We start from the raw sequence: 276,459 nt of genomic DNA, 5'->3' as shown, positions 1-276,459 counted from the left end.
AGAATTATGGCACTTCTCAGCATTGAGCTGGAATTTTCACCTACCCCCGAACATCTTGGATGCCCAAGTGGGGATTAGACTCTGTGGTATCTTTTTTCTTCCCTCTAAATAATAGTGTCTGCACAATCGTCGTTTTATGATTGTGGTGATTCAAGAACCGTCGGCCTACATTACATGTTTCAAGAATGACCGCTTTCTGTAGAACCGTAAGTAAGGAACCGTGCTCTGTTACTTGCAGCTCCTCCAAAGACTACGTGAGAGAGTGGGAAACTAAACCAGTTGCTGATATTAGTATTGGTATAATACGGATGCACTGTAAATGCCACATTTGTCTTAGTTCTTCTGCCAAGTCGTGGTATTCAGTTATATTGGCAGTAAGAGTTGATTGAAGATTGTGGTTTAACGGTATTGCAATGTCTATTAGCAGCCCTTTTTTCTCCTTTTGACGTAGGACTACGTCTAACCGGAAGATATAGGGGGTGAAATGGAAATCCAGGCACTGAACAAGTAGGAAAAAATGCAAGATTTGGAACGCTTATAACTCGAGCATTTCTCAATAGATCGCAAAGGTTTTTGCATCAATTGATAGGAAATATATCTACGCATCTATCACAACGAATAACATTTCATTTTTCTTGAGATAAATAATTGAATAATTGTGAAATATCAAGCATTGTCAAAATGCACTATGTGCCCATTTTTGATTGGTCCATTTTGTGCTCCTCAAATCGTACCGACCAAAACGGGCAACCAGAACAGCAGCGAAATAGAATGAAGCACGATTGGAAAGGAAAAAGAAAAAAAATGAACGAAACATTGGTCGCAGTCTCACACATGCGTAATTCTCGAGCCAGCCAGTCAGCTTAAAAATCCCCGCTCCGCTGCCGTAACGATCATTCTCATTCGAACCGTACACCACATCGGTTCGCATCACAACACATCAACAAACCAACCCAAGCAGCCATGTCTGGACATGGTAATGGAGGAAAAGTGAAGGGAAAGGCAAAATCCCGCTCGAACCGTGTTGATCTGGAGTTCCCCGCAAGGGTAGCTAGGCCGAGCGCGTTAGTACCAGTGCACCAGTCCACTTAGCCGGCGTTATATAGTTTCGGCCGCCGAAGTGATCGAGTTGGCTGGTAGAACTGCTCGCGACGATAAGAAAAACCGCATTCAGAACAGAACACATCAAGACAACAACAGACAGTTGCAGCGAGTGGCGAGTGGCAAACGCAATCGCAAAACGGCATCAGGTAGCAGAAGAAAAAAGTTTGTTCTTTATACAAACTGCTTTGGTGGCAAATCCAGAACAAGGCGGCATCGAGGGCGTTCAAAATGGTTTTTTTCAAAACCACGAGGACTACGTTTTCTAAATTGGAACCATTCCATAAAACAAGGCGCTTTTCAGGGCCATTAAACCTTCCAAAAAAGAGTTTAGAAGATACAGTTCAATGCTTTCTAAAACATTATCCAAAATAATAATAAAACACAAATTGATTTTTTCATAATTTGTTTGCCAGGATATGATGAGTATGTGAATTTGGCAGTTGTTCTGAGCTTATTGATAGTTGGGGACTTTCCTGATTATTCAATTTTCACCAATTCTTAAATTGTTTCCAGATTGAAAGTACAGTAATTTACAATTAGTTCGACATTCAGCTAATTGGACGGACATGTAATGCGACTTATTTAGTTGGACATTTTTGTAAACATAGAGATCCAAATTATGACCCCAAATTGAAAGTCGACACTGTACCACTGTCATCGTAAATATTCAATTACAGGTTGAAATCGCCTCCAATGCGACACTGAGTGGCGCTTCGGCACGTCGCATTGAATGTAATTTACTGTAAAATATGTCACAAGCTGGATGGGAAGAAATTTTCCAACTGTGAAAGCTGTGGCGAGTGGCAAATGCAATCGCTAAACAGAAAGGTTTAGCCGAACAAGATGGGGATATCGAGTGATAACAAAACAATAAACTCTTTGGATTGAAGATAATTATGTGATCCTGAAAAGGACCCTCTTTAGCCTGCATGTGAATCCAACGAGCGAACAAATCATAATGAATGTATTTTTTTGCCATCGCTCCCTTTTAACGCTCATTCGTTCGTCTCGTTGGACTCGCCCCTCTGGCTGAGTCTGCCGATTTGTCTCTATCCTGTGAGTGTGTACCGCTAGAGTATAAAACACGCGGACCCCAAAAAAATATCTTATTTTCTTTCAAACCGTAAACCCGTGTGGTTGTACGGCATCGGCATCATGAACGTAACAAAGGAGGACAAGTTAAGGGAAAGGCAAAGTTTCACTCGAACCGTGCAGGTCTCCAGTTCCCTGTTGGTCGCATTCACTGATTGCTCCGCAAGGGTAACTAGGCCGAACGGATTGGTGCCGGAGCACCATTATACCTAACAGCGATTATAGAGTTCCGGCCGTCGGAGTGCTCGAGTTGGCTTGCAAAGCTGCTCACGACAATCAGAAAACCCGCATCAAGAACAGAGCAACTTCGGTTCGGCGCTCATCAAGGCAACAATTAGTTTCAGTGAGTGGCAAAGTGTTTCTCCGGCACGTCGCATTAAATGTAATTTACTGAACAACATGTCACAAGCTGGATGGGAAGAAATTTTCCAACTGTGAAAGCTGTGGCGAGTGGCAAACGCAATAGCTAAACAGGAAGGTATAACCAAACAAGATGGGAAATCGAGTGATAACAAAAACACAACACCAAAGGTTCTTTTCAGAACCATCAACATATTCATAAAGAGTAAACAGTAAACTAATCCATTTTTCAGGTAGATAGGTAGGTATTCACGTATTCAAAATAAAACAATATATTTAAAATATATATTTAACAAAAGTTGTCCCCTTTGTATTGTCCTACGTCACGCCGGTTATGTCCCCGACATTACCCACCCGTCTTTTTATCGTAAATCACAATATCAGGGCGATTAGCTGATTTTCGGACATCCGTAATGATCTCGCGATTCCAGTACAACTTGTACCAGCTATTCTCCAAAACCGGATCCGGAATATACTTATAGTAGGGTACCAATTGATTTACCAAGTCGCGTTTTGATACTAGTTGTTGATGAACAATCTTGGCAATCGAATTGTGACGATTGAGATAAGCTGGTTCGGCTAGCGATCCACAGCCAACTATGACGTATTCAATCGTCTCTTCTACTTTAATAAACGTTCTGCAACAGTCGACAACGTTTTCGTGCAAGATGTACTTCCGGTAGTTTGCCCAAATTGCAGCTTAGTTCGTACTGCTCCTGCGCCAGATGCAGGGCACTGAATCCATGGTCCGCCTCACAAAAAAAAAATTCCACAAACAATTTCAAGTCGTCCATATAGAAGGTATGGTTTATTTTCGTCGTTCTGTTTATATGGTAGTCATGGCTTCGGTTGAGTGCTCTGCTCAAGGCAAAACTCATCGCAACGCAGAATCACAAGGGACTGAATGTGTCATCTTCTTCTTCTGGATCTCAACATAGTTGTTTCGTCAGTGATACTTAGCGAAGTGCTCCAGTTTTCCATTGCGTGTTCCATTAACCTGATGACACCATCATGTATTTTGGACATCTTTAGTACCTTTATCAAATACATGTGCGGTACTGGGTCATATGCTTTTTAATAGTCAATGTACGCCATATTCTGGTTCCTTTTGTTTCGTCCAGCTTGTCCGACAGTGAATGCATCGATAATGACTTGATCTTTGCAGCCTCGCGTGTTTTGTTTACCTCCTTCCTGTTCTTCTGTTAACCCATTTTAGGCCAAGCGTTCGAAAAATCGAACTGCAACCTTGATCATTTTTCATGGCTTTGGAAAGCTTCTATATATTAAGGTTTTGGCATCAAATGATAGCTCAGTTTGTTAGCTATCACTTACCATCGATTTCATTCAATTTTGTATAGCTTTATTGGACAATAAATTCGGTTAAGAGCAACTATGTGCGGAAAGTATAGGTTATGTACATAACCTAACAAAAAAAAACTTAATAAAATGTAAAAATATGTAACTTTTTATTGAAATTGAAGGACTAGGCAGATTGGCAGTGAGACAAAGTCGTAGTTCTATAACGGTTAACAATTAAAGTTTATTTGAAATACGTCTGTACAACTTGAGAGCTAGTTTGGGAATGCCATGAAAATTTTTCTCCACGAGCGCTTGACAGCTTCTCAAGGCCTACTTCTTCACCCCCTCTCGATTGTGGAGTCCTATAATCCGCCGGAGATCCTAGAATCTTCCAACGTCCAACACCTTGGAAAAAATGTCCGCCAACTGATGTTCAGTCCGAACATGTTCTACTCGTATGCGTCCTGCTGCAATGTGATCCCGAATGAAATGGTGTTTGATATCGATGTGCTTTGCTCGTTTGCACTCCAGGTTCCATCCCAATGCAGCAACGGTTGTCTTAGTATATAGGTATCGGTTTCGTAATCTTTACACCAAGGTCGCCCAAGAGTCCAGTCAACCAAATTGCTTCTGTCACACCAGCACTCAACGCAACGTATTCGGCTTCGCTGGAGGAGGTAGCCACGGTTGTTTGCTTCTTGCTTGACCATGAGACCGTGTTGCCATAAACTTGGAATAAGAATCCGCTTACCGATTTCCTATCCACAGTATCCGTCGCCCAGTCCGAGTCAGTGAATCCAACTAATGGCTCCACGTCCTTGCCACGAGAGAACTCCAGAAACATGTCCTTCGTACCTTTCATGTAACGTACCACTCGTTTTAGGGCTGTTCAGTGTAGTTGTTCCGGTTCTTGCTGAAATCGTCCAAGGTATCCAACTGGGAAACAAATGTCCGACCGAGTGGACATCATAACGTACATTAAGCTGCCTAGAACTTCTCGGTACGGTTCATCAACGGTTCCAGTATTACTGCAAGTCAGCTGTAATCCTTTCTCCATGGGTGTTCTTGTTGGGTTGCAATCATTCATACCAAATTTCTTCAGCACTTTTTCAATGCTAGCTCCTTGCGAAAACTGCATCTTTCCTGATGTCCAATCGTACGCAATTTTCATGCCAAGGAAGTGTTGCATCTCACCACAATCCGTCATTTTGAAGAACTGAGACAACTTCTTTTTCACTTCTTCAACAGTCCCTCTCGTCGATCCGGGTGTATAAGCAATAATCATGCTGTGATTTCTTGAATCCAAGCTTCAACAATACTTCATTGAGTTTTTCATTCCAGCACTTTGGAGCCTGCTTGAGACCATATAATGACTTCTGCAGCTGGCAAACTATATCAAGTTCCGCTTCAATACCATCGGGTATGGCCATGAAAATTTTCTCTTCAAGCTCACCATGCAAGAAAGCCGTCTTCACATCCATCTGGTGTATGAACAGTCCTCTCTGCAACACAACAGCTAAGGCTACTCGAATCGTCGTCAGCTTAGCTACTGGTGCATAGGTTTCGTGATAATCGAGGCCAGGTTTCTGGAGAAACCCTTTCACGACCAACCTAGCCTTATGTCTCACAGTATTTCCATCAGCATCTTCTTTAACACAGAATACCCACTTCGGTTGTAATGGCTTCACTTCTGCCGGACGTTTCACCAGGCGCCACACGTGGTTGCTTTCCATGGATTTCAGCTCATCACGGACAGCCGCCAACCATTGGTCCTGATCATCACGCCCTTCGATCTCCGCGTAGGATGATGGTGGATCTGTAGAATTAAAATTTCCGGCAGCAGAGGTTGCTCTAAATCCAGTTAGAAAGTCAAGCAACTTACCTGGGAGCCTGCGCTCCCGTTCGCTATGCCTCGTGGTTGACTCCGGACAGTCGTCGATGGACTCAAGCTTTTCCGTTCGAGCAGATGACGTTTACCTTCGTCTCATCCGACCACAGTATATTTCGTCACTGCTTTTCCTTCTCCGGACCGGTCCAATCGAAGAGGTCTTTTGCGAACTTTAGCCGCGTCTTCAGATGCTTCGGAATCTTCCGGGGGCTTTTACTGCCTATCCCCTATTCCCCCAGCCGCCGCTGAACTGTCCGGGAACTCACGGACAAGTTCAGTTCGTCCCGGATCGTTTTCGAGGTCTTGAAGGGATCTTTCTTGAAAGCTCGCTTTATGGCAGAGTCATCCTTCGCGGTCGTTTTCCTTGGGCGTCTTGTCATTTCGATTTTTTTGCGGACGTGGAGGGCATTAAACTGGAAGGTTTTGGATCGTTCTTAATACTCTGCTATTTCGCGTTGTTTGCTGCCTGCCTTGGACATTTTGCGAATGACCATACTCTGTGTTTTCGTGCAATTTTGCGCGCAATCCATTTTTCGTTTACTGCAACAAGAATTCGAGATTTAAAACCTTACATACTTCTTGCTTCCATGATGAATACTTACCAGGATCCAAAAAAAAAACAAAAAAATACCACCGAGAAACAATCAACTTTCTTCAAAAATCGGCTGTAACAACACTCGAAACAGCCGAAACGAGGAACTGGTCCTAAATTTTGTCGCTTCATTTTAGTTGTTAAGTATTTTTGACGTAGGACTACGTCTAACCGGAGTATATGGGGGGTAAAATGAAAACCTAAACACAGAACATGCAGGAAAAAATGAAAGATTCCGAATGCTTATAACTCGAACATTTCTTACTGGATCGAAAAGATGTTTGCATCAATTGATAGGGAATATTTCTACGCTTCTATCGCTATTGATAAAATGTTATTTTTCATTAGCTAAACAAATGAATAATTGTAAAATGTTAAGCGTTATCTAAACGCCCTAACTGCTTCATTTTGATTGGCCCGATCCACGGTTTCCCTAACACAGCCATCAAAACCAAGCAGCCTTGGGGAAATCGGCATTGCAAATACATGAAAGTATGGGGACTTTTTTTCTCACCGAAATGTGTTCCCTAACACAGACTTCAAACCCAAGCAGCGTTGGAGAGATCGGCATCTCAAATACATGAAAGTCGGGGGTATTTTTGTTCCGACTAAAATGTGTTTCCCTAACACAGACTTCAAATACATGGAACTTAGGGAAATTGGTATTGCAAATACATGCAAGTCGGGGGTGTTTTTTTCCGACTGAAATGTGTTTCCCTAACACAGACTTCAAATCCATGGAGCGTGGGGTAAATGGCATTTCAAATACATGTAAGTCGAGGGCATTTTTGTTCCGACTGAAATGTGTTTCCCTAACACAGACTTCAAACCAAGATATCTGGGGAAATGGGCTCAGCAAATAAATGCAAACTGCGAGTACTTTTGTACTCGCTTGCCTTTGTGCAAACTAGAATATGTTTCCTTAAAACGGTCTTCCGGGGGTACTTCTGCACTCGCATGTTTTTTTTGCACTCCGAAAAGTGTTTTCCTAACACGTATTACAAAAGCAGGTACGAACACAACGCTTTGGCTCGGTTATTCAAGATTACATTGAAGGATATGCCTTCATAACCGTTTGCTACGATAACGCCTATTGATTAAACAATATGCGTTCAATGTACATGTCAAAATCGAAACTGAGTGCCTGAAGTTCATCAAATTAAGCAAATTCGCGGTTCAAGAAATACGTACACTTGAGAGATGCAAACTTCAGAAGGAAACGTAAAATAAAATAATCGTTTCATATTTCTTCCGTTCCCATAATTTGTCCTAGACATCATACCAAACGTAAAAGGACTGTCATTAAATTTACTTGTAACAAAGAACATAATCTATCACAATGCATGAATTGACCTTATATGGAATTATACAATATTTTTACTCACAAAGCAAATATATTGAATTCAATCAAATTCGGGAATTGTTTCATTCAATCAAAAATTTAATCAATACAAACGAATGATTACTACGCTAAGGTAGTCCCACGTAAACATTGCGGTTATATCATAGATATAACCCACCCATTTTTTTTTTATCCAAAATATATATTTTTATTAAGGCTCATATGGCGTCAACCTGACGGGGCCGGGAGTTCAATATCTCGACAATGTTTGCCTTATAACTATGTTAGTAATATGTAACCGATTACTCGCGGTTGGCTCGAGGTTAGTATTAGTTGTTAAGTATGCTTGAAACGTATTTTTTAATGAATGACTATTGTTTTCACTACAGATGTTATAAATTTCTTCTAACAATGCAAATAAATTATTATAAATGGTGGATTATTTTTGACGTAGAACTACGTCTTTCAGGAAGGGTTCCAAATCAGAAAACAGGTCACGTTTTTATGAAATAAAGTTAACGTTAATAACTATTTTCACTGTGAACGAATGTTCATGATTTGCATACCAATCGAATCCGAAATTCTCTAAGATTTGTTTGATATGCTATACATTACAGTTCGCTAGTCTCTAAATGGTTTAAATTCATGAAAACTGGAAGAACTTCCTTTTTTCCCACAAATTTGTTCTGCCGATTTGTGTGCTAACTCTACCATTCAATATACTAGAGGTGAATGAACTTTAGCGGTTCTACGAACTACGTAAACATGAGATGTGCGATAATTTCAGAGGGAAATGTAAAATACAATGATCGTTTGACAATTCTTCCGTTTGCATATTTTGGTAGTCCTAGGTCAAACGTAAAAGGACGTTCATCAAATTTATTTGTAACAAAGAACATAATCTATTTCAAAAATTTCAATGCATTCTAAAATAATATTCGAAGTGGTAAAAAAGACGGGTGGGTAATGTGGGACATAACTGGAGAGACGTAGGACTACCCCCAGAATGAGCAGCTTTTCATGTACAAAATTACAGAAAAAAATTCAAAGGATAAAATAAAACCTCAGCACTCAGCAAACACTCAGACTTTTAGATTCAAATACGAAAAAATCAAAATTTGTCGTGCAAATGTTGTAGGAGTTATCGTTCAGCCGGCAACGAACACACAGTTGATGGCAAGCATATCGTAATAGGAATTTACCGTCTGGTATCGTGATATGATTGGGCTTTGCACTCCTCATGAATAACTGTGTTCTGCTAGTCAAGTCTTTCATTTGATACCCATATTGATGAGGTTTAGAGGAAATATGTAATCCGCCATTTTGTAGCGGTCGCCATATTGGATTTTCAAGATAATGAAATACGCAGTTTTATAATGACTGCAGAGATAATGTTCCAAATTTCAGTTCAACCGGTCAACAGGAAAGGGGTCAAATTACAATTAATGTGGTACCGCGCCATAGAGATGTTACATACAAACATACAAATATATCACAACTAAATAAAACCGTTTAAAAACTCCAGCATTCTATCAAATCGAGCGCTATTAGCCACTCATTCACCCGGCGCGATGCGCTCACCGCTTTTAACACACTTCGATAGGCTCTCCTGTTCCACATCCCATTGAAACTCCTGTCTCTCACTCTTGCGGTATCGCACCGCATACATCCCCGGCAAATGCAGCGATATCTCTTTTGCTGACAATCAATTTCAAGATATCGTCCATCCTGCTTGGCGTCCGATGATAGAATGTGGCCAAACCCCACCACCGCTCACTTTATATAGCCATATAGTTAACGTTGTAGCGACCGCCTATATTTACTTATAATCTCTTTTTTGACCCCCTCTTTCACCTTATCCATACGTTTCGCCCGTACCCGTGGTTGCTTGTAATGAATAGCTGTTTGCTCCGGGAGCGCAGACAAAATGTATGGGAAAGTAGGGAATTCTTTCTTCCAATTTTTCATCAATTTGAACTTTATATGAGCTGAAAACCCGTAATGTGTAGCATATAAACAATTGCTGAGGATATTTCCTATCAATGTGTTTATTTGGAACCAAAATCCATTCATTAATTGAGGAGGTATTAGCGTTCAAAAACTGAACACTTTTTCACGCCGAAATATTGACATGGGCCCCTATATTGAAAGGTTAGACGTAGTCCTACGTCAAAAGTGGATTGCATAATATAATTGCGTAGTTCTACGTCGAAAATATGCAGTCGTTTCCTAGATACAATCCCTTACAATTTTTTCTCAAAGTTTTGTCACCTTCTTTTTTTTGCTTGGGCAGTGGTCTCAAAGTTTTGTCCGACAATGTATATCTTTCACACTACACTTCTTATAATTAATTTCTTTCTGGTTGTTACAATACTCAGGAAACGTTTCATTGAGATAACGTCGCCGGATAACACCTTGGTCCTTGGTCCTATTTGTATTGTTCCGGGTAGGTTTCTTCAATTTGGTGCACTGCTTCGCGCCTCCAACCTCGAATCCTCTGGTTAACAGTGGATGGCTCTTGGTCCGGAATGAGAGGTTCCTTCCTACGTCAAGTTCCGCTTTGCTCGATTCGAGCTTATACTATTACCAAATATAAAGGTCCCGTGTGAGGGCGTCAGTTACATTTGAAGCCGGTGGGAGTTTTTTTAAAAAAAGATCTACGCTAGCTCTAAACGGGGTCAAAACGAGAACTGATTTTATTTATATTTACACAACCGGATAGATCTCACGAAGCGATTGAGGACAAGCGACCAGAACTGATCAACAGAAAAGTGTTGTATTCCATCATGACAACACGAGAGCACTTAGTATCAATACATCCTTTAATAATAATCAATGAATCATATTTATTGAGCAGCCTTACACATTTGCACATATTGAAGATACATAAAAATCAGATTTTAATTTCTTTTTACTTATATCATACACCTTTTGAAGATATTTTCCTCTACATGCAAAATTTCGATGATTCCTTATCGTTTTGCCAGATACGGCTGTGGTAATCGAGCCATATCTGTTTCTATTTGGATGAAACAACGATGCACTTGAACGTAAATTCAATGTATTCACCACTGGCGGTTTTTTAGACCATTTTATATGTTACACAGCTCTGTGTTACTGGATGATAGAAACAGCTATTCTCGTTCCATATGAAAGAAGCATACGTTGCGGTTGGATCTCAAGCTGCCGGTGTGGTTATGTACGGACAGGAATAATTCTTGGTGCACTGAGACTGACCTGGGTTGAAATGCCATCCTTCGATGCAATGGAAAATGTACTCTAGGAATTTGCCATCAGCTGTTCGCAGACAATATTTATATGATCCACAATCGAGTTTGTCATAGTTGGGAAAAGCCCCTGTCGTTGTGCAAACAAATTTCTCTACACTTGGCGTCGTCAAAGGGGGTGACTGGGTGGGTGGTATTTCAACTGGACAGATGTAGGATGCTGCAGGAACACATATCTTACTGGCCCAGGAAAATAATTTATTCGTTGGACACCTCGCTAGGGTGGCAACTTTGGTTCCATCTATGCGTTCCGTGCAAATGTAGTAGGTTTTGCAATCTTCTGACTCCGAATTTGGGAAACGCCCCGTTGATGTACAGAAAAACTGGTCTGGATCTTCAGTAGAAGTAGTAGTAGTAGGAGTAGTAGAAATAGTAGTAGTAGTAGTTGTTGTTGGAGTAGTAGAGGTAGTCGTCATTCCTGGACATTGGTAGCGATCTGTTGATAAGCATCTTCCGTCGTTTGGCGAATAAATAGTTCCCGCGGTGCATTTTGTTAACGTTGCTTCCAATGTTCCATCCGGCGTTGTTGTACAGATGTAATAATCTTTGCAATCCGAGGAAATTGGATTTGGATACGATCCTATGTTCGAGCAAACGAAATCAACTGGTCCAGTTGTTTGTGTTACGGGCGTAGTAATTGTGGACTCCGTTGTTGTTACAGTGTTAGGACAAATATAAGAGGATGCCACCACACATTTGTTCTCTGTCCAGGAAAATATAGTGGACGGCGGACAAATTGTAAGTGTGGCGACAAATTCATTTCCCGAAATTGGTTCGCAGAAATAGTAAGATCTACAATCCATTGCCTCCTTGTCAGGAAAGCGCCCTTGGGATGGACACTTGAACTGATCGGATGAATTTACGTCTTCGCCAAAATTATTATCCGATGCAGCATCACACTGGTTATCCATACTTGGGACACATTTCTGTTCTTTATTTGAAAATACTTGATCATCAGGACACTCATACCTCATTGCATAAAACTGTCCAGCGGTGTTGCTAACACAATACCAAAAAGAAGTACAGTTTTCTTGGTATATGGCAAAAAATCCTTCTTTAAAACAATTATATTCGAATGCTTGGCAGTAATGAACATTAGTTAGTAATGCAAAACAGAAAAATATCACTAGTTTTTGTGCAATATTATCCATGATGAAGTGCAAAGTTGAAAATGAAACACGCGGCTGCTCGGTAATCGGGCCAAATCCAAATTATGACTGAATTTCGTCTTTTCATGAACAACTTTATAAAGGGTATTACGCGCTACAAGATAACGATATTACGACAATAAAAAGAAATTATTCCTTTTCAAACAGATATTTTCGAGGTGTCTTCATAAACGAAGAGTGATTTCATCATAGATAACATTGCCATACCTTGAATTAGATTTTTTCAAGATCATATACTTGATATGGAACACTGATTTGCGATGTGTCTGAAATTCGGATTCAAAACCCTAATCATCACTGCAATCGGTATTCTAGGAATGATTCCAATATATACCCCATATTTGTTCAACTTGATAACTTGCTTATCGTGGTCAAATATTATATTGGAAGCAGAGATTTCGTGAATTGGTATTACACATTATAAATTCATTATCGCCGCAAATTGTTCATTATCACTTTTTATGATACCTTTGTACAATTTGCCGTGATTTAAATTTAGTGATAATGTCCGATGAAACAATGGTAGTGGACACCCGACTGAAATTCGTAGTAAATCTATTTGCGGTCAAGGATAATGAACTTAACCCTTTGCGGTCGTATTAAATTTGGGTGTGGGTGTCGTACTGGTCGGAATTATTTTTCGTTGAAAAAGCAGAGATACATGCAAGATTATGAAAAATGAACACTTAATTTTTTTACCGTCATTTACTATATAATATACGTATTAACTTAACAATGTGTTTCAATGTGATGTTTTTATATAAAAATCATATTTTATAATTCGTCTTCATGTGAAATCTTTTGAAACAGTCTCCAAGAGTGAGTCATATGAAGTATAATCAATACATTATTTTATTTTTATCATCCGATGAATATGAGACTCTTTTGCCATTGATGCAATAAATGTGTAATTAATGCCAGCGATGTGTATCCGAAATGATCAGAACTTTTCACTTTGAGCAAACAAAGATTTCGCTTGAGACACCTATGCGGTTATTCAAATAACATGAGACATTTATGCAAACAATAGTTCTGATGCTTATGAATCTTTTCCATCACACCAAAGTGTTACAATTACTAAATTCTGTTGTTATGATTTTTGTCCCACATTCCTATGCATTCAACGCACTGTGCGTTGTTTTTGACGTAGGACTACGTCTAACCGGAAGATATAGGGGGTGAAATGGAAATCTAGGCACTGAACAAGTAGGAAAAAATGCAAGATTTGGAACGCTTATAACTCGAGCATTTCTCAATAGATCGCAAAGGTTTTTGCATCAATTGATAGGAAATATATCTACGCATCTATCATAACGAATAACATTTAATTTTTCTTGAGATAAATAATTGAATAATTGTGAAATATCAAGCATTGTTAAAATGCACTATGTGCCCATTTTTGATAGGTCCATTTTATGCTCCTCAAATCGCACCGACCAAAACGGGCAACCAGAGCAGCAGCGAAATAGAATGAAGCACGATTGGAAAGGAAAAAGAAAAAAATGAACGAAACATTGGTCGCAGTCTCACACATGCGTAATTCTCGAGCCAGCCAGACAGCTTAAAAATCCCCGCTCCGCTGCCGTAACGATCATTCTTTGTGTGGACACCGACTGAACAACATCGTTGCTGGACGAGCTGGACGGCGAGGGATCGAGTGCCTTTCTCAAGGCAAGAGGGCGGAGGTGGTAGCGCTGGAGTAGAATAGAGTAGAGTTTTCAAAGGGCCTTTCTCAAGGCTAGAGACGAATGAACTGTAAAAGTTTAAAGTCTCTATAATACAATACCTTCCTTCCTTCCGTAACGATCATTCTCATTCAAACCGTACACCACATCGGTTCGCATCACAACACATCAACAAACCAACCCAAGCAGCCATGTCTGGACATGGTAAAGGAGGAAAAGTGAAGGGGAAGGCAAAATACCGCTCGAATCGTGTTGATCTGGAGTTCCTCGCAAAGGTAGCTAGGCCGAGCGCGTTAGTACCAGTGCACCAGTCCACCTAGCCGGCGTTATATAGTTTCGGCCGCCGAAGTGATCGAGTTGGCTGGTAAAGCAGCTCGCGACGATAAGAAAAACCGCATTCAGAACAGAACACATCAAGACAACAACAGGCAGTTGCAGCGAGTGGCGAGTGGCAAACGCAATCGCAAAACGGCATCAGGTAGCAGAAGAAAAAAAGTTTGTTGTTTATACAAACTGCTTTGGAGACAAATCCAGAACAAGGCGGCATCGAGGGCGTTCGAAATGGTTTTTTTTTTAAACCAAGATTTCTAAGTTTTCTAAATTGGAACCATTCCATAAAACAAGGCGCTTTTCAGGGCCATTAAACCTTCCAAAAAAGAGTTTAGGAAATACAGTTCAATGCTTTCTAAAACAATATCCAAAATAATAATAAAACACAAATTGATTTTTTCATAATTTGCTCGCCAAGATATGATGAGTATGTGAATTTGGCAGTTGTTCTGAGCTTATCGATTTTCACCAATTCTTAAATTGCTTCTAGATTGAAAGTACAGTAATTTACACTTATCTCGAAATTTAGCTAATTGGATGGACCTGTAATGCGACATATTTAGTTGGACATTTTTGTAAACATAGAGTTCGGGGTCCAAACTATGACCCCACATGGAATGTCGACACTGTACCACTGCCATCGCAAATGTTCAATTGCAGGTTAAAATTACCTCCAATCCGATAATGAGTGGTGGTAATGCGACGTGCCATTGAATGTAATTTACTGTAAAATATGTCATAAGCTGGATGGGAAGAAATTTTCCAACTGTGAAAGCTGTGGCGAGTGGCAAATGCAATCGCTAAACAGAAAGGTTTAGCCGAACAAGATGGGGATATCGAGTGATAACAAAACAATAAACTCTTTAGATTGAAGATAATTTTGTGTTCCTGAAAAGGACCCTTTTTAGCCTGCATGTGAATCCAACGAGCGAACAAATCGTAATGAATGTATTTTTTTGCCATCGCTACCTTTTAACGCTCATTCGTTCGTCTCGTTGGACTCGCCCCTTTGGCTGAGTCTGCCGATTTGTCTCTATCCTGTGAGTGTGTACCGCTAGAGTATGAAACACGCGGACCCCAAAAAAATATCTTATTTTCTTTCAAACCGTAAACCCGTGTGGTTGTACGGCATCGGCATCGTGGACGTAACAAAGGAGGACAAGTTAAGGGAAAGGCAAAGTCTCACTCGAACCGTGCAGGTCTCCAGTTCCCTGTTGGTCGCATTCACTGATTGCTCCGCAAGGGTAACTAGGCCGAACGGATTGGTGCCGGAGCACCAGTATACCTAACAGCGATTATAGAGTTTCGGCCGTCGGAGTGCTCGAGTTGGCTTGCAAAGCTGCTCACGACAATTAGAAAACCCGCATCAAGAACAGAGCAGCTTCGGTTCGGCGCTCATCAAGGCAACAATTAGTTTCAGTGAGTGGCAAAGTATTTCTCCGGCACGTCGCATTAAATGTAATTTACTGAACAATATGTCACAAGCTGGATGGGAAGAAATTTTCCAACTGTGAAAGCTGTGGCGAGTGGCAAACGTAATAGCTAAACAGGAAGGTTTAACCGAACAAGATGGGAATATCGAGTGATAACAAAAACACAACACCAAAGGTTCTTTTCAGAACCATCAACATATTCATAAAGAGTAAACAGTAAACTAATCCATGTTTCAGGTAGATAGGTAGGTATTCACGTAGGAGAATAAAATAAAACAATATATTTAAAATATATATTTAACAAAAGCTGTCCCCTTTGTATAGTCCTACGTCACTCCGGTTATGTCCCCGACATTACCCACCCGTCTTTTTGTGGGTGACTACTTTGTTTGATATTGAGTACCGTTATCTATTAGTCATAGGATCACCGTATTAATTCGTGAATAGGTTCACTAAACATCAAGCTTCGTTTAGGAAAAGCATAAACTTATACTTGGTTCAGTAAAATATAAGATTAGCATGGTTTCATGCTTGTGCACCCGTGGCCGAGTGGTTAGCGTTTCACATTATCAAGCCGGGTGTTCGGGTTCGATTCCCGATCTGGCCGAGGGATTTTTCGTCAAAGAAATTTACTTCGACTTGCCCTGTGGTCACGCGTATTCTAAAGCTTACCCCTCGGAATACATTCAAGGCGTGTTATTTGGCTTAAGAAATCTCAACTAAGTATTAATAATTGACGCTAATTAATACATACGTTGAGACGGCAAGAAGAAGAAGATGGCGTGATTCTTTTAGCAAGCAGCAGAGCGTTTTCTGGATGGGGAAAGATAAGGACTCCGAGCGGGAATCGATCTCCATCACTGATGATTGTTGCGTGGACGTTATTATTCTATAATAAACAGACAAAGAAGGTTAATTGAGGGGCGCTGAGTTTTGAGCTCACGATCGATCGATTAGTAGACAATTTTTTGCCAACAAAATCAATAGCGAATCCAATTAGCCTTATCAACCAGTTTTCATTTGATTCCCATAACTTTCCTGTGTGACCATTCAATACAAAGATATCGTTGTTTGAATGAAAAATTTCTTCTTCGATGATTAATTGTTCAATAAATAATGATAGCATCCAAAATCGGAAGGCAGGGTTTTAGGACTTTTTTGAAATCGATGCAAAAAATTTGAATAATTTTTTGTTTCGTCAATGTAGCAAATTATCCTCGTGTAGAATTTATTGGAGTTTTCTAAACTGTTTTTCGATTTGCGGTGCGATCATTATTAAATGAAAAATTAATCATCAAAAACGAAGCGAAGATTTCTCATTCAAGAAAAAAATATACCTCTGTATTGAAAGATCCTACAGGTTACAGAAATCAAATGATAGCTTATTAATAAGGCAAGTTGGATTTGTTGTTAAATTTGTTGGCAAAAAATTGTATTAGTTCACAAAATCTTTGAAAAAAATCCCGATATTTTTATGTTTTTATTTCTTCCCGATATTTTTGTCTACTACATCTACACACACCAAGATAAAAACATGTTCGTAAAATTTTCGAAAACTTGAGAGTTTAAACTTTAAAACGATGTACATCCCCCCTTTATGCGTTCATTTTATGTACAAAAAATATATTTTATTTGTAATGAATAAGAACTCACAGGAGGGTTGTGTCCGAGTCACGACCGCATAGGCTATCTGTCACATGCTTATTTTGAATATGTTTGAAAAAACTCTTAAACTCGTTAAACTCTTTGATAATAATTTGGAGGCCCTGAAAAAGTTTTGTTTGATTGTTGGATATTGTTTGTTCACTCCACCAGTGTACCCTGCAAACATTAAATCGTATAATTTTGCACGTGCCAAGTCTTACAAGAAATCCGAATAAATCATAATCGCATATAATATCAATCAAAGTATGTGTCGTGTATATTTGAAATCGCATAAAATGCAAAAACTCTATTTTATATACCATTATCAAATTAATTCGCAATTCGGTATAATAAACATCAGTTTTATGATGTACATTGTCGTAAAATATATTTAATCCGCATCATATGCGTATATTACGCTGATGCAGTTTGTGTGTCGTATAAGCTTATAATTTAAATCGATTCAGTACTGTAGTAAATCGTGTTGCATGCTGAAGAAAATCATGAAACAGTAAATCATATTAGATCTTAATAAAGAACATATTACATCATATCGAAATGTCAATGAAATGCTGATTCACTCGAAAGTTTCAAGCGCTGTTGAATTGAATTTCAGATAGCCGCACGACATAGCTGGTGGATGATAATCCAGACGACTAGAGTTCGAACCCATATCGGAGCAGTTTTCACTAAAAATCAATCTGTGCCATTTCAAACATTCATATTCCACGCCCAACACAAGTCAATCAAACAATTATTATTTCTACAAACATAAATACTCATATATAAAAATGGCGATTCGTGAGGCTATAATAAACATTTCACGAAAATATTTTGTGCCATTTGTTTTTTTTTCTATGGTGCGTATTAGGTGCTTTGACAATTCATGAATATATTCACATTAGATCGCAATTCAATACAACATAATCGCTATTATAGCCGGTCAAAGTTGCATATTCATCCAAACAAATTCGGTAAGCATTTGCCATGTATGTATATGGCCTCCACTTTTGCATGCATATGCCAGTTAGGCGCATTATATGCCAACCATTTTAGGGCATATGATGTTATATAAACGCTTGTTATGCGATTTCATGTTTGCTGGGTAACGTCCGAGTGATGATGACAGAAGGATGGTAATTAGTCGTTGGATGGCGCATATCACGATAGAAGATGCCGAAGTGGGATGAGATATGATAAAACCCACCCTTTGTGGCCCTGGACGTGATGGCTCCTGTGTTATAAGATAATTATCATTACCGAACACAATTATCAATTCCTCTCACCACAAAAACATGCCACTCTATTATATAGAACATATATTTGAAATGGAAAAGGTACTTTTCCTTAATAATTTTTACTTTTTAAGTGTGTTTATAGAACCCATTGCTATGCTCGTTACAAAACCAACGGAACACGATGCTATATGCCTCAATGCGAATTCCAATTGGACTAACAACACCTACTACGATATGTAGAGCATATGGGAAGTCACTTTTTCGAATACTCCTTTACCTTTTCAATTTTTCTCGCCGCATGAATTTTCTTTGAGTAAAGATGAACACTTAAATCGCACGATCCGTTCTCGAGCAGGAACGCTCATTTATTTTTATGTATGTGATTTGAAATAAATCGTTTCATATTTGGAGTCATTTTCAACAAAACCGCTTCCGTATTCAATTTTACACTTACATCGCCGTTTTCCCCAGGCTATTTGGTTTAGAAGTCTGTGTTAGGGAAACACATTTCAATGGGAGTAAAAGTTCCTCCAAGAAAATAGATATTTTTGCATTTTTCATCAATACAAAAAGCACAAAACTATCCATTTGTAAGGTCGTGTACACCAGTGAATAGATAATGTGAAAGTCATGACCATAGCAAAAGAGCAAGACCCCATTACTAACTGACAAATTTCAGGAAGGTCTATAGAATCGCGTGGATCATCCGCTCACGGATAATCGAGGTTCTACTGTATTTGCAATGCAGATTTCCTCAGGCACCTTGGTTTTGATTGCTATTGTGGATCGACCAATTAGAAAGCGTGATTTTCATTGAGGTAATGCTTGAGATTTTTATATTGTTTGATAGATAGTTTCAAAAATGAATAAAATAATATATTCATTTCTACTGTAATGAATTGTTATAGGGTGCCTAAATCGATTGATGCTAAAATCTCATAAATCTGTCAAGAAAGAATGAGCTATAATTGTAAGTACAATAGGAAGCTTGTATCATCGATTTCGACCAATCCGTACGAAGTAAGTGACTTTTCTCTGAAATCTTCGGGTGACTTCGCAACACGAACGAAGATGTAATCAGTCGGACATTGATCCGTAGATGGGCAGCTAAGAGCAATTCCAAATATAATCGGCAGATGACAAAACATGAGTATTTTTTATTCGAATGAAAGTTACGGAGTAGTGATGTCAAACGTGAAAAATATATACACTGAGAAAAAATGGGCTTTTTTACAAGAAAAAATCAAAATATGTATTTTATATATTTTTTTTCCATTTTTTATATAAAATAGAAGTCATGAAGAAAATTTAAAAAATGAATCCAAGATGGTAAAACAATCATTTTTAGCTACAAATTATGAATCCTCATGTGATTTAAAACAAAAAAGCTCATTATTGGTATTACTGGAAATACAAACCAGGAGTCGGTGCTACCCTGAATGGACTCAAAATTTCAAAACCAAATTTTCGAGCATCGATAAGCAACAAAAACACCTACCGTTTTACAAAATACACTGAACAATCTAAGATGGATTAGGCTCACAGAAGTATCGATTTTTCCAAATTTTTTCCGGTTCTTTTTTGTTGTTTGTTTTGACAGGCTTGCTACTTCCGCAGCTGTGGGGTGACTCGAAACGTAAGAAATAACAAGTGTGTACAGGGGACATCGAAAAATTTTCAAAAACATGCTTCTAGCTGAAAAAAATCAGGGTTTACCCAAAATGTCGGTGTTACACAAATATTACTTCGAAAGTGAGCGAAACAAACAAACAATTCTTGAATTCAGCAAATCCAGTACAGATATTTCTCTGTCGATTGTAACGTTGTTAGCAACATGAATCCTGTTCCTCTCATCAGCCTATATTCCACCACAGCATGAAACCATATCTGTATGGGACCGATAACGTGCCTATCCAGTTTGTATAAAATATTGAGCAGCATCATAACCGCCAAAGTTTCTGCCCACTGCGAACAACATCACATCATCGCAGAAGAGCAGAAAGGATGTAAGAAAAATACGCAAAGACACAGCCATAGTCGGCCAAGTGGTATATAACCAGCAGAAGCTAAGTAGGGCCTATATCGATTATAGGAAGGCTTATGACTCCATATCCACTCGTTTCTCGTCCGGGTATTGAAGCTCTACGAAATTGACCCCGCCGTCGTTAGGTTCCTGCAGCATGCGATGAGGCAGTGGAGTACGTCTCTGTACCTTAGTGGTGGGGAAAATGTGTTGCAGTCTAGAACGCTGCAGATAAAGAGGGGATATTCCAAGGCGACTCTTTCAGCCCGCTTTGGTTTTGTTTGGCACTGAACCCCCTCAGTAGAACACTCGATAGAAACGGTCATGCCTATAAAATAAGGTATGGCGACGGCGCCCACGAAGGAGTAACCCATGCCTTTTACATGGACGATCTCAAAGACGCTGATTCTCGTCAGCGTCTAGGTGTTGCTATCCGGGTTGTCGAAGACATAAGCAGAGACATCTGCCGCTGTGTTCATCTGTTGAAAGGACAGCTCACCGAATCCGGAGGTTACGAAGTCTATGAAGGCGAATCGATAAGAGACATGGTTCGTGGCGAATCTTATAAGTATCTCGGATTACGACAGCTCTCTGAGATTCACCAGTCCGACATCAAAACGGAGCTGCGAGACAAGTTCTTGAGTCGAGTGAACTGTGCTCTAAGGTTTCCTCAACGCGGGGAGCAAGGTACGCGCGATCAACACATTCGCGGTTCCTCTGCTGACCTTCAGTTTTGGAGTAGTCAAGTGGAGCAAAACTGACCTAGTAGACCTTGAGAGGAGGATGAGGCTTATTATGGGAGTAACCTACATCGAGCGCCACAACAACGTGGCCCACGTTGTCCATCGACAACTGGCGCTCCAATGTGGTCTATTAGAAAACAACGTTCCCAGCTACCGGTATCTGCCTGCACCTGTCCTGGAAAATGACCGTTTCAAGCTGTACTGGGGTCGCACTGTTCTGACCGACCTCTCGACCCACCAGAACCATCCAGATATTATGGTGTATGACAAGAGCGACCGACACATCGCCATCATCGATGTCGTTATTCCACTGAATCAGAATCTGGAGGAGACCCACGGTCGCAAAATTTGCAAGTACCGATCATTGGCCGTGGAACTCGAAGAATTGTGGGAACTAAAGGAGGTCCCAAGAATTGTTTCAGTCGTTCTCTCTGGAACTGGAACTGTCCCGAAAACAGAAGGAATCCAAAAGTCCTAGGAGGTCAGGACTGAAACGGCAGGAGCATGCAGATATGTGCATTCCGCAGAGCCTAGTCCCCCTTTGGCATTCAGAGGCCCGGGGGTAGGTAAATATTCTGGCTAGGTTCGCCTAGTCAAGAAGTGAGTATGTGAGTGAGTATGGCAAAGAAAAAAAATCCTCCCAATTGCTCCAAATTCTACCCAATTGAAAAATATTGGGCAATTGTTAATTGAAGAAGGATGCCAAAGTCTTCTGGATAATTTTATAATTTTTATATTGATAGAACATAGTTTTCATGCTGATTTTTTTTCGTTTTTGAACCTTATTTACTTCATTGCGTTATCCGCGATTTTCGTTATTCGCGGTAGCCTGTCCAAACAATTCCGCGGATTATCGGGGTTCTACTGTAATCTAATACTTAACACGAATAAAAAGGTAAGATTTACTATTTTTTGCTTTTAGTGTAGCCGCTTTCGTGATTAAATATTGTATTTGAACAATTTCAGTTAGAAGTGTATTTTTGAAGTCGGACATCAAAACAAACAAACAACATTCTACGATAAAAGTTTAAGAAGTTTGATCAGCTCGTGAATAATTAAATCGTAAAATGTCTCAAAATGCACCAGAATTCGCGAATGTTATGGATCACTTGTCCCCGGATGTGGCTCTGAAACTGTTCGAGACTAGTGCCGTTCTCATTATCGCTGGTGTTCCCGTAGGGACTGAGTTTGGAATCGATGAAAGAACTTTCATAGTTGGAGAAAATTTCCGTGGAGTGAAAATGATTCCCGATGGCGTGCATGTAATCTATTGCGCTTCCCAAGGACCATACGGGGACTCAGCACCGAGAGTTGGATTTACACACTTTTTCAAAGCTGGCGAGATCGTTATCCGAGAGTGGGACAACGAAAAGGAAGAGTTACGCTGCCGAACTCGGGGAGATGCTGAATTAGAGAAATCTAGGATCAAATTGAACTTATGTCATCTTGATAAGTGCGTGGCATCAATATATGGTTTCGCATCGTTGTTAGCATATTTTTGTATTTTTCAAGGTATCTAGCTCCATATGACTATACCGGGCTACCCAAGTGGAAACAATTGACAGGAAATATTACCGAAAGTACTGTTATAAAGCATTCACCAGACTGCGGTCTAGTTCGAAATACGATTGAACTGCTTTCCTGTACTGACGACGATCGTCCAAAAGGCGGACCATCCGCTGCTCCTACTACGAAACATGCTAGACGCCCTTCCAGGTTTCGAGATTTCATAGAAGAAGAGGATATGCTTCCAGATTTAAAATCGGTTCCAGGCACTGCTCCCAATTTTACCGAGCTACCACCGCGTTGCCCGAAAGGATCCACACCTTTCGAAATATCTCAGCATTACATGGATGCGATAGTAGCGGTTGAAAGACTTCTACAAGGTCGAGAGGAACCAATTTTTGCGGAGATTCAATTTTCATTCATCCTATTCCTTTGCTGTCACTCGGTGGAATCGTTAAGTCACTGGCGCAAAATACTGTTGCTTCTCAGCAATTCCGAACAGGCTGTTGAAAAATTCCGAATATTTTATAGGAATTATTTGACGGTTCTGCAAACCCAAATACCATTACTTCCAATAGAACTGATGGAACAGACGCAGTTCAATACGGTATATTCCGATATCAAAAGGCTACTTTTGAATTGCTATCAAGCGGGACTAACGTCTGCTGCGCAAGATTTGGAAAAAATTTTGAGGGAAACGGTTCTGTGGAGTTTTGATGATTTATTCGCTGAAGATCCCGATGAAATGCCAACAGTAGTAGATTTATAGGAAGTGTCGAGGGGCAAATAACGCGAGGAAATAAATCATTTAAATTTAACTTTATTTCTGTGCATGCTTACATACGTGACCATAATTTTAGACTGACTTTGCTCCGCTTGCAGTGCAGCCAGATGCTAGGACGATTCATTGAATAGGGTCATCACAGGTGCTTACAGGGATGTCTAAAGCCGACGTCACACGATGGTACGAATACCCCCGAATATTGGAAGCTCGATGGTTCGACGCATCGTATAGTCGATGGACGAGGTACGAACCTCCAATGTCGAGCGTCGAATATTACCTTCCAACGCGAGTGGCACGGGTCAAAGGATTTTTGTCATTCGTTGATTCGACACTTGATGACATTCGATACACCGCTACACGAATCTATTAGCGAATTCGTTTTTGCTCAGTTCCAACCCCAGTGCCGCACTAACGGCTGTCAAAACGTTTTTTTATTCACTCAGTTTCGCATTCAGTGTCGCACTAGCTCGCCCTGAAAGCTGTTAAAGGCTGATTTAGACGATGCCAGTCAGCGCTCTAGTTGAGGTATCCAGTGAACAGAGAACAGACACTCTGTCCAAGTTACTTGTACCAGTATCGAACAAGTAATTGGCCTCTAGCCAGAGAACAGAGTGTCTGTTCTCTATTCACTGGATACTTCAACTAGAGCGCTGACTGGCATCGTCTAAATCAGCCTTTAGTTTCGCACTGAGATGATTCACGGGTTGGCACTCGGGTTCACCAATACAATTATACTGAACTGTCAAGTTCCGAGTATTGTTTTGGAAAATCTAAAAATAAAGATTATGAAGATGGAAAACCTGCTGCTTTTGCTTTTGTATTATTGGAATCGTATGCCAATTCGGATTATGATTTTGAAGAATATATCCGCGTAGACGGCATTAAGTTTCGTGTGCTTCCATTGGGAGGCGAAAATAATTATGGATATTCAGGTGGAATAAACATGCTTTCAAAATAGAAATTATGAATGAAAATTTACTTTAACGTATCGAATATTTATTTTATGTGATGAAATAAGAGTTTTTTCCCGATATCACCGAAACATATTGAACGAAAACTGTGTCTAATGATGATTTTATATTATAATAGTAATTATTTGTGGAACAAACAGGTACGGCATCGACAAATGGTTAAGTGAGTGTCAGAACTACATGTGTTAGGTTAGGTAATCAAACAATATGAAGTAAAAATTTTCATTCAAACTTTTATATTTTTACACTGCACTTGGCCCTTCTGATCTGATAGAGAATAATTTACCCCCCCCCCCCCCCCAAGCACTAATATTGCCACCAGACGTCGACACTGTACATTTGTCGTCGCAAATATAAACAAATCAGACTATTCGCGTTGACAGTGCGACGGTAGTGCCTCCTAGTGTTGGCAGGTGTTGGCTTCTCATTAGGGGGCAAAACATAAACAAACCGCCATCGAAAATATACAAATTTGATACAGTGATTACTCATTGTAATTCTTTGATTGTGTCGTCTGCTGGTTTTAGGAATCTTTAAACAGCTTTCAAACAGCATATTACGGTGAATAACGAATATTCTGGCCTCATTCAGCGTTTGTAGGAGGCAGAAAAAATAGGCGCATCTGGAGGACTGAGATTTTAGGGTAATTTCTTTAATAAAATTATGAATGAAACTTGAAAAGAAATGAAGTGCTGTTATATTAAACAGTTCTGTCAATTCATTGTCTTTAATAATAAAGCGAAAAACATTACGATACAATTCATTTGCAGTGCAGTGCTTCGTGGAGAAAATGGCCGAGTGGAAGCAAAGTGAACCTTGCAACGAGCCTTGTGAAGAAAATATCGGGATTCAATCTATAACACCGCATTCTAGTAAAGTGGTTTGTATAGTTCCTGGATGTCGTACACGGAATGGCCAAGGATATTCATTCCACAACTTTCCCCCGAAGGCGGATAGAAAACGGTATAAGGTTTGGTTGACAAAATTGCGACTGAATTATGAGCCATCTCCGTCGTCGAAAGCTTGCAGCTTACATTTTAGCATTACAAACTTTGTTGTTCCTAGTAAGTAGTGTTTTTCTGTTGCATTCTAAAATACTAATGTCTAATATTTTATTCTAGCTGCGAGAAGGCTTACTGAACGGATGATTTTAAAAAGAACAGCCATACCAGACATCAACTTACCTAAACCAATTTGTAACACAGTGAGAGAAATAGCAGCTAAAAATCGCGCAGAACGAGCAGCCAGGTGGAATGAATTTAAACCAGATCTGAATCATTATATGGAGGACAGCCAAATGTCGATCTGTGATGATACTGAGGACGCAATAGACATTATTACAGCACCGGACTTTGAGCAAGCAGCTGTTATTACATCACCGGACTTTGTGCAAGCAGCTGTTATTACATCACCGGACTTTGTGGAAGCAGCTGTTCAGGTGGACACGCTTGATTTGGATAAACTTTTTATCGGTCGTCGTAGAACTATGTCTGTCCACTTTAAAACCGATTCGGAGTTGAACTCCTGGACAGGGTTAGCTTCCCTCAAAATGTTGGATACCATCGTTGAGGGCTTATGTTCGTTGGCCGCGTATAAGAAGCAAACGCACTCTACCGTTCCTGTAGAAGAGGAAGTGCTTGTAGTGTTTGTGAAAATGAAAACGAATATATCGTTCTCTTGCATGAGTGCTCTGTTTAACGTACATTACCAGACTATTTCTCAGGTGTTTTACCGGACAGTTCCATTGTTGAAGATGATGTGCACTCCATTAGTACCATGGCCAACACAAGAAGAAGTTAATCGCAATATGCCACACTATTTCCGACCATATTATACTGACGTTATCGCTGTACTCGATTGCACTGAAATGCCAATTAAAAAACCAAAATGTCTCCACTGCAGGATCAACGCATATTCGCATTATAAAGGACGTGAGACTGCGAAGTACAGGAGGAACAATATGCTATATAAGTCATGGATATGGCGGGAAGGCTTCGGATAAGCAAATAGTTACTGCGGAAAAATTGCTCGAAAAATTTAAAATTGGTGAAGCAGTGATGACCGATAAAGGTTCCAGCATAGATACTGAATGTAAAGCCCTCGGAGTGAAGCTTGTGCTACCACCATTTCTAACGGCTCCTCGATATCAGCTGAGTACAATGGATGCTCGTGTAAATGTTTCTATAGCCGCGTCAAGAGTACATGTGGAACGAGCTATACAACGCATAAAAATTTTCGAAATATTCAACAACAAAATCGATACACGTTTTCTTCCTATATTGGATGATTTAATATACATTGCCTGTGGAATTGTCAATATTTCGAAGCCAATTCTGTCAAACGAACGATTTTAGAATTAGAATTTTTTATTAATAATACTTTAGAATACATATATTAAACAGACGAATATAGATATTTAAAAAAAAAACATTAAAATAAACCTCCTTCAGCACTGCTACCATCGTTCTAACATAATCTGGATCGAATTGAACTTCCTGAACATAGCATTTATCATCATATTCTGAATAGATTATAAAATCTGCTATTCTACATTTTGTTATGAACATAGTTAGTTGCAACTGTGCGTAATATTGATGATTTTTTTTCAAAACATTTAATCTTGTAAAATAGGGAAGAAAATCAATTAAATCACTCAATGATTTATTTTCCCTTTCTTTTGGACACTTAATTTCTATTATTCTCCCTTCGTTTATAACAATTCCGTCAGGAGAACATCCCAGCCATGAAATATGTGGGGGTATTACGAAACCACAACTCCAAACGTTTTTTCTGTAGTCTCGCTCATATGCTGTTATGGCTTTTGATTCGCATCGGATCCCATGTACGATTGCTGGTGTTGAAAGATGTTTCGGTGTCACCATACTCAGGATTTTACTTTTCCAATTTTTGTTCTTGTCGGGTTGATTTGTGTAGTATGTATACACAGAGTATGCACTGGATGAAGTGATGCGCCGGCTTCGTTCTTTTTTCCATTGCGATAATACTCTTTGTTCTATAGTTCTTGTACATATTTTCAAAGACTCGTATTCCGATACTTTCACATTAATTTCGAAATGAAGTTGCAGATCCTTTTCTAACGGACCTATAAATTCCATTATTTCACGATCGATCATCGTGAAGTTATCAGGATGAAACGATCTTCTCAGGAAGGATTTAAGTAGACTGCAAGTCATATTTTCTTCAATAGAAATTAACGAATCAATGGATTCTGTAGAATGACTTTGCACATCTATATCGAGAAGTGTATTCAGAACATCAGATTCATCATTTTTGTCAATATTTTTCATTTCTCGTCCTTTCTTTTCGTATGCCAGACCGCTTTCAGGGAATCCTAATAATTAATAATTAAAATTTTATTTTAAAAAATCGATCAATAAATTGGAAGCAAACCTTTCACGAAAAGCTGAAGAATGTTGGTACCCTCATCGTGAGTCAAACCCGCCGGCGAGGCAGCTTCAGTCGTATCTTTTGTATTCGTCATTTTTTTGCAGAATGCGGTCAATGGTGTTGTCTTGTACATATCGTCAGCAACTTTTTCTGCAATTTTACCCCACTTTTGTTGCAAATCTGTTACTGTAAGCAATGGAACTGAGGGGAACCTAAAAATAGAAAAATTGATTTTTGCCATTTGTATTCAAGAAAATCACAAAAAACACATTAGAAGATGTTTTAAAACGGCCATTATGTGTTTGCGTTTTCCCATTCCAGCTTTGCACGAACACTGAAAAGACCACTTTTCAAAGGAAGGTCTGGTGCGGATGGAAATTTTGTGTGGATCAGCTCTAGGTGATGATGACTTCAAACAAGTCGCAAATATGGTAAAGCCGTCCTCGTGCACGGTTTGAACTCCGACAAGAAGCAAGTGGTTAGCTTGAAACACCCGTTCACCTTCGACTATCAACCTGCTTCCTCCTCCGACGTATTGAAAAATATCGGCAAGCTGCAAATTTACCGTCATCATCGAAGAGTTTATCGCATTGGATGCCTGTTTAAGAAAGAAATATTAAAGGTTTTCATTAGCTTTTCATTGCATTAGAAATATTCCGGAACTATTTTTTGTTCAAATCGCACTAAAGTAACTAAAGATTTTTACCACAGATTCAGGAAGAAACCTCGAAACATCGATTTTCATTCATAATTTTGATTCGAAACGAGAGATGAAATTCCAATTCGCAAATCATACTAGTTTTTGAATATTAATTATGGACGAACAATACAAGTACGATTTGCACGAATGGTGAAAAAAGATTATGCATATGGTATATGATATTTTCTTACTCACCATTTTTGCAGAAAGCTATAGAATCTCAAGATAACTTTGAACAAAAATTATAGTTTTTCTCACTGCGTTTGTTTACGTTTCACCCCCTAATTTGAAATGTCAAACTCAATGCCGTCAACGCGGATTAACGAATTCGTTTTTGTTCAGTTTCAACCCCAGTGCTGCACTAACTGCTGTCAAAACGTTTATTTTATTCACTCAGTTTCGCACTCAGTGTCGCACTAGTTCGCCCCGAAAGCTGTTAGTTTCGCACTGAGATGTTTCACGGGTTGGCACTCGGGTTCACCAATACAACTATACTGAACTGTCAAGTTCCGAATATTGTTTTGGAAAATCTAAAAATAAAGACTATGAAAATGGAAATCCTGCTGCTTTTGCTTTTGTATTATTGGAATCGTAATCCAATTCGGATTCTGATTTTGAAGAGTAGAGTAGACGGCATTAAGCTACGTGTGCTTTCATTGGGAGGTGAAAATAATGATGGATATTCAGGTGGAATAAATTTCAAAATCAAAATTATGAATGAAAATTTACTTTAACGTATCGAATATTTATTTTATGTGATTAAATAAAAGTTTTTTTCCGATATCGCAGAATATTGAACGAAAACTGTGTCTAATGATGGTTTTATATTATAATAGTAATTATTTGTGGAACAAACAGGTACGGCATCGACAAATGGTTAAGTGAGTGTCAGAACTACATGTGTTAGGTAATCAAACAATATTAAGTAAAAATTTTCATTCACTTTTATATGTTTACACTGCACTTGGCCCTTCTGATCTGATGGAGAACAATTTACCTCCCAAGCACTAATATCACCACCAGACGTCGACACTGTACATTTGCCGTCGTAAATATAAACAAATCAGACTATATAACGCACACCAACAAACCACCGCATTCGTGAAACTGAAAACGTTTTTTTTATTACAGAGTCAGTTTGGCACTGACTCAGTTTTAAAAACGAATTCGCTATATAATTGACTGATTAGTTTGTTTACAAGTTGTAGATGAAGGAATTATAAAATTGATTCTCAAAATTCAAAATATTTGGCAAAATATTGCAGTTTAATAATGTTGATATCAGGTATTTTCAATTTACAGCCCGATATCAGTACAATTGCTACGGCATTTCAATACTCGCATCGTCATCCAGTTTCCAAACGTTTTTGATGATAAATAAAAACAATAAACATTAGATCAAATACTCGCCGATTATTTGGACCGATTGCGTTGAATCGAACATTCACTTCACCGTGTAGCAGCACATTTGTCGATTCATCGAGTCAAATGTTTGAGTCCAACATTCGAGTGAAACGTAGGACGAATCGTGTAGCGCCCGCATGAAGCGCGATCCACATAAAACATCCACGTCACGTTCACGTTCCGTCACGTCACGTTACGCCAGTTATTCTTCCATGCAATTCCTATTGAAGCATTCACATACACCAGCAACGGCAAGTCGAAGTTGCCGTTGCCGGTGTATGTGAATGTTTGCATAAGAACTGCTTAGAAGAATAATTGACGCAACGTGACGGGACGGAACGTGAACGTGACGTGGATGTTGTATATGAATCGCACTTTTTTTTATCCCATTTATTTATTTAAGGCTCATTAGCATTTTAGCTGTAACAGAGCCGAATTTTAATCGTGTACATGTCACATGGTTATCATATCTATAATTAGCACATTACACAGTTGCCATTCGCCAGTATTCCTTCTATACCATTACATATGGTACATTCACACAGTAGCCATTTAGGCGTAAGCGTATTCTTTCTGTTCTTCCATTATCCAGTTGGACCACCGGACAGCGGAGACAGTTGATTGATCATTGTTGAGTTATTTATAGAACAGTAGCCCGATGTGTCTGGCAGAGCAGAGCAGTTGTATGGATGAATCGATCTTATTTCGACCGTGGATCGATCTCCATCGTTGATGATGGTTGCGTGGACGTAGCTATTCTGTAACAACACAAAGATGGTCAATGAGGGCCCTGAGTTTTGAACTCATGATCGATCGCTTGCTAAGCGAACGCGCAACCAATGTGGCTACGGAGACCCCTTGAATCGCACTTAACATGAATAAAAGAAAGTCCATTAGAGGTGTTCAATAGCTTATTTTATTCACTGGATATCAATTTATAATATCTCCGCGGGTATATTATTGTATAAATGTAAATAGATTCCGATAGTCTCATTTGCTGCTGACAAAATGGTAATAGAGATTCATAAGTACAGTTAGGGGTAGTTTAAATTAATATGCGAAATCCATTGCTATTCATAAAATATGTTGATTTTATATTCATTTGAATTCAGTCAACGGTGCGGAACATGTGACTGTTAACAGCGATTGCTGACAAGTGCCTTAAGCTATCCAAAGTTGACGTTAAAAATAATCAAAAATTTATTTCCCTGTTCTTTCTCGATTCGTTACCTTCACTATAACATATTCTTCACAAATCCTGCTACGGAAAATTGTACTAGTCCTGTACCGTACATATTCTAGCCTTTTTCAGTTTTTTGCGGATTTTGTTGGTTGTCCCATTGCTGTTAATACCGGTTATGATAATTTAGAATATTTGTTTTATGGTAACTGTTAATTCAAAACTATTTCGGTATGTGGTATAACTTTTTTTTTATAATTGGAAATAACGATAATAATACTTTTGAAGTTTAATATTCATTGTTTTTTTAACTTATAGGCACCATTCACGGTTAATATTTATCCTGAGAATGTCTTTGCGTTATCTACAAGTCATACAAAAACATTTAGATTGAAATGGTTAATTGAAACTTCAAATACCTTATCCATGTGTTTTCCCAACGCAGATCTTGCGGCATTTGTAAGTTCTGGATTTTCAGCCAAAGTGTCCGCTAAAGCAGCCAACAGCACATCTGAAGTATAATTACCGATCATAAACATTTCATATTCTCAAAAATTCTGTTTCTATCTCACCTAGTATCTTCCTCTGTAGAACGGGAGATATACGACCGTGTGTGCCCTCGGTTTCCAGAAAAGCTGTCAACTTCTGTAGCGCACGTTGAGCTGGTTCGGAACCTCGAGTCAGAGATTGCGTGAACATCACCTTCGACAGCTGATAAATCACTTCCTCGAGTGAGTATTCTGCGTACAGAAAGTCGGCCAATCGGAGTCGTCCAACTACATCGTCGTAATCCTGGGTTGTTTCTGAACACAACGAAGGGCAAATTCAGACAAAAACGGAAGATATGTTTGATTGCGACTCACCTGTTGGTTCGTTTTGATCATTGAGCTTGAGTAAACTCGGCAAACGTTCGATTACCTTCAGAATCTCTGGAGCTATCTTTCCATGCAGGTCATCTACACCGTCGGTAGGAGCGGCTTCCGTTTGCGGCGAGGGTTGGGTAGTTGGAATATCGGTTATTGCGGGCAACGTTGTTTTCGCATGGTTTTCGGTCAGTTTAAGGGGGCGACTTGAATATGTATTTTGCAAATATTCTACCCCTAGCCGGATGTCCCGTAGAAATTTGATAGCATTTTCACGAGTCATCTGAAACACAAGCAAAAATTGATTGATAATTGGAATGAATTTTTCTGTTTCCTGAATGGTACAATAGTAAGGGTTGGAATTGTTCTTGCTGAAGGAGCACCATTCGGCTATGATCGCTATGATCTATGATCAACACACAGTGACTCAAACTCGTAGTCGTACCCCGCCATGCAAATCTTGTTCCCCTATTTTTAAAAATCGAAAATAAGCTTTCGATTTTAGGATAATGATATATACATAATTTTAAAGCTTAAAACTTCAGCTTTTATGAACATATTGTTATCGTGGTGTGTGTAGATGAAGTGGACACGAATATCGAGAAGAAATAAAAAATCGTTTTTTCTGTTTTTACAGTAATTTTGTGAGTTAACATAATTTTTTCGATGCCAAATGACTTAAAAATGCATGAAAAATCGAGAATTGGTGTCATCTTGAAAAAAATGTTTGGCCGAAAATCGACCTTTTGGAACAGAGTGGCCAAATATTAAAACTTTGAGTGATTTGAGGCACCTCTAAATTATGTCCGATTGAGCTGAAACGTTGCACAGGTCATTTTTTGGCCAATAAACAAATTATACATGGTCGGTTTTTGAAATTCGATGATGATTTTTTCCATACATCCATTGCCACCCTAACCTACACACACCAAGATAAAAATATGTTCGTGGAATATTCCAAAAGCTGATGGCTTAAGCTTTAAAATGATGTATATATCATTATCTCAACAGAATGTTTCAAAACCTTCTTTTTGCCTTTCAAAAGTAGTGGAAAAAGACTTGCATGATGGGGTACGACTACGAGTTTGAGTCACTGTATAGTGAATAGAAACGTTGTTCTGCCATATAAATTATTTGTAGTGAATATGTTGGTTGTTGAATAAAAAATAACTAATGTATTGTAAGTGAATTCAAATGTTTTAACGATCTATAAAATTGATCGAATTGCGCTTATTGTTATTCAATCGAGGAGTATTCTCTTCGGTATTCTGAATTTGAAACATAGCCATATTCCTTCCTTTATTCGGATCTTTGGAATTGTATTTATTCATCTACACCGATCTGCAGAGATCAACATTAATATATGCATTGAATGTTTTGCTCAGATGAAGCGGATATGGTACTTTCCAAAGATTGTCAATGACAATGTCTGTATTGTTATATTTGTGAATGGTTCTCCGTCATTATCAGTATTTCTTTGTTGATATAGTGGACCTACACTTTTGATCGTGTAGTAGGAGAATTTTTAGGATTTTTGACGTAGGACTACGTCTTTCATTTCTATACCGGGGTGTAAAACCAAAGTTTCGAGAACGAAAGCGTAACGCTGGAGACCGAGATTTTGAGCGTTAATAGCTCTTAAACAACTGAACGAAATGGTATGATAAACACTTCATTTGAAAGATAAAATGTCTACGCGTCAGATACTTGTTACTTTTTCATCCAAAAACTTGTTTCAATAGTCTTAAAATTGCTTTCAAAACAGGCTATTGAAATCACCAATCGGTATATAAGCGAGCGCCGCTCGTAAACCCACTCAGTTATGATTGAACAGCGATTGGAGCATGTTGTCGCTGTTGTTGTGAAGCTAATTTCGTTTATCATGAGAACGCTGATGAACGGTGTCACCAAGAGCCTGTTTGTGCACCTAAGGCCAAAAGGGAATCCATCAGGAGGAGAGTGATGCCACGGTTCCGCTTGAAACATCGGAGCAGCCACCACACACACACACACACACACATACACGCGCGGAATTCTCGTTGCTATCATCGTTGCTGAAAAATAATCTGCCAGTTCCCCTGGGAATTGAAAAATACATTCATGCGAAAGAGTTTATTTTAATGTTTTCTATCCATATAACACTGCAACCAAATACATTTGGTTTTGTTATTTTTCAATCAATCGCAATTAACAGGAAAGCTTCTGAATATTTTTTTTCCCCATCAGTGGAAATTTTCGTATCCAATATTGGATGCATAACATGAAAAACGGAAAATGTTTCACATCGCGAAAATCAAGTCATTTTCGAGCGATTATTTGATTTCTACTCATATTATGCTGCGCCCAAATACATTTCGTTTTGGATTTTTTCAATCAAGTGCGATCAACGTAAGACCACGTCTTTCGGCAATTTATTAGAGGTGCAATGAATCTTTAGGAATTCCCGCTCTACGCGCACTGGCAAACAATGTTTACTCAACAATTTCTCAACCGAGAAATGGGTGTTGTGAGAAAGGATTAGCGAACGCGAAAACGACAAACGGGAGAAAGATACGTTTGGAGGTTGAAGGAAATTGGCAAAAAACTTCTTCATTCTATCATTCAAATAATGTGATTCATACCACATCGTTTTGCCAGAAAGAGATTATTAATGTTCAAAGCAGGAATCGAGTCCTCCGAGGAAATTACCCAGCGCAAATTAGAGTCGACTATCGATTGCGGCATTCGTACACAAATAATTTTATAATGCAGTTTCACCAAAGTGATTTCTTCGGATATATTCACTACATCATGTCATGTATTTCATATTCTTCATTAAGAAATCCATATCCATGGCACCTATCGGTAACGAATTATTATCGAAACCACGATTTTCGCTAAATGCCTCTTTCAGTTCGGCCTGTAAAAAACTTTTCTGTACTCTAATCCATCAAATTTGGAGCCCTGAAAAGGGCTGTTGATTATATGCTAAGCTAATATAGCACGCTCTCCTCGGATACGATGGGCCAGCTGGATGTCCTTGGGCATGATGTGACGCGGTTTGCATGGATAGCACACAAATTGGTATCTTCGAATAAGCCTCCTGCAGCGTCATAGCCGCGGAACTTTGGAAGCGCAAGTCGGTTTTGAAGTCCTGAGCAATTCCACGATCCAAATGCTGCAAAGGTAGCTGCGGATCAGCAATTCGGTCGACTTCTGATAGCGATGAATTTCACGCAAAGTTCCCGGTCGATAGCGATGTGGCTTCTCCACCTATCCTGCTACTGGTGCGCTTATCCGAGCTGACTTCGTGTGCCTTACCACCGAATGACTAACGAGCTGTCTGCGAAAGACTAACGAGCTCGAGTCCTCATGGTGCGAGAGTAGAGTAATAAATGAACGAAAACAAAGGAAGCGTCATTTTATAAACCATAAAAGTATAGAATCTAAATCCCACCCTTATTATATTCGTGAGTATACAGTAAGCTTATATAATAAAGAGGGTGGGGTTTACATTCGATTCTTTTATGTTTTATAAAATGACACTTCCCTTGCTTTCGTTCATTTCTTACTCTACTCTCGCACCGTGAGGACTCGTTTCATCGGGACTAAGCAGATAGCTCGTTAGCCCTTCGGTGGTAAGGCACCACGAAAGCATACCAATTTGTGTGCTATCCATGCAAAACGCGTCACATCATGCCCAAGGACATCCAGCTGGCCCATCGTATCCGAGGAGAGCGTGCTATATTAGCTTAGCATATAATCAACAGCCCTTTTCAGGGCTCCAAATTTAATGGATTAGAGTTCAGAAAAGTTTTTTACAGGCCGAACTGAAAGGAGCATTTAGCGAAAATCGTGGTGTCGATGATAATTCGATACCGATAGGTGCCATGGATATGGATTGCATAATGAAGAATATGAAATACAAGAATACAAAAACATGTAGTGAATATATCCCCATATCGAAGAAATCACTTTGATGAAACTGTTTACCGTTTGTCGTTTTTAAGTGTTGGGAAAGGGCATTATTTTTGCTGAGTAAATTCCAAGAAAAAATCCATTCCTTATTTAAGCGTGATTCATTCTGCTTCGGATCAACGGAACAGTGATAATCATTTCATACAAAAGATAAAATGTCCAAGAGTTATATGATTGCTATTTATTGAGTCGGAAAATTGTTTCAATAGCTTAATGATAGCTTCGAAAACAGGTTATAAAATGACGCTTCCTTTGCTTTCGTTCATTTCTTACTCTACTCTCGCACCGTGACGACTCGTTTGTTTGGGACCAAGCAGATAGCAGGTTAGTCTTTCAGTGGTAAGGCACACGAAAGCAGCTCGAATAAGCGCACCAGCCGCAGGATAGGTGAAGAAGCCACATCGCTATCGACCGGGAACTTTGCGTGAAATTTATCGCTATCGGAAGTCGACCGAATTGCTGATCCGCAAGCTACCTTTGCAGCTTTTGGATCGTGGAATTGCTCAGGAACTCAAAACCGACTTGCGCTTCCGAAGTTCCGCGGTTATGACGCTGCAGGAGGCTTATTCGAAGATACAAATTTGTGTGGTATCCACGTAAAACGCGTCACATCATGCCCAAGGACATTGAGCTGGCCCGTCGAATCCAAGGAGAGGGTGCTATATTAGCTTAGCATATAATCAACGGCCCTTTTCAGGGCTCCAAATTTGATGGATTAGAGTTCAGAAAAGTTTTTTGCAGGCCAAACTGAAACGAGAATTTTCGTTTGGATGCCATACAGCATCGAGAAAATTCCGGAAAGATCTAATCGTTGCTGAAAAATCATCTGCCAGTTCCCTGGGAATTGAAGAATACATCCATGCGAAAGAGTTTATTTTAATGTTTTCTAATTATATGGCGAACACAGCGACCAAATACATTTGATTTCGTAATTTTTCAATCAAGTGTAATTAGCTGGGAAGCTTCTGAAGATTATTCTTTCCCATCAGTAGGATATTTTCGTATCCAATAATGGATGCATAACATGAAAAACGGAAAATGTTTCGTATCGCCAAAATTATATAATTTTCAATCGATTGCTCTATTGCTCAGTCGCCGAAATTTTCATACTCAGAGAGTTCATTCTCCTCTAGTTTGCCTTCCAAATTGCCATCGTAAACCACACCTTCTCTCGATTCAATCACGCACGAAAAGCATACTGAAATGATATTCTGGTGGTGAAACCCATTCATTTTTCGTGAGGCGTCGTGCACAAATCACGTAACGCGATAAGGGGGGAGGGGTTAGATGTTGCGTTACTTTCTGTTTATTAGAGATAGGAAATTGCGTTACGAAAGGGGGGGGGAGGTTCAAAATCCGGATTTTTGCGTTACGTAATTTGTGCACGACGCCTGAGGACATCGACAAGACAACATCGTTACTGAACGAGCTGAACGGCGAGGGATCGAGGTATTCATTACCTGGCTTGACCTGACCTGAAATGCAATCAGTTTGTTTTAACTGTGAGGGAGCGCAGAAAAGCCGATCGATCAGAAGGAGAAGAGAAGGTGACCAAGAGAGTATCAGCATCGAAATACGGTTCCTCGGGAAGACATAGAAGCAGCCGCCACACACACACATACACGCGCGCAACTCTTTTCGTTTGCTGGTTATCGAGAGGAAACCTGGAAAGAAATGATCGTTGCTGAAAAATAATCTGCCAGTTCCCCTTGGAATTGAAAATTACATTCAAGCGAGTTTATTTCAATGTTTTCTATCCATATAATACTGCGACCACATACATTTGGTTTTGTGATTTGTCAATCAAGTGCAGTTAACAGGAAAGCTTCTGAAGATTATTCTTCAGAACAAGGTTTTTTGTATCCAATATTGGATGCATAAAACCTTGAGTCTTCAAAGTAACACTCTCGTTTTTGAAGTCACCCAAATATTTATTTATTCATTCATTCAGGATGGATTTAGATTCAACTTCAAACAAATGATCTCTAAATCAACGATAGTCCTACGTCACCCTTGCGGTTATACCATAGATATAACCCACTTCCTGTTTTTTTTGTATATTTTCCATCCGGCATGTAAGGCGATAAAAGTTTTAGATGGCCGCATGGACTATGAATCATGTTTGTGGTAACATATCGAACAGTCACTTATGTTCCGAAATCCGATTGATTTGAATCGGGTTTCACGATTTGATCGAAATCGCCTTTTGCATTCTGAAATCCGTTCTACTTGAATTCAATAGTACTATGAAATGTGGCAACCTTGCCTTGACGTAAAATAAACGTCAAAATAATTCATCTCGATTGAATTTAAGTCGAACGGCTTACAGAATGCAAAATTGCGATCCTTTCGAGCAGTTCTGACTCGATCGAATTTCAGAATACAGATGAGTAATTGATCAGTACACGGATCTGGAATTTCCGAGAGAATTACACTATTGTTTGCCTCAGGGCTTATGTAGTCGACTAACCAAACTAAACATGTGTCTATGAGGTTATCTTCGCTTTTCTTATTCAACCGATTACATACAGAAAAGTGCTCATTAAAGAGTTTATTTTTTGTTTGAACACACGTGCTTGATAGCGTCTTGCAAGTAGGAATTGCAGTCATTCGATCTCCTCCTTTGTGTATATGTCGACCATGGATAGTTGGCACAGCTCACCACATCGTAGAATGGCGTTGTCCTGACCGCGTCAAATCATCACACGACACACACAAAAATCTAACCGCATGTTTATAAACAAAATGAGTAATGATGTTCATAATGAATGAAGTACCTGTGGCGGGATATCATTGTATAATGTTAAGACAATATCCGTATCCGGTCAACATCCAGAGCGGTCAGGGGATCAAATCAATCGTCGAAGAAATTTCTTCTGAATTGCACTGCGGTCACCCATATTCTAGAGCACGAATTCAATGTATTCTAGAGAATACATTCAAAGCGTTTTTCCTGCCACAGAAATCTCAACTGAGTTCTGATTAAAATTATGCAAAATACTACGTTGAGACGGCAAACGTTAGGATCGTTAGGAACGTTAGAATCATTTAAAAAGAAGATGAAGATCGTCGTATGAACGATGCGTGTCGACGATGAAGTCCAGATGATTGTTTGTTTCGAACCATAACCAAGGTGAACAGCGACGCGAGAGTTCACTTATCATGATTCCAGCGATTCCCGGAATAAAGCGCAGGAGAAAACGACTGCAACAGAAACCACCACTCATAAAAAGTGTAGTAGGCTATAAATATTGTGGCGCGGTATTGTATTTCAAAACAAGAATTAACCGGGCAAACGTATCGCCCCGGGCAGACGTATACCGACCGACGCTCGCTAGAGCTCGGTCGGACATTGCTAAAGGATCGTATCCTATGTTTCAAACTAACCGGGAAATCAGTGGATCCCAGGTTTGCGTGCGAGACACGCCGCTTCCGACGGCGGGTCGGCGGTGTACTCGGATCACGTCATCTTGGCGGCTTGGGTCGCCTCGATTCCTTATCCTCGCCAAATGGGGACTTCGTCCCCATTACATTGTCCTCAGAATAAATTTCGAAAAACGAGAACAAGAGAATAAATTTATAATAGAAATGTGAGGCATTTATACACATGATGTTTTCCCGCGCCAAATATTTCTAGCCTACTACACTTTTTCTAAGTGGTTGTTTCTGTTGCAGTTGTTTACTGTGGCGATTTATTCCGGTCACGGATTCCAGCAATGTCTACATCAACACGAGCATTGAATCTTCACACGTGCTCTTCAGCCGGTGTTTTATCAGGATTGATGACAATAGCGTGATTGTCATTTTGTAATCCGCGCATGTGTGACCTGACACAAATACTAATATCACAATTGAAAAATAGGGAATGGGGGTAAGAGGATGAAAATTTGAGGTTTTGTGTATTTTTTGAAGTCAAGTTTGAGAGAAAAAAAAGTTATATAGAATTATTTAGAAACAGCTTGTAATATTAGACTTGTGGATTTGTACATGATGAATTTATTAGGCAACAGGTATCTACAAGTTACAAGATTATAATATTATTGCACTGAGAGAAATAATTAGTAAATATTACGATTTTTTTGGTAAAAGCTATCAATCTATAGTCATTTTCTATCGTACTAATAAACATATATGCAAAGCAGAACCATGATTCGTAAGCCCAATATCGGCTACATTTTCCCATCGAAAATGAACGTATTAGAATTATGTCCTTATTAAACCTCCGTATTGCTTTATGGCAACAAAAGAAATGGCTTATATGTGCTTTTCTTACCAGTCTTCAGATATGACAACATTCAAGTTTACTAATGCTATCGTGTAAAATATACTAACCTCTGGTAGGGATGCGGTTTTTTTTGACAATGTGTACAACAAATTTGTACATTCTACTAATGTTTGTAATACCATATGTATTTGGTAGTTTTCGACCGAGGATTTTTCTAAGTGTAGTGAAATTTCGATTATGCAACAGGCCCCAAGTACACAGACGTCGAGAATTCGAATGATTGTGACATTGTATTTTTATAATTTTGAACCTATACTATACAATAGATTAACTCTAGATCTTTCAAACCACCATTCAATAAAATCGCAGGTTTTCCGGTTACATACCGTTTCAATAATTAGTTTTATGGATATGGTTTGATTAACAACCAAACTTCAAAGCTGGAATAAACAAATTGAGTTATCACAATTCCGTTTTTGTTGAAGAATTGGGGCTACTCAATCAACGGTTCATCAAGCCACTTATCATTGCTAACCTCATGAAATTTAGTTCGCAGTTGCGCAATATATTCTTTGTTCAAAACTACAAGGTAAGTTTAATGAAATGCGCTATATAAAAATACCAATTCAAACGTTGTTCAAAAGTAAGTTATGAATTTTAGTTTCTTCCGATATGATTGTAAAGACATTTGAGGACATTTTTCCGTACCATGTGAAGATATTTGAAAAAATCACTTGGCATACCTGCCCAGGTATTCTTTCAACATAACCTGTAAATACAGCTGTCAAAATTTGTAAACATAGTTGTAAATAGCTAGAAACAGATCCTTTGCAGCTCCAGCTGTTTAGATCATTTGGTAATATTTTTAAGACGGAGCAAGAGAACGAGCTTGTAGATTCTATTCTCTCTATGGAACAATGGTTCTATTGTGTCACGATGAGAGAAATCTAGAAGCTGGCCAAAAGAAATGGTACAGTGGAACCCCGATTATCCGCGTAAGCGAGTTCCATAGTAATTCTAAAGAGTTTCCCAAAATATGTCAGTGAGACGTAGGGGCTTGCTCTTTTGTTTTGGTGATAGCTTTCATATTATCTGACCACTGCTGCGCACGACCTGACAAATGTGCAGTTTAATGATTTCCGTATTGATAAAACATAGTTTCCATGCTGAAATATCTTTATTTTGTGTTTATACCTCATTTGTAGTCGTATATTGCGTCATCCGCGATTTTCGTTATTCGCGGTGACCTAGCCAGACTATTTCGCGGATGATCGGGGTTCTACTGTATTTCTCACCCTTTCAATAGCCAAAACCAATTAGCCGGAATAAATTGGTTGATTGGTTTTCGGAAGCGCCACCCACAAATCTCACTTCGGACACCAGAAGCAACCACCGCCGCCAGGGCACAAGGATTCAATTGCCTTACAGTCGGGAAATTCTACGATCTAGTAGAAGACATACAACAGAAATACAACATTCCACAAGTAAGGCAATTCGATGTCGATGAGATATCAGTGGTTCCGATTTTTTACATAGAAACAGCAAGTAAACTAGAAATTACTATCTTCATTCAACAGGTGCGTACCAATAATTCCATCCTAGTAATGCGGGAGAAGGCAGGTGGGCGTTATAACTTCAGCTAAGTGCGGGGTGAAAAGCTCAAGAAGGCTCAACCAAGCTCAACCAGAAAAGCACAAAAATCGGCTATCCTCATATGGAGCCAACATAGAGATGCCCTCAAGGTGTTTCAGACCAGGACATCCAACAGATAAAAAAATTCAAGCGAACATTTAAGACCAAATCCGAAAAAGGGGAAAACGAGAAAAAAGCGTATAAATGAGACTCTTTCACAGGACACCCTATGTTGCTACTGTGGGGCACAATTCAGTTCCGCTACGGGCGGCGATGGATGGAACCAATGTTATCGATGCCACTCGTGGGTACATAACTGCCCAGATATTCTATGTTCCTGCTTTGAGTAACGTAAAATTGCAATCCAATCACTTTGATCATATTGTTATTTTTTTGTTCATGCGAACTGAATGTAATCTAATGAAATACACGTGATAGTTGCACAATAGAATAAATTTTCGCTACACGAACTTGTTACGTTATTTCCTAGCAGATGCACTAACATGGTCATTAGAGTGCCAATGAAAATGGTCATCTCGAATTTCAAAAAGTTAACCCATAAAAAATGTTGACCACCTCGAAAAACTGCCGTATGCAAAACATCAGCTCAATCGGACTTAAGGGAGAGACAATTTTTTTTAGATAACTGTAAACCTCGACGTGTCATGCAATTTTGAGACATTTGACATCAAAAAACAGGAAGTGGGTTATATCTATGGTATAACCGCAAGGGTGACGTAGGACTATCGTTGATTTAGAGATCATTTGTATGAAGTTGAATCTGAATTCATTCTGAATGAATGAATATTTGGAGATCTTCGAAAACGAGAGCGTTACGTTGGAGGCACAAGGTTTTATGCATCCAATATTGGATACGGAAATATCCTACTGATGGGGAAGAATAATCTTCAGAAGCTATCCTGTTGATTGCGATTGATTGAAAAATCACAAAACCTAATGTATTTGGTCACAGTGTTACATGGATAGAAAACATTAAAATAAACTCTTTCATATGAATGTAATTTTAAATTCCCAGAGGAACTGGCAGATTATTTTCAGTAACGATTAGATATTTCCACATTTTCCTCGATACTGGAAGCCCACCAGTGGTTAATGCTAACTCGATAACCATCTGTTAATAGCACTTGATTGAAACATATTTGATCACAGTGTTACATGGATAGAAAACATTCAAATAAACTCTTTCACATGAATGTATTTTTAAATTCCTAGAGGAACTGGCAGATTATTTTCCGGATCTTTCTCGATCCAAACGGAAAGAATTCCGTGCGTGTATGTGTGTGTGTGTAGCGGCTGCTTCGAGATCTTCCCGGGGAACCGTTTGTAGCATCACTCTCCTCCTGATGGATTCCCTTCTGGCCTAAGGTGCACAAACAGGCTCTTGGTGACACCGTTCATCCGCGCTTTCATGATAAATGAAGAGCTTCACCACAACAGCGACAACATGCTCCAATCGCTGTTCAATTAGAACTGAGTGGATTTCCGAGCGGCGCTCGCTTATATACCGATTGGTGATTTCAATAGCCTATTTTGAAAGCAAATTTAAGACTATTGAAACAAGTTTTTGGATCAGAAAGTAACAAGTATAGAACGCGTAGACATTTTATCTTTCGAATGAAGTGTTTATCATACCATTTCGTTCAGTTGTTTAGGAGCTATTAACACTCAAAATCTCGGTCTTCGGCGTAACGCTTTCGTTTTCGAAACTTTGATTTTACACCCCGGTATAGAAATGAAAGACGTAGTCCTACGTCAAAAATTTTTGAAACCCCTGATTTCCGGTAATTTTTCTGTTTTCAAATAACTCCAATTTTAACGTCTGTGACACCGAATGGGCCGAATGATCTATATATTTTGCACAGGGAATATTATCGTGCAAATCTACATTTCGCAGCAAGTTCCGAATGAAAAATTGAGATAACTATTTTTATTGGCACCCAAAACCATACGTTTCGTCTCATATTCCGAAAACGATTTTTGACAAAAAAATACAGGTGGGTAATGTTGTGGACATAACCGGAGAGACGTGGGACCTTCTCACTTCCTTCCTCCATTTTTCATTCGGCGGAAATATCTTAATGCTGAATGGACACCATCGCTGCTGCCGATAACTGGTTGCTAGCTGACTGATAGTCGAATTGTAATTGATACTAAAAATTTAAACCACAGAACGGACAATATATGCATCTATTACTCTCGATGCAACATATTCTATTTCTATTTTCCAGGTACATTGATTTTGTAGTCCGTGTTAGGGAAACACAGCTGGGTGAGAACAAAAATACCCCCTACTTGCATGTATGTTTACAAAGAAGATTCCCACAGGTACATTGATTTTGAAGTCTGTGTTGGGGAAATCGTAAATCGGGCCAATCAAAACTTGGCAGTTAGGGCGTCTAGATAACGCTTAACATTTTACAGTTATTCAACTATTTATCTCATGCAAAATAACATTTTATTAATTATGATAGACGCGTAGAAATATTTCCTATCAATTGATGCAAACATCTTTCCGATCTATCAAGAAATGTTCGAGTTATAAGCATTTGGAATCTTTCATTTTTTCCTGCATGTTCTGTGCTTAGGTTTTCACTTCACCCCCATATACTCCGGTTAGACGTAGTCCCACGTCAAAAAATCGAGATGACACTAGATCTTGACGTTTCATGCATTTGAAGACATTTGGCATCAAAGAAATTTTCTCGAAAACTCCTTGGGTGATTTTTGGATTTTCAAAAAACTCAAACTTTGACCACTTTGTGGCACTCTTCCTTAAATCCGATTAAGCTGAAATTTTGCATCGGGTGTTTTTCTCTTTTAAGGTCGATTTTTTCCCATACATTCATTGGCTCTCTAATGATCATATTGACCCACATAAAGGTCCATTTTGACCCGTAGTGCTTTCGATCGGAAATGGAAATGGAACAAATTGTAAAAGTGTAAATTTTCCACATAAATCTTTTTCATAGCTTACATACAATGTACATCGATCAATAGTGTTTCAAATCGTGAGGTTTTAAAACCTGCATAATTTATCATTGTTCCTACATGGTTTAGAACATTTCATCCTTAGGGGGACCATATTGCCCTATCTAGATTAGCATTAAGTTCAAAATTTTCCGTGATGGCTTCGCAAATGATTTGAGTCCCTACGAGGAAATCTTGATTATTATTTGTATTGACAAAATCAGGGCATATCTAAAGGGCCGATCGAATCGGTATCGGATTGGAAGAAATCTTCCGATCCGATGTATAAAGTTTCTAATAGTTAACATAGCAAGTCTATTACAAATATGAGAATGAGGCAACTGAAACGCAAACACTTATTCGTACAACATACCACTCCCTGCTGTATTAACTCCTCTACTGCACGAGCCACACCAGATTCATCTCCTGTCCAGAAAACGTATTGTGCCATATCGAAAGCAGAATATTGTCCACCACTGTGCCTTAACAGAACCTCGGCATTCTGGAAAAAATAAATTCATAGTACAGATTTAGTTCCAGATGATTGTGACTCACGTCTCTTCTCCTTTGTCCATTACTAGTAAGGGTACTGCCTTCTGGTGCATTTGAAATCTCCTCTAGCTGTGGATTTTTAGTTGATTTGGGAATGGTAGGCGTCGTAGTTTCTGAGTCAAACTGTTGCCCGAATGTAAGCCGCTCAGCTCCATGGAGCATCTGTAAGAAAGGTGAATAGTAGATACCGGGCCCTATTATGTAAATCGAATCGAGAAGTCGATACAATCACTATCACTATCACTTCCAACCAAATTTAGTATTTTAGGAAAAATAAAGTTAGGAAAAAAACAAAGTGATTTTCGTAATCTAGGATTTTTTTTGTATTGTTCTACATAATCGTTCGAGGCATTTTTCATAGCGTGGAACGAGTTTTTCTATTCCGAGCGCGAAGTGCGTAGCGTCCAACTTTTTGAAGTACGATGTTACTGCGTCACGAATTTCTTCAGTGTTATCGAATCGTTAACCGCCGAACGCCTGTTTCATCGCCGGGAATAAGTGATAGTCGCTAAGGGCGAGGTCGGAGGAGTAAGGAGTCAACGAATTGATAACACCGAAGAAATTCGTGACGCAGTTACATCGTAACTAATAAAATTCTAGCAAAAGGGTTGCCAGAACTGTTTATCCTATGAATCGAATCAGCGTGGAGTTTCAAAATGGAAATGACTATATACCTTGGTTGTTTCTCAACGAATCGTGATTCTACAGATATCACTCACCAGCTCCAGAAGTATGAAAAGGATGAAATTTCATAAATACCTTCACCAATTCACTATTATCATCCTTTGAATCGATGGGCTTCGCATCACCCGCAGCCTGAACATGGTGTTGTTCATCCTGCATATGCTGCTCCATGAATTGTTGTTTCTTGTGATGGTACTCAGCCAATGTTTTCAACAACAATTGTTCAGAAGCCTTTGCCAACTTTTCGCCATAATCAGTATCACCAGCTTCATCTGTTCCGCCGTCGTTACTATCCACATCGGTGTCGTCATCGTCATTATCATCATCGGAACCATCCTCACTTGAGGAAACAATCGATGCCGATGCTCGGGCCTCGTCCTCTAACTGTTTTTCCAACTGAGGAAGAATTTCTTCTTTTGTGTTTGCAGCTCTGCTGTTTGCGGCTAAGGAATGTTTCAATTGCTCGAGTTCAAGCACATCCTCGTCAATGCTCTACAAAGGTAAATAATAAGAGTTAGTACAAAATATTAATGTTTCTTAAAATTACATGTGTTGCTACGGCACCTAATATGGTAATCAAAAATCCATAATTTACAAATGAATAGCAATTTTGAAGGTACTAAATTATGCCTCTCTCATGGAAACTCTCGTTCCTATTAAAAAACAGGAAGTGGGTTATATCTATGGTATAACCGCAAGGGTGACGTAGGTCCATCGTTGATTTAGAGCTCATTTGTTTGAAGTAGAATCTGAATTCATTCTGAATGAATGAATATTTGGAGAACTTCGAAAACGAGAGCGTTACAATGGAGGCACAAGGTTTTATGCATCCAATATTGGATACGGAAATATCCTACTGATGGGGTAGAATAATCTTCAGAAGCTATCCTGTTAATTGCGATTGATTGAAAAATCACAAAACCAAATGTATTTGGTCACAGTGTTACATGGATAGAAAACATTCAAATAAACTCTTTCACATGAATGTAATTTTAAATTCCCAGAGGAACTGGCAGATTATTTTCCAGATCTTTCTCGATGCTGAATGACATCAATGGAATGAATTCCGCGCGTGTATGTGTGTGTGTGTGTGTAGCGGCTGCTTCGAGATCTTCCCGGGGAACCGTTTGTGGCATCAGTCTCCACCTGATGGATTCCCTTCTGGCCTAAGGTGCACAAACAGGCTCTTGGTGACACCGTTCATCCGCGCTTTCATGATAAACGAAGAGCTTCACCACAACAGCGACAACATGCTCCAATCGCTGTTCAATTTGAACTGAGTGGATTTCCGAGCGGCGCTCGCTTATATACCGATTGGTGATTTCAATAGCCTGTTTTGAAAGCATTTTTAAGACTATTGAAACAAGTTTTTGGATCAGAAAGTAACAAGTATAGAACGCGTAGACATTTTATCTTTCGAATGAAGTGTTTATCATACCATTTCGTTCAGTTGTTTAGGAGCTATTAACGCTCAAAATCTCGGTCTCCGGCGTAACGCTTTCGTTTTCGAAACTTTGATTTTACACCCCGGTATAGAAATGAAAGACGTAGTCCTACGTCAAAAAAACTGGAACTGTTTATCTTTTCTCTTGAAGCATCAACTCGCTGCAGAATACGCAGTGGCAGATGGGCTGCCTACGTTCTCGGGCAACCCTGAAGCGTAGCTCTCATCCATCGCCACTTATGAAAAAACTAGATATTGAAGGCAAATCGTATCCCTTGTGTCTGAGTTGGACAAGGGATCATCAACGCCAGGAAACGAACTCTGTGAAGCTGCCGTTGATAATTCCGGAGTGCATGACATGAGTACATACTGGATACCGGAAGTATACACCGTGAACAGTCTCGCTTTACCACGGCAAACCTTACATTCTGAATTCCATCGCAATGTTCTATCACGGATACTTATTGGTATGGATAATTGTCACCTTCATGTGTGCCCATGTATCGGACGATAGGGCGCGGAGCTACACAAGGAACTTCTTGCTGGACCGAATTGGAATACGTTCAGTTAAACCAGTTTTATCGAAGGACAACGAGTGAACCGAACAATTGTTGAAATCTCTGATCCATGCGAAGGAAGGACGCTATGAAACTGGATTGCTCTGACGGTACGGTGATGTTCGAATGCCAGACAGTAAATGGTGATAAAGCGGTGAACTTGTCCGGAAAAGCGAATACAACAGGATCTAGATTTAGCTGAAGCACTGAAGTAGAAAACTCCAGATTATGAGGAGCTGATGGAAAACCAACTGGCCAAGCGATTCGAACGCGTGTGTTATCCTCCAATATTCCCTGTTGTCAATCCCAATAAACCGGGAAAGTTGTGTATAGTGTAGTACTGAACTCGTTCCTACCAACTGGCTCAGACCGAAAAGGATATGCTCTCCTTTTTACTCTTGGGAAACACTTTCCAACATCATTTTATAATGTGGTGTAATATTATCACGCATTTATGCAACAGCACCAGTAGCTATGTGGATAGCGTGGTCGTGTAAAACAGCATTGCATTCCAGCCGGCCTTGGTTCGATCCCCGTTGACATCGTTTGGACCTTTTTTTTTGGTACAACCCCAAGCTGACGTTCAGTCAGAGAAAGAGATGTCTGCTGCTGAACGATATTTTATAGCTGTTACACAGATACGATCCGTTGCTGATGAAATCCACGGGAAAGAGAGCTCGAAAAAAGTGACACGCAAGGGAAATAAAAGTGACGTAGAAAAGACATACTTTTCTCAGGATGATGTTCTCAAGACAATATTCAGATGAACACTTGTCTATTGAATGAACATCATGCCGAGGGGTGTACAGATGTACGAGAATAGAGGTATATATTTGGACATATTATTTCGAAATATCACTTAACATACTCCACCCCCACCAACGTCTTCTTCAATTGGTAGAGGGCAAAGCTTACCTATCGATCTTTTGATTTCACCTTTTGCCGTAATCTGAGTAGCTACGCGAATGTGCTTGTCCGGTCCAGGATGAAGTTTGATCACTCGTCCCGTAATCCAAGTATTCGCTGGTAACGCGTCGTCTTTTACTAGACACAGTTGTCCAAGCGATAAGTCCGGTTGTTTCGAAGACCACTTTTTTGTCCGCTGTTGAAGGTTGTTGAGGTATTCAACTCTCCATCTATTCCAGAAGAGCTGAAGATTTTTCTGCACTTCTTCATATCTTGTCAATCGGGTTGACGATGTCTCACAAAAAAGTTTATCGGGGATGGCTGTAATTGGTCCGCCAACTAGAAAGTGACCTGGTGTCAATGGATTAGGATCGCGTGCATCCGTAGATAATGGAGAAATAGGTCTTGAGTTTAGACATCCTTCGATTTGTTTAAGTAGCGTTAGCATCTCCTCATATGTGGAGATTGTCGAACCTAGGACCCGTTTCATGTGATGACACTCATGTTTGACACTTTTAATGCCGGCTTCCCAGATGCCCCCAAAATTTGGAGACCTGGGTGGGATAAACTTCCACTCGATTTCTTCGACTGCACAAAATTTTCGCACTTCAGGTTCAATCTGGTTTTTAAATTGCTCGGTTAAACGTTGAATTTCGTTCTTAGAGCCAACAAAATTGGTAGCATTATCGCAGAAAATAGTAGAGCCTTGACCTCGTTGGCTGCTGAATCTTCTGAGAGCTGCAATGAAGGCGGGACTTGACAAGCTGCTTACCAGTTCTATGTGAACCGCACGCGTACGTAAACAAATGAACAGCGCAACATATACTTTGAGAGTCTTCTGAGTTCGTATAAAGTTTTCCTTGATCGTGAATGGCCCGCCAAAGTCAACACCACAAATTTGGAAAGGTCTACCTGGTGTTAATCGAACTTTTGGGATCTCTCCCATTACTTGATTAAGTGATTGAGGGTTATTTCGAAAGCTTCTTCTGACTAATCTTGATGATATGTTTCAGAGCATCCTTTAGCTCAATCATTGCCAGTGAGCCGATTTTTCTGTTGTCACGCGAAAAACAATTTTTCTTGAACCTTAAGCAATATGCCACCACTCGCTGCAGCTTTCCTATGCTTGAATAGCGCTCGAGTAAGGTATAATCCCTTATCGGACTTGCAATGTCATCTGGTTCCGATATTCTTTCTGTATTCCGTGTTATGAAGCAGTCTATCTGTTCCACTTCACTATGACTCCATAGTTGGTTGCAGTTTAATAGGAAATCAGGACCGGACCACCACAACGAATTTTTGGCCAACAATTTCACTGAAGAACCCCTAGATATAGGGTCCGCAGGATTCTCTCCAGAGCTAACATGGTACCAGTCTTTTATTGAGGTTCTCGCGTTGATTTCATTTACTCTGTTCGTTATAAACTGTGGCCGTCGCTTCGTTGGGCTTGCGATCCAATCCAATGTGACAGTAGAGTCTGTCCAGTAGTATACCCAATCAATTTTAACATGCACTGTTGCTTTGACCTTTTCCATTAAATGCACCAAGAGTGTAGCAGCTCTCAGCTCCATTCTGGGGATTGTAGTATTTTCATCCGTGTTTTTCTCACTTGTCGGCGTAACTCGTGATTTAGCACAAAGTAGTTGAATTTGAGCACCATTTTCTGTAATGGTTCTCACATAAATTGCTGCGCCATATGCTCTTTTAGCCGCATCCGAAAACCCGTGCAGTTCAATAATATTTTTATGGTTCGGTTCCGATGTCGTTATGCGCCTAGGAAATACGATATTATGAATTTCCGATATTTGAACACAGAACCATCTCCATTTGTCTGCTATCGCCTCTGGTAGCGGTTCATCCCAGTCCAATTTTTGTGACCAAATATCTTGCATTAGAAGCTTACCATGCACGACAAGTGGGCTGAGCATTCCGAGTGGGTAATAGATCTTTTGAATATCAGACAACACGTTACGTTTTGTGATCTTAGTGTGCATTTGAAGTTCACTTTGAAACCCAAAAACATCCACCTTAGAGTTCCATCGTAGACCTAGAATCTTTACCTCATCTTTTTTCCTATCATCGGGTACTAACGCAGATGAGTTTGAATTCCATTTGTGCATGTACATATCATGTACCATATGTTACTGTGTTGAGCCGGTATGTGGACACGGCTTCTTCGCTAGAGAATCGCCACAGAATGTACTGTAACTGACAATCTGTTTCGTGGACCAGAATTTGTCGAAACATTTTTTCGAGATCCGCAATCAACACGTATTTGGGAAACCGGAATCTGAGCAGAATGTTGAAGGTGTCCTGCTGAATCGTGGGTCCAGTCATTAGAACGTCATTCAGTGATAGACCACTAAAAGAAACTGCAGATGCATTGAAAACTACCCTTTATTTTGTGGTAGCGCTCTCAGGTCTGAATACTGGGTGATGAGGACTATAAAACACAGGGCCATTCAGTCCGTCTAAGTCCTTTTCGTTTACCTTGGACATGTGACCTAGTTCTAAATATTCAGAAATAAAGGTGCTATGGGCTACTTAAATGGAAATCAGGATCCGCTAAATTTACGTCTGAAAGATTCCAGTTATCTGTGTTCAAATCCTTCGGGGGAATGCTCCCGATTACATTGTCCGATACTAGCACTGGTATTGTCCTATGGTAATCGGACACGCGTGATTCGATAGAAATCCAACCTCTTTCGTGAACTGGCTGGTTGCATTGTCCAAAGCCATACACGTTAACTTTGGTCGTCTGAGTTGGTACTCCTAAACGGTTCATCAGCGATTTCGTAACGAAGTTGAACTGTGAGCCTGAGTCTAATAAGACTCGACCCAATATGGGGGCACGGTCAAGACTGTGAACCAATACTATAGCAGTAGGGAGAATGGATGCTTGTGTCGATGGATAAGTCTGCGTTATTTGTTCTGTATGAATATTTATTAAACAAAGTTATTCGTCTATCGCTCAATATAAACGGAATCTACAAGAACTACTCACTTTTCTCTTGATGACGTTTATCTGGTGGGTTGTCATTGTAATTGAAACTTTCTTTCTTCTCTCGGTGGATGGATGTATGATGCCTCCCATCACATTTGAAGCAGCCTCCGCTTCGACATTTATCTGCAGTATGGTTTGACTTGAGGCAATTGTAGCACAGTGCGAAACGCTTGATCATCTTCAGCTTTTCGTCTATAGATTTTGCACGATACCGATTACAGCCTCCAAGAAAGTGTTCCCCTCTGCAAGCTACGCATAATTGCGATGGTTTTGTGACTGACAGTGTCCGTCCTTCCAATTTAACCCTTTTCGCAGGAATATTGGTTTCCACATAAGATCTTTTCTTCGAAGGTATAGCTTCTAGCATTTGACAGCGGTCTGTGACAAAATTTTCCAGCATACTGTACGATGCAGGTTCTGTTCCTGAAGAGACAGCTTCCACTCACGACGGGTGGCTGGGTCCAGTTTATTGGTCATCAGATGAATCAAGATCGTATCCCACGACTCCACCGGTTGTTTCAAAATTTGAAGAAAGGGCATGTGTTTTCTAGCTCCATCGAACAGATGTCTCAGTCCATCGACTGATTCCACGTCAACTGCCTTGAGTTCGAACAGATCTCGAGTATGTTTTTGGATGAGTAGCTTAGGGTTGTTGTAGCGTCGCACCAGCATGTCATATGCAACCTCGTAATTTGCTTCCGTTGTGGGCAGTGAGTCAATCAATCCCAGTGCTGATCCACGCAACGAGAGTTTCAAGTATTCGAACTTCTGAATTGTGGCTAATGTGGTGCGCAGATGAATTAGAGCGTTAAATTTATCGAACCACTCTAACCAACTTTCACCGGATCCCGAAAAGACCGGTAAGTTTATAGTTGGCAAGCGCACGGTATCATGGCTCGCAGTTGCCGTGTCATGGGTTTTCTTGCTTCTTATGATCCTTTCGAATTCGCTAAGCCCCGATATGTATTTGATTTCCAGTTCGTCTCGGTTATTTGCTTCGTCGGGTAAAATTTGTTCCAGTGCTGTTTGATGTTGATCATAATTCTGGTAACAGTTCTTGAGCATATCGCGCCTTGTTTCCAACGACAGAGTATCGTGTTGGAACGCCGAGAAGTTTTCAATAATTTTGTTTATCCTGGTACAGGCGTGATTTCGCTGTACGATTAACTGATTTAAGCCTCTTCATCCGCAACCGTAACAACAACCTCCACGTCGTCGACTTCCGCCATGATTTAACATGTCAAATGAAATGATTACTTTTATTTTTTGTTGCTTGAGCCGCCATTTTATCTTTCCGGAAAAGAGCGTTTCCTTCTGGGACAACCTCTGATATCAAAGTCCGACCCGAATGTCGATTTTTATATTCACGAACACACAAGTTCTACGCTGCTCCCAGTGAGCTCAAATATGATTTTGATAAATTTAGCCCCGTTGGCTTGAATTTTCGTTTTCATCAAACCCACATGTTTGAAGCAATTTCGCATTTGCAAGAATATAGATAGATTTAGCCCCGATGGCCCAAACTCCATCTCGAAACTGTTCAGAAAAGACCCATGTGTCTTATTGAACGAACGTCGACCTGATTGTCGTTCCATTTTTCAGCTTGTTTGACGCCATTTTGATGAAAGTTTTTTGCATTCAAATGCTATGTGTTAAAGCAATTCGTTTTTCGTTATTTACCGACCCGTGTGTCGTTTAACTTGAAAATGTTGTTTCACTACCTATAGAGCTACTAATTAACAAGTAATTTATCTTACCGTCCGGTTCGATTATCCGGTTCGAAGGACCAAAAATGAACGATATTTTATAGCTGTTACACAGATACGATCCGTTGCTGATGAAATCCACGGGAAAGTAGAGATGGGCAAACCGCTCAAGAACGGTACGAAAGAACTAGTTCGCTGAAAAGAGTGAACGAGCGGTCGTTCTTTTTCAAAGAACGGTAGTTCTCCCCACGAACTGATTGCGAACGAACGGTTTGTGAACGAACGGAACGAATTGATTTCGTAAGAACGGTTTGCGAGTGAACTGTTTGTGAACGAACTGATTCCGTAAGAACGGTTTGCGAGTGAACTGTTTGAGAGTAAACTGTTGGAGAGTGAACTGTTTGTGAACGAACTGTTTGCGAGTGAACTGTATGGCAAAGAACTGATTGAGAGTGAACTGTTTGGAAACGAACTGTTTGAGAACGAAGTGTTTGCGGCCGAACTGTTTGCGAACAAACTAGTGCAGCTGAACTGATTTGCGCTGGACGGAATGGATAAATATAACGAGAACGCTTGTAAGGAAAATAAAACGATTTGTCATTTATGAGCAAAATGCATGTAACTCATGGTTTATTTTGTTAATGTATACTCAATTTTGGGTTAAAAATTAAATTAGATTTTCGTAGTTTTTAAAGCAAAACTATATATTTTCAATTTCATTTATTTTTTCAATTCCGCGTAACAATCATATACTTTCTGATTATCAGAAAAAACCTGGGGGAAGCTGGGGCGATTCATGGATTAGGTAAAAATAAAATATTATAGTGAGGGCATGTTGAGAAAAAAGTTTTTTTGTTGCTTTCAATTCATTGTTTGGCCTATTGCGTGTACGTGTTATCGTGATTGTTTGTATGATTGATTGTTAGTGACTTTTAAAGAGGCAGCTTATCTTTCCCCACTAAATTTCAAAAATATAAATCCCACACGTACACTATCCAATCCAACGATATCAATTAATAGCTGTCTATTGATGTTGGGTTTCTGCTAACATTCTATGTTGTTCTTAATACCGCTGAACGAAAGAGCGAAATAATGGTTCAAAAGAACTGATTCACTTAGATGAACGGTTAGTGAGTGAACCGTTCATCAAAGTGAACTGTTTTGCCCATCTCTACGGGAAAGAGAGCTCGAAAAAGGTGACACGCAAGGGAAATAAAAGTGACGTAGAAAAAACATACGTTTCTCATGATGAATACAATATTCAGATGAACACTTGTCTATTGAATGAACATCATGCCGAGGGGTGTACAGATGTACGAGAATAGAGGTATATATTTGGACATATTATTTCGAAATATCACTTAACAGCTCCCATGCATATGTTTTCTGCCAACGATAGTTTCGGTGTAATGCGCAACGGCTCCAGGACAAGTTCCCGAGGGCAGCTGGAGCACATAATTAGAGAAAATTACGCGATTCTCCAGTTTGGAGCCTGAAGTCGAGGCGATAAAGCTATCTGAAGGTAACCGATTTATTCACGTAGGTGCTTAAAATTTTAAGATTATGGTGGTGCACCATAAAAGTGTTTCCGAAGTGGAATACCGATCAATTACAGGGTCATATCGTACCTACCAGAAGACCTACCTTTTTATACTACACTTCAAACATATCTACTACTTATTGATGAAGGAGAAGACTGAAAGCTATAGCGTGATAGGTGCCAATCAGGAATAGTTATCAGTAGTTATCAGAATCCGCTTGGCGAACGACATCATGAAGCCTCACCAGTTTAAACCAACAAAAAAATTTCTCAGGGCGCGTGGCAGTGCGCATCAATGGAATGCTAGAGTCGACTGAGGCTAACGAGGGGAAGTAGATCCCGACGAAACTGAACGTTGCTGACTGAATAACAGAACCCACTCAGTGTGTTACACCACCTCGTCACACGTGTCCTGTTCAAGTGAGAAGACTTCTCTATATGAAAGTTGTTACTGTGTTATGTCACTTCGTGAAGCAATATCCATCGAATCTGCGCAAAAAAAAGCTATCGAATGAGTCCACCGTCACCAGTCCATTGACCGAAGAAGAGATTCAAAGATATTCCTGCAATTAGCGCTGAATTCGCCGCAGAGAAAGCTGTACTACTGGAAACGAAGATCGCACCATAGAACAACGCATTGTCGAAGAGTATCTTGCTATATGGGCTCAGTTCATTCCTGGATTGCTGCGAGTGGAAGGCGGCATACACGCATGTGAAGATGAATAGTAAAGCGCCCGATACTGTTGCCCAGGTGTAATTTCGCCGGTGTTAACCAGTGCCTTAGCTACCCTCGATCTACACATTGCATGCATGAGATTCGCCTGGCCAGGTGCTGATGTTATTCAAATACTTAAAACACGTAGTCCTGACCCTTACTCAACCACTGTCAAAATAATGTCTCAATATTTCCACTAAACCAGATAATTATAAAATAATCATTGTCAGACTCAATTTTCATTCAAAATTTATTCATACTTACATCCGTCACCGCATTCGTTTCCTGATTATTAGCATGATCTGGGAAGTCGTGTGCAATAAGAGATACAAGAAATTTGTTTTCAGTACATCTGTTATGTGTAGTATTGTAATCAAAACTAAAACAAAGCATTTATTATGAGTCTAATATGTTTAGATGCATTAGCAAACGGTGTTGGGACACAATTTTGAATATACCTCCTTCCCCTTCTCTAATATTTATTGTACTAGCAGATCAATTTGACTTGACTGCATTCAGCTTCAGAAGAATTTTATCATACTGAATTGGAGCTATGTCTCGGTTCATATTGTTGCGAAGGAACCAGAACATCGTTTTTCTATGGGTTTTGCTATTCGCAAGGCAATCTGGAGCACAGAAACCATGAAAATCATATAAGGAGTATGGGATCTTCATTCAGGAAGACCGCATCCACAATCGACACTTCTTCTTGGATGGTACTTGCGTTCCCAGTACAACTTTTCCCTTCTCAGCGTAGGTATTACTTGCGTCATTTTTATTAGTAGTACTTAGTATGCCGGATAGCACGCCTTGAATATATTCTGGAGTGACAAGCTCTAGAATACGCGTGGACCACAATGAAAGTCGGAAGAAATTTCTTTGACGAAAAATCCCCCGGCCACAACGGGAATCGACCTTGGTTTTTAAGTCTGTGTTAGGCAAACGCATTTCAGTCGGAACAAAAATACCCCCAACCTGCATGAATTTGCAATGCCATGTCACCCAGACACCTTGGTTCTGAAGTCTATGTTGGGGAAAGTCGGAACAAACATTCCCCAGACTTGCATGATTTTACAATGCCAATTTCCCCACGCTCCATGGATTTGAAGTCTGTGTTGGGGAAACACAATTCAGTCGGAACAAAAATACCCCCGACTTACATATATTTGCAATGCCAATTTCCCACGCTCCTTGGAATTAAAGTCTGTGTTAGGGAAACACATTTCAGCTGGAACAAAAATACCCCACACTTTCATTTGCAATGCCGCTTTCCCCAAGACTGCTTGGTTGTGATGGCTGTGTTGGGGAAACCGTAAATCGGGCCAATCAAAACGAGGTAGTTAGAGCGTTTAGATAACGCTTAACATTTTACAGTTATTCAATTGTTTATCTAATGATGAATAACATTTTATTAATTGCGATAGATGCGTAAAAATATTCCCTATCAATTGATGCAAACATCTTTCCGATACAGTAAGAAATGTTGGAGTTATAAGCATTTGGAATCTTTCATTTTTTCCTGCATGTTCTGCGTTTAGGTTTTCATTTTACCCCCATATACTCCGGTTAGACGTAGTCCCACGTCAAAATTGTAGATTTTGTGCCTGAACACTAGAATCGATGAACATCATCGATTTTTTCTTATGAATTAGAAAAAAACACCGCTCCCGAGTCACATAGAATGTTGGTGGTAGCTTGCGGCAAGTACGCTCTCGGCAAATCGCAATGTTAAGGGTGGTTCATGAAGTTCCAAAATGGGCGAGGAACAAGGAACGTCGACAGGATATGTACTCGCTGAGCAACTTCCCATTTATAAGAAAATGTGCGGGTATGATTCGATGACTAATTTGACTCAACAATTTTTTTTGCGAGACTGTCATGAATTACCTGACGGATGAAAAAAAAAGAAATGCATAAAGGCATAAAGGATCAGTCGCATCGAGTCATCGGATAAAAGTTGGGAATTGCGAATTCCACGGTGTCTGGTATCATAAAACGAGTCGAAGAACGTCTGACTGTTGATCGGAAGCGAAGCGAAAAGGAAAAAAACCGTCAGGTCAACGAGAACGATCACAAACGCGTGGTTGGGACCTTTAAACGGAAACCTAACGCCGCAGTTCTAGATCCAAAATATATATTTTATTAAGGCACATATGGCGTTAACCTGACGGGGCCGGGAGTTCATTATTTTGACAATTTTTGTCTTACGACTATGTTAGTAATATGTAACCGGTTACTCGCGGTTGGCTCGAGGTTAGTATTACAAAGATTCTCATAATTGGGATGTTGCAGTCTCCAGTACTTTGTGTGTGTGGCCGACACGGGATACTTCCTATTGGGGTGCAACTGATCATTAATCAGCGACGCCCCCCTAGTCTGTACCTCATATCAATCGTGGTGCATCTCTCTTGACTCGAGGAATCCAGGGTAGAATAGACTGGGCGGTAAAATCTTCAGCTCGTGTAGAGTTGTCATGAGCGGTACAACCTTTGGCTCTTGTTGAATGTTCAGTAGCCTGCACAACCTTCGACCTGTGTATCTGTAAAAAGTATGTGTATGTATTGCCACGACTAAGTAAAAGTTTATCGATTTGAAAGGAGGGATATGATACAGAGATACAACGGAGGAAACATCGTTTAAGATTCAGAAGTCCCCAAACCGTAACGAGAAACAAACTACGGTCGCAAAAAGTCGTGCTCGGAAGTTGTACGACCAGAAGTTAGCGAAACACGCTGCTGCGTAATGGATGACGAGGTCGTGCAGAAACTTATGGCTGGGGTTAAGGTCAAGGTTCGCGCATTCGAATATAGAAGCGAAATAAATTGAATGAATGATGCCAAAACTAACTTTAATTGTTTCTTTTTACTCCCTGAATATTTGGTGACAATCGGATAAAAACTCGAATTTCGAGAATGAATTTTGGGTGTGCGGCTTTGAAACGGTACACCCTTAGGATTTTCGACATGTACGGTGAATGAGTTAAATATTCTTTAAGGTGACAAAACAACCAAAACTAGTAAATTTCGATTGCTATGGCCTAATCTACCTATTGCATTTAGTACCTGGCATGCCGTTATTTAAAAAAGCTGGGGTGGTCCTGAGTCGACCCAAAAAGGTGGTCCTAAATAAATTCTCTGTTATTGCTCGTTTCATAGTTATTTAACACGTTCACTCAGACCCTTGTCATGAATGGCATGGCTCAGAGGGTGGCGTTTACTACCGGTAAAACGCATTTGATTGTGTATTAGATACCTTTGGTCAACCACCGCCCGCCGTCAGCGACGTGAACGTATTAAAGCATGTTTTTGCGTCTGTGTTGTAACTGTTTGTTACAGAATTGTCAATTTTTTTTTATTTATTGATGATGCTCTAAAAGTATTGTCCTCTTTTTGTAAACTTTTGTTTAGTTAGTATGCAATTTGTATGTAATTTGTTTGTAAAACCTGGTGAAATGGTGGCGTGTTGATAGAGCAAGACACAGCTAGGATTACGAGAGAAAGTCAGTGACAAAATACATAAAATGGACGCAGTACCACTTAAAATTGCGATGAGAAGGATCGAGGGAGAATCCGCTATAAAAACAGGGTTTTTTGGATTCAGGGATGGCTTTTCCTTTTCCTTTTTCTTTGGGTTTTTCCTTTTCCTTTTCCTTTGTCTAACTCCACTCCACTAACTCTACCACTCCATTGGTAGCTGATATATTTCCGGTCTTAGGGTTGTGTACAATGAACCGAAAGCCACCATCTTCGTTCCCAAAATGGCATCCGAATGCGTTATTCGTCTTCCCCTGTTAAAGTCCTTTCACCCAACACCCATATCGTAGGAGTTTTCCATCGCTGCCGGACATTCAGAGCCAGTATCAACGAACCGGAAGTCGAAACAAGTTTGTATTCGTTCCCCATTCGTCAATTATTTTCACCAATTACCTATATAATTGGTGGTGTATATCATTTCCGCCAAATTGGGAGTAGATTCGCTGTGAAAAATAGAGGTCCTTCTAGCATCATAGGAAGATTGGTTTAGGACCACCATGTTTGAAGGTATCGAAAAAAGGTACTTCCGATTTGATCTTTGTTTTTCCTTACAGTTAAACATAGTTAAACAGTTAAACTATGCGTTTTAATGACTAAATCGCAAAAAACGATAATCTTATGTAATGAATGGTCTTTGTTATTTAAGGGATCGGAACAGGGCTACCTTTCCCCATACAATTATACGAACTATTTCTAGAACCCGAAAATATGCGTTGCACTGGTTTGTCTGTGCCGCGGAAAAAAATCAGCGCAAGCGAAATATAAACTCAATTACAATGTACACATTAGGAAACCTTTTCTGTTGCAGGAATTGATATGAATCAATCTTCAAAGAATAGATTGATAGATTGATATGAATCAATCTTTCAAAGAATGTCTTGAACATGATTATGCAAAACACGTCATGCGTCTGGCTTCAGAGCGTTGAATACGTTTATATGGTGTGGGAAATCAGGATAATCACAACGCAGTCTACAGCGAGCACCACAACAAAGTAGCAAAATTAGTTTGTTGTAGCAAAATTCGAACAAATAACAATGAATATGTTTTGCTAATGTTTCTATAGCTAGAGAAAACTTACCTTCTAGCTTCGTTAAAGTAGCAGCGTTATTGTGTTGTAGTGATACTGATAAAAATACTAGAACTAGTATACTCGAGGTTCCGCTCCAAGTCATCTGTAATAAAAAGAACATTTTCCTCAATGATGATGCAAAAACATTTGAAAAATGATTTAAAAAACAGGAAGTGGGTTATATCTATGGTATAACCGCAAGGGTGACGTAGGACTATCGTTGATTTAGAGATCATTTGTTTGAAGTTGAATCTAAATCCATCCTGAATGAATGAATAAATAAATATTTGGGTGACTTCAAAAACGAGAGTGTTACTTTGAAGACTCAAGGTTTTATGCATCCAATATTGGATACAAAAAACCTTGTTCTGAAGAATAATCTTCAGAAGCTTTCCTGTTAACTGCACTTGATTGACAAATCACAAAACCAAATGTATGTGGTCGCAGTATTATATGGATAGAAAACATTGATATAAACTCGCTTGAATGTAATTTTCAATTCCAAGGGGAACTGGCAGATTATTTTTCAGCAACGATCATTTCTTTCCAGGTTTCCTCTCGATAACCAGCAAACGAAAAGAGTTGCGCGCGTGTATGTGTGTGTGTGGCGGCTGCTTCTATGTCTTCCCGAGGAACCGTATTTCGATGCTGATACTCTCTTGGTCACCTTCTCTTCTCCTTCTGATCGATCGGCTTTTCTGCGCTCCCTCACAGTTAAAACAAACTGATTGCATTTCAGGTCAGGTCAAGCCAGGTAATGAATACCTCGATCCCTCGCCGTTCAGCTCGTTCAGTAACGATGTTGTCTTGTCGATGTCCTCAGGCGTCGTGCACAAATTACGTAACGCAAAAATCCGGATTTTGAACCTCCCCCCCCCCCCTTTCGTAACGCAATTTCCTATCTCTAATAAACAGAAAGTAACGCAACATCTAACCCCTCCCCCCTTATCGCGTTACGTGATTTGTGCACGACGCCTCACGAAAAATGAATGGGTTTCACCACCAGAATATCATTTCAGTATGCTTTTCGTGCGTGATTGAATCGAGAGAAGGTGTGGTTTACGATGGCAATTTGGAAGGCAAACTAGAGGAGAATGAACTCTCTGAGTATGAAAATTTCGGCGACTGAGCAATAGAGCAATCGATTGAAAATTATATAATTTTGGCGATACGAAACATTTTCCGTTTTTCATGTTATGCATCCATTATTGGATACGAAAATATCCTACTGATGGGAAAGAATAATCTTCAGAAGCTTTCCAGCTAATTACACTTGATTGAAAAATTACGAAATCAAATGTATTTGGTCGCTGTGTTCGCCATATAATTAGAAAACATTAAAATAAACTCTTTCGCATGGATGTATTCTTCAATTCCCAGGCAACTGGCAGATTATTTTTCAGCAACGATTAGATCTTTCCGGAATTTTCTCGATGCTGTATGGCATCCAAACGAAAATTCTCGTTTCAGTTTGGCCTGCAAAAAACTTTTCTGAACTCTAATCCATCAAATTTGGAGCCCTGAAAAGGGCCGTTGATTATATGCTAAGCTAATATAGCACCCTCTCCTTGGATTCGACGGGCCAGCTCAATGTCCTTGGGCATGATGTGACGCGTTTTACGTGGATACCACACAAATTTGTATCTTCGAATAAGCCTCCTGCAGCATCATAACCGCGGAACTTCGGAAGCGCAAGTCGGTTTTGAGTTCCTGAGCAATTCCACGATCCAAAAGCTGCAAAGGTAGCTTGCGGATCAGCAATTCGGTCGACTTCCGATAGCGATAAATTTCACGCAAAGTTCCCGGTCGATAGCGATGTGGCTTCTTCACCTATCCTGCGGCTGGTGCGCTTATTCGAGCTTCTTTCGTGTGCCTTACCACTGAAAGACTAACCTGCTATCTGCTTGGTCCCAAACAAACGAGTCGTCACGGTGCGAGAGTAGAGTAAGAAATGAACGAAAGCAAAGGAAGCGTCATTTTATAACCTGTTTTCGAAGCTATCATTAAGCTATTGAAACAATTTTCCGACTCAATAAATAGCAATCATATAACTCTTGGACATTTTATCTTTTGTATGAAATGATTATCACTGTTCCGTTGATCCGAAGCAGAATGAATAACGCTTAAATAAGGAATGGATTTTTTCTTGGAATTTACTCAGCAAAAATAATGCCCTTTCCCAACACTTAAAAACGACAAACGGTAAACAGTTTCATCAAAGTGATTTCTTCGATATGGGGATATATTCACTACATGTTTTTGTATTCTTGTATTTCATATTCTTCATTATGCAATCCATATCCATGGCACCTATCGGTATCGAATTATCATCGACACCACGATTTTCGCTAAATGCTCCTTTCAGTTCGGCCTGTAAAAAACTTTTCTGAACTCTAATCCATTAAATTTGGAGCCCTGAAAAGGGCTGTTGATTATATGCTAAGCTAATATAGCACGCTCTCCTCGGATACGATGGGCCAGCTGGATGTCCTTGGGCATGATGTGACGCGTTTTGCATGGATAGCACACAAATTGGTATGCTTTCGTGGTGCCTTACCACCGAAGGGCTAACGAGCTATCTGCTTAGTCCCGATGAAACGAGTCCTCACGGTGCGAGAGTAGAGTAAGAAATGAACGAAAGCAAGGGAAGTGTCATTTTATAAAACATAAAAGAATCGAATGTAAACCCCACCCTCTTTATTATATAAGCTTACTGTATACTCACGAATATAATAAGGGTGGGATTTAGATTCTATACTTTTATGGTTTATACAATGACGCTTCCTTTGTTTTCGTTCATTTATTACTCTACTCTCGCACCATGAGGACTCGAGCTCGTTAGTCTTTCGCAGACAGCTCGTTAGTCATTCGGTGGTAAGGCACACGAAGTCAGCTCGGATAAGCGCACCAGTAGCAGGATAGGTGGAGAAGCCACATCGCTATCGACCGGGAACTTTGCGTGAAATTCATCGCTATCAGAAGTCGACCGAATTGCTGATCCGCAGCTACCTTTGCAGCATTTGGATCGTGGAATTGCTCAGGACTTCAAAACCGACTTGCGCTTCCAAAGTTCCGCGGCTATGACGCTGCAGGAGGCTTATTCGAAGATACCAATTTGTGTGCTATCCATGCAAAACGCGTCACATCATGCCCAAGGACATCCAGCTGGCCCATCGTATCCGAGGAGAGCGTGCTATATTAGCTTAGCATATAATCAACAGCCCTTTTCAGGGCTCCAAATTTGATGGATTAGAGTACAGAAAAGTTTTTTACAGGCCGAACTGAAAGAGGCATTTAGCGAAAATCGTGGTTTCGATAATAATTCGTTACCGATAGGTGCCATGGATATGGATTTCTTAATGAAGAATATGAAATACATGACATGATGTAGTGAATATATCCGAAGAAATCACTTTGGTGAAACTGCATTATAAAATTATTTGTGTACGAATGCCGCAATCGATAGTCGACTCTAATTTGCGCTGGGTAATTTCCTCGGAGGACTCGATTCCTGCTTTGAACATTAATAATCTCTTTCTGGCAAAACGATGTGGTATGAATCACATTGTTTGAATGATAGAATGAAGAAGTTTTTTGTCAATTTCCTTCAACCTCCAAACGTATCTTTCTCCCGTTTGTCGTTTTCGCGTTTGCTAATCCTTTCTCACAACACCCATTTCTCGGTTGAGAAATTGTTGAGTAAACATTGTTTGCCAGTGCGCGTAGAGCGGGAATTCCTAAAGATTCATTGCACCTCTAATAAATTGCCGAAAGACGTGGTCTTACGTTGATCGCACTTGATTGAAAAAATCCAAAACGAAATGTATTTGGGCGCAGCATAATATGAGTAGAAAGCAAATAATCGCTCGAAAATGACTTGATTTTCGCGATGTGAAACATTTTCCGTTTTTCATGTTATGCATCCAATATTGGATACGAAAATTTCCACTGATGGGGAAAAAAAATATTCAGAAGCTTACCTGTTAATTGCGATTGATTGAAAAATAACAAAACCAAATGTATTTGGTTGCAGTGTTATATGGATAGAAAACATTAAAATAAACTCTTTCGCATGAATGTATTTTTCAATTCCCAGGGGAACTGGCAGATTATTTTTCAGCAACGATGATAGCAACGAGAATTCCGCGCGTGTATGTGTGTGTGTGTGTGGCGGCTGCTCCGATGTTTCAAGCGGAACCGTGGCATCACTCTCCTCCTGATGGATTCCCTTTTGGCCTTAGGTGCACAAACAGGCTCTTGGTGACACCGTTCATCAGCGTTCTCATGATAAACGAAATTAGCTTCACAACAACAGCGACAACATGCTCCAATCGCTGTTCAATCATAACTGAGTGGGTTTACGAGCGGCGCTCGCTTATATACCGATTGGTGATTTCAATAGCCTGTTTTGAAAGCAATTTTAAGACTATTGAAACAAGTTTTTGGATGAAAAAGTAACAAGTATCTGACGCGTAGACATTTTATCTTTCAAATGAAGTGTTTATCATACCATTTCGTTCAGTTGTTTAAGAGCTATTAACGCTCAAAATCTCGGTCTCTAGCGTAACGCTTTCGTTCTCGAAACTTTGGTTTTACACCCCGGTATAGAAATGAAAGACGTAGTCCTACGTCAAAAACCTTGTTCATTATGGTCAAAGACAAAACAGATAATTTGGTCGTTGCTTTCTGATTCAATTTCATATAAATCACTGCTATAATTATTCCACTCATCCATGTCTTACAAGTGTAGTGTGATGAACCTCTGGGTATCCATCATAAATCCAACGAACAGGAATCATGTACCGTTCTGAATCATATTTCGGACAACATCATATTTCGGACACTTTGTTCTAATATCTTGAAATGCTTAATGCACTGATGATATAACTATCAAATTAATATCACAATTGCTTCTTTAGAGTAATCCCTTGGTTTCACTATCATTTCACACGAGAACTACATTTGAATTATAATATAATCGGCAGAAATCTTACAACACTACTCATTATTGTTTGTGTTTGACGTTTCCTTAGCGTGAGCACGTAGTATTTACCCGTTCATAAATATTTAAATTTCTCCCGCGTTTCATCAGTTCTCATCATCGTTAACAGTTTACTGTGATTGCTTGGTAAGTGTTTCGCAGTTGACTATAAAATATAATTAAGTGTAATGTAATTTTCGTCCAAAAAATTACAAAAAAAAGTGTCCGTAATTTGAATTCAATCTGTCCGAAATTTGATTTAGTGTCCGAAGTTTGAATCTTTTTCGCTTCATTTGAAAAGCATTTCATTCGATGATTTTTTTATGTTTTCAATCAAATAGGTACCAAAGTAGAAATCTTAAAAGTATATAGAACTAATTTACTAAAAATATCAACCAAATAATACCTGTGCATAAAATTTAGATCTGTTTCTGCATCATAGGCCTTAAGCGTCCGAAATATGATTCAGAACGGTATTTCAAATCAATAATTAACGAATAACAATGCACAATGGTCCAGGAGATGTATTTAAGTGGAAATTGGCATTTAGCGCTCGACAGTTATTCTCTGACAAAGTAGTTACATATGAGGGGCTTGGAATGAAAGGGATGTAAGTGATTTGATCGATTTCTCTCCATCAACTTTCTCTTTAGTTAATAACTCAACTGCAAAAATGTTCCAATTTGAGTTTGCTATAGAATCCGATAGATGAGGTTCTGGCCTATCTTTAACATTGTCAAATACAGCTGGGAATGAGTTTGCAGCTAAGTTATGATTAAAAGAGAGAGTCGATGTAGGGAAATCGTTTTGTCACTTACACCTCTTTCATTTTGAGTCCCTCATATGATAGAGCGCTCATTTTTATGTTATCAAAAATAGGGTGACCAAAATTGTCGATGAAATAAGAAATCTAACTTTCTTATCTTTATAGATAGAGGTAAACATAGTTCGACAATGTTGTAGTCCCAGTCATTTGAGATATCTTTGTAGAACAAAGTTTTTTTTTCTTTCTCTTTAAATAACCGATATAGCGCCTTTTTCCTAAGTTACGTTAGGGTCACCATGAAAAAAACTGTTATTTCAAGAAATAGAAAAAAAAACATTGTAGTACAAAGATATCTCAAATAACTGGGACTACAACATTGTCGAACTATGTTTACCTCTATCTATAAAGATAAGAAAGCTAGATTTTTTTATTTCATCGACAATTTTGGTCACCCTATTTTTGATAACATAAAAATGAACGCTCTATCATTTGTAACAACTTTGTCGAAGACAGTTTTTGTCTAGAGAATAACTGTCGAGCTCTAAGTGCTAATTTCCAATTGAATACATCTCCTGGACCATTATGCAATGTGAACTTCTATTTTTGTAGCGTTTAATTAAACTTCACGGATTGATCAGAGGATCAATGCACAAACGAAAAAGTCTGAGAGTATTTGCACAACACTTTAAAAAATAACTAAAGCATGATCTTTTTTTCATACAACTTTCATTTTTATTCAATCCCTGTTCAAATCTATACTCATGTAATGACGAAATAAATGTTTGGCTTGCAGAGTTTCGTTTACCCGCATTATAAGTGAGAAGTATATCGATTTTGTCCGTCCGTCTTAGTGTTTTTCCGTGTTTGGTGAAAATTTGCCTCTATTCTTCTGTTTCTTGTTTATGCAACACACGTCTACAGGAGAAAAAAAAAGGTATGGCTAAAGTGCACAATGTGATATGTGGTTATCATGTTGCCAACAGAGCCAATCTATGCATTGAGCATCTAACATACATGCTGTTGTAAGCATTGATATATTGGCGGAGAGTATCACGCTGCTACTCCAAACAACGATTGAAATCAATTCTTTATCAAGGAATGCCGAATAGTTGAACTGTTTCACACAAATCTATCTAATTTGGACTACTGTTTGGTTGTGTAACAGTTATTTGGATATGTAACAGTATTGTTATTGTTTGGTTATGTAACAGTTCGGCTGAAAAATTTATAAGGTTAAACAGTAAAACAATTTTTTTTTGCAAAATACAATTTTATTATTCAACATAATTGCCTTCGAGGGCGGTACAGCGATTATAGCGATCTTGCAACTTTTCGAACCATTTTTATAGTACTCTTTCCAAAAAAGGCCTCAGTTTCGGTAATCACTTCATCATTGTCATCTTCAATTTGGTCTTGTCATCGAGCATTCCCCTCAGGTCTGCGACAGGGTTGCCGTAATGAAATCTGTGAAAAAATCTTTTTATCTTAGTTTTTTTTTCTCAAACCATCTGTATTGAAATCTGACTTACATTTGTTAGTCTTATTTTGAAGCTTTAGTACCATCGATTTACATAGTTATTAATTAGACGATGTTGATGGTATCCACGAAAAGCCAGCAAGTATATATACTGTAGTAAAAATAAAATGCTTCATTGAGGTGTTATGGAAGTTTATTCTGTTAACAGGACATGCTTGATTACATTGCGAAACGTAAATGCCTTTTTTTATCCCATCCGTTTATTAGGCTCATTTAGCAATTCAGCTGTCACAGAGCCGAATTTATTCGTATACATTTTTATGTTAAGATAACTATTGTTGTATATTATTTAGGCTTAAGATTCTTCTTAAGATTCCTTTTTCGGCGTTAGAATATTCCTATTGTTCGAATGTTCACAGTTGGACTGTTCACAACGGGACTGCTGATATGAGGCTTCCATTGCTGTGTTAGAATTAGCACCAATTACCGATGCAGCAGATCGTAATGTGAGCGGTAAGGGACTGGGATTACCGACACATGATGATTGTTGCGTGGACGTAGTAGCTAGAATAACACACAAAGATGGTCAGTTGAGGGGCCCTGAGTTATTAGCTCATGATCGTTCGCTTAGTAGCGGACACGCAACCAATTAGGCTACGAAGACCCCCCAACCGTAAATGCCTTCATCAGGTATAAACAAAAATGTAATGGTTGTAATGAATTAAAAGGTACAATAATAAGGCAACAGTTCAGAAACTGGAGAAGTGTCAGCGCTTAAAAAGGGGACGTAAGGTTACTATGAATCTAACGATTAGGAAAAGTTTCAAAATATTTATCATTCTAAATAAATTAACCGAGTATGTTTTTATTTAAATTTCTATTTTGTATTCAAATTTTCGTCGTTCAACTATTTGATGATTCAACAGATAATACTAAAAGTTGAGGCAAATGAATTTTCACGACATTTTGAGCGCACTTTTGTATTTTACATTCTCTGTGCTTCAGTAAGAAAATGATAAACAGTGTTATTATTTGTTATATAACTCTAATAAAGAACGCAGAATGTAGGACATCAAACTACACGTGAATATCGAAAACAGATGAATTCTGATTCAAACAGATTCGAAGGCTATATGAATAAAATAAGTGAGATGGGTAAAATATTTTTAAAATCAAACCGTAACTGTTATTGAAACGTTATTTTATAAAATCTGTAGATTCTGTATGAAATCCAAAAAATCTGTAATCTGTATCTACAGATTCGTGGTTTCGAAAAGACAAAAAAAAATCTGTGGAAAAACAGATTATTCAGTAGACCCTGCCCTCCAGTCGATACCACTGCTGAGCATCAATGACTTTAAACCACTTTAACAGACTAGGCTGGGTAGTGTCTGGGGACTACAAGAAGCCTAGTCAATTAATAGTTTTATCCACCAATGATCATTCTGTACAACTTTGTAAAGGGTGTGTCACATCAAATTGCATCACGGAAAAAACGCTGTAGAAATTTAATTTTTAGGAATTATATCTTCAGCTTTCGCTTATAATCAGATAAGAGTGTATAGGACACGTTGGTCATGCTTCATTGTCATTTTTTCGTAAATTTGGAAAAATGTCGTCGAACGAAAAAGAGTGTCGTGAATTAATCCTGTGCACTCATTTCGAGAATCCGGAGTTGTTCGGGACATCGGTAAGATGCTGGGAATCGTCCAATCCACGGTCAGCAGAGTACTAGAACGATACTTCGAGAACCTAACCATCGACCGGAAGGTGAAGAACGGCAAAAATGGATGCTCCATCAGTGAAAAAGATCACAAGCTACGCGCTTAAGCAGTCTAGACGTGATCCGAGAAGTTCGGTCCGGGATGTCGCCAATAAGCTGAATTTGTCAAGTTCATTCGTCCAGCGGACCAAGCAGCGGGAGGGCCTGCGTACATACAAGGTTCAGAAGGCTCCTAACCGCGATGAAAGGCAAAACATGGTGGGGAAGACGCAAGCCCGGAAACTGTACACCGAAATGCTGACTAAGCCGCATTGCCTGGTAATGGACGACGAAACCTACGTCAAAGCGGACTTTCGTCAGCTGCCGGGCCTGTTGTTCTTCTCCGCAGAGGACAAATTCAGCGTTCCGGAGGAGATTCGCAAGCAGAAACTATCCAAGTTTGCCAAAAAGTACATGGTGTGGCAAGCGATCTGCTCTTGCGGAAAGCGGAGCGCCCCCTTCGTGATGACCGGCACGGTAAACGGGCAGGTTTACCTTAAGGAGTGCCTACAGAAGCGCTTACTACCACTATTGAAGCAGCACGAGGGCCCGATCATCTTCTGGCCGGATCTCGCTTCGTGCCACTATTCAAAGGGACGTGTTAGAGTGGTACGAAGCCAACGGGGTCACCTTCGTGCCAAAGGAAATGAACCCGCCCAACGCGCCGGAGCTTCGCCCAATAGAGAAATATTGGGCGATTATGAAGCAGGCCCTTCGGAAGAACCCAAAAGTTGTCAAATCGGAGGCGGACTTCAAGAGAAAATGGATTTCTGTTCAAAAAAAAAACTACAACCTGACGTTGTACAGAACCTTATGGACGGGGTAAAGAGGAAGGTGCGAGCATACGGGCTTGGGCTCGAAGTATGAATAAAAAAAAAATGCAAAAAGTTGTTTAATAGTTTTTATTTTACTGTCTAAAATTTTCAAAAGGATCGGTCTACTGGGCGAATTTCTACAGCGTTTTTTCCGTGATGCAATTTGATGTGACACACCCTTTGCAAAATATTGAGTTTTCCGGAAAATTCGTGCCGATTTTAAAGAGAAAACAAAAGCATTTGTTTATAGAAATACATTTATTCGATTGTACATACACCATTATGATCCACAATCTTACGTAATTTTTCAAAAACTTGTTTGTTATCTTGCCGAAAAATTGGGCAAGGTAATTTTTTCAAAGAGTTAGAGAGAGTGCTCTGACATACTGATCGCTTTGGATCGCGCGTTTTCTGATGTTTCAAGATAACATGTCTTCATTTTGTAAACAGTTGCATCGCATCGCATTCACAATGTCCTCGGCCTTAGAATTATCAAAGAGACATGAAGTTTGCAATTGTTCAGGTGAAACACGAGGCCTGTCATATTAGCTAATTCGGGACAATTGTTCTGGATCACTGACTTTAACTCGTTTAGTTGCGAGTAGTATTTGTTGAAATTTAACGACTTGGTAGAAGCTCATAATGAAGCATTTCTTTCCAATCCCACAATCCACACTGCATTTTGCTTGCCGCAAGATTTTCTTCTCAACGGTTTGATTTCCCACCATTCACACGTTTTTGTAGTGATTGTTGTGATTGTCATCAATGACGACACAAACTTTCTATGCGATCCAATAGAGCCGTTTTTCAAAAGTTATACATTTCAATAAAGAAGAGCATCGCTGCTACAAACACCGACACCCGCAACTAAGAAAGCAATGTCCTACATTTTCAATACTTTCAATTTTCAATACTAACTTGCTAACTCATTTGGTGGATATTCACCTTGGCGGAATGTATGATCCTTGTAGAATGTTATTCCAGGTATAGATAATAAGCATTACATACACATACACCAGCAACGGCAACTTCGACGTCAGCAAAATGAGTTCAAGAGAATAGTCGACTGAACGGTGACGGGACGTTGTGTGTGTAGCGCACTTAACCCTTTGGGGCACGGTGGTATTAAAAATGTCCCACCTTTTTGATGCGTAATATTAACGAAAGATGGGACATTTTTTGAACCACCTAGAAATATTAGAATAGATGCGTGCTCATAATTTCGGAACCTTTTTATTTAAAGTAGTTGGAAACACCATTAGCAAATGTCAGAAATATATTCGATTGCGTTGGCAAGGTTTATCATCATATGACAACACACATTTTTTTCAATTTTGAATGATATAAAATTTCTGTGCAACATGGATATTCTTAGTTTCCAAAATCCCTCTCAGGTTGTAGGTTGAAAAAAAAAACAACTCTTTCATTGATAAATATAGGTATTAGTCAGGGTGATGAATTTTGAATTTTTTTTAAAATGCAGAACAGAAAATTTATTTTTGATTATAAAGGGTGTGTCACATCAAATTGCATCACGGAAAAAACGCTGTAGAAATTCGCCCAGTAGACCGATCCTTTTGAAAATTTTAGACAGTAAAATAAAAACTATTGAACAACTTTTGGCATTTTCTTTTTATTCATACTTCGATCCCAAGCCCGTATGCTCGCACCTTCCTCTTTACCCCGTCCATAAGGTTCTGTACAACGTCAGGTTGTAGTTTTTTTGAACAGAAATCCATTTTCTCTTGAAGTTCGCCTCCGATTTGACAACTTTTGGGTTCTTCCGGAGGGCCTGCTTCATAATCGCCCAATATTTCTCTATTGGGCGAAGCTCCGGCGCGTTGGGCGGGTTCATTTCCTTTGGCACGAAGGTGACCCCGTTGGCTTCGTACCATTCCAACACGTCCTTTGAATAGTGGCACGAAGCGAGATCCGGCCAGAAGATGATCGGGCCCTCGTGCTGCTTCAATAGTGGTAGTAAGCGCTTCTGTAGGCACTCCTTAAGGTAAACCTGCCCGTTTACCGTGCCGGTCATCACGAAGGGGGCGCTCCGCTTTCCGCAAGAGCAGATCGCTTGCCACACCATGTACTTTTTGGCAAACTTGGATAGTTTCTGCTTGCGAATCTCCTCCGGAACGCTGAATTTGTCCTCTGCGGAGAAGAACAACAGGCCCGGCAGCTGACGAAAGTCCGCTTTGACGTAGGTTTCGTCGTCCATTACCAGGCAATGCGGCTTCGTCAGCATTTCGGTGTACAGCTTCCGGGCTCGCGTCTTCCCCACCATGTTTTGCCTTTCGTCGCGGTTAGGAGCCTTCTGAACCTTGTATGTACGCAGGCCCTCCCGCTGCTTGGTCCACTGGACGAATGAACTTGACAAATTCAGCTTATTGGCGACATCCCGGACCGAACTTCTCGGATCACGTCTAAACTGCTTAACTACGCGCTTGTGATCTTTTTCACTGACGGAGCATCCATTTTTGCCGTTCTTCACCTTCCGGTCGATGGTTAGGTTCTCGAAGTATCGTTTTAGTACTCTGCTGACCGTGGATTGGACGATTCCCATCTTACCGATGTCCCGATGTGACAACTCCGGATTCTCGAAATGAGTGCGCAGGATTAATTCACGACGCTCTTTTTCGTTCGACGACATTTTCACAAATTTAAGAAAAATTGACAGTGAAACATGGCCAACGTGATCTATACACTTGTGAGTTTCCAGAATATATCTTCTTTAGGGAATCACCCAGCGTAGCTGTTTTAACAGAGAAACGTCTTACCTCGTGCTCGTTGATGATGGAAGTGAGGTCAAGGATCAATGATCACTAAGCAACGGTTTATGCGGTTCCGGTTACTTTCACACTGCCGTTATGACGTCACAGCTAAGAGTACGCCTGATTGTATGTTTGTGAGAACACATGTTCAAACCGGTCGTACTACTATTGTGTACCACACAACACTCTTATCTGATTATAAGCGAAAGCTGAAGATATAATTCCTAAAAATTAAATTTCTACAGCGTTTTTTCCGTGATGCAATTTGATGTGACACACCCTTTAGATGTGAATGTATTTTTCAGAAAAAGTATTTACCGTGTTCACGTGGCCATTACCTATATCCCCTCCCCCCTCACCGTGGACAACTGTGGACTGTGGACAACTGTGACACCATTGCATCCGCAAAAAAAAATACTGTTTGGTGTGGTTTTCATGCCGGAGTGATTGGGCCGATGAGAACAACCATCATATTACCGTCAATGGGGAACGCTATCGCGACATGTTGGAAGCCTATTTTTGGTCATAATTACGTCAATGATATGTGGTTTCAACAAGAAAGAACAAGATCTATTGAAAAGTATGTTTGGTGAACATGTTGTTTCGAGAAATTGATCTGTCGATTGGCCGCCTCGTTCACGCGATTTGATGCCATTGGATTTCTTTTTATGGGGCTATGTAAAGTCACTGGACTATGCCAATAAGCCAGCAACTTTAGAAGAGCTCAGAGACAACATCCAACGCGAAATTTGAATCTTGAAATGTAAGAGGTGAACTACACTCAGAATAAATTTGAACTCAATCTCTCCAAAAACTAGTGTTTTATTATTGACCAGCTCAGCGTATGTATTCAGTTATCTTCTTCTTGAATGGCGTTAACGTTCCCTTGTGGAACTTTTGCCGTCTCAACGTATGCATTAACTAGCGTCATTTATTAATACTTGGTCGAGATTTCTTAAGCCAAATAACACGCCTTGAATGTATTCCGAGGGGTGGGCTCTTGAATGCGCATGACCACAGTGCAAGTCGAAGGAAATTTCTTTGACGAAAAATCCCCCGGCCAGAACGGGAATCGAACCCGAACACCCGGCATGATAATGTGAGACGCTAACCACTCGGCCACGGGTGCACTGTATTCAGTTATAATAGGTGTATTCAAATCGTATGTTATAACGAATGCGATAAAAATTTAAAATTAGGCTACTTGCCATGAAGGAAAAACACAAATGGATGACCTATTCCGATTATTGTAAACCATCCGTGGTGGAAAATCCAGATCAGTTGGTTGCTTTTCATTTCGTTCCATTCGGCGACTCCAATTCGTCTGGAAATTTCATGCGACATACGCGTCGCTTTTTTGCCGCCGCTATTCGGTTGATGGCCGCCAGTGCCATCGCCTGCAGACAAATGCTGCAGATAAATTCTTACGCATGTTTTCGTTGCATCACATAGGCAACTGTTGCCAAATTCAGTTGTAAACGAGATCCGGCCATGGATATATCATACAACATGTTATTTCACAGATAAAGACACACAATGCACAACAATGCAGATAGATCGATATCTACCTAGGCGAGTATTTCACCATTGCATGTTTCCTGTTCAGCATGAAATCAGTTTCTAACATTTTTATTGAATTCTAATTTAATACTTTGAGCTCCGAAATGTTCTTACTGCACTTTTTATTCAGTCCGCATCAAGAGCGCTTGCACAATATCAGTGTCGGTCCCAGCTTCCAAAGATATTTATCGTATACTAGCTGATATTTTTCGTAATCACATCCACGTTTTCTTACTAAGCGCACGTTCATGGGTCCAATCGCAGAACTGTTCATTGATTGATCTTCTAATCTACCCTTTAAAATTATTTTTTACTATAAAATTTCAGTGCTTCTACCAAAACTCGACATTATATTATCAGATTATTTTCAGACACAATTCTCGTGCAAGATTTCTCATCCACTTGCAAATAAAATGTTTCTCCGTTACATGGAATAAATGTTTGATTCAGAAAATATGATAGAATGAAGACAGCCCTAAATGGGAACAATTCCTTTTTCGAGTTTTGCTCTTATCAACACATTCGGCGATCCATTTTTATTCATGTAGATAGAAGATATAGGAGTGCGTTTTATCACATTAAAATCCATTTCCACTTTCGAACGAAGATCAATTTCGTTACTGCAAACATCAAATGGACTAACAACGCTTGTCAATATGTAATTGCAGAACACATGCGAATTGAATTTTTCGAATTTTCCCATTTTCTTTTAGAGTTTTCCGAAAAATTTTAATTGTCATGTTTGGTTGGAATATGTGTGGTTGAAATATGTGCATTATTTTTATGGAACCCCCTCTCCTTTCCAGAGAAGAAAGGGGTGTCATACCATCATAGAAACATATCTCGTACCCAAAAACTCTCACATTTAAAATTTTGCTCCATTTGCTTGATTAGTTCTCGAGTTATGCAGAAGTTTGTGTTTCATTTGTATGGGAGCCCCCCTTTAGAGAGGATGGAGGAGTTTCGAACTACCATAGAAATGTTTGTCGATCCCAAAAACCTCCATGTGCTAAGTTTGATTCCATTTGTTTGATTAGTTCTCGAGTTGTTCAGCACCCTCCCCCCCCCCCTCTTTAGAGAGGGGAAAGGAGTGTCAAACCACCATAAGAACATTTATTGCTCCCTAAAACCTCCATATGCCAAAATTGGTTCCATTTGCTTGATTAGTTCTCGAGTTATGCAGAAATTTGTGTTTCATTTCTATGGCAGGTAAAAAGGCCTCTAAAAGGCCGAAAATGGCATGAAATCCCACAATACAATCGGCAATGGCAGTGTTAGCATATATATCCATGGGAGTGAGAAGAATGAAAAATGAAAATAAAGTTTTATAGTGAGCTGAAAGCATTTGAGCGAGAGGTAGATAATGTTAGAGTGGGAAGAACTTAGCCTTCGTGCGATGCTTGTGGAGTTAGATAGAGAAAGTTTACATACAAATACACACGCAAACGTCAACGGTCAACGTCAATACGCAAACATAAGAGCTCTTGCACAGATACGTGCATACATAGATTTAATCAAAAGATTCTGATAGCCAAATCAAATACGTTCCCCAGGTAGTGACCGCCGCCCAATAAGCCAACCTTATGCGAGCCATTGATGGCTCATAACTACCTTATTACGAAGTAAAAACCGGGGGTCTGTTTAGGACCGTCTTTTGGAGGTCGGTTTAGGACCACTCCGACTTTTCCGAATAACGGCATGTCGTGTACTAAAGGCAACATGTACAATCAATTTATATAGCTTATTTTGTTGAACATATCATAAGCATTTGGAATTGTCTTGTTTTGTAATTCTTAGTAATCTAGAAGTACACTCAACGTATTTTTCATGCAGGAAGTTTTTGAAGCAATGAAAACGTAGAATAGCGCTAAAACACTAAGCATTGTGACACTTTCAATTTGAGACTATCAAAAATTCGGTAAGAAGCACCGTTCCTGAGGTATAGGTTGGATCTTTGGGGAAATCTCAAAAGAAGATGAGAGGTATTCAGGATAATAACTAACATAAAAGTACATGCTATTTTTTATGTTGATTATTATTGATACTTGATACAACACGGCGAAATAATACACTTCATAGATTTTGTGGCGTGACAATGCTTTGTGGATCCTATTTTTCTCTCAGAGTGTGTTGTCACGTCACACAACGCATGCCAATATTTGCAAGGTTCTTGCGAGTTTTTTTGAAAAACTGAGTATACTGGAGTCTACGCTCCTCTTTTGTTGACAAATGATAGAACAAAGTTAATTTGTATTTTTTGGAAAATAATTGAAAATACAACATCCACGTTCAAGAGTCGGAAACCGCAGAAAGTTAAGTGTTGTCACGTCACAAAAGTATTGAACTAGCAACAAGCGAATTCAACTATAAAATATTCACCAACTAATGATTTTTGTAGAAACTTTTCTCAATTTCATTTTGTCCTCTTTTACTTTTGGAAATCGTTTGATTTATACATGAAAACGAGGAAACGAGGAAAAAACAATAACTCACTAGAGTTACGTTTTTTGAATATAAAAGAACAATTTAATTTTTGATTCATCCCCTTAAAATCAAAAAACACCTTCCTCACATGAAAAAAAAATTATTCAGAATCACTGAGGAGGTGATAGACGATCATGTTTGATGAAAAATATCCTATAGATAAAATATATAAATAAAAATCGCATAAAGGGTGTGTCACATCAAATTGCATCACGGAAAAAACGCTGTATAAATTCGCCCAGTAGACCGATCCTTTTGAAAATTTAGACAGTAAAATAAAAACTATTAAACAACTTTTGGCATTTTCTTTTTATTCATACTTCGAGCCCAAGCCCGTATGCTCGGACCTTCCTCTTTACCCCGTCCATAAGGTTCTGTACAACGTCAGGTTGTAGTTTTTTTTGAACAGAAATCCATTTTCTCTTGAAGTCCGTCTCCGATTTGACAACTTTTGGGTTCTTCCGGAGGGCCTGCTTCATAATCGCCCAATATTTCTCTATTGGGCGAAGCTCCGGCGCGTTGGGCGGGTTCATTTCCTTTGGCACGAAGGTGACCCCGTTGGCTTCGTACCACTCTAACACGTCCCTTTGAATAGTGGCACGAAGCGAGATCCGGCCAGAAGATGATCGGGCCCTCGTGCTGCTTCAATAGTGGTAGTAAGCGCTTCTGTAGGCACTCCTTAAGGTAAACCTGCCCGTTTACCGTGCCGGTCATCACGAAGGGGGCGCTCCGCTTTCCGCAAGAGCAGATCGCTTGCCACACCATGTACTTTTTGGCAAACTTGGATAGTTTCTGCTTGCGAATCTCCTCCGGAACGCTGAATTTGTCCTCTGCGGAGAAGAACAACAGGCCCGGCAGCTGACGAAAGTCCGCTTTGACGTAGGTTTCGTCGTCCATTACCAGGCAATGCGGCTTCGTCAGCATTTCGGTGTACAGCTTCCGGGCTCGCGTCTTCTCCACCATATTTTGCCTTTCGTCGCGGTTAGGAGCCTTCTGAACCTTGTATGTACGCAGGTCCTCCCGCTGCTTGGTCCGCTGGACGAATGAACTTGATAAATTCAGCTTATTGGCGACATCCCGGATCGAACTTCTCGGATCACGTCTAAACTGCTTAACTACGCGCTTGTGATCTTTTTCACTGACGGAGCATCCATTTTTGCCGTTCTTCACCTTCCGGTCGATGGTTAGGTTCTCGAAGTATCGTTTTAGTACTCTGCTGACCGTGGATTGGACGATTCCCAGCATCTTACCGATGTCCCGATGTGACAACTCCGGATTCTCGAAATGAGTGCACAGGATTAATTCACGACGCTCTTTTTCGTCCGACGACATTTTTCCAAATTTACGAAAAATTGACAGTGAAGCATGACCAACGTGATCTATACACTCTTATCTGATTATAAGCGAAAGCTGAAGATATAGTTCCTAAAAATTAAATTTCTACAGCGTTTTTTCCGTGATGCAATTTGATGTGACACACCCTTTATGGCCGAATTTCAACAATGACAGAGTTATGGATCTTTTTTATGGCTCCAAACTGTGTTTGCCTTATACTGACTCTATTTTTAAAAAAGTACGGTACCTAGGAAGGTCCTGTTACTTCCATCTGAAAGATGAGAAAATTTAGTACAGGATATATTAGTTGTGGAACATCTTGATTAGTGGATGAAAATAACATTTTGGAAGTGAAAAAATAAGAGAGTGATTTTGAAGGTGTTATTATTATTTTATCACAAAAAATTATAATGAACTTGATTGTTTTCATCAACCAAGTTAAAGCTCTCTAAGCACTTTACAATTTGTTCTTTGCTCGCTGCAATATCGTTATAAGCAATTACTGGTGACAATTCAATCCAAATCTTAAAAAATCACAATTTTCAGTCCACTCAAAATGTTTCGCGTTTTCACGTTTTTCGAAAAATGAGAAATTATATGAAAAGTTCAATCTACCGTTAAAGTATTGAACAAAAAATGAAGTTTAGGCAGAAAAAATATTTTTGAGCATTCATGCGGCCTATCGTGATAAGCTGTATTCATGGATAAAATTCTTACTGATGGATTTGTAGCGTATACCACATACTTCTTTGAAAGCTTGGAAGCACATTATTTTCATAAGTTTAGAATTTAAAACTATGAATAATTCTGAGCAACTTTCCCTTCGATAATGTGAAATGAGATGCACGACCTATGCCGTTTCCCAGTTTGAGCCGTGGAAGAGACTGTCATACTTTTTTTTGATGAAAGATTTATTCTTGTGTAGTGACAATAAGGCAATATAAGCTAGTGAAAAAATACAAATCACAAATCGCTCAACAATTCGGTATACACTTTATGACAATCACAAGAATACTAAAAAGGAAGGATTTATTTGTGAAACTGTATGTTTTGACTATAAGCACTATAGGAAAAATTAAATATGCTACTGAAGTTAGAATTGTTTTAATGTTTAAATTAATTGATGGTAGATATTCTATACTTACTTTAATGGAAAATACAGCAAGCTAGAAACGACTGTATACGGCTGTGATGGTTGATAGTATCTGCGTCGTTTAAGTTCAGCGATTCTTAATTATATAATTATATAATTGCAACGAATCTGCCTTACTTTTCAAAATGAATACCAGATAAACGTTAACTCATTTCGAGGAGAAAAGGCATCATGAATCAAAGCTGACAAAAACCGGATAACTTTCATGTAACAATTTATCTGGTACTCATAAACATCCATTGATGATAATTGAAAAATCGAAGAACCCGCGATGTTTCAAAGCGGAAACTATTTTTTGAATGCTTCTAAAATCAGTTTGTTTCGGAAGTTCCCGAAAAAGACTACAACCAAGAGGCGTTCCGATAATAGATAACTGCGTTGCGCACCATTGCTTGTGGGGATGAATTTTCCTCTGGCGACGGATTTTTTTTTTTTTTATCCGAAATATATATTTTTATTAAGGCTCATATGGCGTCAACCTGACGGGGCCGGGAGTTCAATATTTCGACAATGTTTGCCTTATAACTATGTTAGTAATATGTTTTTTTTATCCAAAATATATATTTTATTAAGGCTCATATGGCGTCAGTCTAACGGGGCCTAACGTTGAATGCAATGTGATAGAGATGCGCGTTTAGGTTGTAGTGATTGGACATAAGCCGAGATATCACGCGAATGAAATCACGACCTACATTCAATCCCTTGAACCATGCACTCGTCGAGACCTTAGGGATAATCGTGTGTAACCAAAGACCGAACTCATCACCACTCCACATGCGCTGCCAACTAACGAGCGTATACTGACGAGGAATGTGGAAAAATTCATTATAAGCAATTTGCCTTTCAAAAAGTGTGCCTTCTAAAGCGCCCACCTTAGCTAGCGAGTCCGCTTTCTCATTCCCCGGAATCGAGCAGTGAGAGGGAACCCATGCTAAGGTAATCTTGAATAATTTTTCGACCAAAACACTCAATAGATGTCTTATTCTTGTTAGGAAATAAGATGAGCGTTTATCAACTTTCATTGAACGAATTGCCTCTATTGAGCTGAGACTGTCTGAAAAAATAAAATAATGGTCGATGGGCAATGTTTGAATGATCCCTAGTGCGTAGTATATCGCACCCAGTTCAGCGACATACACGGAACAAAGATCTTTGAGTTTGAAAGAGGCACTGGAATTTTCATTGAAGATGCCGAAGCCAGTGGACCCGTTTATGAATGAACCGTCAGCAAAGAACATTTTATCAGATCTAACTTTCCCATATTCTGCCGAAAATATCGGCGGAATAGAATCGGAGCGTAGATGATCTGGGATTCCATGGATTTTTTGTCGCATGGACAGATCAAAATTGACAGAGGAATTGCAAAAGTATGGGAAGCAAAATTGGTTGGAGATGCCCGGTGAAGGGTGCACTTCATGGGTAAGGAAATCATGGTACAAAGACATAAAACTTGACTGAGGAGTCAGTTGGAGTAGATTTTCGAAGTTATCAATCACCAGTGGATTCATGATCTTGCAACGGATGAGAAATCTGTAGGATAATTCTGTGAATCGAAGAGTAAGCGGTAACCCAAGACTTCGAGACTCATCGTATGTGTCGAATGCAAACACCCCATTGCTATACGCAAGCAACGATATTGTATTCTCTCCAGCTTGAGAATATGAATCCTGGCAGCTGATCGGAAGCAAAAACTGCCATATTGCAACACTGATAATATCGTTGTTTTGTATAACTGAATGAGGTCTCCTGGATGGGCACCCCACCATGTTCCGGTTATTGTTTGGAGAAAATTGATTCTTTGCTGGCATTTCTGTTTCAAATACGCAATGTGTATTCCCCAGGTACATTTAGAGTCAAAATATACTCCAAGGTATTTGAAAAACATCGAGTGCCTGATCGCTTTACCGGATAGGTGAAGCTGGAATTGGGCGGGTTCGTGCTTCCTAGAAAAAACGACCATTTCGGTTTTCTCCGTAGAGAATTCGATACCCAGCTTTAGAGCCCACGTGAACAGATTGTTCAGGGTATCTTGCAAGGATTTTTGCAGAATGGCGGGATTAGTACCCGTGATGGAAATAACTCCATCGTCTGCAAGTTGTCTCAGCGTGCAGTTTCTAGTTAGACAATCATCCATATCATTGACGTAAAAACTATACAAGAGGGGGCAGGAGCCTTATGGTAGGCCCATAAAACTGTATCGAGAAGATTTCAAGCTGCCATGATTGAAAAACATGTGCTTTTCTGAGAGTAAATTGTACAGGAAATTATTCAGAATTGGCGATAGTCCACGATTATGAAGTTTCTCTGAGAGAATTTCCATGGAAACTGAATCAGATGCCCCTTTGATATCGAGAAAAACGGAAGCCATTTGTTCTTTACGAGCAAATGCGATTTGGATTTCAGAAGATAGCAGCGCGAGACAATCGTTCGTCCATTTACCTCGGCGGAAGCCAAACTGCGTATTTGACAGCAAATTGTTCGCTTCAACCCACTTGTCCAAACGAAGTAGAATCATTTTCTCCAACAATTTACGAATACAGGATAACATTGTAATCGGCCTATACGAGTTGTGATCGCAAGCCGGCTTGTTGGGTTTCCGTATGGCTATCACTCTCACTTGTCTCCAGTCATGCGGGACAATATTCAGCTCCAGAAACTTGTTGAACAAGTTCAGCAAACGCTGTTTCGCCAAGTCGGGAAGATTCTTCAACAAGTTGAATTTAATCTTGTCCGACCCCGGAGCCGAATTGTTACATGAGAGGAGGGTAATTGAGAATTCTACCATCGAAAAATTCTCATAATCGCATTGGAGCGGAATGTCGCGTACGACGTTTTGTGCAGGAACGGAATCGGGACAAACCTTTCTTGCAAATTTGAAAATCCAACGGTCAGAGTATTCTTCACTTTCATTTGTATGGTTCCAGCCACGCATTCTCCTAGCCTTATTCCAAAGAGTGCTCATAGCTGTCTCCCTTGACAAACCATTGACGAACTTCCGCCAATATCCACGCTTTTTTGCTTTAATCAGACCTTTTAGTTTGGCTTCTAGAGCTTGGTACTTTCGAAACCATTCCACTAATCCAGTTTTCCTGAATTTTTTAAAGCGGATGATTTTTCAAGGTAGGCCTTTGAACACTCCTTGTCCCACCAAAATGATAGAGGACGACGTCGGAAAGTGGTAGCAGGAACACGTTTCTTTTGAGCTTGAAGTGCGCTTTCGTAAATCAAACTCGATATAAAGTTATACTCTTCGAGTGGAGGAAGTTCATGCATTGAAACAAGTGCTTCAGATATTATTTCTGCAAATTTTCTCCAGTCAATATTTTTCGTGAGGTCACACGCAATATCGACTGACTCACGAGAACCTGATGCATTGGCGATCGATAAAATTATTGGCAGGTGATCACTACCATGGGGATCTTGGATTACCTTCCACGTGCAATCCAGGGATAACGTAGAAGAGCAAAGTGATATGTCTAGCATACTTGCCCGTGCAGGAGGTTTGGCTATCCTAGTTGCTTCCCCTGTATTTAAAACTGTCATGTTGAAGTTGTCGCACAGATCATAAATCAACGTGGCACGGCTGTCATCGTAGTGTGACCCCCATGCGATGGAATGATTAAAAATTGTCCAACGGCAACAGAATGATGAATCTGGGACAAATTTAAAACATAAAAGTAATATATCGAGAAAAATGAGAAATGTCAATACTGCTAAATTCAGAAATACTGGACAGGCACTGAAAAAATATCATTCAATGATCTAGCTACAGTGAAAGCTCTCTATAGCGACATCGCAAGGGACCGCCGATGTAGATAATTGTCGCTATAAAAGATTGTCGTTATAGAGAGCTTAGATGTCGCTATAAGGAGAGAAACGCTCAAGCTCACACAAAACAATCAAATTATATTAGAAACAAATGCAATTGATGTCCAACCAATTTGAAACAAAAAACATTAAACAATCAATATAAAATTCTGCTCATTCGTCCGATACAAAATTTTCTCTAGATATAAAAAAATAGTAAATTGTCAATTGATTTGTGTATTAATAAACCAGCATAGATAATCTGGAAAGCATTTGCTTGCTGGGTAAGCATATAGTTTCATTGTTGAATGCTCTGTCAGGCCCTGATTTAGTAAATGATTGATTTTATTTATCTCATGCCCAGACAAAATATACTCATTGAACATCATTATTTTTGATGATGAATGAATTCCCATTGTGCGGCACATTAATTCATTAGATAAGGTTGTCTTTTTAGTACCTTTTTTCGAACCTTTGAATTATGTCCAATTTATTTTTAGCGTTGAAGTTGTTCGTGTATTTCAACCCATTTTGGGCAGTGAATGTTTTCAAAGTGAAACAAACGATACTTCAAGTTATTGCCTGAATTTGATATCAAAAGCTTTATCCATATAATAATTGCGCACACAATACATTCATTTTTAAATTTAATGCAATTTCATTCTAGGACGGGATTTTTTTTCAACAATTATTCGGTTAATTTGTTTCAATAAGCTTTTCCTATCTTTTATGGTTTAAATTTCGGGTTTTGTAAGTGTCCGAAATCTTAAATCAGTTGGGCGTGAACAAAGTTGATTAAATCTCATAACACACAACATAGACTGTTTACGTTCGTAGTCACTGACATTGGCACACAAACTATGAGTGGAGTGAAATTGAAAATTGTCGCAATAGAGAATGTTACGTTTTAGTAAATAGAAGCGATAATGTGTCGTTATAGGGGAAGGCCGTTATAGAGAAATGTCGCAATGAACAAAAAAAAATTCTTTGCGATTTTGAAGGGACCTTTGGACATATCGTTATGGAGAGATTTGTCGTTATAGAGAGCTATGACTGTATTTGAAAATTGGCAGCACGTCAACCACAATCATAAAATCTTGGAAGCAATTTTATGTGGTCCAAAACAAATATGTATTTGGTTAGTGAAGACAGAATTTCTGTATCCACCTTATCTATGATTACTGATCCTGGTAATCAAATAGTGGTACCGGAAGTTGAAGGATGAAGAGTATTTCACACACAACTTTTTGAAAGGCCAAATTGTCGGTATAGTGAATGATCCATCAGAAAAGAATGAAGATACCGATGTTGGGAAAGATGAAGAACAGGACAAACAGGAGAAAGCCGCCACACCGGAGGAATTTGGGCACTGCGGTGGTTCCCGACCCGAGGAGTCCAACTGTCAGAAGTTTAGGACCAAGCATCAAGACGAGGACCATAACCTCGCGCTTTCACTGGTAGAAACTGAAAGTAATGTTTATTTTTATGTGAGTATTATTTTATTATTATTATTGTGAATTATTGTGAAGTGATAATAAATAAAAATAATTTCAAGAAGTGTCTTGTAGCGGTCAGTACTATAAATCACTTTTAGGGCAAAACATACTCTAATATGTATTTGCCCTAAGGTAGACAACGACGCAAATGGGCTGAGCTGATCATTATACAGCGTAAAGCGTACTAGTTTTAGTTCGGGAGAGAGTCCGGGAGAGATTTCCGCGAGACAAGGTTCAGGGATGCTGCTTTGTATGGAAGGGGAGAGGGAAGGCTGGAAGATGGTTTTTCGAAACCAGAATGATTCGGCCAATGACAATCCTCAGATTTCCGAGGACAGCCGACGAGATTTGGGAAATGACGTACTTCCTGTAAGTACGTTTGACTCCACTTTCCCTGATCTGAGGATTACTAAGCTTGCTCACTTTGTTCGTGACTGCAGAAAATAGTGGAAGTGCGCGTGCTCGTTTCACTAATTCCAAAGGTAGTTTAAATTTAAAGCAGCATAAGTTACGTTCATGTTGTTAATAGTTTTCTTTTCGTTAGGTCATAGTAAAACTGTAAAGTAGTAAACCAAAGGTAGCGTGTTGTGCGTGTGTGTGTTCGAGTCACAGGTGATATAGACATTACAAAAATCATCGATCACAGTGCTAATTTCCACTTGCACAGTTACCCGTTCTCCCGCAGGCAATTCGGAAAAGCCGCTTTATATGCCAATATATTTCGCCGCTCAAAGAGCTCGTATTCAACATCCGCAGCACGAATAGCAAAATCACCCGTAGAGCCGGTCATCAGCAGCAGCCAACAAATTTGAACCAATAGCTGGTGAGTCCGTTCCAAGCTAGTTTTTCTGTGCGTAGGGTGACGTCCGGTGAGGACGTCACGGAGTTTTTTATATATTGCCTTAAGTCGGGATGAAACGGACGGCGAGGAAAGTTCGCGTCCGAGATAACCATTAAAAGGTGAATTGCAATTACCGAGCGTCATTGTCGACGTCGCCATACAATGCGCTCAATAGATAAATAAAAGACAAAAGGTAACAAAAGCTCGAATAAGCACACACTTACCTTAGAAAGCTTTCAAACTAGAATTCAAATGGAAAGGAATAGGATAGCAGGAGTTAGGAAACAAATGTGAATTCGAATAAATTATATGTTACTTGTTCAATGAAATTGGTACTTTACGCAAATATATGTTGATGTCGAATGCTAGCAAGGAAGGAAGCTTTGATAACGTGAATGCATTTTTATGTTGCATAGTATGAATTGTGTCGTGATCGTTTCGTTCTGTCTGTGGCGAATGAGATTTTCCATTGTTTGCGCTTTCTCTGGACGGGTAGCGGCCTGGCCCATGATGAGCGTTATTCAGGCATGAGTGGAGTCTACTGAATTCTTTGAGGTTTAAATCTGTTTGATGGGGGTTTAATTGAAATTGAATTTGAAAGTCTTGTTTTGGTTAGAATTCCGTGGCCTGGCTGGAGCGATCCGTACTTTCATTACGGAAGTAGTGTACTTGAACTCGCCCTCAAAGGGAGTCTCAACCGGGCAAATTTAATCTTGGCGGGCAGTCTCCTTCGGGAGTGGCGCTTAAGCTGCACGCTTGTAGAGGATCGGCCAGCCCACGGCTACAGTCTATAGTGCTTTTTTTATTGTTCACTTGACTTTATATTTTTGAAAAAAATAAATAAATACCAAAAATGTTATATATAAAGATATTCATTTTTCTATAGTGGTTGAAAATTATTAAAAAGTAAAAATAGATACTCTAGCAGATCGGACAAGTTTTTAATCGATCCAACAAAGGTGTTTTTTTCACATCGAATAATAGTGTTCTTTTTCACCGGTTGCGCTTGCGAGTGGAGCGAAGTTTAAAGTGGTGCGCGCTGAGGATCCAAATCAGACACATGCATCACACACGCCACACAGCCGCGGCAAGTAGAAATTTATTTTTCTTTTGTTTCCCTATCATTCCTTCTACCTTCTGTGCACGTTTTACACCATTGTTCAACTTTGTGTTAACCAAATCGGCAAACGTTGGCATTAAGGGTGATCATTATTACTTATATACCGTTGAACTTTTATTGGATTTTTTTTTTCATTTTATCATTTTATTTAACATAAAATTGAATTTAATATTCGCATCATAACCTTATAAAAAATATTTTTTTCACTTATTTATTTATTTTGATTATCATTATATTCTGTTCATATCGAACAGTTGACCGATTTTTTTTTATATGGCTGAGGGCGGGAAGGATCCCCCATCGACGCCATTGAATATTTCCGATACCGAACACCTCCTCCTGAAGAGCAGGAAGATGAAGCAGAAATTGAGGAAGAAACTTCTGTATATGAAGATGGAAGTTCCGAAGATGAGGACATTGAAGAAAAACAGGATTTTCGTCCAAAAGAATACCCTACAGGCTCCAAAGGCCCATTCATTGTATACTTTAGACGAAAATCTAAACCTCTCAATGTCATTCGTATCTCGAAGGAACTTACTCAGAAGTTTTCCGAAGTTACCGAGATTACACGGATGGGGCCAGACAAACTACGAGTTGTCGTCTCAAGCAGGACCCAAGCGAACGAAATCACGCGCTGCGACCTCTTTGCGATTGAGTATCGCGTATACGTGCCTTGTTGCAACGTCGAAATAGACGGCGTAATAACCGAAAAGGGTTTGACTCGAAAAGAGATTATCGATGGTGTCGGTCGCTTCAAGAACTCTTCACTAAAAACTGTGAAGATTCTTGCATGCGATCGACTGAAATCTGTGTCACAAAAAAATGACAAAAGGGTTCTCAATCGGACAAACTCTTTTCGTGTGACTTTTGAGGGTTCCGCCCTTCCAAACTACGTTGCAATAGGTGCACTTCGTTTACCTGTTCGGTTGTTTGTACCCCGGGTAATGAATTGCAACAAATGTATGCAACTCGGTCACACGGTTGCCTATTGTTGCAATAAAAAACGTTGCGCAGATTGTGGAGAGAGCCATGATGAGAATCCTTGCGCGAAAGAGCACAAGTGTCTTCATTGCAGCGGGACTCCTCATGATATTATTCAATGCCCGGTGTACAAACAACGAGGGGAAAAAATCAAGCGTTCCTTAAAGGAACGTTCCAAGCGGACTTATGCAGAAATGCTTAAGAGTTCCGTTCCAACGACTCAGGACAATCCCTACTCCATTCTGCAGAACGACGAGCCTGTTGCTGACGCTCCCAATGCAGGAAGTTCCGGTACATCGCAGGGTGCCGTCAGGAAAAGAAAAATTACTTCTTTTCCTTCACTCCCCAGAAAGACGACCGAAACTTCCCAAGTTGGAATGAAAACTCGAATTGAACGTGCTGAGAATAAACCGAAGCAAGTACCTCCTGGTTTAAGCGGTTCTTCTACGCACCAGGGGTCCTCAGCACTGCCCGGAGCAGCACCCACCCCGTCTGTTCCATTTTCGCGGTCGAGGCAACAGCCACAATCTGGTTTGCTTGCGCTTTCTGACCTGGTGGACAACATTTTAAATGCTCTAAATATAAATGACCCTCTTAAAAGCATAGTATTATGTTTGCTTCCGATTGTGAGAACATTTTTGAAAGAAAAATGTGGTTTTTTAGCAGCGTTCATTTCCCTCGATGCCTGATTCAGTGCAAGAGGTCAAGGATTTGACCACTGTAATACAGTGGAATTGCAGAAGCATCATCCCTAAACTAGATCAATTTAAATTTTTAGTTCATAGTTCTAACTGTGATGTATTTTCCCTCTGTGAAACATGGCTTTCTTCAGCCGACGAGCTGAATTTCCACGATTTCAACATTATTCGCCTCGATCGAAATGACTCGTTTGGTGGCGTACTATTGGGGATCAAAAAATGTCACTCCTTCTATAGAGTCACTCTCCCATCGATGACAGGCATTGAAGTTGTCGCTTGCCAGACACAAATCAATGGCAAAGACTTCTGCATTGCCTCGATATATATTCCTCCAAGAACCATGGTCGGCCGCCATCAGTTTTTTGATATCATCGCGGCATTGCCGGAGCCGCGGCTAATCTTAGGTGACCTAAACTCCCATGGAACAGCATGGGGGTCACACTATGATGACAGCCGTGCCACGTTGATTTATGATCTGTGCGACAACTTCAACATGACAGTTTTAAATACAGGGGAAGCAACTAGGATAGCCAAACCTCCTGCACGGGCAAGTATGCTAGACATATCACTTTGCTCTTCTTCATTATCCCTGGATTGCACGTGGAAGGTAATCCAAGATCCCCACGGTAGTGATCACCTGCCAATAATTTTATCGATCGCCAATGAATCAGGTTCTCGTGAGTCAGTCGATATTGCGTATGACCTCACGAAAAATATTGACTGGAGAAAATTTGCAGAAATAATATCTGAAGCACTTGTTTCAATGCATGAACTTCCTCCACTCGAAGAGTATAACTTTATATCGAGTTTGATTTACGAAAGCGCACTTCAAGCTCAAAAGAAACGTGTTCCTGCTACCACTTTCCGACGTCGTCCTCCATCACTTTGGTGGGACAAGGAGTGTTCAAAGGTCTACCTTGAAAAATCATCCGCTTTCAAAAAATTCAGGAAAACTGGATTAGTGGAATGGTTTCGAAAGTACCAAGCTCTAGAAGCCAAACTAAAAGGTCTGATTAAAGCAAAAAAGCGTGGATATTGGCGGAAGTTCGTTAATGGTTTGTCAAGGGAGACAGCTATGAGCACTCTTTGGAATACGGCTAGGAGAATGCGTGGCTGGAACCATACAAATGAAAGTGAGGAATACTCTGACCGTTGGATTTTCAAATTTGCAAGAAAGGTTTGTCCCGATTCCGTTCCTGCACAATTCCGCTCCAATGCGATTATGAGAATTTTTCGATGGTAGAATTCTCAATTGCACTTCTCTAATGTAACAATTCAGCTCCGGGGTCGGACAAGATTAAATTCAACTTATTGAAGAATCTGCCCGACTTGGCAAAACAGCGTTTGCTGAACTTGTTCAACAAGTTTCTGGAGCTGAATATATTCCCGCATGACTGGAGACAAGTGAGAGTGATAGCCATACGAAAACCCAACAAGCCGGCTTGCGATCACAATTCGTATAGGCCGATTACAATGTTATCCTGTATTCGTAAATTGTTAGAGAAAATGATTCTACTTCGTTTGGACAAGTGGGTTGAAACGAACAATTTGCTGTCAAATACGCAGTTTGGCTTCCGCCGAGGTAAAGGGACGAACGATTGTCTCGCGCTGCTATCTTCTGAAATCCAAATCGCATTTGCTCGCAAAGAACAAGTGGCTTCCGTTTTTCTCGATATCAAAGGGGCATTTGATTCAGTTTCCATGGAAATTCTCTCAGAGAAACTTCATAATCGTGGACTTTCGCCAATTCTGAATAATTTTCTGTACAATTTACTCTCAGAAAAGCACATGTTTTTCAATCATGGCAGCTTGAAATCTTCTCGATACAGTTTTATGGGCCTGCCACAAGGCTCCTGCCTAAGCCCCCTCTTGTATAGTTTTTACGTCAATGATATAGATGATTGTCTAACTAGAGATTGCACGTTGAGACAACTTGCAGACGATGGAGTTATTTCCATCACGGGTACTAATCCCGCCGTTCTGCAAAAATCCTTGCAAGATACCCTGAACAACCTGTTCACGTGGGCTCTCAAGCTGGGTATCGAATTCTCTACGGAGAAAACCGAAATGGTCGTTTTTTCTAGGAAGCACGAACCCGCCCAATTCCAGCTTCACCTATCCGGCAAAGCGATCAGGCACTCGATGTTTTTCAAATACCTTGGAGTATATTTTGAATCTAAATGTACCTGGGGAATACACATTGTGTATTTGAAACAGAAATGCCAGCAAAGAATCAATTTTCTCCAAACAATAACCGGAACATGGTGGGGTGCCCATCCAGGAGACCTCATTCAGTTGTACAAAACGACGATATTATCAGTGTTAGAATATGGCAGTTTTTGCTTCCGATCAGCTGCCAGGATTCATATTCTCAAGCTGGAGAGAATACAATATCGTATAGCCATGGGGTGTTTGCATTCGACACATACGATGAGTCTCGAAGTTTTGGCAGGAGTACCCCCGCTTACTCTTCGGTTCACAGAATTATCCTACAGATTTCTCATCCGTTGCAAGATCATGAATCCATTGGTGATTGATAACTTCGAAAATCTACTCCAACTGACTCCTCAGTCAAGTTTTCTGTCTTTATACCATGAGTACCTTACCCATGAAGTGCACCCTTCACCGGGCATCTCCAACTAAGTTTGCTTCCCATACTTTTGCAATTCCTCTGTCAATTTTGATCTGTCCATGCGACAAAAGATCCATGGAATCCCAGATCATCTACGCTCCGATTATATTCCGGAGATATTTTCGGCAGAATATGGGAAAGTTAGATCTGATAAAATGTTCTTTACTGACGGTTCATGCATGAACGGGTCCACTGGCTTCGGCATCTTCAATGAAAATTCCAGTGCCTCTTTCAAACTCAAAGATCCTTGTTCCGTGTATGTCGCTGAACTGGGTGCGATATACTACGCTTTAGGGATCATTGAAACATTGCCCATCGACCATTATTTTATTTTTTCAGACAGTCTCAGCTCAATAGAGGCAATCCGCTCAATGAAAGTTGATAAACGCTCATCTTATTTCCTAACAAGAATAAGACATCTATTGAGTGTTTTGGTCGAAAAAATATTCAAGATTACCTTAGCATGGGTTCCCTCTCATTGCTCGATTCCGGGGAATGAGAAAGCGGACTCGCTAGCTAAGGTGGGCGCTTCAGAAGGCACACTTTTTGAAAGGCAAATTGCTTATAACGAATTTTTTCACATTCCTCGTCAGGACACACTCGTTAGTTGGCAGCGCATGTGGAGTGAAGATGAGTTCGGTCGTTGGTTACACACGATTATCCCTAAGGTTTCGACGAAAGCTTGGTTTAAGGGATTGAATGTCGGTCGTGATTTCATTCGCGTGATATCTCGGCTTATGTCCAATCACTACAACCTAAACGCGCATCTCTATCGCATTGGGCTTGCAGCAAACAATCTTTGTGATTGTGGCGATGGCTACCACGACATCGAGCATATTGTCTGGTCGTGTATCCGGTTCCATGCTGCTCGCTCTCAGCTCTCTAGAGCACTGAGAGCAAAAGCATCTAGCATCTATACCTGTTCCTCAGAAACGCCGATGTCAACGTTTAATGATGTTTCCTTCGTTGTGTCCCTGTTTCGTATCCCTCCTATCTGATCGATAAACTTTTACTTAGTCGCGGCAATACATACACACACTCTTTACAGATACACGGGCCAAAGGTTGTGCAGTCCACTGATGATTCAACAAAAGCCAAAGGTTGTACCGCTCATGACAACTCACACGAGCTGATGATTGCGCCGGCTAGTGACCATTCTATCCTGGATTCCTCGAGAAGACGCACCACGCTAGATATGGGGTACAGACTAGGGGGGCGTTGCTGATTAATGGTCAGCTGCATCCCAATAGGAAGTATCCCGTGTCGGGCACAGGTACAGATCATTGAAGACAGCAACATCACAATTACGAAAACACTTGTAATACTAACCTCGAGCCAACCGCGAGTAATCGGTTACATATTACCAACATAGTTATAAGGCAAACATTGTCGAAATATTGAACTCCCGGCCCCGTCAGGTTGACGCCATATGAGCCTTAATAAAAATATATATTTTGGATAAAAAAAAAAATAATGGCTGAGGAAGTAGCCCAAATTTTAGCAAGGCTTGCTGTACTTGCTAAGCAAACAGATACACCAAACTATGATGATCCTGAATTGCAGTACATCGATGAGAACGGTTTGCCTGCGGATCCATCACACATAGAAAAACTCCCAGATTTGATCAAGGATATTCCCGAATTTCAAGGAAATTCAGATCAATTACACGTATGAATTAGGGATGTAGATGCCTTTGTCCAAGCATACCAACCAAATTCAACATGTACGGTTAATCAAAAAACAAATTTTATGCTATCTGTACAACAATCAGACATAAAATTAAAGGCGAGGCTAATAACGCCTTAGTAAATTCGGATGTAAACATCAGTTGGCCATTGATTAAAAAAACATTGTTGGAATACTATGGTGAGAAAAGGGATCTTACGACCCTTGACTACCAGTTGATGAACTGTCAGCAAAAAGGTAGGGATTTAGAGACATTTTAGGATGAGATTACCAGGTTGCTATCTCTAATTGCAAATCAGATTAAGATGAATTCAGAATACAAACACCCCGAGGCATCAAAGGCGATGATCGGTATGTATAATGCTAAAGCAATTGATGCATTTATACGTGGTCTCGATGGTGACATCGGAAAATTCTTGAAAAACCATGAGCCTAAGACATTAGCAAATGCCTATGCTTACTGTATAACATATCAGAATATAGAATACAGAAAACATCTATTTAAACCAAAATTAGAAATTCCAGGAAATAATAATAGAAATCAATTACCGAACCCAAAAATTCAACCAAGAAAACAATTTTATCCAAACTTTGGTTCACAACATTTGCAATATTATTCCCCACCCCTTCCACCACGAAATCAGTCATTTTTACAAAATTCACCTCAACGATTTCAGCAGCCTCCACCTCAAAGGCAATTACCGTTTCAACAATATTCTCCACAACAACAACCTTTTGTACACCAATCTTTACCTCCGAAACCTCAACAGTTACCACAACAAGTTCCAACTCAACGGCATCATCAACCCATTTTCCAAAAACCACATTCGTCACAACAAATGAGGCAACCTTTTCCAAAACCCGTACCAATGGATATAGATCACTCAATACGATCTAATCAAATCAATTATGCTAATAGACCCAAAAATTTCCATATTTCAAATGACGACCCTGATATTGAACAATATACAGAACAATTAGAATATTTAACAGAAGAAAGCTGTCCAGAAGAACAAAACTTCAACAGATATATGCATACTATAAATTGCCAGAATGAATATGAAGAAAACAAAGAAGAAGGTGAATTGAATTTTTTAGGTTAAAATCATCACTACCGTATTTTTTACATTTTGGTAATGGAAAATTAATTAAACCTTTAAAAATTTTAGTTGAAATAAAAATTTTATTCATCCCAAATTTTCAAAAATTTCTCATCCTGTTGAAAAACCTTTCTTTGTTTCATCCGTTGGAGGAGACATAAAAATAGAAAAATATTCTAGAGGCAAAATTTTCTCTCCTTATACTGATGTGAATGTGAAATTTTTCCATATGGAAGCTTTGAAAACATTTGATGCAATAATTGGCCACGATACTCTCAAAGAAGTTCAAGCTGTTATTGACACACCCAATGAACAATTAATTATCAATTCAAAATATGTTATTCCACTTTTGCAACACAAAATGCAAGCAATAAACAAGATACAAATTCGTGATGAACATTTAGATCATCATGAAAAAGAAAAAATGCATGAACTATTAGAACAATATCAAGACCACCGAATGAAAAATGAACATATACAACTAAGATAAAAGCTGATATCAGAACTAGTGAAAATACTCCTATCTACTCAAAATCCTATCCTTATCCACAATCCTTAAAGAATGAAGTTTGTAAACAAATTGATAAAATGTTGCATGATGGTATTATTCGACCATCACGTTTACCTTATAATTCTCCTGTTTGGGTTGTTCCTAAGAAGCTTGACGCTTCAGGAAAAAAAATTCAGATTGGTTATTGATTACCGAAAATTAAATCAAAAAAACAGTAAGTGATAGATATCCAATTCCGGATACTACTACAATTCTAGCAAACCTTGGAAAAATGAAATATTTTACTACATTAGACCTGGCATCTGGTTTTCATCAGATACCAATGAATGATAAAGATATTGAAAAAACGGCATTTTCAGTGAATAACGGAAAGTATGAATTCGTACGTTTGCCATTTGGACTTAAAAATGCTCCTGCTATTTTCCAACGTGTAATGGATGATGTATTACATGAGTATATTGGTAAAATATGTTATGTCTACATAGACGATATAATCATATTTGGTGAAACTTTAGAAGAACAGATAAAAAATTTAAAAATTATACTTGAAACACTAAAATGCGCAAATTTTATGATTCAACCAGATAAATCTGAATGGTTGAAATCTGAAGTAGAATTTCTTGGATTTATTGTATCTCAAAATGGATTAAAACCCAATAAAAAAAGGTTGAAAGTATTCAAAAATATCCAGAACCTTGTAATCTTAAAGAATTACGAGCCATTCTTGGATTATCCGGATACTATAGAAGATTCATAAAAAATTATGCAAAAATTGCTAAACCATTAACAAAATTCTTAAAAAAAGAAAATGGACACAAACAAATTTCAAAGAACGAATCCAAAAATTTCCAAATCGTATTAGATGATGAAGGAAAAAAAGCATTTAATTTATTGAAGAAAATTTTATCGTCTGAAGTTGTTTTAGCATTTCCAGATTTTGAAAAACCATTTTTTTAACAACCGATGCTTCTAATAAAGCAATTGGTGCTGTATTATCCCAAAAATTTCATGATGGCGAAAGACCCATTACCTTTATTTCAAAAACTCTTTCCAACACAGAAGAAAATTATGCAACTAATGAGAAAGAGATGCTTGCTATAGTGTGGGCATTGCAAACTCTTAGAAATTTTATTTATGGTCATAAAATAATAATATATACTGACCACCAACCTTTAACTTTTACAATTTCCCCCAAAAACAACAATGCAAAACTCAAAAGATGGAAAGCTTTCATTGAAGAACACGATCATGAAATTTGTTACAAACCAGGCAAATCAAACATTGTGGCAGATGCTTTGTCACGTATCCAAATAAATTCAATGACTGCAACACAACACTCAGCTAATGATGATGACAAGTCCTACATTCCCTCAGTTGAAGTACCAGTAAATGTTTTTTAAAATCAGTTAATATTCAAAATTGGTAATAGATCCAGTTATGGTTTAGTTTTTCCTTTTGAAAATTATAAAAGACATATTTTTATTGAACCAAGATTCACAATAGAATATCTTACAGATAAACTTAAAACTTTTTTTGATCCGAAAATAATAAATGGAATTTATACAAGTGAACCAATAATGGCCACTATACAAGAGATTTATCGAGAAACCTTTAACCCGAGATTAATCAAAGCACGATTTTCTCAATTAAAAGTCCAAGATTTAAACGACAGAGAAAAACAGTTAGAGGAAATTAAAAAAGTTCACGATTTCGCTCACAGACAAGCCAGAGAAAATACCGAACAATTACTAAAAAAATGTTTCTTTCCAAAAATGAGAAAAACCACGGAAGAATTTGTAAGCAATTGTGAAATTTGTAAAACCGAAAAATACCAAAGAAACCCACAAAAATTTGTACCATTCAAGACTCCAATTCCTAGACAAACCGGAGAAATTATACATGCGGATATATTTATATATGATCAAAACAATATGTTCCTCACAACCATTGATAAATTTTCTAAATATTTGAAGTATATGTCTATCGAATCAAAATCACTATTACACATAGAAGAAGCCCTACTTGACCTTGTTCATGAATAGAATATTCCCAAAATAATTGTTTTGGACAATGAAAGTTCATTTAACTCTAATGTAATAGAACAAAGACTAAGAAGTTAAATATTTAAATTTTCAAAACTCCAATTCATAGATCTGAAACCAACGGACAAATTGAAAGAAGTCATTCCACTTTAAGAGAAATTTCAAGATGCATAAAGAAAGAAAATCCAGATGTAAACATTCCCCAGTTAATAAGATCAACTGTTTATAGATATAATAACTCCATACACACCTTTGCCAAAAACACCCCACACAATATCTATATTGGTGAAACAAACAAAAATTTAAGTATGGATCAAATAACAGAAAGAAAAAGAAAAAGCCATGAAAAAATTATAACATTATACAACAAAAAGAATGATAGTATTGAAGATAAGCAATATCCAACTTCGAACCAGGATCTTTTGTCTTTGAAAAAACAAATGAAATCTCTAAACGAAAAAGTAAATATAAAAAAATACAAGTTAAAGAGGATTTCGATACCTATATTATAGATATGAATAATAAAATGAATTTAAGAAAACAATAATTACTGTTAAACTTTATTTTTTTAATTTCAGATTCGCTTTGTGTATCATCCCAACAATTCAAGAAAAAATTCAAATCCACGATTTAAATAAAAACCCTATAGCAATCATACCTTTGGGTAAAGCAAAAATAAAAATGGGATATGTAAGAATTATACAACCAGTGGACATACTCCATATACATAATATAATTGTCAACTTTGATAATATAGTAAAGAACAACAGTTATAACAATCAACTTTATAGATTATTAGCTAACAAAAATAATTTGTTATATCAAACATATTCAAAACTTATACCACACGAACACCGTACCAAACGATGGGATAATATAGGACGAGTTATCAAATGGATTGCCGGTACACCTGACGCCGACGATTTGCAGATCATCAACAGAACTATGAACGAATTAATAACAAACAACAACCAACAAATTCTATTCAACGAAGCCCTCAACACCAGAGTTACTCATCTGAACCACATCATAAATGAATTACAACAGCTAGACTTCAAATCCAAACAGCAGCATGTGATTGAAATAAATCTCCTTACCATCATTCTAAACATCGACGCCATACAACATCAACTCGAAATTCTCGAAGATGCCATCTTACTCGCCAAAAAAAAGGTATTCCCAGCAGCCAATTTTTCTCCATGAAAGATTTTTCAAAAATCAAAATATTCCTGAAGCATCATCAAATTCCAGTTACAACTTTTGAAGATTTATTGACAAAATCAATTGCCCAGATTGCCGTAAACGATACACATGTGATATACATGTTGAAAATACCGCAAATTTCAAAAGAAATTTATGACTACGAATATATAAATCCGTTAATTAAAAACCAAAGGAGGATTTATATTGAATCGAATTATTTCATCGCTAATGAATCTCACATTTTTGAGATTACAAATCAATGCACAGAGGACCTTAATTATTATTTGTGCGACTCAGATTCCATCAAATCAACGAATTCATGCATCAATAAATTGATCCAACTGCAACACGCAAACTGCACTTACGAAAAAGTACATACTTCTGGAATAATAAAAAAAAAAATGACGCCACTATACTTCTGGATCATGTCAATCTCACATTGAAAACCAACTGCAACAATAATACGCAGATTTTGGAAGGTTCATATTTAATACAGTTTGAACATTGTGAACTGGATTTGGGCAACCACCATTTCTCAAATTATATTATGAAACTAAACAACAAATCATATCGCCCAACAACTGGAGTACTAGCGCTCGAAAAGGATATCATCGAAAAACCTACCCAAGAATATCTCAGTAATTTAACATTAAAACACAGGCAATTGATTCAACATGTTTACCTACAGAATAATTCTCTAAAATGGAAAATAACAATTTTTGGAACCATCAGCATTAGCACAATAATTATTGTAGCAATCATAATTTTGATCTATATCATTTTAGTAAGGAGAAACAACGGAACAACGATTGAAATCAGTCTTCCAACAAACGCATCAGCACCTCAGGAATATCAAATAACAGAAAAAATACCTAAATCATCATACCCAGATATTTCAGATGAAAGATTTCAAGAACTTGTCAACTATCTCAATACACCAACTTCTACTTGACCAATTTGACTTTGAGGACAAAGTCATTTAAGATGGGAGGAGTTACCACTAAGCCAACCAGTACCAGCTTCCCATCAACGATATCATCAATCCATCCAGCATCCAGCATTGCTATGAGAAAAGCACTGCAACTATGATTTCGTTATATAATGTTATACTGTGTTGTTTTACGTGTCCATGTGATAAATATTGTAATAAATGTTTTACTATGAATTTTGCATGTTGCACGGAAAATAATGTTTAAATCATACATATTGGAGGCAAAAAAAGTTTTTTCGTTTAATAAAAATATCTGTTCCGAATATATCACGTTTTCATTTTATCACGCGTAATTTTTCAAGCGTGATACCATCGAGACGACACTGTATAATCAAGTATGTATATGAAATGCAATAATGAATCTTATTACAAAACGATTTCTGTTTTCTTTTAAGTGGCTATGTGTGATGGGACTCTATATTTTGAAAATTAATATCTTCAAAATTTTTATTTTCTTCATAGTATAGATTTGAAACTTAGTTTCCAACGGTCTAAAAATAATATAATATGTCTCAAGTAGTTACCACTTAAACCCTTACAAGTGATTTTTTCGTACCTTTCGAGCATGCGTGGTATTTTAACAGTAGTGTTTACAAATATCTATCAATTACATAAACAAAATCGTTGATTTTGTAAATTACCATAACTGAATGAAAGCAGTGTATAAAACAGAGTTTTGGTATACACCGATCATCAATTCCTCAAATGCGAAACATAGAAATCTCTACCACACGCGATGAAAAAATCTCATTAGAAGCAATATTTTCATACGTACATGCAACCGTTTACCGGCGAGCCACCCAAGTCTACCCCCACCCATTTCCATAAACTGTGTGTATGTTGTCTCCCGACACATTTTCCCAAAGCAGATACTTATGTAACCTGGCACTTAAGCAGGATTATTCCATTCGGTAGTTTCTTTATTGCACTTTCTTGTTTTTTCTTTATGTATATTAGATTAGGTTCACTTTTTACCCACATACAAATAACTCACCTTTGCCGAACTGCTAGTTTCGCGGTCGATAGTATTGTCAAACGTATACAACAAACAAATGTGTCTGTTTTTAATCCTTCCTTTTCCGGGAGCGTGCGGCTTATTTCTTACACTAGTAAAGAATTGGGTCTATTACGTTACTGTGACCTCTGACATTTAATTGAAAATCAATTGAACTTCACTCGTCAGAGTATTTTATTTTTCCCCGAACTGCTTATGAAAAAACAAATACGATTAATTGGAAATTCCCAAAATCTCAAACACTTCACACTGTGCTTTCACCGTAATTTATTCGAACACCGAGTGTCTCAATCCAAAGTGGTCATGGGGTGAAGTTTTATCCTTAAATCACTCCTATAAGTAGATATAAAAACACTGCGCTGTATTCCCAAAGAAAATCACGTCCTTCATGACAGAAACCCGTTGTGGAAATGTGATAATCTGAAGAATTGTCCGCAAGCCGAAACGAAAAGGACGAAGCACGGAAAACTCAAAACAATTAGGCAATCGTGGAACGGCGTACGAGTATATAAAATATAACATAAACCCGCATGTATATAGAGAGTGCGAGTTGATGGCGAAAGCTCACGAATATTACGAATCTGTGACCCGAGCACAGTGATAGAGCAAATATCAATTTTTATAGTTTCATCTAATCACAACATGTAACATAGATATTTCATTTTAAATGGATCCGGAGGAGTATAGTTCATTTGGTTAATTCTAATTGTTATTTTCCCGTTATTTTATTGTAATCGTTATTGTTTGTTTACCCGCACTTTGGCGGTCAAATATTTCGGAAGACGAAGAAAAACTACTACTAAAGATAATTCAATGAAACAAATTTTCTTTAAATCTTACATTCATTACGCCTTCTAAAGAAATACTTAGACGCCCTGTCGGGCGGCCTTACATCGGTTGACCGAAACCTTTGCCATGGCCGGTGGATGTCGGCATGTTCTTTAGCTCTTTTGTGGCCTTGGCGATCAGCTGCTTCTCCGTTTTGGTCATCGAATTATTGGATTAGATCCTCCATTCGCCCTAAAAATTTCTATCGGTCGTTTCTTAGGGACGTTGGGAGGGTTGGGTCTTCGTTACAACATTCATTGTTAGCTGCTTTATCTCCTCTGGTGGTCTCTTGACATAATGGGTAAGGATACCATCTGTCCTGATTTTGACATTCTTTTGAGGCGTCATGATTTATTTTTCATGTTTTTGCATTTGTCCTGATTTTTTGTTAATTGATAATCTGTTTGTGGTAATTGGAATACACTTCTAAATCCATGCTGAATTATGTGGTGTAAAAATCAAATCGCTTAGAAGATTTGAGAAAAAGGAACTCTTGTGTTTCATATATCGAGCAATTCCGAGCCGAAATTCTGACCCGACTCTCCCCGTTTTTTTCAAAACTTGGTACTCATGATGGAAGCTACCCAAAACCATGATTCGAATAAAAAATTCGATTGATTTTTTGATTTCTTTCAAAAATCGTAACTCAAAATCCAGATGTCTGATATGATGTTTGACAAATTTGTTGGAAAATTAATTAACTATTTAAGAAAAATAAAATTTAAAAAAATATTGAAAAAAAATCGAGATATAACCAATTTTTTACAATGAAAATAATGTTAGTAAAATGTAAGAACCAGCAGCACTTCACATTTTCAAATATTTAACGAATATGATTTGAATTATATTAAAATGATTACATCTCGAGAACGGTTAATCCTAGGATACAACATTATACATAGTTTTTCAAATAAATGTGTTGCTATCATATAGAATACATATTCAATGCTAGAGAGTTATATTACATTCACAATTTTATTTCAGAAGTGTGCTTATTTCACACACATTCCACGCACACAAACTAACAGAACAATTTTTAACGCATGGATTATTTTTTAATCTATCTATATATATAAATGGATTTCTGTCTGTCTGTCTGTCTGTCGGATTCTTATGGACTCGGAAACTACTGAACCGATCAACATGAAAATCGGTATGTAGGGGTTTTTGGGGTCGGGGAAGGTTTTCGTGATAATTTGAGACCCCTCGCCCCTCTAAGGGGGGGCTGCCATACAAATTAAACACAAATTTCTACACTACTCGAGAATTAATGAAGCAAATGAAACGAAATTTGGCATGTGGAAGTTTTAGGGTACAATAAATGATTCTATGGTGATTAGATACTCCACCCTCCTCTCTAAGGGGGCCATACAAATGAAACACAAATTTCTGCATTACTCGAGAATTATTTAAGCAAATAAAACCAAATTAGGCATATTGGGGTTTTAGGGTGCAATAAATGTCTCCATGATGGTTGAACTCTCCACCCCCTCTCTGGAGGAGGGGAGGCTGCCAAATAAATGAAACACAAATTTCTGTATTATTCGAGAATTAATCAAGCAAATGAAACCAAATGAGGCATATGGAGGTTTCAGGGTGCAATAAATGTTTCTATGGTGGTTAGACTCTCCGTCTCCCACTCTGAGGGGGAGCTGCCATACAAATGAAAGACAAATTTCTGCATAATCCGAAAACTTATCAAGCAAATGGAGCCAATGTTTCTATGATGGTATGGCACCCCTCCCTCCTCTGGAATGGAGAGGGTGTCCCATAAAAACATTATATATCTTTCAACCAAAAATATTCCAATCAAACATGACAATTGAAAATTTTCGGAGAAATGTGTTATGTATAAATGGTTGAAAAATCTTGAACGAGAATTGTGTCTGAAAATAATCTGATATTATAATGATGAGTTTTGTTAGAAATACTAGGAATTTTATAGTAAAAGTTAATTTCAACGGGGTCGATTAGAAAATCTGCGATTGGACCCATGAACTTGCTCAAAGTAAGAAAACGTGAATGTTTGAATGTATTGATAACAAAAAAAAACAAATGTTGGGCGGAACGAAGTTTGCCGGGTCAGTTAGCTCTAGAATACGCGTGACCACAGTGCAAGTCGGAAGAAATTTCATTGACGAAAAATCTCCTGGCCAGAACGAGAATCGAATCCGAATTCCCGGCATGACAATGTGGGACGCTAAGCACTTGGCCATGGGAGCACTTTTTTGAGTCGTACAAGTTCTGAATATTAACTTCAATTTATCATCAGTGTATTTGAAATTTTATTTTTCTTAAATAGTTCATTTATTTACCAACTTTTTCAAACATTATATTTCAATCAGACATGTGAATTTTAAGTTATGATTTTTTAAAAGAAAGATCTATGATTTTGAATACGCGCTTTTAAAAACCCAGTTGTAATTTAAATTGCTTTATGATAATGAAAATTGTGGTTTTAGGTAGCTTTCATCATAAGTACGAAGTTTTAAAAAATGAGTGGGTTATATCTATGATATAACCGCAAGGTTCACGTGGAACTACCTTAGCTTAGCAATCATTCGTTTGTATTGATTAAATTCTTGATTGAATGAAACAGTTTCCAAATTCAATTGAGTTCAATATATTTGCTCTGTAAGTGAAAAAACTGAACAAATGCCGTGTAAAGTCAATTCATTTATTGTGATTGATTGTTCTTCGTTACAAGTAAATTTAATGACGGACCTTTTACGTTTGGTATGATGACTAGAACAAAATATATGTACGGAAGAATTATCAAACGTTTGATGAACCAGCCTAAGGCTGAAAATCTTTCCAATAAAGACAAAAAAATTATCAAACGATTATTTTATTTTACATTTCCCTCTGAAGTTTACATCCCAAAAGTGTACATACTTCTCGAATCTCGAAATTGCTTGAAACTGGGAAGTTCATTCGCTTCTAGTGGCTGCACGATTTTCCCAGGTTCCTAAGTTTAGAAGATCATGTTAGGACAGACATATTCCACTCTGCACAATGGCAAGCGAGGACAAAAGTACTCGCAGTTTGCATTTATTTGCAGAGCCGATTTCCCCAGAAACCTCGGTTTTGAAGTCTGTGTTAGGGAAACACATTTCAATCGGAACAAAAATACCCCCGATTTGTATGAATTCGCAATGCCGATTTCCCCACGCTTCATGGATTTGAAGTCTGTGTTAGGGAAACACATTCCAGTCGGAACAAAAATACCCCCGACTTGCATGAATTTGAAATACCGATTTCTCCAGGCACCTTGGTTTAGAAATCTCTATTAGGGAACACATTTCGGTAGGAACAAAAGCTCCCCCTACTTTCGTGTGTTCTTTTTCTTCTTTTTGGCTTCAAGAGGGTTTAAACTTTTCAGTTCACTCGCCTCTAGGCTCTTTCGTGTGTTTGCAATGCCGATTTCACTGCTTGGTTTTAAAGTCTGTGTTAGGGAACATTTTTCGATGAGAACAAAAGTCCCCCTACTTTCAAGTATTTGCAATGCCGATTTCCCCAAGGCTGCATGGTTTTGATGGCTGTGTTAGGGAAAACGGAAATCGGGCCAATCAAAACGATGCAGTTAGGGCGTTTAGATAACGCCTAATATTTTACAGTTATTCAATTGTTTATCTAATGAAAAACAACATTTTGTTAGTTGCGATAGATGCGTAGAAATATTCCCTATCAAGTGATGCAAACATCTCTCCTATCCAGTACGAAATGTTCGAGCTATAAGCATTCGAAATCTTTCATTTTTTCCTGCATGTTCTGTGTTTAGGTTTTCATTGTACCCTCCATATATTCCGGTTAGACGTAGTCCCACGTCAAAAAAATTGGAGAAGGTCGAGACGGTGGCCGACTGATTTGGCGTGGAATTGCTCCATCATAATAGCTTCAAATCCACGGATTGTCCTCGACACACTCTTGCGCATGATGTTTGGTGACTCGAAGGTGACAAAAGTAATCATTTCCGGGGTGTTTCACCTCATGGATATGTCGAATAAATAAATTTGAGTGTTTTGATCTCTTAAAGTGCAAAACACATACCACGTGTTCTTGTTCATTTATATATCAAAAGAATGATAATGGTTTGGTCATAAACGTAGATGCGACAGGGGTCCTGATGTTCAACTCCGATCAGATAGTATTCCTAATAATGGGTCGAGGCCAGGCCCGACCAAAAGACCACATCCTCCCTCGCGTGATACCTCTTGATGGAGGCGGCAACTTCAGACAGACACATCGTACTACATATCTCTCCGTTCACCACAATCCTCGAAGGAAATAACAGCTGCTTGGACATTCTCTTCTCGTTTTTCGTCAGCCTCAAAAAGACTTCCATCGGGAACTTGGTGTGGGGAATATATTTGACGTCATTGCTTACCTACTTGGTGGAGGACGTGAAGTAGCCGGTCCCCTGCCAGCGTTACCGTCCAGCGTCAAATATGTTCGACACACAGTCTATCGCAAAATTGAGTGTACAAATTTTTATTACTCACACATTTAACTAGATGTACGTGCAATAACAAAAAAAAGTTTTCTGCTAATTGTTTATATTGTGAATTTACTTGACTGTTGGATTCTGAGATCATTTCAGCTTCCTATTTGAATCGTCGCTTTTTAGGAGGGGTGATTAAATTCATGGAAAAACCTCACTGATCACCCTTTCAACTTTCTTTCAAATGTCAAAACACAATTCAAAACAAACCCCGGATGAATTGAACTGGCGAAATAGTTTACAGTAAAACAAGTTTGAAATTGAATTTTACGGTTGAATTACAATAATTTTGCTGAAATTTTTTTTGTGATAAAAATTTAGTTAACTTTACAGAAGATGGATGGCGCTTCAAACGAGTTTCCTGGTGAGGACGCTGAATTCTGTGATTTGGAGTTCCTGGAGTCAGTATATAATAGTGACGGCTATGAAAATACTGAGGAAAACGAGCAATCTTCCGAAATAGTAAGAACATATTACATATCATTGCTATCCAACTGTACTCTAAGTAAGCCAGTGATACCAAGACCCTATCTTTTTTCAGAATTCAATGGAAGATACAGCTGCAAATGAAGGATCCAGAAAAAAGGGTTCCCGAAAACACGTCACTATTAATCTATCAGCAACGGAATACAGAAAGTATCGATTTCATTTTGTTGGAATATTTTACATTCGTTTGTTTCGAACACAACATTTGACCGATATACTAAAGAGATGTGTATGGACGTACACTGTCTGAATCACGCCGGTGTATTTGGGAAATTTGCAAGGATTTTGTTTCTCGCGAAGTCGTTGTTGAACAAAGTTGTTGTCGAAATGGCGTGGAAGTGAAGTTGAAGTCCACATATTTAAACATTCCGTTGCGATTACATCACATACATTATGACAAATGGTGAACAAGAAATTACTGCACTTCGAACAAAAAGACAAAACAGGAGCGCCAGCCACTCAGGAAATTTCGATTGCATTGAACAGTTGAGAACAATGCACTCGCACTACACTGCGCTACATGCTTCGTGGGAAATGTGGGCGAATTACATCCTTGCACAACCGGGAGATGTGCGATCAAAGTTAATGACGGAAGCTCCATCGGATGAATATCTTCACCTGTTTCGAGTTGTGCCACTCTCGGAAGGAAACCAACTCAAAGCCACACGTCATGGGCTGCAAGTGGCTTATAATATTAACGAGAGTATTTCGTCATCTATTGATATTTTGTGTGAACGGATTGACTCTCTCGTTATTAATGTTTCGGATGTTCATGCACAAATACACGAACTTAAAGCTCAAGTGAGGAATTCTCGTTCATTGTTGAACGCAATGAACTCTCCGTTGCCGCCAGAAGAAAACGAGTTCAGCAGAAATTTAGCATCCAAAGTTACAGATGCTAACGATAATAATCATTTAATTTAGTACTGAATTTCTTACATGGATTCAACTGATGAATAAATAAAAGAAAACATTTATCATTCTTGTACTTTATTGAAACATAACCGATGAATTGAATTTACCACCAGAAGTAAACCGCATTTTGAAAACAGTTCTGTGCAATTATATAAGGTAAATTTGGTAAGCGCGGCTTGAACAGCACTCGATAGTGGCATATTATCACTCTCTTTGAAGTTCCTCTTCAAATATCTCTTAATTATTCCAAAAACAACTTCAATTGGATTGTAAAATGGACAGTAAGCTGGTAAAAAGAGAGGAATTATTCCCAAAGAGCGCAAATATTGTATGATATTCGCATCACAATGAATGCGAGCACCGTCCATCACCCACACTGAAAATTTACCTGGATATGATCGTACATTACCATTGAAAAGAGCCATTTTTCGACAGCAATCGAAAATTTTTTGACGCGTGAATGTACCTTCTGTTTCAAAACTTTCTACTATGCCAGCTTGCCCTAAAAAGCAGAGACACGAAATTCGTGGTTTCCTGCAAAACTCTCCTCTAAACATTAATTTCTGTCCTATAATTCCGTATCCTCGGTTGCGCATGATCTCTGTATTTGCAAAGGCAACTTCGTCAAGAAAAAGGAGTTGGTGAAGATCCCATTGAAAGCAGTTCAATTCATTAACATATCTTTCGATATCTACTTGGCGTATCTGGATAGCTCTCCTCTCCAAGACTTTCCATGTCATTCCATATGCGTGTAATATTTTACAAATTGACTATGCGCTGATTGAGACTCCAAAGTGCATGATGAACTGTTGGCGAGCTTCGTCGAGATACAAGATAGGATTTTTCTGGTACAGGTTTATCAACCAAGTTCGTTTGTCTACATCAATCTTTCTAAAAGTACTCTGACGTTTGCTACGAGTTATTATTCCTTCTCGTTCATATTCCACAATTCAGGAACTGATGGTTGATTTGGACTTCTTGTAGATTGTACTTAACTGTGATCGTGGTAATCCTAGGAAGTAGTAGCCATACAAACAATGATATTTTGTGTTGATGTTAGCCCGACGATGCTGAACGTTTTCAATAATTGAACTTTCCATGCTGCTATTAATCGAAAATACTGGCGAAATACAATGACGATAATTGGATTTGTCACTTTTGACATGTTTAGCTGTCAACGGCAAACGCGACAATTTTTACGACCGTTTCAAATGCGACTGTTTCGAACCGTCGTGTCCAGTTAGGGAATAGACGCACAATACCTAAAAATGAAAACAATCCCTGTTCCAGGCATCGCAAAATTGAGGGTATACTTTAAATTTCTCCCAACTAATTAGCCTTGTAAGTAAGTTTCTTTGCGAATTAGCGTACTTTTTCTCATTAGTGATTGTTGTCAACACTTAACCTTTGCTTGGGCTGTGTTAGTTTTTGTTTTTTATTAATGTTTGAATTTTTTATCAAAATGGCAAGTTAGAGGAAAAAAAATAGATATTGTTACACCTACAATGATAATAAGTATGAATTGTCGTGGAAAGACATTGCAGAAAATAGCAGCTATACTCGGAAGAACCCACTCTACAGTAAAGAAAATCATAAACAAGTGGAAATACGAAGGAACCATGGAAAATTTCCCGGTATAGAACGCAAACGGATCCTATTTTCTAATGATGAACGGGTAATTATTCGAAAATTGCAAAAGAATCCTAAAACAAACATTCCTAAATTGACTACCGAAGTAGCCGGCATCATTGGAAGGCCTGTCTGCGCAGACACTGTCCGGAGAGCAGCGTATAGGAACAATCTAAGAGGTCGTGCTTGCCGTGAAAAGTATTACATCTCAAATGTGAATATGAAAAAAACGACTACAGTTTGCTAATGCATATGTAAACAGACCTAAGGAGTTCTGGAACAATGTCTTTTATACGGATGAGCCGAAAACCAATATCTTTGAATCGAATGAAAGACAGATGGCGTAGAGGAAACCAGGATCGGTACTTCAGATTCAGCATTTGGTTATCACAATCAAACACTGCTGTGGTAGTCAGATGATACATGGTACATTGGCAGATTCTGGAACTGGTGTTTATCGATTCGGCGAAGGACAAGATGGCTTAATTGATCTTCCTGAAACGTAACCTGCAGTCTCCCGTTCAGAAATTCGATCTCCTTCGTGATTACTACTTTCAACAGAATAATGACCCGAAGCAAACTGACTTCATGGTGCTGGAATGCTTGCTCAATTATGTCTCAATCAACTCCGAAATCACCGAACTCGAACACTATTGAGTATATATGGTGGGAAACAAAGAACCATCAATCCATCATAATCCAGGGAACGAAGCGGAACTCAAAACGACGATCACGGAGATCTGGGAGCTACTTCCGTCTACAGTGACCAGAAATCTCGCCTCAATGCTTGCAGGAAATGCTGGACGCCAAAGGGGGACCATACCAAATAATAGGGGATTAATTTTTGTTATCTATTAACATTTCTGAACTGATTTCAATTTTCTTTTAAAGAAAAACTTGAACTGTACACAGTTCTGCAATGTCTTAATTGGAGATTTTTTTTTGTATTTTAAACCTGAAAATGAGACCATTTTATTTTTTTTTCTTATAATATGAGAATAATTTTTTTTACGATGAATATAAGCCGCATTTAATTATTTATTTTTTAACCCGAAGAACTCACCATAACAAACCAGCACGAGTTGTATACTCAATTTTGCGATTGACTCCCAGCAAACATTAAATCTCATAACAAGCGTATATATAACATCATATGCCCTAAAATTTGGTTGGCATATAATCCCAGCAAACATTAAATCGTATAATTTTGCACGTACTAAGTCTTACAAGGAATCAGAATAAATCATAATCGCATATAATATCAATGAAAATATGTATCGTGTATATTTGAAATCGCATAAAATGTAAAAACACGATTTTTTATATCATTATCAAATTAAGTCGCAATTCGGTATAATAAACATCAATTTTATGATGTACATTGTCGTAAAATATATTTAATCCGCATCATATGCGTATATTACGCTGATGCAGTTTGTGTGTCGTATAAGCGTATAATTTAAATCGATTCAGTACTGTAGTAAATCGTGTTGCATGCTGAAGAAAATCATGAAACAGTAAATCATATTAGATCCTAATAAAGAACATGTTACATCATATTGAAATGTCAATGAAATGCTGATGCACGCGAAAGTTTTAACCGCTGTTGAATTAAATTTCAGATAGCCGCGCGAGATAGCTGGTGGATGATAATCCAGACGACCGGAGTTCGAACCCACATCGGAGCAGTTTTCACCAAACATCAATCTGTGTCATTTTAAACATTCATATTCCACTCCCAACATAAGTCAATCAATCAATTATTATTTCTACGAACATAAATACTCATATATAAAAATGGCGATTCGTGAGGTTATAATAAACATTTAACGAAAATATTTTGCGCCATTTGTTTTTTTTCTATGTCTGTAATAAATCGTATATGAGTATGGCAAAAGTTGTATTTGGTGCTTTAACAATTCATGAATATATTCATATTAGATCAATTTCAACATAATCGCTATTATAGCCGGTGAAAGTTGCATATTCATCCAAACAAATTCGTTAAGCATTTGCCATGTATGTACATGGCCTCCACTTTTGCATGCATATGCCAATTAGGCGCATTATATAATATTAATATTATATTATTATAATATTATATTAATATAATATTACATTAGGCGATCTAATATGAATATATTCATGAATTGTCAAAGCACCAAATACGACTTTTGCCATACTCATATACGATTTATAACAGACATAGAAAAAAAAACAAATGGCGCAACATATTTTCGTGAATTCGGATTTCTTGTAAGACTTGGCACGAGCAAAATTATACGATTTTATGTTTGCTGGGACTGTAGGTTCGACATCGCGCTTCGCCGAAAAAATGTTTTTTATCACCACCTTCAGCAGCTCCTTCTGGGTGATTGCCTGCTGCTTAGACACAGCCTCAACTGACGCTACCGCATGAAAATGTTCATTTTGGCCAGGTAAAGTGCGCTACACATACAGCGTCACCCCCAGCAAACATTAAATCGTATAATTTTGCACGTGCCAAGTCTTACAAGAAATCCGAATAAATCATAATCGCATATAATATCAAACAAAGTATGTATCGTGTATATTTGAAATCGCATTAAATGCAAAAACTCGATTCTAAATACTATTATCAAATTAAGTCGCAATTCGGTATAATAAACATCAATTTTAGGATGCACAATGTCGTAAAACATATATTAAATTCGCATTATATGCGTATATTACGCTGATGCAGTTTGTATGTCGTATAAGCGTATAATTTAAATCGATTCAGTACTGTAGTAAATCGTGTTGCATGCTGAAGAAAATCATGAAACAGTAAATCATATTAGATCCTAATAAAGAACATATTACATCATATTGAAATGTCAATGAAATGCTGATGCACTTTTAACCGTTGTTTAATTAAATTCAGATAGCTTCAGATAGCCGCGCGAGATAGCTGGTGGATGATAATCCAGACGACCGGAGTTCGAACCCACATCGGAGCAGTTTTCACCAAACATCAATCTGTGTCATTTTAAACATTCATATTCCACTCCCAACACAAGTGAATCAAACAATTATTATTTTTACAAACATGAATACTCATATATAAAAATGGCAATTCGTGGGGCTATAATAAACATTTCACGAAAATATTTTGCGCCATTTGTTTTTTTTCTATGTCGTATATGAGTATGGCAAAAGTTGTATTTGGAGCTTTAACAATTCATGAATATATTCATATTAGATCAATTTCAACATAATCGCTATTATAGCCGGTCAAAGTTGCATATTCATCCAAACAAATTCGTTAAGCATTTGCCATGTATGTACATGGCCTCCACTTTTGCATGCATATGCCAATTAGGCGCATTATATGCCAACCAAATTTTAGGGCATATGATGTTGTATATACGCTTGTTATGCGATTTAATGTTTGCTGGGCCGTCACCGTCCCGTCAACTATTCTCTTGGACTTATTTTGCCGAAGTCAATGTTGCCGGTTATGGTGTATGTGAATGCTACCATACGATTTCCATGGGAGAATATTTGACATTTCATTCCTTTACGTTGACTTCACGGTGACGGGACGGTATGTGTGTACCGCACTTAAGTCATCGCTTTGGCGGTTGCTCTAACCAAGACGCCTAGAATTATATCCTAAGGTGAGGCCGTTTCGTCACTAATTTGGTTAGGGGAGCGGTATATGAAAACAATATGGAAGAAAGCAGAAGGGGAATTATTTGCTTGAAGCGTGAAAGAGACAAACTGATCCCGAGCGAGCTTTGGCACAAGCGTATTGTGTTTTGTTTACAAACAAAACACAATAGACTTCCAAGATGGCTGAAGATGGCTGATGGTAAGTTGGCCCACCTTAGAATATACTTCTAGGCGCCTTGGCTCTGACCTCACAGCCTGAAACTTTACGGTCGCGCAGCACCGTCGGTCGGCTGGAACCAGGCTTCCGTTCGTCGTTCTCTCTATTCTGCGGAAGGGAGTGGACGTTTTAAGTGGACACGGACTGACTCTCGATGTCCAATTTCTTCGCACCGGAGAACAAACAAAATATCAAACGTAGTAGCTTTACTGTTTTCGCCATAGCTGATGCAAATCAACCTATAAGGGATCGGAGCATTTTTGTAGCTTAATAAGCGTAGGATTTAAGGAAGATTTGTTCCATTGAATTATTTTTTTTTCTATTTTTTTCGTCATCCGAAATGAATGCATTTCTTGATGCATATGTTAATTTATAAAATGGTCGTTATATAAAAACAACAATATACTATTACGTAATTATTACGTAATCCTTTAGCATTTTAGCTGTAACAGAGCCGAATTTTAATCGTGTACATGTCACATGTTTATCATATCTATAATTAGCACATTACACAGTTGTCATTTTTCGGCGTTCGAGTATGCCCTTCTTTACCATTGCATATGGTACACATTGTCCAAGTTAGACCGAACAGCGGGAGACAGTTGATTGATCATTGTTGAATTATTTATAGAACAGCAGCCCGATGAGTCTTGCAGAGAAGAGCCAGTTGTATGGATGAATCGATCTTATTTCGACCGATCGATCTCTATCACTGATGATTGTAGCGTGGACGTAGCTATTCTGTAACAACACAAAGATGGTCAATGACGGCCCTGATTTTTGAACTCACGATTGATCGCTTACTAAGCGAACGCGCAACCAATGTGGTTACGGAGACCCCACTTTTTATTTCCATTTTTCGAAGAATGTCCGGAGTGAGAATTGAACTCGTGACCTTGAACGTGAGAGGCTCCCTCCTCCTCTATAAGATGCAGCAACATCCCAAATGATTTGTTTTTTTTTAATGTAGAACTACGTCTTTCAGAAAACAGCGAACAAATTCTGATGATTTGCATACCAATCGAACCAGAAAATTCTCTAAGATTTTTTTTGATATGCTATACATTACAATTCCCTAATCCATAATCGGTTTAAATTAATGAAAGCATTCCCATTTTCCTATTTATTTGTTCTGCTCATTTGTGTACTTACCATCCCGTACCAACAAAAACGAGCAACTCATACATCCATTTCGGCCCGTTTTCAACTTATTCGGTATAAATAAGCCATCCGCGATTTGAAACCACACCACTTGTCGTTTGGTGGTCATCGGAGCAGAAACGTTGCCGGCGAGCGTCGAGCGAGAATGGATTGATGGAGGAGGATGAAGAAGAGTTTCTTCCCACAAGGACTTGTAACTCTGAGGATTTGGTATAGGGCTCTCAGGGTCGTTTTTTTCTTAGTCAGTTACTGGTGAATACCTTCACCTCTCGCAAAGAGGAGCTCTTCTCTATCTTCTCGTACTGCCAGGAAACCTCACGTACCCAAGAAGTCATCTGCTAAGCCCACAAGCCGTTCTAGTTCAAAGGCTATGAAGTGTCAATACACCTACTTCCAACTAATGTTGGCGAGGGTTGGTGACTCGTTTTGAGTCCGGAGGACGACAAGATTCACGGGATAGTCGTAGTGGAGGGAAACAATTATAGATATTGTTTTTCTCAGACTATACAATATTAAATATATTTTATTCTTCCACACTACTCTTTCTCTTCCTGTAGTTACTATTTCTATGTTATTTCCTATTTTTCTTTGATTTATTCTATACGTGACGTCACATTCTATCATGCATGTATGCTTGCACCTATCCATAAATGTTATTGTCACCTCCAAAAAAAAAGGGACGCTGGGGTTAGACCCTAAGCAGAGATTAGAATCAAACACAATGCATTTAAAATGAAGTATTTTCAGTATGTCAGCATCGATCTTTGGGGTATTTTCCTTAATCACGTTGATTTTCATTAAGTTCACTTTTTATTTCATAATGTTAAATATATTAATATATGATAGATTGACAAAGGTATGAAAATGGTGCTACTGAAATCATGCCAGGTAAAATTGGCCACCATCTGGGGTAAAGCGGCTACATGGAATACCTCGTGATTCTAGCCCTATAAAGAACTATTGTTTCCGGAAATATAGATCAGGGCCGTTGTACTAGAGATCAATCGTGACAAGAGTGGGAGGGGTTATTTTCCCTGAATTAACTTCAACGTGCTTATTGGGCAAGCCTTGTGGAGTTATCACCATTAAAAATCATTTTGCGTGGCATCTGATTTTCAAATGAGATATCCTCAATCAATTCGTCAGTTGAGTGCGTTCGAATGATTTAAGGTCAAATCACATTTTTTTTCAATAGTAGCCGTCTTACTCCCGGTTTGAGTCAAGCAAAAATGCCTCAGCAATTCTGTGAAATGCTTCAAAAACATACCGTTTTCTTTATAAGCACTCCTAACAGACTTGTTTATTTACTATTATAACATTGGTTTCACATGTACATATTCTGCACTAAAGCCGGATTTAAACGTTGTGAGTTACTAGGTACTAGTAACTCACAACGTCTAAATCCGGCATAAGACATTAAATATCTAGCAAGCAAAAAAATAAATTGGTACTCGTCGCCATCTGAAAAGTTAGTTTTACTTGTTTATCACGACGTTCTCCCTATACGCACGATGGGAATGGGTGTACATAATTAAGGGTAATACACTAAAATAATTTATTTTGACTATCGAATAGTTTATTGTTGCAATAATCTAGAGAGTGGCTGTCTTCCCCCGCTTCCCCAGATGAAGAAGTCCACCCAAGGAGAGTGAAGTGGAAGGTAAAACGTAATGTCAGAATTGCCGTTCGGACGTATCCCGTAAGTTTGAATTTATTTACATAGATGGTATCCAAACAACACTAAACATTGGCTACAGTTTCGTCGGCACAGTTGATTGCCGTTATGAACCAGCACAAAAAACAAAGCTGCAAATTATGCACCATGTCGGTACCACGATCAAAGCATTCCCTGAATAAATCATATCACATTAGCCGAGCCAGCTGGCGGAAGCATATGCATAAAGGTTATGTAAGCGTAGAAGAGAAAGAAAAACAAAACTTTTGACAACCCCTCGAATGTGCAAGTAGAGTCAACCCTGAAATGTACACACCCCTGACTGTGAGGTTCCCCTCCATTATAAAACCGTTTGGGAGTCTGAGAAAATCATCCGAAGAGAATACATTCAAAATATAATATAACGTTGAAACAGTGTAATTTGTATTTGTTGAACACAAGTCTACAGTTTCAGGAGTGGGATACCCGGCACTTCTCGAAGAGGACGATGGTAAAACGGATAATCTCTTGAGAAGAACAATTTCGACGATATTAGCGACGATGCCATTGACGCGAAAAATGGCTACTAAGCTGACGAAAAGCGAAACGGTTATCCAAACGGAGGCGCCATTTTACGATGCGGAGAATGATGGAGACGAGAAACGAAATGTAGATCAACAAAAAGAAGATGGAGACGAAGAGGAACAACACGATGTAAAATCGATCGAAGACACAAGTTCCGTTGGGGAAAATCGATTTCAAAGCGTGGCTTTACATCCGTATGACGTTGGACGATTGATTCCGGAATATTCTGAAGGAGATGGCGTTGGCAAGTGGTTACGAAGAATCGACCATTTTCGCATCATATATGGATGGTCGGAGCAGGTGTGCTTGTTGTATGCTTCAACTCGATTGGCGGGAGCGGCAGGTAACTGGTACCGACGTCAGGAGGAGTCCATATTTAATTGGTGTCAGTTCAAAAAACGAATCATTATTGCTTTCCCCGAAACGTATGATGAAGCTGACATTCACCGTGAACTGGAAGCAGTGAAGTTAGAACGAGGAGAATCCTACGAGTCATATGTATACCGAGTAGATGCCATCACACAGAAAGGTGACTTCAGTGCATCAGCCACGTTGAAGTATGTTATAAAAGGACTTCGTCATGATCGAGTGTACAGCAGTCTTCTCGCAAAACAATACACATCAACTCTCGAGTTTTTGAGGCACATAAAGTGGATTGCGTCAAACATGGAAATGATACCTCAAGCTGCTCCAAGACCATCGAAAGCCGATTCCGTGTTGCGTCCTTCAACAACAGATATAGTGTGCTTCAACTGTCGTGAATCAGGGCATAAATCTCTAGACTGCCCCAGGCCACAGCGTAAGGAGCGGTGTAACAGATGTCAGCGTGCGGGACATTCATCCGACATTTGCCGGGGAAGAGAATTTGTGCAACAGGCAGTTCAACAGGTGGCAGTTACAAAACTAGATGGAATGAGGCGATCGGATACGAATGCGATCTTCGATGAGGTCGGTACGGACAGCCAACTGACGGTCAATCAATCATCACAGCAACAAGTGCAAATTGATGCTGCGGGAGAACGTATCAAAGCAATGGCTTTATTCGATACCGGTAGTTATGCTAATTTAATTAAAATAAGATTATTGCCTAAATGTTTATTGCTGGGCGCAGCAACTGAAGAAATTGTTGGAATAAACAACTCGAAAGCGCAAATTATAGGTCAGTTTAGTACAACATTGCGTGTATGGGAAACAGTTTATCGGGTGCGATTCTTGGTAGTGCCAAACGACACAATGCAGGTGGATGTTATTCTCGGCAGAAGTTTCTTAGAGAACAATCACATACATCGACTTCGTTTCGTGCCGTACGATATCAATTCTACTTTGGATCACGAGTGGTTTACGCTTGCTAACATCGATGAAACGTGTATGTTGGATATTGATTCTGTTGCGCGTTTGAATTTGGATGTAGGAGATGATAAAGAGACTTTGTCCTGTCGAGAATGGTTGGAGAGCTTAGTGAGGCAAAGTTATTTAGAAAGAAGTAGGCCAGAAAAGCCGTTAGTGAGGTTCGAAGCAGATATTCGTTTAAAGGAGAACAAAGTCTTCTCATCTTCGCCACAGCGACTCAGCGCCTTCGAGAGAAGCGAACTTGATAAAATTGTGTCCGATTTACTTCAACAAAATATCATCAGAGAAAGCGATTCTCCCTATACTTCACGGGTAGTACTCACACGGAAAAGGAATAATACATTTCGGATGTGCGTGAACTATAAACCTTTAAATAAAATAGTTGAAAGGAATCATTTCCCTATGCCAGTAATTGAAGATCAAGTTGCTAAACTTCATGGAAAACGATACTTTACTTCGCTCGATCTTAAGAATGGGTTCTACCACGTTAGCCTGTCAGAAGAATCGAAGAAGTTCACTTCATTTGTTACTGATAATGGCCAATACGAGTTCAATCGTTTGCCTTTTGGATACGCAAATTCACCAGCTGTTTTCGTAAAGTATATCACGAAAGTGTTGAATCCGTTAATTAAAGAAGGACGAGTGATAGTGTTTATTGATGACATGCTCATTGCGTCCGATACGTTACAAGAACACTTCGAATCGTTAAGGAATGTACTTGAGACGCTTGCTGATAACCATTTGGATTTACAGTTTGCTAAGTGTCATTTCGTAAAAACTCGTATTGAGTATTTGGGCTACGACGTGCAAAGCAATCAAATCAAGCCCAGTGACAGACATGTTGAATCTATCCGAAATTTTCCTGTACCAACCAATCGGAAAAGTCTGCAACGGTTCCTGGGATTAGTGAATTATTTCAGGAAGTTTATTCAGGGTTTTAACGTACAAGCAGGCCAACTTTACGAATTAATGAAGGAAGATAATGAGTTTGAATTGACCGCTGACCACATCCAGGCCGTGGAATGTTTGAAAAACGCACTAATCTCTAAGCCAGTTTTGCGCATATATTCACCAACTGCCGAAACCGAGCTGCATACAGATGCGTCGTCGTCAGGGTTCGGTGGAGTATTGCTGCAACGACAAAGTGACGATGGCTTGATGCACCCCGTAATGTACCACAGTCGGAAAACCACGATGGCGGAATCAAAGCTACACAGTTTTGAACTTGAAACTCTTGCGATTGTCTACTGCCTGCAGAGATTTCGCACGTATTTATTTGGCTTAAATTCAAGATTGTCACTGATTGCAACTCTCTCAAGCAAACCCTAGAAAAAAAGGATATCAACCCAAAGATCTTTCGTTGGGCTATGTTCCTTGAACAATACAACTTCGAGATTGTTCATCGACCTGGAACAAGAATGCAGCATGCGGATGCTCTATCTCGCTCAAACGTATTTACCCTGGTAGATGACGATAATTCTTCAAATGTCTTCGAAAACGCTTTGTGTATTGCTCAGCTTCGAGATCCTGATGTAACAAAAATTAAGGAGGCTTTGAATATTCGACCAACGAAAGATTACGAGATTCGAAACGCTATATTGTATAAAGTTGTGGGTAACAGATCTCTTGTCTACATTCCTGAGCAGATGATACCCTCGATTATCAATAAGTTTCATAATCATATGGGCCATTTTGGAGTAGATAAAGTGTGTGAATTGATCAGACGAACATACTGGTTTCCGAAAATGCGTGAGCAAGTACAGGAACATGCAAAATCCTGTGTGACGTGTATTCCATATAATCCCAGAAATAAACGGTTCGATGGAAATCTATTTGACGTGGAGAAGCCTCGGGTGCCATTTGAAGTGCTGCATATAGACCATCTTGGACCTTTAGAAAGGAGCAAAGGAAAAAACGAACACATATTTGCCGTCGTTGACGCTTTTACAAAATTTATAAAGCTTTATCCTACCAAAACTACGAACTCAAAAGATGTGATAAAATCGTTAAAGGGTTATTTTTACGCATATTCCACGCCGAAAGTTTTGGTATCGGACCGAGGTTCGGCGTTTACGTCTGTGGCGTTTGGAAAGTTTATGGAAGATCATGGAGTGAAACATGTAAAGGTCGCTACGGCTTGTCCCAAGGCAAACGGTCAAGTTGAACGGTACAACAAGACATTAGTTCCGCTGCTTAGTAAGATGGTTGAAGAATCGGGTAAATGTTGGGATACAGTGCTTTCTGATGTAGAGTTTTTGTTAAACAACACGGTTAATCGTTCGACTGGGAAAAGTCCCGCAACACTGATGTTCGGTGTGGATCAGAAAAGGAGGATAGATTGTGATCTGACTCAATATTTACAGGATCAAATCGATGTAACCTTTAGAGACTTGGATGGAATACGGGAAGAGGCAAGCCAGTGTATGCGTAAACAGCAACAATACAACAAACGCGCGTACGATAGCCAATGCACGAAGAACACCCAATACCAAGAAGGCGACCTAGTTATGTTGAGACGACTGAATGTGGTAGGAGAAAGAAGTAAACTCAAACCGAAATTCCGAGGGCCGTATGAAGTTAAAAAAGTACTCGATAGGAATCGTTATGTAGTAGGGGATTTAGATAACTATCAAGTATCCAACAATCGCTTTGAAGGAATTTTCGACCCTTTAAATATGCGACTCTACCAAAAAGCAGAAGGCAAGGCATCAGACTCCGACATTGAATATGAAGACATAGAGTATCTAGAAGAAGATGAAGCATAATATTGATTTGTTTAAAAGGTTTTGTGCAGGATGGCCGAGCTGTAAGCGTAGAAGAGAAAGAAAAACAAAACTTTTGACAACCCCTCGAATGTGCAAGTAGAGTCAACCCTGAAATTTACACACCCCTGACTGTGAGGTTCCCCTCCATTATAAAACCGTTTGGGAGTCTGAGAAAATCATCCGAAGAGAATACATTCAAAATATAATATAACGTTGAAACAGTGTAATTTGTATTTTTTGAACACGAGTCTACAGTTACTAGGTTACTATTTTCAACGACAACTGTTTATTTATCATACTGCTTCAAATACCTTCGACGAAATCAAATGTAACCTTACCAACGTAAGTAATAACATAAACAAATCCAAACCTTTCGTCTTGCCATTCCTCATACGTTTTTTCTAAATAGTGTAAATTACGAGCCACCTGTTAACTCCACCTTCTTGAGTCCAAGACGGGTCTATGGTACTAGGTGAGGCCGTTTCGTCACTAAGTTGGTTAGGAGAGCGGTACATATATGAAAACAGTACGGAAGAAAGCAGAAGGGGAATTTTTTCCTTGAAGTTTGAAAGAGACAGACTGATCACGAGCGAGCTTGGGCACAAGCGTATTGTGTTTTGTTTACAAACAAAACACAATAGACTTCCAAGGTGGCTGAAGAGTGGTTTTAGCAAGTTGACCCACCTTAGGATATACTTCTACGCGCCTTGCTTGAGTCCACCAACAATTTGCTTCAAATGAAAATACACTCAACCATAGGGCATTCTACATTGAATGATGTGACACTGACATTAGGCACATTTTTCGATTTCTAATGTTGTCGCTCTGCATAACTATTATTCTCCTCTTTATCTACCCGTATGTTTTAGCTGCTTTGAAAAGAGATCGCATGCTTGTATTTCCAAGTATTTTCCTCAAACTTGACTTGTTTCGTTTGACAAACGGTACGATCGTGTTCGCTTCGGGTCGAAAAGCTGCGAATTTTCTAGACGAAACAGTTTCGTACGGCTGACGACTTCCAGAACGTTCTCAAACCTTGCCTGGTGTCGCTGCGTGTGTTGGTAAGTGCTTGGAAACTTTGTTGATGGAAGAGGAGGATCATCAATGTAGACACATTTCAACTTTACATCTCAGTCGTGAGTCAGTATTTCCTCAAAACGCAAACCAGCGCCATTATCGCGAGCATTACGGAAAATTGAATGCAACCAATTCAGGGGAAAAAGGCTAGTGCAAAAAAGAAAAATCGATAATTTCCCACTGAAAAACGAACAATCTTTACATAACGTGTGGTGCATTGAACAGGAACCGTGATTGGCAAAAAAATACCAGGGCTCAGTTTCATATTTGAGAAATTTATAGCAGCCGTAAGTAATACGAGAAAATACGAGACGTGTTGGTTGTTGCCACCTGACAGAAGCTTTCTGCAACATAAAATGGTTATTATTTCAATTGTCCTTTCTTCATACCCTTTCGAAAAGCGAAAAATCGATTTCTGTGTGATTGAAAATTTCTACATATTTTTAGATTTAGGTTAGGCTTAGCCGAGTATAACACATTTTTTTGGAAGGGTATGCAGCACAATAATAAACGCTCTTGCTTTATCAATATTCGGAAATTTGAGCACAAATGCCGTTAATTTGGGACTTCATGTCTAGAGCAATTCGCTCAACCTCATGTAAAACGTGTTTAGGAGATTTTTCTTAGCTAGTTTTGTTATACAGCCAGCATTAAGGGCCAATGGGGTGAAAATCCACGTTACTGAAAGCGATTATTCGTCTGCCTGCATTGAAATGACGGTTTCTAGTGATTTCTCGAAAGTGTAATTTAATTGTCAGTCGCCATTTTGTTTCGTCATAGATGAAACATCCTCGTTTTTCTTCCGTGTTGAGTATAGCCAGAAATAATAAGTTAGCGATTTCATGAAAATTTGATTCAGTCGATAACCGCAACCTCAGAGGTGTACGCTATAATAGAGTAAACCCTTTTTTGTGTTCGTTTCGTCTAGTGAGTAATCTCTTCCGAAGTAATTCAAAATTGAAATAATTTTCAATACGTGTGGTTATTGATTCCTCATAACGATTTTCCTTTGTTTCGCAGAGAACCAAAACCGAACCGAGTAAACGACACAAGATGGTCAAAGAAACAGGCTTCTACGATATATTGGGCGTGAAGCCGGGATGCACCCAAGAGGATTTGAAGAAAGCTTACCGGAAGCTGGCTCTGAAGTATCACCCCGACAAGAACCCAAATGAGGGAGAGAAGTTCAAGCAAATTTCGATGGCATATGAAGTGTTGTCCGATCCCGAGAAGAAAGCCATCTACGACGAGGGCGGTGAATCTGCTATCAAAAAAGGTGGCTCCGGTGGAGGAGGTGGTTTCCACAGTCCCATGGACATCTTTGAGATGTTCTTCAATGGTGGTTTTGGTGGACGCAGGTAAGATGAATTTTGTTTTTCCGTGTACCCCACAGGCATCCTTATGCAGTTCATCAAGACTTTGTTATTTTTTTTAAAAGTTATTGATTCTACTGTGATGCCAAAACACAGTACAGTAATCGTTCGCTAACTGGTCCTGTTTTAACTGGGCGAACGTTAACTGGTCCTTGGACCAGTTAAAAAGCAGAATTTCGTAAACAATCGATGTCATATTCAAATGGAAGATTTGCTGTGAGGGGCATTCGAATGAAACTCGAAATGTTATGAAAATTGACATTATTTTCGCATGACGAAAACATTGAGTAAATTACAGAAAAATAATTTCCTCAAATTATATTTCATATCTATTGTCACACTCACTGCGAAACTTCCAATGGAATCCTTTTGTTTATCCAATTTCATTATCAACGCGAATCGAACAATTCATTGAAGTTCCCCTCGATTTTATTTGACGTTTAACATGCCGGACCAGTTAAAACGCAAATGTCAATAACTGGTCTAGACGGCTTTTACATTCGCGATGTTTTACTGGCATTTTTGGCACCAGTATCTGCCGTTCAGCTTCAACCAATTCTCTTCCTTTTCTTATTCGAAAACTATCGATAATTTAATGCTTGAAAATCATACTATGAAAGCTGAGCTCCTGTGGAGCCCGGAAACAGTTATGTAGCAATAATCACTACATACTGCTGAAAGTTACATTACTGTATTGAGAAGAATGTTTCATGCCAACCAGGAAGCTGAGAAAGTCTAACTAGGGCGTGATAAAATGAGCTTTATGATGATTTTTGGTTCAATGAAACAATGTAAGCTATACATTGCCTTTGGTTTCGGCGAGACTTTGAACAAGACTACAAAGAGGATACAGATGGATCTAAATGTCAGATTTTAGGATGAAAATGAGAAGGATTTGGTAAATCTTTACATGACGTCAATGTTCTTGGAACATTCTCAAGCATCAGGACTTGCAGCTTTTGAAGAAGGCATGGTAATTATATATTTGAACAAACTTCCTTTTGTGTCGATGGACGGTATAAACGTAAATTGTTCATATTACGCGAGCTGCAGTTCAGTTGAAAATCTTTCAGGATTTGCAAATGCCCCGCGACATCTCCTAGAAAATGTTTTACACGTTTCAGCCTAAGAGCACCTTTTTCCGATTCAAGTTGCACATAGTGGTGCAAGAGTACAAGGCAATGAGATACATATGAGGAGAGTATACAGGGTCGACAAAACATTAAGACCACTGCTCAAGCAAAAAACAAAGAAAGTGACAAAACTTTGAGAAAAAGTATTCCAATCCAGTGCTTAAATTTATAATGTTTGCAGTTAAAACAATAGTCATTCATTCAAAAATGAATTTTAAGCAAACCTAACGGTTTCAAAATTTATGGTAAGAACTAAATAAAAACAAGAAAATTTACTTCTGAAGAACTTCTAGGGTTAGTACTTGGTCGTGTAGCCTTTGTTACGTATCACTTCACGCACCCGGTTCGGCATGGATTCCACCAGTTTCTGGTACGTGGTGACCGGGATGATGAACCACTTTTTGACGGTCTTAGCGGTGTGCTTCGCATCGTTATCCTGCATGAACTGCCTTTTCAGGGGCATCTCCCACTCGGCGCGTAGCAGCATAACATCCCTTAGGATTTGGGCGTAGAGGCACTGATCCATGATCTTATCCATCCAGTACAGGGGGCCAACCCCATACCAGGAGAAGCACTTCCACACCATAATGTGCCCTCTTCCATGTCTTCATGGTATACTGTAAGCCGATGAGTTTAAAGTCCGAGCCGATGAGGTTTACCTTCGTCTCATATGACCACAGTATATTTCGCCACTGTTCTTCCTTCTCCGGACCGATCCAATCGAAGTGATCTTCCGCGAACTTTAACCGCGCCTTCAGATGCTTCGGCGTCAGCATTGGGACCTTCCAGGGGCTTTTATCACCTAAACCCTGCTTCACCAGCCGCCGCTAATCAATCCGGGAACTCACGGACAAGTTCAGTTCGCCCCGGATATTTTTCGAGGCCTTGAAGGAACTCCCGATTGATTGATCTTTACAATTTCCATTTACTATAAATTTCCTATTACTTCTACTAAAACTGGCCATTATAATATAAATTTACGAAGCTCAATGTTGTCTATGTCGAGTTGTGTGGCAAGGTTGCCACATTTGCACAACTCGATTGGACTTGAGTTGAGCGAATTACAGAATGCAAGATTGCGATCCGTTCGGGTAGTTCTGACTCGATCGGTTTTGAGAATACGGGTGAGCAGTAGTGAGGAGTGGAGCAGTAGAAAATTATTTCCTCGGGGGTATTTTGTTGACTAACCAAACTAAAAAAGAATAAATTGAATCACTTCCGTTATTCAACCGAATACGTCCAGCAATGTGTGAGATCGAAGACTTGTAACATTGTAATGAAGCTCATTAGGCTCATGTCATGCATTGCGTTTTGTCCTGGCAAATGCTGTGTCGGCTTTGTTCATGATAGCGTCTCGCAAGGGAATGTATTCATCCTCACACCGCTTTTGTTGATTGTGTCGTAGGAATCTGAGTCATTCGCTCTCTACCTTCGCGTACATGCTGATCATAAATTGTTGGCACATCTAACGACTTCTTTGAATGGCGTCATCCTGACCATGTCGATTCATCATAAAAATGCATGGAGCGCACTTTCCTGTTTGTTTCGTCTCCTCTAACTGTCGTTCATAAAGGGCCTGAAAAAAACTCTCGGTTACATGATTTTAACACTTTGGCGTCCGGCGACACCACAGTGGTTATTTACGAAAACTAGCGGCTGAATGCCGGCGACACCACAGTGGTTACATGCGCATAGTATCTCAGTGGCCGGCGACAGCACTTTAGTATCGTTAAAATCTGTTAGGGTTTTGTTTAGGTAACAATAACTTACACACGCCAACAAGTTTTATGTTTTTATAAATAGGGGAGGTGGGGAAATACGGACATATTGAGAAGAACTTCAGTTATATCTTCCGAAACACATGTTTCTCCAAACTTAAATGCGGTTTCTTGCATTTCAATGTACTGTTTTTCGAATTAATCGGCCAAATGCTTTTCAATGCTTTTACTAAAATTAAAACAGATCGAAAAGTAGAACATTTTTTTGATGGTTACCCGTATGGATATATAGTGGGGGGGAACATGGATATGTTTGTAATATTTACGTATGTATATCTTCGAAATTTCATGAAAGTAGGGGAACAGGGTTGAGAACTTACGAAAACTTACGATAAGATTAGTAAAACTCAACGATTAATAATTTCCCGATAATGTCAGGAACGGGCGGCGACAAGTCAAGTAATCCGAATTTGCGCTGCCGGCGCCGAGGGAATATTTTTTACGGAACGCGCGGACGTCAAAGTGTTAAGAGCTAAATTGTTCATGAAATCTTGTAACTGATTGTTTTTTAATAGATGGCAATTGTATTGTGACTTACTTCCATCATTTAAGGAGCCAAAAATTCTTAGTATTAGTATTTCTTAGGATTCTAAGTTCATTGTAAACTGTTTTTCTGAAATCACATACACGTACACTATGAGCCTCGGGAAACGCGAAAATAACGAAAATTTGTTTGTTTCTGGGCCTGATCACGAACTTCACTTCACGGTGAAAACGAAATGAATTGTATGCATTCCATTCTGTTTTCACCGTGAGGTGACGTTCGTGATCAAGTGCTCTATGAAGGTGAGAGAGAAAATGACACACAAAAATATTATTTTAATTCATCTTTTCCGACATCATTTCACAAATATCCACTGCATACTATCATATTATATTCATATTCAGTGGGAACTCAAAAAAAAAGATCGGATAAATGATAAAAAAAATTGCTGAAAATAGCGTGAAAAGTAGCTATGGCAGCGTATGCTACACGCACACTACACTCGCAAACTCCACCATCTGCTCCACCTAATATTCCTGCTCATGGAATAGAAGGTATAAAAGAGCATCTAGGGCTTTGAAGGGTGCGCTGGGCATTGCTCCAGTTATGATAAGAATGCCAGACGCTGTAGTTTATCGAGCTTTTTCTGAGTTGATATTTGTGTAGTTTTAGGCCACCACATTAGCGAAGCATATGTTAGTATGGGTCTCATAATTGCCGAATAAATCCAGTAATTCATTCTCGGTTTTGATCTCCAATTTTTCTCGAATATACTACAAGTCTAGAGCCCAGTCTGGGCTTTAGATATTGCATACTTTAGTTGATGGTTACAGTTACTACACCTAAATATTTAGTTTGTTTTGAAAGCTCTAATTTGTACACCTCCTAGTTCAATAAATGGAATCTTAAACTTTCTTTTTCAAGTAAATGGAATTATGACTGTTTTTGAAGGATTAACACTAAGTCCATTCAAGTTGCACCATTTGAGTGTTCAAATGTTTTTCTACCCATTCTCAACTCACGGTTGTCATCAACTGTTTTTAGTTCACAAACACGGTCAACATCAAATACACTTTATTTCTCATTTTTTTTTTTTTGGTACCAAAGACACGATACTCTTTATATTAAATTATCTGAAGAAAACTCAACACGACCTATCGCGTGGCGTGTGTCTCTAGAACTGCCTTAACTCTGGTTACTAAAGTCCTAAGCTAGTAGTTACAACAATTTGTGTAGAGTTTCACTGGGAGGAGCCAAGTTGATTTCAAAGGGGAATAGCCAATCAATCGAATGCAGTGTTCGATGTGAATGGGGTCAAGAAATAATAATGCTTACTGCACTCGTAAGCGCGCATATCGATTTCATGGGAAATCGTAAAGTGTCACGACGACTTTGTATATGGTCGCGTATTTCATCAGAATAGAACTAGGTTTGTTTTGGCTACTGGTTTATTGCCTTTAGCTGCGCGCGATATGATGTAAGAGTACATTCATATCGTCAGCGCACGTTGGCTTGTTTCTATGGATGAATGTGGGGAAAAGCAATTAACTAAATAATGCAGTTGTGCTTGAGGAATGTTTCATGGGAATTGTAAATCGAAGTGACTACGCATGAGTCATTTATTAAGAAACAATCAACTGCTTATGAGGATGGGTTTTGGGGATGGATTTAAAAAATGGGTTATGGAATGATATATGGCCTATGAAATATGGGATTTGAAATGAGATTTGGAAATGGGATTTGAAATCATACTACACCATCCCTCTTCGGGAGAATGATGTAATAAAATGAAATCATTCTTAGTATTCTGGTTTTCAAATAATTGTTCCTTGGCTTCTCTCAATGTTACAAAGTTTGATACATATAGTTTTTATTTCATTGATATAAATTTTATTCGAAAGTTCATGTGAATATTTTTAAATATATATATTGGATTTGTAAGATACTTAATAAATAATGTAATTTTAAACAGTTACCAAGATATTAAGGATAATTAAAAGTTTAACTAACTACTATACTCTTGTAATTGAAATATTTTTGAAATTATAGGGAAAAAAAAAAATTTTTTTTTTTTGTGTTAAAAAAAATTCGTTTGGAATGGAATACAAATTGTTTGTCATATTTCTTGTTTATGTTTTTATTAATCTATTTTTGTGTACAACTTTTTCATGGTTTGTTCTAGGGTTTAAAATTTTACAATTAGGATCTAATAGTTCCTGCACTATGTATGGTCCATCGTAGAAAGGATCTAATTTCCTTCTGTTTTCTATTTTCAAATAAACTTTATCGTTTATATTTAAATGAATTGGGTTACAATTGTTTTCAGTATTGGTTGCTCTTTGAACTTTCTGATTTATTAACTTATCTCTTGCAATTTCGTTAGAACGTTGTATTTTAAATTTCAATTCTTTGCTATATTGTTCAAAATTATATATTGGTTCTGTTCCATTTTTGAATAATTCCTGTGGTAGTTTAGCTTTATTTCCAAAAACGAGTTCATGTGGTGTAAAACCATGGTCTGAATGTGGGGTTGTATTATAGTTGAAAGCATAGAATTTTAACCATTCATCCCAATCAGTTTGATGTTCATTAACGAAAGATCTCAGGTATTCATTTAAACACCTGTGATTTCTCTCTAACGATCCAATCGTCTGAGGGTGATAAGCTGTACTGAATTTTTGTTCGATTTTAAGCATTTTACAGATCTGCTCAAAGACTTCGTTATTATACTCAGTTCCTTGATCAGAACGTAAAGTTAGAAATGTTCCATAAGTCAAAATAAAATTGTCTACTAATGCTTTAGCAATTACATTAGCTTCTTTTGTGGGCACAGGAATCAATACGACATATTTTGTCAAGTCGCATTGGACACTAACTGCATATCTATTGTTGTTGTGACTTCTAGGTAAAGGTCCAACTGTGTCTATGGAAATAATTTCGAATGGATAAGATGAAGTTGTAGTTACTACTTGTTTTTCCTTGGTATGCTTTATGATTTTGTTTCGTTTGCATAATTCACAGGCCTTAATGAATTCTGCAATCGATCTTTTCATATTGCTCCAATTGTACACCTCTCTTATTTGAAGGTATAATCTATGTTGTCCGATATGTCCTCCAGTAGGGGTATTATGATAATTGTATAATACTTTTTGAATATTTTCCCTTTTTGTTAAAAATGTTGGTGGATTGTAAATAATAATTTCTATTAAATACACTCGTGCATTTGCTAACGTTTTAAAGTTTTCAATTGATAGCATTTTAAAAATTTCATCTTTAGTTGAGAGCGCTAATTTATTTTGGTTCATTTTAATCATTGATTCTTCCACTTTTAGAAGTGCAGATTCTAATGTCTGACTCCCATTTAAAATTCTTTGATGCACTTGCGCAATAATTTTATTGTTTTTCTTTAATATAAATTTTATTTCATTTTTGTCAACTTTTGTTTCAAGTTTAATTAATTTGTTGGTTTCTGATGGATTATTTGTCATGTACGTAGAGAAGTGATCAAGTTCTCTTGGTACAGAAATCTCTTTATCTGTTGATGTTACTATTCTGTCATCATTTTTTATGTTACGAGTCATTGCTCTCGTGCTTACTCCTAATATGTTTAAATTTTTTAGTTCGTCAGAAGTTGTTATTATTCTCGACAAAGCATCTGCTCCTACATTCGATTTTCCTGATATATATTCAATTGAAAAATCATATTCTTCTAAATCAAGACGCATTCTGGTTAATTTTGATGTTGGATTTTTCATTCCGAACAGATAAACTAATGGTCTATGGTCTGTTTGTACTAAAAATTTTCTACCGTATAGGTAAGGTTTGAAATAATTAATAGCCCAATGTATGGCTGTTAATTCCTTCAGAATAACTGGTTTATTTTTCTCGCCAGGTGTAAAAGTTTTACTTGCAAATGCTATTGGTAAATTTCCGTTTAGTGTTTGTTGTGACAATACAGCTCCACAGCCAATGTCTGAAGCATCTGTTGTTAATATAAATTGCTTCGTAAAATCTGGATATTGGAGTAATCTAGGTGACATTAATGAATTTCGTAATATGTTGAATGCGTTTTGGCAATTATCTGTCCATCTGAATTTTGAATCCTTTTTTAGAAGTTGGTTAAGTGGATTTGCAATCAATGCAAAATTTGGTACAAATTTTCGATAATAATTACAAAATGCAACGAATCTTCTGACTTCATCTGCATTTTTTGGGATTGGGTAATTTTGAATTACTGAAAATTTAGAATCATCTGGTAACATGCCATGCTCTGTTATTTTATGACCTAGAAAGGTAACTTCAGTGCTAAAAAATTTGCATTTCTGAGCATTAAGTTTCAAATTATAAAATCTTAATCGTTCAAAAACTTGAGTCAAATTTGAAATATGATGATTAACTGAACATCCCGTGACGATAATATCGTCAATATAAATAAAGGATATTTCTGGAGTTAAACCAGCCATTGCAATGGTCATCATGCGTTGAAAACTGTTTGGGCTTATATTTAATCCAAACGGTAATCTCGTAAACTGATAATGTCCATTTTGTGTTGAAAATGCTGTAAATTTTCTAGACTCATTGTCCAAAGGTATTTGATGAAAACCTGACATGAGATCTAAAGTTGAAAAATATTTTGCTCTTCCAAGTTGGTCTAAAATATCATCAATTCTTGGTAGAGGAAATTTGTCTGCTAAAATTTTCTTGTTCAGTTGTCTGAAATCGACAACTAAACGCCATTTCTTGTCATTGTCACAAGATTTTTTTGGTACAAGAAGAATTGGTGAATTATATGGTGAAACCGAGGGTTCGATTATATTACTCTCTAACATTTTATTCACTTGTCTATTTATTTCATTATGTTGAGCATGAATCGTCTTGTAATTAGGAATATATACAGGTACTTTGTCGTTAAGAACAATATTCTGTGAATAGAAATTGTTTCTAGTCACATCCTCCTCTGGGAGACAAAATATATCTTGATATCTAGCAATTAAATTTTTAAACTTGTCTTTAGCATATATGGGGATTTTTTCTGTATCTATGATTTTAAAAATTTCATCGAATCTCTTATTATTTTTGTTATTACTATTAAGTATTGTATAATTATTTAAAATACTTAATGTAGGTTTAAATTCTGAATAGTGTATATACAAAGGTTTGTTTGTGGTATTTACAAATTTTACATAGGGTTTTGCTGGTGAAATTATAGTATTTCCACAGAAAACTCCTGGATAAATTTCTTCCGAATGAACTACCATATCTTCTATAATATTTAAATATGGTATCCTTCTAACTACTTCACTACGGCTTGGTAACATGAAGCCTTCTTTTAAATTATCTTCTATTGGTATTGAAATTTGTACATTAGCTATATTAAAGGTAAGTAGCCAATATTCATAGTCTATTAAACACTTATAATTTATTAAAAAATCCCTTCCTAGTATACCGTCTGCTTGTATTGGTAGGTCTGCGGTAACTAGATGAAAATCATGATTTAAAGTTAAAGTATTATTAAAACACATAGCTGTATTTGTTATACCTAAAGTTTCTACACTGTTTTCCGTAATTCCGGTTAATTTAATTTTATTGTTACTATTTACAGGTTGAGTTGGGAGAATATTTCGTGCTTTAAACAACGAAATATCTGCACCGGTGTCAATGATTAGGTTGCATACTTTATTTCCAGTCATGTGCACTTTGACCTGAATAAAGTTTGATGCATTTAAATTTATTGTCAAAATCGGTGAGTCTGACCGTAACAATTGTCCAGTTAGTCGACATCTGCGTTCAATTGTTACTGGTTGACTAAAAAATAATCAGAATTGTAATTTCCTGATTGCGTCGTTTGATTGTTGGGGTTAGGTACTGTATTGTTGTTATTGAATGGTACCAAAGCTTGGCAATTATTATCCGATTCAATTTGTGGATAAAATTGATTATTGTTAGTATGTGCGTTCCGTCGAGGAATATTTTGATGATTTACAGCGTACATCCTAGCTGGAATGTTATTTCTATTGTAAGTTCCGTTAGGATTTCTATTGTTATTCTGGTAGAAATTTCTTTGAGTAGGATATTGTTGTGACCCTTGGTTGAAATTTCTGTTAATGGGATATTGTTGCCAATTCCGATTGAAATTTCTGTTGTTATTTGGGTATCTATTCTGATATCCGCATTGAGAATAATTTCTCTGGTTGAATCGATCGGTCATCATTGAATTTCTATGGTTAATATTGTGGTTTAAGTACTTGTTATTATTCTGTCCAGAATTGTTTGGTTGCCTGTTTTTTATCGAATGCAGTACTACTGCATTTGTGTCTCTATTTCCCGTCTTCTCGTTCTCCACCATGACATTGATGGCTTCTTGGAGATTATCAAATTTTCCAATTCTTAACATCATTTTCGTTTCTTTATTTGATGTCTCGTCGATAAGTGTTTGGATTGCTGCCTTTTGAGACATTTTCCTCGCTACATTGTCAGGAATTTGTTCTCTAATATAAGTGTCTTTCAATTTGTCTGCTAAAACATCGAGTTGTTTAATAAAATTCTCGATTTCATTGGCGTTTTTCAATTTTAAATTTTTCAAATTAGCTAATGCTAAATCTGAATTTCCTTTTTCTTCACAATTTGACTTTATCTTGGTTGTGATCTCGTCGTATTCGATGGGAGTTGTGGAAAATAAGTTTCTTGCTTTTCCACTCAACTTTGTCAATATTACTTGAATCGCTGCAGCTTTATTTACATCTGGTACTATTGTACTAGTCAGATTAACTGCATCAATAAAGGATTTTACTCCACCTGGACTTCCATCATAGGTGGGTATAAGTGTTGCTAGTTCAGCAGCTGTCTTAATACTTAACGCCATTATCTTTTTGTTGTTTGCTCTTAGATACCAAACTACAATTTTTGCTAGTATTTTGAGCTTAAATTTTCTCTTGACCAGATTTATTTCACTGCGCACTCTTAACAATGAGTCTTCAGTGTCTGGTTTCAAATATTGGAGTAAGCCAGGAGGTTTTTCGCTTGTTTCCGGCTCACTGTCATATTCTCGTTGTATAACTTGAGAATTGTCAAGTAATTTTATACACTTTTGGTATATTACCTTCAATGCTCCGTAGGTTTCTACTTCTTCATTCCACTTAGATGCATTGATTCTGAATTCGAATGTTTTTAAAACTATTCTATATTCCTCCAAGTTTTCTTGTATTTGCTGTCTTTTTATTTCAATATTTTGTAAGGTCCTAGGTCGAAGTTTATTTTTGGTTAGGTTTTGAAATTCTTTCTTTAAATGGAATTCGATTTCTCTAAGTCGATCCATTGAAGAGAACTTGTTCGTTTAATTTGTACACCCTACTTCTCATTTTGTTGGTGTAATCTCTTGCCAGTTTCATAATCTATCCAGGTAATTGGATCATCTCCAGGCAATTCACGTATTCGAGTTAACAATTCTTCCCAAGAATTGAATACTTCGCTCGTTTGTAATGGAGCAAATGGTCCCGTTCCTTTACCTTTTCCTACTTCATCTAGGAATTCTAGAAATTCTTTGAGCTCGACTTCCGAAATCATTTTGTATGTTATTTGTATTTAATTATTGATGAGAAAAAGATTAAATTTATTTTTAAATAGGAGGAGAGAGGAAGAGAGAAAAAAAAAATGTATATACGCATATGTGTTTTTATGCTATCTCCTGTAGACCAGCGATAGTTCGAGCGGCTCTCAAAGCTTCTGTCCGCGTACAATTTTTATACAGTTTGTAAACTTTGTTTAATGCAAGCAATAGTGTGATGATTAAAATCACACACAATATAACTTCATTAGTTTCATGGAATCGAGAATGCTGCTCAAGGTAATTTAGAACTGTGACCTGTGGATCTCCAGTATTCGTTACCTTTTTAGAGCTAAACAATCCCATGATAGTTCATATTCGAATTCCTTAAAGTTTCATTATTATTCGTGTTACATTCGTGATTCATTAATTTATTTCATTAATTTATTTCATTAATTCTTTGATGATATTTGAATGATAAAAATTATTTAATTGTATAATATCTACTTGCATTTCATTTATTTAGTCTTCTTTTTTTTTTCAAATAACACACTCTTGTTTCATCATATCATTTTGATTAAAAAAAAATTTCTGAAGTGAACTTTCATCGTATATAATCTACAGACGTAATCGATAAAAAAAAACAGATTTAATCATTTACTTGAAAACTTCCTTTGGACCACCGTCTAGGTTGATTTGCTGCTCATCTGTTTGCTGCTCACGCTGCTGCTGCTAGTTGATGGCCTTCGCCGGGAATTTTCTTCTGCGCCTCTTTTGGTTTTCTATCTACCCGCCTGCCAGTTCCTTACTGCTGGCAGTGGTCTCGCCTTCCAAGGAGCACTTGCGAGCCAACTCTTAGGCAGCTTTTTTCCATGTTCATTGCACAGGTCGTTGTTCACTGGACACTTCGGTAATTGTTGTTACAGTCCGTTATCTGACTTTTTTTTTTTTTTTTTACATGGCCCTTTCGCACTGCGATACAGTTAGTCTTTCTTCTGGCACTGTTTCTCTCACTACTCAGTTAGCTGCTTTTTTTTTCTCTGGCACCGTTTCGCACTGCGATAAAAAAGTTCTGAAGTGATAATCAGTAATGTCCATGCTTTGTTCACTCCAATTTTTGGGTTCACATTTACTATCACAGTTTAGTACATTGTTGTGATACGGCTGGTTGGTTTTGCACACACTTTTTCTTGCTTTGTTTCACTCAGCCACACCAAGAATTTCGATTACTAATTCTTATCAGCGAACTTCATTTCACTCTTGCACCGCAGTACTCTTGCTCACTTTCATCCTCAATAATATTGCACTGGATCTCCTGGAATTCCGCCGATTTTCCGATGAATTCAAATACCGTCGCACATCTAGATCGCTTTTCCTGTGGCTCGTTTTACGTGTCGAGCACTATCATATCGCACTCGCATCCGAAGATTGCATGAATTCTTTTTAAAACACGGTCGCCATCAAATGTTTTTCTACCCATTCTCAACTCACGGTTGTCATCAACTGTTTTTAGTTCACAAACACGGTCAACATCAAATACACTTTATTTCTCATTTTTTTTTTTTTGGTACCAAAGACACGATACTCTTTATATTAAATTATCTGAAGAAAACTCAACACGACCTATCGCGTGGCGTGTGTCTCTAGAACTGCCTTAACTCTGGTTACTAAAGTCCTAAGCTAGTAGTTACAACAATTTGTGTAGAGTTTCACTGGGAGGAGCCAAGTTGATTTCAAAGGGGAATAGCCAATCAATCGAATGCAGTGTTCGATGTGAATGGGGTCAAGAAATAATAATGCTTACTGCACTCGTAAGCGCGCATATCGATTTCATGGGAAATCGTAAAGTGTCACGACGACTTTGTATATGGTCGCGTATTTCATCAGAATAGAACTAGGTTTGTTTTGGCTACTGGTTTATTGCCTTTAGCTGCGCGCGATATGATGTAAGAGTACATTCATATCGTCAGCGCACGTTGGCTTGTTTCTATGGATGAATGTGGGGAAAAGCAATTAACTAAATAATGCAGTTGTGCTTGAGGAATGTTTCATGGGAATTGTAAATCGAAGTGACTACGCATGAGTCATTTATTAAGAAACAATCAACTGCTTATGAGGATGGGTTTTGGGGATGGATTTAAAAAATGGGTTATGGAATGATATATGGCCTATGAAATATGGGATTTGAAATGAGATTTGGAAATGGGATTTGAAATCATACTACAGTGTGTAGTTAAGGGCTGTTTGCATTCTATTAGAAATAGTCTACTCATATTTACGTTTCACTAAAATAATTATGTCATCGAAACCAATGACTTCGTATATTAAATTAGGTTGGTCATTAAGAAGATTTTCGACAACTAGGGGCCGCAACAAAGGAGACAATACTCCTCTTTGATGGCAACTCTAGTTGGTTTCGTTACTAGTGTAGTTCCTTCTAATTTAGCTGTTATTAGCCGGTTTATTAGCATAGCATGTATCCAGTTGGAGATGCACCACATTTACCACATTTTTTATAGCTTTATTTATAGAATTGTGGGATGCCTTGTCAAATGCTCCCTCAATAACAAGAAAAGCTGTAAGTGAGATATCCTTAGCCCCGAAAGTTTTCTCTATTTTTCAAATTAACGTGTGAAGTGTGATGATTTGATACGGAAATCAATTATCTTTTCCATCATTTTCGAGATGACAGATGTTGGACTAACTGGTCTTTATACTTTGTCGTCCTGTCACGTTTACCAGCCTTGGGAATAAATATAACCCAGACATCTCGCCATTTACCATTTACCCATTTACTAATGTAGCCTAGTACCACGAAGAGGAACAGAGATATCTTTGCTTTTTTGTAACAGCACCGGATAAATCTAATCTGGTCCTAGAGATTTAAAGGGCTTTAAGAAAATTCACTGGCCATTGAACCCTTGACTTCGTAAAGACCGCCCTGGCCATATCTTTAGCTCTATTCTCGTCTCTGATTGGACAAGATTGAGTTGTATTGAAGACCTGTGCGTGTCGAAAGTCAATTGGAACAATTCTATAAATAAAGCTATAAAAAATGTGGTAAATGTGGTGCATCTCCAACTGGATACATGCTATGCTAATAAACCGACTCATTACAACTAAATTAGAAGGAACTACACTAGTAACGAAACCAACTAGAGTTGCCATCAAAGATGAGTACTGTCTCCTTTGTTGCGGCCCCTAGTTGTCGACGATCTTCTTATGACCAACCTAATTTAATATACGAAGTCATTGGTTTCGCTGACATAATCATTTTAGTGAGACGTAAATGTGAGTAGACTATTTCTAATAGAATGCAAACAGCCCTTAACACAGCGCCGTAGTGGGGGTAGACAGCGTCCCGGTAAACTTTGAAAATGGCGCCCCGAAAAAATCCAATTTTTTCACTAGTTTTGAGATTGTGATATTTTGAGAAAACTACTCATTTATACTTATGTTCACGTTGAGCAGTTTACTCGTATATAGGAGGCTAGAAATACCATCACAAGCTTCGCTTATTTTGTAGTTGAAACTTTGCCTTATGTGCTTTAGCTAAAGCAAAATGATCCGCAATTGCATCTAAATCAAATTCTGCTAGCGATTCTTTCTCGAAGGATCTTCGTAGCTGATCCATTGTTCATGCGATTGGCCCAGAAGAATAGTTCGGCATCTTTCAAGCAGCTGAAAAGCGCTACTACTCTAATTGGGTTATCGCTTAAAATGTCTCGTACGCTCCCGTTGATTCCGTAGAGATTTCGCAGATTATCATGTTTCGGGCAACCACACAGGAAATGTTCGCCGGAGTTGTAGTGATCGCAGAGTAGTCGAAAAGGTCCACCGTTGAAGCCGTGCGGTACCGAGCAATGACTGGTCCTAAGTCAGGACAGGATTAGTTGTTCTCGCATCATTTTTACGTTCTCGAACCCTGCAATCGAGCCCTTTACCTTTCTGAGGAATTGCCCTCTCTCTGCGAGCCACCTTTGGAACCAAAAGGTGCGTGATTCACAATTTCAGGTCGTCAAGCGACACCTCCCGAGTGAAAAACGTTTCGGTTGATCCGATAACGGCAAATTGATCGGCCGCATCAATCCCTGCGATGCTATTGTGTCCGGAAACGCAGATGAGCACAGTGTCGGCCAATAGGTACCTACTGACGGCCTGTACACATGGGTGTTTGGACCTATCCGCACCGACCAGCAGCGGCTTGGAGGACGGGATTGTGGTTGCCTCTAAGATGCCGGCCACCTCTGCAGAGAAGACCTGACGGATGTCCGCCATTTTTGCCTTGAAATCAACCTATTATTATTGTCGCTTACCCCAAATCCAACTCCTGATGGTCCTTTTGAGCCGTTCGTACACCCTGTTTCGCGGAGACGGCATTTTTCTGCTTGAAATGTTCTGACAGACCGGTCGAACTCACCCCGGCTCGGAAGTTGTTCCGGATACCGTTCTCCGCGAGAATGGTTGGAAACCTCCAATCATTCGTTCCAAACCAGGATTGTTTTGCCTACCCTTTAATTTGTTGATTTGATCCACCAAAGGCGGTCGGAAAATCTATACCCAAGTAGGTGAGAGATGACTACGTTTTTATCTTCTTTCTATCTTGACTAAGCGTTGGAGTGTACAGCCAGGTTATGTACGTTTTTTTCTTAGTTACTTGATGATGCCCAATATGTTCAAAGGTGCTGACAGGTTCATATAAAGTGTTCGCACTTCTGTGATTTGCTACGGCAAGCCTTACTTGCACCCAAGCAATTCATAGATCAGCTTTGTGTTTTATAACTATTGTACTGATATTGCAGCGATCTATTGATTAGCTTATGGCGTCTGTTGTTTTTCGTGCTCAAGCAAAATGTAGACCAATAAACAGTAATTATCCATTCTAGATGATCCAGAAACCACACAACGTTCTTCCTCGACACCAGTTGTGTGCAGACATCAGTATAAAACAATTTATAGGTATAGCTAAAGCCAACAAGAGTGAATATATTCAAAATAGAATCGAAATACTGCTTTACTGCGATGGGCTGCGATATTGAATACCTAAATAATTTTTTTTTTAAATTGATGAGTTTCAAATAACTTAACTTTTTCTTTTTCAATAATTGCAGCAAACGAGAGCGCCGAGGCAAGGATTTGGTTCACCAGTTGTCAGTCACACTAGAGGAACTGTACTCTGGTACCACACGAAAATTGGCTCTGCAGAAGAATATTATCTGTGATCAGTGTGAAGGCCATGGTGGCAAAAAAGGTGCGGTGCAGAAATGTTCGCCGTGTCGTGGAACAGGTGTAGTCACTAAGATTCAACAGCTGGCGCCGGGCTTCGTGCAGCAATTCGAGGAAGCTTGCCGTCAATGTCGTGGAATGGGTGAAATTATCGACGAAAAGGACAAGTGCAAGACCTGCAGCGGCCGCAAAACTGTGCGAGATCGCAAGATTTTAGAGGTTAATGTTGAGAAGGGAATGCGTGATGGTCAGAAAATAGTCTTCTCGGGTGAAGGTGACCAGGATCCTGAGTTGCAGCCCGGTGATATTGTGATAGTACTGGATGAGAAGGAACATCCCGTGTTTAAACGATCGGGACAGGATCTCGTAATGCATATACAGCTTCAGCTCGTGGAGTCGCTCTGTGGTTTTCAGAAAGTAATTCGAACGCTGGACGATCGGGATCTGGTTATCACGTCTTACCCCGGCGAAGTCATAAAACACGAAGCCATCAAGTACATTGCTGGTGAGGGTATGCCTCAGTATAAGAATCCATTTGAGAAGGGACGACTCATCATCCAGTTCTTCGTCGTTTTCCCTGATTCGCTTCCAATCGATTTGGTACCCGCTTTGGAACAATGTTTACAAGGACGACCGGTTGTCAAAATTCCTCAAAATGCTGAAGAATGTAGTCTTGTAAGTAGTGTTATTATGTTCATTACCGGTAGAGATTTCGATGCATCCAAAGAACACATATATGGAAATATTCCTCATATATTTCCGTATACTGCACAGTTTCGCATCCGAAAATTAATTCATGAGCAAACTCATGTCAGGAAACTGTCCAGTAATTGTTCCATAAATGCTATAGCAAAGAGAGAGTAAATCAAACGGATAGAATCGCTATCGGATAGCATTCTATTTTTCTTGAATCTCAATAGATGATTCTGTTGAACATCCAATCGATTGCAGCAACTGATGTTGACGTTTTTCGTATACATTTACAGGTTGAACTGGATCCTGAGCACGACCGCAGGAGTGGTGGCTACAAGAATGCGTACGATGAGGACGAAGACCATCATGGGAATCCCGGGGTACGAGTACAGCAATGCGCTACAAGTTAAATGCATTTCCTCGATACCCGGGAGGGGAGATTTATTGTCGCCGCATAGAAAAACGAAAACAAGGAAAAAGAGTGGACGTTAAATGTCTTTGTGTGCGCATTAGATGCTAAATTAGTTTTAGTTTTTCTCCTTCAAAAACCAAAATCGCAGTTTGAAAAAAAAATCTACACAAGTATCAAATCGCAATGGTTTGCAACCGAGTAAAACAGTAACAGCTACCTACACTTCGAATTTAAACGCCCTGGACGCTTGAAGGAAGCCTCCCTGTTGGGAAGAGAAATCATCTTCATAAGTAAAATCAACTTCCTCTCATTCCACGAACAAATTTGTTACTACCCAGCAACACGTTTTTGCTGCCACACACTTACTTGTCCAATAAAAAAGGATATATTTCGAATTCCATTGTCTTTCAGTTTATTTTGAGGAATTTTATTTATGAATTATGTTCAGTAAGCTTTATCAGATTATTCATACGAAACCATAATCAGTGTTCTGGACTCGTGTATAACATTCTCCAAGTGAGCCTACTATTTGAGCGGCAAACTCTGCTGAAACTATTTAGCAAGCGTGAGATAACTGAATGAGACAGTCTAATTGATATGAGTACCGAATTAAGATAAATCATGAATATACTGCTAGCTAAACACATATTTATTGGAACAAGAATAAAAACACAACACTTAAACCGTGAATACAAGGAACAGGTAGAGCTAGTTTTGAGCTATACTATCACTCAAAAAGCTGTTGATAAAAGTAAATAAAACTATTTTATGATCGTCAACTTATGGAAATATATTACGAATATTAATTACTATCCTTTACCCCTGAGAAATATCCAGTCTTCTTCAACCAGGATGCATTATCGAAACATCCTCACATTCTGAAAGACACTGGTGCGCTTTATGGGCTGGTGAAATCGCTGTTTCTCTTCGAATCACCAACACCAATCACCAACTTTTTTCTATTTTTGAAGTGTATGTTGAGTCTCTGATAAACCGCAGAAGATTTACATCTTGCAAGAACGCGAGCATTTTGCTGCAAAACGATCGATATCAGACAAGATGACCATCTGCCAGAAATCGTATAATAAAAAATTTCCAAAAACATTTTCAACGAAGGAATCAATCAGAATATTAGGCTGTCAAAAAAGTCCTGTGGTATTTCCGCGAGGTGTCGTTTTAAGCGCGTAGTTCCAGTTGTATTCATTGTATCGAGTCATACTATAGTATGTTGGAAAGGTATTTTTGCGCGCTATAATATAGTCCTTGACAGTATTTAGTTTGGTTAAGTCGTTCGTGAGTTATAGTGTCGCAAATATGGAGCAAAATAAAGAGAAAATCCGACATATTTTACCGTACTACTATGACAAAGGCAAAAATGCATCTCAAGCTGCCAATAAAATTTGTGCAGTTTATGGACCCGATGCGGTTTCCATTTCCACCGCACAACGATGGTTTCAACTTTTCGTTCTGGTGCAGAGGTCGTCGAAGATGCGCCACGCTCCGGAAGGCCTGTCGTCGAAAATTGCGACAAAATCGCTGAATTAGCCGAGAAAGACCGGCATATAAGCAGCCGTAGCATCGGCCAAGAGCTGGGGTTAAGTCATCAAACCGTTATTAACCATTTGAAGAAGCTTGGATTCACAAAGAAGCTCAATGTATGGGTGCCACACACGTTGACGCAAAAAAACATCTTTGACCGTATCGACGCATGTGAATCGCTGCTGAATCGCAACAAAATCGACCCGTTTCTGAAGCGGATGGTGACTGGCGATGAAAAGTGGGTCACTTACGACAACGTGAAGCGCAAATGGTCGTGGTCGAAGCCCGCTGAAGCGGCTCAGACGGTGGCCAAGCCCTCATTAACGGCCAGGAAGGTTCTGCTGTGTGTTTGGTGGGATTGTCAAGGAATAATCTATTATGAGCTCCTTCCCTATGGCCAAACGCTCAATTCGGACCTGTACTGCCAACAACTGGACCGCTTGAAGGTAACACTCATGAAGAAGAGGCCATCTTTGATAAACAGAGGCCGCATTGTCTTCCATCAGGACAACGCCATGTCACACACTTCTTTGGTGATGCACCAGAAGCTCCGGGAGCTCGGATGGGAGGTTCTTTTGCATCCGCCGTATAGTCCGGACCTTGCACCAAGTGACTACCACCTGTTTTTGTCCATGGCGAACGAGCTAGGTAGTCAGAAGTTAGCCACAAAAGAGGCCTGTGAAAATTGGCTATCCGAGTTTTTTGCCAATAAGGAAGCGAGCTTCTATAACAGGGGTATTATGAAGTTGGCATCTCGTTGGGAACAAGTCATCGAACAAAACGGCGCATATTTGACTTAAAACAGATGATTGTAACAAATTTTATGAACAAATGAAAATTCAAAAAAAATACCGCAGGACTTCTTTGACAGCCTAATATTACGCTCTGCAACTACCATACGATGTTCGATTGCAGTCTTGAAATACAATAAATAAAACATCAACATTCACGGTAATAATTTATTTACCAACGTTACTTAATCTAATAACATCACCGCCATTTTACATGTTCGTAGAATAAAACGGATTTGTAGTTCTCTTCAAAGCTGGGACGTTCTGGCCTATTACTCAGGGGAAGAGCACCAGCGAACGTTTCTTCTTGCGACGTGTCCTCATCTTTTTTTTCTGTGGAGAAAGGATTATAGAATTTAGTGTTGCTCAGTACATGGTTACAAAATACTTACATGAAATTACTATGGTTGAAAACTATCGAGCAAATGCGTCGTCCTAGTTGGTGACTCGTTTGATCAATGAGAACAAATGAGCATAAAATAATGTGCTCCGGCATAAAAAGAAACACCGGAAAATGTGTACCCATAAATTGACATGACATAACATGACAAAATAATTGACTAAGGTGGGAATTATTTTCCCTATGAAATATTTCAAAATACCCTCGATGGGTATCAGAGATGCCAGGTTTTGAGACATTTGAGTTACTGTGAAGACATTTGATTTTGTTAAGACATTTTAAAGACTTCATGAAATATATGAAGACATTTTAGTATGATAGCTTATGTGAATTTTCGAGAGATATTAAATCCATAAATTTCCATTATTGGCCGAAATTATCGTCAAGAGAAGTAGGGCTTTTGTCTCAGTGTTATTCGCTCACTTTTTTATCAGAGTCACTTGTGTTCTTTTGTTCCTTTTTTAGTTTTCAACTAGCAATCATCGCACCTCGGATAAACCTCATTGGTTAGATTATCGCTACTGCGTAAAGCTAGTCTTGGGGTTATTCACTTGCTTCTTTCAAATTTTTCCAAGCATGCCAATGCCAATTAGAATATTTTTTTTATTCTTTTTTTGAGAGGCTTTCAGCCACCTGGCCTGGTTCTCCTGTCGATTAGAATAAACATTGAATAAACTATCAAACATTATTCAAAAATTAATTATGAATTTAAGTTTCCTTCGAAATGATTGTGAAGACATTCGAAGACATTTTTTCGTACTATGTGAAGATATTTGAAAAATTCACCTGGCATCCCTGATGGGTATATAAAAGGAAAGGATACATGAGAACCGAGATGAAGATTGAGGTGCGAAGATTTTTAACACAAACAACATCTGTGACGTCACAGATGTTAGCTGTTAGATTGAACGCAAGCGAAACACTTTTCGTCGCAATCTAGGTCATGTGGAGTCAATCAGTTCTATTTTTCAAGTGAATTTTGTTCATTCGAAATATTGAAGTTCTTTGTCGGTTTCAATACTTATACTCAGGGTCATGCGGAGTTAAGTTGAAAAAAGAAGATTACTCTGGAACTTTTTGCCCACAAATTATCTATTAAATGTTTCTCCGATCAAAAAACAAACGTTTGCGTGACTCGGACTTAGTTCATTTACGTTTCAGTTCGAAACAGAATTTTACTCGAGAAAGTGATTAGTTTGATAAAAAATGCGTTGTTCAGAGAAAGACTGTTCGCATACGAGTAAAAATATTCGCGTAAGTTTCCATCGTTTCCCCTCGGATGTGTTCTTACAAATGCACTGGGTCGGTTTGCGTGGAGACGCAGATCCCAATCCATGGAATGACGACAACATCGCAGAATGAGTGTAAAATTCCGAAAATGTTGTAATTTGTGTAATTCGAAGAAAAAAGTTTTTATAACGTCCGAAAACACATAAAAAATAATAAATTGTTGGCCGGAGTAAAATTGAATTATAATTAGTTTAAACTATCTAAATAATACAGAAATTTCAGTTCCTGCCAAAATATCAGCTAGATCTTTGAATTGATGCAAAAAGTTTGTTCGTTCATTTTTATTAATGTTGATTTATTTTGCTTTTGATAACAATACTTTATCTATGTAGTGGATCATTATAAGAAAAGTAACACTCTTTTCCCCTCCTAATTATTGGATCTCTTTTGACATTTCTATTGGATTATTTTTGACAACCATTCTATCCGCATGACCCAGATGAAAACGTTTGTTCCTTTTATCGGAGAAACATTTGACAGATTGTGCATGGGGTAAAAAGTTGCAAAACGCACTTGAAAAATAAATTTGATTGACTCCGCATAACCCAAGTGCTTCGTACTTGATTTAATAAAAACCAAAAAGAAGTGTAACTAGACTGCCTTTGTTAAATATATTTTTTTACTTCAGATATTATTTCAGAATGTACCGAACTGTATTGTGATAACTCTTTTTTGAAAGGTCTGATGGCCCTGAAAAGAGCCGTGTTTTATGGAACGGGTCCAATTTAGAAAACTTGGTAAACTCGTGATTTTGAAAAAAAAACAACACTTTCGATGCCGCTTTGCTCTGGATGCTAGCTGGTGTTGCTGCCAAATTAAAATGAGCGAATCAGTTTGTATAATAAACAAACGTTTTGCTACCACTCCCTGCTGCCGTTTAGCGATTGCGCCACATCTTTCACAGTTGGAAAATTTCTTCTTCTCAGCCGGCGTGTAACATGTTGTACTTTCAATCTGGAGGCAATGTACGAATTCGTGAGAGTTGAATAATTGGTCGAAATGTTCCCAACCATCAAGAAGTTCAAAACAACTGCCAAATTCACATACTCATCATACCTTGCCAAACAAATTATAAAAAAAAATAATTTGATTTCTATTATTATTATTATTTCGGATATTATTTTAGAATGAACTGAACTGATTTTTTTTTGTAATAACTCTTTTTTGGAGGGGTTTAATTGCCCTGGAAAGCGCCGTGTTTTATGCAATGGTTCCAATATAGAAAACTTAGTACTCGTGGTTTCAAAAAAACATTTTAAACGCTCTGGATGTCATCCTGTTTCTGGATGTTAGCTCGTGTGTTCTGTTCGGAATGCGAGTCATGAGCAGCTTTGCCAGCCAACTTGAGCACTTCGGTGGCCGTCTATTCGATGAGTTGCGTACAGCCTAGAGATGGGCAAACCGTTCACGAACGGTACGAAAGAACTAGTTCAACTAAAAGAGTGAACAAACGGTCGTTCTTTTTCAAAGAACGGTAGTTCTCCCCATGAACTGGTTCCGAAAGAACGGTTTGTAAGTGAACTGTTTGAGAGCGAACTGATTGAGAGTGAACTGTTTGTGAACGATCTGTTGAACTGTGCGAGTGAACTGTATGAGAGAGAACTGTTTGCTTTTGCGAGAGAACTGTTTGTAAACGAGCGAGTGCAGTTGAACTGATTTTCGCTGGACGGAATGCATAAATATAACGAGAACGCTTGTAAGAAAAATAAAACGATATTGTCATTTACGAACAAAATGCATGTAACGCAGGGTTTATTTTGTTGTTGTATACTCGATTTTCGATTAAACATTAAATTAGATTTTCGTAGTCTAAAAGGCAAAGCTATATATTTTTAATTTCATATATTTTTCAATTCCGCGAAACATTCATATACTTCCTGATTTTCAGAAAAAATCTGGGGGAGCTGGAGCAAAAAATATGAAAAATTGCACATATCTTGTGCGCATCAAATTATTACATATACTATTGTCGGCCGATAAACATATTTTCACATACAGTTTGCTACTTTTAAGGAAGAAGCACCTTATCTTTCCTCACTAAATTTCGAAAATATAAATTCCATACGAATGAAAAAAATTTCCTATCCAATCCAATCCAATATAAATGAATAACTGTCTATTGATGTTGGGTTCCAGCAAACATTCTTCTTTTTCTTAAATGGCACAAATGTCCCCAGAGGAACTTCGCCGTCTCAACGTAGTGTTACTTGCGTCATTTTTACTGGTTGAGATTTCTATGCCAAATAACACGCCTAGAATGCATTCTTGAGTGGCGAGCTCTAGAATACGCGTGGTCACAGTACAAGTCGGAGGAAATTTCTTTGGCTTTGAATTCCACCGACCAGAACGGGAACCCAACCCGAACCCCCGACACGTTAGGTGTGACACTATCCGCTCGGCCACGAAAGCATTCCAGCTAACATTCTATGTTGTTTTTATTACCGCTGAGAGAAAGAGCGAAAGAACGGTTCAAAAGAACTGGTTCACTTTGATGAACGGTTAGTGATTGAATCGTTCATCAAAATGAACTGTTTTGCCCATCTCTAGTACAGTCACACTGGTTTGGACGAGAATGATTGTTATGCATCCGTTACGTAACCTATAACCACGACGGACCAGGTTACGTCGATTGGGATACTCCGACCAATGATCAAATTCTTCGAAAATGGGGGCTTTGGATGAGCGAATTTCCTTCGCTGAACAGACTACGAATCCCACGCAGTTACTTTCGGCATACGATGGATGAACCTGAACAGCTCCATGTATTCGTTGACGCCAGCAAGGAAGCCTATGCTTGTGTGGCCTATATAACTGCGGCGTGACCGGAAGGAATCGAAGTTGCATTGGTTGCCGCAAAGAGTAAGGTTGCTCCTATCAAGGTACTATCAGTTCCACGTCTGGAACTTAAAGCTGCGGTTTTGGGAACTCGTCACGCTGAATCGGTCATCTCGTCGCATTCGTACCACATCAACCGGAAGTTCTTCTGGTCCGACTCGCAAACGGTCTTTGCGTAGATTAACTCGGATCACCGTAGGTATCACCAGTTCGCGGGCGTCAGGATTGAATGAGTGAGTACGTTCGCTCAGGACATCGAAAATCTTAATCGCTCACGGAAAGAAGAATGCCCTCTACACGGCGTGTTATCACAAAAGGAACTGGAAAAAGCTGAGAAACTACTGTGGAGGCAGGCTCAAATTAAGTTTTACGTAGCAGAGAGACGAGCCTTGCTGGAAAACCAAAAGTATCCGCAGGTGCAGCATAATCTGGTGCCTAAGACGAACATTATCTACAAGCTGCGGCCGTTTTTAGACGAAGATGGACTACTTCGGATGCGTGGTACGCTCCATATGAAGCTAAGTACCCCGTAATCTTACCAGATACCCACCTAATAATCTCTCTCCTTACAGACTGGTTCCACCGCCGCTACCACCACTCCAATCACGAGACGGCCGTTAATGAAATTAGGCAGCGATATGAGATAACTAGGCTTCGGGTGCTGGTCAAACGTGTCGTGAAAAGTTGCTACATATGTCCACTGGCGAAGTCCATTCCTTGTCCACCTCTGATGGCGCCGTTGCCGAAGACCCCTTACGTGAGACCGTTTTTATACGTTGGATCGGAAGTAAAACGCTGGGTCGCGTTATTTACATGTGCACCGTCATACATGTAAATAACGCGACCTAGAATATACCTAGAAGTGGTGCATAGCCTGTCCAGCGAGTCCTGCGTGATGGCGGTCAGACGATTCATCGCTCGAATTTTTTCGCGACAACGGGACTTGCTTCGTGAGTAGAACAAAAAACTGCAACAAGAGATACGATTGATGAACTACACATTAGCTACAACGTTTACCAACACACGTTAGAGTTTCAACCCCCCCCCGTTGCGCCTCATATGGGTGGGTCTAGGAACGCCTAGTTCGTTCGGTAAAACAAGCTATCGGAACGATCCTCGACGCCCCACGTAAACCCAACGAAGAAACATTGGCGACAATTCTCGCGGATGCCGAGCCGATGATTAACTCACGGCCTCTAACTTACGACAATGTTCGAGATATTCACGAGGGCGACTTGGTACTGATGGTGGGAGGCGCGGTGCGAAACCAGTATGTAAGAGCGAGAGTTGAGAAGGTGTTCAGAGGACGCGATGGACGAGTCCGTCAAGCCCATGTGCGTACAGCTACCGCAGTCTACAAACGACCGGTCGTTAGATAGGTTTTACTCGACGTGGGATTGGACGGTGAAGCCGTCGAAGAATCTACAGAACTTGCAGATCATCACCAGCCTTCACGGGTGGGGGATTGTCACGGCGAGCCCCTCGACGCAGCCGTTACGGAACAACCGGATGGTAACGAACGCAAGACGGACGACTGTCTATTTGTTGACAGGTCTGACAATCACCCAGCAAACATAAAATCGCATAACAAGCGTATATATAACATCATATGCCCTAAAATTTGGTTGGCATATAATGCGCCTAACTGGCATATGCATGCAAAAGTGGAGGCCATACCCAGCAAACATTAAATCGTATAATTTTGCACGTGCCAAGTCTTACAAGAAATCCGAATAAATCATAATCGCATATAATGTCAATCAAAATATGTATCGTGTATATTTGAAATCGCATAAAATGGACTTAATTTGATAATGGTATATAAAATCGAGTTTTTACATTTAAGCGATTTCAAATATACACGATACATACTTTGATTGATATTATATGCGATTATGATTTATTCGGATTTCTTGTAAGACTTGGCACGTGCAAAATTATACGATTTAAGTGCGATTCACATACAACATCCGCGTCACGTCCACGTTCCGTCACGTCACGTTACGTCAGTTATTCTACCATGCATTTCTTATGGAAACATTCACATACACCGGCAACCTAACGACCCGTCAACATACGTTCAACGAAAACGACCGGCAGGATTTGTAGAAAAGAATAATTGACGGAGACGGACGGCTCGTTTGGTTTTTGTCTGGGCTTTGTGTCTCGGCTTTTGTTTTGATTTCGGTTGTATTTTTTATGCCAACATATCTCTTGATTCCAAACTTCGGAGTCAAAATCATTCGCGACTAGCCGAGAAAAATAGTCTATATATTATTATTGTTGAATAAGGGTCGGGACTACGGGGTTTATGCATTCAAATGACATAATTCAATGATTTTCATTGATTTTCTCCATATTTAGAACTGATTCTAGGTATGCTGATTCGAAAGAGGTCATTGCAAGTTAAAACTGTTGTAGGTGACGACACCATGAATAACATTTAATAAATCATTCATTTTACATTTGACGTGACGGCGCTGGTGTGAGCATTGACTGCATGTGTGAATTGGTGAAGACGATGACGGAACGTGGACGTTCTTTTCCGTAACGTTCTATGTGAATCACACATTAATGTTCACTGGGCAGTCTCCCCCCAGCAAACATTAAATCGCATAACAAGCGTATATATATAACATCATATGCTCTAAAATTTGGTTGGCATATAATGCACCTAACTGGCATATGCATGCAAAAGTGGAGGCTATATACATACATGGCAAATGCTTACCGAATTTGTTTGGATGAATATTCAATTTTGACCGGCTATAATAGCGATTATGTTGAATTGAATTGCGATCTAATTTGAATATATTCATGAATTGTCAAAGCACCAAATACGACTTTTGCCATACTCATATACGATTTATTACAGACATAGAAAAAAACAAATGGCGCAAAATATTTCTGTGAAATGTTTATTATAGCCTCACGAATCGCCATTTTTATATATGAGTATTTATGTTTGTAGAAATAATAATTGTTTGATTGACTTGTGTTGGGAGTGGAATATGAATGTTTGAAATGGCACAGATTGATGTTTGGAGAAAACTGCTGCGATGTGGGTTCGAACTCCGGTCGTCTGGATTATCATCCACCAGCTATCTCGCGCGGCTATCTGAAATTAATTCAACAGCAGTTAAATCTTTCGAGTGCATCATTGACATTTCAATATGATGTAATATGTTCTTTATTAGGATTTATTATGATTTACTGTTTCATGATTTTCTTCAGCATGCAACACGATTTACTACAGTACTGAATCGATTTAAATTATACGCTTATACGACACACAAACTGCATCAGCGTAATATACGCATATGACGCGGATTAAATATATTTTACGACAATGTACATTATAAAATTGATGTCTATTATACCGAATTGCGACTTAATTTGATAATGGTATATAAAATCGAGTTTTTACATTTTATGCGATTTCAAATATACACGAAACATACTTTGATTGATATTATATGCGATTATGATTTATTCGGATTTCTTGTAAGACGTGGCACGTGCAAAATTATACGATTTATGTTAAGTGTATTGAGAAGCGTATAGCGCTTGTGAGCTAGCACAAGACGACCAACACGATTCATGTGTACCACAAACGTAGCGTGGCGGTGCGCATATTGAGTCGCAGTTTGCTGTGGATTACGTGCCACTCGCATACAATTTCTGATTCACACAGAGTTGCGCGATATATTTATTTACTAACACAACTACCCGACCGGCACAACCATACAGTGCCAGACTCACGGCGCTATATGATTGTTCACCACCACAACCATCACAGCCGGCACCACAAGCACGAAAAACTGTGGGTCAGCCACAACGTCACGCGAGTCGTCTATCACGAGAGCTGCGCAGTCCGATGTTTCTTGCAAAGCAGAGCAGTTGTATGGATGAATCGATCTTATTTCGACCGTGGATCGATCTCCATCGCTGATGATTGTTGCGTGGACGTAGTTATTCTGTAACTACACAAAGATGGTCAATGAGGGCCCTGAGTTTTGAACTCACGATCGATCGCTTACTAAACGAACGCGCAACCAATGTGGCTACGGAGACCCCCGAAGAAAAATGGTTAATTCACATGAATTGAATTTAAATTATTTTACTTACTTTGTAACAGCCCAAAGTAGTGGTAAAAAACTCGTGGCCTATAACGAAGAGGAACCTTAACCTATATTTAAATTGAAGAAGAATACTGTCTTATATTTGCTTTATACTTTTATTCAAAAAGGGTTTTATTCATTTCTCGTCACTCCACGCGTGCATCCGCGTCGAGTGTCATACAAGAACTGTCTTAATGCTAGTTACATGTGTCTTAAGCTAACTTAGCCAACAGTTTGTGGAGAGTTTCATTGGGAGGAGCCAAGTCGATTTCAAAGGGGAATAGCCAATCAATCGAATGCAGTGTTCGATGTGAATGGTGTCAAGAAATAAAATTGCTTACTGCGCTCATAAGCGCGCATATCGATTTCATGGGAAATCGTAAAGTGTCACGACGACTTTGTGTACGGTCGCGTATTTAATCAGAATAGAACTGGGTTTGTTTTGGTTTCTGGTTTATTGCCTTTAGCTGCGCGCGACATGATGTAAGGGTGCATTCATATCGCCCGCGCATGTTGGCATGGACGAATGTGGGAGAAAAACAGTTAACGAAATAATGCAGTTGCGCTTGAGGAATGTTTCGTGGGAATCGTAAATTGAAGTGACCACGCATGAGTCATTTATTTTGAAACAATCAACTGCTTATGAGGAGAAGGATAATTTGTATATTGGGAGTTTTAAGATGGACTTTGGAACGGGGTTTGAAATCATACTACACCATCCCTCTTTAAGAGAATGATGTAATGCAATGGAATCATTCTTAGTATTCAGATTATGGATTAATTATTCCTTGGCTTCTCTCAATGTTACAAATATTTTATAGACTTTTTATAGGTTTCTAAACTTTTATTTTCCAAAGCTGTTGGTATATTGTAAACAATGGTATGTGGTTTTGTATAATATTGATAATTTGATATATTTCTAAAGATTTCTATAAATAATTGTAATATAATTGGTTTTTGCGAATGAAGTAACTTCTCTAAAAATGAATGTTGTTTGATTTTATATTTTTATCAATCTGTTTTTGTGTACTGTCTGTGTATGTTCTGTTTTGGGGTTCTGAATCCTGCAGTTTGTATCTAGTATTTCTTGAACTATATATGGTCCGTCATAGAATGGATCAAGTTTTCTTCTGTTTTCTATTTTTAGATAAACTTTGTCGTTTACTGTTAAATGAATTGGATTAATGACATTTTCTGAGTTTTTTGCTCTTTGAATTTTCTGCTCAATTAATTTGGTTCTTGCTATTTCATTAGATCGTTGTAATTTAAATTTTAGTTCTTTACTATATTGTTCAAAATTATATATTGGTTCAGTTCCTTTTTCAAATAATTCTTGTGGTAATTTAGCTTTAGTTCCAAAAATTAATTCATGAGGGGTAAATTCATGGTGTGAATGTGGGGTTGTGTTATAATTGAAAGCATAGAATTTTAACCATTCATCCCAATCCGATTGATGTTCGTTAACGAAAGATCTCAGGTATTCATTTAAACATCTGTGATTTCTCTCCAAAGAACCAATCGTCTGAGGGTGATAGGCTGTACTAAATTTTTGTTCAATTTTAAGCATTTCACAGATCTGTTCAAAGACTTCGTTATTATACTCAGTTCCTTGATCAGAACGTAAAGTTAAAAATGTTCCGTAAGTTAAAATAAAATTGTCTACTAATGCTTTAGCAATTACGTTTGCTTCTTTAGTAGGTACTGGAATTAATACGACATATTTCGTTAAATCGCATTGAATACTAACTACATATCTATTGTTGTTGTTACTTTTTGGTAATGGTCCAACTGTATCTATTGAAATACTTTCGAATGGGTGATTTGGTGTTGTAGTAACTACTTGTTTTTCTTTTGTATGCTTTATGACTTTGTTTCGTTTGCATAATTCACAGGCCTTGATGAATTCTGCAATCGATCTTTTCATATTGCTCCAATTATACACTTCTCTAATTTGAAGGTACAACTTATGTTGACCAATGTGACCTCCTGTAGGGGTGTTATGGTAATCATTCAATACTTTTTGGATGTCTTTTATTTTTGTTAAAAACATTGGTGGATTGTAAATAATAATTTCTATTGAATACACTTGAGTATTCGCTAATATTTTAAAGTTTTCAATTGATATCATTTTAAATATTTCGTCTTTTGTCGACAGCGCTAATTTCTTTTGGTTCATTTTAATCATTGTTCCTTCTATTTTCAGAAGTGCAGATTCTAATGTCTGACTTCCATGTAAAATTTGTTGATGCACTTGGGCAATAATTTTATTGTTTTTCTTTAAATAACATATCATTCCATATTTGTCGACGCGTGTTTCGAGTTTAATTAATTTCTTCGTTTCTGATGGATTATTTGTCATGTACGTAGAGAAGTGATCAGTTTCTCGTGGTACAGAAATTTGATTATCAGATGTTTTCATATTTGAATTATTTTTCGAATTACGAGTCATCGCTCTTGTGCTTACTCCTAATATATTTAAATTCTTTAATTCATCAGAGGAGGTTACTATTCTTGATAAAGCATCTGCTCCTACATTTGATTTTCCTGCTATGTATTCAATTGTAAAGTCATATTCTTCTAAATCAAGACGCATTCTAGTTAATTTTGAAGTTGGATTTTTCATACCGAATAAGAAAACTAACGGTCTATGATCCGTTTGTACTAAAAATTTTCTACCGTACAGGTAAGGTTTGAAGTAATTAATAGCCCAATGTATGGCTGTTAATTCTTTTAGAATCACTGGTTTATTCTTTTCACCAGGTGTAAAAGTTTTGCTTGCAAAAGCTATTGGTAAATTTCCATGTTGTGTTTGTTGAGACAATACAGCTCCACAACCTATATCTGAAGCATCTGTTGTTAATATAAATTGCTTCGTAAAATCTGGATATTGTAATAATCTTGGTGACATTAATGAATTTCTTAGGGTGTTGAATGCATTTTGACAACTATTGGTCCATATAAATTGTGAATTTTTCTTCAATAGTTGATTAAGGGGATTTGCTATTAATGCAAAATTTGGTACGAATTTACGATAATAATTACAAAATGCAACGAATCTTCTAACTTCGTCTGCATTTTTAGGAACTGGATAATTTTGAATAGTTGAAAATTTGGAATCATCTGGTAACATGCCATATTCTGTTATTTTATGACCTAGAAAGGTAACTTCAGTGCTAAAAAATTTGCATTTCTGCGCATTTAGCTTCAAATTGTAATATCTTAATCTTTCAAAAACTTGATTTAGATTTGAAATATGATGGTTTACAGAACATCCTACGACTATAATATCGTCGATGTAAATGAAAGCTAATTCTGGGGTTAAACCAGCCATTGCAATTGTCATCATACGTTGAAAACTGTTTGGACTTATATTCAATCCAAACGGTAATCTTGTATATTGATAATGTCCGTTTTGTGTTGAAAATGCCGTAAATTTTCTAGACTCATTGTCCAAAGGTATTTGATGAAAACCTGACATGAGATCTAATGTTGAAAAATATTTTGCTCTGCCAAGTTGATCTAAAATATCGTCAATTCTTGGTAGAGGAAATTTGTCTGCTAAAATTTTTTTATTTAGTTGTCTAAAATCAACGACTAAACGCCATTTTTTGTCATTATTTTGGGATTTTTTCGGTACTAGAAGTATAGGAGAGTTGTATGGTGAAACTGAAGGTTCCACTATATTACTCTCTAACATTTTGTTTACCTGTTGATTAATTTCGGTTTGTTGCGCATGAATCGTCTTGTAATTAGGAATATATACAGGAACTTTATCACTTAGAACAATGTTCTGTGAATAGAAATTGTTTTGAGTAACATCCTCCTCTGGAAGACAAAATATGTCTTGATAATCATTAATTAATTTTTTAAATTTATCTTTAGCATATGGAGGAATTTTGTCCGTGTTTATGCTTTTAAAAATCTCTTCGGATCTCTTATTATTAATATTTTTGGTATTTACATTAAGAATAGAATAATCGTTTAAAATACTTAATGTAGGCTTAAATTTAGAATAATGTATGTACAAAGGTTTATTCGTAGTATTTACAAATTTTACATAAGGCTTTAAAGGTGAAATTATAGTGTTACCACAGAAAACTCCTGGGTAAATTTCTTCTGAATGGACTACCATATCCTCTCTAATGTTTAAATATGGTATCCTTCTGATAACTTCACTACGACTTGGTAGCATGAAGCCTTCATTTAAGTTGTCTTCTATTGGTACTGAAATTTGTATATTGGCTATATTAAATGTAAGTAGCCAATGTTCATAATCTATTAAACATTTATAATTTATTAAAAAATCTCGACCTAGAATACCATCAGCCGTAATTGGTAAGTCTGCGGTAACTAGGTGAAAATCGTGATTTAAAGTTAATGTATTATTAAAGCATAAAGATGTATTTGTTAAACCTAATGTTTCTACACTATTTTCCGTAATGCCGGTTAATTTAATCTTATTGTTAGTATTTACATGTTGATTTGGGAGAATATTTCGTGCTTTGAACAACGAAATATCTGCACCGGTGTCAATGATCAAGTTGCATATTTTATTTCCAGTCATGTGCACTTTGACTTGGATAAAATTTGATGCATTTAAATTTAATGTCAAAATCGGTATGCCTGTCCGTAACAATTGTTCAGTTAGTCGACATCTGTTAGCAATTGTTACTGGTTGGCTAAAAAATAATCGGTATTTGCTTGATTGTTCCCATTATTTGCAATATTGTTGTTGAACGGTACCATAGCTTGGCAAGTATTATCTGATTCGTTTTGTGGGTGAAATCCATTATTGTTTGCATGATTATTCAGTCGAGGAATGTCTTGCTGATTTACTACGTACATTCTCGCTGGTACATTATTTCTATTGAAATTTCTGTTAACGTTTCTGTTTTGATTTTGATTGAAATTTCGTTGAAAAGGGTATTGTTGTAAATTTTGATTGAAATTTGGTTGTTGTCGGGAATTTTGGATTGAATTTCTATTAGTAGGATACTGATGGTTAATGGGATATTGTCGGTTGAGGTTTCTATTGAGGTTATTTGGATATCTTGCTTGATATCTTCCATGGAAATAATTTCTTTGATTATTTCTTTCATAAACCATAGGGTTTCTGTAATTGAAATTTCGGTTTGTGTTATAATGATTTGGTTGTCTAGCCTTAATCGACTGCAGTACGACTGCGTTTGAATCAGTATTGTCCTTTTCATTTTCTACCATTACGTTGATGGCCTCTTGTAAATTGTCGAATTTGCCAATTTTCAGCATCATTTTGGTCTCTCTGTTGGGTGTTTCTTTGATAAGTGTTTTGATCGCTACCTTTTGAGACATTTTCCTTGCGACTGTGTCGGGAATTTGTTCTCTTATATAGGTATCTTTGAGCTTATCTGTCAATTCATCGAGTTGTTTAGTGAATTTCTCGATTTCATTTGTCGATTTGAGTCTCAAATTCATCAGATTAGCTAAGGCTATGTCTGAATTTGATTTCTCTTCGCAATTTGTTTGGATTTTTGCGACTATTTCGTCATAATCCGTTGGAGATATTGAGAATAAATTTCTCGCTTTTCCAGTTAATTTTGTTAGTATAATTTGAATTGCGGCTGCTTTGCTTTCGATTGGAACTATGGTCTTTGCCAAGTTCACCGCGTCTATAAATGATTTAACACCACTTGCGTTTCCGTCATAAGTGGGTATCAGCGTTGCTAATTCAGCGGCTGTTTTAATATTAAGAGCCATGTTGGATACTTTGTGTATTTTAATATACCAAATTAAAATTTTTGTCAATATTTTAAATTTAATTTTTCTTTGTTTTAAATTAATTTCACTTTTCACTCTCAATAGTGAATCGTCAGTGCTTAATTTATAGGGTTTTAGTAAACCACTTGATTTACCAAGTGTCTCTGGTTCACTATCGTATTCCCTTTGTATTACTTCTGATTCATCTAAAATTTTGATGGCCTTCTGATATATTTGTTTCAGTGCACCATAAGTTTCAACTTCGTCATTCCAGACTGAAGCTCCAAGTCTATACTCGAAAGATTTTAGTATTGTTCGATATTTGGCTAAGTTTTCTTGTAACTGTTGCCTTTTGACTTCAATATTATGTAAAGTTCTTGGTCTGTTTTTATTTTTGTTCAAATTCTGATATCCCTTTTTCAGATATGATTCAATTTCTTTGAGTTGTTCCATTTAGGAAGACTCATTTTTATTCATAAATTCTCAGAATTTTATCTTTTCGGACTAATGATAAGAACAAATTTGCGAAAAAAAATATATATATTATTTTATTGATTATTTTTCATTTGCCTTCTATTCCTTTTTGCTTCGGCCAATCTTTGTCGTCTTCTCTCTTTCTGGCCGGGAAGTTTTAGCCACGTAATCGGATCACATCCGGGTAATTCATCTATTCTGTCTAGTAATTCTTCATACGATTCGAGTTTAGTATTTTCTCCAAATACTACTATATCAGGTGCGAAAGCTCCTTCGCCCTTTCCTTTGCTTACATCGGCTAATAATTTCAGAAAATCTTCAAAATCGTCTTTAATCATTTTTATAAGATTTTTGAAGTAGAGGTAAAAAAAATAATATATAATTTTCGTTATATTATTTTCTTATGATATTATTTCTTTGCTGTAATTTTTGTATATTAAGTTATTCTATTAGCGGCCATTCATATATAGTCTAAAGCTTTAGGCAATTGATGCCATAGTTTGTGCCGACTGTGCAGCTTTCAGTGCTTCTTTACGTACACACTGCTTATAATTCTTGTATAGTTTAATGAAAGCAAATATTAATAAAATCGCAAGTATAATCCATAATAATAACTCTTGCGTTTCGTGGAATAAAGTGTGTTGTTCCACGTGGTTTAGGATATTTACTTGTGGGTCTCCTGTATTTTGAATAGTTTTCTTGTCAAACAGGCCCATTTCTACTTTCTCGAAGCATATTCAATTAATTACATGCATTGTTTTTCATTATGCATTATACATTATAGTCATTGGTAAATGTATCGAAATTTATTGTTTCTATACCGAATATATTATTATCAAAACTCATTATTTGGAAATAATTTTTATAAATACTTTGTAACCGAGGGTATGTAATTCGAACACTTCATAAAGAAACATATAATCATTCTAGCCTATGCGTTCAGTTCGATAAGTGCTGTACGTTTTATTTTGATATACATCAGTTTCAATTGCTTACTTCATATCGTCGGTTTCATTCCAGATTTAGCTCCTTCTGCTCTCTGTTGGTCCCGCCTGTCAGTTCCTTATTGCTGACAATGGTCTCGCCTTCCGATGTTCCTGCTTCTGTTCATTTATCTTCGCGTTACACTTTCCGCTGCTGCTCTTGCTGTTTCTCCTTATTAAGGTTAACTTTTCATTTTATTCACATGGGAAAATAAGTTGTCTCTGTTGATTTTCTCCCAGCACTTTTGGTTTGATCTTCATTGAAATTATTTTCGTAAGGAGTTTTTTTTTTTATTTTGTTTCCCTCCTATTCAGTGTCAGTATTTATATTACACCGCTTTTCTGGCACTTTTCCGATCACATTGTTTGTAACACTTTTTGAATTTCTCCCAGCACTATTTGTTTAGATTTCGCTATTGTTCCAATGTTTGCTGTTCGAATTATCACTCGCCTGTTGGCACGACACTTAATATTCACTATTTAAGCTTGTCCAGTTGTCCATAATAAATATATATTTCATATATATTTTTTTTTTTTCAGTCTGCGCTAAAGTTGATTACACAAACTTCGGGGATTTTTCTCCCTTTCCTTAACTTTTCTTCTCATACTTTTATTTTGGCTTTTCCATTGAGCTGTGGCGGTAATTGCACTCAAGTTTACCACTCGCCATGTAATTATATAGTTTATATTGTAATGCCAATAATATTGTTCACATCACCAATATTGTTCATCACACGCGGCCTTGTACTTATTTTCAATATTCTTCACATAAATCACTTCCGAAGATTGCAGGTCCTGTCACGGTCGCCATGTCTTATATTTGCTTTATACTTTTATTCAAAAAGGGTTTTATTCATTTCTCGTCACTCCACGCGTGCATCCGCGTCGAGTGTCATACAAGAACTGTCTTAATGCTAGTTACATGTGTCTTAAGCTAACTTAGCCAACAGTTTGTGGAGAGTTTCATTGGGAGGAGCCAAGTCGATTTCAAAGGGGAATAGCCAATCAATCGAATGCAGTGTTCGATGTGAATGGTGTCAAGAAATAAAATTGCTTACTGCGCTCATAAGCGCGCATATCGATTTCATGGGAAATCGTAAAGTGTCACGACGACTTTGTGTACGGTCGCGTATTTAATCAGAATAGAACTGGGTTTGTTTTGGTTTCTGGTTTATTGCCTTTAGCTGCGCGCGACATGATGTAAGGGTGCATTCATATCGCCCGCGCATGTTGGCATGGACGAATGTGGGAGAAAAACAATTAACGAAATAATGCAGTTGCGCTTGAGGAATGTTTCGTGGGAATCGTAAATTGAAGTGACCACGCATGAGTCATTTATTTTGAAACAATCAACTGCTTATGAGGAGAAGGATAATTTGTATATTGGGAGTTTTAAGATGGACTTTGGAACGGGGTTTGAAATCATACTACAATACCATGATTATAGGTTTAAATTCATTCCACCTATTCTATAGTGTAAAATTATATTGTTTAAAATTTGCAGCTCAAAGCATAAATAAAAATTGAGCTACTTGGACTTGGTCTCCCTACAGCAGCGGAACGGGGATTTTCTAGCTGACTGGCTGGCTCGAGAATTTCGCATAGGTGGGACTTACGACCAATGTTTCGGCCCTTCATTGTATTTCGCTGTTGCTCTGGCCACTTTAGGTCGGTACAATTTGAAGAGCACAAATTGGACCAATCAAAATAGGCACATAGTGCAATTGGATAATGCTTGATGTTTCACATTTACTCAATTGTTTATCTCAAGAAAAATAAAAAGTTATTCATTGTGGTAGATGCGTAAATATGTTTCCTTTCAATTGATGCAAACACCTTTGCGATCTTTTAAGAAATGCTCGAGTTATAAGCGTCCAAAATCTTTTATTTTTTCCTACTTGTTCAGTGCTTAGATTTTCATTTTACCCCCTACATCTTCCGGTTAGACGTAGTCCTACGTCAAAATGAAATAAAAACTGGCTTTACATATTGTATTACAAGTTCACTCGTTTCGGCGCCCCTTTCGAAAACAAAAATACAATTCCATTTGAGCAGCCCTCGCGCGTGTTGAAATACAGGGGCTAGACATCAATTGAATATAGGCTACCCAAAGTCAAAATCAATATGGCGTCATTTGTTTACCAACATACCATTTGCGAGGATTGAAATCGTTGAAATCACGGAAATTGTGCTGCTTTATTTCTAACTGCTTTAGCGATTTTCATATTTCGGTTTCACATGGAGGTGTTCAGATTCAACATGGAGTTTAAAGTTAGCCACTATTTAACTATAAAACCGGACCGTGTTGTAAACAACAGTAATCGTCAGAACCAAAATGTCAGTAAACCGCAGCAATATTGGGTACATTGGCAATATGAGGGATTTGACGTTTTAGTCATACCCCTGTTGAAATACGTCCCATAGCCTGCGCATTTATCACATCATCCTTCAATGAACGAAGAGTGAGCAGGAGGGAATGAATCTTTTCCCTTACTCCGTTTGCCTTGTACAATTTTCATTCTGTTTGTCATATTAATGAACGAGTTTGGAGCGTAAAGTCGTTGTATTTGGACACTGTGTTTTCTATGTTTGTACATCTCTGGGAAAACGCATTTTTTTTCGGAAGAATATTTATTGGTTCAGAAATTTCGGGCATTCTTTGTCGAAAGTGATGCAAAAAATTAGTTGAATTGGAAGTCGTCGCGATTCGTTATAAAACTACGAGAGTAAACGAAGTGATGTTGGGTTTGTCGATTTTTTCGTTCCTCTTTCACATTTAAATCTCTTGTCTACGTTGTTTCTGAAAGTGGTTTCTGGATGTGTGCGAAGGAAGGATGGGCTGGCTGGTTGGTGGGGAAGTTAATGAGTTGTGCAAGCAGCGAAATCAGTGAAGAAATCGAATGTATGTTGCGTGAAAATACTGCTCGGAATTGGGGCAGGTGTTGCTAAATTCGAAGATAAAATGCAATCCGAGTGTTGGCATAAAAATGATCACAAGCAAAATGATTCATATGTTTCGGGAGAAGCCAAAGTGTGGATGTGAAAATATTTAAAAGGAGGAGTGTTGCATGTTGCGGAAAAAAAAATCGTAGAAAGCCAGTGCTCCGAGTGAGAAAGAGTTGTTGGGTTGAGTTACTTTTGAAAGCGATTTAATCTGAACGAAAATATAGCTACATAATCGAAGGAAAGTTTAAAAGTGTGTTACAAATCTGCTACGGATGATACATATACTACAACATAGTTTTGTGTGCTAATGTTTAGCATGGAGCGTTTCATTCCGCGATAAAAAGGTAAAAACAGCTCCTGATTATCGATTTTTTTCCTTCTTTCGAATGCTTATAGATAAAGAGCGCTTTGTTAAGCAAAGCATTGTTTTTGAATGAGTTGGGTTTTGCGCAATGATTCACCGTGTGAACGAAGGCATTCGCTGTGTCGGAGGAGGATGAAATCATTGAGTTTATGCAGCGGCAGCTGCTCAACATTTCGTTGATTCGTCGTCATCGTCGTCAGTCGGTGGTTTCGTGTTGATGACCTTGAGGATACAAATTTTGACTCGCTAGACCGAATATTTCCTTGCGTTAAAACTTTGCTCGCGTTTTGTCTGTGTAGTGCTTCGAGATATTTTGTTTATTTACGTGCTCGTATCAGAATGTTAGAGATAAAATTTAATAGTCACATGTTAGATCTGTTGATTCGCTAAATAAATAAATGATGGATTTACGGAAAAATCATAATGCTTTCACTGTAGTATATAATCGAGTCGAAGAAAATTATTTGTTTTATTTTTGGTTTTTTGAATATGAAAGAAGAATTCATGTTTTGATAAATACTCTTAACCCTCTTATTGGTCTGACAGACCAAGAAGCAATAAGGTGTTTAGTCTAAATGATTATTAAAACTGAATGAAGTTAAAGAAAAAATATACAATGAAGTCGCTTTTTACGCGGTTTTAGGAGTTTACGCGGTTTATTTTTACGCGGATTTCGGAATTTACGTGGTTTATTTTTACGTGGATTTCGGAATTTACGCGGATTTCGAAATTTACGCTGTATTTTTTACGCAACATGTATCTACCGCGTAAAAATTCAATATGGTAATTGATGTGACTTTTCACGAAATAAGTTTTTTTGTATCACTGATTAGTAGCTGAAAATGAAAGGAGATTGGAGATACAGATACAGCGGTTGTCCGCTAACTGGGCAGAAGGCAGCACCCAGTTAGCAAATCCCGCTCGTTAACTGGGCTGACTTTTCAAACGCCAAAAAAACATTGACGGGAACGTATATCACCTCCAATTTTAGATATTTTTACGATTTAATGTCTGCTGGGCATATGCTGGGCAGGCCCGAAGGCAGTTTTAAATTGTTAAAATATGAATGAAATGTTTTACTTCATTTTATTTGATTACTTGAAACATGTAGTACTGAACTTTATTTAACCATTTCTATATAAATTTTGCGATATTTCCACTAAAACACAATGGACAACCAGGAATACTGTATCCGATTACAACTATTTTGTATCATATGTAAGAGCTTTCACTGCCTAGAATCATATTTCAGATAACCGTGCGAGATAGCTGCGGCTTGATAATCCAAACAACCGGAGTTCATATCCCATCGGAGCAATTTTATGACCATAGCCACCACTTATAGCAAACATCTATATCCCTAAGAGCCCCCGCAGACTGCAGACTGATTTGTCGGCCGACAGTTTGGTCGGCTTCTTAATCAGTACGGAGAAGTATGCATGTGCGCACATTACGCCGATTCAGTTGGGTCGGTTTTTGCACCAGAAGGCCGACCCAACCAAACTGTTGGTTGACAGAAAGCCTGTAGTATGCGGGGGCTTTAAAGTTGCCAGTGATCAATCGTATATTCGTATGACAACAGACTTATTAGGTTATTTGGTATTGCCTAATAACCTTGCATGTACAGTAAGTTAACTCTAATTCGACATCTAGGTAAATGGCCAGACCTGTAATGGGACACAAATAATTGAACATTTTTATCTCTAATTGGATATATTTGTAAACATCGAGTTTGGGTCCCAAATTATGGCCCCAGATTGAAAGTCGCCACCAGACGTGGACACTGTACCACTGTCATCGTTAATGTCAAATTACATGTCAGAATCACCTCTAATGAGACACTGAGTAGTGCCTCGGTATGTCGAGGATTAGAGGTAACTTACTGTATATGCTATTTGGGCGCATCATATACCACTCAAAGTATCGGATATTCGATGCTCTATATAAGATTTAATGTTTGCTGGGTTGGAATTGTTTGGCAGCATGGTTTGACAAGTTCATAATCTTATGTTTACAGTTTTGAGTTAAATGCAACTTAATGACGAAGGTGAACTAATTTGTTTTTGTCACTGTGTATATCAAAACGCAAGAGACCGGCAAACAGATAATCTTTTGTTCTTAAAAGTTAAAAATAAAAAAGCAACTTTACTTTTCATCTGCAAATTGTGCCAGCATAAACAAGTACTCAAGTCCGAAAAGTCTCGGGCCATCGCCAAACAGTTCATTCGCACCAAGCTTCGATTTTCTGTTTCTCGAATTAATCTATTACATTTTGTATGTTGAAATTTTATTTCATGGAAATAGATGAACAAAAGATAACCTTTTATGTCTTTATTACAAGAAATGAAAATGCATTTGTATTGCAACTTGATATTAATAAACTGGACGATGGTCCGAAATTCCGGAAGCAGGATCGATGTTGGGCCGATATTCTGCTATATATTTTGACACTTGTATTTACCATTTATATATACTAGAATACATGTGCACCCGTGGCCGAGTGGTTAGCGTCTCACATTATCATGCCGGGTGTTCGGGTTCGATTCCCGTTCTGGCCGGAGGATTTTTCGTCAAAGAAATTTCCTTCGACTTCGACCCCTCGGAATACATTCAAGGCTAGGTAGTGCGGACTGAATCAAAACGGCTGTCAAAAAAGATCCAATTGAAATGTCAAAAGAGATCCAACGATCAGGAGTGTTATTTTTCTTATGATAATCAACACTATAAAAGAGGTATTGTTGTCAAGGGCAAAAATTAGTAAAATTATAAAATGAACGAACTACATTTTTCCGTCAATTGTTTAATTAACCATTGCATCTCTGAAAGAGCATCTCAGCCTTTCACTGAGCAACGCATTTTTAATGTCCCCTCTCTTTGTGATAACGTTTTTCCGAACGTAGTAAAAAAAGTCAGAGTCACGTAAATGTTTACTCCTGCGATTTGGAAATATTCGATAAAAAGTGGAAGGAAGAGCTGCCAGATGATTTTTAAAAAAAGTCTGTAAAAACATGTGAATGTCTGTTAAAAATGTGGAAAAGTCTGTAAAAGTGTGCAGATCTATAGAAATGTCTTTTAACGTTAATTTTCACATATTAATTAATACTTTGTACATCACGATGCACGTAAGATTGTATTCTGTATATATATACAGCCATTCCATGCCAAACTAATATAGTGGTTCTCAGATCTTCGTCAAAAGTGGTAATTTTGTTCTTTATCGTAAAACATTAAACTCGTATTTTTTTAATTTGTCATTAGGGTGCCCATTTCCATTTTAGGGTGATCCCAAAAATCATTTTTTTTCCACTTTTCCCCAAATGACTTTTTTCAAAAATTTATAACTTTCGAACCTCTCAACCGATTTAGATGATCGACATATCAAATTTAAGCCAATGAGCTTTAATTGAGAAATATTAAACTTGCATATAATATGGATCCTATTTTTTTTTTCAAAACAAATCGATGGTTCGAAAAACAATTTTTCCCCATTTTTCCCACTACAAAAAGTCATAACTTTCAAACTATTGGACCGATTGGACCATATCATCAACATATCAAATTGAAGCTTACGAGTTATTTTTCTTTGAAAAATTATTACTTTTGCGAAAAAATTGAATTTTGTTTTTGTAATTATTGATTTAGTTAGTTTTTCATAGTTTTCTCGGTTAAAGATAGGAGCGCTATATTTTTTTATATTTTTTATGGAAAGCTGAGGATTATTTACCTAACATATCTTGATATCAGAGATGCTATAATTATCGTTTTTAAGTTAGAATTTTGTAAATTTAACATGTTTTAAGTCTTCGATCAATATTCATATGTGACTAAACTAGACCTATGCTACTAGAATCCAATCTTCCCGCAAGTGTGAATTTTGCTTATTGGCTTCAATTTAATATATCGATCATCTAAATCGGTTCAGTAGTTCAAATGTTATGATTTTTTGCAGAAAGTTATTTTTGACAAATGGGGAAAAATGATTTTTAAAAAAAATCATATCTAAAAAACCAAATAGCAACCCTGATATCGAGATATGTTGTGTAAAAAATCCTCAGCTTTCAAGAAAAAATTAAAAAAAATATAGCGCCCTCTAGTCGAAAGTCATAAAAAATAAAAAACGACTACAATCAATAATTACTAAAATATAATTATTTTTTTCGCAAGTTAAATATTTTTTAATAAAAGGCTAGGTCAATTTTATATGTCGATCATCTAAATCGATTCAGTGATTCAAAAGTTATTAATTTTCATTTGTCATTTTTGGGAAAAAGTGGAAAAAAAAAAAATTTTTTCGGACCACTTAATAACTTATGTGCTGTAAGGTGTTTAAATGTTTCAACGATCTACACATACATACACATACATACGCGTTGTTAATTTTTATAAAAAACAGAATTTCACCGTTGATATATTGGACATCCACCAAGGCTTGCGGTCTTGTCTTTGATGAAATTTATAAGAAAATGCAGTGTATATTTTCCATCCGCCATGCAAGGCTATACAAGTTTTAGATCACCACACGACCATGAACCATGTCTGTCGTAACAATATCGAACAGTAACCCATATTTCGTCATAAACAGACCCGAAAGCATATCTATCTATCTATCTATCTATATATATAAAAATGGAGTGATGTCTGTCTGTCTGTCTGATTCTTATAGACTCGGAATCTACTGAACCGATCGACATGAAAATTGGTATGTAGGGGTTTTTGGGGCCGGGGAAGGTTTTCGTGATATTTTGAGACCCCTCCCCCTCTCTAAGGGGGGCCTGCCATACAAATGAAACACACATTTCTGCATTACTCGGAAATTAACCAAGCAAACGAAACCAAAGTTGGCACGTGAAAGTTTTAGGGTGCAATAAATGTTTCTATGATGGTTAGACAGTCCTTCCCCCACTCAAAGGGGGGGCTGCCATACAAATGAAACACAAATTTCTGCATTACTCGAGAATTAATCAAGCAAATGAAACCAAATTTGGCATGTGGAGGTTTTAGGATGCAATAAATGTTTCTATGGTGATAAGATACTCCTTCCCCCTCTCTTAGAGGGGGCTGCCATACAAATGAAACACAATTTTTTGCATTACTCGGAAATTAATCAATCAAACGAAACCAAAGTTGGCATGTGAAAGTTTTAGGGTGCAATAAATGTTTCTATGATGGTTAGACAGTCCTTCCCCCACTCAAAGGGGGGGGCTGCCATACAAATGAAACACAAATTTCTGCATTACTCGAGAATTAATCAAGCAAATGAAACCAAATTTGGCATGTGGAGGTTTTAGGATGCAATAAATGTTTCTATAGTGTTAAGATACTCCTTCCCCCTCTCTTAGAGGGGGCTGCCGTACAAATGAAACACAAATTTTTGCATTACCCGAGAATTAATCAAGCAAATTAAACCAAATTAGGCATATGGAAACTTTAGGGTGCAATGAATGTTTCTATGGTGGTTAGATCCCCCTCCCCCCTCTCTTAGGGGTGGCTGCCATACAAATAAAACACAAATTTCTACATTACTCGAGAATTAATCAAGTTTGCCGGGTTAGCTAGTACTAAATATAATAACTTTTCTGTATTAAAACTATGGAAAAATGTCATGGTGAGTCAAATATTTTTGATGTGATGAATAGATGTGATGAATGTTTTACAGATATGTCTGTAAATTTACAAACATATTTGTAAATCTGGCATCTCTGGTGGTCTGAGGATTTATTGCAAGAAATCGCTTGAAAACATGCATGAATTTGCTTGAGAATGAAGTGGATTGAGTCCGCACCACTTAGATTCAAGGCGTGTTATTTGGCTTAAGAAATCTCAACTACTAGTATTAATGAATGACGCTAGTTAATGCATATGTTGAGACGACAAAAGTTCCACAGGGAACGTTAACGCCATTCAAGAAGATATACTAGAATATACTAATTATTTCTCTCAGTGTATTGATGATCATAGATCCGTGATGCATCGGAGTATCCCTCACCAATGTTGTTGTTTACATCAAGACGGGTCTATGGTACTAGGTGAGGCCGTTTCGTCACTAAGTTGGTTAGGGGAGCGGTATATGAAAACAGTACGGAAGAAAGCAGAAGGGGAATTATTTCCTTGAAGCGTGAAAGAGACAGACTGATCAGGAGCGAGCTCCGGCACTAGCGTATTGTGTTTTGTTTACAAACAAAACACAGTAGATTTCCAAGATGGCTGAAGAGTGGTTTTAGCAAGTTGGCCCACCTTAGGATATACTTCTACGCGCCTTGGTTTACATTATATTTGACGTTTAACTGATTTTTAACACTAGCGAGCGCCCTGTTAAAAAGCAGCCCAGTTAAACAATGCCCAGTTAGCGAACAAGTGCTGTATCATGATTGTAGCGTGCAAACAAAATCAGTTAATCAATTGTTAGAATATAGGTTTCATTTTAAACTAATAATTCACTGTTTGTTATATTTTTACACGGATTTTGAAATTTACCCGGTTTATTTCTACGCGGATTTTGGAATTTACGCGGTTTTCTTATACACATTTTTTGTTCACGCGGAACGTATCCCCCGCCTAAAAAGCGACTCCAGTGTATATTATATTTTTTCATTCAATTATATCTTTTTCGAATTTCAAAAATGACAGAGTTATGGAACTTTTTCGGGCTCTAATTCAAAAACTAAAAAATCCTGTAAAATTTTATGCGGGATACAGTGAAACTTCCATTTATGGTTAGGATTAGGAAGAATTTGGGTAACTTTTTAGAATTGAAAAACTTTACGGTTTGTGGTTTTAAAGTATTATTCTCAGTTTTATTCAAAAAAATACATAATAAACTTGAATGTTTCTATCAACCAAATTGAAGCCCTCTAACCGCTCTACTATTCGTTCTGTGACATCCAACCCCTACCTTTTTTGACGTAGAACTAAGTCTTTCAGGATGGGTACCAAATCAGAAATCAGGTCACGTTTTTATGAAATAAAGTTAACGTTAATAACTAGTTTCATCCAAGCAAATTGCGAGTTGTGGTGACTGATCGAAAAGATGCAAACAAGATTGTTGTCGATCAGTATTTTACAATTGATTATCGGGGTTATCTCACATAGTCGAAATTGAGTGATAACTGAAACGGGCTTGACGTGCGAATACATTACGAGTGAAGGTACTGGCCGTTTTAAAAAACTGCCCTCGACGACTGTTAAGATCTTGGGTTGCCGCCAGCTCGGAACAGTCTCCCATGAAGGGAATGAAACTAAATTTACGCCGTCCAACTCGTTTTGAGTCACCTTTGCTGGTTCAGCTCTCCCTGACTACGTTTGCACGGTTAAGTAATTGCTATCTATTGTATTTCGGCTCCGGTGACGCTGATACGAAAGTACCGCGGGGGATCCCACACGTACTCTCAGCTTGTGAAACATACAAGACTCGCTGGGAGAAACAGAAGCGCTCTTTGAGGGAACGCTCTAAACGCACTTTTGCAGAAATTTTGAAGGGCGCTTCTCCACTGGTTCAAGAACAACAACCAATCCACACACACAATGTCTTCGCTACGTTCCCAGTTGACGAAATGGAAGCGGACACAGCTAGCGGGGCACACCGTTTAACTTCCAAGGGAATCCTCGGCGCAAAAATGTGACCACACCCAAAGTTCAAGGACAAGTCCCTCCGGTGATTCCCCCTGTTAGCTCGCCCAAAAAATCGAGTGCAGCGGATAAGCAAAATCAGGTCCCTCCTGGCCTCCGTGGTAATAGTTCACCTTCGAACGACCCAACACTCGAGGGGACATCAAAAACCCCAACTGTCTCTGTTTTTCCGTCCAGTTCAGCTTCCCAATCGGGATTCATAAAGTTGTCTGACCATGTGGATCAAATCTTCATGTGTTTTAATGTTTTCGACTCCATCAGAACCATTGTCACCGCAATGCTTCCAGTATTAAAGACAATTTTGCAGCAATTGATGCAAACATGGCCCCTCCTTGCAATGATTATCTCTCTTGATGTCTAATTTAAATAGAGAGATCGGAGATATCACTGTTTTACAGTGGAATTGTCGTAGTCTTATGCCTAAATTGGATACATTCAAATTTTTAACTCATAACTTCAATTGTGACGTTTTTGCTCTGTCCGAAACTTGGCTTTCTTCTCAAGATGATCTTTCTTTCCACGATTTGAATATTATACGCTTGGACTGTGATGACAGACACGGAGGGGTGCTATTGGGGATCAATAAGTGCCACTCGATTTTTAGAATTGACCTTCCACCTATTGGAGAGATTGAAGCTGTTGCTTGTCATGTAAACATCAGAGGCAAATATCTCTGTATTGTCAGCTTGTATTGGCCTCCGAGAGCTGCGGTTAGCCGCAAGCAACTTGCTGACATCTGCTCACTCCTTCCTGAGCCACGGTTGATTTTAGGAGACTTCAACTCTCACGGAACCGCCTGGGGGGAACAGTACGACGACAACCGGACATCGTTCATGTATGACCTTTGTAACAGCTTCAATATGTGCTCCCGTGGCCGAGTGGTTAGCGTCATAACTAACATGCCGGGTGTTCGGGTTCAATTCCCGTTCTGGTCGGGGGAATTTTTCGTCAAAGAAATTTCCTCCGACTTGCACTGTGATCACGCGTATTCTAGAGCTTGCCACTCAGAATGCATTCAAGGCGTGTTATTTGGCATAGAAATCTCAACTAAGTACTAATAAAAATGACGCAAGTAATACTACGTTGAGACGGCGAAGTTCCTCTAGGAACGTTAGTGCCATTGAAGAAGAAGAAGAAGAACAGCTTCAATATGACCGTTTTGAATACTGGGGAAACAACACGCGTACCTAAACCTCCTGCTAAACCAAGTTAAACCAAGTGATCTCTCGCTTTGCCCGTATTCACTATCGTTAGATTGCAAGTGGAATGTAATCCAGGATCCCAACGGTAGTGATCACTTGCCAATCAAAATTTCTATCACCAATGGGTTGAATTCTTCTGAATCAATAAACATGGAATACAACCGCACAAGACACATTGACTGGAAAAAGTCACAGTTGTGTCCGAGACACGACCGCATAGTTGACGTAGGATTCCGTTAGGCTATCTGTTGATTTTGGATATGTTTGAAGAATTACATCGTTAAACTCTTTGATAATGATTTGGTGACGAAACGACCCGTTCTCGAGCGGGAACACACCTTGGTTTTTATTTATGAAAATTGAAATAAATCGTTTCATATATCAAGTAATTTTCAACACAGCTGCTACCATATATTTTACACTTACACTTGTGATAAATTTTTCACAATACACGATCAGTCATTGATATGCAATTCCACGAAGCAACATTTCGGTGGGAGCAAAAGCTCCTCCTACCGTCATGTATTTGCAAAGCCGATTTCCCCCAGGCAGCTTGGTTTTGATGTCTCTGTTAGGGACCCGCCACACGTGTCGTAAATTTCGACCAATCAGATGTGGCTATTTCCGTTAGGATAGGGGTTGAAATTTTTCAATAGTTCGATAGTTAGTTTCATGACATATATTATTATCTTCAATATAAAAAATTGTTTTGGAGTGGCGAAATCGATTGACGCAAAAATTTCATCAATCCATCATGAATGACTGAGCAATATGCGTTTGAAATTGGACAATTTTCACGATGTGCTCGATTTTCGATTTTCAATTTATACCCCATGTTCCCGAAAGACGTAATCCTACGTCAAAAATATGCGGACGCGATTGCGCTAGCCATCAATTCCAGAGATGGCTCACCTCCATTGGAGGAGTATAACTTCTGTTCTCGTTTGATCTATGACAGTGCAGTTCGCGCTCAAACGAAACCCATCCCAGGTTCCACCTTTCGTCGAAGGCCTCCCAATCCATGGTGGGATAGCCAGTGTTCCAAGCTTTATGGAGATAAATCGAATGCATTTAAAGCTTTTCGGAAACGTGGAACCATTGAGAATTTTCAATAGTATTTAGACCTTGAAAATCAATTTAAAAACTTGATCAAAGGGAAAAAACGTGATTATTGGTGAAATTTCGTGGGAGGTTTGTCACGAGAAACGTCAATGAAAAAATTATGGAAAGTGGCTCGAAACATGAGAAATCGCTCTTCGTCCAATGAAAGCGAGAAATATTCACATCGCTAGATTTTTAATTTTGCACGAAAAGTTTGTCCCGATTCCGCTCCAGTGCAAAGAATTATTCGAGATATACCACAAGATAGGTGCGACCTTCATTCCGAGTTTTCCGATGGTAGAATTATCTCTTGCTCTCCTTTCATGTAACAATTCTGCTCCGGGATCGGATAGAATTAAGTTCAACTTGTTGAAAAATCTCCCTGATGTGGCGAAACATCGCTTGTTGATTTTATTCGATCGGTTTCTGGAGCATAAAATTCTTCCAGATGATTGAAGACAAGTACGAGTTATAGCTATTAAAAAACCCGGAAAACCCGCGTCCGACTTCAATTCGTACCGCCCAATAGCAATGCTGTCTTGTATACGGAAATTGTTGGAGAATATGATCTTGTTTCGCCTCGATCGATGGGTTGAAACGAATGGTCTACTCTCAGATACACAATATGGGTTCCGCAGGGGCAAGGGGACGAATGATTGTCTTGCGTTGCTTTCTTCAGAAATTCAAGGGGGCCTTCGATTCTGTTTCAATAGAGGTTTTGTCGGACAAATTACACTCTCGGGGTCTGCCGCCTCTATTGAATAATATGTTATATAACTTGCTTTGTGAGGAACATTTGAACTTTTCCCACGGAGATTCGGCAGTAAGTCGGGTCTCTTACATGGGCCTCCCCCAGGGCTCATGTTTAAGCCCCCTTTTGTACAACTTCTACGTAAGCGACATTGACAGTTACCTTACACAAAATTGCAACCTAAGCTGACTCATTAGCAAAGCTAGGTGCAATGGTAATGGCAGTCAAACAGCCATTCCATGTGAAACCGATATAGTGGTTCTCAGATTTACGTCAAATGTGGTAATTTTGTTCTTTATCGCAAAGCATTAGACCCGTTTTTTTTAATTTTTTTATTAGAGTGCCCATTTCCATTTTAGGGTGGCCCGAAAAATTAACTTTTTCCACTTTTTCCCTAAAATGCCTTTTTGAAAAATTCGTAACTTTTGAACCACTGAACCGATTCAGATGATCGACATATACCAAATTGAAGCCAATGAACTATTAAATAATTGAAGCCTTTTTTTAAAAATATTGAACCTGCAAAAACAATGGATTTTGTTTTCGTAATTATTGATTGTAGTCGTTTTTTATTGTTTTCATGGCTTTGGATTAGAGGGCGCTTTATTTTTTGAAGTAGAACTACGTCTCTCATGAAGGGTGCCAAATCAGAAAACAGGTCACGTTTTTATGAAATAAAGTTATCGTTAATAACTATTGTTGCCGTGAACGGATTTTGGCGATTTACATACTAAACGAATCGGAAATTCCCTAAGATTCGTTTAATATGCTATACATTAAAATCCCTTGTTTTATAAATGGTTAAAATTCATGAAAACTCTATGCGTTTCCATTTTCCCATACATTTGTTCTGTCCATTTGTGTGCTTTCCCGAACAGAGCTGTCAAGAACGAGCAACTTATCGACGACCAACGAATGGGAAATCGTAGGATTTAAAGTCTCCATGAACAAAGGAAAAGTAGAAGAATGAAGGGAAATACTTGCCTAGAGCATAAACAGTGGATCTCGCTGAGGCAAACTTTCATTCGGCATCGGACTGTTGAGCAATCCAGTTCACTTTGCTTTCGCTGCGCTCCGATATAAGATTGGACCCCACCAGTGGTAATCCAACTTGGGTATCGTCGTTTGGTTTTTCTGTTCGTTTTTCGCGTTATTCGTATCGTGTGTTTTTCTTTTCGCGTCATAAATTGGACGCTTCGCGTAGTGTGTGATGAACAAGAAGAAGTGGAAGGCAGGCTCGAGCCCTGCAAAAAACGAACGCATTGCCAGGGGCAATAAAATTTCGAGGCAAGCGCCATCTAATGATGCACGCGATGTTGGTGCTGGTGGTGAAGGCGGTCGCTCTTGACAAACTCATCAGCGAATTCGCATCGATGGGTGTTACAGCAGAGTACAAGCTGTGTGGCATAATTCAGTCTTTTTCCAAGCAGTTAACATTGTTTGTTTTTCGTCATCATAAGGGCTTCGTTGGTGCCTTTGAGAAAACCAAAAAATTATTTGGGGAATACCAAGCATGTTGAATGTCTTACTGGAATGTTATAAGACATTTGGGTTCGCGTGCCAGTCGCAAAACTGCCTTCAACTAGGATTGCATTTGAACTAATATTGATCATAATGAAGCAGTTCTACTGTTTTCGAGGTTGTTGATATTAACAAAAATAGTTTATTTAGCTTGTTCTTGTTTAGTCACCAAGAAAGTAAATGTCGTTCTGGAATTTTGTATGTGATTTTGCTTGCCAGTAGCAAAAATTCCTCCACTAAGGGTGACAGCTGCGCTTCTCTCAAGCATGAGAAAGTATTGCAACTTTTTTCGAGGCCAGTAATATTAATAGAAGCGTTTCTTTTGAGAATAGCGCAAAATGATGAGAAGTGTTTATATTCCTAGTAGTTTCAAGCCACCAATGTAATGGCTTTGTATGCATGCTATGGCGAACGCTTGTTTGGCGCTTGGTTTACGCTGTTCGAACGATGCATAGAGGTGCGATTCCTTTGAGACAATGGTAAATAACATGTAGCATGATATTTGACACTTGCAAGTGTTGCCATTGTTGTTGTTCCCATGCGGTGCCAACTATATATTTATGTAGTTATGAGATGTGGAATAATGGTACTGGTGCAACATGTATATAATGTAGCCGAATCTATGTCAAAAAAAGCCACCGGAATAGCGTTCGAGGTAAATTTTCAATGCATTGACATGAAATAAATTGCGACATACGATCAGCTAGTGTATTGATTTGCGAGGGCAAGAATGAATCATCAATCAGTTATTATTATTATTATTTTTATTATTATTATTTATTTCTTTGTTCATCTGACAAATGTCTTAATGAATATAAACATAAAAAACAAAATTTTAAAATACAAACATTAAAAACAAAACAAAACATTAAAAAACATGAATGCGTCCAATCCTTTGACGAAATCTGGTAGATGACTCTCCAAACTCGAACAGATCTTCTACTATCATTCCCGTTACGGGTTCATTATGACCAAAACTAGAACGGTGTGTCGCGGGCTGTAAAAGGCTTGTTGAGCGAAGAACTCTGGATGGCGCACGCATATTGATGCGGGAAAGCAGCACGGGTGAGTCAATTTCATCGTTGAGTATCTTGGCGACGAGCGTACATTGTTGATGTTTCCGTCTTCGCTCAAGAGTATCCAACCCTAGCAAGAGACATCTGTCAGGATAAGGCGGAAGATTCTGAGGACAGCGCCATGGCAGGGAGCTGAGAGCACGACGAATAAACATTTTCTGTACTCGTTCAATACGTAGGATCCACGATAGTTGATAGGGCATCCACACTACAGAAGCATTTTCCAAAATAGGGCGCACTAATGAACAATATAGCGCCTTCAAACAATAAGGATCCGTGAATTCTCGGGAGATCCTCAAGATGAATCCAAGTTGACGGTAGGCCTTGGAAGCTAACGTCGAGCGATGTATGCTGAAAGAAAGCTTCGGATCCAGTATCACACCGAGGTCGTTCACCTGATTGACACGGGCCAGCACATGGTTTTCCAGAGAGTAGTCAAAGGATATTGGTTCCTTCTTGCGATGAAATGTCATGATAACACATTTGGCAATGCTTACTGTCATTTTGTTCAATTGACACCACACCCAGAAGCTGTTGAGCAAGCTTTGTAACTGACGGCAATCCTCAATGCATTTAACGGTGAGAAAAATTTTCAAGTCATCTGCGTAGATGAGAACACAACCTGGTTTCAAAAATGTGGTGACGTCATTGTATAAAATGGCAAACAATAGAGGTCCCAAGCTACTGCCTTGAGGAACTCCGGAAGCGGCGGTGAACGGTATTGAAAGATGGCTTCCAAGCTTCACTCGAAGTGATCTCCCGGAAAGATACGACGACAACCACGAAACAAAACGGTCTGAAGCACCCAGGCGACGCATTTTTCCAAGTAGAATCTGATGGTCGATGCAATCAAACGCGGCTTTTATGTCAGTATACACTGCATCAACCTGAACCTTGTTCTCCAACTGATTGATGCACGTAGAGGTAAATTCCAACAAGTTTGTTGTCACAGAGCGCCCGGGCATAAAACCGTGCTGTGCTGGCGATATATAATGTTTAACGTGGAAGAATACCGCATCCTTTACGATCATCTCAAAAATTTTCGAAGCTGCAGATAGGCTAGTTATTCCACGATAGTTAGTTACATTGCGGTTGTCTCCTTTCTTGTATACGGGAAACATGAATGAGTGTTTCCAGATCACTGGAAAGGCACCGTTTTCCAGCGAAGCGGTAAATATTCGCGATAGCGGTACTGCAAAACTAGCCGCACAACGGCGAAACACTAGCGCCGGAATTCCATCAGGGCCAGGAGAAGTGGAACATTTTAAATTGTTAATTGCTTTTTCGACCATCAGCGGACTGACAACAAAGGTGCGCAGATCAATCAAATCCTGAGGAACGTGTGCTGCAGCAGCGTCAACTTCAGATGCAGTAGCCACATTGGAGGCGAAAACAGATGCAAAGTGTTTAGAAAACAATTCACATGCGTCAGGTACGGTAGTCGATTCACTCTCACCAAGAAAAACCGTTGAAGGGATGCTGGTCGATTTTCTTTTGGAGTTGACGAAATTCCAAAAACTTTTGGGGTTACGCTTTAGGTTAGTTTGGACACGCAGCACGTATGACCGATAGAGACCAGCATTCAACTGACGATATGCGTTGCTGGCACGATGGAAGTTTTGCTTCGATTCATTAGTACAGTGTTGACGCAGCTTGCGTTGGCATGCATTCTTAGCACGTCTTAATATTTTTAGAAGTGGCGTACTCCAGGCTGGCGTTACAGATGGTATTCGTCTAGGCGTGTTCTCAACAATCCAATCACGTACGATACTGCAGAATCTAGACGCCATTTCGTCAACATCATCTAACGCCAAAGTGCTGTTCCAATCAATGCTGCTCAAGAAGTCAATGAGGGCGATACAGTCAATTTTCGCATAATTGATAGAAAGTTCGGCGACACTTAAGCTTCCAGCTGGATCAACTACAGTCGGTAAGACTGGTAACTCAATCACCAAAGGAGGATGATGTGCGTCAACCGTCAGCATTGGCGATGCCGAGGCACGAATAATCGCGTCAACATTCGGACTACAGAGAACAAGATCCAAAATACGACCCCGGTTATTTGAAATGAAGTTCGACTGCTTAAGATTGAGGAGGTTTAAACCATCGACCAGAGCCGAGCTAGCGATGGAGGTCAGAGATGGATCAAGCTGAATAATCTCGTCATTTTGCGTTTTCCACGGGATGTGTGGCTGGTTGTAGTCACCACAAACTAACACTACATCATCATCTGATGCCATGTCGCATAATTCACGCAAAGAATCTAGATGGGAATCATAAACGCTAATGTCCCTACTACGGTCAGGTGGGATATACACTGCACATAAAAACATTCGCTTGTCATGAATTGATGCAGACACGCAAACCTGCTCAATATTCCCTCCATTCATGGTTTGAACTACCACAGAGCTATAACGGCTGGCAACTGCGACTAAAACACCACCAAAGTCTTCGTAGTCTTCGTACTATTGCGTGGGCTTCGGTCGCAACGAAACACGTTGTAGTCATTTCCAAAGAGTTGGAGAGAGTTGATGCTGTCATTGAGTCCCGTTTCTGTCAACATGATGACATCGTAATTGCAGTCGCAAACGGCAACGAAGAAGTCGTCAATTTTTGTTTTCAGTCCCCGAACGTTTTGATAATAAAACCACGATACAGCAGCAGTGTTGATACTGGAAAGGGAACCGGCATGAGAAGCAGGTAACTGATTGGAAAGATGATACTTGCCTGGGATAGCACGCTGGAAGACCCCTTCCACGTCCCTAGACACAGAGCCGGGACGACTGCGATGGCAGGAACTAACGTGTGTAGGTATAACTGATTTTCGAGAATATCTTGATTGACCGGCAGATGTACAGTCTGCTGTGCTGGGGGCAGAAGGGGCTTCCATAATGCTGTACAGCGTGCGGCCCGGCGTTTGAAGAGCAGGATAACCAAGCGATGTGTGTTGAAACTCAGAGGTAAAAGTGATTGGCAGGCAGGAACTGAGGGCTCTCTTGGTTCTTTCCAGTGTGAATTTCGGTTGAATGACATCCAGCGTTGAACGGGAACAATTTAAATCAGGCGAGGAGTTTTTGAAAACCCCTGCTCGGCTTTCTTATCTTGATGATTTACGAATTCCCGAAAGTAAACTCCGTCTGGCCATGTGTCTGCACTTAGAGCTACCTCGCGATATTTTTCATCGACACCAACTTTGAATGAAATGAACCGCACAGACGATAAATCAGCATCCTTTTTACAAGCTTTCTAACCTCGATGGTTTCGTCGCAGGGGATGCACTCACATGCTAAGGCGAGAATGTCATCCTCCGTTGCATTCACAGCAATACGGGATAGATACACCCAACATTTTTTCGGTTCAGGAGGAACTGTAGGAACTGAGGCAAAAGTTGCAGGTAGTTTTTTTGTGCCACAAGATAAACTAGGCAATTCAGGCGAAATCAATCCAGCAGTATCAAATGTTCTTTTGTTGGTCTTGCGTTTCAGACCAGGCCAGTTAGTAGGTGGAACGGTGACAACAGGCGTAGCCGGTGCAATAACAGGTACAGAAGTTATCTTCGTGGTTAGAGCCTCAATTTGCTCTCTGTTATTTTCTAGCTCTGTTCTTGCTTCCTCCAATGCTGAGCGATGAGTTTCACTCAAATTGTTGAATGCCTCAGTTAATGCCGTAAATGCTTCGCGAACGTGTTTTGAATTCATTATTCCAACGCAACTGTTGCAAAAACCAGAATAAATTCGGGTGCTCATTTATGAAATCCATGTTTGAGCGAGTAAAGGAAACGCACTCTAAATGCGCAACTTTATCACAGAATCCTTGGCATTTAATAAACTTTAGATTTTTTACCGGTTCAGAGCACTGAAGGCAGCTGGATTCCATTGTGAAGCTTAATGCAGACTATCAGCCCGGTAGTTATCGTCAACTGATTCTACTATGAAAAAAACATTCCAGAGATTATTCTACTAAGCAGTCGTTTCTAAAATTTCACAGCATTATAGAATAATATCCGAAGGTATAAACAAGCGACTCATATAAAATAACAGCGTAGTTCTACGTCAACAATGCACCAATATCTTGAACACAACCTCCTATAATTTTTTATATTTCTTCCGGAAAGCTGAGGATTTTTCACGCTACATATCTCGATATCATCGATGCTATTTTTTCGTTTTTGAGATATGATTTTCCAAAGTTAACCTATAGTTCGGAAAATCATTTTTGCCCTATTATCCAAAAATTACTTTTTTCAAAAATTCATAGCATTTGAACTATTGAACCGATTAGGATGACTGACATTTTAAATTGAAGCCAATAGCCTTCTTTGAAAAAATATCACACTTACGTTAAAATTGAATTCTAGTCGCATAGGTCTAGTCTAGTCACTCAGGAATATTGAACGAAGACTTAGAACATGTTAAATTTGCAAAATAATAACTTAAAACAAAAAAATTGCATTTCTGGTGTCGAGATACATTTTGTGAAAAATCCTCAGCTTTCAAAAAAAAAAAAAAAATATATATGAAAAAATATAGCGCCCACTATCTTTAACCGAGAAAACTATGAAAAACTAAAACGATGTCGATCATCTAATTCGGTCCAGTAGTTCAAAAGTAATGAATTTTTGTATTGGAAAAGGAGGTAAATTTGTTTTTTCGATCCATCGGTTAACCTTGAAAAATCATATCTCAAAAACGAAGAAATAGCATCTCTGGTGTCGAGATATGTTATGTAAAAAATCCTCAGCTTTCAAGAAAAAATATAAAAAAAATATAGCGCCCTCTAGTCCAAAGCCATGAAAACAATAAAAACCACGACTACAATCAATTATTACGAAAAAAAATCTATTGCATTTTCAGGTTCAATATTTTAAATATATTTTATTATAAAAAGGCTAGCTCATTGGCTTCAATCTGATATGTCGATCATCTGAATCGGTTCAGTAGTTCAAAAGTTACAAATTTAAAAAAAAAACGTTTTTGGGAAAAAGTCACAGGAGGGTTGTGTCCGAGACACGACCGCATAGTTGACGTAGGATTCCGTTAGGCTATATGTTGATTTTGGATATGTTTGAAGAATTGCACGTTGGGTATCTGTTGTTGGGTATTTTTTGTTCACTCCACCAGTGTTTACCGAGTGATGATAACAGAAGGATGGTAAACAGTCGTTGGATGGTGCGTATCAGATAAAAGATACCGAAGTGGAACGAGATATCCCTGTGTTATGTATGGATGAAATAAAGAAAAAAAAACTCATCAATGTTATAACAAGATAATTTTTGATATAATATTATCATAAGATAATTACCAATGCCGAACACAATTATCAATTTTTCTCATCACTAAAAACATGTTGCTTTAATATAGAGAAAACATATTTGAAATGGAAAAGGTAATTTTATTTTATAATTTTTACTTTCTGGGTGTTTATTCAACCCAATGCGAATTTTAATTGGACTAACAACAACTAACACTATATGTAGAGCATATGGAAAATCACTTTTTCTAATATTTGTTCACCTTTCCAATTTTTCTCGCCGTATAACCTTTCCTTGGGTGAAAATGAACACAACGAAACAGACCGCTAAAACAAAACGACCCGTTCTCGTACACACCTTGGCTTTCATTTACGAAAATTGAAATAAATCGTTTCATATATAAAGTCATTTTTAACACAACTGCTACCATATACAATTTTACACTTACACTTGTGTTAAATTTTTTCACAATACACGATCGGTCGAAGTCACGAAGCAACCAACATTAAAGTTCCAAATTTAAATTTTATTTGCTAGTATTAATCGTATCACTCACCTTACTCGAAATATAAAAGTGGCCCCGACTTGCATATATTTGCAATGCCGATTTCCGCCGGGCTCCTTAGTTTTGATATCTCTGTTAGAGGATACATTTCGGTAGGAACAAAAGCTCCCCCTACTTTTATGTATTTGCAATGCTGATTTTCTCCAGGCAGATTGGTTTTGATGTATCTGTTATGGAACACATTTCAGTAGGAACAAAAGTTCACCCTACTTTCATGTATTTGCAATGCCGATTTCCCCCAGGCAGCTTGGTTTTAATGTCTCTGTTAGTGACCCGCCGCATGTGTCGTCAATTTCGACCAATCAGAAGTGGGTATTTCCGTTAGAATAAGGGTTTAGATTTTTCAATTGTTCGATAGTTAGTTTCATGACATATATTATTTTATTCAAGGTAACAAATTGTTATGGAGTGCCGAAATCGATTGACGTAAAAATCTTATCAATCCATCATGAAATGACTGAGCAATAAGCGTTTGAAATTTGACAATTTTCACGATGTGCTCTATTTTCAATTTTCAATTTGTACCCCAATATGTTCCCGAAAGACGTAATCCTACGTCAAAAGTTGAAAATTGTTGATTTTTCGGACCACCCTAAAATGGAAATGGGCACCATAATAAAAAATTTAAAAAAACGGGTCTAATGTTATGCGATAAAGAACAAAATACACACATTTGACGAAAATCATTAGGTTTGGCATTATTCTGGTGGAAGAGGACGTCAATTTGGTCAATTTGGTCAATTTTCATAGTTCATCGCTGATTTGTTAAGTGGTCAGAAGGGCTGAAAATCTATCAAATAAAGAATAAAAAATGTTTATATCTTTTTTTTTGGAAGCCTAATTTTTTTACACAACATATACTGATTGTGACGAATATACTTATTTTTAAAAAATCTGCTTGACCGATTGGTGACATTCTTACAGCAAATGTAAAATTCATAAACTGCATACCACGCGTCTACTTTCAGGCGAAAAGTTAGGAAAATTTCTTTCTCTAGTTTTTTGAGGTGTCGAGATTAAGAAGACCTCGTATTCTTAGACTTTTTCACATAACATACCAAACATTCAGGAAGATAAATATTTTCGTCTTACCGTCCGAATGGATTCAACTAATATAAATATTTGATAACTTAATCGACAACTTCGAAAGTTTAGTCGTCCAATTCGGTTCGATTCATCCCTGTAGACTTTGCCCCGAAGAAAAAGCTGCAGTTCTACATTGGAAAAGTACTTTTAATTGACTCACTCTAGATTATGGTATACGCATTTTGAACATTTCCGCGTGAGTAAATATTGAATAATAACGGAATGGAAGTTGAAAAAATAGTGGATTTATTAATGCGCATAATCTAGAGAATATTCATATTGTAAACTACCGAAGGGCAGTGTGGTTCATATTTCACGAGTGTTTGCCGTTATTCTACACTGAACCCCTTTCCATTCGGTACGTCTATCGACCATATGGTGCGAAGGGCGATTCGATGTGTGTCGGAGTAAGTCATTGTAAATAAACGTGTTTTCGTTCTCTTCTCTTTGAACATTTCCTTAAGACACAAACAGTGAAACGAACTGGTTCGAAGCTTAAATTAACTAATTAGGTACCCTAGTCCATATATCAACGCTCATAAAGTCGGCAGAATATGGTCAAGTAGTTTTTGTTCTGTATATTTAGATGTTTATCGAGAAGATATACGCATAAAAACAAACTTTTTCCAACAAAAGTTTCTGACTTGATCATGCTCTCTTTCTCTAGGTTATCCATGTTCTCCCCCCTTTGTCTGTTCTTAATTCTCTACGAATGGTTTTATCTTGTTTGGTTATCGTTGTGGCGCGGTTCCCGTTTCATGCCGTATAATGAGCTCTTATGGAATTCCACTTTACACCCAACACCGTTTTCTGTTGAAACAGTGTTTCATTTGAGCTTCATAAACTGAGCGTTTCATTATCAAGACAATTTAATTTTTCAATCATCAGTGGCCTGACACCGGCGGAACCGGTTGTGTGTATGCATCCCTAGGTTTCCCGTTTAGCGGATGTATTATTTGCACAACTCGTGTATAGAAAATCAATTGAATAATATTTGTCTGCCCTTGCCCGGCTACAGCATGATTACTGTGTGTTGTTCCCGTGTTTCGAGAGCACTTTCGCACGTTACGTGTGATACCACCGCCATACGTTGGAAAATGAATGCATTCAACGCTGCGTCCCGTAATCCCTTGATGCAGTTATTGAATCGAATGCGCTCTCGTACATACTTGCAGCGAGCGTTTATGTGCGAATTCACACCGTTTTCCGGTCTGTCTTGCAGTCAGAGCGTGGCTTGTAAACGTGGACCTTGCAATGGTGGAAAACGGGTGCCTCAGACGAATCCACTAACAGTGCGAACCCTCAGATTGTTGAACATACGAGTGCGCTAAGTTGGTTGGAAAATCATTTAAGTTTTTGTAATAGTACAGTGTTGATTGCGAACAAATACTACATGGGCTAAAAAGAACAGGGATTTTCCAACAGATCGCCACTAAAAATGAACAAGATTCATTTCGAGAGGTTCTGTCACTAGCTTATGTGTGAAGTTTGATGACATTTCGTATATTTGTTCACAAACTACAGTTGTTTTAGTGCCAACTGTAGTTTGTGAACATACGTATAGAAAATGGGAAAAGAGGAATATCGTGATTTGATAAAACATTGTGTTTTAATGAAAAAAAAAACTCCTGAACAATCAATGCAGTGGTTGACGAAATGTAATTCCACTTCTGCTTCTTCGAGAACAACAGTTTATCGGTGGTTTAGTGATCAACTCGTTTTGAACGACCGTGAAGTGAAGTTACGCGAGTTAGCTTAGGCCGTAGGCATTTCAAAAGAACGAGTGGGATACATTTTACACGACATTTTGGACATGAAAAAGGTATCCGCGCGATAAACAGCGGCGCGTTGATGATTCAACAGCTGGTTTGGCGTTGTTGAAACGTAATCGAGGGAACTTCTTTCGGGGTTTTGTGACAATGAATGAAACGTGGATCCATTACCACACTCCTGAGTCCAATAGCCAGTCTGCAGAGTGGCACTGAGGCATATTTTAAAGACTCATGTGTTTCGTACTACAGAAAGGGAACCGAAATATTGGAAACTCGCTATACCAAGTGTATTACCCTCGAAGGAAACTTTGTTGAGGAATAAATACAGCTTTGCCCAAAAAACGATTGGTTTCATTAAATATCTCGGGACTTTTCAGCCCATGTAGTAGTTCACTCGACTCAAGAACTCATCTTTCGTATCCGTTTTGATGTCGTAATCCAAGATACTTATGAAATTCTCTACAAAACATATTTGCTTTCACTTAAGCGTCCTACTGTGGGAGCTCAATGTCAAATAAAACCAAAGTAAGCTGAATAAATTGTAGTGGAATTTTGTCCTCTTTATTAGTAGCGTTTTACGAATTAGTAACGTTTCGCGAAAAAATGAATGATTTTGCAGCATTCATAACTCGACCATTTTGTCACCCTACTGACTATTTCTATTAACCGTAGAATGACCAAATTGTAAACATACTTTATAACTAATATTAGATAGAGAATTTGACTCCTTTCAACTTATGTAACTGAGCCTGTTCAAATAAATGATTTATAAAAAAAACTCGACCATTTTTGAATAGCTTGCGAAAATGTTTGCATCAAAAAATGTTTGCAATATTTTTTGAAATAAATCATTGTCAAATTGAAAAACTATGAGTAGATTATATCTGTGATATAACCGCAAGGTGTACGTAGGACTACTGTTGGCTTAATAATCATCCTTTTGATGTTGAGCTTGAGCTTGAGCTTGGGTAGACTGTACAATTCGTAGTTGCTCTCCGTGTTTGACCTGAACCAACTAAATTGCACAAAGAACACACAGAATGACGCTTGGGACTAGCAAATCATTCTCGTTGTGCAATTTTCGGTGATTCGAGCCATAAATGGTCAATAACGACGCCGGCCACGTCCTTACAGTCACCAGAGGAAGGGGAGGAATTTTAGTATGATATTCACCGCCCGAAGGCCAGAAGGGTCGCCTCTATAGCGTGGTTCCCTAGCGTTTATCATGGAAGGAATAGTTGTTAGTGGTAATGGTTAAGAAAAATCAGAATTCACTGCGGTAAGTGATGCGATTATGTAAATGTGAACAATTGACCTCTCGACAAAACAAAAATCCGAAAATCCCATGTGTTACAACACGCGGCAAAAATTATCTTTAGGTATTCTGAGAAGGAAAACCTGTAAAATTGATACATTTTATATAATATACTACGGGTCGGAATCGATTATATGTAGTCGACCATTTTTTTCAACAATTATTTTCAAACCCTATACATTATCGAATCTCAAGAAAAACATTTTTTTTCATTATTGTATGAATGTCAAACATTAATAGAAAAATAGCTTTTTTGTGATTCGATTATGTATTGGATTCGAAAATTAACGTTCAAAGTGAAACTGCGATTATATATAATCTAGTTCGACCTGTATATTGATATATTCTAGTATTCATCATATGTACTTTTCATCGAAATTGAATCGCGTTGGCGGAGATTCAATAGTGGGAAAAATGAGAAGGTAACCGAGAAAACTCTTCCAAGGCCAACAGATCCGGCGATATGTTCCGTTATTCATCACACCTACTCTGAGCCTGATCACGATCATCACCTCACGGTGAAAACGAGATAAAGTGTATATAACCTTGCATAAAATCATCTCGCCCTCACCGTGAAGCGACGCTCGTAATGAGGCCCTCTGTATCACACTTCAATCGCGACAACGGAGAGTTATTTTTGGGAAACCTGAGAAGGTAACCGAGTAACTACTACAAAATCGACGGTGCAGAGGGATATCTTTCGGAAACCTGAGAAGAATCTCGTCAATCTCACACGTAAAGGGCACTCTCCAATGAAAACGATAATATTCATATTAATAACTTACAAAAACATACACACAAACTACATTAGAAAAACTATTTCAAGTTAATTAAAAAATTTCCATGCCCTAGCCAAAACCAATAGCCAAGGATAAATAGAAAATTCAATCAAAATATTAGTTAGTGACAAAATTGAGTGTAAATTTTAGTTTGTGCTTGGTGATTGTCTTCTGCGGTTTTTCCTTAATAATCATCCTTTTGATGTCGCATTTAAATTAATTAGAATAAATGGATGAATTAATATTTTCTTTTTTCACTTGCATATAAAGATCAGGGCTCGGCATAGTATAGTATACATAGTTGGCATAGCATAGTGTACATAGTATACATATTCAACTGAGGATAGTCAGTGGACTATGAAGGAATTCCCTTCCATATTCAATTGGAAATGACTTTTGGTTTCTTCTAGCAGTTTTTCCGTCAACATGACTCAACAGTGAGTTGGGCGTTGAGTCGCTATCTCCCTCTACGACTCGACTATTTCATTTCATTCTTCCCCATCAAATGGACTTCATTGCATTTTGAAGTGACTCCTTCCAAACTGAATTCGTTTCTATCTCTCATGTATCACGTATACATGTATCGATATTTGAGTTTGACGTGGTTTGACTTATACTACAGATGAGCTAGTTTTTTTTGTTAGGTGCAGGAAAACCACTCACCTGTATAAAATAGCGTGCAGTGTTGTGTTCAGAATAGGATTGGGCGATCTCGGATCTATTCTTAGAAGATCGATCTTTTCTATTCCGATTTCCGATTTTTTGGATCGATCTCTTGTACTCGAGAAAATCGAGAAAATCGATTTTTTTGCTTTCGATCTTTTCGATAGTCAGGGGACCATGAAGGAATCCCCCTCCGTATTCAATTGGAAATGACATTTGGCTTTTTCCAGCAGTTTCTCCGTCAACATGACTCAACATTGATCTGGGTGTTTAGTCGCTATCTCCCTCTACGACTCGACTATCTCATTTCATTCTTCCCCGTCAAATGGATTTCATTGCATTTTGAAGTGACTCCTTCCAAACTGAATTCGTTTCTCTCTTTCTCATGTATCACGTATGCATGTATCGATGTTTGAGTTTGACTTGGTTTGACTTGTACTACAGATGAGCTAGATTTTTTTTTGTATTGTACACGAAAATTACTCACACGTATAAAATAGCGTGCAGTGTTGTGTTCAGAATAGGATTGGGCGATCTCGGATCGATTCTTAGGAGAACGATCTTTTCTATTCCGATTTCCGATTTTTTGGATCGATCTTTTGTACTCTAGAAAATCGAGAAAATTGAATTTTGCTTTCGATCTTTTCGGTCTTTTAGTAGATTTGTTTTTCAGTATACATTGATCTTTTATTTCATCTAAGGGCATTTTTTTAAACATAATATCAACATTTGGATTGCTTCTTCTACGATTCACTTCTGTACAAATTCTGACAGAGACAGAACTAGCGGCAGCTACTGAGGGGATGAACTGTAATCGATTGCGCATAGGATCACTGAACCTGATGTCCACATCAATTACAGGCGAAAGGTTGTTTTCTAGATCTGGCGCCAAAATCAAGAATCGGCTTCGACTAAATTACAGATGAATGACACGATTGGCTTTTATGAGATTGTCAGCTGAGTTCTGGGCGGTTGTTGAAATTCTAATAATACGATTCGATAAGATCGATTTTTTTATAAAGATCGCCCAATCCTAGTTCAGAACCACTGACAAATTTGTAAATTTTGTTTATATAAACCCGTTTTCTGTATGTTTTCTTCACAAAATTGAATTCGGAGACAAAGTGAACTAAAATTTTGTTTATAATTCCTCCCAAACTGCACGCTTTTTACCAATACTAACGCGAGGACCTTTATAACATACCTGATAACTGTCTAAATTCGTTGGTTTGAGTTCACAGTGGGTAGACAATAAACCGTCCATTAATGGTGTAACTACATTTTTGCACCAGCAATCAAGTTTTCGTTTCACTTCATATGAACGCAAAGATAAGATTGTGTACGCGGGTAAAGAGATTCGTGTCAGGGGGAGTAGAAGAATGGATTGAAGTCAGTTGGATGAAGAGGCAGATTTATTTTCATTAGTCATGTCAATTAGAATAAGTATAGACTAGAATAGTTCATCAGTCATCCTCGATCTCAACGCTCACCAATTCATTTTCTAGTCAATTCACATTGACTGACAGCGAGAATATGCTCCATCGAAAGCGCAATCATTACTAAGTGGATTTCCGAGTGAGTACCAGCTTATATACAGATTTGTGTACCCTGTTCTCAAAGCAATTTTCAAGCTATTGAATCAAATTTTTGGATCAATAAGTAACAAGCATATACCGCGTAGACATTCGATCTTTCGAATGAATTGGTTACATACCATTTCGTTCAGTTGGTTAGGAGGTATTAACGCTCAAAATCTTGATGTTCCGAAGTAATTCCCCATGAAAGAAATCTCTTAACAAATTTATTACAATTTTCGCCCATAATTGAACCAGCAAATACGAATAAACTGGTCTTCGATCATCGAATTCAATCCAAATATATTAAATTTGCAATACTGATTAATCTGTATTAAGCCTCGTGCATCCATATATTTTAACTGCGATTAGAAGAGATGGTAACGCTAGAACAAGTATTTTAGTTTCGATACTCTTATGATTTGTATATACGTGAGTAATTGTACTTTTATCAGGCAATAATCCGAATCCAAAAAATCTTACAAACAAATAGCATTGTAATATCCGTGAAAATTCGATACCATTCACAGGATTTTTTGAAAAAGCAATCACAACTTCATCTCCTTCATCTTCACTTCTGTTCCGAACGAAATTATTTGGCTGTGTATCCAAACATGAGAGGATAATAATCCTTCGTCTGTTTCTGCAAATGTTACGCCGCTATTGGTATGTTTAATAGAGCGTATGCAGTTTGCGGTGCAAGCAGCGATATATTGGTCTCTCTGGTCCTTCCACAATCGAGTCGGTTGTTGCTGCTACACCTTTTAGAGAACCCATTTATTACATGCATATCGAGCGGGGAGGATCAAATCGATTCCAAAAGGCAGCTCTGGATGGGCCCGCACAAGAGAGGAAGAGTGTTGTCGTAAGCAGCCATTGTTTGTAGTTCTACCCAATTAATATCACGCTGAACAAATAACATGCGACGAGTTGTGTACATTTGTCCGCTGGTTGATTTGTTCGCTAGTCTACACTTTTTTTTCCTTTTCTATATCTGTTTACGCGAGGACTAAAACGAACGATGTCGCTGGTATGTAGGGGTCATTCTCGTGCTGTCGATTAGCAAGTACAGCTGTATTTGACTGGTTCACTAACGCGACTCTAATCGAAGCGCTATACCTTTCGACACCGACACTTTGCGGTGGGCAACAGCTGAATTAATTTCACTTCAGTGATACATCACTCGATTGTTATTCTTCAAATGATATTAGTTCGCGTGTTTCCATAATTCTATCATGGGTGCATCCTCAACCAATGTGAAGCTTTGCCTCTGATAAGGTCGAATAGCTTTCACGGGGTTGGTTTACATTCAGTTAAACCTGTGAATTATGAACTGACTCGTTTCCACGGGAAATAAATTTCTCCGGGATTGGTATAAAATCATAGACGTTTTCTGTTGAAATTTCAACTGGTCGCAATCCAAAATTTAATCAATCGTTTATCTAGATTAATTTTTATGCTCTCTGGTGTTCCAAGGGGTGGATTTTCATTTTAGATGAAACCAACAAATTGTGAGACGATTTTTAAAAACCAGTTTAGAAATTTCGCAATCCGATCGATATTGGTTTTTGCATTCTGCAACCCGAACGATGCATTTTCGATGCAAAAGTCGATCTCGTTCGGCCCACAGAATGGAACATCGTGCGTGCTAATTTAAAATCTGATCGGGTTCCACAATCGGACTGATTATCGTGTCATGAAGAAGAATCATTGGGAGATTCATTCAAGTGAATGTATGTCGTGTAAATGGTATTAGGGTAAATGTAATTGAATCACACTCTTGGAATTCTTTGGTTATTTTGCGCACACATGTCTCGAATAATAAGAATTTATTGTTTTTTTTTTGATTGGTTTTTAGGCTTTCAGAAATTGTGAAAAATCTGCTTAAGTTTTATCTATATTCTTCATTTCTCGCTCCTGTAATTTTCGGTATTCAGTGGAAAGTTCATCTGCTAACTGGAAATTCTTGTCGCGGTATTCTTTCTTCAGTTGTTTGATCATATAAAACCCAAATATTTAAAGCAATTACATGAAAAATGTTTGAAGGCCTGTCTACGAGATTTTGATTTTGTGTTATACTGTCCAGCACGTCTTGCTTTTTTCGGAAAAAGATGTTTATAAACAATAAAGTTTCCAAGTTTCAGCTCGATCGGATATGATTTAGGGGTGCCTCAAAGCGCTCAAAGTTTTGATTTTTTTTAACCTCGACATCTCTCGAAAAAAAACTTTTTGTCGAAACTCGACCTTTAGGGACGATGAATGGTATGAAAAAAAAATTATCGAATTTCAAAAACCGACCACGTACAATTTGTTTATTGGCCAAAAAAATTACCTGTGCAAAGTTTCAGCTCGATCGGACATGGTTTAGGGGTGCCTCAAACCGCTTAAAGTATTGATTTTTTGATCCTTGAAAATCTTCAAGGAAATTTGGAAAATCGAAATTTTGTTTTCGCTACCAAATGTCTTAAAAATGCATAAAACGTCGAGATCTGGTGTTATCTCGAAAATTTATTTTTGGGAAAATATAAAAGATAGTGGCTTTGAAGGTGATATTATTTGTTTTATTTTAAAAATTCATAATAAACTTGATTGATTCTGTCAACCATTAAAGCACTCGAATCTACAATTTTTCTATGACATCAAACTTCTATCATTTCTAATGTCGCTGTAATATCGTTATAAACATTGGCTGTAGAGAATCCAATCAAAATCTTTAAAAATAACTATTTTTATTCCACTGTACTTATAATAGCCAATTCAATTTCACCTGGATGTTGAAATATTACATTTTTTCTTAAAGTAAGTTGTATTTCAAATATATGAAAAAAAAACAAAATTGTATTGGGTTTTGAAAATTTCATTGGATGTTTTTTTCTGAAAATGCCATGAAGCGGAGATTTTTAAGATCTAACATCTTGTTGATTTTTTTAACAATTTTCTTGGCAATCTGTTGAAATTTGTTCTCTTTATATTCGTTTTCAGAACTAGAGAAAATCATAACTCAAAAACGAAAAAAAACGTCTCTCCTATTTTTGAATATGTTATGTAAAAAACCTCACCATTCAAGAAAAAAAAAACTAAATAATATAGCGCCCTTGGCCCCGAGACCATGTACATTATAAAAAACAAATGCAATCAAAAATCACGGAAACAAAATTCAATTTTTTCGCTAGTGTTATATTTTTCCAATTATGACTAGATCGTTGACTTCAACTTGATATATCGATCATTCGAATCGAAAGTTATGAATTTTTGAAAAAAGTCATTTTTGAAAAAAGGAAAAAATAAATACGGGTCCAATATTTTGCGATATGTGACAAAACTGCCACTTTTCACGTAAATCTGAAGACCACTATATCGGTTTGAAATGAAATGACTGATATACTATGCTCATTCCCAGAGAATTTTTCTCTCAATCTTTGGAATCTCTCAATCTCTCAATCTTTGGAATAAAGCGTATTTTGCGGCAAATGAAAGCTGTTTGATGAGTTTAATTGGATTTGCTATTGGGAAACTCCATAAACTCCCATTTTATCAAAATTGATTTTTTGATAGTTTTTGAGTCCTTGAGGGTACCTACATCAAATTGAAACCCCTAAATTGGGGTTTCAAATAGTCGTTTGTTTGAAAAACCTCATAGGTGCATGTTTCGGGAAAAAGAAGAAATTTCCAATAGACACTGAGATGAAGCAAAACTCGACTGTTCTACAATGGCTCAGCACAGCAAAAATCAACCGAATTATCTCCAAAACTTTCTCTCTCACACTTTCGGGCATCCTGTTCTCTTCCTCATGAGAAACTTGGAAAAAAATATTATTATGAATTTATTTTTTCGTAAAAAAATATTCTGAGGTCAATGTAATGGGGGCTATGTCCCCATCTAACGAGGGCTTGGGGACGCATCGATTCCTTATTTCCGTTAGATGATGACATTGATCTTAGAATAAATTTTATTACGAAAAAAATTCAAAAGAAAAAATGCGCTCTGGTGGCGTTAATACGTAAGAATCAACATTGGCAGCAGCTAGCGCAGTTGAAGGGTGTACCGTTCAAAATTCGCACACAAAGAATTCGTTCTCAAAATTCGAGTTTTTATCCGATTACAGCGCGGACTCGATTATATACAGTTTCTGATTTCTTTTCACTGTATATAGGGTTGGGGAAAAAGAAATGTCGTATTTCTGTCGAAATTTGCCGCTTTATTTAACATACTTAAATTATCCAATTTAAGTCAAATATGCGCCGTTTTGTTCGCAAACTTGTTGCCATTTAGAAGGCAACTTCATTATCCCCCCTTTAAAAAACCCCCCTCCTTATTTGCAAAAAACTCAGACAGCCAGTTTTCGCAAGCCTCTTTTGAGGCCAACTTAGTATCATCAAGAGCGTTTTGCATAGACCGGAAGAGATGATAATCACTTGGAGCCAGGCCCGGACTATACGGTAGGTGCAATAGGACATTCCATCCGAGCTCCCGTAGCTTCTGGCGGGTCATCAAAGATGTGTAAGGCCGAGCGTTCCAAACGGTTCTATGGTCTATACCCAGTTCCTGGCCAATCGAGCGAGTGCTCACATGCCGATCTACTTGGATGATTTCAACGATTTTATCGGTTTCTACGACGATTGGCCTATCAGTACGGGGTGTATCTTCGACAGACACTACACCAGAACGAAATCGATCAAACCAACGCTGTGCTGTGCGAATCGTTACAGTATCGGGTCCATAAACTACGAGAATTTTTTCGGCAGTTTTACCTCGTAGGTAGTAAAAACGTAAAATATGGCGAATTTCTTGCTTGGTGGACTCTTTTTTTGACGCGCTGTAACTTGAGACTGAAAAGGACAATCACAACACTGTCAAAACGACACTTGTAGCACAGATTGTCGTCTTTAAATAGCCTAATAGTATGTCCCGATGCGATTAGTACAACACAAGATATGTTTAAGTGTTGCCCAATATAATCGAATCCTGTATATACTTGAGTCAAAAAAAATATTTTTTTGTTTCGTTTTATTTTGTATGTAGTTTTCGTTTTTTGAATATAAAAGAGGAATTTTATTTTTGATTCATCCCCTTAAAGTCAAAAAACAACTTTCTCACATGAAAAAAATAAATTTATCTAGATTCTCTCAGGAGGTGATAGACGATCATATTTGATGAAAAAAATCCTTCTATGAATATGTTCGAATTTCAACAATGACAGAGTTATAGAACTTTTTTTTGTTTCGGACTCTATTGCCTCAAACTGGCTGTACATTACAAAGTACGCTACGGAAGACGATTCTGTTGAAAATTTTGTACAGGATATAGTAGTGGAACATCTAAATTAGTGGATTTTTATAACATTTTGGAAGTGAAAAACATAAAAGTTAATAATTTTTATGTGTTATTATCAATTACAGCCTGAAAAATTATATTATACTAGATTGTTTCTATCAATTAAATTAAAGTTCCCAAACCGCTCTACAATTTGTTCTTTGACCCAACTTCTATCTTTCTTAGTTTGGCAGCAATATCGATATAAACAATTCCTGGTGAAAATTCTAGCAAAATCTTCAAAAATCACGATGTTTACCCCACTGTACACGTAATAGCCACTTAAATTACACCTTAACGTTGAAAGGTTACATTTCTTCTTGGAATAAGTCATATTTGAAATATAAAAAAACATAATATATTTTTCCAAACTTTATATACAGTTTGGAGTCCAAAGTTGTATATAATCGAATCACATATAATCGAGTCTGTATATAATCGAGTCCGTCCTGTATTACCAAATTTTTATGGGGGAAAAAGATTCAATTAAAGTTAAAGATCTTAGAATCGTCAGTTTCTTGCACATTAACCCATGCTTACTTCATTTCTCCTACATTCTTCATCACTTTAGGTCGTTTCTGAAGGTGCCAATTCATAATGGCCCGGTATTTTTTTATTGGTCGGAGTTCCGGAGTATTTGGGGGGCTCAGATCTCTCGGCACGAAATCGACATCATTCGCTTTATACCACTCTAGCACGTCCGCGAATATACTCATTTTAAATAGCAATTTTTCCAATAAATATAAGTAATAATTGTCGTCTTAACCATACCGACGCGACGATAGTCAACGTTCACTTACATGGTTTAGTGTAGACAAATGTTCTCATCTTCTTTCAGTTGATTACCCTCTCACTCGATAGTTGATTAGGGTGTTCCGTTACACTTCATGTAGTGGCATGATACCAAATTCGGCCAGAAGATCCTTGGACTTTCATGGACCTAATAGAAACTCAACAATTTCCTATATTTTATTCACTGACCAAAATTATGTTTTTATTGCTGTTTTCATTGAAAAATATCAATCTTTCCTTTTAACTTTCTTTTAAAAATTTAATTAAAAAAAATTAAAATTGACAATAATTTTTCCCAAAAACATATTGTTTCAAAATTACGAAGAAAAAAATTGAAATTCGCCATATAGAGTATTTCAACAAGGGGTATAGAATTCTTATTTTAGATGAACTTACGAATTTTGAAATGATGCTGAGAATATTGTCGAGTTATGAAGTAGAACATGAGGAGATTTTTGCAGGATGTCGGATAAATTTTACCATTGAGTAAATTTATATTCAGGTGAACGTTATATTCAAGTGAATACATTTCGTGTGAATGGAATAAGGGTGAATATTATTGAATCACTCTCTTGGAAATCTTTGATTATCTTGCGCACAAATGTCTCGAAAAGCACATAATTCTGGTCGAAAATGGCGCGAAATTTAGGAATATGTACTTCCCATGTTTATAGATGTAATCTGTGACTGCGCGTGCTTGATTGTTGAATGGATACTTTCGCCGAATCAATCTCTACTTAAAGATCCAAAAGTTGCCGGAAATTGCAAAAATATATTCCAATACATCGCGTTGTTATGATTTCATCCCAATCATTCACTTCTACTATGTACGACCATGTACATAAAAATTTATATTGAAATTGACACTCTTTCCACAATACAAGTGTTGTGTAATGATGACATTGATAGCTGAAAAGCATAGCGTTCATATGTTTATATTTTCCAGAGATGAAACGGATATCCGGTAGCTATTCGGTATCCGGCCTATCCGGCCTATCCGGCCAATATGTGCTATCCGGATACCGGATAGTGACCTACTATCCGGCCGGATACCGGATATTAGAAAATATCAATAATTTCTTATTAACACATAATAAACCATAATAAAATAGCTCATTAACATCATTCATACATATTTAAAAGCAATGTTTGATTACTGAAATGCTAAATTCTTTTTCCCAAAATTGAAATAAAATCTTGTCAATTGAATATACTCCTTAGAATTGCCACCAAATGTAAAAATCGTGATTGCAATCGATTCGAAATGTTTTCACATAACAGTCGATTTCGTTTGCAATGACACATTTTCTCTGAACGCGATACTGACTATTATTTTTGTTTGCGATTTCGTTGAAACAGTCTAAAAAAATGTCAGAAGCTGTAACGTTTTGTCTCTTTAGCTTGGCTTCAAGAACTTCTAAATAGTCTGATATGATCCTTCAGTCCAGAAAGGTAGCATTAAGTAGTTTGGATTGCCTTTGAGGTTTACTTTTCAAGCGGATGTTCGGTTATTGCAACAAAGCGTGCATTTTGGAATCGCTTTAATTTAGCCCCGTTGGCTCCCGTCCCAGATCGCAAATCAATTGTTACATGGGTCACTACATTCAGACAAACTGCAAAGTCACAGTGTGGTGTGCATTTTCCTCAGCTGGAATTATTGGTCGCTGGTTTTTTGAGGAAAATGAGGTTACAGTGACAGTGAATTCGGACCGGTATGTAAACATGCTACAAAATATTTTTTTCCCACGGCTAGAAAATTTGGATTTGGGGGGGCACTTGGTTCCAACGGTGCAACAGCACACACTTCAAGAGCATCGATGGCTGTTTTGAGGGAAGACTTTCAAGAGCGCCTTATCTCAATTATAGGCAATTTGAAATGGCTGGCACGCTCTCCCGATCTGTCCCCTTGTGATTTTTTTCTATGGGGTTTTTTTGAAATCCCGTGTTTATGTGAACCAAGAACCCTACAAGATTTGAAGACCAACATCCAAGAAGAAATTGCCAACATAACACCTGCTATGCTAACAAGAGTCATGACAAACGCCAGAAATCGGTTTACGCAATGTATGGAGAATGGGGGACGTCACCTAACAGATTTGATCTTCAAAACAATGTAAATAAAAACTTTAGACATGTACCTACATTATAAAAAATAAATAAATGTTTTCCGATGCATACAATAGTTTTTATTGAGTTTTGAAAAAAGGAAGTTATGCTGCCGCAATCTGTATAATGCTAAATATGCTTTCATGCGAGGTTAGTTCGCTGTTCTATGTGCATCCTCGTCCTAGTCCAAATGCTTTTTTATTCAGCAAAATGTAACATTACCTCCTATATACAGGAGAGACTAGAACTTATAATTCTTGTAATCTCTTCAAACGATATCAGAAGCCAAACGCATTGTTCCAAATCTGTTCAAGATTCCTTGTATACAAATTGATACTCTATTGAAAGATATTGGTTATAAACGGAAAATTTCATCATTGTACAGCTCGGACTCGATTATATGTGATTCGATTATATACAATTTTGGACTCGATTATATACAGTTTGTATTTTTTTTTATATTTCAAATATGGCTTATTTCAAGAAGAAATGTAACCGTTCAACGTTGAGGTGTAATTTAAGTGGCTATTACATGTACAGTGGGGTAAAAATCGTGATTTTTGAAGATTTTGCTAGAATTTTCACCAAGAATCGTTTATATCGATATTGTAGCCAAACTAAGAACGATAGAAGTTGGATGTCCAAGAACAAATTGTGGAGCGGTTGAAAAGCTTCAATTTGATTGATAAAAACAATCTAGTTTAATATAAATTTTAAGGACTAAAATAATAATAACACAATAAAAATTATTAACTTTTATGTTTCTCACTTGCAAAATGTTAATAAAATCCACTTATTTATATGTTCCATTACTATATCCTGTACTAAATTTTCTCATCTTTCAAATGAACGCAACAGGATCGTCTTCTGTAGCGTACTTTGTAATGTAGAGCCAGTTTGAGGCGACATAGTCCGAAACAAAACAAAAAGTTCTATAACTCTGTCATCGTTGAAATTCGAACATATGCATTGAAGATTTATTTCTCAAATATGATCGTCTATCACCTTTTGAGAGAATCTGGATAAATTTATTTTTTTCATGTGAGAAAGGTGTTTTCTGACTTTAAGGAGATGAATCAAAAATCAAATTCCTCTTTTGTATTCAAAAAACAAAAAAATAATGCAAAAAAAACGAATAAAAAAATTTCTTTTTTGACTCGATTATATACAGGATTCGATTATATGCAGTGAAAAGAAATCAGAAACTGTATATAATCGAGTCCGCGCTGTATATTATTTTTATGCAAAAATGTGTCGATCTAGCTCCCTGAAATGTAATCTTTTATTTGGTTCATGCAAACATGCTGTTTGTTCCAGTTTCTTTTTCGCAAAAGCCTCGAAGCTTGCCGGGTACCCGGTATCCGGTATTCGGGCAAACTACTATCCGTTTCATTACTAATATTTTCTCCTTTCTGTATTTTTCGTTTCAAATTACTAACATGAACGACATGTCTACTTTCAGTGATTGCAACGGAACCTTTAAATGGCAGCACCGAATGCTGATGTCATGCGTGGCGGTGGATCTTCTGCTGTCGCTCCTGGCTCAGCAATTCAACAGATCGCACATCACAAGCTGCCACCAAATTTTCTGCATCAGCAACATTCAATACCAAACCATCACATCCAGCAATTGCAAACGCTTACCCAGCAAACCGCCGCCACTCTTGCAGCAGCCCACCACCATCCTCACAATGCCATACACAATAACCACCGAATGCAGCAGCAGCACCAGCATCAGCTCTCTACCCAAGGACAACCGTTGCAGCAGCAAGGCCAACAACAACAGTTGCTTCCACAGCAGCAGCAGACACATTCTTCGGTGCCGCATAAAATTTCTCAGTATAGTGGGAGTATCAATAATTTGATATTTCCTTCCACCGAAAATCCTTCCAATGCAAATAGTGAGACACGTCTTACCAGCAGTAACAGCAGCAGCAGTAGCAGTACAAGTGTAAGAGTGAATGATGTAAACAACATAGTTGTTAATTTAGCTAGTGTAAATAAGTCGCTGAATATCTGCACCAATGAGAGTATAGCGACATTGCCGAATAGTAGCAGTAATCCTGTTATGAACAGGATAACCACGAATGTTAGTCATATCGCAGCTGAAAACAGCACTCAGCCAAATGAGACTATTTCAACGAAAGCTAGCGGAAGCAGCTCTTCGGTGGCGCGGTGTAACGTTGCACCAGGCTGGCGGAGGATAAAATATAATTGTGAGATTATCTACATTAGGTAAGTGAATGTTCTCGATTTGATACAGCTCCTTCTCCATGCCACATATCACCATGAATCCCTTCGAACATCATCCGCCACATTTGCACATACATCAAGTTGCTTTGAAAGTTGGGAAAAGTTGTCAGCAGGGTTATTTTCTATGGCCATAAATTATCAACAACTGTTGATTTTTTTTGTTTCATCTTCATACTCATTTTCAACTACGTGGGGGTATGGGAAAGTAAAAGTCAGAAAGTGGAATAAGTTCAGAATGCAACTGATGCTCTACTATCGAACGGAAGAAGAAAAGTGAGGATAAAGGTCTAGGATCGGCACCGTCGATCTCCTAGAGTGTCCTGGTGAATAGAGTTGAAAAAAAAATCTCAGCAGGCACATCTCGTTTCACGGGAAACAGACACACACCGCATGTCTGAGAGAATGGCAAAGTAGAGAAGAAAGGTTCATGCATCCTTCATCCTGCACCTTTGATTCCCGCATTGTGTTGCGTCAGGGTCGGTCACGTTCGTTTGAGGTCATCCGCCCGCTGGCGGACACATATCCTTCACATGGAGCGAAACCCATTTTGCGATGAAACTGTTTAGTAATGTAGAAAGAAATCCGTGTTACTACTTGTCTTACCAACTCCTATATTTATGGAAGAATTATAATTAACAAAAGGTTATTCACAGTAGTGTCTACCAGCTAAACATTTTACGTTGATTTAATATCGATTGAAATACGTGTTTCCGCTTGAGAAACAGCATTCGATACAGCGTTCGACAACTTAAGGAATGGTCATCATTTCGTCAAAAATGTCCTTCTAACTTCAACTTAATTTTTGAAGAAAGAGAAAATTTACAGAGTACCAAATCGGACAGATAATTTTGGAAAAAAATTGGCAGGTAAAAACAGGTTTGCGTAAGATAATGTGTTTGAGCGTACAAGTCCTTCAGACACGTTTTAAATTTCTCTGTATTTTAAACATATACGCGATTTAACGCGAAAGAAGTCATCATTAAATTTATGTCTAAACATGCTCCAGATAATTTACTGTATAACAAGCTTCTCCTTAGGTTGCAAGTACATTTGCGTTCTGAAATACGTTGCAGCTTGAATGATAATACACTCATCTACTAATTTAATCAAGAGATTACGTGTTAACATGTTAACATAGCTAAATAGAGTGAACTAGGATAAAGTGATTGAAAAAGAACTTACAAAATGCTTGGTTACCTATGTGCATGACGTTTTTTTTGACATTGGACTATGTCTTTAACCTGTTTTTGGGCGGTTTCTTTTTGGGTGATTCCCCGTGATTTTATTTTGATATCGGCTCTTGAATCACGCAAACTAATCGTACACATAATAAAATCGCACCTAAAAAATCACACATGAGAAATCGCACAAAAACAGGTTTGCCTGTATAGGGATATATGGGGGTTACTCTACGAAAGATGTAACGATTCATTAAGTGTTTCAACTCCTCAAGAAGATAAACGTGGGCAAGATGAAAAATTTGGCAGGTAAAAACAGGTTTGCGTAAGATAATGTGTTTGAGCGTACAAGTCCTTCAGACACGTTTTAAATTTCTCTGTATTTTAAACATATACGCGATTTAACGCGAAAGAAGTCATCATTAAATTTATGTCTAAACATGCTCCAGATAATTTACTGTATACCAAGCTTCCCCTTAAGTTGCAAGTACATTTGCGTTCTGAAATACGTTGCAGCTTGAATGATAATACACTTATCTACTAATTTAATCAAGAGATTACGTGTTAACATGTTAATATAGCTAAATAGAGTGAACTAGGATAAAGTGATTGAAAAAGAACTTACAAAATGCTTGGTTACCTATGTGCATGACGTTTTTTTTTGACATTGGACTATGTCTTTAACCTGTTTTTGGGCGGTTCCTTTTTGCGTGATTCCCCTTGATTTTATTTTGACATCGGCTCTTGAATCACACAAGCTAATCGTACACATAATAAAATCGCACCTGAAAAGTCACACATATGAGAAATCGCACAAAAACAGGTTTGCCTGTATAGGGATATAAGGGGGTTACTCTACGAAAGATGTAACGATTCATTAAGTGTTTCAAACCCATATTACTCGAAATCTTTATTGCGATATACAGGGTCTTTCAGATTAAACGCTCACGCAACATTAAAATTTGCTTCTACAAAAGTGAACCGATTTTTATTACAAAAAAAAACCAAAATTCTTCATGCACAACTCTAACTTTACGACCAGTGTTGCCACACGTACAGATTTATCTGGAAATGTACAGATTTTTTCGTTATTTTTGGTACAGATTCTGTACGGTACAGATTACAGATTTACATCAAAAAGTACAGATTGGTACATATTATTTCCGCGTGTGAAATTTCTCTCGAAAATTTCATTGAATGAGACTGTGTATAAGCCCTGGTTTAGGACATAGATCTTCTTCTTCTTCAATGGCACTAACGTTCCTAGAGGAACTTCGCCGTCTCAACGTAGTATTACTTGCGTCATTTTTTATTAGTACTTGTAGTTGAGATTTCTATGCTAAATATCACGCCTTGAATGCATTCTGAGTGTCAACCTCTAGAATGCGCGTGATCACAGTGCAAGTCGGAGGAAATTTCTTTGACGAAAAATTCCCCCGACCAGAACGGGAATCGAACCCGAACACCCGGCATGTTAGTTATGACGCTAACCACTCGGCCACGGGAGCACACATAGGACATAGATGCGATTCCGAGAAAAAAAATCATGCTTTTGTGGCACGGCGCATTATCTTGGAGACCCAATTTTCTGGATTGTGATATCCGGGTCGGGTTCGGCGGATTCTGAGATCTTCGAGATAATATTCTCCAGCCAACCGTAAAAAACCTTAGTTGCTTGATTGCAAATATCTAGTTCAAGTCTCGGAACTTAGTTGAAACAATGTGTTCACTCGCCAGCTTAGGATTATTTTACTATGATTATCATAATCATGTAACAAAATAAAATCATGAAAGCGCAATGATCGAAAAGAGAGAATTGATAACAACAGTTTATTTGTCTCATTCCGATACGTTCCACATTGTTTTGTAAATTGACACGTTCTCCAATCTCCACATGATAGCGCGCAGCGCGATTTAACTATCTCTTTTTTTCATCCACACAATACAAAACTGGTTTCATTCGCTTTCGATCATAGCAAAACGGGCTCCTATAATACCACCACCTCAAAAGTCAACGAGACTACAAGTGGCCGAGCGATCGGCGGTACTCTGTACAAATGAACAACAGCGGAAAATATCAAGGTTCAACGATTGTGTACAAAATTTACGCTAGGCTGGCTAGCTGCCGGGCTGCCTGTCGTAACCTCCGATTATTAGCAGCGTGTGCTTTTTCATCCGTTGTTCGTTTCTCGTTGATATTTTTATGATACAGCCTCTCTCTCTCTCCCTGGGCCAAATTGGAATGCTCCTCACTCACCTCGAGCCGTTCTCGTGGACATCATAAAAGCATTATTGGTTGACCGCAAAGTGGCACAAAGCAAGGAAACTGGAAACTGTAGCAAGATGCAAGGCGATGCATAGTTTTACAGCCCTACCCGATTGTTTATTGGTTTGATTGTGAACACTTGATCACCACACGAAATGTTTAAAGAGATCGGTAATGAACTCATTAACAGGGCTTTAAATGTGCTTAAACGACAGGGAATCTTTTGTGGAGACACATGCAGGATGTTTTTAGAGAGACATATAACTTTACATTGAAATTGAAAAACGCGAACGGTGTTAATTGTCATGAATTTGAATTTTTTTATTCGAATAAAATCTGTCATTTTTATTTGAACTAGGATTGGGCGATCTTGGATCGATATTCAGGAGATTGGTCTTTGCCTATCCGATTTTAGATTTTTTGGCTCGATTCTTTGTACTCCAAGAAATCGATAAAATCGATCTTTTATTTCCGATCTTTATGATAGTAGATTTTTTTTGTGGAAATTTGTTTTTCAGTGAACATTGATTTAGATCGCACCAAAAACAACCTGACCAATTTTCTTAAACATTTGATCCTTTTCAAGGTTGTCAAATTAATGGTCGTAAAATTAGGAGAAGCAGTTCTGTAAGTTTGATCGTTATAAAACAATTTATCACAAGTTATATTTACACCAAGCCTCGTGTAATATTTATATGAAGTTCATGAAATTGCGACAACTATTAATTGATCATATCATTCGAGCAGATCGAAATGATGTATCCCATCACTCGAACATTACTGTGAAACGATATTTGGTTCTTTTGAACCTCTAGGAAATACGGTTTTATTTGGATAAAGCTTGAAAACTTTCGTATTTATTACTATTCATCTCTAATTTTTTGGTTCTTTTGTATTTTACTTCTTACATCAGGCATGTGCAAACCAAATTTTGTTACCAATATAAAAATGAGATCCTTGAGTATTTATTTTCTCCTGCTCGAGAAAGTATTTTTGGAAAAAAATATACATAGTATGCATACTTGCAAAATAAACACTATACTGCCGTTTTACGCATAGTTGTCCCATGTTACTTTCTAGAATTAAACTGTTTGATTGGATCGAGAGAAAAAAACAGGAAGTGGGTTATATGTATGGTATAACCGCAAGGGTGACGTAGAACTATCGTTGATTTAGAGATCATTTGTTTGAAGTTGAATCTAAATCCATTCTGAATGAATGAATAAATGAATATTTGGGGGACTTCGAAAACGAGAGCGTTACGTTGGAGGCACAAGGTTTTATGCATCCAATATAGGATACTAAAAACCTTGTTCTGAAGAATAATCTTCAGAAGCTAACCTACTAACTGTACTTTATTGACAAATCACAAACCCAAATGTATTATATGGATATTTTATGGATAAAAAACATTAAAATAAACTCTTTCGCTTGAATGTAATTTTCAATTCCAAGGGGAACTGGCAGATTATTTTCCAGCAACGATTAGATATTTCCACATTTTCCTCGATACTGGAAGCCCACCAGTGGTTAATACTAACTCGATAACCACCTGTTAATAGTACTTGATTGAAAAATATTTGGTCACAGTGTTACATGGATAGAAAACATTCAAATAAACTCTTTCACATGAATGTATTTTTGAATTCCCAGAGGAACTGGCAGATTATTTTCCAGCAATGATTAGATCTTTCCGGAACTTTCTCGATGCTGAATGGCATCCAAACGGCAAGAATTCTGCGCCAGCACGTTAGGCAACGATGTTGTCTTGTCGATGTCCTCGCGAAAAATGAATGTGTCTCACCACCAGAATATCGCTTAAGTATGCTTTTTGTGTGTGATTGAATCGAGAGAAGGTGTGGTTTACGATGGCAATTTGGAAGGCAAACTAGAGGGGAATGAACTCTCTGAGCTCGGAACTTTCGGCGACTGAGCAATAATCGATTGCGGGCGCATACAATATTGGATACGGAAATATCCTACTGATGGGGAAGAATAATCTTCAGAAGCTATCCTGTTAATTGCGATTGATTGAAAAATCACAAAACCAAATGTATTTGGTCACAGTGTTACATGGATAGAAAACATTAAAATAAACTCTTTCACATGAATGTATTTTTAAATTCCCAGAGGAACTGGCAGATTATTTTCAGTAACGATCAGATATTTCCACATTTTCCTCGATACTGGAAGCCCACCAGTGGATAATGCTAATTCAATAACCATCTGTTAATAGCACTTGCTTGAAACATATTTGGTCACAGTGTTACATGGATAGAAAACATTCAAATAAACTCTTTCACATGAATGTATTTTTAAATTCCAAGAGGAACTAGCAGATTATTTTCAGTAACGATTAGATATTTCCACATTTTCCTCGATACTGGAAGCCCACCAGTGGTTAATGCTAACTCGATAACCATCTGTTAGGCTAGGCGCAAATTGAGAAGCGTATAGCGCTCGTAAGCGAACGCGGGACTACTAACACGACTCATACGTGCCACAAACGTAGCGTGGTGGAGCGCATATTGAGTCGCAGTTTGGTGTAAATAACATGCCACTCGCATTCAATGACTGATTAACACAGAGTTGCGCGATATATTTATTTACTAACACAATCACCCGACCAGTACAGCCATACAGTGTTAAACCCACGGCGCTATATGATTGTTCACCAACACAACTACCACAACCGGCATGACCAGCACGAGCAACTGTGGTTCAGCCACAGCGTCGCGCGAGTCGTGTCTCACGAGCGCTCCACCATCTCGCGTCATCTGGCCAATTTGCGCCCTTCTATCTGTTTTTATTAGCCACAAAAACAAGTGCTATATCGCGCCAAGTTACTCGCGCTATATGGGTCTCAATTTGCGCCTTGCCTTAATAGCACTTGATTGAAACATATTTGGTCACAGTGTTACATGGATAGAAAACATTCAAATAAACTCTTTCACATGAATGGATTTTTAAATTCCCAGAGGAACTGGCAGATCATTTTCCAGCAATGATTAGATCTTTCCGGAACTTTCTCGATGCTGAATGGCATCCAAACGGCAAGAATTCTGCGCGTGTATGTGTCGATCCTTCGCCGTCCACCTCCTCCAGCACGTTAGGCAACGATGTTGTCTTGTCGATGTCCTCACGAAAAATGAATGTGTCTCACCACCAGAATATCGCTTAAGTATGCTTTTTGTGTGTGATTGAATCGAGAGAAGGTGTGGTTTACGATGGCAATTTGGAAGGCAAACTAGAGGGGAATGAACTCTCTGAGCTCGGAACTTTTGGCGACTGAGCAATAATCGATTGCGGGCGCATACAATATTGGATACGGAAATATCCTACTGATGGGGAAGAATAATCTTCAGAAGCTATCCTGTTAATTGCGATTGATTGAAAAATCACAAAACCAAATGTATTTGGCCACAGTGTTACATGGATAGAAAACATTCAAATAAACTCTTTCACATGAATGTAATTTTAAATTCCCAGAGGAACTGGCAGATTATTTTCAGTAACGATTAGATATTTCCACATTTTCCTCGCTACTGGAAGCCTACCAGTGGTTAATACTAATTTGATAACCACCTGTTAATAGCACTTGATTGAAACATATTTGGTCACAGTGTTACATGGATAGAAAACATTCAAATAAACTCTTTCACATGAATGTATTTTTGAATTCCCAGAGGAACTGGCAGATTATTTTCCAGAAATGATTAGATCTTTCCGGAACTTTCTCAATCCTGAATGGCATCCAAACGGAAAGAATTTCGCGCGTGTATGTGTGTGTAGCTTCCCGGGGAACCGTTTGTGGCATCACTCTCCTCCTGATGGATTCCCTTCTGGCCTAGGGTGCACAAACAGGCTCTTGGTGACACCGTTCATCCGCGCTTTCATGATAAACGAAGAGCTTCACCACAACAGCGACAACATGCTCCAATCGCTGTTCAATTAGAACTGAGTGGATTTCCGAGCGGCGCTCGCTTATATACCGATTGGTGATTTCAATAGCCTGTTTTGAAAGCAATTTTAAGACTATTGAAACAAGTTTTTGGATCAAAAAGTAACAAGTATATAACGCGTAGACATTTTATCTTTCGAATGAAGTGTTTATCATACCATTTCGTTCAGTTGTTTAGGAGCTATTAACGCTCAAAATCTCGGTCTCCGGCGTAACGCTTTCGTTTTCGAAACTTTGATTTTACACCCCGGTATAGAAATGAAAGACGTAGTCCTACGTCAAAACTGAAAGAATCCAGTTTAAACTGGAACATTGATAACGCTGCTTATACCAGTGACAACGTACAAATGTTGTCTTCAAAGGCACCAATCGCGGCTTAAAATAGTCTCAATCGACGTTCTGTCCGACATTATTTGTATACTCGGAATATAGGCCCTTGCCCTCCGGGTTGGTTCTTTCCTTGGCTGCTTCTCTCGGATTTATTTATTAAATTTGTGCAACACTCTATTTGTTTTTAAAGGCCAAATTCCACAAATTAATTCATTTTTCTCCTACTGTTTCACAATATCCACAATTTCACATTTTTTGACGTAGAACTACGTCTTTCATTAAGGGTGCCAAATCAGACTTCAACTAGGATTGCATTTGCGCTAATAATGATCATAATGAAGCATTGCTACTGTTTTCGAGGTTGTTATCAACAAATAGAGTTTATTTCGCTTGTTTAGTCACCAAGAAAGTAAATGTCGTTCTGGAATTTTAGATGTGATTAGGTTTCGCTTGCCAGTAGCAAAACTTCCTCCACTAAGGGTGACAACTGCGCTTCTCTCGAGGATGAGAAAGTAATGCAACTTTTTTCGAGGCCAGTAATATTAACAGAAGAGTTTCTTTTGAGAATAGCGCAAAATGATGAGAAGTGTTTATATTCCTAGTAGTTTCAAGCCACCAATATATGGCTCTGTATGCATGCTATGGCGAACGCTTGTTTGGCGCTTGGTTTACGTTGTACGAACGATGCCTAGAGGTGCGATTCCTTTGAGGCAATACTAAATAACATGTATCCGGATATTTGATACTTGCAAGTGTTGTCATTGTTGTTGTTTCCATGCGGTGCCAAAGATATATTGATGTAGTTATGAGATGTGGAATAATGGTGTAGCCGAGTCTATGTCAATTGCGAAAAAAGCCACCGGAATAACGTTGGAGGTAAATTTTCAATGCATTCAATGCACATAAAATAAATTGCGACATACGATCAGCTAGTGTATTGTTTTGCGAGGGCAAGAATGAATCATCAATAAATTATCGTCAACTGATTCTACAATGAAAAAACTATTTCAGAGATTATTCTACTAAGCAGTTGTTTCTAAATTTTCACAGCATTATAAATAATATCCGAAGGTATAAATAAGCGACTTATATAAAATAACAGCGTAGTTCTCCGTCAACAATGCGGTCGTATCTTGGACACAACCTCCTATAATTTTTTATAATATGAATCTTCTTTCTTGGTGATGGGTTTCCTTTTATAACTACTATCCAGCTGTCCATATTCTTTATTCTAATCTCAATTTTTCAAACGTTTCAATACCTTCCTATAGTCCTATATTGTTTCTCTTATCCCTTATTTATGGTCTTTAAATCTTTCTCCTGTTGTTGAGTATAATCCAAATGTATCTTATTTGACTCGTTTTGTATCCAACATCATTTCTGAAGAAATATGATCCAATGATTCGACCGACCCAAAAAGCGCATCAAACACTGACTTTGACAGGACGTTCTAGCATTTGGTAAGTCCTTACGGATTCAATGCTTCCTCAAATCTTGTATAAAGTGGAATGGCGCAGCTCCAACCGTTGATTACGGTGTCGAATGGACTCATTTGAATCTTCCTTGACACTACGCTCTACAGCAGCAACAGCTTCTTCGTCACGCACTGTATAACGTCTATGACGATGTGTGTATGTATAGTTCTATGAAGGTCGATTGTGATGGAACGAAAGATTTGTTAGAACGGTGTGATCGCATTACGGCGATCATGCGTAGTCAGGTATTAGAAGCTCCGTAGATAACACTGTAGCGCCAGTTATCGATGTTTATGATATATCCGGCAAACCAATTTTTCCAAATTTTTTAATAAATGTTTTTTTTTCTATTTTTCCAACGATAATTGGAGTTTCTTGTAGCTATATTTTTAACGTAGGGCTACGTCTTTTATTTCTATATCAGGGTGTAAATTTGAAGTTTCGAAAACGGAAGCGTTACACTGGAACAATAATATTTTGAGCGTTAATTCCTTCTAACCAACTGAACGAAATGGTATGATAACCGTATGCTTGCTAATTATTGATCCAAAAACCAATTTTAATGGTTTAAAAATTCATTGAAAACAGACTATGGAAATCACACAAATCTGTATATAAACTGGCGCCTACTCGGAAATCCATTTAGTTGTAATCGCGATGTGACGCTTCAATCTCGACGCAAAGCTAGCTCAGTTGCTCTTAAGCTCAATTATCTCTATGCTGCTTGATCATATAAATTTCCGTATGTGGGCACATACTGTAGAGTACATTAGAACTACGATTACAAGCGTTAATGAATCATTAACTTAACGCTCCTGTGACCTGATAGAAATAAAGCTCTCTGCCCGTTTACTAAGAGTGTAGTGTAGATGCACGAATTTCGGACATTTTCGAGCTCCGAATAGATAAAACGTATAATATTTTTAGTATCCATAATATCATTATTTGTATATCAATCTTTTAACGATAAAACACAAATGGAACGGAAAGTATGTATTCATAATTAGAATATATATTTTTTTCTAATTCATTTATTTATAAGGCTCAATCGCATAAGCTTTGCGGAGCCGCTAATTCAAGATTTGTTCATACAAAATTTCAACTTAAATCTATGTTTAATAGGATTCGACCGATTACTCGCGGTTTACTCAAGGGTAGAGGAGCAACAATTTTTGTGGGACTGGTCAGGTTAGGGACATGGATATGAGATATCGTTGTCTCAACCGAGGGTTGCCGCACGCACTGTAGCATTGTTCATAATGGCCTGGGATAATTAGAATAGTTATAAGCTGATGAAGTGAGGAAGTTAAAAAAAGGTGGGCCTTGGTGTACACGATTGCAGCCCTTCTGGTTATCTGACACAAAAAAAATCGAACAGATTCTCAATCAGTAAAGATGCCGCTATCGCATGAACCTCGGACAATTAAAAAAATACGACGAAGTGTTGTTCTGCATGTGTATGTACCATTGAAACGAAAAGACGACGATAATCTAACCGGTTTAGATCCAGAGAATATGGTGGGTGTGATAACATTGGGCCTGATCACGAACATCACTGCCTGTACGGTTCAGTGTTCAACGCTTACCTTACATTAATGATTTGTGTACATGGAAATATACTCACCTTAATATTTTACAGATCTTGTGTTAGAGACAGACATAGGATGTCTGGCAACCTGGCTGAGTTTGGTGACCCAAGAAGAAAGGAGATATGTTAGAGACTACGAAGCAACACGGATGTACACGGCGTGCTCTGGATATGTGGAGTGTTTGAGAGTGCCTTATTGTTTTAATAAAAGGAAGTTTAATTAAATAAATACTTTGTATCAATCACTACAATTGGCGACGATCGAGTGAAAGAACCCATAGCAATTAAGGTATGGATATTACTTGTTTAAATTACTATCAGATTAGTAATCAGAAGTTATATTAAATTGTTTCAAATTAAACGGAGGCGAAGTACGGGCCCCAAATTGGTAAAACAAAATGGCTGCACGGTTGTGTATAATCTAAAGGGTGTGTCACATCAAATTGCATCACGGAAAAAACGCTGTAGAAATTTAATTTTTAGGAATTATATCTTCAGCTTTCGCTTATAATCAGATAAGAGTGTATAGATCACGTTGGCCATGCTTCACTGTCAATTTTTCGTAAATTTGGAAAAATGTCGTCGAACGAAAAAGAGCGTCGTGAATTAATCCTGTGCACTCATTTTGAGAATCCGGAGTTGTCACATCGGGACATCGGTAAGATGCTGGGAATCGTCCAATCCACGGTCAGCAGAGTACTAAAACGATACTTCGAGAACCTAACCATCGACCGGAAGGTGAAGAACGGCAAAAATGGATGCTCCGTCAGTGAAAAAGATCACAAGCGCGTAGTTAAGCAGTTTAGACGTGATCCGAGAAGTTCGGTCCGGGATGTCGCCAATAAGCTGAATTTGTCAAGTTCATTCGTCCAGCGGACCAAGCAGCGGGAGGGCCTGCGTACATACAAGGTTCAGAAGGCTCCTAACCGCGACGAAAGGCAAAACATGGTGGGGAAGACGCGAGCCCGGAAGCTGTACACCGAAATGATGACGAAGCCGCATTGCCTGGTAATGGACGACGAAACCTACGTCAAAGCGGACTTTCGTCAGCTGCCTGGCCTGTTGTTCTTCTCCGCAGAGGACAAATTCAGCGTTCCGGAGGAGATTCGAAAGCAGAAACTATCCAAGTTTGCCAAAAACTATCCAAGTGTGGCAAGCGATCTGCTCTTGCGGAAAGCGGAGCGCCCCCTTCGTGATGACCGACACGGTAAACGGGCAGGTTTACCTTAAGGAGTGCCTACAGAAGCGCTTACTACCACTATTGAAGCAGCACGAGGGCCCGACCATCTTCTGGCCGGATCTCGCTTCGTGCCACTATTCAAAGGATGTGTTGGAGTGGTACGAAGCCAACGGGGTCACCTTCGTGCCAAAGGAAATGAACCCGCCCAACGCGCCGCAGCTTCGCCCAATAGAGAAATATTGGGCGATTATGAAGCAGGCCCTCTGGAAGAACCCAAAAGTTGTCAAATCGGAGGCGGACTTCAAGAGAAAATGGATTTCTGTTCAAAAAAAACTACAACCTGACGTTGTACAGAACCTTATGGACGGGGTAAAGAGGAAGGTGCGAGCATACGGGCTTGGGCTCGAAGTATGAATAAAAAGAAAATGCCAAAAGTTGTTTAATAGTTTTTATTTTACTGTCTAAAATTTTCAAAAGGATCGGTCTACTGGGCGAATTTCTACAGCGTTTTTTCTGTGATGCAATTTGATGTGACACACTCTTTAGTACTAAAATTTTAAAAAAATAAGAAAAGAGTTGAAAAGAAAATGTGTGTAGTATGTGATGGCGAGGATGATTCGCACTGTTCATGTAAAAAAAAAGAATTATGAGTGATATTATAAATGAAAATCATTACAGATAGCTGAATATAAAGTTCGAAGCTTTAAGGAAGAGAGAAGAACGTAGCAGGGAGCTACGTCATGGTATTATTCTCTAGCGCAGGGTGCCTAGACGAATATTTAACAGCGTAACAGGAGGTTACATGTTGTTTGTCCAGTGCAGGGAGCCTGGAAGAAAACTATGCAGGGAGCACAGGTATGTACATGGTATTCAACAAGTGAATAGATGTTACGTAGCAGGTAGCAATGTTTTGTTTCTAGAGCAGGGAGCTCGTAGAACCCGAGTAAAGAGCTACACGGTGTTTTCCTAAAGCAGGGAGCTTTAAGGAAAATGGTAATCATAGCAGGGTGCTATGTTCTAGAGCAGGGAGCCTGGAAGAGAATTAAATTCAATGAAAAACTATTGAAACATAAAGAATTATAGCAGGGAGCTATGTAGTGTCGATATTCAATATTTGTTTCTCGAAATATGAAAATATTATTACACAATTCTATGTAACCTGATGCGGAAGTTGACGTGGATATATTTTTGTTTCTATTTTGTGTATTGATCGATTGAATTGACCAAACCTTTTTGTGTGTGTGCGTAATGAAAATAAAACATATATATATTTTAAATAATTTATTATGTCTAACGATCATTATATTATTTTACTCATATAAAATATGTAATTATGCCGGTGACGATTAATTGGATTATTTCGATAATGAGGGAAACCAATACAAGTTTTCTCTATTCACGATTACAGATGGATGAAAGTCGGCCATTGCCGATGTTTCGATGTGAACAAATCGAAAGCGGTAAATTGGCGAAGGAATGGCGTGAGTGGAAAGATTCTTTGGAGTTTTATTTTGACTCTTATCAGATAACCGATCAGAAAATTAAGCGCTCTAAAATGTTACATTTCGGTGGACCTCAGTTACAAAAAGTATTCTAGAGTGTGGAAGGCACCGAAGATTTCCCACTTGTTATGTTAGATAGAAATTGGTACGACATAGCTATTGATCGGCAAGATGTTTATTTATTTATTTATTTATTTTTTTTTTTCCCAAAATATATTTTTTATTAAGGCACATGTGGCGTTAGCCTGACGGGGCCGGGAGTCCAATATTTTGACAATTTTCGTCTTACAACTATGTTAGTAATATGTAACCGATTACTCGCGGTTGGCTCGAGGTTAGTATTACAAGTGTTCTCATAATTGGTATGTTGCAGTCTTCGATGCTCTATACGTGTGCCCGACACGGGCTACTTCCTATTGGGATGCAGCTGACCATTAATCAGCAACGCTCCCTAGTCTGTACCCCATATCTAGCGTGGTGCGTCTTTCTAAGATGTTTATTTTAAACCACGCCAACAAGATGTTCTAGAAAGGCATAAGCTGCGGAATATGAAACAAGAAATTAATGAGAGCTTTGCTCATTATGTCTTGCGCTTTCGCCAACAGTTGATGGACTGTGGTTTCCAAAAATACAAAGAGATATTCGAAATATTTTGGAGGAAATTATGCTGATTGATGTAATCGTGGAGGGATGTAATTTACCGGAGCTTCGGCGAAAGATTCTTGAGAAAGATCAATCTCTATCAGACATTGAAGTCTTGGAAACTTCCTTGGAGAGTGTTCGCCAACAAGAGAAGGAATTAAAAATCAGAGTTAACACTAGTCTAGGGGGACAGTCGGAAATATGTAGAATTAGAACAAAGGGTGAACGACAGCAAAGTCGGATTTTAAAACGTTTTACATCTGGGTCCCACAAAGTAGTGAATAACGAGGTCCAAATCATTTGCTACAGTTGCGGACAGTATGGTCATGTTTCAAAGGCACCTTCATGTCCAGCAAAAGGGCAACAATGTCGCAGGTGTCGTAAAACCGGACATTTCGAAAAAGTCTGTCGCAAACGTCCTTTTACTCCTCCATCGTCATATTTTCCGAAAAAAAGTGCAAGCAATTGAAGATGTTGAACAAAACATGCCAAGCGTTCAAAAAGATGCAGTGTCTTGTTCCCAGGAATCGGAGAAAAAGGGATACACGTTTTATACAGGAAGTCAAGCAAACGTGTTTCGATGCAAGATAGGGGGTGTTAAAGTGGAAGTATTCATCGATTCGGGTTCAGATGCGAATATAATAACGTCAAAATCTTGGGAAATTATGAAAGCTCAGAAAATTATTGTTGCAAGATGCGAGAAAGGAAGCGCTGCGGTTCTCCAAGCCTACGGGAATAGCCATCCACTTACGATTCTGGGAACCTTCGATGCAGTTGTTGAAATAGGGAAACGATCGACTATATCCAAATTTTTTGTCATGGAGGATGGGCAACGAAATTTGTTGGGTGACAATACTTCAAAGGAGGGGGTCTTCGTAGCCACTACGCGTTCGCTTACTAAGCGATCGATCGTAAGTTCAATCTCAGGGCCCTCAATTGACCATCTTTGTGTTGTTATAGAATCACTACATCCACGTAGCACCATCATCAGCGATGGAGAACGATCCACGGTCGAAATAAGATCGATTCATCCATACAACTGCTCTGCTCTGCAAGAAACATCGGGCTGCTGTTCTATAAGTAACCCAACAATGATCAATATCAACTGTCTCCGCTGTCCGGTCTGCTGAACAATGGAAGAACAGATAGAATATCCTTACGCCTAAATGGCTACTACAGTGTAATTTACCATAATGTAATGGAACAGAAAAATATAACGCCTAAATGGCTACTACTACTACTGTGTAATTTACAATTTATAGTAACATAAACATATGTACATGTACACGATAAAAACCCGGCTCTGTTACAGATAAAATGCTAATGAGCCTAAGACATAAATAAATGGGATAAAAAAAATACTTCAAAGGAATTGGGGATTCTGAAAATCGGTTTAGAAGTAAATCAAGTAATCGAAAGTTCTAAAATGAAGTACTCTCCGTTTCCTAAAATTTCCGGCGTCCAAGTTCGTGTTCTGATGAACCCCAGCGTGATTCCAGTTTTCCAGCCTTTGAGGCGTGTGCCCGTTCACCTCGAAAATGCCGTCAACAGAAACATAGATGAACTGCTAAAACGAGACATCATCGAAGAGAAAAAAGGTGTCACCACTAGTAGTGGTTAATAAGACCAATGGCTCGATTAGGCTTTGCGTGGATTTGCGACGGGTGAATCAAGCAGTTACCCGTGAGCGGCATCCAATGCCGATAATTGAAGACGTTGAAGAGCTTGCATTTACTGTCATTAAATTTTCTTTATCGGAAGCTAGTTGTCTGGGATTCTTCAGAGCAAAAGATAATACTTCGTTGTTTGCGGACGCCAGTACTGTCGCTTTAGGTGCAGTTTTAATTCAAACTGATGATCAAGGGGACTCAAGAGTTGTGTGTTATGGTTCAAAATCGCTTACAGATACCGAGAGAAGATACTGCCAGACTGAAAAAGAGGCTTTATCTCTAGTATGGAGTGTTGAGAAGTTTCAAGTCTACCTCATAGGCAGAGAGTTCAGTCTACTCACTGATTGTAAAGGTCTTACGTTTCTGTTCGCTCTGGCTTCTCGACCTTGTGCACGAATTGAACGATGGGTTCTACGTCTTCAGAGTTTTACATACAAGATAATTTACATCCCTGGACAATCTAATATTGCTGATGTCCTATCGCGACTTTCCACCATTGCTCCAAAACCATTCGATGAAGCAAAAGAACTTGTAGTTCAAGAGATTGTTTTAGCTGGAGCATCAACGGTTGCATTGAAGTGGGCAGAAATCGAAAGCGTTAGTAGAGAGGATGAAATTATATGCCAGGTTATTGAGGCGTTGAATTCAGGCACATCTAATGAACTACCTATGAGCTACAGGGTTATTGCATCAGAATTATGTTCCATCAATAATGTCTTGCTTAGAGGTGATCGTATCATTATTCCTCACGGTCTTCAGCAACGAGTGTTACATCTAGCCCACGAGGGTCATCCGGGGATTAGAATGATGAAAGGGCATTTGCGAGTCAATGTCTGGTGGTCAAAAATGGATCAGCACATAGAACAATTCGTGAAAGCCTGTCGTGGCTGTACATTAGTGTCTGCACCAACTCCACCGGAACCAATTATCCGCAAAGAACATCCTTCACGGCCATGGGAGCAAATTGCGATTGATTATTTGGAACCACTTCCTGACGGAAAAAATTATTTGTATGCATTGACTATTATACCAGGTATTTAGAAGTTGCTGAAATGCGTGACATGACCACGGCATCCACAATTGATCAACTCTTGACAATTTTTTCACGATATGGAATACCTGATTTGATTCGTGCCGAAAACGGACCCCAATTCTCATCAGAAGAATTCAGAGCGTTCTGTAAGGAACAAGGTATTTGTCTGGAGAATTGTATTCCGTACTGGCCCCAAATGAATGGAGAGGTAGAACAGCAAGATCGTTCGATTTTGAAACGCCTTTGGATTGCGCAAGAATTGGGACAGAATTGGCGAAAAGAATTACATCAATATCTACTTACATATCACTCAGCAGTACATCCTACAACAGGAAAATCTCCAGCACAGTTAATGTTCGGTCGGCGTTTGCGTACCAAGTTACCATGTATTTCTTCAACAGTTAGTGATGAAGAAGTGAAAGATTACGATAGAATTCAGAAGGAAAAGGGGAGAGTGTATACCGACTGTCGGCGAAAGGCAAGCTCTAGTAGCATCGAGATCGGTGACCGTGTATTAGCTAAACGTACAATAAAAGATAACAAGCTAAACTCTGACTTTTCCCCCGAAGAGTACATGGTCATTATAAAAAATGGAACAGATGTTACAATTCGTTCAGAGTCATCAGGAAAAGAATTTCGAAGAAGCGTGGCTGATCTGAAACGAACAACACGGATGTACACGGCGTACTATGGATATGTGCAGTGTTTGAAGTCACTATTGTTTTAATAGAAGGAAGTTTAGTTAAATAAATACTTTGTGTTAATCACTACACTGCCACATCCGCTTTCACGTCACTTACACTTCACCTCATCTCATTGTGTCTATCATCATTGTCACGGACAGTTGCGTATAAAAATGAATTCCATGAAGTGAAAGTGTACATTCCCGTTTATAAGAGACATGTGGATTGCATAATTTCGGGCGTTTGAACGTTGTGTCGGTTGCATAATTTCGGACGTTTGAACGTTGTGTACGTTATTAATACAGTGTATGAGATGATATTCCATTTACTTGAGCGTATGTTTTAGAAAGACAAGTTTGGGATTATACCTCGATGATTCTGTATTTTAATGACAACTATTCTGACTCATCCCATGATTCATCTGCTTGGTGCATTAGTTTACTGAATCAAACGCTGGTTCAAAGATGAGCAGGAATACTTGGTTGCTCATGAATAATGCAGTTGTTGAACATATGAGATTTTAATATTATTTTCTCTTTTCATAAATTACTTCAGAGATAAAACATGACCATTATGCTTAATAATCGACATCTCGCATACTCTTATTCTTAGCTCTGTCTTACTCGTTTGAATAGTTAGAAGTAGTTAGTATAGGTCAAGACTAGAATCATTTTTTAAGAACCCTTTGTACAATTTTGATGAATAATAATATCTTCTATAGCTCAGAACAAACCCGAATTTATCCACCTCATGATCAGTATACTCTGAGCTACTCCCATATGGGATTCTGAAGTTTAATCTAGAGATGGGCAAAACAGTTCATTTTGATGAACGGTTCACTCATTAACCGTTCATCTAAGTGAATCAGTTCTTTCGCTCTTTCGTTCGGCGGTATTAAGAACAACATAGAATGTTAGCCGGCACCCAACATCAATAGACAGCTATCAATTGATATCGTTGGATTGGATTATATTTTTGGAATTTAGTGGGGGAAGATAAGCTGCTTCTTCTTTAAAAGTCGCAAACTGTATGTGAAAATATTTTTATCGGTCGACAAAAGTTTATGTAATAATCTGATGCGCACAAAATATGTGCAATTTTTCATATTCTCTTTTTGGACAACACACAGGTTCCATGTAAGATCATATTTCATAATATTCATTCAGGGGAAAAAGTCAGCAGCGATTTTCACTAATAATCAATCATACAAACAATCACGATAACACGTACACGCAATAGGCCAAACAATTAATTGAAAGCAACAAAAAAACTTTGCCCTCACTATAACATTTTATGTTTACCTAATCCATCAATCGCCCCAGCTTCGCCAAGATTTTTTTCTGATAATCAGGAAATATATGAATGTTACGCGGAATTGAAAGAATATATGAAATTGAAAATATATAGTTTTGCTTTTAAAACTACGGAAATCTAATTTAATTTTTAACCCAAAATTAACAAAATAAACCCTGCGTTAGATGCGTTTTGCTCATAAATGACAATATCGTTTTATTTTCCTTACAAGCGTTCTCGTTATATTTATCCATTCCGTCCAGCGCAAATCAGTTCAGCTGCACTAGTTCGTTCGCAAACAGTTCGCCCGCCAACACTTCGTTCTCAAACAGTTCGTCCCCAAACAGTTCACTCTCAATCAGTTCTTTCCCGTACAGTTCACTCGTAAACAGTTCGTTCTGAACCAGTTCGTTCACAAACAGTTCACTCGCAAACCGTTCTTTCGGATTCAGTTCGTTCACAAACCGTTCGCTCGCAATCAGTTCGTGGGGAGAACTACCGTTCTTTGAAAAAGAACGACCGTTCGTTCACTCTTTTCGGCGAACTAGTTCTTTCGTACCGTTCGTGAACGATTTGCCCATCTCTAGTTTAATCCTCTTATCTTTCCCATTCTCGTGTAATTTGATATAAGGGACACGAGGTTTGATTTAATTATTTAAACAGAAACTGGCCAGCAGCGTCGGTCAGAAGCATAATCTTCATATAAAACATCTGATGGGTTTGGAATTTGCCAAAAGCAGAAAGTGATTCAGATTTTCTTTAGACGGATATCAAAATTATGGAAAACCAACTAGAGATGAAATTAAAAACAGTATCCTGTGAATGCTTAGCAATGATAGACTTATTTTTCCTTGTTGGAAATTTATTATCTCTTTTTTCATATTCTTTCATTCCAAGTATGTCTTCAAAACAATATCGTTGAAAATATCTATTACGTAAAAAGAAAAAAGGCCTCATTCGTTATAAGTATCGTCCTGATTCGGGATTCGGGGGCAAAATGTTAACAAAAAAGCTAAATAAATACGAAATTAAACTTACTCCATTCCGCGTGACTAGTTTTCACCATCTAAAACACAAGGGACACATATACCTATTTTTCTCCGTGACATGACAGTATCGTGGTATTCATAATAACACCGAGTTCATCAAAGTTGTCACGACGGATGAACTCTTCCGGATTCTACACACACGGTGGCAGCCGTAATAACGTTGTATACAATTAACTTCGTTCTCACCGTGAAGTGACGTTCGTGATCAGGCCCATTGTAAGCAGTGTCATGCTGTAATATCACTCTATCTTTGAACCCATTCCGGTATTTTTTATGAAATTTATTAGATTATTGTAGTGTTATTTAAAAAAAAAAAAGATGTCTGATAATTAAAGATCATTTTGAGAGGACAAAATGGGATTGCAGCAAATTACCCACAAGATAAAAATCTTTGTCCAGCTATTAGCTATCAGCATTCGCTGACTCATGGCACTGTTTTTATTATTAATTTATTATATAATTTATTTATTTATTTATTAAACAATTTATTATAATTATTAAACAATTTATTATAATTATTAAATTTAAAAGACATGCAGCTGCTATAATTTTATGTAATCCGCCAATAAATACCCTGAGTTTTTTTGGGACAATCTTGAAAATATCCCAGCAATGGATTTAGGCAGAAACGCTATTTTCGGAAAAAATATGGGTTCTGAAAGAATGACTGATACTATAGATTGAACATACCGGCCGTGAATCATTATACAAAATATGTTGCTTTGGTTTGCATATTCTCTGATATTGAACCTTGCATATCTTGGGTTTCGTCGTTGGAGACCACGTGGTGCAAACGAGAAATAACATCAGCCATATGATGTATAGCTTTACATGCGCGCCCTGATTGGCTTCGTTTACATGACGACATGTGAAGATGGCTTTCTGTGGTTTTTTTCTCGTGTGAAACGAGTAAATTATTGTAATTAATCAAAACCTGTTAGGCAGGATAAAAGAATGCGAAAGATGGTTAAAGGATGTTCTGTATGCTCTGTACACTTCGCCCTTTCTTCTCTGGATGTACATCATGTGAGTCAGTGCAGAATATGCTCGATGTGCGTTTCCTCTCGAGAGTAATTCTAGGGTACGAATTGAATGATGATGATAGTCAGTGGTGTTGTAAACAGTAGTTGTCTGCATTCGAGATACTTTTTTCACGAAACTGCTCGTCGAAAACATTATTGCGTCACACTTTTGTTTTGCTTTGATGGTATGGTGAATTTTGGGAAAAACACGAATTCGAACACGATCATTTCAGCCCTGCTGCATAAAAATACCACCATCACACATAAAAGTAATCATTCATGCTATAACTGTCCCTACATCTCAACGTGATCCGTTTTGGTATAAACTCCCGTTGAAAGAGCTATTATGAAAAATATGAAACTGATTATGTATACGCTCAGCCTCTTGATCTTTGCTCAAAAGGGCAGCTCGGCACGAAACTGGTTTTCAACACGTTTTTGTGTCTTATTCATTCGGTGTACCTTTTTAGTTACCTTCAACGCGTGTTTTCTCGCTTACCAAAAAAGCAAAAAATGCAAGGAAGTGATTATTTTTAATTTTTGTTCTTTATCATCATGTCATTGCGGATCTGTGTGAACCTTCTTTATCTAGTCTATTTATTTGTCAAGATTCGATCGCCAAAACTAGTTGATTTATTCCTTGCTCTCTTGTCTCTGCTTTTCATACTACTTATCAAACGCTATTTGACTTGAATATTAGACGTGCTCAAGGACAGTACGACATTTCACATGTTTGTTCATTACTGCAACATTGTCTTCGCGAAGACTTCTCAGCTTTAATGACCCATTATTTCCTAACGATTCACGTTTCTGAAAATGTTGCATAATGCGTTCGAGTTTCTTGTTGTGCGTAGTTTTTAATGGACGGAAAACAACCACAAAAGCGAAAGTTGTGATAATGGATTTAAACACGGTTGTGAATGCAGCAGAAGATTGAATACCGCACTTTGCACTGTGGTTGTTTTCGGTGGTGGCCAGGCACCACTTTGGAATCACTCTAATTTACAAACAAAAATACATAATTTTCTTTTCTCTTTCAAATTTAAGGGAGACTAGGGGAAATTCTTGAGGCTAATTTTCGCTGGTCTGCGTTTTTGAGACAGTTTCAGAAACACATAATTAAGCGATTGTTTTGAAAAAAAGTCGATAGATTCATCGATAGAGACGTGCTGGATATGTATGGCTAATAAACGCCATGCGTTTTGCTTGATAATCATTTACCATGCCGTCAAATATTGCTTTTTTAAATGAAATTTGACATTTGTTTTCTGAATATAGACTAATATTGATTGTTTAAATCTAATTTCAGCCCTTCCGGTGTACCGCTGCGGAATTTCAACCAAGTCAAGGAGTATCTACTGAGCGGTGGTACCTGTAAATGTGGTCTTCCATGCCCCTTTCGTCCCGAAGCACTTTTCGAGTTCGACTCACAGGTCAGTTAACACACAGTAACAATGTATAGTTTATTTGTCAATGAAAGGAGGTACAAAGTTTTACCAACTGGGGAATTTCTACCAAATAACCCATTATTACAATGAATACATCTGAAGTTTCATGCGAATTATGATTACAATTACAAATTACAAATATTACAAATTGTTACAATTGAAATAAAGCTTAAAATTTCATCACTTATCATTAAAACGTCTGATTTGAATAAAAGAGAGTGAGGTACTTTGGGGTAATTTGGATACCTTTAGTAAATTTCCTAATAGCAGCTCATACTCAAGAAAGTTACATCGTACACCGATGTATATTTGTATATAATCTATCAATGAAATATAATCATTATATCTAGCTTAAAATTACCAAACATATGATAAAACAAATGTGACGATATTTGGATATCAAAATTATGTTTGGGGCAATGTTGAGGATAGTGCAAAAAGTTCGACACAACAATCATTGTATTTAATTTCATATCTTTATTACCATGTCATTGCGGAAACAAATATTTTATTTCAATACTTTGAGAAATCGTAAACATTTGAGAAAAGTGCTATAAAAAATGGAATCTAAATTCGATAATATATGAAAAACCATATATAACGTTTTATTTTAGGACTAACCGACCTCGAAATATAACAAATTATATATAATGAAAATCATTTAAGGTATATGATTATCATAAGTAGAGCGATGGTTACTGTGTGTTCCCCACTTGTTTTCATCATCCAGTAGGGCCTAAAACATTCAGTTGGATAATCCGTTTTCTTTTTTGTAACAGCGGTGTCGTCGGTTGAACTGTCTCTTCTACAGTCGGTCGCAGGTCTTGATCGGGTTCTTTCTGTCCAGCGATTCCGAATGATCATCCGCAAGAATCGAATCATTCATCTTAACCATGTTCGTGAAATCATATTTTGGGTTGATTAGTATGCATGCGAATCAGGCCTTGTTCGTCTTGGAACACGTTGTAGTTACAGCTCCTTTCTTCCCAATAGCAATTCCTGACTTCCACTGCAAAGAGTTTGCTTGGTGGAACTTAACGTATATCAGGTCACCTTTAGAGATTGCATTACCGTGCCAAAATTTCAATATCCGGTTATTCGGTAATGAATATTTACCATTTTCGCGTGGAAACGGCTTTTATTCATAATGGTTAATTTACAAAAAAAAAAACATTTTGCATATTTTGTGGTTAAAGTAATACTTAAGGGCACAGAGAGTGTTAATGTTGCCGTCTTCTAACCTAGATCGGACCTCATTAACACGTTAAGCCCCAATTTGTTCTTGTTCCGCTTTCCGTTCAGCGCGCATCAAGAGCGTTCGCACAATATCAGTTTCGGTCCCAGCTCCCAAAGATATTTATTGTATAAATAGAAAACAGTCAGAGATTGAACTAGAAACTAGTTACATTATGTAAAACATCCGAAAACAAACCGTATATATTTTTATTTTCTTATTTTGTAACTGCCAGTCCCAGTCAGTCAGCGCTTTCCTACCAAAAAGCTCAACGTCGGCCTCTAAGGATCGACGCTGGACTTAACGTGTTACCAGAAGCGGAAAAAAGCCCGTTCAGAGTCCAATTATGTTGAGTAGAAGAGTATCGAATATCATTGCACAATGGTCCAGGAGATGCATTTAAGTGGAAATTAGCATTTAGAGCTCGATAGTTTTTCTCTATATAGTACCAATTATATTAGACATCTTTGTAGAACAAAGTTTTTTTTCTGTCCTTTGAAATAATCGATATAGCGTCTTTTTTTCTAGGTTACGTTAGGGTCACTATGAAAAAAACAGTTTTTCTGCACTAACTTTTACATTTAAAATTCTACATGCAAACTGTCTTCGAAAGACTTTTAGAGCATGCCAATACAAACATTTTGCGATGCAGAACTTGTCAATATTAACTTCACCCAAAGTTATTGATATTTCTTCCCTAAAAATGCGCTTTTTTCAATTGTTTGTCATTCTTTCTGGGGCAAACATAAAAAATGTTTGTTGATGGAATTTCACGCTATAAAATATGTGATTTTCAAAGATATGTATTTTTTTTGTATTTGAGTAAATTAAAATTGAAATCATGAGTTTTTAGGTGAAAACCCATCAATAACCGAACAACGTACAGCAACGGCTTGTGGTAAACCGGCAGTGTGAAATGACATCCAAGGAGATGTTTATGGAACTTTGCCAAAGCAAACACTTACGCAAGTGCCTTCTTTTCAGTTGGTCCATGGATGGGCTTTGCGGATGCGAGCGTCCTCGAAGCGTATGGCGTTCCTTTCATTCTGGGAACGAGTGGGAGATGACTGCACCGATTCTAGTGTTTTATGTATCTGCGGGTACGATGATATCTTAAGCTTACTGACACTGTGGAGTCCTTTTCCACAGTAACTGTTCATTCGGATAGCGTAGTTCTTCTGCAAAAATGGAATACGCTCAAATACGATCGAAGTTCGGAGATGTTGATTGGTGGTGTGATTGCATCAATGCTCTTGATTTTTTCAGGGTTGGACGGATGTCTTGACTCACATCGTGCCCAAAGTACCGTAGTTGGGTTTCAAACAGGTGACACTTTTCGGTCTTAACGTTGAGTCGTTGGTTGTGTGACGCTGCATGCGGCTGCATATCCTTTCTGTATATGATGGTAATGTCGATGAAACATATTCCCGATATTAATACAAATTTGCTCATCTCAGGTGGCAATTGGACGATGATTACATACCCCAAATACAACTACTGTGCATTGAATGGCTACCTACTTTTACCTATTGGCACTCTCAACAAGTCGTTTGTCTTACTGCTATATACTTGTCATAATCCGCGAGACTCTTACAACATCTCGGAGCTCCATGATGAATTTTCGATGTACAGTAGAACCCCGATAATCCGCGAGTGGATGATCCGTGGTGCGGATTGTTCGCGGAAGCGAGTTCCATAGTAAATCTATAGACCTTTCTGGAATTTGTTAGTGAATAATAGGATCACGCTCCTTTGTTTTGATCAAAGCTTTCACATTATTTGACCGCTGGTGTACCCGACCTTGTAGATGGAGAGCTTAAAGATTCCTGTATTGAAAAAACATAGTTTTCATAGTTTTTCTTGTGTGATGACATTGCTACCCAGTTCCGCGGTTAATCGGGGCTGTGCATCAAAGGTAAAAAATGCTGCTATTTATTTATTCTATGAGTATTTTTTAAAATCTTTATGAATTACGTTAAGAGTGTACATAATCACAGTAGGCATTAGTTGCAAATCGTTCCTGCAGACTCACAACGAGAATTCCGAACCATCCGCTCGTAAATTGGCTGAATTAAAAAAGTCTAACAATCGACAAAAACCCCAGAATTGTCAGAAAGATAAAGTCAAATGATCCAAAAATTCATTTGCAAATTGTGGCTTTTTCCAAACGGATCCTGAACTTTTTCCGAAGAAGAGGGCTGGTTTGAGAAATTTCAGGCCTAAGTACCGTTCTGAATCGTATTTCGGACGCTTAAGGCATACGATGCAGAAAACAGATCTTAACTTTATGCACATGTATTATTTGGTTGATATTTTCAATAAATTAGTTCAATATGATTTTAAGCTTCCTACTCTGATACCTATTTGATTGAAAACAAAAAAAAAATCATCGAATAAAATGCGCATCAAGCGAATAAGAATCAGATTTCGGACACTATTTATAAAAAAATCAAATTTCGGACAAATTGAATTCAAATTTCGGACACTTTATTGTGTAATTTTTGGAACGAAAATTACATTACACTTGATTATATTTTATAGTCAACTGTGAAACACTTACCAAGCAATCACAGTAAACTGTTGGAATGGTGATGAGAACTGATGAAATACGGGAGAAATTTAAATATTGATGTTGTGGTTTCGAAAGAATTCAGCGAGACTGCATGCGAGAGAGCATATTCTTTTTATAGCTCAACATTTCCCGAATCTCTTCAGCAAGTATTGCGAGGGCCTTTACGGTCTCACTGTATGGTGTTTGCGGAATGAATCAGTATGGAGAAGAATTTGTTACAATAATAATTATTACACACTTCACACTAACTAAAGACAACGGGAGATGGTGGAGATTTCGTTGAACCCATATCCTCGCATCCCCCATCCGAACCGGAAAAATAACGAAGAAGCGATCTATTGGTGGGAGTAAGATTGCCAAAATCTTGAGGCTTGTGGTTTGAGTGAGGCATAGATTTCAAGACCATGCGGAGACAAAGGTACAGAATTCACTCAAGTTGATTGAGGTGTGTTTGGAATTTCAGACTCATATACCTCATGTAGGCTCCCCAATTACATTTGGGATCAAAGAAACACCGAGATACTTATTTGACCTGGAATTTATGGCATTTATTGTGAAAGGTAAAGATTCGAGCATTGGGCTGTGGTATGAAATAAAACTGAAACAATGGTCTTACATGAGATATTTGGTCTTACCCCAGTGGTATTTATTCTATACATTGGAAAATTAAAAAAAACAAATTATTTTACTTTTACAAGATTATCGTGTTCAACCTTTAGAACTCTGATCACAGGCGTGTAACCTATAAACTTGTTGGAATAATTTGCAACTTGTATTGAACTAGGAACCACGCAAGATTATAAAATGAAAATTGTTCTGGGTAAAAACCCAGGTTAATCCAACCTTGCACTAATGTAACGTCCGTGGGACGACCCGGTGAAATGCTCACGACCAGACAAACTATAGAAGTTCGTGTTTAACTGTTGGTTGGTAATATTGAATGTTTTGAGCTTCTAGGATGGATGCCCTGCACAATGTGTATAAAGCAGCTAGATTATATTCCAGTTACCGAAACATCGAAGGGGTAACGAGCATGACAAGTCATACAACGCCTAATTGCACGTCTTCTGGATGAACAAAAGGATCTTCAAGAATAGAATATAGAACATCACCCCATGTAGTATGTAGGATTGTAGGATTTACCTAGAATGATTCGATCTGCAAATCAATCAAATGAAACTAGATTTAATTAATCAGAGATATTCCATGTTGCCCAATATCATTTTTTCTCGAACAAAGGCGAACGAATCTTTGGGGGTTGCTTCTAGTCGTCAGACATACTATTATTAATTTCTTGACCCCGACTTCACGGCGCAACGAATCATTTCACCAAGTTGACAAGAAAATAAATTTGCCGTAGTGCGGTGCTAAATGTTTGATTTATTGATCTACTTGCGGTAGCATGCCTATTGCATACATACATCTATGGAGGCAGTGAGTGAATAATCGTTTGCACTAAGGGCTATAATTGTTTTTTAACTACACCCAGCAGGTGATTAAAACCGAGTGTGTGTGTGCAACTCACACACAACTGTTTGACTTGCCCCGTCCGACGTGGAAAACGAAATTAGTGCAATATTACATCAATATGCAAACTGCACAAAGGGTTGTAATTACGTACGATTGGGTCGCTGGTCGTAAACGAGGAGAGGGATGCGTTCTTATGGCTTGAATAAATCGAAAACTCACAAAGAGGGGGTTAGGTTCATAATTCCTTAACCGACACCGTGGTGCTTCAGACCGATGCTAGATGATAGATTGAAACTTTGATCGTGTTTGTTTGTATATGCGTGCTCAATCGCTCCCAGCTCATGACGGCATTTATTGTTTTGAAACGATTTTTTATCGCAAGGCGTGGCGTTTGAACCTGCCTCGTCGCCTCTGGTACTCAACGTGAATGATATATGGGGTGAGATTGCATGCTCGGAAGGGTGGCTTTTAATGAACTTGCATTTTTTGCACACACGGAATGCTAGCTTCGTTTTATGTTTTTTCGTCCTTTGAAAATTTATATATAACCATGGCAAGGTTTTGGTCAAACATTTTTTTCAAATATTTTCCGTTTTCTAGGTTCCTAATTCATTGTTGACTACAAACAGCACAATACCTCATAGCTTTTGCCTACACCATACCAGGTACGTGGAAAAGGCGGGAATCGTGCGTCGAGGCAAGAAAACTGTCGATGCGGAGAACGTTGGTGGCATCATCAAAACAGGTATTCCCGTTATTATACTCATTACTTTACAACACTTTCCGTTCAAAGTCACATAATTTACATTTGCTTGAAGTTGCTTGAAGTGAAATCGCATACAAGTCATATAATTGCATACAACGTGTGATAATTTTGCTTTTTATAATGAATTATTCAAATAGTTTTAAATTGAATACTTATCCAATAAATAACTTTAGATCTATACTCATTTGAAAGAAAAATATTTCATCTATCTTCGAGTACAATTTTAATCTTCATCAAAATATCAGACGAAAGTTGCTCATTAAAACGTGCGCATGAGTCTATACATTTGAAGAGTACCAAATTCGGATAATAAAAAAAATGTGCGGAAAGCCCAAAAACACATTTTTGAACAATACTCATTTAATAGAGAAATATTTTATCTGTTCTCAGCCTCAATTTTATTTGTCAGAAAAGGGTTATAGGCTAAAAAGAAATACAGTGAAAGCTCTCTATAGCGACATCGCAAGGGACCGTCGTTATAGAGAATTGTCGCTATAAAAGTTGTCGTTATATAGAGCTTAGATGTCGCTATAAGGAGAGAAACGCTCAAGCTCACACAAAACAATTAAATTATATTGGAAACAAAAGCAATTGACGTCTAACCATCTTGAAACAAAAAACATTAAACAATGAATATAAAATTCAGCTCATTCGTCCGATACAAAATTTTCTCTAGATATAAAAAAATAGTAAATTGTCAATTGATTTGTGTATTAATAAACCAGTATAGATAATCTGGAAAGCATTTGCTTGCTGGGTAAGATTATGGTCTCATTGTTGAATGCTCTGTCAGGCCCTGATTTGATAAATGATTTCAATTATCTCATCCCCAGACAAAATATACTGATTGAACATCATTGAAGCCAATATTCTTACCCTACGAGTGGTTAACAGCGAGCTTTGCATCGTCTGAACCGTCTCGATCTAATCTAACAAATTAGAAAATTATGAAAGTTTAGGTTAAGTAGGTTATAAAATTAAAATCAATATATGATGAAGATTCATCAGATCTAAAAATTAATTTACAAAACAAAATTTAAATAGAAACATAATAATAATGTTCAACCTTTACAATCTGGTTGAAAAATTGAAAATTGTATCTCTTGGAAATGAAAACATATGTATAAAACTAAAGAACTGAATGAAATTCTAATTAAACTTGAAAAAAAAACTTGAGCTTTGACTGTACCAGGAATGTATGGGGGAAAATGATTCGGTTTCTAAAAATATTCACAAGTTGTTTAAATCGTCAAATACTACACGGGAAAGGCATTTCGCAAGAAAAAAAAGTTTATTGTAATTTGTAATTGCCATCAACTTTGTAGTAGTTACAATTTTCCTAATATGAATTATTAGCATTTCCTGGAAACATTGTTCTTTCTTCAACAACTATTTACTTTGGAAACATTCAACATTATTGGATTTGAATATAAAGTCGTTGAAAAATCATTCTCTCAATTTATGAGGGATGGCGTCGCTATAAAAACATGTATTTGTGGTATATTCTCTATATTACCTAGATCATAATCTATACAATTTTCTTCTGATTCGTCAGATTGAACATATTTCGAGACAATTGAAGTTATTCTTTAAAGATAAATCACATCAAAATTTGATAATTCTCGGCCATATAGTTCAACCTAATTATTACCTTCTGTACTTCATTCTTTTTTCGCCAGAACAACTTTGCTTTTTTTTCAAGGGGAAATAAATTCAATGCTATATTCAATGCTATATAAAGTGAAACCCTACCTACGCTCCAATGTTATTCCCTTGATATTTTCGGAAAAATATGGGAAAGTTGGATCTGATAAAATGTTCTTTACTGACGGTTCATACATAAACGGGTCCACTGGCTTCGGCATCTTCAATGAAAATTCCAGTGCCTCTTTCAAACTCAAAGATCCTTGTTCCGTGTATGTCGCTGAACTGGGTGCGATATATTACGCATTAGGGATCATTGAAACATTGCCCATCGACCACTATTTTATTTTTTCAGACAGTCTCAGCTCAATAGAGGCAATCCGCTCAATGAAAGTTGATAAACGCTCATCTTATTTCCTAACAAGAATAAGACAACTATTGAGTGTTTTGGTCGAAAAATTATTCAAGATTACCTTAGCATGGGTTGCCTCTCATTGCTCGATTCCGGGGAATGAGAAAGCGGACTCGCTAGCTAAGGTGGGCGCTTCAGAAGGCACACTTTTTGAAAGGCAAATTGCTTATAATGAATTTTTCCACATTCCTCGTCAGTATACGCTCGTAAGTTGGCAGCGCATGTGGAGTGGTGATGAGTTCGGTCGTTGGTTACACACGATTATCCCTAAGGTCTCGACGAGTGCATGGTTCAAGGGATTGAATGTAGGTCGTGATTTCATTCGCGTGATATCTCGGCTTATGTCCAATCACTACAACCTAAACGCGCATCTCTATCGCATTGGGCTCGCAGCAAACAATCTTTGTGATTGTGGCGATGGCTACCACGACATCGAGCATGTTGTCTGGTCGTGTATCCGGTTCCATGCTGCTCGCTCTCAGCTCTCTAGAGCACTGAGAGCACAAGGCAGACAATCGGATATCCCCGTCCGGGATATCTTAGGTAGCCGTGATCCTGATCTTCTGCTTCATCTATACCTGTTCCTCAGAAACGCCGATGTCAACGTTTAATGATGTTTCCTTCGTTGTGTCCCTGTTTCATATCCCTCCTATCCAAACGATAAACTTTTACTTAGTCGCGGCAATACATACACACACTCTTTACAGATGCACGGGCCGAAGGTTGTGCAGTCCACTGATCATTCAACAAGAGCCAAAGGTTGTACCGCTCATGACAACTCTACACGAGCTGATGATTGCGCCGGTTAGTGACCATTCTATCCTGGATTCCTCGAGTCGAGAAGACGCACCACGCTAGATATGGGGTACATACTAGGGGGGCGTTGCTGATTAATGGTCAGCTGCATCCCAATAGGAAGTATCTCGTGTCGGGCACACGTACAGAGCATTGTAGACAGCAACATCCCAATTACGAGAACACTTGTAATACTAACCTCGAGCCGACCGCGAGTAATCGGTTACATATTACTAACATAGATAATAAGAAAAACTGGAAAATATTGAACTCCGGCCCCGTCAGGCTAACGCCATATGAGCCTTGATAAAAATATATATTTTGGAAAAAAAAGTGAAAAATAGGTTTTTTATTCCAGTGATTTAAATATACTAATATATTATATACTTCTATCTAAGAGATGTCATCGATTGAATATGTTAGTTAGTTTAGTGAGCGAGACTTTTTGTTGGGGTGAAAAAGGTTAATCATTCCATAATTTTTTGCTACAGTATTGAATATACATTTGTAGTTTATGTAATTATACAGAACTTTTCTCATATATTCAACTATTCACATCATTTCTGCATCACCGAAAAGGGTCTTTTTCAGCTTCCCCAAAACAATTGTCAATATTTCTCGATTGGGAGAAACAGGGGGCAGTTGGGAAAGTTGAGGTCTATTTCGACAAAACCGGTCCCTTGTCACGGCACTACTAAAGTGAGTATTTGCAATAGTGGCAGCTAGGCAAATCTGGCAATTAAAACGATGTATTTTTGGTGAAATCGTATTAATCGAGCAACCGAAGACTTAATGAAACTTTGTCCTCTCATGGTAAGAATTTCAACATATCTCGTCGTCGATTACTTTATCACTGGTGTACACGACAGGTGGATAGTTTCATGATTCCTCTATTGATAAAAAAGAGTTATCATGCTGGAATATCTTTTCATGTGTTTGCACCTCATTTTTAGTCATTTATGAGTGATGTGATTTTTACACCACATAGTTGAATTTAAAAGTGGATTCTAATTGCATATTCTTGCAATGTTTCGGTGTTTGGATATACTTCTCCAAATCAGATTTACCTGGAATGGTTCATTGTGGATTCTAAACTTCTGTTCTGTTTCAACATGGCAAAATGCACATAACCGCTATTGGCCACCAACATTTATGAATCACATATGCAACCCTTAGTCTGATAATCATTATGTTATTTATGTGAGACAAAAGTACTTCTGGTGCAATTCGTCGGATTCCATTAAGACATTTTAAAATTAACTTCAAATATCGAGACAAAACGTAAAAAAATTAAAACTCTGAATACTCTGAATAAAAACAGATGGCAGATTTCGTAAAAGGTATAACTTTCTACACACTAGAACATTTTTAGCCACTAATAAAAAAAATTATTGTGTCCGAGAAACGACCTATATGACATAGAATTACGTTGAGCTATTATTGCATATTGATTCTGGATATGTTTGGAAAATTCCACTATTATTTGATAATAATTTGATGGCCTTGAAAGGAGCGTTTAGTTTGATTGTAGGTATTGTTTGTTCACTCCACCAGAAGGAACAATCGAATGATGATGGCAGAAGGATGGTAACAAGTAGGTTTGACGTAGGACTACGTATTTCTTTTCTGTTTTCTGTTCAAATTTCAAAAACGAGGCCGTTATATTTGAAGTGCAAGGTTTTGAATGTCAATACCTCTTTACGGGCTGAACGGAGTGGTATGACAAACATTTTATTCGAAAGATAAAATATCTACGCGTTACATGATTTTCATCAATTGACTTGAAATTCAAAACCAAGGAGCCTGGGGAAATCGGTATTGTAAAATAGGTGCAAGCTGTGGGTACTATTGTACTCGCTGGCATTTTTGCAATTCGGAATGTGTTTTCCCAACACGGACTACAAAAGCAGGTACGAACACAACGTTTTGGCATGGTTATTCAAGACGGTTATTCAAGATATATCTTCATGTCTTCTACGCATACCGTTTAATGTTTAGGCAAAATGATGATAATCATTCGCTGCGATGAAGTTGATTGATGACCCGTTTAAGTGAGGAGGGGCGCGATAGCGTTCCTCTTTTTACTGTGGGGACCACATATGATTTTGTCTTTCGGGAACATATTGGGGATACGGAATGAAAAATACTAGATTCTATCGCTCATTGTTCATCAATTTTTCGATGGATTTAAAAAATGGCACTCATTCGCATTTTGGCATATTTTGCTCCGCACTCAAACGGTTAAACAACATTCATGTCAAAATTAAAACTGAGTGCCTGAAATTTATTAAATCAAGCGATTTGCGATTTGTGAAGTACGTACACTTGAGAGACTTCAGAGGGGAACGTAAAATCCTCGTTTGACAGGTCTTCCGTTCATATATTTTGGAAGTCCACGATAAATGAATGAAATGTCCAAGGCATCATGCCATACGTAAAAGGATAACGGACGGTCAGACTTAGTCATTAGATTTACTTGCCACGAAAAACGTAATCTATCACAATGCATGAATTGACCAAAATAATTGAAATATTGTAAATTGTTTCATTCATTCACTAGTTTAATCAATAATTTAATTAGTGTACACAAATGACAATCACAGACAATCGTCACAATTGACCAATCAGAGCGCGAGATGATATTCTTGTGATATTGCTTGACATATTTAATTGTTGGACGATTAGTTTCATAAAATATATTATCTTGTTCATTGTATTAAATTATTATGGAGTGCTTAAATCGATTAATACTAATGACGAAATTTATGCCAACTCGACTGGCCGTTGGCAGTACCATCTCAGATAGCAGTGAAACGTTGTTGGTATAAACACATGGGTCTTTTAATAAACTTCGTAAGCTTGAAATATTCAAAAAAGAATTGATCCACATGTTGAAGAGGGCCAAACAATTTTTCTTCATTTTTTTTACAAAAAAAAAAAACTCAAAAACTATAATACCTGCAAAGTTCTGAAAAAAAAAAAATATTTTAAAAGGAATATGAGTATGGAGATTGTATGGAGATTCCTTAAAAATAATGTTTTACTCGTAACATTTTTATGTGTAAATTTCGTTTTTGACATGTTCTTGACATGTTTCTAAATAGAAGAAAATTAGCAGAACATTTATACACAAAAATGTTATTTGAAAAACTGGTTGTTCTAAAAACATTTTCCCTGTAAAAGTGCCCATCTTCCGATGTATGGGACTTGCTGGAAATTGTATGGGCTATTCATATTATTTTTTTCAGAATTTTGAAAAAAACATGTTTTCAAGAAAAATAAATTTTAATTTTCAAAATATTTTTTTCAATGGTTTTTTTTTCAAAATTTTGTTTGATATTTGTTATGAAAACATAAATAACTTCCTTCATTTCATTCTTTGGCTAAATTTTTGTTGGTTTGATAGATTTTTGTGTGAGAAAGTTTGTTTGAAAAAAAAGTTTGAAAAGTGAGTTTTGTTTCAACTTTTTTCCGGAAAATCTTAAGTTAAAAGCTATAAGATCTACAAAATGTTGGCTAAAGAATGAAATGTAGAAAATTATTTAAGTTTTCTTTCAAAAATATCTAACAAAATAAAAAAAAAATTGAAAAAAATATATTTTGAAAATTAAAATTCATTTTTGTCGAAAATATGCGTTTTTAAAATTCTTGAAAAATAGATATAAATAGCACTTACAATTTCCAACAAGTCACCCATACATTGGAAGATGGGGACTTCTACAGGGAAAAAGTTTTTCGAACAAAACCTTTTTTAGTGTCTCTGAAAAATTACTATTAATGTTTAATTCGTAAAATTTTTACAAATAAATTATTGTAATTTACATATTCTGAAAACTTTATTCTATTAAGAAACATGTCAAACACGAGCATTTACACATAAAAATGTAACGAATAAAACATTATTTTTTTCTGGAGTCTTCATTCAAAAGTGCTTTTTATACCAGGAACTATAAAAGATAGAAAATTGACGTCATCGACGAAAGTTCATATTTCAATAATATCTAATACTTTGTCGAATACATATCGATATATCGATATAGTCTTTACTTTAAACAAAATTAGGATTAGTTGTGATTTTTAAAAAGAAAACATGAAAAATTTATCGTTAGAAAAACTTTTTCCGCGTAAAAGTGCCCATCTTTCGATGTATGGACGACTTGTTGGAAATTGTAAGTGCTATTCATATATTTTTTTTGAGAATTTAAAATAATACGTTTCTGAAATTTGAACAATTTCCTACATTTCATCCTTTCACCAAAATTTTGTAGGTATCATGTAGGTATAGTTTTTGAGTTATATATATATTTTTTTTAAATCGAGAAATTTGTTTTGGTCTTTTCCAAAAAGTAATCTAATTATTTTTGGAATATTACAAGTATGCAAAGTATTCACATTAAATCCATCACATCACATCAATGACTGAGCATCAAGCGCTTGAAATTAGACAATCCTCGCGATGCGGGAGATTTTTCGTTTTTCAATTTGTGCGACAACATGTTCCCGAAAGACGTGAATGTTTTTACTCAAAAACAAAATATAAAAAAAAATTAATTATCATTCGTCAACAAAATTGAATTTCTTATAAAAGTCAGGGCAAATGCTAGAGTATGAAAAATAATTCTGGACTCCCCAGCATACCTCAAAATTAGGAAATGTCTTGCTAAATCAGGACAGAAGTGTATCCCAATTCAAAGATATTTATTGAATAAATACACCCCGATCATCCGCGAAATACATAGTATGGCTAGGCCACCGCGCATACGAAAATCGCGGATAACGCGATGAAGGATTAAAAATGAAGTGCAAACACGAAATAAAAATATTTCAAAAAACTATTAAACTATGCTTTATCAATATAAAAATCATTAAACTATCCATTTGTAAGGTCTTGTACATCAGTGGTCAGATAATGTGTAAGTCATGACCAAAATAAGAGAGCAAGTGTCGAACTTTCACTGACAAATTTCGGGAAGTTCTATAGAATTACTATGGAACTCGTTTTCGCAGATAAAACGCACCGCGAATCATCAGCTCGCCGATAATCGGGATTATACTGTATTGAATTTATAATTATAAAAATAATACATTATAAAAAGCAAAATTATATCACATCTTGCATACTTGTATGTAATTCTCGCTCAATTCACAGAAGTCATATTGCCCACAATTAGGATTGTTATTAAAAATGCTCTTCATTGCAGATACCAACGCCGGTGTGGTTACATCACAAGATAATGCTGTTTACCCTCCATATGTGTCTACATCGATGCACGATGCGAACATGCCTATACTCAGCCAGAAAAATGTTAGAAATGAGCTAGTAAATTCTTCGCCGACCCCTACAAACGTGCTGAACCACGAAATGTTAGTCGGACATCATTTGCACCTTCAAGTTGACAAAGAAATCACCAGTATCCCTCTGTCGAAGACGCCACCGTGGCGAAAAAACACTTCCTCTTCCTCTCCATTAGGTTCTAATTCAGCAACCCAGCGTCAGGTGCCGTCATCTACGAATTCAGTGCCAGTTAAAGCTTTTGTACAAAATATAAATCAAAATGAGCAGTTGGTCAAAAATAGTAGAAATTCAAGCAAATCGCCCACCCAAGTTGGATGGCCTGAAGAGTGCTCACGGATACCAAAAAGTACCGCAAAAAAGCGACCCAACTTTAAGGATGACCCAACGGGCTATTTGAATCAACAAACAGCAATTTTGCATAGTTCTATTTCTACCTTACACAGTCCGGATGGATCGTCATCCTCTCAGGAAAGTCCACAGATAAAATCGATTAGTAGCTATGACTCTGGAGAAAATGAGGAATCCTTAGAAACTACGAAGATTAAAGTGGACAAAGGAATGGTGGCCATGGATCATAACAATACAGCAGCTAGAGGAGGCGGTCAGACTGTTACAAATGTAGCAAATGGGATTGTCCAGATGCAGCAGAACTGTGATATTAGTCATATGGAAATCCAACAGCAGTTGCAATTTCAGCAACAACTGCAGCGGCAAAATCAGCTTGTTCGACAGCACAATGAGCAGCTCCAAATTCTACAGCAGCAACAATGTGTTGCCGAGGGAGAATCTAAACCAAATACTTGTTGCACTGCTGTTGCGCATGCATCACCTGTGTTATCCGGTGGCAGTGGTTTCACAACAAATCAGACTCCTGATATTACATCCACTTCGTCGAATACCCCAGATTTTACATGTCACGTGCAAGGTGGAGTTACCTCCAGCAGTACGCGTAGTCCATTGTTCACCGGTAACATCGCTGTAATACGCTCCGAATCTCCAGAAGTACATTCAAACAGGAATCTCGCGCAAAGCGCAATTGGTCCCAACTGGACCAAAAACCAAGTTGTTGCCACAAGTAGCGTTGGTTATGCCGGCAGTACATCAATACCTCGTAATACTATCACGTCTGTACAAGCAGGAAGTAAACCAACTACTGTTACCAGCACCACAGTTAATAGAATAACTAAACATATTGCTAGAGAGGTTGGAAATGAAGACGAGTCAACGGTTGTCAAGACGGAAAAAATATTCATTCAAAGTTCGGCTGGCTCTCAGAATGTTTTGAACTACGCTCAACAACAATCTCAACAGAACCATATGATAAACCATCCGCAGCAGGTTCTGATGACTTCTAGCGGACAGTTTATCCTCATGTCGAACCAAACGAATAAACATTCTGCCCAAGTTGTTGTCAACAGCAGCAATGCTGGGCCGGCGATGGCAACCAACGTGATAATGTCACCGCAATCGGTGATGGCCGGAAATAATACACAGTATATGAGTATTGCTGGTGCGGCAGGATGCACAGTTTCGAGCGGAAACCCTATCAGCACTGTAACGACCAATTCGAGTGCAAATAATAGTGGAATTATGCAAAATATCGCTCACCAACAACCGGGTATCATCCATCATTCTCAATCGAACACAAATTCCAATTTCTTGATCAACTCTCCAAATAATATGCAATCGACTGTGATATTGAATAATGGAAATGTAATCCAACCTGGTGGGCAGCAAATATTGACGGCTAATAACACACAAGTAATTCATTCAGCTAATGTGTTAGCTGCAGCGTCGCCTGGAGCGAGCATTGGTACAAAGTTGATACAAAATGGAGGAAGTACTGGTTTAATTAGTAATCAAACCGGCATCAATCAATTACTCAATTCTAACAGTGCGGGTGCTGCGATTCAAACTAACACCAATAATGTTATTCCCCAACAGGCCGGCACTACGGTTGTGCTGAACAATTTGCCTTCGAACAGTATAGTTATTCAACCTAACTATAACACCGTAACTGATGGAGGTCACATAGTGAATCAGGTTGTAAATCACGATGGCACTACCACATCCTATATTCATCAGCAGAACCAGCAGCGGCATATTTTGCTGTCTCCAGATACGAAACGAAAGGCAAAGAAACGGAAAAGTAATGGTTCAACAAATGTTCTCATTACTCCTTCAAATCTTCCACAGCAGATGCAAACCCAATTGACAGCTTCACAACAACATCAATCATCAATACAGCAGCAAACACTCCAATCAATCAACCACCAGGGTACCATGCTGCAGATTGCACCCCAGTATCCCGCGCAAAGTTTTCAGTTAAATTCTGGAATATCCGGTCTGACGATAGTACCCAACAAAAACTCTCAACAGCCACAACAACAGCAGCAGCAAATATTACTGCAGAATGGACAAATAATTACTCAGCCTTATAACATTATTAGCCAACAGGTGCTGCTTCCTGCTGGCTTGGTAATGACCCCAGACGCTACGTTGGTTCAAATTCAGAACCTGGCGACACCATGTGGAAGTATTTTGACTACGCCCCAAGGCATGGTGATACGTGCACAAAGTCCCCATCAGCAGAAGGGTTTCCTCTCGTCAAACACTGGGCAACAGTTTATCGTGAATAACAGTAGCCAGGTCAGCCCCATGGGAGCCCAAATCTACGGAGGATCGGTAAACATCGTTGTTCCCCAACAGCAGACAGGCGCTACAGCGTCCTTCGTTCAGCAAAACGCAACCATAGTTCAACAGCAACCACAGCATATTCTTCAATCCCCGATGCAGGTTACTGCTACTCTCAACACCAGCACCGACAGTTGCAGTACGGCTAGCAGCACAAACGAAAGTCCTTCGCTGCCAACAACTCCGCAGCCTTCGATACAGCATAAATCATACCTGTCCGGCGCGGCATCTCCTCCGGATACGACCACACACAGCCCCAATAGTCCTGATTGTGCGTCTAGCGAAAAAAGTGCCGGAAGTGCGGATAGTATGAATATGGTGAATTATTGAAATTGTCACATCATTTTTACGTGTTTCAATTCTGATGTTTTCAAATTACCCTTCTAGGCAATGGTGCAGTGTGTATCAAGTTCGGAACCAGACCTTGTGTCGCCAACCATCACAGAGGAGGGTCAAATGCCATCAGAAACTACGGAGTATTTTGAACAAGGAGGTAAGTGCATTTGTGTTTGAATTGTTCGTTGAATGTACTTGACTTTTTGTTTTGTTTTGTGGCATTAGATAGGAAAAACATTACAAAATCATCCACCCTTGATTTGATTTAGTTCTATGCTTCCGATATTCTGATCGTCATACCACCGTCTCGGTTGTGTTCGTAAAGGTTCTTTATTATCGATTTTCTTGAAATATTGTTCGAATTTTGTGAATGGAAAAATCTTCAAGGATTAAATGGACTGGTTTGCCTCTGTAGCGATGGCAATAATTTAACATAAAATGATTACGTAAAAATTAGACTTGAGATAACAAAAAAAAATAAATTTAACATATTGAAATGTGCCTGTCACGATAGTGTCTTATTACTAAGTGTTTCCTAATAGTTGAATATAAGAAACCATTGAAACACTGCTCATATAATTACTATTTTCTGTACACTGCACTGCGATGAACGAAGATAAGCAATTGAGTTTTTAAATTTTATAATTGCCTAATTTTTTGCATTTGAATCTTCAAGTAGAAGATGAACCAATCGGATCAGTAGTAAAATTAAAATAATATTGGATCTCAGCATTATATCTTCTTGGATTCATCATCGAATTATTCCACATACTCAGCATTTATTCATACCGATGGTGTAAGTTAATCCACCATCTTTATACGATTGATCGTGATATCGGTAAATCATGTTGCTAAGGTTACCAACATTGCAGATTGCCTTTACAAATTCATTTAATTGAAAAAAAAACACGAACCTGCTGTTCTTATCATATCCCAGAGTATTCAGGAAAAAAGTACTATCATAGACTCCCAACAAATCCAGAGCACCTTTTCCAGACATTTCACTAAATTTCTTCCAACTTTTTTGATTTTATCCGATAACAACTGAAACTACCGACGGAGACGTTTTGACTATTATCGGAAAGGGAAATACTAACGCTATAGATAGAGCAACCTGGTGATTACGTCTAGCTATGAGAACAAATGTTCATTGAAACGATTGATTGTCCTCATAAATAGACGCAAGCGTTTTCCAGATGGAAATATTATTTTTTAATCCTCAAAATCTCCTAGGCCCTCTTTTTGCCGATAATATCCTTCAACTTCATGTGCTCCCGTGGCCGAATGGTTAGCGTCAAACCTAACATGCCGGGGGTTCGGGTTCGATTCCCGTTCTGGTCGGGGAAATTTTTCTTCAAAGATATTTCCTCTGACTTGCACTGTGGTCACGCGTATTCTAGAGCTTGCCGCTCAGAATGCATTCAAGGCGTGCTATTTGGCATAGAAATCTCAACTAAGTATTAATGAAAATGACGCAAGTAATGCTACGTTGAGACGGCGGAGTTCCTCTAGGAACGTTAGTGCCATATAAGAAGAAGAAGAATCCTTCAACTGGAAGATTATTTCATTGGAAATTTGCATGGTTACGCTTGTAGGCAAACAACAAAAATGCGTTTTCCCAACACTAATGATGTTGGTGATTACGTCTCCTATGCAATCATGGGCAGTACAGGTTTTGTTCGATTTCATCACTGTGCGCAACAGGTTGGCCCAAAAACTTTTCAAGGGTTGGAAGCAGTGTTCCCACACTTACAGATCTATCTGGAAACGCACAGATTTTTTCGTTATTTTTGGATTTTTGTCAATAAGTACATATTGGTACAGCTTTTTTGCGTGGGTGAAATTTCTTACATTTGAACAAAGCTACATTAAGGTACATGATTGCTTTTACGCCGCAGTATTACTTGGTGCGGCAGCTTGAAACTTTTAATAAATGATGGTATGCATTCTTGATTCAGAAAAAAACTATGTATAAACATCATCATGCAAACGAATGACGAATGAAATGTAAATGTAATATTTATTGTAATTAAATAAATGACAGATTAAAATGTGGCAGCACTGGCTGGAAGGTTCTTTGCTCTGTTAGAAACCGAAATCCAGCTTCAGCCGTCGATGAGCATCATCGATTTCTCTACATCAACTCTCTCTTTTGGTAATAACTTAGCTGCAAACACACTCCCAGCTGTATTTGACAAAATGGAAGATAGGTCAGAAACTCATCTATCGGATTCTATAGCAAACTCAAATTGGAATGTTTTTGCAAATGAGTTATTGAGTTATTAAGAAATCGATCAACTCACTTACACTCCTTTCCTTCTATGCCCCTCATATTGGTTCGGTTTTCAATGAATTTGCTGCATCGTAGGCCTAAGAGGAGATCATGGTGTTTGAAGGAACGGGCGCCGATGATTAGGAGTGTTGCCATCTGCAATGTCTGCGAACCCAGAAGAAAGACAGGGGGAGTCCAATGTCGAGGATCAGAGGATATAGGAATTGATGGGACTTACATTTGCAGTGAGAAGATCATCCAGTTTCATTGCATTGAGTTGTTCATATGTCGTGGAAGTAACAACCGACATGTTGGTTTTAGTGTCGATCGTGTTGGTGTGTATTTTAATCGCGCACGTGGATTCATCAGATATGACAACAATTCAGCACGGAGCTGGTAGTTTTCGACAGTTCGTCAATGACGACGGAAGTATTTTTTTTCACGAAGGACGCAGGTTCTGACTAGAGATGGGCAAAACAGTTCACTTTGATGAGCGGTTCACTCACTAACCGTTCATCTAAGTGAATCAGTTCTTTTGAACCGTTCTTTCGCTCTTTCGTTCAGCGGTATTAAGAACAACATAGAATGTTAGCTGTAACCCATCATTAACAGCTATTAATTGATATCGTTGGACTGGATAGTGTACGTATGGGATTTATATTTTTGAAATTTAGTGGGGAAAGATAAGCTGCTCCATTAAAAGTCGCAAACTGTATGTGAAAATATGTTTATCGGTCGACAAAAGTTTATGTAATAATTTGATGCGGACAAAATATGTGCAATTTTTCATATTATGTTTTTGGACAACACACAGGTTCCATGTAAGATCATATTTCATAATGTTCATTCAGAGAAAAAAATCATCACCGATTTTCACTAACAATCAATCATACAAAAAATCACGATAACACGTACACGCCAAACAATGAATTGAAAGCAACGAAAAACCTTTTTTTTCTCAACATGCCCTCACTATAAAATTTTATGTTTACCTAATCCTATATCGCCCCAGCTTCCTCCAGATTTTTTTCTGATAATCAGAAAGTATATGATTGTTACGCGGAATTGAAAGAATACATGAAATTGAAAAGCTATATATGCTTTTAAAACTACGAAAATCTAATTTAATTTTTAACCCAAAATTGAGTATACATTAACAAAATAAACTCTGCGTTACATGCATTTTGCTCATAAATGACAAATCGTTTTATTTTCCTTAAGCGGACCTTACACGGTCAACTTTATTGACAATATGATGACATTTGAAAGCATAATGACAGCTGAACATGGCCGACGACGCAGAAATCCGGATTTTCTGATTTTCGAGCATCAATATCGTGACATTTCATATGGATGCATGATGTTGACGTTTTACCTCACGGACTTCCAGACTGAGTTGCCAGATATGCAAGCGCACATTTAATTTTTGTTAGTCTTTTTTGCGATTGCAATTAAAATTTATAAACTACTGAAATTGTAGGAATCATAAATGGAAGCTTTTGGTTTGGAAAACCGATAGTTTGAATAGCAAAATACGATACTTTTCACGATACAAATCAAAACTTCAAAGTAAACTGACAATGTGATGGTGAGAGAGTGGATGAAACTTAACAACGTTTTAGGAGTTTTTTAACGTTGAACTCGGTCATTCTCTGCGCTAGTGAGCGGGTTGTGTGTTTCTTCACACTCCGCTATAAAATTTAGAGAATAAGATGATCTGGGAAAATCACAGATGAAAAAACATCATGTGTTAATTCAAGCTACAGTAGAATCCCGATTATCCGCGGAATAGTCGGGCAAACTCACCGCGATTAACGAAAATCGAGGATGACCCATTAAAGGACAAAAAAATGCAAACACGAAAAGAGATGTTTCAACATAAAAACTATGTTCTATCAATACAGAAATCAATCAACTATTCATCTATAAGGTCGTGTACACCAGTGGCTAAATAATGTAAAAGCCATGACCACAACAAAAGAGCATGGGCCTACCACTCACTAACAAATTCCGGAAAGGCCTATTGATTTACTATGGAACTCGCAGTCACGAATAATCCGCAGGGTGGATCATCCGCTCGCGGATAATCGGGGTTCTACTGTCATAGTCTCATTTATGGAATAAAAACATTTGCTTGCAGATAAAATAACTTGCATATATTTTCGCAAACTATCTCTGCATCTGGCATCTCTGAAACTGAAAGGAACAGTCTGTATTTGTGAAACGAGTATTATGATGTATTTTTTAGAAGAAAAACCGAATTCTAAAGTGTAAATTATGAATGAAAATTGACGTTATATCATAATTATACATTCTAGTAGGAATATCTGAAAATTCAGGGGAAATAGGTTAAGTTAAGGTTAGGACTACGCGCTTCAACTAATTAAATAATACCAAGTAGATATTTTCATTCAAATTTTACAAATTGCCTTTTAGCCTTCTAATCTGATAGAGAATAGTTTGGATCCCAAACTCAAATGTCGCCACTAGCCATCGCGGATATTTTCGTTGTCTCGGGTTGAGGGCGATATTGACCGTGTAAGGTGGAAAAATATTGATTGAGGTTAGATCAGATGTTGAAAGCCTAGCTGTCACGATATTGAAGACACTTATTGTCAATCCGGGTGATCGTGTAAGGTGCCCATTACAAGCGTTCTCGTTTTATTTATCCATTTGATGAACGTTTGATGAACCATTTGATGAACGGTTCACTCTTTAACCGTTCATCCAAGTGAATCAGTTCTTTTGAACCGTTCTTTCGCTCTTTCGTTCAGCGGTATTAAGAACAACATAGAATGTTAGCTGGAACCCAACACCAATAGATAGCTATAATTTGATATCGTTGGATTGGATAGTGTACGTATGGGATTTATATTTTTGAAATTTAGTGGGGGAAGATAAGCTTTAAAATAAGATTTAATAATAAGATAAGATTTAAAAGTCGCAAACTGTATGTGAAAATATGTTTATCGGTCGATAAAAGTTTATAATAATTTGATGCGCGCAAAATATGTGCAATTTTTCATATTCTCTTTTTGGACAACACACAGGTTCCATGTAAGATCATATTTCATAATGTTCATTCAGGGGAAAATATCAGCAGCGATTTTCACTAACAAACAATCACGATAACACGTACACGCAATAGGCCAAACAATGAATTGAGAGCAACGAAAAAAATATTTGTCCTTACTATAAGATTTTATGTTTACCTAATCCATGAATCGCCCCAGCTTCCCCCAGATTTTTTTTTCTGATAATCAGGAAATATATGAATGTTACGCGGAATTGGAAGAATACATGAAATTGAAAATATATAGTTTTGCTTTTAAAACTACGAAAATCTAATTTAATTTTTAACCCAAAATTGAGTATACATTAACAAAATAAACCCTGCGTTAGATGCATTTTGCTTATAAATGACAATATCATTTTATTTTTATTACAAGCGTTTTCGTTATATTTATCCATTCCGTCCAGCGCAAATCAGTTCAGTGTTCAGTGTTCAGTTCAGTTCAGTTCAGTGATCAGTGTTCACTCTCACACAGTTCACTCGCAAACCGTTCTTTCGGAATCAGTTCGTTCACAAACCGTTCGCTCACAATCAGTTCGTGGGAAGAACTACCGTTCTTTGAAAAAGAACGACCCTTCGTTCACTCTTTTCGGCGAACTAGTTCTTTCGTGCCGTTCGTGAACGGTTTGCCCATCTCTAACATGTACACATTCACATAGAAGGTGGAATGAGAGAATGGAGAGGATGCAATGGAAGTAGAGATAGGGTTAGAGATGAACAATAATGGATATATAGAGGAATGGATGGAGAGAGAAGCAGAAGAGAAGATCAAGACAGAATAAGGCGGATGAAATGATCGCTGAAATGATGGATCATGTCTTGACCAGAATGATGACTGAGCACTCATAAAATACACATAGAGAGTTGTATATTTTCTCAAATTGTTAAATTGTTGTCTGTGACACAGAAATCCGTGAAAACCATGGTAGCTGATAGAATCAGGTATTTGTCGGATTTTTCTTTGATTAGAATTTTATAAGAGGCTTTGTTGATTTGGGTGTAATAGCGAGTATCATCGTCACCATAACCCCGACATCCTCAGCAAGCAGCGTGCGGAGGTCGTGTCCTACCACCGACCCAGTACTCCAGTGAAGGACACTACACCACAAACCGACACACCACGCAGAGCATGTAACTATAGGTAATAAAATCGAAAAAAATATATGTGCACTTTTGATTACACCGTACCATCCGAGCCTTGATTAGAATAATTCCCTGAAGAGCCGACCCTGAGAGCGATTGGCCTCAAGCTCGAGCTGGCCAGCATGAAAAGAAGCCTTGAGAGCCCTACCTCAAAGGTTCTCGAGGCTCAGACCAGGAACCGAGGTGTTGCGGGTGGTCCGCCTGACCCCCCGTAGTAATAAGCTTCGATTCTGGGACCGAATGAGGTATATTTCCTGGGCCAAGGTGATAAAGCACGTGTTGTAATAAGCTTAACAGTAGCCAGTAAGCAGGTGCCGATTAATGCATCTCGAATGTCGTATTAATCTACTGGATCGTGATTTTGTCATGGTTGCTAAACATAAGCTTATTCCGTTTGTTATCGCAGGATGCAAAATAAAGTTAGGGCACCTTGGTCATACTGAAGCAGTTGAATACAGAATACATTCGATTTTAAAAGGGTGTGCAAACTGCCTGAAATCAAAATTATTCGCCATCAAGGAATCAAGTCAGTTTACTATTCATGAGAACCCTCGTTATAAAAAGATCATAGATATGTTCGATTGAATAGAGACGAATGAACTCTCAGAGTTTAAAGTCTCTCTAATTCAATACCTTCCTTCCTTCGATTGAATCTCGATGCAGTTTTCGTTGCTACCATTGCTCCAGGACCCAGTGCTTCCAACCGAGTTTAATGTCGGATGGTTCCTTTCTCCCGGGAGTTAGCAGGTTCAATATTTCCTCATGATCGTGAGGGATCTCGGAACTAAAAACGAAACATTTTGAACTAAAAACGAAACATTTTGAGTATGCAGGGGAATTGTTAGTTGATGTGTGCAACAACCTAGCGATCCCGTATAAGCAGAATATATTGTGTCCGCAAACTTCCAAAATGGATGGAGCGGAATTAGTAGGATACTCAGCAGAGGGGTTTGCTCGTCACGTAAGGATATTTAAGTATCTTTTGCAAGTAGTTAAATGTACTGCTGTATTAATCCAAGAAGTAGTTATTTTTGTTTAAATCAACATCAATTTACACCAGCTCGTGTTCTTCTCAGCTAATAGCCACATTGTTTGAAAGCACCAATCCTAACATATGTGAGCATTAATTTTTCGTCTCTGTTCGAAATTCCATGAACTTGTCCAAAGTTCTTCCGAAGATTTTGTACGTTGATATTTTCATTATTTAATGAAAGTTAAATAATATGAAATTTTTTAAAACTATTTTGAATTTGTGCACAGATTATGTTATCGTTACGTAACTTAAGAGGGAGTCGGGTTTATCTTGCATTACTTATTGATACATGGGGGAGGGGAGTGAGTCCGAAAACGGAATTTTAGCGTTACGTAATTTGTGCACCACGCCTTATGTGTTACAACTCTTAATCGAACATCGGGGTCACCAACATTTGAGAAACTTTTCGATAGGGCAATGGAATATGCAGACGTAGAATAATATCGATTATCGATATCTGGGAATCTGGAATTAGTCTGAATAGACAAACGTTTTATTACACGAACGCGGTTTTTTCTCTATATAAAACAATGGCTTCTTATTGTTTGGCATTTCTGCTCTACAATGGGTTGGTCACAAAATATCTACAAATATTTAAATATCAATGGATTAAAGTAACCATAGGAGTAATTATGGCAATTAGAAAGCGTAATTCATTAGTTTTCGATCTCAACGATCACTCCCAAAATTTTTGCTTCTATGGATACTGCTAATTTGATGAGAACGTGGTAGATAATTATCTTGATTCTTCAATATGTTCAAATAAAAAAATGTTCTATCAGAAAACATCATTGGTAATAGTTTATTGGAATCAATATTAAATTAAATTGTAAATGAAATTTAAAAGTTAGTTAAGGTCGGCAACTGTTGAAAAATAATGTCACACATTTCATTGTTACACAACGTTATTCCTCATTTATTAATTTTTTTGTTCAAGGTGTTTCGCCCTATCAGCGCACTACTTTCACTCCATCGGAAGCAAAAATTAAACGCCTACAAGCACCCACTCATCAACAGACACCGTTCGTACGAAGTGCTGCGGGTGATAGCAACAGCACAGGCAATAGTGGCAACATCAGCATTAGTTTACCACAAGCTGGGGGTGGTACGCTCCACCAGAATCAGATTGCACATCACCAACAACAGTCTCGATATCACCATCAGAATCATGCACCAATGCTAAGTTCCCCAGCGCACAGCGTGCAACCAGATTCACGTGGTAAGAATACAATTTTGAGTAGCTAGAGATAAGATTTTCGTGTGCCCGTGAGGTGGATGGTTTTTCGGTATATTTTACATACTTTTGGCCTTCTTGCGTCATCATTCATCGATAGACACAATTTGTAATCACTTTTCGCAACTATTTCCTCAAAATTGCTTCGTTGTTCCCCCAACATGTATGTACGCGTAAGCTAACTCATTTTTCATTCTTGGTGCGGTTCACTAAAGGAGGTCAACCAAATCATCAACCGCAACAGGAACAGACTCAGGGTCATTTCCATCAGATGAGGTTAGCAGAAAATGAAAACAGATGAAAAAAACATTAGGGCAAACAGATGTGAGCCTATGACGGAATCATTTAGCTATGTATAGTTCATCATCATATGCACACATTTCGTGCGTGAACACACGTTATGCTTTCAGCTAGTTTCATATCTATTTGTCTTGCGTAAACATTTTTAATCACCAGAACAGGGAACAGCAATAAAAAATACGCTTAGGGAAAATGTTGCAACGCCTGTTTGTTATTGTTAATACCTGTTTACAGTTCCATATCATATATACACCAGTTTGATTTATTTTTATCTAACGACTTTGCTAAATACAATATCACGCGCAGTTTATAATCTATGAAGATTATAAACTGCGCGTACTTCATAAATACATTCCACATGCTGCTCGCTCACTTGTGTTTTTATTGTTCTTTCTTGTTCATATGTAAATAGGTTGAAATCAAGCAAATTTAGGGTGCTACAAAATTTATTGATTATAATATTACTTGCTCACAAAGTACCATTACTGAATTGATGGTTAAGAATTGTTTTATTTTGTGTCTTCTGTTGCTATTTTTTTTTCTAAATTTACATTTCTTTGTATAGTTGTGGAAAGTGGTTACATGGTATAAGCATTAAGTGAATTTATTTTCGTTGTCGTTTTTGTAGATTTGTAGGTTTCGTTGTGTGCATGCTAGTTCAAGTTTCATTATCTGCCTTTCACTTATTGAATGATTGCTTGGTTGCTTTTTGTATATTTACTATACATACATTGTTTTAACATCGTGTTCATATGATAATCATTTCTCGGATACTATCAAAATTGAATATTTTGGAGGATTAACACTAATACTTGGTTTAAGGGGGTAGCACACTATGAACATCAGAAAAAGTATGTTATTTTCGCGATTTTTTAAACGAGAAAATAGATTACTATGATTAATCTGATATCACAGTTTTATTAGGTATATATTACTTAACAAAGAAAAATTATATTGTGTCAATTGGACTGTCCCCTGAATAGCCGCAACCGGTTTGTTGAACCCTTGCAGCCAAAACCTTGTAAACTGGTGGGAGTTCTACAAGCTTTTCTAGTGGACCGATTTCAACCAATGATTTTTTACGTAATCTTGGATATATTTCCTGTCATCGTACGTAGGGTTTTACCAAAATATTTATTTTTGATGAAAAGTGGACATTTTTTGTAAAAAATAGCGTTTTTGCCTCAACAATCGAGACAAAAACATTCACCAAAATTTTATTTTTCAAAATATCAATGGACCGTTCCAGAGGTAGAACTCCCACCAGTTTGCAAAACTTAGTTTCGATACAAACGCGTTTTAAATTTTGAATCCGCGCTCTTTCCCAAAGATTTTGGTCCTCTAATTGGCTTGTAACTTTGGAACGAAGCATCGGACAAACCTGGGACGAAAACTACAGTAAAGTTGACATCCCAGAGAAGAACATATATTTTATTTGTTTGTTCAAGTTTCCATAGTGTACTACCCCCTTAAATAATTAGATTTTGTGATTATATACATACAAGAGCGTACGTATTTATGTGAAAACTTCTATTAATTTGCTCAATGATGAAGGGATCTCAAATGTTTTTTTTTAAACATATCGTTCGTTCTTTTGAAGTTTTGAACTCAGCTGTCGTTAACAGTGTTTTTTGACGTAGGACTACGTCTTTCATTTCTATACCGGGGTGTAAAATCAAAGTTTCGAAAACGAAAGCGTTACGCCGGAGACCGAGATTTTGAGCGTCAATAGCTTCTAAACAACTGAACGAAATGGTATGATAAACACTTCATTCGGAAGATAAAATGTCTACGCGTTATATACTTGTTACTTTTTGATCCAAAAACTTGTTTCAATAGTATTAAAATTGCTTTCAAAACAGGCTATTGAAATCACCAATCGGTATATAAGCGAGCGCCGCTCGGACATCCACTCAGTTATAATTGAACAGCGATTGGAGCATGTTGTCGCTGTTGTGATGAAGCTTTTCGCTTATCATGAAAGCGCGAATGAACGGTGTCACCAAGAGCCTATTTGTGCACCTCAGGCCAGAAGTGAATCCATCAGGAGGAGAGTGATCACACAAACGGTTCTCCGGGAAGAGATCGGAGCAGCCGCCACACACACACATACACGCGCGGAACTCTTCGTTTGGATGCCATTCAGCATCGAGAAAATTTCGGAAAGATTCAATCGTTGCTGAAAAATCATCTGCCAGTTCCCCTGAGAACTGAAAAATACATTCATGCGAAAGAGTTCATTTTAATGTTTTCTATCCATGTAACACTGCGACCAAATATTTTTCAATTAAGTGCAGGTGGTTATCGAGTTAGCATTAACCACTGGTGGGCTTCGAGTATCGAGGAAAATCTGGAAAGAACTAATCGTTGCTGAAAAATAATCTGCCAATTCCCCTGGGAATTGAAAAATACATTGACGCGAAAGAGTTTATTCTAATGTTTTCTATCCATATAACACTGCAACCAAATACATTTGGTTTTTTGATTTTTCAATAAAGTGCAATTAATTAGCAGGAAAGCTTCTGAAGATTATTCTCCCCCATCAGTAGAATATTTTCGTATCAAATACAGTTTGCGCGCGCAATGGAATATGTTTCGCATCGCGAGAATCATATAATTTTCAATCAATTATTGCTCAGTCGCCCAAAGTTTCAAACTCAAAGAGTTCATTCGCCTCTAGTTTGCCTTCCAAATTGCCATCGCAAACCACACCTTCTCTCGATTCAGTCACGGACAAAAAGCATACTTAAGCGATATTCTCAAAGGGTTCATTACCTGGCCTGACCTAACCTGAAACGCATTCAGTTTGTTTGGGACTGTGCGGAGCGCAGAAAAGCCGATCCATGAGAAAGAGAAGAGAAAATGACCGAGAGAATACCAGTATCGAAAATTGGTTCCGCTTGAGACATCGGAGCAACCGCCGCACACACACATACACGCGCGCAACTCTTTACGTTTGCTGGTTATCGAGAAGAATCCAGAAAGAAGTGATCGTTGCTGAAAAATAATCTGCCAGTTTCCCTTGGAATTGCAAATTACATTCAAGCGAAAGAGTTTATTTTAACGTTTTCTATCCATATAATACTGCGACCAAATACAATTGGTTTTGTGATTTTTCAATCAAGTGCAATTAACAGGTGGTTATCGAGTTAGCATTAACAACTGGTGGAGTACTTCGAGATGAATCCGAACGAATCCGTTTTCGAAGTCCCCCATATATTCATTTATTCATTCATTCAGAATGGATTCAGATTCAACTTCAAACAAATGATCACTGAATCAACGATAGTCCTACGTCAGAATTGCGGTTATACCATAGATATAACCCACTTCCTGTTTTTTATGTAAGGAATGTATCTAAACTTACAGAACATACATTTTAGAAGAACTGCTACAACTGCTACATTTTCTGGCTTTATGTCATTTTCGAAGCTTTATGTCACTACTACTAAGATAGAATGATCCAATCCGTCTTCGTCACAATCTGTCATTGTGGAAACAGAAAACGATAATTTGACATTGGTAATAACATCTATAGATAAATGAAAAACCATTGCGTATGATCTGGTCTTCCAGAAATCGGAAATTGTAGTATACCAGTAAGCTGTTGAAATCCGCTTGAATTTCTTAATTATCTTAAAATACACATCAGTGAAGAACTGTGTATTCCGTTTTCAACATCCAAGAACTGTGAATGCTTCTGTCGTGGTCTGTGCTATGTGCTTGTTGAACTGCAGTTTGCTATCAATAATTACACCCAGATCTCGAATAAGGTTGTCATGCTCAAGGGAGATGATTATCTGCGATTTTCTCAGAAGTACCCCATGAATAATCCTCTCGGACATTTTTCCGATGCAGCATAGAATGAAAATACCGCGATAATTTTCAACTTTATTGATGCTCTCGGATTTGTGAGTCGGAACTATTGGGTTGGGGAAAAAGAAATGTCGTATATTGTCAATATATGGCAACATTTGAACATATCTTGTGTTGTACTTATCGCATCATCATACTATACGGCTTTTTAAAGACGACAATCTGTGCTACAAGTGTCGTTTTGACAGTGTTGTGATAGTCCTTTTCAGTCTCAAGTTATAGCGCGTCAAAGATGGAGTCCACCAAGCAAGAAATTCGCCATATTTTACGTTTTTACTACCTGCGAGGTAAAACTGCAACGAAGGCGGCCGAAAAAATTCGTGTAGTTTATGGACCCGATACTGTAACGATTCACACAGCACAGCGGTTGGATACACCTCGTACTGGTAGGCCAATCGTCGTGGAAACCGATAAAATCGTTGAAATCATCCAAGTAGACCGGCATGTGAGCACTCGCTCGATTGGCCAGGAACTGGGTATAGACCATAAAACCGTTTGGAACTATTTGTAGAAGTTTGGATTCCAAAAAAATGGATAGGTTATATCTATGATATAACCGCAAGGTTGACGTGCGACTACCTTAGCTTAGCAATCATTTGTTTGTACTGATTAAATTTTTGATTGAATGAAACAATTTCAATTGAATTCAATATATTTGCTTTGCGAGTAAAAAGATTGTATAATGAAATGTGAGGTCAATTTATGCATTGTGATAGATTATGTTCTTCGTTACAAGTAAATTTAATGACAATCTATTTACATTTGGTATGATGCCTGGGTCAAAATATGTGAACTGACGAATTATCAAACGATTATTTTGTTTTACATTTCCCTCTGAAGTTTGCATCTCTCAAGTGTACGTACTTCTCGAACCGCGAATTTGCTTGATTTGATGAACTTCAGGCACTCAGTTTCGATTTTGACATGTACGTCGAACGCTTATTGTTTATTCAATCGCAACAATTGGCTATCAACATTTTGCCTAATCATAAAATTGTATGCGTAGAAATTCAGTGAGCAGGAGATATGAAGGCATATCGTTCAATATAATCTTGAATAACCGAGTCAAAGCGTTGTGTTCGTACCCGCTTTCGTAATTCGTGTTAAGAAAACACTTTTCGAAATACAAAAAAACATGTGGGTGCAGAAGTACCCTCGGCTTGCATGAATAAACAACTTCAACTTCTACTTTTTATATTATAGAGGCTTTAAACTTCAAAGTTCATTCGCCTCTAGTGTCTGCACGATTTTTCCAGGTTCCTAAATTTAAGAGACCATGTTGAGACCACATATTCTAGTCTGCACAAAGACAAGCGAGTACAAAAGTACTCGCAGTTTGCATTTATTTGCAAAGCCGATTTCCCTAGACACCTTGGTTTTGAAATCTGTGTTAGACAAAACACATTTCAGTCGGAACAAAAATGCCCCCGACCTGCATGTATTTGCAATGGCAATTTCCCCACGCTCCTTAGATTTAAAGTCTGTGTTAGGGAAACACATTTCAGTCGGAACAAAAATACCCCCGACTTGCATGTATTTGCAATGTCAATTTCCCAACGCGTGAGGGAAACACATTTCAGACGGAACAAAAATACTCCCGACTTTCATGTGTTTACAATGCCGATTTCCCCAAGGCTGCTTGGTTTTGATGGCTGTGTTGGGGAAACCGTAAATCGGACCAATCAAAACGAGACAGTTAGGGCGTTTAGATAACGCTTAACATTTTACAGTTATTCTATTGTTTATCTAAGGAAAAATAATATTTTATTAATTGCGATAGAAGCGTAGGAATATTCCCTATCAATTGATGCAAACATCTTTCCGATCCAGTAAGAAATGCTCGAGTTATAAGCATTCGGAATCTTTCATTTTTTCCTGCATGTTCTGTGTTTAGGTTTTCATTTTACCTCCATATACTCCGGTTAGACGTAGTCTCACGTCAAAAAAGCTGGATGTATGGGTGTCACACGAGTTGACGCAAAACATGTTTTAGACCGAATCAACGCCTGCGATGCACTGCTGAAACGGAACGAACTCGACCCTTTTTTGAAGAAGATGGTGACTGGTGATGAAAAGTGGATCACGTACGACAACCTAATGCGAAAAAAGTCGTGGTCGAAGCGCGGTGTGCCGGCCCAAACCATCGCCAAGCCCAGATTGACGGCCAGGAAGCCAGTTTTGCTGATTGGAAGGGAATCATCCACTATGAGCTGCTCAACTATGGCCAGACCCTCAACTCGGTTCTCTACTGTGAGCAGCTTGACCGTTTGAAGTAGGCGATTGACCAGAAGCGGCCAGAAATGATCAATAGGAATAGTGTTGTTTTCCACCAGGGCAACACTCGGCCTCACACATCTTTGATGACCAGTGTTGCCACACGTACAGATTTATCTGGAAAGGTACAGATTTTTTCGTTATTTTTGGTACAGATTCTGTACGGTACAGAGTACAGATTTTCGTCAAAAAGTACAGATTGGTACAGATTTTTTTCGCGGGTATTCGAACAAAGCAACATTAAGGTACATGATGACTTTTACGCCGCAGTATCGCTTGGTGCGGCAGCTCGAAACTTTTAATAAATGATAGTATGCAATCTAGATTCAGAAAAAAAAACTATGTATAAGTATCATCAAACACACGAATGACGAATGAAATGTGAATGTGGTATTTGTAGTAAATAAATGAGTATTTTCTATGCTAATAAATTGGATTTTTCTGTACAACGAATATTTTCGATAGTACAGATTTTTGGAAGAAAAAGTACAGATAAGAAAGATTTTTAACCCATCTGGTACAGATTGAAATGTTGCAACACTGTTGATGACCCGCCGAAAGCTACGGGACCTCGGATGGGATGCCCTATTGCACCCACCGTATAGTCCGGACCTGGCTCCAAGTGATTATCATCTCTTCCGGTCCATGCAAAACGCTCTTGGTGATACTAAGTTGGTCTCAAAAGAGGCTTGCGAAAACTGGCTGTCTGAGTTGTTTGCAAATAAGGAGGGGGGTTTTATAAAGGGGGGGATAATGATGTTGCCTTCTAAATGGCAACAAGTTTGCGAACAAAACGGCGCATATTTGACTTAAATTGGATAATTTTAAGTATGTTAAATAAAGCGTCAAATTTCGATCAGAAATACGACATAATGGCAATTTTTCACGCATCAGAAAAAAGTTTTGCTCTGCAGTGATTGGTTGAATAAAATTATTCGCGACCGACAGCGTAAATGTTGAGCAAGTGTGAAATGAAATAGATTCCCAATACTATCCTTATCCTTCTACACCCAACTAGCGTTGGCAGAAAACATTTCATCTTGGGTAGAAATGATGCCATTTCTTGTGCTGGGGAGCTGTTTTAAAAGCTTAAAAATAGTTTGTATGTATGCGACATTTCTTTCTGTTTCATTTCTTTCTGTTTCCTTCTCTCATTTCATTTGGGATTGTGCCAAAAAAAGTCCATACGACGTCGATGGGGTATACTAATGATATACTTATATTGGGGAGTAGAACATTTTCTGTAATTTTTCAGCTCATTTAATGTAATAAATCGGGATGCCATAACTTGTGCTGAAAATTAACTTTGGGTGTACAAACAAATATGTGCATACAATCGATCCCTACCATTTTCATACTTTTCATTCCAATTCCAATTAATTACCGAGCAGCATCGCTTAGTAAACAATTTGTATTTAGTTAGAAGTTCCCAAGTGTTTTAATTCTCCATACAAACCACATACAAACGGTTTTCCTGAAAATAAAAATTGAGAAGTTTTCCATGTCTTGAGCTATCAACAACATCGAGGCCTCCTTCAGCCGAATGACCCGCCTTTCCTTATAATGGTGAGAGCCACCAAACATGGCGATATGAAAAGCACATTTTCAGAAGAACGGAAATAGGCCATCAGCGCCAGCGCCTTTGCGGGGATCGAGACCGTTTTGAGTAATCGTAGTTTTGTCGTTGAGCATGCTATTCATTTGACATATACCAGCAGTGCTAAAGCAATCTAGCACACGCTCTGTCAATGGATTTACAGATTAATTGGAATCATCTGGATACAGATATTTCGATACACTTTCAGACCAAGCGATGCCAGGCATTTTGAAATTTTAGATATTTTAAATAATTCAATAACTTAAATAACAACCAAATCATTTACCAGTACAAAATATGTCTTTGTTTTTCTCTAGTCTTCGTATTGAAGAACCTCTATCTGATAGTTCTCCCCAGACCCGTATTCATCTTTCTCATTCTCACCTAATCTCCCCCTTTTACGAGAGAATATGTTACATTCGATAATCTGCAAATGTTCGCTGCTGTCGCTCTGGTAGGAATACCCGAGAAGATACCCTGGACAACGGTTCGACCTCAAATCCCTGAACCTCGTCTTCGACGGACGAAACACTTAGTTCGTCATCAGCTCTACTTGAAAGGCTTCTCAACTCCATTACTGGCTACGACGGTGTCGGCTCAATGGAATCTATCACCTTTTTAATCTGTGCATCGTTTCGGTCATATGACTTTCCACTTACAGGATCTTCTACAGTTACCCGAACCAGATCGAGACACCACAACATATTTCTTGGGGTTGTAGGTCGTCTGATGTTTATTTCCTGGTTATGTTATCACCGCAGTCGATGGATGACTTCTCCGATTTTCGTTTGATGTCCTTATCTGCAAAATATGTCGACGGAAGAGCAGTCTCGATGTTGGTGTACGACCGGTAACGGAGTGCGGAGTGGTGTAGTACATTACTAGATAATCCTGTAAGTTCTGCTTCCAGTATCTTCAACAACGATTAATTCTGTCTCTCAACAAGGCCGTTTTCCTGAGGCCAGTTCTTGTCGTATGGTTGGGGTGAATTGCATCTCTCTTGCTGTATTCTTCAAACTCGGTGCCCACAAATTGTTTGGCGTTGTCTAAAGTAATTGTGCGGGGATCCCAGTCGTGTAAATATTTGGTCCAATCTGGAAATTGTTTCTTTAGCTGAAACTTTATTCATCAATTCCATCTCCTTGTTTCGACTGTAATAATCGATTATAACGAGCAAATACACACCATTTGGTAATGGTCCAAGAAAGTCAATGGCTACGTCAACCCATGGTTTATTTGGAAGTGGACTGTGTGGCTCTGGTCTATTTGGACGTCCAACTAATCTGGAACCTTCGCATGATGAAACTCGATTAGTGGTTTCACGATCCATTCCTGGCCACCAAACTCGGTCTCTAAGACGGCACTTCATGACCGACTCACCTGGATGTCTCTCATGGGCCAGCTCTAGAATTCGTGAACGTAAATTGGACGGAACAAATAATTTGTTTCTTCAAACAACAGTATCTCCCACCATACCTGACTCGTTCCTGAATGGTATATACGGCTTCACGTCCGGTTCATTCCGCTTTCCCGTCTGTAAAGATTTCTTCACTAGGTATTAAACTGGATCCATTCTTGCAGACTATTCCAAACGCCAGGACAATGGACATTGCATGAATCTCGGACAAGTAAAAAACATATTTTTTGACAAAATGGCGGCCGTTTGAAAAACAAATTGCGATGCAAAACGTTTTTTCTTAAGTTTACCAACTTTTTAAAAATAGTAAAATTTAAAAAATATAACTTTTTAGAGATATATGCGATAGAGCCTGCAGATTGTATCCATGTAAATTCTACATGAATCGGTTCCGTAGAACTTGAGATATCGTGTACGCCAGTTTGAAAAAAAACTAGTTTCGAGAAAAGCGCGTTTGAATATCATTGTTATGGCGGTACCAGGTTAGATACCGCATCACTGAAATGGCTCTAACTCGGTAAATAATAGGATTTTCGATATGTTCTTTCTAGGGTATATTCTTGAATGCATAAACTACAGAAATAAGAATGAAAAAAACTGGAGTTTTTCTAAATTTCTAGACTAGAATACAGCCTTAAAGAACCTATCTAGACTGGAACTCGGTTCATCTATCTAAGGGTGCTTCATAGGGTGGCAGCGAAAATGGTCATGTCAAATTTCTTAAACCGACCATGTACATTTTGTTTGTTGGCCCAAAAAAATGACCTGTGCAAAATTTCAGCGCAATCGGACATGATTTAGGGGTGCCTCTATGCGCTCAAAGTTTTGATTTTTGACCCTCGAAAATTTGTAAAATAGATTTTTTTTTCGATGCCAAATGATTTGAAAATGCATAAAACGTCGAGATCTAGTGTTATGTTAAAAAATGTTGGGCGAAAATTGACCTTTTGGGACTTAGCCTGAGTGGCCAAAAAATCAAAACTTCGAGTGCTTTGAGGCATCCTTAAATCATGTCCGATTGAGCTGAAATTTTGCACAGGTAATTTTTTTTTGGGCCAACAAACAAAATGTAAATGGTCGGTTTTTGAAATTTGACATGACCATTTTCGCTGCCACCATATGAATCACCCTTAGATAGATGGACCGAGTACCAGTCTAGTTTCCGATGAGAGAGGTGTAGCCAAAGGGTTGTTAAGATGGGCGCCTTCTTGTAGCCAGCATAGAAAATTATGGGCATAGAGATCATAGCCTAAAATTAAACACAACAGTATCATGCGATCCTGTTGCAGTATGTTATTCGCAAATCGCGCAATAAAGCTTCCGGATGGATATTCAAACATCTAAGAACTATCGAATGCAATCATTGGCTACAGATCATTACAAATGCTGAACATATTTGCATCAATATTGACTCCAAACAATAAACAATGCGTGAGCCCAACGCAGGCCCTAACTTAAGTTTATGCTGCCTACGCTCAATTTGTGTTGATTGGGATGGGGTTGCCAATACCCCGGGTGTAGCGTACCATAAAATTATTATATTCGGTAAAATGAGTGAAGCCTTCCGTTATCCGGACGATCGATGGGGAAAAAATTAAAACAAAAAGGGGGAAACCAACAATTAATCTCTCTTTGGCAGACTTATATTTTTCGTTCTGTAGCAGGCAATAAGCCAGCGACGTGGCTTATTATGTTATGATTAATATTGCTATAATGTGGTAAGCTTAATGTACTTCCGTTCTACGCATAGTTGGCCCATGTTCCAAAATCAGCAACTGAGAAAAACGCAATCAAAGTTTTCTAACACATGTCTACCAGAAACTTTAAGCGTCTCAATTTAGCAATATACCGGGCTTTTTGTAATCAATAAACTATTGTTTGATGAAATGTGAAAAGTTTTCCTCACTGAACCAATCATGCTTGATTACAGGTTCAAAAATTCGTGGCGGGACAGTTATGCCTAGAATATCAACATGGGACAATATAACTTGATGTTGTTTTTTTGGCATACTGGGAACAAACAATGAGCATTTTGTGTTTTTCCGAAGATTATGAATAAAAATATCGTTTTTATGAAGAAGGAAGTGATCTGCAAACCTTTGCAGAATATAAGTGTCATTGTTATTAGACATTCGCTAACAAAGTGTACACGTGTTCTATTAATATTTTTTAATTTTTTTTTTAAATTAGCTCGTTCTTCTAATCCAGAAATGAGTGTATTAGCCCTGCTGGAAATATGGTATAAAATTCTTTTTCTTGAACCGATTCATTTATTGTGGATTTACAAAAATATCAACATGAGACTGTTGAGTATGATGTTGTGTTTTTAAAGTTTGATAACAAACAATATTTTTATCCTAATTCCTCGCGTTCTTCTATGCATCGTATGACAGAACGTCTACTGGACAGTTATAGTACTGCTGGTTTATATCAGATGAACGGAATATACAACAACAACAACCGCATTCTCGATCTATGCTTCGTAAATTTAGAGATGGTCCACAATACAACAATAACTTCAGCTCCATCTACTCTTGTTAAATTGTGTCATCATCACCCACCACTGCTGGTTTCATTACATGAATCGTCACCGCTCGTTTTTACAGACATAATCGAATCAACATATTATAATTATCGTAAATCAAACTTCGCAATGATGAATCGTTTCTTCTCAACTATCGACTGGAGTGACATTCTGAACGACCGCGACATCGATGGAGCCGCAATGTCCTTGTCGCATGTACTTCTTTATGCAATTGACCAGTTTGTTCCGAAGAAAACTATTAAGGATCCTCCTCATCCTCCATGGACAAACTATCATTTGAAGCGTCTTCGAAGAGAGAAACGACTTACTTTGAAAAAATATTCAAAATACCGAACTGATTTTTGGAGAAAACGCTACTCTGTCGCCAACAAAAATTACAAGTGGTTGAACAACATTTTATTTGGTGCTAATTTGACTCGCGTTCAAAGTAATCTACGACTCAGTCCAAAGGAATTCTGGAAATATGTAGATAAACAGCGAAAGGAGCTCGGACTACCTTCTGTGATGACACACAATAATGTTGAGGCCTCAAACAGAGAAAGCATATGTGCGCTGTTTCGGGAACAATTTAGCAGTGTTTTCGTTAGCGAAAATCTCAACAACGATCAAGTTTTCAAAGCAACAAGAAATGTACCTCATCTGCCATCTGTCTGCGCCCTCACTACCATTAGCCCTAGCAGAGTACAATTAGCTTGTCGCGAAATAAAAAATTCTACAAATCCGGGGCCAGATGGTATCCCCTCCATTGTGTTGAAGAAGTGCTCTGGTAGTCTATCGTCGCCACTAAGTTCGCTATTTTCTCGATCACTGGAATGTGGAAATTTTCCAAAAGCATGGAAAAATTCTTTCGTTTTTCCAGTATTCAAAAAAGGCTGCAGGAAAAATGTCAAGAATTACAGAGGAATCGCCAGCCTTTGTTCGGTGTCTAAGTTATTTGAACTCATAGTTTTGGAATTCATCTCCCATGCATGCAGTAGTTACATCTCACATCAACAACATGGTTTCGTTCCCAAGCGATCTACCTCAACAAATCTGGTACTGTACACCTCATTCATCGCTCGCTCTCTACAGTCACGTCAACAAATTGATGCAATTTATACAGATTTCTCAGCTGCGTTTGATAAAATAAACCACGAAATAGCGGTCGCTAAACTCCGACGTCTCGGATTCCACGGCAACTTCTTGAACTGGTTACGTTCATACCTGACTGGCCGTGTGATGTCAGTGAAAATAGGTGACACTGTATCTTCTCCGTTTCCAGTATCATCGGGTGTTCCTCAAGGTAGTCATCTTGGCCCTTACATTTTTCTTCTCTACCTGAACGACGTTAACTTTTGCTTGGAGTGCCACAAACTCTCTTACGCCGATGACTTCAAGTTGTTTTGGCCCGTCAATTGTCTTAATGACGCAGTGTACCTGCAGCAGCAGCTTGACATTTTCGCTGAATGGTGTGATAACAATAGAATGGTTTTGAATCCTGAAAAATGTTCCATTATATCCTTCTCGAGGAAACGTTCATCTGTCGTTTATGAATATAAATTGCGCAGTGTGATTTTAAGCCGTGTAGTAGCAATCAAAGATCTAGGAGTCATCATTGACAGTAAACTCACATTCAAGGATCATATATCTTACGTCACCGCCAAAGCTTCTAGAACTCTCGGATTCATTTTTCGTGTCACGAAACAATTCAAAGACGTTTATTGCATCAAGGCACTCTATTGTGCGTTGGTTCGCTCAATTCTCGAGTATGCATGCATAACATGGTCGCCTTACTATCAAAACGGTATTCAGCGCATCGAAGCGATCCAGCGTAAATTTGTTCGTTTCGCTTTACGTAATCTGCCCTGGAATGATCCCTCAAATCTTCCTCACTACGAGAACCGCTGTAAATTAATTGGACTTGATCTACTGAGCGTACGTAGAGACGTAGCTAAGGCTACTTTTATATCGGATCTGATTCTCACGAATATCGACTGTCCCGACCTTCTTCAAACGATCAATTTCAACATTTGCTATCGAAACCTACGCTACTACACTTTTATTCGTCTCCCTCACTCCTGCACAAATTACGGGCACAACGAGCCCGTAGCGAGTATGTGTCGAGTGCTAAACCGATGTTTTTCATCGTTCGATTTTCACCTGTCTCGCTCAACTCTCAAAAAAATGTTCCTCGTAGTTCTTAGACATTAATAAAATCTTCATTTAGACTTAGATATAAATTAGATTTAGATATCATTAGGGCACTAATGTAAAGGCCTGTTGATATAATAAATAAAATGAAAATGAAATTTAAAAATTTAATAATTTTTTTGGTGTTTTTCCGGAAGATTAGGCATGAAAACATCGTTTTATGAAGAAAAGTGAAAATTGTCAAAAAGTAACATAGGACAACTATGCGTAGAACGGCAGTGTAGTCCTTAGCGACGTTCTCTAAGACTTCCGATTGCTCAAAACATATATCTGGGTTAGATTTCCAGGAGACTGAAAAACATGGGCGATAAAGTATTAAGTGCAATCCATTTCATTTCAATTGCATTGATATAGCTTAATATGAGAAACCTTAAAATCAACATAGAGGCGAATGAACTGAAAAGTTTAAACCCTCTTAAAGCCAAAAAGAAGAAGAAGAAGAAAATCAACATTTTGAAACATTCATCACATCAATTAATTGTTGAAGTCCATACAGCGTTCATTAGGATTAATGACTTGTATGTCTGCACCAATTGACAGGAAGGGACTACAAACGCAAAATCACCCCGAAGGCATTTTCCGGTGCTTGGAAGTTTGGCTGGTGCAAGAAGCTTATTTGGAAATCATTAAATTTACATCATTTTGTTACTCACTTCTGTACAGCGTGTTGTGGCACTAACTATTTTCTAAAAAGAATTCAATCCAACGTTGATACACACAAAGATTCATTTCAACATATCTTACGTTAGACTCCACAACGCAAGTTTGCGCAAACCAAGCCGCATCATCGAACCAAAGTGCGCTGGTGTCTCCAAGTGCCACAAATAGTACTGTGCCATCCCGGTCGTTCAACGTTGGTGAGTTAGTCTGGGGAGCGGTTCGTGGTTTTCCAGCCTGGCCAGGCAAGGTGATTGAATCGCCGCAAGATGGAAGCATTACTCCCATCGATTGTGTCTGGGTTCGTTGGTTTGGTGGCCGTCCCAACACCGAAATGGTGGCCGTCATCGGACTTAAGACCCTCTCAGAGGGTCTCGAAGCTCATCACCGAGCACAAAAGGATGCTAGAAAGTGAGAATATATAGTGTTTAAGATCGCAGGGATTTGTAGTTAGCATAAATTAGTTGCCCTAGTTTGCTCAATGCTTGAAACTTAGATCAATCTTGCATTTTGATTAGTTTTTTTTTCTAGAATTTTCACTAGTATTATAGATGATGGAATTAACAATAATAATGAATATTATATTTTTTTCTCTTAGGGGACGAAGACTCAATTCACAGCTAGAACGTGCCATCCAGGAGGCTATGATGGAACTGGATCGAGTTTCAGGAACACCTTCGCCGTCGTCTTCGGCAGTAAATACGACCAACCCTGCTTTGTCTTCTAAAGCCGTTCCAATTCTTGCGTCGCCCACCAGTAGTACTAAACTTCCTAGCATTAGCAATATTACAGTGTCACCGACCGGAAGGTCTGCCAAGACAGTTAGAGGGCAAAAATCAAAACTAGTTAGAATAGCTCCAGCACCGCCAACATCTTCTGAATGGCATACAACGTCAACCAATATCAATAATTCGAACAATACAGCCACTATAGTGAATCGGATAAAAATGAAATGAGAGGAACAAACGTTGTATATCCTCAAGTTTGCGTAAAGAGCGGATGCTCGAGATCATGTGCTGCCACCTATGCCTCAGTTGACAGAAACACAACTTATTTATAGCAAACAGAAGAGCTTTATTGCGAATGGTTTTCCAAACATCTTGTTTTGAGAGTGCTATAACATGATAAACGAATTCTCAAATAGTTGGAATTTTTTCCACCAACCCAAGACAATAGACAATAAACCCCTCACAAAAAAGTACACACAGGTCTCATGAGAGTCTGAGAAACAATTTTAATGGCACAACCACTATCAGTACACATCAATTTTCGTACAGTATATAGCATTGATATGTAGCAAATTTATCCAACAAAACATAATATAAATGTCTAGGATAAGAGTGCGTTACAACAACATATTCACGATCAGTGACTTAAATATCATGTTTCACGGTACTTGTCATGCAAGGATATGTTGGACAGGAGAGAACTTAGTTTCTGAAGTATTTCACAAATACTATTTTTGTTATATTTTTGATTATCCTTTTCTGTTACGACTTTTCCATGTTAATCGACACACTAGAACGCTTCCATTGTGATTACGATTAGATGCATGTTGGACAACGTTTTTTGAAGGTGGAAACATAACATTCGTGAGACTTTTGCGTTTCGAGCGTTCCAATGCACGATCAATGTATGGCCTAATGTATTTCACAATAATATTGCATCATTTACAATTTTCATGCCGCGTGGGGCGCATGTGACTCGCTGGTAGTGTAATAATGCTTAGTCAAATATAATTTCTGAAAGAATGATTTTACTGATTTGTTGTGCTATGCAGGATCATGAATAGCCCCTTCTTTGACAATTGTGTTTTTTACACAACTTGAGGTGCAAACGTTCCACACAGTTTAAACGGAAACTCTTCAAAAGTGGCCTGTGCAGAGATCGTGTTTATATCTGCGATAAACAAATTTGCCCTAACTCGTTAGTTCAGCCATCCGGTCGAAATAGTAGATGTCCAGTACCTCGTTCTTGTGCTGTTTTATCAAACATTTAAATGATTCTTACTTAACCCGTTGTGAGGTTACTGCACACCTTAATTTGGATTGATTTTGATTCAGATTCGTGTTCCTTCGATGTGAATTCCTGTTCAGCACGTTGATTGTCGCGTCACCCGTAATTCGGAAAACAATTTCAATACAGCGCTGTTGTAAATGCTCTGGCCACTTCGGGTGGAAAATAGTATGGCATGTTGAATGAGCAACAATTGAATGTACACGAAAATAAGTTACACAATTTGAAATTTGGCATCAGTAGTATCAATTATCGAGTAAATATTGCGAGCATCTGACGAAAGCTACTTCATGTTACCGGAAACATTCACAGCTATAGGGAAATGTTTGGTTTAGTGAAGGAACAGTGGAAAGAGAAAATTGAACCTCGATACAGAATGTTATTGAAAACTATATGTAGAATTTGGACGCGCGTGGGAGGATCCTTGCAAGAACATCACTGGATTAATGGGATGATTGATTACATCATTAGGTTAAGTGTTGCGTACGTACTGGTTTGAGCTACATTGATATATCAAGAATAGATATTGATGATATGTTATCTAAATTATTGATCTAGGTTTTAATGTAGGCTAATAAGCAGAATTTTGTACATTACTATATGTTTTCGCCCAAATAATTTTGTTTTCTTTTTTGTTTGTTGAGTAGATATTATAGATTTGCCGTAGAAGCGGTTACGCATGGATGTATTACGTATTACTATTTTGTTTTCATAATTTCTAAGCATCGAGAATACAAAGTCAAAATTATTTATTGAGTTTGTTTTGGAAACTTGTCCCAGTTAGGTTTATTATTAGGTTATAAAAAATGTTGAAATAAAATCATGTGAATCGAAATAATAGGTATAAATACAAATTCTTCCGAACATTACCTATTTTTGCTGTGGCCAAGTAAAAGTGATTCATTTCTATCAAACATACTGCATACAAACATACGCCGTGGAAAAGTTGAGAACCGAATAATCCATCCGAAAGGCCAAATTTCCTGAAATTCCGTATTCAACACTGTGCGAGAAGGTCTTGGGAAAGTATTCCAAACCACACAAAAACGTCAAACCGAAGGTAGCCGTTCCTGCCATCTAAGACATTCCGTTCCTGTGTCCGGAGGTGGTGAGGAAGTCTTTCAACTTGCTACCTCAGGCAAATACAATAACAGTACCGTTAAACTTGGCTGAGCAACAATACGTTGAAGATGCAGCACTTTGACGACAAATACTCGGTTTATCGACAAGACCGGTCGACTTCAAACAGCACCAAGACGCTACGTAAATGAACAACGGAAGGAAACTGGACTGTCTTCATCGATGACCAACGGTTTGATTGAAGCTAATAAGACCGCTGACATTGCCGATATGTTTCGTTTTCAATTCAGTAACGTCTTTACTGATGAACAACTCGACTCGATGCGACTCGCGACCTAAACGTTCCTTGGTTTTCTACGTCCATGCTACAGTTTTCAATCACCGAGGATATGGTTAGCACAGCAGGAAAGAAATGAAAGGCCTCCACGGGATATGGTCCAGACGGTATTCCATCATTTGTGCCCAAACGTTGCGTGCATACGCTGGCTAAACCACTCGCAACGGCATTTAATCTTTCACTGACCACTGGTGTGTGGGACACGACATAACTACTGTATGTCACCCTGCATTATATACTGCATATGGCGATGTGCAGTAAGAGATTGTGCACAGCTCCGCAGCGAGAGTCAGCCAGAACAGCCAACCTGGTGAGACATGTGATAGGATTCCAGACAGTGAATGGTGTACTGGGGGATTTCCTAATAGAGTTAGATGTTACACATTTGGCGACCGTGACAGGTTTTGCTGCGGATAACTTGCAGCATTTAAATTAACCACATATACTGGATATTTAAGAGGAAAGGAAATCCCCCATTGCGAATCGATGTAATGTGCCTTGTAGGCGTAATCCTAGACGCTAAACTAAACTGGAACGCACACTTAGATGCAATTATCAGTAAGGCCAACATTGTCCTATGGGCATGTTCTAAAATGATAGGCAGAACATGGGGCCTTAAACCAAAAATGGTTATGTGGGTCTATTCAGCAATTGTGCGGCCTAGGATAACCTATGCCTCATTAGTATGGTGGTCAAAGACTAAGGAGACTGTAGCTACAAAAAAGCTAAACAAACCCCAACGACTGGCATGCGTTGCTGTAACAGGAGCAATGCGAAGCACACCCTCAAAGGCATTGGAGGCTATCCTTCACTTGTTACTTTTGGGTCAACATGTTCAGTTGGAGGCTAATAGAAGCGCTCTAAAGCTAAAAAGATATAAAAAAATATTAGACGGGGACAAAACTGGTCACTTGAGCATCCTGAATCTCTTACCCGTTGGACCGACCTCAGAGATGAACAGCGATTGGATGGAACCAAGGACCAATTATGACATTCCATACAGAGTGATCGAACTTTCTCGTTCAGTATGGGATGAGGGTGGTCCCGATGTTCGTAATGGTTCAATCCTGTTCTATACCGATGGGTCGAAAATGGGTAACAGAACAGGTGCTGGAGTGTATGGTCTCAGAATGAAAATTTCTGTAGCTATGAGGAACTGGCCAACAGTTTTCCAGGCAGAAGTAGCTGCAATAATAGAATGTATAAATGTCTGCCTTAAAAGAAATTATAGACATGCTAACATTTGCATCTTCTCAGACAGTCAAGCAGCACTTAAAGTCCTCAATGCTTTCAAGTGCTATTCAAAAATTGTCTGGGAATGCATTTGCCTTTTATGACAACTGTGTCAGAGAAGTTCGGTACAACTGAACTGGATTCCTGGCCATTGCGGTATAGAGGGAAATGAACAAGCAGATGAACTCGCAAGACGCGGCTCAAGCTCAACCTTCACTGGTCCAGAACCATTCTGTGGAATTGTGTGTGTGTTGAAGAGTGAGCTGAAGAAATGGGAAGACCGGGAAGTAATGGCCAACTGAATGGCTGTACAACTTAACCAGTCATAAAAATTTATCACGCCGAGTATTAAAATTACTCAACAATTGCTGAGTCTTAATAAGAAAGACTTTAGCACATTCACTGTTCTTATAACAGGACACTGTCCGAGTAAATACCATCTCAAAAACATAGGTTTAGTGCAAGATGATATTTGTCGCTTTTGTAATGCCGAAAGCGAAACCTCGGAACATTTGCTCTGCAAATGCGGAGCACTAACAAGAAGCAGGCTTCAACACCTTGATAAGGCTACTCTGGAGCCCAAGGAAGTTTGGTCTGCGTCGCCGATCAGGACTATAAATTTTATCAAACAGATTATTCCTGATTGGCACCTATCTCGCTATAGCTTTCAGTCTACTTCTTCATCAATAAGCAGTAGATAAGCTCGAAGCGTAGTACAAAAAATGGGGCATACCACCATAGTTCAAAATAAAGGACGCAGTGGTTCACAGCCAACAAGGGAAAAAAAATGTGCTTTGTATAGACAAAAAAGTGAGAGAGAAAATGTTGCGCGTTGAGAGAACCGCAGAGGAAAAAAAATGGTTTGTCTAGAATCGTGTCTATGCGCGTTGAGAGGACAGCATAAAAAAAACAGGAAAAACAAAATGTGTGCATGAGAAAAGCCTTCAAAGCGTGTTGAGAGGACCGCATAAAAAAATGTCTTAAATTCCTGTTAACGCGCGTTGAGAGTATCGCATAACAAAAGGCTAGGAAAATGTGTGCGTGAGAAGAACACACAAAACGTGTTGAGAGGACCGCAAAGATAAAAAAAGATTTGGCTTTTGTAATGCGCGTCGAGAGAACCGCATACCAAAGTATTAGGAAAATGAACTGTGTGCGTGAGAGGAGCCCAACGTTAACACATAGCGAGTTGAGAGCAAAGTACGTAGAATAGAAGGTAAGTGATATTTCCTGTGTATACACACGGAGCGCGCACACACACAAAGAAGTTAGGAATAAACTATCCTCAATTTGTTCGATGTTCGGAAGTTTTTTCAATATTTCTTGTTTCGTAAAAAGTGACAAAATCGTGAGTCGAGCCGACGATAAACACGATAGTGTACCGCATTTTCACTGCCGGTAAGGTTTGATGTGATTTTTTATCGCTTTCATACTGAACAGTGTTTGTTTACTTCAGCAATATGTTGAAGTGCCACGTCCCGCGATGCCGGAGCAGAAAAGTTTTGAAATTTTTGTAGAAAGTCGGATAACTTTCCACCGTTTTCCAACCATCAAATTGTTAAGACGGAAATGGTTAAACTTTTTCGGATACAAAAGCTCGTTCGATACGCGAAACATATTTGTTTGTTCGCTTCATTTTTCGTCAGATTCTTTTGGGGATAAGCAAAGAAGACGAAGTACTGGAGGTAAGTGTGTTTTATATAAATTGTGATGAGATAAACTAATCGGAGATGTTTCCAGCTATTCAATGCATTCGCTTCTTGGATCCTACAAAACGTTCCGTTCCAATGGTTTCACACGAAATTCCGAATTTATACATTCACTTCTTGCGAAAGTGCAAAATATTTATTTGCAATGACTTCGGAAGATGACCCGGGATGGAGGAAATATTTTTCTCGTTTTCTACAAACGCCAATTTGGTCCCTCATGTTGCCTTACTACGGCTGAACACTCCAAACCGAAACCATTGAAAGCGTCGCGATGATTCTTGTAGATGCTTCAATAAAAGAGAAAAAACAGCAATGTGGGATTTAATCTTTCATCATATTATCAATTTGCGGGAACGAGACTGCATCGATATAACCTCTCCACACATTTGTTCATCGGTGTTTACGTTATTTTCATAATACAGGTGCGATAATTTCACTGTTTTCAATTTTAAAACTAAAAGTAAACTAAACCGCTATTCCATCATTTAGAAACATATTTTGAGACAGTTCTTTTGTTACAATTTAAAAAAAATCAAAAATGTTCGAATTTATATGGATTCGATCGATGGTTTATTACAATTTTTTGTTTTTTTTGCCTACCACTACTTGAGCAAAGCAGAAAGGAGACTTCCTTCTATTCTACGTACTTTGAGTTGAGAGTACCACTGAGTGATGTTTTACCTGCAGCAGGAAGAAGAGAGCCATTACACAGTGTTAGCTTAACTGATTATGTTCTACAAATCGTTTTCATTGTACAATCAGTCGCGGAAAGAAAAAACGATGAATAAACGCAAGTTATTATTTTTCTTGTTAGCTCATTCGTAAGTTAATTCGGTGTAACAGCATATAGAACAGGAGGAAGTAGACATTCACTGAGAAAAAAAAATTATTTTCTATTACTAGGAACACTACATCCGGATAAAACAACCCAGTGCGGGAAAGTATGTCCTTGCGCATCGTACCACAGTGGAAAGTGATGTAGAAGACTTATCGAGCGAAGAAGTCAGAGGTATCATTGAGAAAGTAACTACTGCGCCGCAATGGATTAGTGGTATGTCGGTCGTTCTGAAAGGCAAGTATGACTTTCGCTTATTGGTAAACATGAGGGCCCCCAGCAAAGCCATTGAACGGGAATATTTCCGTCTACCTCTCATAGATGAGATGAAGGTGAAATTGCATGGTTAAATGTTTTTTTACCAAACTCGATCTGTCGGACGCATTCTACTAAAGTTATTAACGGTGACCGAGAAAAAGTATGCCCAAAACCAGCGGGAGGCTTTGGGCACAGTGTGGGCGGTAGAGCATTTCTCCTACTTTTTGTTAGGCAGGCATTTTCTCTTGCGGACAGATGCTCAAGGAACGACCTTCATTTTCAATAGATCGCGTGAAGAGTCAAAATGAGCATTGACAAGAGCCGATAGATGGGCTTTACGCCTCAGCCCGACATTCAGTATATTAAAGGGTTGGACAATATAGCGGACACTTCGTCGCGGCTATATTGTGGAGATGATGACGCATTCAATAAATAGGCCAGTCCATGGGAAATTTGTCACCTAGAACCGTTTGACAATGAATTCCTCACTGAGGTGGAAATCCGTAAGTACACAGAGCAAGACGATACTCTGGCATAGGTAATCCGTGCCATGGAAACACAAACGTGGTCGAAAAGTTTGTCCAAATCAAGTCAGTAGCGAACGATCTTGTCTTCATCGGTGGAGTCATAACGAAGAAAGGGTGTGCTGTTATTCCTTCAGCACTTCGTGAAAAAGCATTGAAGGTAGCTCATGATGTCAACTTCGTCCTAAACTGCCTCAAACTCTCGTATGCTGATGACCTGAAGCTATTCCATAAGATTGAGCAGCCAGACGCAGTTTTTCTACAACAACAGATAGGTGCATACGCTAAATGGTGTTGTAGTAATAGAATGTCACTAAACGTGACAAAGCCTGGAAGGCGTGCACTTACAGCGATAATTGACTATCAAGGACTTGGGCATCCTGATTGATACGAAAGTAACCTTCAAGAATTACATCGCACTCGTCGTGTCTAAAGCCTCTTCGCAGCTGGGTTTTCTCCTTCGTTTTGCCAAAAAGTTTAGGGATGTTTACTGCCTGAAAGCTCTATACTGCTCAATTGTGCGCCTCATCCTGGAATATTCATCGGTCATCTGGTTTCCTTACTAATGAAATCCAACGGAGGTAGTACAGCGAAAATTCGCTCGTTTAGCTCTACGTCATCTCAGGTCACACAAGGGGAAAAGAAATCATGGTTATCGAAAAAAAATCAATTCGATGCTAAATGTCTTAAAATGGCATGAAACGTCGAGATCTAGTGTAACCTCGAAAAATCTTTTTTTTGTCAAAAATCGGCTTTTTTTTTCGGAATATGAAACGAAAAGTATGGTTTTGGGTGACAATAAAAATAGTTATCTCGATTTTTCATTCGGAACTTGCGAAATATTGATTTGCACGATAATATACCCTATGCAAAATATTAGCTCATTCCAACTTCATTTACTGTTTTTTTTTCGAATATTTCTTCGAAACCCCCGATTTCCTTTACTCCCCCTTGGGTGATGTTTCGATTTTCAAAAAACTCAAACTTTGACCGCTTTGCGTCACTCTCCTTTAAGTCCGATTGAGATGATATTTTGCATAGGGTGTATTTTAGAGGTGATGAGCATTTTGACGTAGGACTACGTTTTTCATTTCTATACCGGGGTGTAAAATCAAAGTTTCGAAAACGAAAGCGTTACGCCGGAGACCGAGATTTTGAGCGTTAATAGCTCCTAAACAAGTGAACGAAATGGTATGATAAACACTTCATTCGAAAGATAAAATGTCTACGCGTTATATACTTGTTACTTTTTCATCCAAAAACTTGTTTCAATAGCCTTAAAATTGCTTTCAAAACAGGTTATTGAAATCACCATTCGGTATATAAGCGAGCGCCGCTCGTAAACCCACTCAGTTATAATTGAACAGCGACTGGAGCATGTTGTCGCTGTTGTGATGAAGCTAACTTCGTTTATCATGAAAGCGCTTATGAACGGTGTTACCAAGAGCCTGTTTGTACACCTTAGGCCAGAAGGAGGATCATCAGAAGGAGAGTGATGCCACGGTTCCGCTTGAAACATCGGAGCAGCCGCCACACACACACATACACGCGCGGAACTCTCGTTGCTATCATCGTTGCTGAAAAATAATCTACCAGTTCCCCTGGGAATTGAAAAATACATTCATGCAAAAGAGTTTATTTTAATGTTTTCTATCCATACAACACTGCTACCAAATACATTTGGTTTTGTGATTTTTCAATCAATCGCAATTGACAGGAAAACTTCTATTATTTTTCCCCATCAGTAGATAATTTTCGTATCCAATATTGGATGCATAACATGAAAAACGGGAAAATTTTCACATCGCCAAAATCATGTAATTTTCGAGTAATTATTTGCTTTCTACTCATATAATGTTGCGACCAAATACATTTCGTTTTGGATTTTTCAATCAAGTGCAATCAAAGTAAGACCACGTCTTTCGGCAATTTATTAGAGGTGCAATGAATCTTGAGGAATTCCCGCTCTACGCGCACTGGTAAACGATGTTTACTCAACAATTTCTCAAATGAGAAATGTGTGTTGTGAGAAAGGATTAGCGAACGCAAAAACGACAAACGAGAGAAAGAGATGTTTGGAGGTTGAAGAAAATTGGCAGAAAACATCTTCATTTTATCTTTCGAATAATGTGATTCATACCACTTCGTTTTGCCAGAAAGAGATTATTATTGCTTAAAGGAGGAATCGAGTTCTCCGAGGAAATTACCCAGCGCAAATTGGAGTCGACTATCGATTGCGGCATTCGTACACAAATGATTTTATAATGCAGTTTCATCAAAGTGATTTCTTCGATATGGGGAAATATTCACTACATAATGTCATGTATTTCATATTCTTCATTATCAAATCCATATCCATGGCTCCTATCGGTATCTAATTATCATTGACACCACGATTTTCGCTAAATGCTCATTTCAGTTCGGCCTGCAAAAAACTTTTCTGAACTCTTATCCATCAAATTTGGAGCCCTGAAAAGGGCCGTTGATCATATGCTAAGCTAATATAGCACGCTCTCCACGGATACGATGGGCCAGCTGGATGTCCTTGGGCATGATGTGACGCGTTTTGCATGGATAGCACACAAATTGGTATCTTCGAATAGGCCTCCTGCAGTGTCATAACCGCGGAACTTTGGAAGCGCAAATCGGTTTTGAAGTCCTGAGCAATTCCAAGAATCAAATGCTGCAAAGGTAGATTGCGGATCAGCAATTCGGTCGACTTCTGATAGCGACGAATTTCACGCAAAGTTCCCGATCGATAGCGATGTGGTCACACTTCCCGCAGCTGCTGCATTTATCCGAGCTGCTTTCGTGGTCCTTTACCACCGAAAGACTAACGAGCTGTCAGCTTGGTCCCGATGAAACGAGTCCTCACGGTGAGAGAGTAGAGTAAGAAATGAACGAAAGCAAAGGAAGCATCATATTATAAATCATAAAAGTATAAAATGTAAACCCCACCCTCTTTATTATATTTGTAGCTTAGCCTGAGAGAGAAACGAATAACATATAAGTAAGTATACAGTAATGTATTTAAATCCGGACACTTTGCGTTACATTTAATATCATACCGCAATGAAATTAATTGGAAGAGTACAGCATAATGCATAGACGTGAGTATGAGCTTCCCCATCTCACATTCCAATAAGATTAATGGGTTTCCAAAAGGGCGCGCTACATACGGATACGAATGATTTCAATTACCTGTTTTCGAAGTTATTATTAAGCTATTGAAACAATTTTTCAAGTCAATAGATAGCAATCATATAACTCTTGGACACTTTATCTTTTGTATGAAATTTGTATGAAATGATCCGAAGCAGAATGAATCACGCTTAAAGAAGGGATGGATTTTTTCTTGGAATTTACTCAGCAAAAATAATCCCGTCGTCCCAACAATTAAACACGACAAACGGCAAACAGTTTCATCAAAGTGATTTCTTCGATATGGGGATATATTCACTACATCATGTCATATATTTCATATTCTTCATTATGAAATCCATATTCATGGCACTTATCGGTATCGAATTATCATCGACACAACGATTTTCGTTAAATGCTTCTTCAGTTCGGCCTGCAAAAAACTTTTCTGAACTCTTATCCATCAAATTTGGAGCCCTGAAAAGGGCCGTTGATTTTATGCTAAGCTAATAGCGCGCTCTCCTCGGATACGATGGGCCAGCTGGATGTCCTTGGGCATGATGTGACGCGTTTTGCATGGATAGCACACAAATTGGTATCTTAGAATAGGCCTCCTGCAGTGTCATAACCGCGGAACTATGGAAGCGCAAGTCGGTTTTGAAGTCCTGAGCAATTCCACGAACCAAATGCTGCAAAGGTAGATTGCGGATCAGCAATTCGGTCGAATTCTGATAGCGACGAATTTCACGCAAAGTTCCCGATCGATAGCGATGTGGTCACACTCCCCGCGGCTGGTGCACTTATCCGAGCTGCTTTCGTGGTGCCTTACCACCGAAAGACTAACGAGCTGTGTGCTTGGTCCCACACAAACGAGTCCTCACGGTGCGAGAGTAGAGTAAGAAATGAACGAAAGCAGGAAGGAAGGAAGGTATTGAATTAGAGAGACTTTAAACTCTGAGAGTTCATTCGTCTCTTGCCCTTGAGGGCGGGAAATTTAACTAAAGGAAAACTAAGAAAAACTATTGCAAAATTCGTTATTCTCGCTCGACTCAGTCTTAGTAACCGCTATGGACGTATGTCGTATCGCCGCACCCTACACGGCTCTGGGGCCAAAAACACAACCAAACAATTGGAGCAGGGAAAAAGCCCATTTTAGTGTGCTTGAAGAGCTTGCTTCTAAAATGGGCGTAAAAACCTGCTCATCTTTTGCTGAAAATAAAAGAACAGAAAAGGAAAATACTTTTAATGTGTATTCATTTCGATATTATATTATTAAATTCTGTCGAATAAACCTGTATCCTTTAAGAATTTTATGGTCCGGTCCTCTTCGATGTCGTCTCTTGCTAATGCAGTTCTGATGCTGTCTCCAACCTGAAATTTTGTTCTAGAGATGTTAAATACTGGGCAATTGATTAACAAATGCTCTACTGTGAGCCTTACATTGCACCATGTGCAGCGCGGTTGATTTGCGATCAAGTAATTGTGTGTTAAGAGAGTATGCCCGATACGCAAGCGTGTCAGGCATACTTGAATGGGGCGCTTAGTACTGTCTATCCAAGGATGGGTGGTATTCTTTATCTTTTTTAGAAAGAAGTCATTAGAGGTGTTCCAATTTATATCCCAACACGATCGTAGGTTGTTATCAACCCATCTGATGATGTCTTCGGACGGGGGGATATCAGTCCATAGTTCAGAATTTCTTCCCTCTTTGGCAAGACGATCAGCTAATTCATTTCCTTGAATTCCGCAGTGTCCCGGGATCCAACAGAAAATGATGTCCTTTCCCTTGATTCCAGCTTCAATGCTTTGGGTCCAGGGGTGCTTATTTTCGCCACTCTGGAGTGCAAGCAGGGAGCTGTAGGAATCGGAGAAAATTACCGTTTTCGTGTTATCATCACATAGTGATATCGCAACGAGGAGGGCAGCTGTTTCTGCTGAGAAAATTGAACAAATGGATGGTAATTGGAATTTTATCTGAGCATTGTCGGAAAATATGCCAAATCCTACTTTATCACCATCAACAGATCCATCTGTGAAGATTTTGCGATGGAAGGGGAACTGTTTATGTATGTGATTGTTGAAGATAGCTGTGACTATACTGTTGGCTTCACCAGCTCTAACAGAGTTTTTAATAGTCCAGTCAAATTTTGGTCCTTGGTCGAGGGCCTTCTCTAGTTAGAGGAGCGGCTCCCGGGAGAGTGATATTGCAAATGTCTTGAAGCCATTTGCTAGCTCTCGTGGTGGTTGATGTGAGATTTGGATATTTCTGTGAGATTCGGATGGCTCGATTGGCCAAGGCTCTGGTGATGAACATTTCGAAGGGAACTTGGCCAGCCTCCACAAGCAAAGCTTTTATTGGGCTGGACTTACAGGCTCCTGAGGCATATCTGATTACGCTATGGTAGCAAGGTTTTAAATGATCAATTGATTTCCAGGATGCACTGCTGAAGAGTTCAATCCCGTATAGCATTTTTGTGAAGACGATACTTCTACCGATTTTATAAATGGTTTTACGCGCGCTTAAGCGGCTGCGACCACTTATTACCATCGTTAACCGGATACGGCTTTTGATATCTGCTTTTGTCTTTTTGATGTGGTCTGTGAATGAAAGATTTTTATCTATTGTAACACCTAGAATTCGAGCTGATTTAACTCGTTTCACAAGTGCACCATTAATTTTGCATGGTTTGAATTTTTTCTTGTGACCTTTTAGACTGCAGCAATGAAGTATATTGGATTTTTGTGCTGAAATTTTGAAACCAATCGAATCTGCCCAGCTGCTGATAGCAGAGATTCCTATCTGGAGTCTTCTGCGTGCAAGTTCAGTGAATGATGCTCGGGCCATAAGCAGTATATCGTCAGCATATGCCAGTATTTCGATGTTTGGTGGAATAACATCGAAAACTGATTGCATTGCTATTAAGAAAAGAGTTGCCGAAAGAACAGAGCCCTGTGGTACTCCGTTTTCTTGAACTCGGCTTTCAGATATTGACCCTCCGAAGAAAACTTGAAAACTTCGGTTGAGGAGGAAACTTTGAATGATTTCGAAGAGGTAACCTTCGAATCCCCATTGGTGGAGTTGATCTATGATATTATGCTTCCAGGTGGTATCGAATGCTTTGGAAAGATCAAGCAAAGCAAGTTCATTGTGTTGTCTCTTCTGTGTGGAGTCATGAAGAAATTGGTTGAGATGGCAGAAATATGTACTTGTGCCTTTTCCTCGACGGTAAGCATGTTGTCTGGGGTCTAGTAGTTGTTGTTCTTCGAGGGTTGTTATCAGTCTTCGGTTAATCATCCTTTCAAAAAGTTTCCCTAAGCAGCTGAGGAGCGTGATAGGGCGATAGCTATTCACATCACGTTTGTCCTCCTTTGCTTTGGGGATCGGGATTACCATGCCAGCTTTCCATGAATCTGGAAAGTATCTGTTTGTCCAGCACTCGTTGAAAATCTGCAAAAGCAGGGTTTTCGCATGGTGGGGCAGGTGTCTTATCATCGGGTATTCGATATTATCCGGGCCGGCTGACTTACCTTTGGACCTTTTAAGGGCCCAGAGCAGCTCGTCCATGGAGAAAGGTTTGTTGTATTCGTGCTGTTGACCTGTAGCAGAGGGAAACACTTCTAGTTCTGCTTTGGCTTTGATATTCTTAAAGGCATTGGTGTAATTCGAAGTGGATGAAGATTTGACGAAATGATCTGCCAGAGGTTCGGCTATGGTACCAGGGTCTTCAGTAGTAATACCGTTGATCTCAATGGAATAGCAGTTAGAAGCTTTCTTGCCACTGAGAGCGTTGACCTTGTTCCATAGTTCTTTTGAAGATGTTGAAGGATTAAATTCATCAAGAAATTCAGTCCAGCTTTGGGTTTTTGCTTCGGCTATTGCTTTTCTGGCATTAGCTCTAGCTTCCTGAAAATTGGATAAAGCAATCCTTTTGCTGTTGTTTCCATCTGGAAGACGTCTGAGAAGACGAAGCAGTTTTCTTCTTTTTTTGATGGCAAGTGCTACTTCGTTATTCCACCAGGGGACAGCCTTACGACCGGGGTTCCCACTTGTTCTGTAGATATTTACTTCTGCAGCGGAGAGAATGGCTTGAGTAAAGTCATCAACAGAGTAGCTTATGTGTGCTTGAAGTAAGCTGTCAATTGTAGATTCGAAGCCTTCCCAGTTGGCTGATTGGTATTTCCATTTTCTGCGAAGAGTAATATTGGGATTCCTTGTTAATGTTCTGATGTGAATTGGGAAGTGATCACTTCCTCTGAGGTCATTGTCAACAAACCAATTTAGTCTGGGTGCCAGTTCCCAAGATGCGATCGTGAGATCGAGGGCAGACGTTGATCCAAAACGTGGATCGAGTCTGGTATGTTGATGATCGTTGATGATAATGAGGTTCAGTTTTTGGATGATTCTAAGAATCGTATGACCTCTTGCGTCACATTTTTTTCCTCCCCAGGAAGTATGGTGTGCGTTGAAGTCACCCATGATAATAAATGGGTGTGGTAATTGTTTGAAAGCATTTACCAAATCAACTTCAAAATCATTGATATTGTGCTGAAGGGATATGTATATTGAAGCAAGGGTTACCTGGAAAGGTCCCTTGAGTTGGACTGCACATATTTGTAGTGGTGATGTTATGGGGATCACAGTATGAGAAAGGTGACTTAGGACAGCGAGGCATGTTCCTCCTTGTTGTGAAGATAGTCCGTCACAAAAATACCATTTGAA

At 38.3% G+C, this 276,459-nt stretch overlaps 7 protein-coding genes, 2 long non-coding RNA genes and 2 pseudogenes across 22 annotated transcripts; 5 read left to right on the top strand and 6 right to left on the bottom strand.

The window, feature by feature from the left end:
• Positions 1-10,536: 10,536 nt before the first annotated feature.
• LOC129762478 (mucin-2-like) lies at positions 10,537-12,159 on the bottom strand. Its single transcript, XM_055760764.1, has one exon. The coding sequence runs from the start codon at positions 12,113-12,115 to the stop codon at positions 10,856-10,858; it is 1,260 nt and encodes a 419-aa protein (XP_055616739.1). The 5' UTR covers positions 12,116-12,159; the 3' UTR covers positions 10,537-10,855.
• A 10,068-nt stretch (positions 12,160-22,227) lies between these two features.
• On the top strand, positions 22,228-24,056 carry LOC129763549 (protein AAR2 homolog). The gene is made up of 2 exons (XM_055762743.1): positions 22,228-22,682; positions 22,742-24,056. The coding sequence occupies exons 1-2, from the start codon at positions 22,297-22,299 to the stop codon at positions 23,502-23,504; spliced, it is 1,149 nt and encodes a 382-aa protein (XP_055618718.1). The 5' UTR covers positions 22,228-22,296; the 3' UTR covers positions 23,505-24,056.
• LOC129763548 (uncharacterized) lies at positions 23,631-28,207 on the top strand. Of its 2 annotated transcripts, XM_055762742.1 has the most exons (3): positions 23,631-23,762; positions 25,261-25,554; positions 25,612-28,207. In XM_055762742.1, exons 2-3 carry the CDS (start codon positions 25,281-25,283, stop codon positions 26,490-26,492), a joined length of 1,155 nt encoding a protein of 384 aa, XP_055618717.1. In that variant the 5' UTR covers positions 23,631-23,762; positions 25,261-25,280; the 3' UTR covers positions 26,493-28,207. The 2 variants fall into 2 exon arrangements, with proteins under 2 accessions (XP_055618717.1, XP_055618716.1); XM_055762741.1 differs by lacking the exon at positions 23,631-23,762 and having other exon boundaries at positions 24,249-25,554.
• On the bottom strand, positions 26,860-29,838 carry LOC129761345 (uncharacterized). Its single transcript, XM_055759062.1, has 4 exons — positions 28,794-29,838; positions 27,902-28,496; positions 26,932-27,842; positions 26,860-26,868 (listed from the first exon to the last, which is right to left on the bottom strand). Exons 2-4 carry the CDS (start codon positions 28,137-28,139, stop codon positions 26,860-26,862), a joined length of 1,158 nt encoding a protein of 385 aa, XP_055615037.1. The 5' UTR covers positions 28,140-28,496; positions 28,794-29,838.
• A 1,057-nt stretch (positions 29,839-30,895) lies between these two features.
• Positions 30,896-100,206, bottom strand: LOC129763547 (uncharacterized). The gene is made up of 11 exons (XM_055762739.1): positions 100,049-100,206; positions 99,767-99,976; positions 60,570-60,663; positions 56,220-56,257; positions 46,159-46,575; positions 45,403-45,561; positions 45,221-45,349; positions 32,046-32,328; positions 31,755-31,985; positions 31,602-31,693; positions 30,896-31,546 (listed from the first exon to the last, which is right to left on the bottom strand). The coding sequence occupies exons 3-11, from the start codon at positions 60,661-60,663 to the stop codon at positions 31,514-31,516; spliced, it is 1,476 nt and encodes a 491-aa protein (XP_055618714.1). The 5' UTR covers positions 99,767-99,976; positions 100,049-100,206; the 3' UTR covers positions 30,896-31,513.
• LOC129763550 (uncharacterized) lies at positions 84,569-85,990 on the top strand. 2 transcript variants are annotated; one of them, XR_008740960.1, is made up of 4 exons: positions 84,569-84,958; positions 85,030-85,449; positions 85,512-85,579; positions 85,635-85,990. It is a non-coding gene; the product is annotated as an uncharacterized LOC129763550 (long non-coding RNA). The 2 variants fall into 2 exon arrangements; XR_008740959.1 differs by having other exon boundaries at positions 84,569-85,449.
• A 6,373-nt stretch (positions 100,207-106,579) lies between the features above and the next one.
• LOC129761344 (uncharacterized) lies at positions 106,580-107,617 on the bottom strand (annotated as a pseudogene).
• A 12,797-nt stretch (positions 107,618-120,414) lies between these two features.
• LOC129767964 (dnaJ homolog subfamily A member 1) lies at positions 120,415-140,021 on the top strand. Of its 4 annotated transcripts, none has more exons than XM_055769300.1 (4): positions 120,415-120,572; positions 121,609-121,946; positions 138,011-138,800; positions 139,112-140,021. In XM_055769300.1, the coding sequence occupies exons 2-4, from the start codon at positions 121,642-121,644 to the stop codon at positions 139,226-139,228; spliced, it is 1,212 nt and encodes a 403-aa protein (XP_055625275.1). In that variant the 5' UTR covers positions 120,415-120,572; positions 121,609-121,641; the 3' UTR covers positions 139,229-140,021. The 4 variants fall into 4 exon arrangements, with proteins under 4 accessions (XP_055625275.1, XP_055625268.1, XP_055625285.1 ...); XM_055769293.1 differs by lacking the exon at positions 120,415-120,572 and adding an exon at positions 120,610-120,947; XM_055769310.1 differs by lacking the exon at positions 120,415-120,572 and adding an exon at positions 120,611-120,875.
• Positions 140,022-141,714: 1,693 nt separating this feature from the next.
• On the bottom strand, positions 141,715-142,098 carry LOC129772994 (uncharacterized). Its single transcript, XR_008742670.1, has 2 exons — positions 141,953-142,098; positions 141,715-141,893 (listed from the first exon to the last, which is right to left on the bottom strand). It is a non-coding gene; the product is annotated as an uncharacterized LOC129772994 (long non-coding RNA).
• A 313-nt stretch (positions 142,099-142,411) lies between these two features.
• LOC129763782 (U4 spliceosomal RNA) lies at positions 142,412-142,493 on the bottom strand (annotated as a pseudogene).
• Positions 142,494-159,944: 17,451 nt separating this feature from the next.
• LOC129774152 (mucin-2) lies at positions 159,945-263,449 on the top strand. 9 transcript variants are annotated; one of them, XM_055777983.1, is made up of 10 exons: positions 159,945-160,689; positions 196,666-197,438; positions 219,638-219,761; positions 225,653-225,797; positions 233,871-236,098; positions 236,165-236,977; positions 237,047-237,152; positions 245,454-245,735; positions 260,699-261,017; positions 261,205-263,449. In XM_055777983.1, exons 2-10 carry the CDS (start codon positions 196,687-196,689, stop codon positions 261,560-261,562), a joined length of 5,127 nt encoding a protein of 1,708 aa, XP_055633958.1. In that variant the 5' UTR covers positions 159,945-160,689; positions 196,666-196,686; the 3' UTR covers positions 261,563-263,449. The 9 variants fall into 9 exon arrangements, with proteins under 9 accessions (XP_055633958.1, XP_055633901.1, XP_055633848.1 ...); XM_055777926.1 differs by having other exon boundaries at positions 236,162-236,977; XM_055777873.1 differs by having other exon boundaries at positions 233,871-236,977.
• Positions 263,450-276,459: the final 13,010 nt, after the last annotated feature.

Source organism: Toxorhynchites rutilus, chromosome 1 (assembly GCF_029784135.1).
Source record: "Toxorhynchites rutilus septentrionalis strain SRP chromosome 1, ASM2978413v1, whole genome shotgun sequence".
NCBI lineage: Eukaryota > Metazoa > Arthropoda > Insecta > Diptera > Culicidae > Toxorhynchites > Toxorhynchites rutilus.
The sequence above is the reverse complement of the archived record's forward strand: the minus strand, read 5'-3'. Positions and strand labels throughout refer to the sequence as shown.

Coding starts and splice junctions, on each gene's coding strand:
- LOC129774152 (XM_055777873.1), top strand. CDS start 196,687: ATGGCAGCACCGAATGCTGATGTCATGCGTGGCGGTGGATCTTCTGCT. Junction 219,762..225,652: donor TTTTCGAGTTCGACTCACAG/GTCAGTTAACAC, acceptor TCCGTTTTCTAG/GTTCCTAATTCATTGTTGAC. Junction 236,978..237,046: donor GTGCGGATAGTATGAATATG/GTGAATTATTGA, acceptor TTACCCTTCTAG/GCAATGGTGCAGTGTGTATC.
- LOC129763547 (XM_055762739.1), bottom strand. CDS start 60,663: ATGACTTGGAGCGGAACCTCGAGTATACTAGTTCTAGTATTTTTATCA. Junction 45,350..45,402: donor ATGGACAAAGGAGAAGAGAC/GTGAGTCACAAT, acceptor TATTTTTTCCAG/AATGCCGAGGTTCTGTTAAG. Junction 32,329..45,220: donor AGTTAATACAGCAGGGAGTG/GTATGTTGTACG, acceptor CTTGTGTTTCAG/ATGACTCGTGAAAATGCTAT.
- LOC129763548 (XM_055762742.1), top strand. CDS start 25,281: ATGGCCGAGTGGAAGCAAAGTGAACCTTGCAACGAGCCTTGTGAAGAA. Junction 25,555..25,611: donor TACAAACTTTGTTGTTCCTA/GTAAGTAGTGTT, acceptor ATTTTATTCTAG/CTGCGAGAAGGCTTACTGAA.
- LOC129762478 (XM_055760764.1), bottom strand. CDS start 12,115: ATGGATAATATTGCACAAAAACTAGTGATATTTTTCTGTTTTGCATTA.
- LOC129761345 (XM_055759062.1), bottom strand. CDS start 28,139: ATGGCAAAAATCAATTTTTCTATTTTTAGGTTCCCCTCAGTTCCATTG. Junction 27,843..27,901: donor TCTTCAGCTTTTCGTGAAAG/GTTTGCTTCCAA, acceptor ATTAATTATTAG/GATTCCCTGAAAGCGGTCTG.
- LOC129763549 (XM_055762743.1), top strand. CDS start 22,297: ATGTCTCAAAATGCACCAGAATTCGCGAATGTTATGGATCACTTGTCC. Junction 22,683..22,741: donor AACTTATGTCATCTTGATAA/GTGCGTGGCATC, acceptor GTATTTTTCAAG/GTATCTAGCTCCATATGACT.
- LOC129767964 (XM_055769293.1), top strand. Junction 121,947..138,010: donor GGTGGTTTTGGTGGACGCAG/GTAAGATGAATT, acceptor CAATAATTGCAG/CAAACGAGAGCGCCGAGGCA. Junction 138,801..139,111: donor ATGCTGAAGAATGTAGTCTT/GTAAGTAGTGTT, acceptor ATACATTTACAG/GTTGAACTGGATCCTGAGCA.